Source organism: Abramis brama (assembly GCF_963993115.1).
Source record: "Abramis brama genome assembly, chromosome: 23".
NCBI lineage: Eukaryota > Metazoa > Chordata > Actinopteri > Cypriniformes > Leuciscidae > Abramis > Abramis brama.
The window spans coordinates 12,255,701-12,492,440 of record NC_139985.1 but is presented as its reverse complement, the minus strand read 5'-3'; the positions used below and the strand labels follow the sequence as shown (position 1 = coordinate 12,492,440).

At 37.2% G+C, this 236,740-nt stretch overlaps 10 protein-coding genes and 1 long non-coding RNA gene across 20 annotated transcripts; 6 read left to right on the top strand and 5 right to left on the bottom strand.

The window, feature by feature from the left end:
* The first annotated feature begins 15,119 nt into the window (after nt 1–15,119).
* On the top strand, nt 15,120–16,882 carry LOC311074147. Its single transcript, XR_014604250.1, has 3 exons — nt 15,120–15,240; nt 16,438–16,538; nt 16,635–16,882. It is a non-coding gene; the product is annotated as an uncharacterized lncRNA (long non-coding RNA).
* A 4,396-nt stretch (nt 16,883–21,278) lies between these two features.
* LOC311074146 (purine nucleoside phosphorylase-like) lies at nt 21,279–87,400 on the top strand. 2 transcript variants are annotated; one of them, XM_084100510.1, is made up of 7 exons: nt 21,279–21,348; nt 81,945–82,001; nt 82,410–82,573; nt 82,965–83,068; nt 84,648–84,823; nt 84,921–85,111; nt 86,557–87,316. In XM_084100510.1, coding segments are annotated over exons 1-7 (912 nt in total). In that variant the 5' UTR covers nt 21,279–21,346; the 3' UTR covers nt 86,775–87,316. The 2 variants fall into 2 exon arrangements, with proteins under 2 accessions (XP_083956636.1, XP_083956637.1); XM_084100511.1 differs by lacking the exon at nt 21,279–21,348 and having other exon boundaries at nt 81,118–82,001; nt 86,557–87,400.
* sox12 (SRY-box transcription factor 12) lies at nt 40,138–46,642 on the bottom strand. Its single transcript, XM_084100736.1, has 2 exons — nt 46,365–46,642; nt 40,138–46,010 (listed from the first exon to the last, which is right to left on the bottom strand). Exon 2 carries the CDS (start codon nt 45,957–45,959, stop codon nt 44,853–44,855), a length of 1,107 nt encoding a protein of 368 aa, XP_083956862.1. The 5' UTR covers nt 45,960–46,010; nt 46,365–46,642; the 3' UTR covers nt 40,138–44,852.
* A 258-nt stretch (nt 87,401–87,658) lies between the features above and the next one.
* LOC311074733 (uncharacterized protein C20orf96-like) lies at nt 87,659–93,218 on the top strand. Its single transcript, XM_084101604.1, has 10 exons — nt 87,659–87,852; nt 87,964–88,070; nt 88,165–88,292; nt 88,378–88,536; nt 88,906–89,005; nt 89,470–89,627; nt 89,984–90,085; nt 90,175–90,261; nt 90,398–90,516; nt 92,218–93,218. Exons 1-10 carry the CDS (start codon nt 87,845–87,847, stop codon nt 92,276–92,278), a joined length of 1,029 nt encoding a protein of 342 aa, XP_083957730.1. The 5' UTR covers nt 87,659–87,844; the 3' UTR covers nt 92,279–93,218.
* A 727-nt stretch (nt 93,219–93,945) lies between these two features.
* rem1 (RAS (RAD and GEM)-like GTP-binding 1) lies at nt 93,946–104,349 on the top strand. Its single transcript, XM_084100290.1, has 5 exons — nt 93,946–94,435; nt 95,480–95,826; nt 99,379–99,461; nt 100,741–100,948; nt 103,203–104,349. The coding sequence occupies exons 2-5, from the start codon at nt 95,499–95,501 to the stop codon at nt 103,478–103,480; spliced, it is 897 nt and encodes a 298-aa protein (XP_083956416.1). The 5' UTR covers nt 93,946–94,435; nt 95,480–95,498; the 3' UTR covers nt 103,481–104,349.
* Nucleotides 104,350–109,534: 5,185 nt separating this feature from the next.
* On the top strand, nt 109,535–115,448 carry rbm39a (RNA binding motif protein 39a). Of its 3 annotated transcripts, XM_084100095.1 has the most exons (17): nt 109,558–109,813; nt 110,366–110,431; nt 110,600–110,660; nt 111,786–111,835; nt 111,927–112,109; nt 112,492–112,557; nt 112,662–112,715; nt 112,813–112,930; nt 113,042–113,194; nt 113,280–113,417; nt 113,502–113,567; nt 113,704–113,908; nt 114,014–114,094; nt 114,196–114,316; nt 114,405–114,510; nt 114,611–114,689; nt 114,794–115,448. In XM_084100095.1, the coding sequence occupies exons 3-17, from the start codon at nt 110,655–110,657 to the stop codon at nt 114,892–114,894; spliced, it is 1,527 nt and encodes a 508-aa protein (XP_083956221.1). In that variant the 5' UTR covers nt 109,558–109,813; nt 110,366–110,431; nt 110,600–110,654; the 3' UTR covers nt 114,895–115,448. The 3 variants fall into 3 exon arrangements, with proteins under 3 accessions (XP_083956220.1, XP_083956221.1, XP_083956222.1); XM_084100094.1 differs by lacking the exon at nt 110,600–110,660 and having other exon boundaries at nt 109,535–109,813; XM_084100096.1 differs by lacking the exons at nt 109,558–109,813; nt 110,366–110,431; nt 110,600–110,660 and adding an exon at nt 111,288–111,438.
* LOC311073962 (pyruvate dehydrogenase [acetyl-transferring]-phosphatase 1, mitochondrial) lies at nt 115,437–117,756 on the bottom strand. The gene is made up of 2 exons (XM_084100097.1): nt 117,538–117,756; nt 115,437–117,285 (listed from the first exon to the last, which is right to left on the bottom strand). Exon 2 carries the CDS (start codon nt 117,249–117,251, stop codon nt 115,719–115,721), a length of 1,533 nt encoding a protein of 510 aa, XP_083956223.1. The 5' UTR covers nt 117,252–117,285; nt 117,538–117,756; the 3' UTR covers nt 115,437–115,718.
* A 1,392-nt stretch (nt 117,757–119,148) lies between these two features.
* On the top strand, nt 119,149–124,456 carry nfs1 (NFS1 cysteine desulfurase). Its single transcript, XM_084101670.1, has 13 exons — nt 119,149–119,474; nt 119,674–119,750; nt 119,862–119,978; nt 120,118–120,201; nt 120,369–120,521; nt 121,530–121,623; nt 121,715–121,849; nt 121,919–122,076; nt 122,159–122,264; nt 122,353–122,434; nt 123,180–123,263; nt 123,410–123,499; nt 123,699–124,456. Exons 1-13 carry the CDS (start codon nt 119,366–119,368, stop codon nt 123,760–123,762), a joined length of 1,353 nt encoding a protein of 450 aa, XP_083957796.1. The 5' UTR covers nt 119,149–119,365; the 3' UTR covers nt 123,763–124,456.
* Nucleotides 124,457–124,953: 497 nt separating this feature from the next.
* dvl1b (dishevelled segment polarity protein 1b) lies at nt 124,954–164,147 on the bottom strand. Of its 2 annotated transcripts, XM_084101669.1 has the most exons (16): nt 163,693–164,122; nt 149,960–150,029; nt 148,736–148,857; nt 141,445–141,557; nt 138,031–138,169; nt 137,830–137,923; nt 137,500–137,569; nt 137,278–137,417; nt 133,819–133,895; nt 133,663–133,730; nt 133,487–133,564; nt 133,268–133,402; nt 132,180–132,347; nt 131,869–132,087; nt 129,496–129,532; nt 124,954–127,304 (listed from the first exon to the last, which is right to left on the bottom strand). In XM_084101669.1, the coding sequence occupies exons 1-15, from the start codon at nt 163,983–163,985 to the stop codon at nt 129,528–129,530; spliced, it is 1,791 nt and encodes a 596-aa protein (XP_083957795.1). In that variant the 5' UTR covers nt 163,986–164,122; the 3' UTR covers nt 124,954–127,304; nt 129,496–129,527. The 2 variants fall into 2 exon arrangements, with proteins under 2 accessions (XP_083957795.1, XP_083957794.1); XM_084101668.1 differs by lacking the exon at nt 129,496–129,532 and having other exon boundaries at nt 163,693–164,147.
* Nucleotides 164,148–166,235: 2,088 nt separating this feature from the next.
* Nucleotides 166,236–189,476, bottom strand: mxra8a (matrix-remodelling associated 8a). Of its 3 annotated transcripts, none has more exons than XR_014604284.1 (11): nt 189,215–189,406; nt 183,353–183,379; nt 182,472–182,774; nt 182,106–182,207; nt 180,735–181,202; nt 170,894–171,055; nt 170,213–170,270; nt 170,035–170,117; nt 169,876–169,950; nt 167,306–169,319; nt 166,236–166,871 (listed from the first exon to the last, which is right to left on the bottom strand). XR_014604284.1 is itself a non-coding variant. In XM_084100907.1 (11 exons), the coding sequence occupies exons 2-11, from the start codon at nt 189,264–189,266 to the stop codon at nt 169,294–169,296; spliced, it is 1,356 nt and encodes a 451-aa protein (XP_083957033.1). In that variant the 5' UTR covers nt 189,267–189,293; nt 189,432–189,476; the 3' UTR covers nt 166,236–169,293. The 3 variants fall into 3 exon arrangements, 1 of the variants encoding a protein (XP_083957033.1); XR_014604285.1 differs by having other exon boundaries at nt 166,236–166,667; nt 167,510–169,319; XM_084100907.1 differs by adding an exon at nt 189,432–189,476 and having other exon boundaries at nt 166,236–169,319; nt 189,215–189,293.
* Nucleotides 189,477–191,186: 1,710 nt separating this feature from the next.
* plekhg5a (pleckstrin homology domain containing, family G (with RhoGef domain) member 5a) lies at nt 191,187–229,167 on the bottom strand (the record flags this gene model as incomplete). Of its 4 annotated transcripts, none has more annotated exons than XM_084100905.1 (20): nt 228,538–229,167; nt 221,032–221,111; nt 209,492–209,633; nt 209,220–209,319; nt 207,983–208,043; nt 207,676–207,767; nt 207,450–207,586; nt 206,352–206,512; nt 199,640–199,831; nt 198,596–198,757; nt 197,924–198,019; nt 197,482–197,682; nt 197,247–197,357; nt 196,842–196,991; nt 196,073–196,210; nt 195,810–195,929; nt 195,423–195,671; nt 195,185–195,315; nt 193,668–194,666; nt 191,187–191,946 (listed from the first exon to the last, which is right to left on the bottom strand). In XM_084100905.1, exons 1-20 carry the CDS (start codon nt 228,590–228,592, stop codon nt 191,937–191,939), a joined length of 3,387 nt encoding a protein of 1,128 aa, XP_083957031.1. In that variant the 5' UTR covers nt 228,593–229,167. The 4 variants fall into 4 exon arrangements, with proteins under 4 accessions (XP_083957031.1, XP_083957029.1, XP_083957032.1 ...); XM_084100903.1 differs by lacking the exon at nt 228,538–229,167 and adding an exon at nt 225,213–225,348; XM_084100906.1 differs by lacking the exons at nt 221,032–221,111; nt 228,538–229,167 and adding an exon at nt 212,333–212,683.
* Nucleotides 229,168–236,740: the final 7,573 nt, after the last annotated feature.

The window sequence follows — 236,740 nt, the reverse complement described above, 5'->3', positions numbered from 1 at the left end:
GAGAAACATAGGGAAATAGGGAAGGTGTGGCTTAGTGGTTACTGTCATGAAGGCAGGGATTCTTTTGCCGTGACACTAGAAAATTTGGGGAATTGGACTGCTTAGACAGCAGTCTGCATTGGGAGTCCCTAAAAAACCCAGTTTATTTTTTATTTTTTTGTCTATATTTAGAATGTTTTGTTTGTTTTTTTTGTATTAGAGATCTATACACAGTAAAAAATATGATCAATAAGTCATGGCAACTTAAGTTTTTTACATTACTTTATCTCATCCAAATAAGTTAAGCAAATTCAACTAGATTTTTTATGTCAGTTTAATAGCATTTAAGTTTAAATTATTTTTACAGTGTACTAGATTTATAGTATTAAAAAATGCAGAAACTATATGTGTGTATATATATATACATTGCTTAGACAGCAGTCTGCATTGGGAGTCCCTAAAAAAAACAGTTTTTTTTTTTTTTTTTGTCTATATTTAGAATGTTTTGTTTGTTTTTTTGTATTAGAGATCTATACACAGTAAAAAATATGATCAATAAGTCATGGCAACTTAAGTTTTTTACATTACTTTATCTCATCCAAATAAGTTAAGCAAATTCAACTAGATTTTTTATGTCAGTTTAATAGCATTTAAGTTTACATTATTTGTACAGTGTACTAGATTTATAGTATTGAAAAATGCAGAAACTATATGTATATATATATATATATATATATATATATATATATATATATATATATACACATACATATATATATATATGTATATATATATATATATATATATATATATATATATATACATATATATAAAATATTACAATTTGTTTAAATGTAGTTTTTGGTTTTTGTTGTAAAATACTGTTTCTATATGAGATTAACGTAGTACAAAAAAGAAGCAAATCTGCACTAAAATATTTAAATACTTAAAAAATATTAATCTTAGCATCTATAAAATGTTAATAAACTATTAAATGCAAATGTTTATTTTATTTAATTGATTTACAGGAGAATAATAAGACTAAGAACTAAATTTCTTAAGTGCTTAGCACACCAAAAACAAAAGTCTCCTTACCATCATTAAGCATGATAACCAGCGATGCTGGGAAATTAGAGGAGAAGTGTTAAAACAAGGAACAGGCGTTTGCAGCTTTTCCGTTTCTTTTCTCACTTTTTTGTGGGTGTTTTTTTTTTTTTTTAGAATGCAGGGAAACCACGGCTTCCGCTGTGTGTATTTAAACATCTGACACTGATGCCTTCATGAGAGGGATTTTTTATCTGGTTATTCGTGTTCTGTTTCTGTGCATATATTTTTTCAATATAGTATTACAAAAGAAATTCTGCTGTATTTCTGAGCTAATCCACAGGTTTAATCTAAAGTGTCTATTTCTTGTTTTGCTAATACCCTCATTGGAGATTCCCATGTGAGCTTGCATTTTATTAGTACAGATATCGGATCTATTAGCCTTTGCTACTGAGCATATGTTAACACTGAGCACATGTTAAATGCAGAGAAATGTTTGGGAAGTGACCAGATCTTGTCAATGGGAACCCAGGAGACAGGGCAGGGCTCAGGACTCAGTCAGGACTCAGGATACAATTATCAGGCTTTCTAGTTCAGACAGGCCCATCCTAGAGTACAAGGATTTCCTCTATAGGGCCGCACTTCCATAGGCGTCAGTGGGAAACAGGAAGCAAGGAGCCACAGAGTCCTTTTGCTTTCTGTCCTGTATACATTCACTCCTCTTTGTGCTTTTCTCTCTCTCAAATATTTCTCATTATATTTGTACTAAATGTTCAAAACTAACTCTAACCATAACAATTCAACCGTAACCACAGCAATATTACAATGAAGCGAGCCAGGCATGCAGATTCTCTCTTTCCAGGCCTGAGCGCTGAACGCAAACCAGAAGTTACAGCACGTGTGATTAAAACAGAAGTAGATAAAAGATAAAATCAGGTTTTGTCCCCATGCTTGACTGGCATCAATGATTGATAAATATTTAGTGGATACTAACACGAAAGGTTACAAGGGGGTTTTCCAGCTTAGAACGTTTCAGTTTCAATAATTGTTTGAAATGTGTCATCCTTTTGATTACAAATGAAACACTAAGCTTAAGGAACAATTTAGAATGTGCATTTGTGTGTTTGTAATTGTCTAAAGGTCTCCTCCTCTATCACAGGATGTCTTTGTAAGTTGTGGCGCTCTGCTCTGCTCTTGTTTATTTTGGTATCTGGAATGTCTTCCTGTCATGACATTTCAGTGTGATCCTGACGGCCAATCGTGAGCAAGGGAGGGGAAGGATGTTGTTTGTGCTTATATCTGTATGTGAGATAGATAGATAAACAGCTCAGATAACCCAGACAAACATTAGATTATCTAATGTACATCCTTATGTCTGGGAGCACATAAAATGTTCCTGACATCAACATGGTGAAGTTGTACACAATTTTTTTTATTTTATTTTTTTATCTATTTTTTACATCTCGACAGCCGTTGGTCCCCGTTCACTTTCATTAAATGGAGGAGAGCAGCAGGAGTTTCAGGCTGATTTATGCCCGATTTACCCCTCCTGACATTCAGAGAAAGAAAAATCGCATCCAGGGCATCGATCAGATGTTCGGCCTAGATTAGCTCCAACAATATCAAACATGTTTGATATTTAGGATTTTAAATCGGGAAGATTATGACTATGATTATGTCAGTAGCCAATGAAAGACAAGTCTACAAGGAGAAGGAAATGAAGGAACTTTTGAAATGGCTTTATCTGAAGAACGAGAGGAGATTTGATCTGTAAACGCCTTACATTACCAGATAATATCGTCCGAACATCGGAACCAACCGATGCCTTGGATTTTTTCTCCATATGTCGGGAGGGTTAAATCGGCCATAAATCGGCCTGAAAGCTCTGCTTAAGACATTCAACTCATTTTGTGTTCCACAGAGAAAAGAAACTCAAATGGTTGTGGAATGACATCAGGGTGAGCAAATGATGACAGAAATATTATTTTTGGGTGAACTATTCCTTTAAAAGAGACTCCATGGACACAATTGTCTTTACATTTTTCACATTTATAAATCATTTCTTGATGCAAGTCTGTGCCTGTTGGCTAAGATGCTTGTTGTGATTTATGTTATTTTGCATCACCTCTCAACTCTATTATAGTATTACAGAAGGCTTTTATCATCCTTTCTCTAAATGTAACAGAGGCTCAGCAGTGTCCAAAGACAGCTTGTTAGCTTAGGGTTGTGGCAGCAGGCTACAATGTATCTGTCTCTGATGAAACTCTCTGTAACGCTTCATGGTGGTATTTATAATACTGAAGGTCTTTCTTTCCCGTTCTGTCTTTCTCCATCTCTCTTTCTTTCTAATCTTTCTGTTCTCGGCTCTCTCTGCAACTTTCTGTCTTGCACTCCCTGTCACTCACTGAATGATTCTGCTTTTCCCATTGCAGCTCATCAAAATTGCATGTGTGTGACATCTGAACAGGTTCACACTCTCAAAGACATACTTTTTACAGTGCAGCGCTCCAGCTGGGGGAAAAAACAGAGCATGCCTTATGATGCAATCCAAATATCATCATATCAGTGAGATTAAAATGATTGTGACAGAGACTATCAACAAAACATGAAAGGATCTGCATTTATTTGCCATTAGCAGGGGAAAGATATAGTAAAAAAAAAGTTCACTCTCAATTATTTCACATTTAAAAAATTGTTTGTGAAAATCCTGAGGAAATAGCACACTGTTTTAATGGTGGAAATATGTGTGCTGTGTGGAATTTTGTTTCCAGGATATTGTCTTCCTAGTAATTTCCTCATTTCAACCAGAGTGGTTTCACAATGAGCTGTCAACACACATAAGCAGAGGTGGATGTGAAGGTCTAGTATGTCCATAGCAAACGTGGGGCAAATGCCTCGTTCAACTTTTGACCCAGAGCACATTTACCTAAGACTGACCTGCAGCTGACTAAACACCTTTTACCACTATGACAAAGCAGCTAATTAGTTTATAGGTGTTATCCATGAGGAGTTCTTAAAGGGATAGTTCACACAAAAATTATAATTCTGTCATCATTTATCTACTTTCATGTTTTTTGATAAAAATATTTAGAAAAAATATATATATATTTTTTCTATGTGGAACACAACATATATTTTTTTTGTATTCATTTTTAAAAATATATATATTTCTGTTTAGCTTTAATTTATTTTTATTTCAGTTTTAGTTTTAGTAATTTTAGTTCTTCAACTTCAACTTATTTTATTTAAGTTATTTGCCAAGTCAACATTTTTATGTTTCATTGAATTTTTTTGTCATTTCTAATTTTCGTTTTTAATTTTTAGGTTTTCAGTTTTTCATCTGATTATTATTATTATTATTATTACTATTTTATTTTTATTTATTTATTTTTATATATTTTTTTACTATTTTTTATTTTATTTTTTTTATTTTATTTTATTTTTTCTATTTTTTTCTTTTTCTATTTTTTTCTTTTTTTATTTTTTTAATGGTTTTAGTTAACTATAATAATGTTGGCCTGGAATCTCCAGTCGCCATTAATTCTGTGGAAAACAGAGACCAGGAAATTCTTAAAAACATCTCTGATTGAATAAAGAATAACGACACGATGGGTGAACGAATCCTTTAAAACCACAACAATCACTTGTTCCCATCGGAGTTTTGACTATTTGATTGCAGGTCCGTGTACCGGTCACCATAGTCACCTATCAACCGTGCTTTGTTTTTCCAAGCCTGATGTGTCGACATAGTTCCTGTAGGCAGTGAGAAGGTTGAGCAATCCCAGGGCCATTGCGTAACCCTGCCCTTCTCCCTTTCAGGTGCGATCACCCTCCCTCTCTCTCTCTCTCTCTCTCTCTCTCTTTCAGTTCATGCCTGTAAGTCAAGCTCTTCTAGACACGCGAGACATGCGGCTAGCGGAGGTGAGGTAATGCTGTGTACTTACAGTGTCTCCAGCCCCTGGGAGCTGCACAGGGGAGGGGTAAGGCTTGCACAACCAACAGTCTGAGGCTGTTCTTTGGATCTCAGAAGCTTCCGCTCAGGGGAGTCACAGTAATACCTTGACTGTTGACGGAGGGCAATATCTGGCTTAGGCGAATGATTTGTAATGGTAGTCATAGAATTCGACAATGAAAGAAAAAGACAAAGGAGAAAAAAGTGAAGGAAAGCTTGAGGGTGAGAGACAAATCATTTGTAAATTGTAAAATTTATTGCAAAAGGCCCTATTATCCGGTGAACTGTGCTGGAATGCCCTACTTTCAAATTGCAATGTGACATTTTAAAAAGCCCAAAAGTACTTGCAAATGACTTGCTGTACAGTATGTCAAACTAAAAAGACCTCCGAGTGCTTTGAGTGAGAAAGTGTGCGTGCATTAAATCTGTCTGATGACACAACTGGCAGATATCACTGTACAATATGTGATCATATGCAATTCCAGGCAATAGCACTGTCTCTCACTGCAATAAAAGCGGGCCCGTCTTTAACCATGCCGTAACGATCTGCAATCACTGTGCAACGATGACCAACAGTGCAATGCTCACCTCTCCGCACTCTCACGTAAATGAGCCAACTTGGATGAATGAAGGAGGGTCAGTCATGTGGTAAAGGTAACAAGAGGGAGAAAAAGTGCTTTTTAAGTGATTGCATGGGAGTTGCAGGATGTGAGTCAGGTGAGATCGGTGTTGACACTGTTAGCACCGAGCCGCTCTGAAGTTAGATCGGGTGTGTGGCTCTTAACAGCAAAAGTGTAGAGAATCAAAGAGCTGATTTCAGAGGTTTGCGGGTAAAAATTATCAGCAGGATTTCAGCAGGAAGTGTTTTTTGCTTTTGTAAGGGATGTCTATGGCACAGATTATTATTGGTTAAATTTTCATTTAACATACTGGGAATCAAACCACAGGGTGTTGGGCGCCCAAGGCACATCGATGCATGAGAGCAACGAAGGCTATCTCGTCTGTTCTGAGCCCCTGCCCCTTTAATCACAAATAGTAAAGTGCCTTTTTGGTCATATTGTGGTGCCTCCCGGAACACAATTTCAAGCGAAGGGCACCTCCCCCTTATATATATATATACATATACACTTATGATTTCTTGAAATCTCACCAGGTTTTAGAAGAGAACAATTGTTTACTTGCTTGCTTTTGTGGGAAAGTGAAGCAATACCAGGAGATAATTTAGACAGTGATTCACACAGCACAAGGTACATAGGAAGTGCACCTCAGGCTAAAATGGAAATCTCTTTCTGTTTTTCACGGCCCTTTTCAGTCGCTTCTGTGGTTGTCAGTAAAAGGAAGTATAAAGAAACATTCAGGGTTTCCCTTCTTCTCATGAACAAAGCCTGAACAAGCTTTTTTTTTTGTCTGAGAGAGAAGCAGTCTTCACAGTGATTGGTATTCCCCTATCAAGTCTGACATGTCTAAATCTGGCTGGCTTAGTTTTAGTGGTTACATTCACTGGAAAAAGTTGCATAGGAGTTTTATGTGGGCTGCTGTTTAAACCTGTCAGAAAACATTAGTCATTCCATGAATCGCAGTGTCATAATAGTGGATGAATAATCATACCTTTGGGTTCCTCTTTGGCTTTTTCACGACCCTATTGACCTCCTTAGCAATTTGTGGCTATTTTATTGACTTTTATTTCCTGGATAATCTCTAAAATTACTCTTTAACTGCAGCTTAGTTGATTCTTTTGGCTCAGGGTTTGCATTCATAAGCGAGCGAGTGAAAATTCAAATCACAGATGCAGTATGCAACAGTCTCATGCTTTGATTTATTGCCTTGTTTTGTTTCTAAGATTGTACTTTCCTTCCTGAAGATGGCAGCTTGCGATTTGTGCAGAATTGCCCAAATGAATGAGTCATTCTTGAAGCATTCACAGACCTGGCTGTCGCTCTTTGAACAATCTGTGGAGCACTAAAGGCTTCGAAATGTCATATTAGTGTAGAATGTAGCACTGCTGTGTTCGCCAACACACTCTTGCTTTCAGTTGAGACAGTACACTCACAGTACACGCACACCGCCCATAGGGCTTTTTCTGTCACAAGGTGAATGCGCACACAAACACGCAAACACACATAGACTGCCTCTGCATGTGACTCAAGTTGAAACTGACATAGGAAAGACTTTGTGTAGAGATACAGATTAAATCAGTATACATAGCGTTTGATTCCATGCAGGGAAATACATCTTCTGATGCAGGTTTTTTTTTTTTTTTTTTTTTAAGAGACTTGTTTGACCTTGTTTATGGTGATTTCCCTTGACTCAGATTAGATTAGACATAACTTACATTATTGAAATATAGTTTAAATAGCATTATATTAATCTTAATGCATTATTATGCTATTAGTTTGAGTGCTGATATCTAAAGGCTATTGCTAACTTAATAAAAGGACAATAATTTTGATATGTACCACTTCTTTTTTTCAGTAGCTCAACACAGGAAGAAACCTGTCTTTAAATGGAGACCGGGCTATACATAAGAACCTGCGTCTAAAAATGTCATGTTGTGTCATGCTAGCTAGCTCAGTTCTGAGAGGCTGAGTTTCTACAAGCAAGTCTACAGTTACAAAAACAGGCGAATACACTAAAAAGTCCATGCAAGTGGATTCTTGTGTGTGATATTGTGACTGTAGGGGTCCTTGTGAATGGGTTTTAGAGAGCACTTGAAATCATTCTATCACCTAATCATTTTCCCAAAGGCTAATTTGTCAATAAAGCACTGGTCTGCTTCCAGGAAGGATTATTTTCCTCACAGTGACCTTGAAGAGCCTCCAGTAAATGCACTGATGTCTCATTGACTGCTGGGCCCATTGAGGATAATGGATCTTTATGGATGTCTGTCCATTTAGGGGATTAGATTTCCTGTGCGGACATGACCAGTGTAATAGTATGCTTTGCGAGGAGGATGGAAAAAGGATATAGCATATCGGCTTTTGCAAGTGCACACTACAAAACTGAAGCTTGTTGCCCTGTGTACATTTAAAGACAAGTTTGTTATATCATGTTGTGCACTTTACTAAACTAATCACGGATCAGTAGTTGATCCGGCTGTAGTTAGTTACGGCTGTAGTTAGTTGTGTTCTCACACAAACACGTGCATTAAAAGGATAGTTGATGGGTCGACTGGTCATTTGAATACACCTCTCAGATTAATTCAAGAACACCACTACTGTTCCTAGGAGATGCACAACAGTTTATTCTAGGTTGGAACTATTTTCATTGGTGGAGTGAAAATAAAGAAAGTAAATGGCAAATTAAAATTATGCAGTGTTAACTTCTTGTTTATTGACCTGTTGTATAAAAGCTATTGGCAAGTTCAAGAAAAAATACTTTCAATATGTCCTGCCCCCAACGGCAAGAGGAAATTAATATGATTGGTCCAAGAAATCAGAGGCACACATACAGGACAGGGTCTCAGGGACATCAGATGTACTTCTTTTCGTGTCGTTTTATCAGTAAAACAAAACTATTCTTGTTATGTTCATCATATATCTTCCTCTCAAGGATTCAGATGATTTTATGGCATGGATTCTGTACTTTACGTGTGTGTGTGTGTGTGTGTGTGTGTGTGTGTGTGTGTGTGTGTGTGTGTGTGTGTGTGTGTGTGTGTGTGTGTACGCACAGTGTGAAGGAGCCAATGTTTACACATTCCGGTCCAGGCTATTAATAAAGAAGCTTTGTGTTTCCCATAGTGAGCAGCCTACACTAGAAGGTCGACTGTGTGCTGTACGTCAAACTTTGACCTCATGGATGTGTTGGACTTCCTAGTTCCCAGAGCACGATGGAGACTTACCCAATCCATTTATCACCCGCTGAGACTTTGTAAACATCGCACAGGAAAGTGCATAAAAAGGTAGCTGACCTGAATAATTTATTGTTGGATTGCAAAGCAACGGCTGACATCAGCTGCAATTCCCAGCTCATTTTTAAATTCTTTGACGAAGTTCCTTTGATTGTGTTAAATAAGACATTCCAGTCATGATTTCGGGTTGTGAGAATACTGCAATCACTGGGGCAATATGATGACAGTATTGCGACAACTCAGCATGTGACCTATCATTAGACAAGAGTCATTTGGTAATGTCTGTCTGCTATATTTGCATCACAGACCCATCTGCAGAGCAGTACAGAGATGCTAAACTCACTGCTTTCCTATCCATCACTAGCTATGTTTACATGCACACAAATAATCTGTTGATCCAACTGAAAAGCCTTGTGTACACACCTTTCAATCAGATTGAAGGGAATGATGTACACCTGAAATAATCTGATCAACAGGAAATTAAGCATGTACAGTGTAAAAAAAAAATATATATTAGTTTGTTTTTGTAAATAAATCAAAGGTGATTGTTTTATAAGAAAATACTATTTCAGTATTTTTACTTCAGAATTTCATTTTAATCCAATGCATTACTTGCAGATTCTTTATAATTATTTGTAAAACTGATTTCTGAGTGAAAATTGCTCCAAATTACAAAAAAAGAACCTACTGTTATTACTGCAGCAAGGCTCCTGTTTTCCAACATAAGATGTATTTATTTGCCTTTTTGTAATGCTTCATGGTCCTCCCACATAAAAGATTACCAGTAAGACTTCATGTACCCTTCGTCTGGCTATTATCTCAATTAGAGCACGCAGTGCGTTCTTCACAGAGTGTTCCCTTTGAAGGACTATCTTTAGGAAGCTGTTTGTTCTGGAGAAAACAAATTATTTTCCCTGTTCCTCCGGCGAAGAGAGAAAAAGAGAGGGAGGGTGGCCATCATTGGAGCTATTGTTGAAAATGTGCAATGGAGTTGGTTGGGGGAGATGGAGGGGTGTGATCAGGGGGAACAGGTGGGGGCGGTATCTGATGACAAGAAGATGGAGTTTTAGGTTGGATTGGGTGGGATGCTTTATTCTACATCGTGTCCCCTGTAACCTGAACGCCACCTCAGTTCTGCTTTGGACCAAACAGCGTACAGCAGGCACCCTTCCGTAGTGTCCCACAATATGTGAGTGTCCTGTGTGCACACAAAGCCATCTTTGTCATGGCCCATTGAGTCAGGATTGCCTAAGACTCTGTCCTCCCTGCTGGGGTTTGTGTCCCATGGGTTAAGGCTACACAATGCCTGACTGTTTAAACATGACACATTTTCCTGTCGCTGTCATGCTGTTGTGTCCTTTTTATTTGATGTTCTTCCTCCCAAGTTCCATGTTTGGGGATCTAGCCTTTGTCTGCACTCATTCAACTTTCTGACGTATAATGCATAATGCATAATAAAGGATTTATTGAGTTTTTAAACTCAGAATTTTTAACAAAAATGACTGAATTTTCCAGTTTATTGTCAAAGGGCTGCTGTATAAAGCATTTGTCCTGGCATTTTGAGAGCCAAAACAACATTGTTATGCTCTGCGTCAATGTATGGCTTTTGGGGAATATCTGGTGGGTGAGGTCATGATTTGTATTTCCTTCTTCAGTGTGGGACCGTGCCAGAAGCGTTAAGTCTCTCTATTTGTGGTCAACCGAAATACAGCCCATGGCCTGCTGGAGAAATTTCCACATGCACAAACACTATTGTGTAATATGCACATATCAGCTTTGTAGACAGGCTTGCATGTATTACATATGACATAAACATCACTTAAAAGGGCTGCAGGCAATGTAATCTATTCTGTAATCATGGAGCGATTCTTTTAAAGTACTGTAGAGTGACTATGGAATGCAGATAATGGAGATGCTCCTTACTGGTGTTTTGCTTTGCTGAAATTGGGGTGACATTTTTTTTTTAGATTTTATGTAAATGTATTAATTAATAATTGTTTATAGATGCACACACGCACACACACACACACACACACACACACCCACCCACACACACACACACACACACACACACACACACACACACACACACACACACACACTCATTCTTGTACATCTATCTTTATGAGGACATTCATTGACACAATGCAATCTCTAGCCGCTTACCCTAACCTTACCCACAACTAAGTGCCTAACCCGAACCCTGACCCTAAATCTACCCTTAACCTTATTATAACCTTATCCCTAAAACCAAGTCTTGACCCTCAAACAGGCCTTTAAAGGGGTCTCAGAAAGTTAGGACCGGCCAAAATGTCCTCATTTTACTCTCTTTGTCCTCACTCCAATGGTCTAAAACTCAAACTGGTCCTCAAAAGATAGTTGTACAAGTACACACACACACACACACACACACACACACACACACACACACACACACACACACACACACACACACACACACACACATATTGTACATTGTGCATTGTACATATTGTGCTTTCCTGAGTCAACAAGTTAATTTTGATATTTTTGGATATTTCAAATTACCCTTGAACTTTTTATATCATAAAAACACCTGAAATATTTCCCTAATCAATAGCACATTTTTTGTTAATTTTATTTAAAATTGTTTTAATTGTTTCAAAATAATTAACATTCATCAATAAACATGTCCCATTTCTTATGTTCTTATGTTCTATTTATTTTTGTTTTGTTTTATTTAACATTTTAATTGTGTGCGTATGTATGTGTGTGTGTGTATATATATATATATATATTTATATATATATATATATATATATATATATATATTGCTAGGGACAGTTGCTAGGGCCCTCTGTGTGGTTGCTGGGGTGTTGCTAGGGTCTTTTGGGTGGTTTCTATGGCTACTTACTGCCAAAACTCAAAATAGGCCTTCCAAGTCTCTGATATTCTGTCTCAGGTCCCTCCTGCAATGTAACTTGTGGGGGGTTTTGTGTGTGTTTTATCACCACCCATGGGGAAATCGTAAATCCAATTACAAATAATAGCACATCTTTCCTCATAATTTGAAGCATCTTTCATATCTGTAGCATAAACAGTGAAGGAGGAGTTAGGGGTTTGTTCTGATTCTTAAACTCAGCACAATATGTGTGTGAGACAGGATGCCTTCAGTTGGGAGTGCCGCCAAGTTTGGTGCTCATGGAAAATAGTATTGAAAGGTGTGTATTCAAGGCAATGTCCAGATGTTATTTTTAATTTATTGGGGGTTTTTTTTAGCATGTGCTTGTGTCCAAATGTTAATTTTTCTGTGTGTTCGTGCCACATGCGCTTTTGATCTCATGAATGTGAATATGTATATTTATACTGTACCTCTGCAGAGCCTGCTGATTGCTCAACATCCTCTCAGGTCATGTGAAATGTGAGCGGAACAGAGCACAGAATGTGCAGCTCTAGCCCTCAGCGTGCAGTCTGAGCACACTCACTCACTCCCTCTCTCACTCATTTACATGCTCGCTCACTCATTTTTGTTTCCACCCTCCCTCCCACTCTGTCCTCGCCCCAGCCTGCGCCACTGCACTGCTACACATGACATAATGGGCCTATTATTGTGCCTTTTTGTTTGAGTGTGACTTCAGCACATTCAGCCCTGATACAGAACGTGTTTGTGTTGGGACATCATGATAAAATCGCTTCTATACACACCTGAATGAGTAAGATAGTGTGCTTCTGAATGACAATAAGGGCAAACTGTTACGCAGTTTACCTGTTATGTATGGTATTACCTTGGCCCATCCACAAAATTACGTACATTTTTATAGTTTTTCAGCCACTTATTAAAATTGTATTGGTCCTGGCCCTATTTAAAATGTTAGGGGTGCAAACCTTTTATTCATTCAGTGTCATGATAATCAATGATTTCTTAAATGTAAAAATTTATGTTTTATCCAATATAGTATTACGTATATAATGAGAATTTGAAATGACACATGGCCATGTATGCTCTCTGAATCAGTCAAAGCCCTGATGTAGCAGAAGAGTTACTGCAGAGTTGAGCATTAATCTCAGACCAGCGGAAACAAACTCATCATGATTACAGAGTGATGATACAGTGAGTTCCGTAGATACACAATAGCCTCCCTCCTCTACCCTAGAGAGACTCAACCCTCATCCACGGGACCTTTTCTGCTTATTAGTGAGCTACTTCCTGACAGGAGCAGTCGGGTTTCAGCAGGATGCAGGATGTGGTGGGGGCCGTGGTGAGGGGTGTGTGGTCATGTGTTTTTTTGTGTGTGAGTGTGTGTGTTATTATAAGAAGCAGCTCTGAGGCTTTGCCGTTCACATGGGAAGTCAGTGGGGAAAATGGGCATCCAGGGTTCAACTCAATACTGACCTCTTCACATGAATCACTCTCATTTCCCTCTCATTACACAAGCCATCAGCAGACCCTCAGCATCAGGGCTGAGTGCAGAGCAGACACTTTCTATTTTTTAAAAGGGGGCGGAGTAGACAAACCCCTAAGACAGATAGAGATATATTTGTGGAAATTGTTTTGAAGCACTTTATCTGTAATGAAACATATAGGCTATTCAAATCCTTTAAATTTGTCCTGTTAATCTTGGATTTGTCCTGTTAATCCTGGATTTAAATGGTGGTCACATGACCATCATGACCTACAACCTTGTGAATTCTATGATTTGATAATGAAAATATATATAGGGATTGACATCCAGGTCAAGATTTCAAGTCAGCTTGCTTATAATCATGCATTTACTGCCATCTTGTGGCCGAAGATAGAAAACAGTGGCCTATTTGAGTGGCCTCCCATCCTTCCGTTAACTAGCCTGCATAGTTGACTATATACAGTATGGCCGCTACGCATTAAAATTTTATAATATTATTTATTTATTTTTTACGAATTAAGTTTAAGAAAGTTCTCAATGTAATTGAGAGTCATTACTATTTATTAACTCATTCATTATTTTACTTTTTATGGTCTTTCAGACACCATATGCTCTTAGGTTTATTATGCTATTTGAATGTCACAAGCGACTGATAAAATGACAACATTTTATATGCAAGTCTATCTATATAGTACAAACACCATCAGCCATTAATTCTATCAAATGGCATCAAACAAATAGTTTCAATATAAGCCCTTCCCAAACCCAGACAGCAACTAGTGTTAGCCCAGATCTGGCCCACATCTGGTATGCGTGGAATCCACATTATAGCCTACCAGATGTGGCCCTGATCTGGGCCGACACTCTGTTCCTGTCTGGGAACAAACTAATTTAACCAATTTACTTTGGATTTTTTATGGATAATGATTACAAATATATTAAACTTGGACGTTTGAAGGCTAATATTCTGTCGTAGATTCCTGCGTTATGTATAGTGTAAAATGTACACACATTTAAGTCTTTATTCTGCAGTTGTTTGCATGGTCGACTAGAAAAGACGCTTAAATTGACACAATAGCAAAGTAAACATATTTTAATATTTTATTTTTTTATATACTTTGCATTATACTCACTGGTTATACCACATTTTTCAAAATGCACAATCAAAAAACTGCTCTCTCTTGATCAGACCGCGTGAGGGCTTGTTATCCAACTGTTCAGGCGCTACTTTCTCAGCTAAATTACCCTCGTATCACTCCTCGTGCACGTGAAGATGGCATCATCTAGCAACTCTTGTTATGGATTTTAGTTTATAAATAATGCATTTGGGTTGACTTCCTTATTAATTCTGTGGTGATCATAAACATTTTGATAGATGGCTATTGATTTATGTGACCCCTTTTAATGTAAGAAAAGTAAAACATCGGTCGTCGTAACGTAAGAACCACGAAAAGACCCGAGATAGGCCTTCAAAGAGCACAAAAGAGATAAATGTGATAGAACTAGTCCATAGAAAATGTAACTTGGATAATATTACTGGATTGGATTTGTCTTTTTGCTAGGGTGATTGTTTCTTACATTGTTATGGAAATTTCATTCAGAAGGTAGGCCATGCTAAATAAGCTAATAACAATTAATGATTTTCAGTAGGCCTAGTAGGCTAATTTTCTTTAGTTATTAGCAAGATAATAACTAATAAAATATTTAATATACATATATATTTTTTAATTATTTATTTGGTTAGAAACAAAATTATTTTTCTAAATTATTTTGCCATAATGACCGCACACAATACATTGTCCCTGGTAATAGGCCTAGATAATAGGTATAAAACGTAGACAGTTAAGCTGTCATTATTTACTAGCCATCTGTGCATACATTGATTAGGAAGTCCTCATGATGGCACTATTCCCACAGCAATCTGGGATGCCAGGCAGCCACACTAATGCTCAACATATGACCATCTGCGTTTGCACGGATTCACCTGAACAGGCAGCTATTACGTGGAATTAAACCTAGATTCTCTGAAATTTCAGGTAAGGATCACAAATATACTTGTATAATGATCTGACATGCAATTCGATTCACAGTGTGATGCAACTGAGAAAGACACAAACTTGACAATAAGGTTATCAATAAGGCTGTAGCCTACATGGAACCATCAGTGAGGCAAATGACAAGGTCACTGGTGAGGGGACCTGTAGAGTTTTCTAAGGGGTCACTGGTGAGGTCATTGCTTGGGTCATATCGGGAAAGATCTGACCGATTAGATTGTTGCTGAGATCTCAGTTCTGGTCACTAATAGCTGTTTAATGACTGTCTTGATTGGGTTTAAAATTGGATTTTGCCTGCTGTTCCAGGGATAATGGATGAAGTAATTGATGCCACTGGAAAGACAACTGATAAGTTCACCTGTAGTTCACCAATGGCTGCACCAATAAGGTGGTAAATGAACTAATAAATAAGCCCTGTTGAGCTTGTCTGTGAAATCCTCAAAGAAGTTTTAATAGCTCATCCGTAAAGTAATTATGGTTGTCATTTATATAATGTGGGTGTTTTTGGCAGCAGAGTGGTGTAGTTACTGCACTGAGGTTAATGATGAGGTCACATGACTTCCACCTCTGAAATCCCCCTTTAAGCTATTTGTGGGGTCATCACAAAAAATAATGGAGATGTAAACTAATTTGATCACCAATGCAAGGCTAAGCAATAAAGATTTTTCTTTCTTCTGGCCAATTGGGACAATAGTTCATTTTTACTTTCTTTCTCTGCTAACACTTTCACTGACTCACAAGTGTATGATCAATTTAAAATTTTAGCCATATATTTATATAGAAATAATATTTATATATTTTAATAATTATACATACACTATAATTGTCGGGGTCTGAATAAACACCAGACTTGGAGACAGATATAAGGTTACAACCAAACTGGGTATTTATTGACAGTGTTGAATTTTAAAGCAAGCAGATTTTCCAAAGAATAGCTAACAGGAGATGGCTGGAGTATTGGGAGATCCAAAAGGTAAGTACGGCAGTCTGCTGTCCATAGTTGAGACCAGACCAAGAGTGACTGGCTGTGTCCGAAATCGCATACTCTCTTGAGTAGGTACTTATTCTGAATAATATTCTGCTAAAAAAGTATGTTCTATATAGCATGAATGTGTGTAGTATGAATGTAATCCGGACGTACTACATTCGCCATGTTAACCTTATCATGTGACCTTCCAGCGTCAGTTGCGTTGCTTCACCTCCATTCACCAATCCTCTTGTGGCCTCATGGGATAGTAAAGTGTCCATCATACGCACACTTCAGAATCTCCCCGGAAGAAGTAGGTAATCCGGGTACTTTTTGCCTACTCTGTTATGAGTACTGTGAATTCGGAAATGCTTCTTTTGTCACATACTGTTTTTTGTCTACTATATAGTAGGGAAGTATGCGATTTCGGATGCAGCCACTGTGAGGTATGTGGTCTTATCCTGGTGCAGATTGGAGTGCTGATGGGAAACGGGTGCGGGTGATGGCCGAGTGAGTGCAGATGATGGACAGTAGGAATAGGAATGCTGGGAAATGTATTTTCTGATTAGATGACTGGGCTATTGAAGATGGAGAGAATACATGACAATAATATGTATATATTATGTTAATAATTATGGCTATAATATCTTTTTGTATTTTATTTTTTTAAATGTTACATTTTCTTTACTACACTTATGTCTTTACTACACTTAACTATTGTACTACCCCTTTCTTTTCAAAAATTATAATTTAAAAGAATATAATTCTATAATTTTTTTATATAAATAAAAAGACAATTGGTAGCAAGCTGCAAATTATACAGCTGTAATGTAACTCCATGAATTAATTTAGCTGGAAAACAATGCTATACTGATTGGTTTGTAGTCAACCATGCTTTCAATACTACCACAACAAGTAATTGTTGCTTTTTTGACAAACCCTCGTCTATGTTAAATTTAAGTTTGCAAGCATAAAAATGCATGTTAAGGATCAGCTAACATAAAATTTTCAGTTGCAATAGAGCTCTAGATGAAACTCTCTCACCCCAGGCCATCCTCATTGTTGAACCCTGTAATGTTTTATTGCTCTAGTTTTGTTTGGTTGTATGTTTTATGGTATTCTGCTGCTTTGCTTGTGTAATCCAGTGCCTAGTGTAATCCATCCATTTAATGTGGTAACTCTGAAGCTAAAGAGAGATTTGAGCCTTCCTGCATGAATCACCCTTTCATACAGCAACTAATGACCTTAACACAAGGGAACTGTGCTGTGCTTTATAAAATCCATTTGAAACATGCCTACTTTAAGTATATTCCAATGCATGCCATTTTGCATTTCAGTGGCAGATGTTATAGTGTTAATATCTATCACCAGACTGTGTTTCAAATGACTTATTGAAGCTTTGGCGAGTCGGGTTGGCTTTAATAGCTCATTTTGTTGGATCTAACTCTCGACTGTCTTTCCAGACCAGTATTCATTAATACGAGTGCTTCAGACGTGAAGTAATGGCTTTAAATAATGGAGCATGCTTTTCAGCAGCAGGATGGGAGGGAACGCAGCTCAGGCTCAGGCTCATTAAAGCTTAAACTATATCTGAAATCCACTTGGGCTTCAGGGATGCGTTGGAGGGATCAAACCCAGTCGGTCCCTAAACAGCTCTGTTGGAAAACTCGCAGCGAAACCGTGAACACTTGTGTGACAAAAGCTAAGTATTTTGAATCATAAGGGGTTGTTTACACGAAAACTTTTTATGTGTTTTGGCTGTTCATTTACACAACAATGGCATTTTGAGGCCTAAAAATGCTCATTTTTGAAACTGAAGTAACTACAGTAGCTCAACCATAAGTTTATCAAGCGACGAGAATACTTTTTGTGCACAAAAAAACATAGGCTCACTATTGGCCGACGCTGGTCGTGTGTGATGCGTTTTTTGTGCACAAAAAAAAATGTTCTCGTCGCTTGATAAACTTATGGTTGAGCCACTGTAGTCACTTGGACTATTTTAACAATGTCTTTACTAACTTTTCTGGAATGGCAAGTTTCAATAACTATAGAAGCCTATGGAGGAGTGAGCCAGCTCTCAGATTTCATCAAAAATATCTTAATATGTGTTCCGAAGATGAACGAAAGTCTTACGGGGATGGAACAACATGAGGGTGAGTAATTACTGACAGAATTTTCATTTTTGGGTGAACTAACCCTTTAAAGCAGTGGTTCTCAACTAGGGGTCTGGGCCCACTGGGGAGCCTCAAGATGACTATTTAAAATGTTATTATTTAAAATATGACAAACCAAGCATTAATATAACCAAAATAATTGAAAATCACTATATTTCTAATAATTCACTTTTTTTTTAAATCCCCTTTTTTCCTGATCCTAAATATACTAAATATACATTTTTCTAGTTAAGCCATGCTCTAAAATATTTTATTGTAATTGTGAGTGATTTAAAAAAAAAAAAAAAAAAACTTTTCTCTCTAATCCTTATCCTGTATTGATACCCTCTTCACACGATTCGATACATATCACGATACTGAACTCACGATATGATATTGTACTCCAAGACATATGGTAAAAGGTTAACAAAAAATGTACTGTTGATTAAAATGCTAAATTTGGTGTTTCATTGAGGGTGTAAATGAATAGGCTTTGACTTGGTGTTGGTAACCCAATGCACAAGACAATGGTGACACCAGAATAAAAATATTCATTATTCTGAAGCTGAAAATACAGAATTATTTTTAGACGAATATGCCTGCACTCTGTCACTGACTAGATATATTTAAAATAATGTAGGCCACTTTTTACTGGTAACGTAAGACATTTGGCATTATCAGGACACACAAATATTCCCCCATATACATTATATTCAACATTATATATAGTAGTTTAATGCAGTACTGACACTAAAACAAAACTTTTTTCTCACACAGTAATTTTTATTTTGGGTGAACTATACACAATACAGATTGTCACCATCCACGATACATATTGTTGCCTTTTTGTATTGCAATATATTGTGACACGATATATTGACACCCCTATTATCCAGTAAATCACAAACAACTTGAAAAATCATGTTGTGGACAATGGGAGGCAAAAATGGTTGAATGTTGTCTAAATGTATGCTAGTGTCAACGGATATAGGGGAAATGTTATTTGAATTTTAGTTTGGAGGACAGATTTCACAAAAAGTATTAAAATGTAACTTTTAAATCTGAACTCAAATCCTTATAGTTGCTGACATATATAGCTCATGCGACAACTAGCCCCGATTTGTTTTGACGTGTGCCGTGGCTAGTGTCTATTTTATTTGCAAAAAATATGTTTTCCGTTGAGTGGTTGTTGAGTTTGAGTGACACATGTTGGGTTTGTGTGTGGTGGATGGTGCTGTATCAGTCAAACTCTGTGACAGGCTCAATCCAGATTGGCTCCATCTATCACATCAGACTGACACAGACATCAGCTCTAATCTGATGCTTCACTGGTAGCCAACAATGCAAACACACTCAGAAAGAGGGGAATACATTCATCTTATTCACTTTAAAGCAGTCTATATTAAAAAAAAAAGAAAGAAGAAGAAAATTTTAACTCTTTCTTTAACATTAAAACAATGTTCACCACAATTTTGAATGGGAAAACGGTTTTAAATATTGGCTTGTAAATGATTTTTTCTATCTCGCCTTACACATACGCTTACCAGCTAAGCTTTTTATGCAAGAGGATGGGAGGAGATTTCTTTGAAGCCTTGCAGCTTGCGTGTCTGGTTGTCATGGTAACATTCAGTGACCTTGTCCAATTCCTTCTGTCAGTATGCACATTTGGGAGATGGGGGAAGCCTAATCAGGGTGTATGTGGGCGAATGCATGGCTCAGAGACGGCCTAGTCTGTCTGATGCCTGGTGACACTAGATAAAGCCCCGAGGAACATTTAGACACATGACAGCACACGCGCACACACACACAAATACATGCATACGTGAGTACAGGATGAATTCTAGAAACAGCGTTCAGTTTGACTGTAAGGCTGAATTATACGGATGATTATTTCAGTATGTTTGCAAATTTGCATATTTTATTTTAGATAAAATCTCTTAATATGGTTTTATCAAAATAATATAAAGAACAGTAGTGCTCATTTTTTACGTGATATTTTTTTTTCAACACAGAGCTGCTAGATTCAAATTGCTGATGCAATACCTATTTGAAGTGCACACTGCCTGAGTTAAAAAAAGACAAGCCATTTTATTTGTAGATTTAAATGTAATTGTAGTTGTTGCACTGAAAAAAATGACTATTTCTACTTGATCTAACACTTAATATTTTCACTATAACCTAAGATTGTCAGGTTGTCAGTCAGTCATATTCCATTTTCCCCACTTGAATAAAACCAGTGAATTCAGATGTTTCCTCATGAAGCACATTTTTGTTACTTGACAGTGCAATTTTACAGTGTTGGTAAAGTGGTTATTTTATAATGTGTTTTAAATCATTTAAGAATTGGCAAGCTACTTATTTGAACAAAACTACAGAAAAAACTGAAATATTGTGAAATATTATTGCAATTCAAAATAACAGTTTTGCATCTTAATACATTTTAAAATACAATTTATTCCTGTCATGGCAAAGCTGAATTTTCAGCATCATTACTCCAGTCTTCAGTGTCACATGATCATACAGAAATCATTATTATTATAATTTTTTATTTAAAAAAAAAATCAGGATTCTTTGAGTAGAAAGTTCAAAAGAACAGCATTTATTTGATATGTAAATCTTTTGTAACATCGTAAAAACTCTACTTTCTTCCACTTTTGATCAATATGTCCTTGCTGAATAAAAGTATTAATTAACTTTTGAATGGTTTATTAAAAATGAATTTTTATAGATTTTTAAAGATAATATTATACATTAAAAATTATATCAACGTAAAGTAAAAATGCCTTAAGCACTTCTCGAAAGGTCATTTGACACATAAAATTACAACTTTTCATAATTACCTCATTCTAACCCTTTTTATTTCCACAGATGTCTTGTGTGAGATCAAATCTCATGGTAAAAGTTCACCGCATGAGAGCTTGGACAACGTGTTAAGAAGTGACATATAAAGAAACAACCTGAGCTAAACATGTAAGTCATACACACCACAGGATGTGAAAGTGATGTGGAGTCCAGCGGTTGCTGACACACTCATTTGTCAGTGTGACCTTGCTTCACTTCCATCAAGGTTCTGCAAAGGTACCATGCCTCCCCTGGTGACGCTAAGCAATTATGATAACATAAAAAGAAATATCTGCAGATAACTTAAAACCCATGTCCATTATCGCCAAGACCGAGCAATCTGTTCCACATAAGAGAACCCATTTACGCATTCAATAGGTGCATGGCAGGCAAAATTATCTTGGCATGAGGTGAGAGGAGAACTGTCTGTAGCCGAACAAAGGCGAGGCAGGGAAGTCAAACTGTTAGTTAATTAGTTGAGCGGCTTTGCATTAACCTTTGACGTTACCTGTAAATGCTGATGAGTGTTACTGTGACCTCGGTGCAGGTGATGGACAAACATTGGTGCTATACATGTACTTACTCAAGGACGTTCTCATTATTATGATATGAAGTCACAACTCTCCGTTAATGAGGTTGTGTTTAATGATTGTTTTATTTAATTATTGCCTCCAAGCTGCTATGTTATTTTAGAAATCATGTTGTGTCCCTTGTACCTTAATGAATCTTGTTTCTCTAGGCTTAATTAAGAAATGTAGTTTACACCAGCTTATAATATACATTGGACAACCTGTAAACTATACAATATATGAAAACATTGGCCTGTGGCCACAGTTTACTTTAAATTGGGCTTAAATTTGATTTAAAACCCCTTATATTAGACACACCATACGTGGGTCTAAGCATTTTATCATGTTTTATTTTTGTAAAAGGATTCAAACAAATCAACAAAAGGATTGTTCACAGAATCATAATCATAGCTTAATCATAATCATGCAAAAGTTGCTGCCATAATGACAGGATGTTGTGTGTGGTTACTGGTTACCAGGGTGTTGCTAAGTGGTTTCTAGTGGTTTAAGTTTTCTGAGTGATCTTTACTATGTTGCAATGTGGTTGCTAGAGTACTCTTGGTGTTTGCTTACCATTCACACTAAGAAGGGTATCTATAACAATAACTAAATTAGTTATGTTTTTATTGTTTACCAGCTGGAAAAATCGCTCTGAGAGTGATTCCAACAATATCATTCGTCTGCGTCGTTATAAATAATAATATTGTTGCATCACTAATATCGATTATTAAATATTTTTGTAGTAATTTCAAGTCCCTATGACATTCTGATGCTCCTTCAGTTGAAATCTACAGGATTTATTTATTTATTTTGCCCATTTAATCGTATGCTAGGCAAAAATAACGTCTCTTCAACACGCGAAAAACAGATATTTTGAAGAACTGTTTGTGTTCTTACATTGAAAGTCAATGGGGACCAAAACAACATTGGGCCCCATTGGCTTTCATTGTATGGACAAACAAAGCATTTTTCAAAATATCTTCCTTTGTGTACTGAAGAAGTGATGCATCGCTAGTTATAATTATCAGCCTTGGTTTGAAAAGACCTTAATTCAGAAGAGCCCCATTCCAAGTCCCTGTGATATTCTGACGCTCCATCAGTTGAAATCTACAATCATTTTTTTGCCCATTTAATCGTATCTGCTAGACAAAAATAAATCTGATCTCCTCAACACTGCACACAATTTGAGGCATGATGTCTGTAGCGCAAATTTAGCGCTAAGTTAAAATCAAATCCCCAAGTTTGCATCTAAGATCTTAAGCAATAAATGTGCACTCATTAAATACAACAAGTCTTTGTTTGAATTGCGTTGGCCAATGTGGCAGTCATTTTTTTAAAGGTATTTCTAACACCTATCCTCTTGCAAAAACTAACTTTTGATAACTACCAATGTCATTGTTAAAGTACGTTTTTTTATAGGCAGCCATTCCATTCCAATGAGGACGTACAGTATATACAAAGTGAGTGTATCACCCTCTGCCCCCCCTCTGCCTTATCAACTGAAGTAACCATTCTGACCTTTAGAGGATGCTGTTGTCATCAGGATGAGGCCTATTTGTGAACAAACTCTCTTATTCTCACTTTTTCTTCATTTGTACTTCGCTCTGTGCTCACCAGATCCCTTCACCTGCATGGAGTGGTTTTCCATTAGTGAGGAGCAAAAGCAGTTCGAAAAAGAGAGGGATTGTGCGTATATTTATAATGCCACACCAAATGGTTCCCCGACACAGTGAAGCGTGACTGTGAAAATGGATTATCGTGCAGAATCAAGCCAAACACTGTCAAGAGTGTGCTGCGCTGATGCTGACGTTAAACCGCTTACAAACACAACCGCAACTGCACCTGAATCACTCCAGAGATTCAGATTTTGAGACTGTCAACCTAATTTTTCAGTGTTTCAGAGGCTTGTAAACATAAGTGGAACATAACTCTCTTTCTTGGTCCTTATTCAGGATTTACTCTTAAGGAACAAGATGTTTTTTTTATTATTTTTTTTAACCAAACTATTGAAAGGAACTAATTAAAAGTAATTGGAAAATCTGAATGGATCTGGCCGACCAGACCTGAGTGTGGTGTGATTAAAACTGTCTTCTACACCCAATCAGACAAATCAATGTCGTTTTATCGGTTGTGTTTCCTAAGCAGACTCAAAAGCAGGACCGTAACCACCAAAGGGATAGTTTACCCTCAAAATTCTAATTCTATCATACTCTTACCCTTATGTTTTTCCAAACCTGTACATTTTTATTTTTGGATGAACTCTCGCTTGGACACAGTTCCACAGATCCTTGAAGAAACCTGACCAAGATCTCTGGTAAAAATGTAATGAAGCTTTTTACACAGACAGTTGCGTTTTAATCCCCTGAAGCAGTGGATGGTACAAAAAATGTGTGAAACTAGAGATCTGTGACCCAACTGATATCCTCATTTGGCCCCTTTCTGTCGTCCAAATCATCCCCACATGCTACTAACCACAAACACATTGCAAGGTGAGGTCTTTTTAAACAGGGAGGGTCTGTAATTCATTACCTGCCATGACAACACCTCGCAACGACAACCCACCTCCTGTGATAGATTAAAGGGGGATTTCAAGGGGAATGACTTGGCAACTGTGCTCAACTCTCCTAATTGTTGGTTTGTCTTCCTCTATTCCCCCGTCCCTGTGTTTTTTAAATGATACAAGTTTGTTTGCCCTTTCAATCACTCTTGGTGTATGTGTGTGTGTGTGTGCGTTAGTACATTTTAGCATGTCTTCGTGCTGTTGTGGTTATCTCTTTGCAGATAATCTGAAATAGACTGTCAAATGCTGTGCATGTCGGAAATGACCACCTTGCACATTAAATCGGAGTCTCAGAAGAGTTCATTCTGCAGTTGTTCAGATTTCAGCGCAGTGTTATAGGAAATAGTTGTTCTGCTTTAGGAGATAAATAAATAAAACAGGCAGTAAATGAAGGGTGGGCTCTGTGGAGGAAGCTCATTTCATGGCCCAGTGTGTGTGCTCGATAATACGTAGTGCTGGGATTTTAGGGTGTGTTTGGAGCAGATTGCTTGTGGGCTTCCCTACTGTGTTGCTGCAGCTGCTGAACTGGAGAGGAGAGAAGAGAGGAGATTTAACCTCAGCGCCAGAGAGGCACAGAGGCCAAATGCACACCCTCCCTCTTGTCTACACACTCAAGCAGGACAAGCAGCTGAAACACATACACTCGCACGTGTATTTATGAGCACACTATAAAAACAAGTGAGAGCTTATTAAGAACACTTTACATTGTAAAGTACACCTCGATACATAAGTACACAAGTACATTAGTACACTTCAAATTAGTGCTGCTTGTTAACACAAATAAACCACTATTATTATTGGGTTTATTATAAAAATAATTAATTATAAAAATTATACTTTTATTTAACAAGGATGTACAAAAGTTACAGTTAATTACTAAGCAAGTGTTTTCAAATTTGATAAAAAATAAGAAATGTTACTTGAGCACCAAATCTAAATATTGGAATGACTTCTGAAGGATCATGTGACACTGGAGTAATGGCTGCTAAAAATTCAGCTTGGCCAGCACAGGAGTACATAAATATATTAATATTGAAAACATTTATTTTAATATTTTGCAATATTAATGTTCTACTGGATCTTTGATTAAATAAATGGAGTTAGTTTTGGTGAGCATAATAGACTTGCTAGAAATGTTCTATTGTTTTTCTGAATGATCAGACTTAAGATATTCACAATGTGGACAAAATAACTGATGAAAATAATCCCATAGACTCGCACTTAAAGGAACACGCCGCCTTTTTGGGAACTATATTCTCAGAAGGCGTAGCACTGCTACTTGGGCGGAGTGATTTGCTCGCAGAACTTGAGAAACCCCGTGGTGAGGAGCAGAGAGTTCGCTCAGAGTTGGAGTAAATCACTCCACCTAAGTAGCAGTGCTTCGCCTTCTGAGAATATAGTTCCCAGTATGTATATGGTTAGAAGATGTCTGTGTCTCATGTGACCTTGTTATTCGTACATGCTGTGACTATACAAATCACAACATGTAAATAGGAAAATGTTGCCGTTATTTTGTCACTTATTGGGAGCAGTATGCTAGCTGGAGCCATTTACCTCCAGTCTTTGTGCTAAGCTAGGCTAGCGGTGGGTGCGTCAGACAGAGTTACGGCACGCACGGAGATGAAAAGGGTATGTATGGACTTATCTAACTCTGGGGGATACAATGAATAAGTCCCAAAAAGTCAGCGTGTTTCTTTAAGGAGGGACCTGAGACTATGCTGACCAGAATAGCATAACATAACAACTGTGTGATTAAAAAAACATTCAAATACCTCAGTAACCACATAGCAACGCCCTAGTAACTACCCCCAAACACCCTTTACATTTTTGTTAGAAAATGGAGGGGGAGTAGATGATGACAGAAATGTTATTTTTTGGGTGATCAATTCCTTTAAATGACCAAACATTTCAAACTAGGTTAGTGTGTCTTTTACCATGATTCAGAGTTCTTTTCTCCACTCCATCAGATTGGCAGTCCGTAGAGAGCAGCATCATAGAGTGAAACGGCATTTTAAAGCAGACTGGATCTTCTTCTGTGTCAGAAAGACAGGCCAGCGATTCACACTCACACACTGCTCTCATCCAGCACAGAGCAAATTGTGCATGAAATTGGTTCAGAAAACATGAACTGGAACGATCCCATCTTCAGTCCCTTTTTGCTGGGTCTGCAAAAAATGTGTTGGCTGTTTAATTACAAAGTATTAACACGCCAGCGTTGCATGATGGGTGACTCAGCTACCGATTGGCTCTCACCATGAATAACCATGGCTGTGTTGCTAAAACATGATGAATGTTGGTTGTAAAGTTCAAATCATATGTGGCAGTGCAAAAAGCTTGCCAGGGCTTTTGTGGAAACTATTAAATGCACATTTATTGTACGGTCTTTCTTTGGATAGCATGATAAATGACTTCACCGCGTTCACCTAAGGGATCAGTGATGCAGTGCAGATATCTAGTAATTGAACAGAACAGCAAGACTATTGCTAGAGAAAAGAGCAGAAACATTATTTTGACATTATGCAAGCCCTTTTTGCTCCAGACAAGATGTTTTGGCTGCTCCTTGCTTCAAAACATTTGTTTCTGTTTATAAGGTTAGGTGAACACTTGCAATTTTGACTGTATACTTCACTTCTCAGACCTCGTTCTGCTCTGTGACTGATTAACTTAATCCCCAGCTCGAATTGTTTCTTTATCTTTATTTTTCTCTCACAGTCATTCCTGAGCTCAAGGTTACGGTGTCACTTGTGAAGGTGTCCTGTCTGACACAAGGCTGATATGTTGGAATTTAAATTATATGAGGGCTAATCTGGTTTCTAATTGCACATTACAACTATGGCTTACAAGCACTGTGAGTTATTTATTCAACACAATTTTGTTCCATAAATCATTCATTTTTTTCACCCTTTACGTCTGTGTGTGGGTTTTGCAAATCCCATGAAAAGTATTAAAAAGAGCTTGTGACTAAACCTCGTAACTCCATTGGATCCTCAAACTGTCTGTAAAACCTCATAACTCAAAGTGCTGCACACAGTTTGGGCCGTCTCTGCTTGTTTGCAATGCAAGGGTAAAAAAACAAACAGGTTGTTTAATAGTGTTTTCTATTTTGTTTTCTTTACTCAAGAAACTCTATACTATATACTAAAGGTTAATGTTTTATGTATTTGAGGAGCGAAGAAGTGCGTCTTAGTGTAGCATTTGTTATCAAGTCATAGCCAATACTGTCTTAAACAGCCAAAAATGTATGTACTTAAATGTGGTATCTATTTTTGGATGATCAGTGAATTAAATACTTAAAAAATGTAAAAGGCTTTTTATCTCATTGGAATATTTCCTCTTTTTATTTGGAACTTGATCAATGAGATACACTCACCTAAAGGATTATTAGGAACACCATACTAATACTGTGTTTGACCCCCTTTCGCCTTCAGAACTGCCTTAATTCTACGTGGCATTGATTCAACAAGGTGCTGAAAGCATTCTTTAGAAATGTTGGCCCATATTGATAGGATAGCATCTTGCAGTTGATGGAGATTTGTGGGATGCACATCCAGGGCACGAAGCTCCCGTTCCACCACATCCCAAAGATGCTCTATTGGGTTGAGATCTGGTGACTGTGGGGGCCATTTTAGTACAGTGAACTCATTGTCATGTTCAAGAAACCAATTTGAAATGATTTGAGCTTTGTGACATGGTGCATTATCCTGCTGGAAGTAGCCATCAGAGGATGGGTACATGGTGGTCATAAAGGGATGGACATGGTCAGAAACAATGCTCAGGTAGGCCGTGGCATTTAAACGATGCCCAATTGGCACTAAGGGGCCTAAAGTGTGCCAAGAAAACATCCCCCATACCATTACACCACCACCACCAGCCTGCACAGTGGTAACAAGGCATGATGGAGCCATGTTCTCATTCTGTTTACGCCAAATTCTGACTCTACCATCTGAATGTCTCAACAGAAATCGAGACTCATCAGACCAGGCAACATTTTTCCAGTCTTCAACTGTCCAATTTTGGTGAGCTCGTGCAAATTGTAGCCTTTTTTTCCTATTTGTAGTGGAGATGAGTGGTACCCGGTGGGGTCTTCCGCTGTTGTAGCCCATCCGCCGGTTGTGCGTGTTGTGGCTTCACAAATGGTTTGCTGCATACCTCGGTTGTAACGAGTGGTTATTTCAGTCAAAGTTGCTCTTCTATCAGCTTGAATCAGTCGGCCCATTCTCCTCTGACCTCTAGCATCAACAAGGCATTTTCGCCCACAGGACTGCCGCATACTGGATGTTTTTCCCTTTTCACACCATTCTTTGTAAACCCTAGAAATGGTTGTGCGTGAAAATCCCAGTAACTGAGCAGATTGTGAAATACTCAGACCGGCCCGTCTGGCACCAACAACCATGCAACGCTCAAAATTGCTTAAATCACCTTTCTTTCCCATTCTGACATTCAGTTTGGAGTTCAGGAGATTGTCTTGACCAGGACCACACCCCTAAATGTATTGAAGCAACTGCCATGTGATTGGTTGATTAGATAATTGCATTAATGAGAAATTGAACAGGTGTTCCTAATAATCCTTTAGGTGAGTGTAATTCAACAAGACCAAGATTATTTATTACTGTGAAAGACTCAAATTAATATAAAATACTTAGTTCTGACCCTAAATTCTGATTGGATGGCACATTCAAAGCTGATGAACAATAACTGATATCAGTTGAACAATATTAATGTGGAAAAAAACAACTATTTCCATTGCTGCACATATATTAGCTAACACCATAATCTTTTGAATTGGCTTTTATTTTATTTTTTCAGTTTTATTTTAATATTAGCTTGTTTTTGTATTGTTATTATGTGAATTTGTCATTTTTATTAGTTTTTTTATATTTCAGTTTTAAAAAATATTTTATTTTTTAGTAATTTCAGTACTTCAACTTATTTATTTATTTTATTTCAGTTAGCATTACCAAGGCAACATTATTCATTTGAAGTTTTTTACATTTGTTTTTCATCTAATAACTATATTTTATTTCATTATTTTATTTCAACTTCATTACAATTAATGGAAAATTAAGTTTTATTTTTAGTTAACAATAACAACAATGACCATTTGACACATTTCTACCATTGCATGGAACATGGCGGTTTGAAAAGATAATATAATAGAGGAAATTCAAATAGGTGAACAAGCAGCAGAAAGGATGTGGTTTGAACAAAGTGACCTTCAAGATGATTTAAAAAAAGAACGAAACAAAAGTCCCATTTCTAAACACATATATATTTTAAAACAGATTTTACTGTACTGTAGTTGATATTCAGTTATACTATATACACTCTCAGAAAAAAAGGTACAAAAGCTGTCACTGTGGCGGTACCTTTTCAAAAGGTACACCTTTGTACCTAAAGAGTGCATGTAAGTCCCTCAAAGGTACTGTTGCAAAACCAGTCGCAGCATATATGTTACAGACATGCTGTTATGTTACAATGCAAAAGCTTTGAGTAGAACAACTATGAATTCAGCTGGGGATATGTCATATTACTCAAGTAAATCTTATCTTAGCATCCTATATAATTGCAGAACATTTGCTCCACTACTGCAAATCATCTAAGACTTAGATGGCAAGCTTACTAAAAATACCATATAAGTGGTCTCAGAAATTGCTCTTGTATCACATACTGCATTTAATCTGCAGGAGATGTGGAAAGGCTGCATAAACAAACATCTCTCACTCCAATCCAATTCTCTAGTATATATTTTCCAATTCATTTTAAAAATGCACATCCAGACTAATGCCACGTGGGTGAAGTGTAAAACAGGAATCCGTGTAGCAAGTAGTTGTTGTAAGGGTTTAATGTTGTGCATGTATTGAGGTTAATCTGTCTCTCTCACTAAACCTATGGTGGCCTGCTGAGAGATCAAAACACCCAGAGAAGATGAGAGATGAAGCGAGCACTTTATGTAACCCTATACTTTCTTGCATAAACACAAACCCCTCTGTGTTCCTCTATCAACACTAAAAGCCTCCTTTCTTTGTTAAACTAGCCCCTTTTTATTATTAAGACTAGTGGAGTGCGTTCAACAGACCCCTAAAACTCAAGCATCCTTTTTACAGAAGCTTAAACCTGGTTTAGGGAAATCCAGAACCTGCTTTTTAGCTTAAACCTATTGAGGAAGGAGATAAACCCAACAGAGTACACAGGATTAGCAAAGAATCCACTGAGAGCTGTGGAGGAAAAGCCACCAAAAGGATGGGCAAATGGACCCGGGGTGCTATATCCAACTTACAACTAGGTCTACGTAATGACTGCAAATGCAAATTTCACCAAGTTTGATACTAGTTGTGAGAATCACCAGAGGCCCTACAATATGATGATATCACGATTCTTAAAGTGTAAGTTTGCCGATTTTCAACACACTTTGTATAGTTACAATGTCGGTAGTAAATTAACTGGACTGAAAATTTCTGTTTATATTGTCAGCAAAAGTTCGCCAGATGTGCAAAACCTTGACTTTTGACAGCTTTCATGAAAACTACAGATTGCACTTCACCATTTTTGTATCCCCACCCACGGACAGTAGGTTCAACAGAGGGTTATAAACAAAACAGCTGTTTATAGTACATTTATCACTGAAATTTGTATCGCACTTTGTCTACACTTTGAATCTTGCACCAGGGATCAATACAAGTCGAGACCATTATAAAAGTTTGTTAAGGAGTGTTTCCAACTCTAGCATGGTGGTATTTGACTCCTCTCAAGCCTATCCAATAAGAGCAGACTGGTGCGAGTGGCTCTGTTCTCTAGTCAGTTAGCACAGATTTCAATATTTTTTTTGCTTTTCTGCCAGATAGGCAGCAAAGTTTTATTGAAAGCCCATTTTGACAGCGATGAATATCCCCTTTTAGCCACAATACAATATTATTGCGAATTTAAACATTTTGTGATATACTGAGTATTGCGATTACATATATTGCAATATTTTGTGATTTATTACCTTTTTTTTATCTGCAAATGTATCGGAGACAATCTGAGAGACAACAAATATATGGAATTTAATGTGAATATATATATATATATATATATATATATATATATATATATATATATATATATATATATATATATATGAATAGCAGTTGTGGAATAAAAAATTAGTTTTCACATTAAATTCCATATATTTGTTGTTACAATACATATTGTTTTAAGCAATTTTATAATGAACAACCTTATTAAAACCCTAATGAACAAGTCAAAGGTGACTATACGTTCCTGTTCAACTATAAAATGTAGATATGTTCTGAATCACATTTATATTAGTTTAGAAAAAAAATATTAGAAGCGCAACGCAAAATGTAATACAATCCCGAAGCCAAAATTTAGGCCATGAAAAGATTGATATTTCCCCACACAAAATATCACAATACTATGATGTATCGATTTATTTTTTTATTTTTTTTCTCTCCCATCTCAAGTTGATACCCATCTTAAAATACTTGGCACTGTGTCAGTAACCGTTTCTCTGTGGCAAAGGAAAGTCAAAGTCTTATTTTTATGCATTCGTGAGTCGTGACTTTCATTTGGGGCAGAGTAATTGGTAACCACAGGGTGTGAGTGTGTGTGTGTGTGTGTGTGTGTGTGTGTGTGTGTGTGTGTGTGTGTGTGTGTGTGTGTGTGTGCGTGCGTGCGTGCGTGCGTGTGTGTGTGTGTGTGTCAAGAAAGGAAAAAGTATTTTAGCTACCATGTGTTTTAGTCAGGGTTGTGTGAACAAAAGATAAGCTGTGGCCTAAAAACATCTCAGAGTAAGACATGTATCTTCAGCAGTACCAGCCGCCCAGGTGGAGAGGATATGTGTGTGGGTTGCATGCGTTTAAGCGATCAAAACACACTCTGTCTTTCTGGTGGCGAAGGATGTTGAGAGCCTGCCGATTCCCCAGACTTCACCTTGCCAAACTGACTTCACAGTCTCTGTCCCTGCAGAATGTACATCAACATTTCCTTAGCACGTTTGTCGTTGTGCCATAAACAGTTATTTGCGTGTCAGGGATTTGCAAAGGTTAAATTCGTCTTGCTGAGCACCCTGGAGAATACGCAGCAACACTCTACTTTCTGCCCTCATGTTTCATGGACAAAACAGTAATCACATGAACATCCACTCTGGGGACTTTTAATGTGAATTATTAGTTTTGAAGGATGATAGCAGAACATTTAGCCTCTTCCTCATTTATCACTATACGGTTTAGTGTGTGTTTGCTTAAGTGTACGTTTGCCGGTATTTTAGCATTTGTAATATGTGAGAATATTCATCTAGCAGTGAGCCTCTGTCTAAAAATTGCCCTATGCAGTGACAAGGTCAGAGATTGAGAGAAATAACTGGGTTAGTGCCAGGAGCATGTTGCCAGATTGCATGTGTCCATCCTGTTGACGCAAGGCGTGAGTAGACAGGGAATGCTAATGTAAGATTAACCACCCTGTCTGTCTGCATTTCCACTGAACTGTGAGGCATCTGGAGTCTTTAAAGGGGTCATATCATATACTTTTTCATTTTTTCCCTTGAGGTCCAAAATGGGTGTAATTTAATCTTTTATGACCTTGTTTTGTTTTGACAATGTTTTGTATCCTCTCTCTGACCCTCAGATTTAAAGGGATAGTTTGCATAAAAATTAAACGTCTGTCATCATTTACTCACCCTCATGTCATTCCAAACCTGTTTGATGTTCTTTATTCAGTGGAACACAGTTATTTTTATGTCTCAATGTTTTTAGTTTTCTTTTTTGTCCATACAATGAAAGTCAATGGAGTATGTCAATGGAATATGGTTCTATTCTTTTCTTTCATTCTTCTTTTCTGTTCCACAGAAGTAAGTCATATTTGGAACATGAACGCTATTAAGTTAATACATAATTATTATATATATATATATTTTTTTGTGAAACCAAAAGCAAGGATGCATTAAATTGATCAAAAGTGACTGTAAAGACATTCTCGGTTTTAAATAAATGCTCTTCTTTTCTTGAACTTTCCAAGAAAGGGGGGGGGGGGGGGGGGGATTAAAAGATGAAAAGATTAAATGACTTAAGTATGATAAAAATGTATCCTTCCCAGTTTAGTAGAAGTTACTGAAGCAAAAGTTTATATTGTTAGTCCACTTACACAAACATGCACACAGTTTAGTAAATAGTGTTAAGATTGAAATTGCTTCCCCAGGAAATGAAAAGTAGCAGTTTGTGACTTAAAAAGAGGAAGTTGTCATGTTGTTTAGCACATTTATGTTTCCACCTTTTAAACAGATTACAAGCCATCCTTTAAAGATTCAAAGTGTCAGAAGTTCCATCTGTCTTCCTTACATTTTCTGTTCCCCTTTGTTACATATGTCTGTTTGTCTGATCTTTCTAGCTTTCACTCTCTCTGTCTTCACTCCACCCCCTCACAAAGTCACATCACATAACTGCCTCACCTCTTTTCTGTGCTGTAGTGTAGATCTGTCTTATTTCTAACCCTAACTTGAGGAGACAGGCCACAGGCATCCCTAACACACAAAAACAGTCCGCACAATGACTGCATTTACATGCACAGAAATGTTCCTATATTAATCACAATTACTTGTTAATAAAGAAATGCATACCTTTATTCAGCAGGGATGCTTTAAAGTGAAGTTATGTTATAAAAGATTTTGATATCAATTAAATGCTATTCTTTTTAACTTTCTACTAATCCTGAAACAAATATATCACTTGTTTCCATAAAAAATATTAAGCAGCGCAACTGTTTTCAACATTGATAATAATTAAATGTTTCTTAAGCACTAGATCAGCATATTAGAATGATTTCTGAAGGATCATGTGACTGAAAACTGGAGTAACGGCTGCTGAAAAATCACAGGAATGAAGGACATTTTAAAATATATTTTAAAACAGTTCTTTTAATTTGTAATAATATTTCACAGTATTACTGTTTTTAAATGTATTAGGCCTACATAAATGTAGCCTTGGTGACCATAAGAGACTTCTTAAAAAAAAAAAAAAAAAAAAAAAAAAACTTACCACAAGTGTACATGTCATATAAACACATATACCTGATTATAATAATCTAGATCGACCTATATTTTGGTTTCTAGAAGTCTAAGACAGCTAGCATATCATAATTTTGATTCATATAATCACCAATTCAGACTATAACTGAACATTCATTTATTTTAGCTGATTTCTGTCCAAATTAGAGTAATTCTGGGTTAAAAAATCAAGCAATAAAGTTAACATATTTTTGGATGGAATAGAAGACTGAAAAGAAATGATCATAAATCAAAACACAGATGAGTGAAAGCACTGTAAGTGTCTCATGGCCTATATTTTGCTATTGTGCTGTTGTCAAGGGCATGAATGGAGATTAATGAGTCCAAATTAGTTCAGTTACTGTGCAGAATTGCAAAAAATGCATCACTTCCTGTTGGGAAAAGCATAAAATAATATGCACCATTTATTCAAAAATATTGCATAAAGAAAACTCAGAATGCCCACCTTTTTCCTACACCCCATGATGCTTTGTGTGAATTATGTGAGTAACTTCTGTTAAACTGTAAACAATCAGTGAAAGGCTTGCTCCATGAATCCAAAAATGAGCTTTTTGGAGATGACATTATTGTACTCACCCTTCAACCATAGAACATTTAAAGGAAATTTACTCACCCTTCAAATTATCTTCTCTTGTGTTCAGAAGAAAGAAACCCATACAGGTTTGGAACAACATGAGGGTGTTAGGTGTGTGTTCACATTTGTAGTTCGGTTCGCTTGGTTTGTTTGGTTCGGACCAAAAAAAAACCCATTTAGTAGTCCTGGGGTGCGTTTCCCGAAAGCATCGTTAGCCAACTATGGTCGCAAGTTCCCTCGTTACCAATAGAGTTCAATGGACATTGCGATGAACTTGCGACCATAGTTGGCCAACGATGCTTTCGGGAAACGCACCCCTGGTCCGCTTAGCGTTCAGATTGGCATTTTTATCACTGAACCAAAAGATACCGAACCTAAAGGCATTCAGCATGCCTATTTTGCTACGGAACTTACAGAACATCCAAAACAATGCTGACCATGCATATGATCATACCGTACCAGAGTTCGGTTCGGACCCCATCTTTTCAGGAGTCTTGGTCCGCTTGTTTGGGGGCGCACCAGGGTTCGGATGGCAGCGTTCACACGTTCAAATTAACCACACTAACAGTGTAATTGCACTAGGGTTCGTTTTAATCAAACCAAACATGCCAAGTGTGACCACACCCAAAATGATGACAGAATTTTCATTTTTGGGTGAACTATCCCTTTAACAAATTACTACAACAGATCACGAATAACACCAAAAACTCGATTCTTTCCGCAGCAATATTACGGATGGGTTAAATATCACTGTAGCAAGGTATTTGTCTATATTATGTAACACACATTGCCGTAATCAAAAATGTTCATTAACTTTAGCATTGAGGTATAACATTTCAAAGTGCTTTCCGTCATTTTGACACAACAAATATTGTATTTACCTGCTTTAGAAACATTCCAGTACACACTGCTAATAAAGGGATTAGAAGTGAAAAGGGGAGATAATTACATTTTAAAGCACCCATGTGAAAACAAACCTGGAAAGAGAGGATTTAGGGAGAAAACTTCCAGTGCATTCCAGTGAATCATTCATGGGATATATCGTAAAATAAATCAGAAGAGCAGACCACAAATGCTCAGTATATGTTGTCTCAGTATATGTTGCGACTGAAAAAAGCTCTTACTATAGATTTTCTTGTGATACCATATCATATTATTTGTAAGTTTCCCAAACCAGAAGTGCCTTCCATAATTCAAAACAAAGTAGGCTCGTCAGGGAAAAAGGTGGATGGTCTTAATTTATTTTGAATATGCTAATAATAACATGTATACAGAAATACTCCAATAGCTGTAGAGTACGTCACCCTCTTTTTCTCTAGAAACGTTCAACCAGAATATATATCTTAATTGGAAAATCATGTGCATATAAACATGGTCAATGTGCTACTGTGGGCGTACTTGTAATCATACCCTTATGTGTATGTTTTTTTGCATGTGTTTGTGGTTGTCTGAATGTATAAATGTGTGAGGGGCCAAGTATCTCCACACCCCCTCGAACTCTCTCATTACAGTTTCCTCCTGGCACTGTGGGCCCCTCTCTCTGTGCCACACTGTTATCTGTCCAACTGTCTGTAGACATGGCTGGAGGGGACAAACAGTCCAGATCTGTCCATCTGCATGTCCCTATGGCCCCTCAAATCCCTACTTAAGAGGGGACATATGACGACCTTCTGTGGAGAACTGAATTCAGACCAATTTACACACATTTTCTTCTTTGACTTAACTCAACCCACCTTCTATAGTCTCTAATGAGAAAATATGTTGGAAATCCTCCTATTTTTATACCCGAAGACATGTTAAGTAGTGCAGAATCCTTCTGGTCTGCTAAATCCGTGCGTGTAGATGCTGACTCACTCTAATAGGCTGCCGTATATCCAACAGTGAGGGCAGAAGCAGGTCAGAGAAACAGCATAATGCAGCACAGCACTGGAAAAACTGGGTCTTTTCATCCAGTCCATGTTTGAAAGTTCACAGAACCAAGTCAGCCAAGCCTAACATGGCTTTTTCGCTCTCTGTCTTGCTCGCCTGCCCCCAATCACCCCTAGAGAGTCATTCAGATCTTTAGTTTCCACTCACCTTCCCGAAACAGCCTCTAATCATTCCATCTCCTGCTTATCACCGCATAATTGGAGGTACAGCAATTAGTGAGCTCTAATTGATCCGAGTATGGACAACACGGGACTGACGCTGCAGTTTAGCATAGGGCTAATTCTCATCCCATCCGCAAGCCTGTGCAAGAGAGCGCTAGATAAATCAGCATGGAAAGAACAGCACATTTCACTCTCTGAAAAGTGGCTCAAATGCGCACCATTATCGGCACATTCCCTCGTACCAGCCACTGGAAAGCAGGGTGCAGTGAAATATAAGAGTCCACTTATTCACACTGTAAAACAGCTATCTGCTTAGCCAAGCACCTAGGGAAATTCAATAAGTTGTTCCAGAGATGAGGCTTGGCTTTTACTGGACAAAGATTTTCTGAGCATCCATCACAGAGCCGCACAGACGAACTAGTCTGCCGATACGAGGCACCAGATGGGGGAGTTAAATGAATGGTATGCACTCTCAGCAGGCCCTAAAATTAAAGTGAGACATTGTTGGGTCAACCTGGCATGTTGGTTTTTTTTTCCACACGTACTTTTTTGCTCAGAGAGCACTATTTGTTAGGTTTGGATTGCTGTATACTATTGGAAGGATGCTTTAAATCCTGTGTGAAAGCCATTGCCTGTAATCCTGCTAATCCTCTCAGGTGTGGCGTTACTCACAGGAAGGTATAGCTTATTGGTGATGGGGAATCAAGGCCAGGGCATCTATTAAACATCCGCCGGGGGACATGTGCGAGCAGAGTCAATTTAAACCATTTAAAACTGTGCACCTTTTAGCTTATTTGTACTTTATACAGCTTTTGCATTGGTATTTGTTACCGTAGTCTTACAAGGGAAGTAGAAGCCCAATGATTAGATACAGAGGAAGATCCCATCTTGAATTATCCCCTTGGCACTTAGTTCCTCTGAGCCCTTGGGCACTGTTGGAAATCTCAGAAGCGAAGACCAGGAGACTTGGATGTATCTTCAGCAGGATTCTTTATTGAGAACACATGCTGTTGGTATCTGCAGTCATCAAGTCTAACTAAGGCAATAATACATTGTAGTTTATATACATGTTAGAGGGCAGTACTTAGAAATGGAGACAAAGCACCTGGGTAGGTGTAAAGCATGCAAATAAAGCATGCAAATGAAGTGTACAACAATCGCCACCCGCACGTTTCACCAGTCCTAATCCAATCAACATAACTATTCAAAGAAAAATCCACACCTAGAGGTTTGCATTCACACTTAACCCGGGTATATAGGAAGAACAATGGTCACCAATCCAAAGAATGTGAAAGGGGCACCAAGAACCGTTAAAGACAAAAAAGGTAATAGTCTCAGTAACCTGGTTAATTTGACTTGCAATGAAAGGGATAGGACTGGCAGAGATATTTTGACTATCAAATAAAGTATGCATGTAGAGAAAAACAATTCTTAAATTTGTAATCCTACAGCACTTAATCTCCATTTACTCTGGATCGGATTTCCTCAATTTTGGGTTATTTAAGACACAGATATGCAAAACAAAAGTCCAAGGTTGGCAACTGGCTGTAATAGGTGAAGTTCAACCTTCAAAGATTTGTATTATTTTATTAGTCAATATTGTATATTTAATTGTGCATGCTTAATTTACATTTAGATGACTTTCATCCAATGCTTTAAACTTAATATTTAAATATTTCAACTTAATAGTTGAGTAGTTTGTAGTAGTCTGAGAGCACAGGGAGACTGAATCTATTACGTCATTCAAAGTGCTTTATAGGAGTGACCGGGTGGCGGGCACTAAAGAGTTCTTTTGTCAGGAATTGTCAGGAACTGCTCGTCTCAGTTCTCTGATTGGTGGAAATTTTCTTGCAGACTCATGGGTAATGTAGTTTTTCATCAGGAATTGATAATGCAGGCTGATGGCTTCTACCAAAACAAATACCAAGATAGACATCATCTATCATAATCATGTAGTAGCGCATTATATTTGGGATCATTACACAAACATACAGGTTTGTTTATTCTGCCTTGTTTATTCTGATTATTTATGGAAATGTTATTTGTTGTCACTAAATATTATAAAGTGTAGTGTGTGGAGTTTGAGTGACGTTTTTCAGACTGTGCACAAGAGTGGAAAATGCTATAATTTGTGGTCTTGATGAGTTAAACATCTGACTGGGGCAGATGGTTAGAATGGTTAGGGAGTCAGACTAGTAATCCGAAGGTTGTGGGTTCGATTCTCAATACCGGCAGGAAATGACTGAGGTGATCAAGGCACCTAACCCCGTAATCACTCTCAATGCGCCACAGCAAAAGTGTGTGAGTCCACGGTTTGCAGTGTGTGCGTGTTCTCTACTCTCTGCTCCTAGTGTGTGTGCACTAACTTGGATAGGTTAAATGCAGAGGACAAATTCTGAGTATGGGTTACCATCCTTGGCCTTCAAGTCATGTCACAAATGTTGCCCATGGTTGGAGTGGCCATGTGGCTCTATGTTAGGAGAGATTACACAACTTGTGCCATATGGAAGTCTTCGCTGAAGTTTAGTTGACTAATCAAATGGCCCTCATTAAACTTGATAAAATGAACATGGTTCCTTAATGAATAAATGTGAGAAGAGTGCGTTATTGAATTACAACAATAAGGATATTTCAGTTCACACTGTTACTGGCCATTTTCAGTTGTGTAGGCTTAAAGCATCTAAAAAAGGTTATTGTGTTTGTTAGTGCTAAAGCATTTTCATGTGTCACATGAGCTGGCTGTGTGTGTTTGCATGTAACGTGCTGTCAATTACATTGCTGCTGCAACCTTTCATGCCTGTGCGCTTTGACCACAAGAACATCTGCATCCTTTCTGAAACTCACGTCAGAGGCAGAGTGGGAGAAACCCGCAGCGTTAAACAGACACACATGACGGGTCTATGTTAAATTCATGTTAGAAAACTTGTATCTACATATGGACAGCTTGCTTATGCTACATATGCTTAATCCATACTAATTCAATTTATAAAAGTAGCTTTATGCGCATACGTGTAATTGTGTTGACGTGCATGGAAGCTCTTTAAAATCACACAGACAGACAGAAAGGCTGATTAAAGCAGTTTATTGATGAGGGTGTCATTACACTGAGTCCATCAAAACAACAAAATGTGCTGCTCAGATCTACCATCATTATGTACACAAAAGTGCTTTCATCTCTATTTGTGCACAGTAGCAATGAGGTATAGAGATACTACAGCACACTATGGAAGCAGACATGCACATGAATTAGCTAATGCTAATAGTCCAAAACTATGTTCTGTTAACATCTTGAAGACTCCTGTTTATTGAAAGTTATTTTTCCTTTTTTATTGCAGTGCTGTGAAAAGAATGACTAACAATCACAATCTATGATGCACAAACCTACAGAGTTGTGCAGAAATATCATTCTCTAAGCCTAGATTACAGCAACAGTTCAGCCAAAAATCTAAAATTCCTGTCATCATTTACTTACCCTCATGTTGTTCCCAAACCCTTATGACTTTCTTTCTTCCATGAAACACATAAGGAGAAGTTTGGAAGAATGTTGACATAGCTCTAGTCCACACAGTGAAAGTAAATGGGGACTAAGAGCTGTCAAGCTCCAAAACCAACAAAAATCATCAAAAGAGTCATTACGTTATTTACTTAACATCTTGCTTGACCCCCATGGTCACCACTCACTTTTACTGTATGGAAAAGAGCAGCTTAGACATGTTGTAAAAACTACTTCTGTGGAACACAGAGGAAAAGACACCCATGTTTACGTCTGAAGGGTTTTTTGGGGGGTGATATATCCCTTTAAGAGCATGATGATAGCACCAATACAAACATGACAAAATCATTTCTGCATGTGTTAAATTAACTCTTAGACTCGAACACCACACATTGTCATACTATATGCATATGTCTCTGTGTGTCAGCGAAACAATGTTTGCTGCTCAGATCAAGCAGATGCTGTGGTCATTCATGCAAAGGCAACATAATCTTTTGATTCAGTGTAATCATGTACAGCATGACTTTGGTTGACCTGGATGACAGTATAATGTAATACCAGATAACAGTGATTTCAGTTGGAACATCCAGACCAAAAGCATTCAAACAACATAATGGAATAAACATCACTTAAGTTGCTGGTTCTGCGACCATTCAGTCATCTTCTGATTGCATAAGGAATAAATAATTTAACAAAAAAACTAATGGAAAATAACAACCTAGTATTATTTCCTCTGGAAACAATCATCTAACTATGAAAAATGGTAAAACAATGTATTTTGAGGCAACATGGTCATAGTTTGGCCATCTTTTGATTCTGGTGAGTGCTTTAGCTGATGACTATTATTATTTTTCACAAGAATTTCATATCATTGTCACATTTCCAAGATGATCATAGGGGATCTGACATAAGATTTCTCACCTAACAGTACAGTCTGTAATAGCTGAAACAGCACCATGCTGAGATTATAAACTAGCTCTGAGCCTGAAATCAGTGTTGTATTGGGAGTTATCTGGTTTTGAGTTTGGTTTTGTTGCGTTTGTTGCAGTACAAACCACTGCGTTGGTCTGTGGAGTCTTCTGTGATAGATCAGCTTAGTGCCATGAAAATTCTTCAGTCCTGAAAGGGAAGACTGGGCCCATGTTTTGTAATAAGACTCCATTGGTGGCAATCACTGATTATGGCAGCAGGTTTCTTACAGACATGGAAATGAGGAAGCGCATGCTCCGCATATGACAGGTTTAGCAAAGTGGAGTCTGGCCTGTGTGAAATTAGCATTGCCCTTGGTTTTCTATCGCACAGAATACTGTTCATTAATCCCCAGCCAAGAAGTAGGAGGTGCCGACCAGATGGGTATTTTTACATTGCTTCAGTTATATACAGCTTTCTGCATTTATCACTTTGACACTAATTTGCCTGAGCCCATCTGTGATGTGTCGTTCCTATTTTCTGGTGCTCTTAGTAAATAAATAAATGACACCGTCTATGAAATAAAAATAAAACATTTACCAAATGATCAAATATACTGGCAAAGTATAAACGTAAAGCACCCATTTTTAAGACACATTTAAATAACGTTTTATTTACAGCCAAAAAATGCACCCAGAAGTATTGTGGAATTTTCAAATATTTAATATTTAAAAAGGTACAACTTTGCAGATTGACCTTTGATGCTACATACAGTTCTTTTGCAGATCATCAACAATGACATACAATGGCCAAACAGAGTGCATCTTAGTAATGGCTGAATCAAAGCAGATCCACATTGGGCTGATGTTTTTAGTCCTGAGTCCGTTTAATTGACTGCTGGTGTTTGGTACGGTATTGGTTCAGTGACCTGATATTATTCAAGATTGTATGAAGACAGATTTGATTGGCATACGTCTTAATGCAAAGACTCGTTCCTGTGTGATAACTTCAGGTGTGGTGAGCCATTTCACAATTTCAGTAGTGCAGAATCCGCTAAAATAGTGAATGTATCGTTTTCCTGAAATCATTTCCCTGATGATTGTTGAAGGCCTAAGCCTTTTGTTTTACCTATTCACAAATCCTTATTTATGACACATGCAAACTTGAGTTTGGTTTTTCATAATACAAATGACCTTTTTGTATTACAAAAGTAATTCCATCCAGCCTCACATGTAAAGAAACTGAAGTTTCTAGTAGCTTGCGTTATTACTACAGTTTCTACAATTTTGAGCATTTAAAATGCCAACGTTTCGGTTTTAAAGCACTAAATCTTTCTGCTCTATACATATATGTTGACGTAATGTTTTTTACACATTGAAAATTGTGTTTTATGAATGAAGGCATCGTATCAAAGCCGTGCCCATCTTTCCTATCGGTCCTCTTGTGTTTAACGCCATTTCCCTTTTTAGTTGAGACACATATACCTGAATTACATGTGTAGTTTGACCACCGAATGTGGCATCGATCTAAAATCCACTTGATAAAACTAAGATTTTTGCAAACTATCATGGTCTAGAAAAAATACTGGTTGTACAGAACTAGTTCAGTCAACTCTTTCCTACAATAAGGAAACACATCAAGATGGAGGCTGTTTATGCCTCTGTGGTCAGTGTGACAAAAGTAGTCATTATGCAGTCCAAACAGTGAGGTTAAACCAAGAGCAAACATACATCAGGTCCCTTTCCTTTTGTGTTCCTTCGCTTTGCAGTTTGCACAGCATGCTGCTGCATCTTCCCAGGACGTCGGGAATCGACGAGGATTAACAGTTTATGTAAGATACGAACTGCAGGGTTTGTTGTCCCTTCTCTGACAACTGTTGGTGGGAGGTAAATAATGCCGGTCTCCCGGTCACCAACTGAGCTGAAATTAATAAGAGCATTTGGGTGAAAGAAAAGAGGACGGATCCTGTTTTGAGAAATCGGGGCATTCTGTCACTTCGGTTGGCTTCGGATGGTTTCTCCGGGAGAGAAAGAGACGCTCACAAGCACACACAGATCATCACAGATGAATTACCTACGGGAGGCACTAGGACCTAGACAAACGATCCCTGAGAGAGTCAATGGGGGCCAGCTGGCAGACACAGATTTCTAGCCCTGATCGGGGCAGCTGCAGCCAGACTGCAGACATGACATGCATTTCAGTGAACCGGTGCAAGAGCCCCCCCTCGTACCCCTCCCCACCCCGGCAGACGCTCGGTACGCACAGAGTCCGACCCCTGCATAAAAGCTGCTGCCTGCATGGACAGATGCACAGTTCCCTGAAAGAACCAATCCCAACCCCCAAACCCTAACCTTATCCTCCTTTTGTCCATAGTCCAAACAGTTCAGGCACACATTGACGCACACACACACACAAACACCTGCATGCAGGGCCAATGCAGAGCTGCCTTTAAATCACATGTGTGTCTTAACGTCTGTGGCAATGGCAAGGTGATGAAAGTGCTATTACCTAATTAACGAATAGGATATGAATTATGTGTCTGCAGTGGTTTCCTGCGCAAGGTTACTGATGCTTTACTGTAAGTGCTGCATGTTTTAATAAATGGTTTCAGTCATCATTTCCTCTTCATAATTTCTATCCCAGTCTTTTAGAATATGAATGTATCAATACTGTCAGTGGACCTTTATATTTGTGCACATTGAAACGTCTGGTGGAAATCGTGAAATCGTTCTTGTTCAGCCAAAAATGAAATTTGTCACCATTTACTTACCTTTTTGTCTCTGTGGAACACAAAAGAAGATATTTTGAAGAATGTTACAGTGTTTTTTCTTCACACAATGAAAGTCAATGGTGTCCAGTGTTGTTTTGGTCCCCATTGACTATGGACGTATGAACAAAAACAATTGACACATTCTTCAAAATATCTTCTTTTGTGTTTCGTAAAGAAAGTAAGTCATATAGGATGTAAATGATGACAACATTTAAATTTTTGGGTGAATTGTCCCTTTAAATCAATACAGGTTTTTGCTTCTAACTGCTTCCCATCAGATACTTGGAGACAGAAGCTTTCAGTTTAAAACATTTATCGAAACAGCTGGTAAAACTTAGTCCTCTGTCTCTAAGAAATACACTCAGCTTCCTCTGAAGTGTTGAACACGATCTGAATGTCTTACTCTCTTGAACAGCTCTGCAAAGCCCTGTGTGTCTGTTAGCTAAACCAACAAGATGTGACATGCTTGGAAAGTAAAGCAATAGCACTTACGGGATTCATTGAGAAAAATAAACACATGGAAAAAGGAATTGTCCAAGTACAATATGGACAAAATATTTTAGAATTGGCAGCTATGCAGGCATGACCACATTACAAAGGGCTCAACTTCAGTAGGTGAACACTAGGTCTGAGATACTGGGCACAAGCAAGTCCCCAGAAATCATTTCATTCACCTCTGGAGTGCAGTAATCTGGGAAGTCAAAATGGGATCCTGAGTTGGCATGAAATGCTTCAAAGTCCTTGTCCAGAGCAGAGCAGTCCATGGGCATACTGTTAGAAATGATATGCAAGAGTTCCTCGTCCAGTTCCTCATCTGAACAGGCTGATGACACCAAAGAGGAGGAGCTGGTTGAGGTCGGTGTGGAGGATCTTCCAGATGTCGACCCTTGTGGCTCGCTCATCGTGGAATCCGGGGGAGCCTGGCACTCACTGTCTGAGAGACTCTGGATGCTGCTGGTTTGAGAGATGGGCACTTTCACTCTGAGCTCAGGAACTGGTTGCTGGTCCTCAGAGGGAACGGTGGCCTGCTGGTGAAGGACAAAGTGACTTGACGGGTTGTGATCGTCTTGCAGAGTCACTGGGCTTTCTAAGTTTACATCCATCGTGTCGTCATCGCTCATGCTCTCGCTGTAGCTCTTGTATTTATTGCCATTGAAGTTCATTTTATGCTTGGTAGAAGCAGGTTTGATCTTTAGCCCTTTGCAGGAGAGCCCACTAGATCTTCCTGAATGGGGCTTGCTGGATTTCATTGGCGACTTCTCGCCAAGTTTCACAGGGGTAGAGCACTTGCTCTTTTTCCTGGGCCGGTACTTGTAGTCAGGATAATCAGCCATGTGCTTTAGGCGCAATCTTTCGGCCTCTTTGATGAAGGGTATCTTCTCATAATCGGGCAGTAGTTTCCAGCGCTTTCCGAGGCGCTTTGAAATCTCAGCATTGTGCATGTCAGGCCACTGTTCCATAATCTTCCGTCTCTCAATCTGGGACCAGACCATAAAAGCGTTCATTGGTCTTTTGATGTGCCCAGTTGGAGTTTTGCACCAGTTGGGATCTTTGTTAGAAGGTACGTGTCCAAACACCTCAGAATCGTCTTCTGCGGCCAGTCCCACAAACACCTCTCTGGTAGAATTGCTGTCCATGACTGACAAGTATTTGTGGGTTCTTTGCTGAACCATGATGCAGCGCTGAGATCTATTCAGTAGGTTCCCTAGAGTCATCCATGACAAGACACTCTAAGATGCAGCAACCCATCAATTCCTGCTTTTATCCTGAAATAAATACAGACATGTCTTCAGTGACCTCTTATAAACTTCATTTGTTAAATACAAACTTTCATTTTTCCAAGACAACAGTTTTAAAAATGTAATGTTTTTTATAATATTTGTTGATAATGACATAAATCTTTAAATGTCATTTGAATCAGTTTCATATGAGACGTGTGTGTGTACTATTAAAATATATAGTAAATTAAAGTAAATTAAATGTCTGTGTGTATGTGTATATATATATATAATTTACTATTTAATTTTCTATTTATTTTAATAATACTATATATATATATACATTATACACACACATACAAACAATATTTTTTTAAAATATGATTAAAATTTAGTACTTACTATAGAAATGAAGACAGCTTCTGCTAACTGTGCACAATCACTTGCTCTCCTCACATAAGCATCTCCTCTGCTGTAGCAGTTGTGGTGGAAGTAAAAAAAAAAATCTCCAGCGTCTGCCTGCTGTTTTATCACTCTGTCCTGCATGCGGACCCTCTCTCTCAGACGCTCTCTATCCTCTCAGTCACTCTCCCTATCCTTGTCTGCCGTTTCTCCTCCCTGCTCCCTCTTTGTAGGGACATCCCCCCCCCCTCGTCTGCTGTTTTATAAACCCACACTGTAAACAGCTCAACCTTACCAGACACAGTCTCCTCCCCTTCCACCCACCGCTCTCTGTCGTGGTGCGTGTGTTTGTGTGCATGTGGGTGTGTGAGTGTCAAGGATGGGGGGGTGAAAGTTTCCATGCAGTGAGGCACAGCTACAGTGCAGCGGATGGAAAGAGAGAAAGAGATGCTAACTGAAGAGGTGTTAAATGCTACAAGCAAAAACTTAAATTAGGACAAGACCTTCAAGGCAGTCTGGCACATGTAGAGTCATGTATTCATGAGCCTGTGTGATGCATTTCTCGATTTTCATAACTGGAAGTAGCACACTTGCAGGCATGCCTTCAGTGTTGGCATTTTTATGTGTATTTTAGGTATCTGTCACAATCCGTGCACTTTTTTAGGTTCAAATGTATGTGAATATGTAAGTGAAAGTGTTCATTTTAAATTCTCTAACAATAATTTTCTCCACCTTTTTACATTTTATTTTTGGACGTTTAACATTATTTACATAATAATTATTATTAAGAAGAAGAATTTTTTTTTTTTTTTTTTACATATCAGTTTTCTGTGTTATAGACCTCATTTAACAGCAGAGCCATCTTTGATTTTTAACGGGAATGGAAGCAAGGCTGTGAGGGATGGACATACATCTCTTCAGTGGGTTGTACTGTTATTTAATCTGGTTTTGGGTTGTTCTACTGGAAAAAACACTGCAAAAATGTCTTTTCCAAGAAATTGCAATAGACAAAAACACTCTGCGAAAGTGCGAAGTGATCAAGGAGCTTTATATAACTTTTTACCGTGGATGCCATTGAAAGTAAGTCTATCCCTGACAGTGCAGCGCATGACAAGTTTTTATGGGCGATAGAAATATCTAAAAATAAAATATCTAAAAACAAAGAAATTGTTACTCATCTATAACACAAAAGCCACAAGCACAACAGCAATATAAAATAAAAATGTTTTACAGGTGCAAGCGTAGGCTTAGGCTTCCCCTGCCTGCTGCTGCTTCTGATTGCTTTAAGAGGGAAAAGCTGCCCATAACTGCTGGTCTAGGATCAGTTTTCTACGTAATAATAGAATATTGGCGAAACAGATTTTGCAACTGATCCAGTGCTCATCTGTGTTTGCGCTCTGGAAAGGTTTTCTATTTACAACACATTTTTGCAGCATTAAGCAATGTAGCTAATCTTGAACAACTGTTCATTTCTTGAACGCAATGACCAATCAGAGGTGTTTAAGTTAGAATCCACTCACCTCTCAAAAAAAAACGCCAGAGTATTTGTTCAGTGCTGAGTTATGCATGCTCATGACTGGCATATTGAAAGATTCGTTGTCTAGTCAGCTTCATTGATTATAACGGAACTTTGTGAGATCGGAATAAACTAAAATGAGTGACAGCTTTTTAGTGATTATAAAGGGAGTAGTTGTAGCCTATTTTTGCTTTTCTGTTACAATTAACAGTGGTTTGTGAATGTAGATGCTTTAATTACAAATAATTCATCGGGAGCATTTATGCTGAGATGTATAGGTTTTTGTTAAGCGGCCTAACTTTCATGGAAATTTCATGGACATACTGAAAAAACCTATTCTTTTATCGGTGCATATATTAACATATTTTTGTTTGAGCGAGACAGACCTCTACCTCACATCCTCACTTTCATAACCGCCATGGCGCTGCTCTGAATAAGGTTTATTGGATATAGTCTAGCAGCCAATATTGTATATTTATGCTTATTTCCTCTGTTTTTATTTTAAGATTTTCTTTGTCGTTGTTAAATGTATTCTTTAGAAAAATAAATGTCCATTTTTATAGTGTACATTATACTTTTGTGATGGCTAAATTATTTTTTTTATGTTTTATTTTTTAAAACGAAGTAGTACAGAATTGTAATATTAACCATTTATTTGTTATCGACCATAACATTGACCATAACAATTCTCATCTTAACAATATCACACAGAATTGTAATATTTGTGCATATATAGTCAAAACTATTCATTTTACAATAGAATATAGCATGCAACTCAAAGTATTTTACGCAAACTTCCTTTTTTTTACTATATAAAGATAAACATGTATCATCACTAAAATGTCATGGATTAGATGCTTGTGATAAATTGATGGCTGAATGGAAATGGACAAAGAGATAAATTATCTGCAATCTATATTTTTCTTAATCTTGGACAATGATGCAGTGGGCACTGTCTTTTTCTAGTGGCTTCACATATCAATTTCTTCTGTAAAGGAAAATGTCAATGAAGGAGCATGGGGAATTCAGAACATCTAATAAGCCTGCCTTCAGAATCTTAAACGAGAAGACCTGAAAGCATATGTGACTGTCCTGGTATGACATCATTACATCTTTTCACAAAATTGACGATTAGAATGAGCTATCATCATCTGAATAGATACAGCCACTAATGCTTCAGTGAAATATGTCAGTCGATCCATATGGTCGGCGTCACTGCATCGATAAGCTGTTGCATCAATACACGCTGAAATGGCCCAAAACAGTTAATTAAAGCAGACTGTCACTAAAGTGCCAATAATGGCAATATACATTTTGTAATCAATGAAGGGCGGTCGTCAGAACCCGAGGGCTGAAGTGCAAGCTTGCATTTCTCTGGTTATTTCCATATAATGGGCAACTGTCCAAAATCTTGTCTGCCAAATTATATATTCCCATATAGTCAAGCATCAGTCGACTCATGTAATTCTGATATAGGTGTACGAGCCAGGTTTTCTCGTTCTCATTGTATTCTCTGAATCAGCAAAAAAAAAAAAAAAATCTAATCCAATTACAGATATGTTTGCACGGCCTATTGTGTCAAGTTCATAGTGAACATCAGTCCATTGAGACCTCTTAACAGTGTCAATATGTCCTCCAGCACTTAACGTAATGATCTGGACCATGTCACTGTGTGTCAGACATATTCGTTTGACAAATAAAACTGATATTAGCCAGAACGATTTGGGGGGAGGGTGGTGTTAAACGAAAAAAGACAACAACACTATCACCCACCGACCTAGTTCAGACCCTGGCCAAATCCCCGGCCAGACCTAGACACCTCATCTAATTACGGAACGGGCAGAAAGGGGAGGATTGGACCCCCTGAGCAGGATGGGTGTCTGTCTGGCTGATAAGGATGGGGCCTCCTCCTCTTCCGTACCCGTCCTGAGCGAGCGAGCGTTAGAGCGGGACACAGATAGATCATCTTTCAGGGATTAGCGGGCAGAGGGAGGAGGGCACCGCTTGATCTCACTGCTGCTCCAGTTTCTAAAAAAGAGGGAGCAGTGATGCCACCGCCATGCTGAATGAACCTGGAGGACGCATGCTGGAGCACCTCATAACACTCTTTTGCATTCTTTGTTATTTTGCCTAATCTATCAGCCCCTGTGGTACATGACATGTAAAATGGTAGCGCGGAAACAGTAGCTTGTCACATGTATGAGTGTTTCCTATAGAACTTTACAATTTTGTACTACTCTGGACCTCTGGATGTTGCGTCATGATATCATTATCGTCGTTTTCTAGTATTGTCAAACAATATGTAATGTAAAAAATAACATTTGAACTTAATTCCAGAGAAATATGTATTTGTATATAGGGTCAGTAAGATTTTTCAATGTTTTTGAAAGTATCTTATGCTCAGCAAGGCTGCATTTCATTGTTCAAAAATAGTGGAAATAGTTATATTGTGAAATTATTATAATTTTAAATACCTGCTTTCTATTTTTTTTTATATCTGTCACATGATCCTTCAGAAATCATTATAATATGCTGATTTGGTGCTCAAAAATTTCTTATCATCATCAGTGTTGAAAACAGTTGGGCTGCTGCTTAATATGTTTTTACGTAGACGTTCAAAACAACAGGATTTATTATTTATTTTTTGTAACAATGTAAAAATCATTTTTTTCAGTCATCAATATGATGAATCCCAGCTAAATAATTTCAGTTACACTTTTTTTAAGGTTTCCTTGTTACAGTGTAATTATACATTTAAATATTGAGTAATATTAATTAACAACATGTACTTACTATTGGATTATAGTTTGGTTTAGGGTTAGTTTCATATAATAATGCATAATTTACTGTTATTACTACTGTAAGTACATGTGACAAGGACGCTGTAAAATAGTGTTGATTTCTTTTAAAAGTATCATTTTTTATATATACTTATATAATTATATATACATTTTGTTAAATAAATGCACTATATTCATCACATTTATTATATTTTTTCACTAAACATGTTGTTTTTATTATTTAATGTTTTAATAATTTTTTATTACAGCCACCATTTGATTGTTTATATTTCAACAATGAATTCAAGTAGAAACATAAATATATAATTAAAAGCTAGATATAAAAACTGCCTTATGTGCAATTTAAATGTTTACAGTACATGCAACTTGTATTTACGTATAGCCTACTGTATGTATGTACCTTCCTTTTGTTGGTCCTAGTTAAACGGTTTCTCCATTGTACAGCTGTGCTTGTTTATTTGTTGCTCTGGTTGTATGTGGAAATCTGCAGTGGACATGCTGGTGCGCATATGAAATACAAAGGCCGGATATGAAGTAGATATGAATTGATATGAAAAGGCTTTTTAGAGTAACTCTATAGTTGAACACTATTGACACACAAGCATCCTCCTCCATGGTCAGTGGTAGTCCTGCAGCGGGGTGTAAGTGTGTGTTTGTTTGTTTTGGGGCTTGAGAGATTACGCATTACATCCTTGCTTGCACTGGCAGACACAAGTCAGAGATTTTAGCCTGTCTAACCCCCTCCTCATTTTCCTGTGCTGGTAACCTTTGGCTTTTTTCAGACAGAAGCAAGAGAAATGAACGTGAACTCCTAATCTCCCAGTCTACAACCCCTGACCCGTTTGAGAATTCTCCCCTGCCCCCCTCGGCCATCCGTTTCTGAGAATAGAAACTCAGTCTGAACTCGAACAGAGATGACAGATTAGTGCGGAGTGTATAAATCTAATCTCCCTAGAGGAGAAAAGATGAATATTCCTGATTGCCCCAAAACCCAAATCAAATCAAACTGTTATATCATGCAACCACACTCATACATCAGTTCCTCATCTAGTTTTGGCTGGTTTACTGTATAGAGTCTATTTAAACAGTCATAATCTGTGATGCTTTCAGACAATTCTTAAATCTTGTTTCTTTCTAAGCTGCTTTGATAACTCTATTTACAAAATGGAGTTTGTGGATGCAATTCCATTATGGAGCAACCATGTTGTGTAACATCACCAGATGGTGAATATAAACATTAATCGACAGCTTGTAGCTTTGGAAACTCAATAAGACATGTTCCATCTACACAACAGCAGTTGTTGTGAAGATATCAGGGATGGAGATGTTCAGTGCAATTCTGCTTTGTATGTATATTATAAGAATCCGTCTACCATCTGAAAGTGGAGGGTCAGCAGGGAGATCCTCGCTCTACTACTGCTCCCCCTGTTCTGTCCAATCACAGGCCAGGATTCTGAGGGTCAAGCCTCTCCCGAGGGGTCAGTGACTAAGTGGGGCGATAGAATAAGATAAATAAAGGGGATCCGGACTGTGTGCAGTGGCAGTGACAGGCCAGGACCTTAAAAGGTTGCATCTGAGCACTTTAGAGAATCACGTCTCCCCCATGAACTCTCAACCATCGTAGCCCACCCTTGCTGTTTCCTTATTCATAATAGAGAGGGTCTATTAGTATTGTACCACTGTTATTAAGAACTAAGAAACGCACGTAAACATCCACATTAGTGCACTTTTTGGTTGTCTGATAAACATGAATTGCTAAATTGTTACTCCAGACTTAAATGAAGTAAAGAGGGTGTAAGAGTATTTACTTTTGAATTTATTCATGTAAGAAATTTTGATCTTATTAGGACTATATTTAATTTGTATTTTCACCCCCAATTTATTATGCTCCAGCTCTTGTTTAAGGAGACATGGGTCTGATGTCAAAGGCCCATAGATATTTATAGCTTAAGTTATTATTTATTATGAGATATTTGTCAAGTAGCCAGCAATAGTCAGTTAGAACGATTTTAATGGATGCATGCTTTGCAAACGATCAAACATTACTTTTATTAATAATATTTGCCAAATATACTGTGCATCTACATTGTAAAAAAAAGTTGCTGCCTTTCAAATTAAATTACATTAAACTGACTTGAATTGAATGAATTGAATCTTGTATAACTTATTTTGATGAGTTAAAGCAATGTAAAAATGTATGTTGTCGACTTATTGATCATATATATATTTTTCACTAACTGTAAATTACGCTTATTAATAGTTTGTAAGGTAGTTGTTAAGTTTAGGTATTGGGTAGGATTAAAGGATGTAGAATAAGGCATTAAAGAGGCTACATGCAACTTTTTCCCCAAAATAAACGTAACAATAGCCTTTTTATTTGACCATTTATGACTCAAACATCTCCTGATGAGCATAGTGACACCTTGTCAGCTCACAGTGGGTGCACCTATAAGCCTGTATCCTATTTTTCCTATTTTCTGTCGGGTCGGATTTTTCGCGCGCTGTCTGCGGATGTGACGTCAAGCGCGTTCATGTTAAACGTTTCAGATCACTCTGCCACCACCACTAGTCAGCAAACAAACTTAGTTTCTCAAACAATATATGTATTTGACTGTTCTTACCTCTGTAAACATAATGTTGACTTCTTTGCAGCGGATGACTTGTGAAGTGTGCACGTACGAGAGCGAGCAGAAAGGAAGAGCAGTTCCGTTTTTTGGCCACAGGTGTCAGTCGCGAGTTTAAATTTCAGAAAATCGCATGTAGCCTCTTTAATATATCCTTTATAAGTACTAATAAACACCCAATATCCTAGTAATATGCTAATAAGCAACTAGTTAATAGTGTTACCTGTTTTCTTTTCTTCTTTTTTTTCTGTACTGTTCTTTTGTTTAGTTTTTTGTTGCTTCGCTTTGAAATAATGATGAAAGGCAAAAGTAAGATAAAGGTATAAAGGATCCCCCCCACTGCTACATGCATATCTCCATCCATTTCACCTTGGTCAGTTTTGACAGTTGGTAAAAATGAGAAACCAAGAAGAAATGGAGGTCGATGACGGGTGAAAGGAATATGAATATGTAGAGTTTACATAGTGTCCCTAACAAATCACAAGCCTGGCTTTGACATTGTCAGATGAGGGCAAACCATAGAAACAGGGCTTTGGAGTGAAGGGCAGGACAGGGTACATGCTGTTCTGCTATGATCCAAACTCCCCAACTCTATCATTATGAGCATAACACTCCTGACATTTATGTTGTCCTCCTCTGTCTGGGTCTCAGGCACAGAAACTCCACATGTTCTGGCACCTCTTTGCTTCGAGACAATCTTTTGTGTATACGTTTTTATCCCCATTTTCTTCTTTTGATATATTTTCAAGACAACCCATTTTCTCAGGGAGTAAACATAATGGAAACAAGTTAATCAAAACATCTGACAAGATTTAAGGATTATTGTCGACTGATGTAACTCACCGGTTCACTTGACTAGCACAGAGAAAAATGTTTCTCATGGCCAGTAAGATTTTCTTTTGAGCGCAACTCCATGACATCTGTCTGTACGTAGCCAATGAAAATAATCTGTGTAATATCAGCAGGAAATTTGTTTTTCCTTAGGAACAATCTGTTCCAGATGAACAACATGCTGCGGGATACAAGCTGTACTTTTTATTGAATTAGATTGTGTAAAAGACTAAAATCTTACATTGTTTCTGAGGCAGCATCCTAGCATCTCCCGTCTCTTAATGGGGTCTTCATCATTGTTTCAATCACCGTTGAAGTAAACTGCACTTCCCAAGGATATAAGCAGAGAGCAAATGAGGCTACATCTCTTTCCAAGCCTTATTAATAAATCTGCCTGGTCTCTGGCAGACACTCTTTGACAAAGGATAAAAGAGTCTCTTACAACTCAAAAGACACTTATGTTCTAGAAGATGTTGGAGTATCACAGTCATAAATCTGAAGAGGAATACAGATTACAGTTTTGTGAATTCTTTATGCTTTAGTTATTCATTGTTAGACAAAGTGCATATATGCTTCAACCCTGCTTCTGGGGACCCACAGTGCTGAAGTATTTAGTTTCAACCCTAATCAAACACACCTGAACCAGCTAATCAAGCTTGTCAGAGTCGCCTGAAAATATACATTTGCATAATTTTGTACAAATGCAGGTTGAAATATTACCATTATTATTTAGTGTATATAAACAACATAAGCATTCTGCTCAAGCATGCCTGAAATTATTCAACTTTAAACTATGGATTATTTGAAACAATCATAGGTTTTCTAGATTTTTCTTCTTCAAAAATATTGTCTGTGCATTAATATCTTGCAGATATGTCTTTTTTTCCTCACCATAATTAATTTTATTTTATTGAAATAATGAGGAAAGGCATGTTTATCTAGAATGTAAAGAAGAAAGACAAAAGTAAGATTAAACATTGTACTATTATTGGATTTCTTGAAACAATTATATTCTTTCTAGATTTCTGTCAGATGTCAGTGCATTGATAATATCTTGTGGAAATATTTTTTTTTGTCAGAAGTTGAATTTTTCATTGTGCAGATTTTATTGTGTTTTTGTTGTTGACGAAATTAAACTTTCATTAACGGATATTTTAATAATTTCAGTTCGCATAATTCCTAGTAAATCGGGTGCAAAAACAACACAGACAGTGTAGTGTGTGCCAATACATTGCGTTAGCAGTGGACACATCATTCTGAGTGAGTGATATTTTTATTTGTTGTGTTTATGACTCAGAAGACTAGTGATTTTGTGTTGTTAACACCTTATCTCCTTTCTTTAGCTATTAGTTTGTGTCAGTGTCGACCTTTTTCTCGGTTGCAGTTAACACGGGAGGTGACAATCTTGTACCAATTACTCCCTGCCTGCAAGGCAGCCTGAACCAATAGCATTATAATATTTTGATCATGGAAGTGGGGTGAAGTCTGCCCTGTGGGACCCTCTGCACCTGTACTGCTTCACGCTCATGATCTCTCTCCAAACTGAGCTACGCCACGGTTCCCAGCCTGCCTACAGGAGAGCCTCAGCTTGCAACCTTTCTGCTGATGTGTGACATCTGGTTCTTTACGGGAATGTTTCATTTGCTAAAGACTCTTCCGTGCCACAGCCTCTGGCGCAGTGTAAATGCTGAGCATCGAATTATGGGAAAGCTGATGGTAGAAAGCTGCTTTTTCTCTTGTCCTTTTCTGCATAACAGTTTCTATTTTCAAAAAAATATGCAGTAAAATATATCGTAGATTTATTTTTAAGTCTTCCATAGACATTACTGTACACAATTTTGTTTTGTTGTGGTAATCAACAGCATGCCTCAAATGCTGTCAGTAGAGCGTAAGCTGTATTTAACCCTCAACATTTCTTCAACATGCAAAGGATGATAGATAAACAGTTTATTTATGGGGTTATACATTACATTAAATCCATAAAAAGAAAATGCATATATATTTATAAAATGGTAATCTATATGAAACATGCATAGTTCCTGTAACCTCTACCAAAACTCATGTGTCTCAATTATTCTGGATAGGTGCCTTTCATTTTACAGTTCCTCTGGGTTCATCTGTATCTCAGCACATTAAAATCCAGCACCAGCCTCTAGCCTTGACAGCCCTGACAGCAAAATCACAGTCTCCCCCATCAGACACCATTACATGGGAAATGGCAGTCACGGGGGGAAAAGAGAGGCAATTTACAGCCGTTTAAATGCAAGACACAGTCCCGGCTCTGGGACTTTCTTACCCTGACTTCTTCAGAGAGGAGCCATTGATCTGCAGCAGACAGACAGCACACTCAGACTGGGCTACAAGTAAGTAGAAAGGGGTAATGATGATAACCTCAGACTGAGAGTGATGAGCATAGAAGAGCACGGGCGATCACCTTATTTGAACCCGCGGGGACAGGCAGAGGGGACCATGCCGAGATCCTGTAGGCTGTGAATCACATGGATAACTCTGATGAAGGTGGTTCAATATGTGTTGCCTAACATTCAATGTGTTGCCTGGTGATGTAATTTTTGTGCTCCACCCCCCCAATCCCGTCTTTCATTGGTCAGATATGCAGATAGTCCCATCCCCAAACTCATGCTATTGGTTGAGCTAGTGTTGCTGCTATGGACTGGTCAGAAAAGTTTGAAAGGACCACAGTGTTTATACTCTTCTGGAAAATCATCCTATGAATTGCTTACTTATAGTTGTCTCAACACATTAACAGAAGTATTTTAACCAAAAATCGCTATTAGTCATTGCTATCATTTTAGTACCATCTCTCCACTTGTCTGTGTTTGCACATTAAGGGCCCTATTTTAACGATCTGAAACGCAAGTGTCAAAGTGAAGTCAAGTGACTTTGTGGGCGGGTCTTGGCGCTGTTGCTAGTTTCCCGGCGGGATAAATGACTCTTGCGCCAGGCGCAAATCTAAAATGGGTTGGTCTGAAGAGCTTCATTATTCATAGGTGTGGTTTGGGCGTAACGTGAAATAAACCAATCAGAGCGTCATCTCACATTCCCTTTAAGAGCAGACGCGTTTGTTCTAAAGCGGATTCCTATCATAACGGCGGATTTGCCAGGCGCGCGCCAGGAGCGGTTCACAGCCGAGGAGAGCAACACTCTCGTCAGGGACGTTGGGGATGGAGAAACCCACCCAAATTAACTTCGGTTAAAAAGGCGTATGATAATTTTGGTAAATGTGTAAGCTAGATGTATGCTTTTATAATAAATTGTCTATCTATCTATCTATCTATCTATCTATCTATCTATCTATCTATCGTAATAATGTATGATTTGCAAAAATGAAAACTGCTGCTTCTGTGTAGATGAGAGAATCAAAGTGTATGCGCGTTGTGCACACGCTACATTGATTATGGCCAAGCATGCGCCCTTAAAATAGCATATGAATAACATGCGCAACGCGCCACTGACTTTAAACTATTTTTTCCTGGTTAGTGGCGCAATTGTCTTCTAAACCTGCAAAATAGCATGAAGGAACGTTTGCGCCGGAACACGCCTCCTTTTTTGCGCTGAACCGCCCAGGGAGCGCAAGTTCATTCCCTAGTTTAGCGACGTGCTTCTGTGGAGGGAAAAACGCGCTTTGCGCGGGTGCAAAATAGGAATGATACATGCGTCGGTGTACAAAGTCAATTGCGCTGGGTGCAAGATAGGGCCCTAAGTCTGTATGGCTGCAATTTTTCAATGGCTCATTTTTCATTGCTCTTTATATTGTTAGGCCAGTAGGTATCAGCAAGTGTGACTCTTGAGTCAGTGAATGAGTGAATCAGTGAATCATTTTGTTCAAAACATTGATTCATTCAGGAATGAAACTAATGACCGTCTTAATGAGTAAATCCTTTAAATCATTCATTCTACTAATTTGTTTAAAACACTGATTTATTCATGAATTAAACAAGTTACTGTGTTTATGAGTGAGTCATTGAATCATTCATTTAACTGATTCACTCATTCAGCTTTATTAGGGAGTCAACTGATTAATTAAAAACACTGCTTCATTGATGAGTCATTAAATCATTCAACTGATTCAGTTTTATATGTGAGTTATTGAATCATTTACTCTACTCATTTAACTTTGAGTGAGTCACTGAATAATAAAAAATAAAAAAAAATCACAGATTCATTCAGCAACAGCACTCTTGCTTGTGTGCGATTGCTTAAATATCTCACCAGTTGAAACGGTCACATTAACAACATGTTGCAGGCAAAAAATCTCAATTGTCTTTTGTCAAAAGTGTAGCGATGTATGAAGCACAGCTCACACGAGAAAGTCATTTTCAATCCAAAAAGCTTTGTGTTGGCGAACGCGGCGAATTCGCATGACCAACTGAACCCATTGAAAGTCGGCATAATAAATTTAATAACTTTTAAAAGTTTAAGAGGACCTCGTGTGTTCAGATTCTGCAGAAATTTATGGAGCTTTCTCCAGGTGCTGATTCTATGTTGCCAAATGTATCACAACCTTGATCTCACTAGAACTAGGAGTCGTTGTTTGACACGAGGATCTCACATGTGCCATCAAGGTGATGTACTGGTTAATTTTAGAATTCCATAAAACAGCCTGTTAAGGTTTCATAAGCCTGGACTCCCACATTGATAGTATATCAACATAATCATTAAGAACCACAGCCCAGAACAGCTGATGTAAGATGGGGAGAAACATCTTCTCCTTTTTATATCTGCCAGCCTTCACTCGTTTAACCTGCTCAATTTAATGCCAGGTGCACAGAAATTATTAGATGGGTTGTCTATTGAACAGTGATTTATTAGGCCCTCAGACATGGAAAACCTAATTAATGGATATACAATATAAGTGCCAGACAGAGTGGTATGAAATCCTTTCAAATCTTCCGCAATCATGAAATTAATTTGACTTGCCTTGACATGTGTATCTCTAAATACCTGCAGTATACACCCTAATCTCAATGGCTATCTCCAGGGAACTGCATTTTAATTTCATGGATATAATGCTAATTTACAGGGGGAGCGGAAGGGGGGCAGGCGACTGGGAGAGGAGGCGAGGATAGATACAAAAATGGCCATGTCTAATCCTTCATCCTTTTTTCTGATAGCCAAGTTATTTAGGCGCTGTATGCCTATTTTTACAACCATTACAGCAAGACAAAAATAGCGTATTATCATTGCTTCCAAGCTGTGCAGGCTTAGGATTTACACACTGTAGATTCACGCTTTGCACTTTGTGATCATCAATTTCTGTGAATATGATTTGCTCTTATGTTGGGCCAAGAGACAAAATGATGAAAGCGAGGACCACTGTCTAGAGCACACATTTACTCACAGTTATCTTGAAATGCACACATACAAAAAGAATTGTAAGAGATTATCCACCAGTGTTTGCCCTGTTAGGAAACAGACTGCCTTTCTGCATCTCCTGGAGTCAGCTTGTTTGAGCTCATTAATGAATTCAGAACCGTCAAGCAACAAACCAAAGTGGACGGTTCTGACAACTGGCAGCCGTGGCGTCTTCAGAGCTGGCTGGCACGTGCTGGGACAGCTCTTTGATGCCACTATTGTAAACATCTGTTTGGTCTCATGGGAGACTGATGTTCAGCGTGGGTACCCCTCCTGAGGAATTAACTGTTCCCGCCTATTGTTTTCTCGGAAACAGAGCATTAATTATTTATCGGCGCTTCTATTGAAAGTATTTGATGTGCCACCCAATTTTAATAATAGAAAAGTACAAAATATGGACTGATACTTCAAGGGGTAGTTCACCCAAAATTAAAATTCCGTCATCATTTACTCACCCTCACAACATTCCAAACCAGTATGACTTTATTCATTCTGTAAAAAGAAGATATTTTGAAAAAAGTCAAAAAATGTGGACCCCAGTGACTTCCATTGTAAAGGCAAAAACATTGAGACATTTCTCAAAGTGTCTTGTTTTATATTCCACAGTAAAAAGAAAACCTTACAGGTTTGGAACGCCATGATTAGAATTTTCTTTCTTTTTTAAAAGCAGAGAAATGGGAGTTTAGGGGCTGTTTACACAGAACGAGTTTTTCCATTCCACTGCGCTACTTTTCCATTGTTTTTCAATGTAAACACACGCTAGAGGGACATGTTGACCTTTGTGCTCACGTCTCGCATCTTTTGCGTCTCACGCATGACAGCGTTCTAAAGACGAGGCGCTCAGGTTAAAAGAAGTTCATCTTTTAAAAAACACGTCTGGAGACCTTGTGTTTTTTTTCACCCATTCCACAGCCTGCATCTCACATTTTTCATTTGTGAATGGGCCCTTATTTTGCTAAAGTAGCTTCATTTTTGGCCTTGTTACATTTTACTACTTTAATGAAAGTTGAAAGCATCATTAAAGCAATTCATTGTCCTTGGTACAGATCCAATAGATCTCTGTGCCAAGTCACAGCATGCATCATGGGAGAACATGTAGAGGAGGCTGATCAATGGTATATAAGTTGAATATTGTCCTTGATTGTAAAGGTTGGCCATTGAATCTGCTTTGTGTTCTGTTACTCTGCAGTTTGACTCTCAGTTTCATCCTCAACTTTCTCTCAGATTATTTTCTTCCCTCCCTTTTTGAAATTCTTCTGTTCTCGCTCCACCGCTTTTCTTCTGCAGAACTCCAGCTGTTTAGTGATACAGTGTTCAAATCAGTACAGAAACACATGCCTTCTTGCAAGCTCTGCATAAAAAACTAGCAGTCCACACCCACCCACACACACACACACACACACACACACACTCACACACACACATATTAGTATTCCTATCATTATGGGGACATTCCATAGACATAATGATTTTTATACTGTACACACACAGTATACCTATCATTATGGGGTCATTACAAAGCCAATGATTTTATACTGTACAAACTGTATATTCTAGGGCTGGGTATTGACACAAATTTCACGATTTAATTGGTTTCAATTCACAAGCTTTCGATAACGATTATTTTGGATATATATATTTATCAGGTAAAATACATGGGAGTCAGTTGCAGTTACAGTCAGTTCAGTTAACTACAATTACATAATTATATTTTTACTCCAATTTTTGGAATATATACATTTAAATGGTGTCTGTCAACTTGATGGATTTATTCGAACATGCATTAAATATTGAAGAACATTCAAAATTATAATGAATATGTAATAAGGTGCATGTATATATAGTAAAATGCTCCTCTCTAGAATTTATTTTTCTAGCTGACTAATGATTTATCGTCACTGAATATGTTTTTTTCTGAGGTAAATGTGACGTTACATTACATATTGTTTACTAGCCGTTTATTGACGTATTTCCATGTTGAAACACTGATTGAACGATTAATTACATGAGACAGGATACGAATTTCGTTTTAATTTCGTTCAATCTGAGACTTTGTTTCATATCAAAAGTATCAATGCACAAAGTTTATTGCGATTTATTTGATAGGATATCGATTCTTGGGATTTAAGAATTGATATCGGTTTGTAAAAACGAGAATCGATTAAAATCGCGAAATCAATATTTTATACCCAGCCCTGTCCCCTAACCCTAACCCTAAACCTACCCATCACTGAAAAATTTCTGCATTTTAACATTTAAAAAAAAAAAAAACATCACTTAGTATGATTTATAAGCTAGACATGTCCCCACAAGGGGACATTTGGTTTACTTTTTATGTGGCGTGAAAGAGTCACATAAACCCCTTTTTAATCTGATCAGAGCAGTCGGACTGAAACGGATTTCCAGAAATGCAATTTGAATAGGATTTCAAACCACATATAAATGTAGCTCGAAACCGACTTGTCAAACTAAATCTGATCGTATTTCAATCGGATATGCACAAAAATCGGATTAGGACTGACAGTCTGAACATAGCCTAATTCACCATAATGAATCAGTTTTTTCTGGTTCACTCTGACCTTTAACCTCAACCTTCTATTTACTGGGAATTCAAACTGTTAATTGATTGCTTGATTGATTCTTTTGATGTTCCTCATGCATTGTGAGAAGAATTAATTGATTTCATCAGGTCAAAACTAACACCAGGACATTTCTCCGTGTGAGCTCTTCCTGTGCTGTTCTTCTTATGAGTTGGTTATGTGGTCCCTCAGCTGGAGGTGGCGTGGCGTTTGCGTCAGAGACTCTTTATAAGTGGTAGGGTCCCGCTGTGTGTGTGGTGACCTGTGAAATGCCAGCGTCAGGGCGCACAGATGAAGCACAACTGGAGCACAACTGGAGCTCATGCTGAGGAGAGAGCTCTGATGTGAAGTTCAAGCTTGAGGTATGGCCAGCTGGGCCCACGCCTTATCTTGCCCAGAAGATATCATACATAGAGCAAATGCACATGCACACCAACAAAGGTATTTTAATGCCTAAGTCACACTGTCTGAATGTCATTACAATAGATGCAACATATCATACAAAGTGACATTTGCAACTATTTAATGGTACTTGTCCTCAAAACTAACTTCTTTTTAGCTATTTTTGCAGTTGCAGTTCTGTTACAGTAGCTAAAGCTATTTAATTAACACAATGCTGCCTCTCCATTTATGAAATGTCGAACCCAAAGAGGAATAGGACTCTGCTTTGGGAGTGTTTATAGACAAGATCCACTCAATCTATGTTTTGATCATCATTCTGAATCCGATCCAGACAGAATCTTCAACAAAAAAAGCGATTTTCCTGGCAAAATGTTGCTTTTTAATGAAACTTGCCCACATTCAAGTGTTGCTAAAAATAATTTCTTGAAGCTAGAATAATGTTTTGTTTATTTGTTTAAAAGCAGAGGCTCTGTTCTTTTGTTGGATATATTGTATGTTCAGATATTCATAAAACAAAATATTATTGGGGCCATGAAAAAAACGCTTTTTTTTATTTAACCTATAAATATTGGATGAAAAACTTTCATTTAAACTTAAAACTTATTTGAAAATGAGAAATGTTGGCTGAAATTTATAAAGTTACTGAAATTACTAAAACTAAATTGAAATAAAACGAAATCAGATATCAATAGAAATAACAAACTTACTAAAACTTACAAACTTGATAACTAAAAATAAAACCAGAAAATATATAAATAAAAGGACATTTACAATATTAATAAACACTGGGACATATCAGAAAGTATCCAAATGCTTCATCTTCATTTTAAAAAGTTGATCCCATGTATACTCATGCTGACAGAGCACACCTGCAGTCAGCTGACTACTACACACTTGGACTTTCGAGAGGGACCTTTATTCTTTGCATTGTCATGGACTTTTTTATAGTCTGAAATGAATCAATCTCAACTTAAAGGCACAATATGTATCTTTTTTGCTTTAAAAATAGCAAAAATCACTATATCTACAGTGTGTTATATATTTTTTTTAGTTGTGTACTATACATTATCCCGACTGTTTCCAACAACTTTCAAACCAGGAGAAATTTGTAATTTAATTCGAAGACACGTCCCGTTTCTTTATTTCCGTTTTGTCGCCGTCAATGGCGTCATATCCGCGTTGTCCCTGGTTTCCGCTCGTACTGCCATAGCAACCAGAGCTATGAACCAGAGCCCTCTGATAGTAACCAAAGCGACAGACGTGGACAGCTGTGTAGTTCGCAATGTCTATTTGCACGCTGTTGTTGTTTCGTTCAAACATTATGGACCATGGCAAGCAGACTTTGGATAAAAAAGGAGAACTAAAACGAGAATCAATATCAGCGCGGTGTTTTCGAGATGCCTAGAGCTCCCATAGACAGTATATAAACGAGAGCTCCACGTCCGAGACTTCGACCGCTTCTACATGTACTTTATTAAACAGGTGAGCACATTTACATAAAACTAATCAATGTTATATAGTTCAACAATGATAAAATGTTAGAATATGATCTGTATGTTATTCTAATGTTGATCTAGTTTACTGCTAGTCTCATACAGACAAACTAACACATCAATTTCAACACATTAAAATGCAGTTTAGTGTGCTAGTGTAATGTTAGGCCAAGTGAAACAGCGCTGCTTTACCTCACAAGTTTAATTTGTCTAATAAACTGACTTGTGACTAGTAATTCTGCTCTTGCGTGTAGTTCGGTAGAATGAAATGTCCATAGGCTATTCCTTTTATATCCGCGGGACTCGCGTCGCTTGTGGAGCTGATAGCTGTCTCTTAGCAATCCCGAACTGCTTCATATCACAGTCATGATAAAAACATCGATGTATTCAGTCTTCCATAAACATTATTAGATCGGTCGGCTTGACGTTGACGACAAGATCCATAATTCTTAGCAAATGTTGCGTCATCAAACTACGCCTTTGTTATTGTAAAGAGGTTAGCGACCCCTAGCGGCGAAAAAATTACATACTGTACGTTTAAACATCAATAACCATTATGTTTTAATTAGATATGACAACTTGTGCATTATGCACACTCATCGAGGGAGACCAGATATAAAAGTTTAAGAATCTGTCATATTGATCGATCGCTAATTAGAATATTTAGGAGTATTAGATGGACCGCTAATTAGAATAAATCAGCACAATATGTCTATGGTGGTTACGACCCTGCCCTTTTTTTTGGGTGCAGTGTGTGTACAAGGTGTTTTTTGGTGGCTCAATATATAAATATTGTCTTAACATTAAAATAATTGATTTATTTGGATGTGAGCGTGGATTAGCCACAGTGGAAGATTGCCTCTAGAATTAATGAGCCGGAAAATGGCTTGCCCAGAAAACCTTCCTTGATCTAGTGGAAAATATGTCCCTGCTGCCGTTGACGTTTCCGGTAAGGCCAGAGCTGCAAGTGGTAGAATGAGATGCAGTTGGCCAGTAGTGCTGGGCAGAAAGCCTATGCACCCGTGGGGAGGAAAAGACTCATTGCGCGCATGACAGTGCATGCATTGCATACAGGCCAATATTTATGTCTCTGGATGTGTTTATGTGTGTATATGTTGATAGCCGCTATATATGCCATGTTTGTGTGTCAGTCCAGACTGTCAGAATGAAATTATTGGGACTGCGGGGCATCAAAGCCTCACAGTGAGAAGCAATCGGTTTCATTGATCCAGTGCAATACCTTTTTTCCCTCCTGGCTGGTTCCTGAAAAAACTTTTACTTTTTATAAAAGGTACAAGCAGGTAAGCCAAAGTAGGTCAGCTGTACTGCATCAAACATACATGGTAATTGTTGGTTCTGACTCTCATCAGTGTCGCATTGCTTCTGAGACACCCATTGGGAGCAGTGAAAGCGCTGATCAGCAGGGTGCATGAAACTCAATGATTGTGTGCTGTTTGATATTAGCTGGATTTTATTTTGAGGTATTTTTATGTAGCTATAAGCCATGCAAATGATAGAAGGGCATTATTTCGTTGCAATTTTGCATTTACTTAAATCTAACCAATCTGTACTTTTTGTCTCTAGTTTCAGAACATACGTTTTTCAATTAAAAAATAAACTTGACACCTTGTATATAATAGAAAACTACTTTTATTTAGCAAGAAATATTCATGTATTTCTTGTACAATGGTATTTTAAAAATCAAAATGAATTGCCATTCTAAACTTATTTACTATTTTGTAATATGATGTATTTATAAGTGAGAGAGGATATTCATTGATCATAAATGTACAGTAGTACTTGATTTTATCCATTGGAAGTTGAGTACATGGTGTTATTTTAGTATTATTTATACTACTATAATACTGTATACTAATATGAATTAGCTTTTATTTTATATTTTCAGCTTTCATTTTAATTTGAGTTTTTGTTACATCATGTGCTTTTGTCATTTTTATTAGCTTTGTTGGCTTAATATTATTTATTTTGTATCTTTAATTTATTTTTAGTTCAGTTAAACTTTTTTATTATAATTTATTTCAGTTACTTGCCAAGGCAATGTTTTAAATATCTTTTTTTAATATAATATGAATATTTTCTTTTATTTCAGCTAGGGCTGTGACGGTGGCAAATTTTTACAACCGTGATGGTAAAAGGGCCAATCACTGTTAGTTAGCTGTGTTGGGGGGAGGGGTGATTAGTTATACTCTATTATTATTGCTTTATTATTGCTCTGTGCTTTGAGAGGGATGTGGGACACGAGCAGGACAGAGCCCATCTCTTTATAATTTCTTCATGTCTTCTCCCGACTATCCAAAGCAACAGACATTTGTTGTAAAAGGTCTTAAACTAGATTTTGACTTGCAAGTAAAAAGGTATCTGTCCTACAGCGTTTTTCTACTTTACCACTGTATGCCTAAAAGGATGCAAATGTGGTAAGGACGGTTGCCAAGTTGACCGACACATTCCTTGTTTCAGCTTCATTTAAAGTAACGAAAACCATTTTTTATTCTTCTAGTTTTAGTTAAAAATAACAACACTGGTGAAAAGTGAGCATTACATGCCCAAATGGAGCCAGACCTAATGCAGGTTTGCAACTAAAACAATGGAAAAAAAATCAGCAGAAAAGTCATCTCAGAGGAAGAGCAAGTAAAAAAAACTACACCCTTTTTTTTTTTTTTTTGATTGACGAATACAAAGGTACACAGTTTTTTTTTTTTTCTCTGGGATAACATTCACAATGTATCATTTGTAATTAGACCTAGAACATGCATTAGGAAAGTACATAGGGTCAATTTTGATAGGGTCTTTTAGAGTTTCAATCCCCTGTTCAGCAAATTAAGTTTGTTATAATCCTTGATTTCTCAATGTTGTGTCTGGCCCTAGCAGACGATTATGACATTGCCACAGAAACAATATGCTAATCCATAAAATCCTTAATCTCATCCGCAAGATTGTGAATGTCATATAAAAATTGAATTGTACACAAAAGTAAACTGGTGCCTCTGTCTGGCCTTCATTGTTTGAATGTTCTGTGCATAGAATCCCTTCTAACCCAAATGGACTACATTCGTAGGAGCATTAAAAGGCTAAACCTCATCCATCTTAAGGATTAGGACAATATGTAGTTAGGCTCAGATCGAATAATCAGTCATGTTAAGGCGAAATCCAGGCACGGTGCCACTAGCTGGACCTGACAGATTGCCCCAATGATTTGGATTGATGGAGTTGGCTAGTGATCTTTGGACCAAATGGCCAGGACTGGGGGGAGAGGTTTGCTTAATGGGATTTTCGCCGGGGTTCACCTGGGGCCTGTACCAAGGACAAAGCAGTTTTGGGGGACCGAAATATAGTCCTTTTGGCAACATTGAACTGTCACCTCACTTTCAGCAGAAATGCAAAACAATCTGCAGAATTCAATAGGACTCGAAACTCGTTCACAACAAACAGGTTTGTTCCTCTGAGATATAAGCACACACATGACATTTGTTTGTAAGGGTTAAATGTGAACCGTCACTACACATCCCATAATCTCTTGTGGTACACACTGCTGCGCCTGCTGTGTGATTGATGATTGCAGTGCAGATACCACGATACACGGCCATACAGTTAAGTGTCAATTTACATATATTCATAAGATTAATGTGTTAATTAGCAAAAAAGAAACACAAGGAGCTCGTTAACCCTACCACAAACACTTTTAGTTCTCGGGAGAGTGAACACTTCTTACTGCCAGTCCCAGGTGTCCTACTGCCAGACAGGCTAGCATGTATGCTAGCGTGATAATTGACATTAAACACAGTAAATCTGTCACTGTAGAGCAGTTTCCATGGACTAGATGTCTAATAAGCTTTGATTGTTCATCCGAATGGCAGAAATAACCAGCTTCAGCCAATTAAGGATTGCAAATGCAATCTAGGCTTATAAATCGTGTAAACAGAGTTACATATCATGTGCAGAGTTGTTATGGACTCTTTGCTTGCGGTCCATTGGATCAGTTGATTGCTTTGACATTAGTATGTCTGTTCAATATATTGATTCACTGTTTGTCAAGTCCACCGCTTTGTGTTTTGTGTTTTTACTTACGCTCTCTTTTTTTCTTTTTTTACATTTGGGGGGGATTTTACACATACAATTAAAAGCAGAAGAAAGCCACATAGTTAATGAAAGATATTTTATGCTCACAAAAAAAAAAACGTCATTGTTATTTGTGTCTGCATTTTTTGATATTTGGTTTGATATTTTCATTTTGAAGTGAACCTCATCCTTCTGCTTTTAAGGATTTGGATGCCGAGTGAACTGATTTGGCTTAAGGGGACTGTTAAAACCGTTAAGTTTACACTTTGCCCATTTCAGCTTGTTCTGTGTCTCTAGCACTACTGCCTGTTTAACATCATTCCAACTACTCATCACAGCAGTACAACCAGTGCTTGCACCTACTCGTCCTTTTCCAAACAGATTCTTTCCCTTCTTGCCTCCTACCCCCATGCCTCCCCCTCTTTCTCTCACTTCATCTCATCTTGCCATAGCACCTTTAAAAAGCGGCCCACATCAAATCCCATGTTATTCACTTATCCCTGAATAAATATCACTGCCATGCAGCATAGTAATTACAATGCATTTCCATGTAATAAGGCCAGTGTGCCATAGTTGTGACATGGTGGCTCCGGTCTATAAGCTGCGATAGTAAAAAATGTTAGATTGATTGTGGCAGACTGAGACAGAGGCTATGAACTGATCTGGTTTACACATTCAGTGAGAGAGAGAGATATGGAGGAACAGCGCATCTCCAAACCTGAGGGCGGAGAGCAAGCTGTCCAGCAGATAAAATGTGTTTATTAGCCACAAATTCTCTTACTATTGTCTCAGCCTGTTGAAAATAAAGTTGAATGCAGGATCTAAATGCAAGCAGATTAAGTTTATTTACACAGAACTCACGAACAATAAACACGAACAGAACAACCAGACCTAACGCGACGATAATGGACAATGAACTGAAACACAGAGCTTAACCAAACTAATTAACAAAACTAATGTGCGAATTAATGTGCAAATTAATCAGACAATAAAAAACCATAGCAACGAACTGAAAACTAAAACACATGACAAAAACCCACCCAAAACAGAAACAAACACAGATGATCCCTTTCAGAAATCTTCCTATATTTTTATCCCATGAGAGGATGCTTAAAAGTCTGTTGTGGGACGCCCTGGTGTACTTTTATATGAACATTTGGTTGCTGTACGGAATGTGAAAAATGTACACATTAAATGGATAGTTCACCCGAAATCCACCTTTATCACTTTCATTGTATGGAAAAAAACCCCAGATTGGACACATACATATATATTAAAGTCTTGAGGAGGTTTTAAATTGTAAAATGTATATAAATAAATAAATCCCATAGTACTGACCTTACAGCACCAGATTTATTTATTTAGGTCTTGAGATTTCAACCGGGAAATATATTCCTTTAATACCATATAAAGGACAATGGGGTGCTAATCTTTGTAGCCTCTCTTTCAGAGGTTTTTAGCTGCACTGAATAATTTTTAAATTATGAATGAAAATTGTTAAATTGTGCTAATGTATAATACAACAAAGGAATTGAAGCTGCCTCTTCCTGTCACATGAAGATGGAAACACAGCACTAAAGTCGCTTTGAATTCACACCGTTTCGGGGGATACAGGGAGACATCCTGCTGCCAAGATGATGTCAGCCATCTGCAGTCTATAGTATCCGAATCTGAGTGCAAAATAATCAAGTTGAAGAGAGATGCAGGGGTAAGCACTTTTTTCAGGGTTTTCCAAAGAGCGTTCGTGAAGTTCTCCTTACATCTTCTGCTAAACTCGAAGTCTTTGATTATGACTCCAGAGATCAAACTCAGCCAGCTCAGTCTGACTTTCAAACACTTCTGTATAATTCAAAAGTCACATGAATAATCAGTCTCCATCCCTGTTATTGTATGTTTGGTTGATTCGGCCTTGAACAGGTGAAAGAAAGAAAAGCTGAAATCTATACTTTCAGGGCTTAATGACAGTCTCTAGTTTAAAAGAAAAACAGATTTTATTTAGTTTCATTTTCTCCCATATACATAAAATAAGACCTACCTCTCTAGAAAACTTGTGTAACCTTTACTTTAATGAGTGAGAACAGGCTGATGATTTTCCCTATAGGCTAGTCCCTTTATCCACTAAAATCAGCCTAAATTTTACACCCCACAGCATTCGTTCTCGGCACATTACAGTCGCCTGGTTCGCCTGAATAATTCATGAGATATCAGAGGGGAGGCAAACCTCATAGCTTGATGCTACCCATCTGACATAGAAATAGAATAGAAAAAGAAGTCAAAAAGTCAAATAATCAAAATTATTTTGTAAGGTTTCCTTCTCACCACTGTTGCTGAAACTGAATTGATTTTGTACATCATGATAGTCTAAGTATCAATATTTTAATATATTTCTTTTGGGTAACACTTTATTACAATCATAATTCATTAACAAGTTAATAATGATATATATAAAACTTGACCTGACATTGTTAAAGCTTTAAAGTCGGCTTAAAACGGAAGTATTTTCTTCCCTATTGTGACGTACAGCAGAGTAAGAGGAAAACAGCTTCTCAAACAAAACAAAAAAGTAGGGCGAGACTTGATTTTGTCCATCAGGATTTCATTGGATGTGATGTCATGTGAGTGACAGGTTGTCCCGCCCTCACGCCAGTAAACACGTCATCAGAGAAGAGATGTCGCTGCAAGAGGGAGGGAAAGTTATTTTGATTAAAGATTGTGAAGCCTCCTGCATTTTTAACAAAAAATGATGTGCACAGATAAATCATTTATATTAAATACTTCCATATTAGAATTAGCAACATTGTTTCTGTTTGAGTTCAGTCTGACCTAAGCGCAAATACATTGTAGACAAATATGTTTTGAAACAAATCCAAACACAACTGGCAACTATAGCTTTTGTGCCACAGTGAAAAGCTAGACATTTTCTGATCGCTTTTAACTGCAATTTTATGTGTACCAGGAAACATTCTCTCATTTTCTCTGTCTCAAGTAGGTGAAGATGTGTTTGTTGTGGTTTGCCCTTTTTAATTCCAAAAAATCTAAGAGAGAGAGGCTGTGTGGGAGGATGTCACTGTGTGTGCAAAGATATGTTTGACTATGTGTGAAATTGAAGGGTGTACTTAGTATTTAAAACCTCAGTGAGTCATACTTATGAAACACATGTTAGGCTTGTGAATTCTCCCACTCATCACCTCTATTTACTCTCTCTCTCTCTCTCTCTCTCTCTCTCTCTCTCTCTCTCTCTCTCTCTCTCTCTCTCTCTTCTCTTTGGAGTCCTGGTCAAGTCCCAATCTGAGAAGAGTCTTGTGAAGCATCAGTTGCTCAGACTCATGGACTAGAGATCAGTCAGCCAGAAACAGATACAGGAGTGAACAGACAGAATCAAGATGGCAGGACTCCAAGACTCAGCCTCCTCCTCCTCCTTTAAAACGGGCATTGCCCCTTCCCCTTCTCCGTCTGCTCCCCCGCTCCTTCCCCCTCCGTTTCCCTGCAGCCAAAAGTGGGGAGACGAGGGGGGATTTGGAAAGGAATTGGGGCAGATAGATTGTGAAAACCATGACAGCTGGAGCAGACCCTGGGAGGTTCCATCTTGTTAATCTATGCAGTGTTTCACTCACCTAATTGTTCCCATTTCACTCTGATCAGCAAAATAGCTGTTGAAATATTGAATGCAGTGTGGAGCTTCAGCTGCCTTTATTGAGCAAGTGCTGTCTTTAAAGGTGAGCTGCTAACCACAAATGTACTCCCTAGAGTTGGGTGTGCACGTGTGGTGTGCCATCATGGTGTGCTGAACTCTCCCCAGCCCACACGGCACATTTCTGAAAAACGGTATGCACCAGGGTTGTGTGCCGTTCAGAAGTAAATTGAGAATTCCAATCCTGAATTTGAATTGTAATATTGGATACGGGAAATATATATGTGTGTCACAGTTATGCTTGGTTTTGGCTTTGTTTTCTATCAGTCTGTGTTCCTTTGTTCTCCTTTTCCTGCCATAATCAGTTACTGTACCATGTAACCGTTACAGATCACCGGACCTAAAAAGGAGTATGGCTCAAGCCGAACAGTTTATTGCCCTTGCCCATGCTTAACTTCCATTGTCTCACAGCATTTTTACAAATAATTCCTATTCTTTGGGATTACATTGTTTAATTCAGTGCTGTGATGACCTCGTTCTTCGCTTTGGACGTTCTTCTATTACTGCAGCTCAAACTGTTTGCTTTTATTTCTGTTACGGAGCCTCAGCAGGAGGTGTATTGTGCTAACCTCACTGTGAAGCTGCCTGAGGCCCAGAAGTCCAAAGATTCACGACCTTAACCAAGCGCTTACGTAGTAAACCTCAACCCGGATAAGTTTGTGAGGTCAAAGATCAAAACAGATATAGCGAGAGACAACAGACCTGAACAATATTAGTTTAGTTAACCTACAAAGCAATTAAAGGTCAGTTTTAAAGGTCAGTTCAAGGCGTCAATGTGCTGGTCATCACTTCTTTTTTACTCTTAAATTAAGTTGGAGGTCTAGGTGAGTGGAACTGGTGTAGTAGGGTGAAACTGGGATTAAAGAAAGGTGAAGGACATGTCCAATCTCTCCAGGCCCTGGTCTTTGTCCATATAAACGCTGCTGTGCAGGAGCGAGGGTCAGGGAATCAGTGGCCTGGTTGGGGGTAAGAGGGGAATCGAGTCCAGCGTTTCATTACGGAGACCGAGAACACAACCACACAGACTTCTCAGTCTACCGCAGATTTCATTAACCTTGCTTTCTCGAGTCCTTTTGGCAGATATATGATGGACAATGGATAAAGTATCAAATGTGAAAGTTCAAGTTCATACTGGTATTAGTTCATCACATTAATTCTGAACAACTTCCACTAGCGTCTGACAACCTGAACATTTCAAGCACAGTGTTTTTGTTTTTGCCTTTTGATCTTTTATTTTATAAAAACATGCAGATACATTCCTGCTTTATTAAGAGTGCAAATTCTTCCACTTTAGATGATAATTTTGGGCGTCAGTGTGTTTTTTTCAGAATACTTTTACACAGGACACATTACATTGATCAAAAGTGACTAAAGACATTTATAATGTTATAAAATATTAGATTTCTGTGCAAATGAAGGCTGTTATTTTAAACTTTCTATTCATCAAAGAATCCTGAAAAAAAAAATGTATAACTGTTTCCACAAATATATTAGCAGCACAACTGTTTTCAACATTGATAATAATAATAAATGTTCCTTTAGCACCAAATCAGCGTACTAGAATGGTTTCTGAAGGATCATGTGACACTGAAGACTGAAAATTTAGCTTTGCCAACACAGGGATAAAAAAAAAAAAAAAAAAAAAGATGTTTGTTTTTTAATAATATTTCACAATGTTACAGTTTTTATTGTTTTTTTGTTTAAAAAAAATGCAGCCTTGGTGAGCATAAGAAATGTCAAAAACATTATGATTAGTCATAAAATATACTAAGATGTTTACTGCAGGTATAATAGATCTGAAATGGGTTTTCACAATGCACTTCATCATCCCTTTTGCTGTTTGCAAAGAGCACTAAATCAACGGATATGGTTTAACATGCTACTAAAAATATGCTGCTGTCTAAAGACATTGTCATAGAAACCCACCTGTTTCCCAGAAAGTGTGAGCTAGAGAAAGATAACTCACTGTATCACAGGTGCCAGACATTGTCTGCAATTGATTTCCTGTGTGTCCCTGGCACGATTTCAAGAATTTCAGAGATAAAACAAAGTTACTTTACAGCAGACATCTATAATGTAATGAGCAGTGGATTACTTAGTATTGGGCACATGCAGTCATAACTAAGTTTGCTAACTCTAAATCTTAAAAGCACTTCCAGCCCACTATTGATTCATATGTATTTTGTTTTCTTTTAATCATCAAGTGTAGCTTATGTGATGCTGGCCTTCTTCAGAGTAATGAATTATTTAAAAACAGCATCAAGCACCCATTTGATGATAAATTATTCATGGGTGCATGAAGAATTCGCATTTGATCAATTGTGATTCATATTGTCAGCTGAAAGCATTTTAAAGGACACTTTTGAGAGTAAATATGATGAAACTCAGTTTTATGTCTCTAGAAACAGTAGATTGTGTCAGTCTTAAATCGCAATGTTTTGTGAAAGAATGTTATAAGTGATGAGAATCTGTGAGTGAGAATCAGAGTGTGTGTCATGAGCTGCATTTTATATATACAATAAGAAAAAGACCTGATCTGAAATATTAATGACAGAGCACAGCAAAGTTTTAAACTGATGAGTGCAGATAACTATATGTGTTTTGAGTAAGTCAGTTATGATGACAAAAAAAAAAAAAAAAAAAAAAATGTTAATAGCACTAAAATACTTGCAGGGAATACAGACAAACAGAATACAATTGCATGTTTATGCATCAGTATCATATGTCAGGTATTTTTTTATTTTTAGATTTTGATAAACATTTTCATGTTGACATTGGATAAAATGCTATGGTTTAATTCTCAGTTAGACATAATATGATCACTGTGTGTGTACTTCATGTCAGATGTATTTCTACCAGGAAATATGTTATTCAATCTGACTGGATAATCATGAGTTTATAAACTTAAGCATGCAATTTCATGTACCATAAACAACAGCACTGATGAGAATATCCTGTTTATGTTCTGCACATTTACAAGATCCCTTCAGTGTTCAGCAGGATCTGGTGGCAGGTGCGAGACCAGCTAATCCTGGAGAACTAGTTTAGTGACATCTACTGTCCAGTGCTGGAAATTATTCAAAGGTTTAGCACACAGGTTTTCGCTGTGAAGCCATAGGAGGACAACTTTCGGTTCCCTAAACAACCTTTCAGTGCACCGTTCTTAAAAGAGCCATTTCCTTAGTGTGAAGAACATTTTAATAATCAATCTAAAGAACCTTTTTCCACTATAAAGAACCTTTTGTGCAATTGAAAGGTTCTATGGATATTAAAGGTTCTTCATGGAACCAATAAAGAACCTTTATTTTTAAGAGTGAAGCCAGAATGTAAGATACACAAAAGAAAAAACAGGTGTATCGCTCCCTGGTATGAAGATTCTGGTGATTTGTGGAGTGCCACAAGGAACTACGCCATGCATGAATGGGCACAGTTGGTGCAGAGGAATCAAACTGGAGTCAGGAGCGATCCAGGGTCCCTCCACAGTCGCTCTGCTCCCCAGAGTGCTCTGTGTGCCTCTCTCTCTTTCTCTCTCTCTCTCTCTCTCTCTCTCTCTCTCTCTCCTTCTCTTGTTGGCATGGCTACTAAAATACAGTATTGCCAGGAAATATAAATAAGGAATTTGTCTGCTGAAATGGCAACATGTAGGTGGAAAAAACAAACAACAAAACATATTTCATTACAGTCACTTAATGTGCATATTTAGCTATTATTTTTTTGGATGTAGCATTTTGATCACTTTGATCTCTCTCTCTCTCTCTCTCTCTCTCTCTCTGTTCTTCCTCCCTCTCCTCCTCCTCCTCTCCTTCTCTTTCAGGCAGGATTAAAGCAAGAGCTTCCTACCTTAAAGTTCCTATAATCCCAGATGTGGGTAACATCACACAAACACAGACCTCGACTGTGATGGGTTTACACTAATGCTATTTGAATACTATATTCCTGTTTGCTGATATGCTGAATGTCATTATAAGTTCTGCCAGCTTAAGATAAACCTGTGTTGAACTTGATGAGTGTCTTCATGAAATCCTTGTGAATAGTTCAAAGGCAAACATATTTTGTTGTAACATATTTTCAGAGAGATTAGTTTAAGCAAGCAAAAAATACATTATGTTTTATGTACCATTCTCTTATGTGAAAATACAGTAAAAACAGCAATATTGTGAACTATTTTTACAATTTAAAATGTTTTCTATTTACATATATTTTAAAATACATTGTATTCCTATAATAGCAACGCTGTATATACTGTATCCATTATTCCAATTTTAAGTGACACATGATCCTTCAGAAATCATGCAAATTTGGTGCTCAATGTGCAAACATTTCTTATTAGTATCCATGTTGAAAAATAACTGTTGTGCTCTTTATTATTTTTGTGGAACCTGTGATAATTTTTTGATTACTTGAAAGTTCAAAAGAACAAAGAAAGAAATCTTTTGTAGCATAAAAGTCACTTTTGATCAATTTAATGCGTCCTTCCTGAATAAAAGTATTAATTTCTTTACGCACACAAACACACACACTCACACACATAGATAAATTTGCCCTTAATAATTAATGATGGCCTTATAAATTATACAAATTATAATACAAACATTGCAAACCTTTGCCTTAAACTGAAAATATTTTGAGTAGTATATCTACAGTTTTTATCTACAGTAAATGCTATGCTTTGAAAAATCTACATAAAGCCTTTTCTTGATATAAATGTATGCTTGAAGGTAATTTAAAAATCAGAATTTTATAATGTGTAATGTGAGTTATGGGACTGACAGACTCCTGGTGTACTCAGCTGTTGTATGAGCACTTACTAAAAATTACCCATCTCAAAACCTGACCTGTCATAACACTGCATGCAACCCTCACAGACTTCACGGAGGTCTGGAGAAATATCTCCATATCTCTGAGTGACAGTGCCACATCCCCTTACTCTGAGTGTAGCCGAGCGTGACCCCCATGCAGGGCCCCCCCTCTGCCTGTGTTGGCCTTCCCCACAGCAGGGGTCCCATTATTGGACTCAGCCAGTCGAGTGTCAGCAGTCCCCTCTTAATTCACAACGACGGTGCATTCACTCATACATCACATGGATACACAGATCCAGCTGAGGTGGGGCCGCAGAGACCAAAACAATCAAACAAATCTGCAGATATACAATGCGGAGTGAAACACTAATATGAACTTACTGTATGCAAACTTTGTGTGTGTAAATGTTTAGGATGTCTGCAAGCATGTATACATGACTGAAGTGGAAAATGTTTAACATAATGACATATAACACTCATCAGAATCAGACAACATAAATAAGATTGAGTAATTCTCTGAAGTGGTGTAAGTCGTGCCTTTTCTCGTATGATTTCATTTCAGAAAGTTACTTCTGTACTCAGCAAAACCAAATAAAGCTTCCCACTCCAGAAACAAAGACACAAAGTAAGTCAAATTTATTTTTTCAGATGCTTTAAGGATTGAAATTTAATTAAATTTTTAAATGCCACACAATTTAGACAAACAAAATAAGTGATTGTCTTTATGATTGAGTCATTAAATCATTCACTCAACCCATTTATTTAAAACACTGATTCATTCAGGAATGCAACAAGCATCTGTCTTTTATGATCATTGATTCATTGAATAATTTACTCAGCCAATCCACTCAAATCCCTGTGAATCCCTGCACTGTAAAAAAAAATCTGTAAAAATTACAGTATTACTTGCAGCTGCTTGCCAGTAACTTACTGTAGATTTAAATTGATGTTATTCACTGGCAACAGTTTGTTCAAAGTTAAATGAACATTAAACATTAACAAGTCTTTATCTTTACAGAATAAAACTAAAATAACAGCCTCATGCAAAGCATTCTGGGAACCAAAATCTGAATGAAAAAAACAGAAAAAGGTTGATGAAGATTTCTGGTTCCCAGAATGCTTTGCATTGGGCTGTTATTTTATAGTTTTATTCTGTAAAGACAAAGACTTGTTAATGTTTAATGTTCATTTAACTTTGAACAAACTGTTGCCAGTAAATAACATCAATTTAAATCTACAGTAAGTTACTGGCAAATAGCTGCATAACTACAGCAAATTTTTTACAGTGTGGGAGATGCACTACGGCTGATTCTTAGCAGTTTGCAACCCACAACAGCAGGTTCCCACAGGAGCAAGACTAGCCTGGCATGCCTGTTTGTGTTTATGTGTGCTAGCCGAGATGCCCTTTTTAGCCCTGCCCTTCTGTCTGCCACCTCCGCACTGACATACAGACTGCTCCAGAGATTATGCCCAGTGCGGCTAATCTGTAATAATCCACAGCCCAGGCAGCGATTCTCTCAGCGCAAGGGAGTATTCTGGCAATGAGAGTAGCTTACTGTGTGATACCAAAACAGAGCATCATTAAGTCCCATTGAGTCAAACGCCAATGCAAATCCCCCCGTCGGGTGGAATAATAACGAAGGTAATCATTTTCTGGCAACCCGATTAGCGAACACTTTTTCTCAATGCGAGTGTTTGTTGTATTTGTAGGGCCCAACGAGGACAGACTGTCAACCTTGAAACCCTCCCAAATAAAGGGGGTCACATATGGTTTGGGACCGCAATCGCTGAACAGTGTGTGTGCATGTATCACAGATGTTGCTCTGATTGTTTGTGTGTGCATTGTGCAGTCACGCTTAAACCGGTGAATATTTGCCATCATTTTGCCCCATTTTTGAGATCCCCAACAGAGGGACTGACATCCATGGCAACAATTAGTGGCAATTACAGCCAGTACAGTTTGATGTGAGCTTTATCATGGCATAGAGTAGATTTACTGTAGCTATGAGAGCTGAAGTGTGTCCTATCCTTCATGGACATCTGCAACTGTACTCAGGAGAAGAGAGTCTCCTCTTGTGTACTATATTTCTCTGAAATTGGTCAATTAAGTGGCTCTTAACTTCCCTTTCACCCTCCGCCCTCTCTGAAATGCAATTATGTCCTTTCTTTTCACATGGTCGATTATCAATGCAGGTCCATTAAAATCAGATTTGCATAATATAGCATGCTCTGTAGCATCAGGCTATAACAACACATTAATCAAGCAGAAGGATGTGTGACTGTAGGACAGAGTCATCATTTAAGACGGCTCTTCGTATCCTGGGTGGCATTGGGTGGGCCGTTGTTTCCAAGAGTGCGCCCTTGATTGTCGCCCTACATGTTTTCTGGCTGTCCTTGGCTCTTGGCGCCCGGCAGTGGAGCCAGATGTACATGGATGACACTTCTCCATATGTGTTCAGAGGATTAGGGTCAACTGCTTAAGATTCAGACCCACACTGGCTCCCTGACTCACCTTCATATGGCCTGTGAAAGGGCAAAAAGGGCAAAGGGTCCCCTTTTTAATTTGGGTCAAGTCATGATGAAATTTTACAGGATGTATTTTTAATGTTTTGATCATTTTTTTATTGCACTATATATATACTGGAATGTTTTTATTGTATGTGTATATATATATATATATATATAATAGCCCGACTGTAGTTGAATTGTTGTATTTTGGGCTCCATCAAATGTGTTATATTTTTGTGTTTTCCAATAAAAATAACCAAATAAATGTCTAATCAATTAAATCTATAAAACTTTAATAATTTAATATACTATTATATTATAAGTAGCTTATGAAACTTGGGAAGTTGTAGTTTAAATTTATATTTATTATAAATAAATATATTAAGCGTTATATTGAGCATTTTCTGCCATGTTCGTTCATAAAAATGCAACAACAAATGCAAAGAATAGTGGTGAGGTCAGGGTTAGGATGAGGACTCAGACATATATGACCCTTTTACAAGTCACAAGTTTCCCAGCAGATTCACTAAAAACTGAATTACTGCACACCTCCACATGACCGGCCCGACGTCAGAGCATAGAGCGAGTATTGTGGAGCACGTGAAATTGCTCGCGCTTGAGAAATGCCTGGCACGTTCCAAGCACTGTGCTTTTATTTAAGAAATTACACAGGCTACAGGGCTCATTTTTCAGTCATTATGTTCAGCCTTTTTTAGGCCATGGATACCTTGATAGATGAAAGAATGAAGCAGAGACACCCTGTTGCATATTGTATAAAATTATTAAAGGGATGGTTCGGAGTAATTTCAACCTTTGCACCATGACCTCCATGACCCCCCCCCCCTTGGTCGAACATTATTAAATTTAGAGCTTATTTAATTAACTAATAGTTAACTTAATATTGTATTATTTTTAACACTTTTTTGCAAAGCTAAATTTGAGACCAAACAATACGTTTAATAAAGAGTAATACATTTAATATTAAATAATAAAAGTACATTCATATGAGATTTCACTGTTTACATCAAATTTAAAAAAACTTTGTATATAAAGGTTTTTCATTTCTGTTTTTATTTAGAATCCATTAATAATGAGCGAATAGGGCAATCAGATTCCAGTGGGTGAAATCACATGTGCCTCATATGCCACAGATTACGTCTGAGCAGAGAGAGAGAGAGAGAGCGAGTTGCATAGGGTATGCTTGGCACTCGACATTGTTAATGTAATTACAGAGAAAGGGATACGCTTCCTTTCTTTCTCTCTTTCTGTCTATCGTTCTCTGTCTTTCTCTATATCTGCCTGATTACATTGTATAACTCACATGAGCCTAGTTAGATGTGACCGGCTATGCAAGTTACCACGTTCTCTTGGGTTTTCATGTGTCTGAAAGCCATCTTGACTGGTGCACATTGTCAGACTAATGGTATGTGAGAGAGCAATGCGGAAAATGTAAATATTATTGTCTCAAGCTGAATGTTCCTCAGGAATCTTGTTTGTGACATGTTCTTGAATTCTGTTTCGTCTTCGGCGATCGGTTTTGTTTGGGGATGCAACTTAAAATTCTGGTTATACAATAAGATGATAATTATTTTGTTGTTATGCCAACAACTGGATGATATTAATACTCTAGTAGCACTTTATTTTACAGTCCTGTTCTCCATGTACATACTATATACTTATTGTTGTAATTGCAATAACTGGGTACTAGTCCTGAACCTACCCCTAAACCTAACCTTAACCCATGTAGTTACCTTTTAATACTTTCTTGGTAAGTACACTGTAAGTACACTGAAAGTGTGCTGTAAAATAAAGTGCAACCAATACTCTTTACTGTTTTGTCTAAATGAATGAAAAATAAATTTCATTTTAAATGTCATTTTAAATGCTATAAGTGTAGGTATCACAATGTTATATTGTACAAAATGGATATTGAGATTTTTGAGATTTGCTAAAGATCATTATTAAACTAATTGTGTTTTACTAAATGTAAAAATAGAGAAATGTCTCCTTCTTCTATCATAGTAGAATTTTCCAAATGCATTTATTTTTTACCTTACAGATCCTGATACTAAAAGTGGAGAATGTGTGGGAAAACAGTGGTGTATCAGTTTTTGATTTCGGTCAAGGACAATTCATGCACAAGCCAATGAGAAGCTGGGTCAATCACTGTCTGAAATGCATTAATCTTAATAATAGTGATGGCAAGAGAAAAGAAGTTGATTTATACCTTTTCTCTCTATAAATGTTTTACAAGACTTTGAATCTGTCTCTAAAAGTGGAAAATTGCTTGCAATCAGATAAATCTTGTGAGGTCCCAAAATTAAATTTTTCTAGTCTCATGCTTCAGATTTGGGAATGTGTCTGTACCCCTAATGGGCCTCACATGTATACCGATGTGGAGGAACTCAGTCTCAACCCATTGACAGATCTTATACTGCAAACCGGATATACTCCAAACGCAGTATAGTTGGAAATTAGTGTGTTTGATTTAGGCTAGCGACATGTTGTTTTTAAATTGTTATTAATTTATTCAAGTGATGTCTTCTGATGCTATGATTAGATCTGTCGGGGAAAAAAAATCCCCTTGTGATGCAATTCAACTTTGAATTCACAATGTACACTGATTTATTTTACTCATAAAAGCACCAGATATTCTTGTGTGGCTGGTTTTAAAAGCTTACTTTCCCCAAATCTAATTGAAAGTTTAGTTTTCCTCTGATATTACACTTAGACACACCTACAAATTACAAGGCAATTCATTCGGCATGACTAATATAACACTGAGTTGTAACCAATCAGAGCGTTTGTGTGTGTTAGTGAGGTCTGACAGTAGGTTTACTTAAATCGAGAGAGCTGTTCTCTCATTCACACACTGCTCAAATCCAGGAACACTTCTTCAAGACAAACACACGACACCAACATGCATAGTAAAGATCAAATCTGGTAAGTTACATTTTCTTTCCTTCTTAGGGTTAAGACAAAGTATAACTTACGATTGTGCATGAACGAAATGGCATACTTTTTCTTGAAAATGTAATTAATACTGTTTATTTCTATAAATGATATGCTCATCTTACAGTATGAAACAGTATTTAGGTCAAGCAAATGGATATTTGTCTTTTTAAAAGCAATAATGCCAATATAATGCTTTTTATTAATTCACAGTAGCCCTGAGATTTCAAAAACTGTTAAGTACACAGTCCACAATGTGCAGAAAATGAACTACAGTCATATCTAATGGGACAATATAGAGCCAGTAACTGATGCTTTAAATTCCACAGTTCCCTCTAATGAATATAGTCAAGCTTTAAGTTTAATAAAGAGGGGGTTTTTTTCTTTTCTTGTCACCAGCCATGAGGACTACCAGAGAACGGCAGACTGGCTGCTGTCCCAGACACGACACAGACCTAAAGTAGCCATCATCTGCGGCTCTGGACTGGGCTTGCTGGCAGACGCACTCAAGTGCCAAGACTCTTTCAAATACTCTGACATCCCTGGCTTTCCTCAGAGCACAGGTAAGACACTGGTCAGAACATGTAGGAATGTATTTGCTTCAGTGTTTTTCTCCATTTGCTAAAACAAAGACAAAGTATTATCAAACAGTAGAGCGTGGCACTAGCAACACCAAGGTCATAGGATTGATTCCCATGGAAAGCAAGAACTGATAAAACAGTTTTTGCAGTGCAAGTCACTTTGGATAAAAGCATTTGTCAATTGTAAAATATGTCAATATTATGCTAGCATGTTACACTGTTCAACTTTTAACCTCTAAAACTTCAGTTTAAATGGCTCTTTTAATTTTAAAAGGATGGAAACAAAGTTATAGAAAAACAAATTGTGTGTATTTTGTTACGAGTAATAATGCTTGTATGTGTCCTGGCTATGTGTTTGTGTGTATTGAAACAGTGAAGGGTCATGCTGGAAGGCTGGTTTTTGGGGAGCTCAAAGGGAAGACCTGTGTGTGCATGCAGGGTCGATTTCATATGTATGAGGGACACTCTCTAAGCAAGGTTTGTCTTTTTCAAACCAAAGACACTACATGCCCCACTTCTTTGCGATATATTGTATGCTATCGTTCAAACATTTGTGGTTGGTTTTTGAAAAAAGTCTCTTATGCTCACCAAGGCTGCACATTTATTCATGTGATGGCAAAGTGTGATACTCCAGTCTTTAGTGACACATGATGTTTCAGAAATCATTCTAATATGCTGATTTGGTCCAAAAAAAAAATAAAAAAATCTTATTAGTATTTCTTTCTTTTTATGAAAACAGGCAGCATTTATTTAAAACAGAAATTATAAATGTCTATACTGTCACTTTTATGCAATTAAATGCATCCTTGCTGAATAAATTTACTGTATTAATTTCTTAAAACAACAAAAAAAGAATCTTACTGACCCCAATAGTAGTGTACATTTTCAACATTTTTCATTTCAGTAACTTACACATATCATTATTGGGCTAACACAGTTTGATGTTCCATCAGGCTTTATTTTGCTTCATGGCCCATGTTAAAGGGTTAGTTCACCCCAAAATGAAAATTATGTCATTAATGACTCACCCTCATGTCGTTCCAAGCCCGTAAGACCTCCGTTCATCTTTGGAACACAGTTTAAGATATTTTAGATTTAGTCCGAGAGCTTTCTGTCCCTCAATTGAAAATGTATGTACGGTATACTGTCCATGTCCAGAAAAGGTAATACAGACATCATCAAAGTAGTCCAAGTGACTACAGTGGCTCAATCTTAAGGTTATAAAGCGACGAGAATACTTTTTGTGCGCAAAAAACAAACAAAAATAACGACCTCGAGTTATTTCACGTAGTATAACTGCGTAGCGCTTCTGGGTTGTACGTCACACTTAGGCTCACTATTGGCCGACGCTGGTCATGTGTGTGATACGTCTGACGTATAACACAGACGCGCTACGCAGTTATACTACGTGAAATTTCTCGTCGCTTTATAAACTTAAGATTGAGCCACTGTAGTCACTTGGACTACTTTGATGATGTCTTTATTAGCTTTCTGGACATGGACAGTATACCGTACATACATTTTCAATGGAGGGACAGAAAGCTCTCGGACTAAATCTAAAATATCTTAAACTGTGTTCCGAAGATGAACGGAGGTCTTACGGGCTTGGAACGACATGAGGGTGAGTCATTAATGACATAATTTTCATTTTTGGGTGAACTAACCCTTTAATACAAAATCTATCTTGACAGTTTCATCACATGTCATAAATAGAATTATGTTACATAACAAAACTACATCACATTCCAAAAGTAATAACTACAGAACACTGTTCTATTCATGCTGTGTCATGCTGCAGTCTAAAGTGATGATAGAATAAGGAGATTCCCTTTTTTTGGATGCCCACACTGTATAGTCACTTCATCCTTGTCACGCTGCTTTGAGTCACATGCTATATGCCAGAGCACAATTTATCATTCAATGAAACTTTTGTGTGGTTTACATAACACAGGGTTAGATTAATATGGCTTAATGGCAATATGCCTTGTACAGTACAGCAGCAGGCTTTGGTGGATGTTGAAAATGGATTACCAGAATTTGTGCTTGTGTTCCTCAGGTCACTTTTCCAGTGAGAGTTTTCAAGCTTCTGGGTGTCGACACCTTGATTGTCACTAATGCTGCGGGGTCATTAGCGGACAGTTATAGCTGTGGTGATATTATGATCATACGAGATCACATTAACTTCCCTGGACTTGCTGGACTGAACCCTCTCAATGGCCCTAATGATGATAAGTGAGTATCAATGTACATGTTGAAGTGAGTTAAGAAAGCGTTCGTTCATTATAATCACCAGTACAAGCAATGTAATCATTTATCGGTCGTTATCAAGGTTTGGCACTCGATTTCCGCCCATGTCTGGGGTCTATGACGAAAGCCTACGGAAGATGGCATTCGACATTTGTAAGAGCATGGGCGTCTCCCAGTATGTCCAAGAGGGCGTGTATTGCATGGTGGGAGGACCCAACTTTGAGACCATAGCTGAAGCCCAACTTCTGCACAGACTGGGAGTGGATGCAGTTGGTAAGATGGTGTCTCATTTAGTAAAATCAATACAATTCATATCTAATCAGAATTTTTTAAAGCACCATTATTATGCTTTTTCGGATATTACCTTTTATGTGGTTTGTTAGCTATTTGTAAATGTAAAAGGTCTGCCAAGTTTCAAAGATCAATGTGCTTAATGGAGTTATTGTCTCCCAAAAGAAAGAATCGAGCCTTAAGCGAGTCGTCAGTGATCATAGACTTACTTCCTGCACAAGCTTATAGGTTTGTAACAAATTTGCATAATGCCGTGAACAACGACTACTTTGACCCTCAAACACTGTAGTTGTAGCTAAGGCCTGGAGGAGTTTTTTTAAGTTGTCGACGTGTCAAAAAGACGCTATTTTATGTGCTGCAAAAGCAAAGGATCCAAAGGATGAGGATGCTCAAAATTCAGATACATAATGGGTGTTTCGTTTACGACATGCGCTGTATAACGGTAGACCAGTCACAACAGACTGAGCCATCTGACCAATCAGAGCAGAGTAGGCTTTCGGAAAAGGAGGGGTTTAGAGAGACTGAATCCTTCATCGAGACACTGTGTGAAAAGCTGTGATCCTGCAATGTATATTAAAGTGTTTTTGACCTTGGATGCATGTAAACCTGTTGTAGGAGACCGGCAAAACAAAATAAGGAACCTTTAATATAGCATAATAGGGGCACTTTAAATTACTTTAAGGAGTAGTTCACCCAACAATGAAAATTCTGCCATTAATTTCTCATGTCGTTCCACACCTGTAAGACTTTCGTTCATCTTCAGAACACAAATGAAGGTCTTTTTAATGAAATCTATGAGCTTTCTGTCCCTCTATTGACAGCCTATGTAACTACCAGCCCCAGAAAGGTAGTAAAGACATCATGAAAGTAATCCATGTGACTCCAGTGGTTTAACCTCAATTTTATGAAGCGACGCGTTCACGAGAACACCACAACGCATTCGTGTTGTGTTGACGCAAGAGCAGACGTTGTTGTGTGAACGTGCATTGGAGATTCATATTTTGTAAATAAAATTATAAATTATGTTATTTGGTGCAAACAAAGCCCTCGTGTCGCTTCATAAAACTTAGGTTAAAACACTGGAGTCACATGAATTACTTTAATGATGTCTTTACTACCTTTCTGGGGCTTGAAAGTGATAGTTGCATAGGCTGTAACTATGACAGGAAGTTCTTAGATTTCATTTGTGTTCCGAAGATGATGAAATCTTACAGGTTTGGAACGACATGAAGGTGAATAATTAATGACTAACCCTTTAAATTTGCCAGGATTTTGGAAAAACTTGTTCTTTTCCATTTGTGACAATAGTAGCACAGATATAACACACTTAATATATTAACTTTATATTGAATAGAAATAGTAAGTGATAGTTATATTGTCTTAATTATGCATTTTATTATTAATTTATACATAATTTGCCTTTAAAGGAATGAGTACTGCACCAGAAGTGTTGGTCGCCAGTCATTGTGGCATGAGAGTCTTTGGTCTCTCCCTCATCACCAACAAAGTGGTGAAAAGCTATGAGGACAATGAGACTGTCAATCATGAAGCTGTGCTGGAAGTGAGCAAAATCCGTTCAGAGACCCTGCAGGTGCTGGTCACAGAGCTCATCAGCCGCATGGACATCAACAACAACACGGCATAATGTCATCAACACTGTAACTGCCCATCAAAACCTCATCCAGAAGAATCTGCAGCTATGCCGTCATCACTCTTTTCATTTCCTTTTACTTTTTACTTTTTAAGATTTTATTATTTGCAGTGATCATAAAAATGATCTAGTTTGATGGTGCCATAACAATAACTTAAAAAACTGTGAGCTATTCAATGTTATTCATGAAATGTTCATCTTTTTTTTGTGCAGTGAAAGCTGTGTATGCATCTTCATGATTACATAACATTAGGCTCTTTTGTGTGGGAAATTATTAAATGTTTAATGCACTGCTATTCATTATACAAATTAATATAATTCCTAATGTTAATATTTTGATGATGATGTATTTAAAAAATCATGTATCAAATCAAATATTTAAATCATTCCTATATGCTATTTATAATACATTTTATATGATCTGTGTTGTAAATTTGCCATTGAATAGACCTGTTTTGTATAACCTTCTCTTCTATAAAACAAATACATAACCTTATCTTATAATGCAAGAATGTCAGCAATAAAAGTGTATTTTGAAAATATTTTACAATTAATTCTTTAATCCATATAACTGTTCTGCAATGCAACGATAATAACAAGTGTATTTTGACAAGAATTTTACTATCGGTTTCTTAATTCCCTTACTTTGCTACAATCACACATAATTCATAGGGATTTATAGACGTTTATATAAAGGATTACATTCGTTTTTCTGTTAAATTATAAAAAATAGAATGACAGGAAACAGAAGAGAATTTCCCCATTTTCGCGCATGCTCAGTATATCCACTAGATGGCAGCAGAAGTACGTTGTACACAGGCGTGAAGTCGTGTATCTCCGGTTGCTATGGCAAACTTCCGGAATGCTGGAATTGTTTAAGAACTCTTGATGACTTTTTGATATAGACAAAACTGATTTTACCGGTGAAGAAAACAACATAATGACACGCCAAGACATGTTGAACTTTCATCCGGTGGTATGACTGACTGACTGACTGACTGACGTCAACTGTGTTTATGATTGTTACGTTATTGTTATAATGTTCGGGAATTCTGTGACACATAATGAAAAGGTTTGCAGTACACTCGATTTTTATTTCATGTAACGTTATGAGTATTGCTCTCTGTAAAGTAAAATAGCTGCAGTTAGACTAAACCCTTTTTTATTAAAATATTTGTTCAAGGATTACAGCAAATGGGAGCGAACCTCTGCTTTGGGCAACATTTCATCATAAAGCAGTCATATCATATAACAAAAGAGGAATCATACCATCTCCAACTGCAAAATCAGGTATAAACATGGCTAAGGATAAATGTAATGCTTCTACTGTAGTGAGACATGTCTGTCTTTATGCATTGTTTTGTAATCTCTACTTTATGAACAGGAAAATCTCAAAACGCTGTCCAAAATGATTTCACAACACTCCCCAAACTCTCTACAAGAACAGCACCTGAAAAAGTGGAGCAGGACCAGATCACCTCAAAGAGGAAAGACAACATCAAAGCACTGATGGTGTGTACTGTAAAGCAGGAAAGCCAACTTTAATAGTTCACTTGTGTTTAGTTTACGCCATGCTGACAACTGCAATCTGTTGTAGTTACTCATCACATCCAGAAAAAACGCAATAAAAGACCTGGAGGAGCACTGTGAACAGCTTCAAGAGAGGAACCTGCAGATGGCCAGAAGCATTATTGACAAAGACAGAAGCTCAGTCTCCAGAGCCAAAGAACTGCTCACGCAGAGAGAACAAATGAGGGTGAGCTATATTGTATTATGTTCTAAGATCCCACTGTACACAAAGAGCACTGAATTCAAACTTTTTCAAAGTTGAGTATTAAAGGTGCAGTAAGCGATTTCAGAGAAACGCTGTTGAAAGTGGATCGCACCAAAACGCACTTGTAGCCAATCAGCAGTAAGGGGCGTGTCCATTTGTGAGGGGGGTGGGCCTGTGCTGCATAGCGTGTTCGTGAATTTATGGGCGGGGCTATCAAGATAGGGGTGTGATCCTTTTGGGTAGGGGCGAGTTTGTTTTGGTGATTTCAAATATCAACAGCGTTTCTCAGAAATCGCTTATTGCACCTTTAAGTTCCCTTAACCAGTGAAATTTGATATATGTTTTTTCTAGAAATCAATGGTGGCTTTGAAAAAATGGGATGACAGTCTTATTAAAAGTGCCAACGCAGAGCTGACAGATACAGAGGAAGTGTCACAGACTAATCTCAGCGGTTAGTTGAAACTTCTACACTTTACAATCAATTATGTTTTAGCTATTTTCATTATTTCTTTTAAATGCAGCTTATACACTATGTATGACCAAAAGTATGTGGAAACACTTTTCTAATCTAATTGGCTTTGCTATTCCAGCTACATTACCATTCAAAAGTTTGCAGCCGGTACAATTTCTTCACGTTTTTGAAAGATGTCTCTTATGCTCACCAAGGATTGGTTTATTTGATCGAAAATACAGTAAAAGTGCATTACAAGCAGGCGCATAAAATCAAGCAAACATTAACATTTCATGTAGAATGAGGCCCTCTTCTGTTCCAGCATGATATTGCCCCGTGCACACAGAGAAGTCGACATGTTTGGTTATCCAGGAACTTTTGGCCATATAGCGTTAATGCTAAAGCAAAAACAACCAACCCCAAACTGCAGCAACAAGTTTCAGTTGACTATCTTATAAGTGCAGGTTTGCAGAAGCAGTTGGACATGGTAAAAGCAGAGGTGGTAAATGCTCGGAAAGAGCTCCACTTCCTAAAGACGTACAAAGATATGGAGTCCCCAGTCAAGGCCTTGCAGATTGCAGACATGAAAAGAAAATTGGACAGACTGAAAGAGATGCAACAGGTAAAAAATGGGTAGCACTTTATTTAACAGTCCTGTTCCCCATGTATATACTATGTACTTATTATAGTAATTGCAATAACTGGGTAATAACTAGGTACTCTCTCTGAACCTACCCCTAAACCTAACCTTAACCCATGTAGTTACCTTATTATTACCCAGTCATTTCTTAGGTAAGTACACTGTAAGTGCACATACTGTAAAATAAAGTGCAACTGAAAAATAAGCAGGACTTACTGTCTGCATGAATAAAAGCTGACTTTCTGGCCATCTGATGGGTAAAGAGTAAAAAGTACTTAAAGTTAGATTTAAGTAACTTTATTTATTGTTTTAATATGTTTCTCCTCTGTAATTGTCAGAAAGAGCAAGAGGATGTAAATCTGTTGTTTGAGAAAGAAACAGTCCGTTTGGAGAGATGCCAACACCAAAGAGAACAGGAAGTGCTTTCTGCTATTGTTGAGGTAAAGAAGATTTGTTTTGTTTTTAATGGAGGTAATTCTTGACTTTTCTAGGTGCATTATCAAACATATCTTTGTTGTTTGATTTTCAGAAACATGAATCCCACATCCCTCCCATTGTCAAACTCGTGGCCTCACAGAATTACACACTGAGGGAAGAGATTAATATGCACAGAAAAGTGATTTTTTTTAAATATATTATTAAAGTTCATTTTGATTGTTGAGGTAGACTTAACGCATTATTTTAAAAAAGTATGTTAATTTGTACATTTATTTATTTATTTACATTGTATATTTACTGTATATATTTTTAAGGTGATAATGGAGCTAGAGCAGAAGAACGAAGAGCTAATGAAGAGTATTAAGGAACTGCAACTATCAAGACCAAACATCAGGAGAGAGATCTTTCCAGATGTTTTCCTAAAGTCAGATAAGTAAGTGGATGAGAGATGTTTTCCTGAAATCAGATAAGTAAGTGGATTGGGACAATGAGTTATTGAGGCAAACAGCTTCTTTATCACAAACAGTTCTTATGTCCTATTAACACAAGAACATTGGCAAGCTCTTCAGTTGAAGCATTCCCAAGTTATACAGTAATTGCAGTTGCAGAGAAAAGTTCTCACAAAATTGACTACTTGAAAGGAAGTTCAACAAACCCCTCAAAATGTCTAACAGTGTTAGTATGACCCTACCCCTCTTATAAACAAATATAGAACAGCAACACTTCAACTTCAAGAGCCTTCTCAAGCATACTGACAGCACACAGCCCATCTAATATGAGTTATTTAAGACGCTCATTTCATGCATTGAGAAACAATTTAAAGGGATAATTCACCCAAAAATGCAGATTCTGTTATCATTTACTTACCATCATGTCGTTCCAAACCTGTTTCGACTTTTTTTCTTATGCAGAATGTGAAAGAAGAAATTCTGAAGGATGTTTCAACTGTTTTTGTCTATACAATAAAAGACAAACGGGGTCCAAAACCAAATTAGACCCCCTTGACTTTCATTGGATGAACAAAAACCACGAGATATCTTCTTTTTTTGTTCTGATGAAGAAAGTTATACAGGTTTGGCATGACATGAAGGTGAATAAAAGCAAATATGTATGATAAGTAACATTTTCCCTAACCCAAGGAGCTTTGTTGGAGATCCAGCATTGCAAATCTGATAAACTACTATAGGAAAACTCGCCCCATCTACTTTCAAACAATGGCTTGGTTTTGAAAGGTATTGAGCTGTTGGAGATGGTGTAATATTACAGTTTTGGAAAAGACTCCAAAGGCCATCTTAAAGATAAATGAAGAACAAGAGAATGCTGTGCATTCATGGAATCCCTGGCGCCCATTAAAGGTTAATGAAGGTTTCACATTTCCCAACAGTCTGTTCCAAAACAGCATGTCATTTTCCTCTCCAAAACAATCGGACACTTTATTCCAAGGTCCTGCACAACCTCTTGCCACCCTTGGGAACGGTTATATCACAGTTAAGATATATTCATATGGACCTTTGGTCCTTAAGTGTTTTGGCCTAGGGGACAAAGAACGTGGAAAACAAGCAAAAAACACTTAGTGTGTTCACATATCATGTCACACTGAGCAACAAATTAAAAAGGTTTCCATTAACTAGAGCTAATGATAAACAGATCTGGGATTTCCTTCTCCGCTCGTGACAGAGACATGGCTTTAGTATCTGCAGATGTCCTGAGCCCAAGCAGGGAAAGTTCTCATGTTTCCGGTCTTAAACAAACTGTCTCAGGCTGTGGTGACCATGTTTAAAGGCAGATGTGCCATAAGGAGTCCTTCTTATTTACAGATGTCTTTGCACCCAAAAATAAAAATTGTCATCATTTGTTGTTCTAAATTTCCCATCTGTGGACCACAATAGAAGACGTTTTGAAAAACATATCAGTGCTTTTTGTCCATACAATGAAACTCATTCTGGTCTGCTGTAGTTTTGGACCCCATTGACTTTCAATATATGGGCAAAAACAGTTCAGCATGTCTTCCTTGGGTTTGCAATGACATGAGAGTGAGTAAATGATGACAGAAGTTTCATTTCTTCTGTGAACTAGGCCTTGGGTTGTATACTGGCTGTTTACAGTCACTGTCACTGTGTTGTCTATATTTTAGGTGTACTCCAGATATGGACGTCCATCTCAATATACCCCAAGAGGATTTACTCCCCGTGTAGCCCTGTGCTGAATGCATTACCTTTTTGAGTCTTCCCCTGAGCTGTTATTACAGACGAAAATCAATGGAGCCACTTCATTAAATCATTTTAGTTTAGTCAAACATTTTTACAGATCTTCCTTACTTTATTTGTCTTTGCTTTCAGTTTGTTTTATTGGCTCTTTTTTTCTATATATTCCACTCTAGTGCAAGTACCGTAATTTATTGATGTGCCTTTAAACATGCAAGTGCTACTGCATACTACATGTATTTTAGTGTCACACAAACTAAGCTGCAGATGTTAAGTGACCACTTTCCTTTGTTAAGTAGTAACAGAATACCTCTTTAAAAATCAGACTTTTTATATTAGCATTCATACAGTAGTCTTATTGTAGGTACACTAACATTCAAAACTTTTTAAAAGAATTCTTTTATGCTCACAAAAGCCATTTATTTGATAAAATACAGTAAAAACATGAATATTCTGAAACATTATTATAATGTAAAATAACGATTTTATATTTTTATATATTCCTGTGATGTCAAAGCTGAATTTTCAGCATCATTACTCCAGTCTTCAGTCTCACATGATCCTTCAGAAATCATTCTAATATGCTGATTTGGTGCTCAAGATTTTTTATTTTATCAATTTCTATGTTGAAAACTGTTGTGCTGCTTAATATTTTTGTAACAAAAACAGCATTTATTTGAAATAGAAATCTTTGTAACATTATAAATGTCTTTACTGTCGCTATTGATCAATTTAATGCATCCTTGCTGAATAAAATTTTGAACTGTAGTGTGATGTCTTGATGTAAAAACTTATTTTACTAAGCCTAAACCTAACAATAGTCTACCGAAAGAGTTAGTTGACATGTAGTTACAAATTAATGAGAGTTTGTTGACATGTAGTTGCAAATTTAGAATGTCTAAAGTGAACTATCGAAATAAAGTGTAAACTCAAATTATTCATAATACTTTGTATTGTTTGCCAAGCGCGCAAATCAGCAATTGCAGCCTGAATTTCTGCAGAAGATGCTCATCGTATTCGTCCATGTTGTTTCCCATGTCGAGGAACGCGATGTTGGGAGTTTGGTAGGCTACCAGTCAGCAAGCAAAAGTTATTGCAGTTAGTGACACTTTAAAGTGTCAATCCTTAAAGTATGCGAGTGCTTCATTTTATGACTATATATAATTATTTATCTTGCAAATGGAGCATTTCAAAGCCATTTCGCAAACCTTTAAACAGTAGTTGTGTGACATTGATGTAAATGAACAAAGTGTGGGAACAAGGCTTTCTCTGTAAACAGTAATGGATTTCAGCACCCCAGTGTACGGGCGACTGGTTTGATTACTTTTGTTGTTTCAGTTGGAAAAGATTCAACTGAGCCTCAGAGAATTAAAAATTCCTGGTAAAAAACAACTGTGTGATCTAAGCAGGGGATAAACCTTCTTCTATTTCACTGATGCGAAGATTCAGGATTTTTTATTTATTTATTTATTTCCATGTGTATCCAGTGCTGGAATGCTTTTTCCAATAAATAAAACTTATTTTAGAAACAAAAATACTAAATAGATGCAATAAAATGGCAACATTCATTATCCAATTGCATAAGCACCAAGAAAAGAAACATCTGTGGATGTTTGTCTCTAAAAGAAAAATAAATGCAATGTGTCTGGTTTCACATTGCATGACTTTCCAGTGATGACATCATTAAGTCAAGATGCGTTTTACATCAAAGCAATTGGACTAATGAGAACATTCTCATAACTTAGGATATCTCAGCTCAGCTTTGAGCAGGAAATGACAGAACATCGACGTCATGGAGATGGAGTGGGACGGTGCTAAAAAGGCACATTATAACATTTCGTGGCCCTGGATGATGTTGAAAGACGCTCAGCAAGGACCCACGAGACTTACAGTCGAGGGCCCATTTGTTGAGCTATGTTTATGGATCATGTGAGTAATATAAACAGAAAGCACGTTTCTCCGCTCCGCGCGCTCTGAGCTCGAGTTGAGTTGGCAACAAGAGCCCACCTGTGTTTAATCACAAAGGCACGATACATGCGACTTCACACCGATCCAGCGCTGTGGACTGACGCTCAAAGTCTACAAGTGGAAGGATGAACTGAGAAGTCGCGCTTCGGACTCCTAAAACTTGCGTGTGGTGAGATAAAGGTGAGTGAAAGGTCATAGATGTGAACTCACCGATGTTTTTTTCCGAGCGCACGAGCGTTCCATTCCGCGCGCTGCGGGTGACGAGGCTGTGACAGACAGCGCGAGAGAATGAGAGAAATGCTTCATTCCGCTCTTAAATTTTTAAAAGCGTTGTGGAACTCGGCGGGCTGTTGCCATGACTGCAGCGGTGTAGCGTTTCTCTGCAACCGGTTCCTCAAACTCCACTGCGCGCAAACTGATTGATTCACTTTGAACTTCATTCTGTGGATTGATGTGAACCTGCATGCTTTAAACCCTTCGTTTACGGACATGGTTGTGAGTACACTAAACATTCAGAGGATGTTTTTTGTTGGAATATGTCTGGTTTGTTTAGTTGTTGTGTTTATTAATGCATGAAATATAGTAAAATGCATGAATGTTCAGAGACACCGGGGCTAGTTGTCACAGGGAAAGTTGTCACAAGGATTTTAGTTACTAATGTTTAGAGTCGACACTGTTTTCACTGTCAGTGGTTTGGTATGTTGGTTTCAAACACTTAGGTCACTTAATTAGAATAATTAAACTAAAATTGTTTCTAGTGGGCATATCATTTTGGAAAAATAAATGGATGGGGCAAGTTGTCACATGTTCAATGTTTGTTGAGAAAAATTTTGATAATTTAAAATTTTGAATATTTTCCAATAATAGATAAATTGTTCAATAGTTTTTTTGCCGAGCATTTTATGTCTAAGTTACGAATATTTGGTCCTTTTTTTAAGTCAGTTTATATGCATACTAAACTTTAAAAATAAAATAAAATAAAAAAAAATTCACTGGAGTAAAAAGTGTGACAACTAGCCCTGGTATCTTCAACACTACCAGTTAAAAGTTATTAATTAGGTACGTCTCAGGATGCACCTCATTAAGTTTTTGTAAAGTTTTTTTTATTAGTGGTGTGTAATGTATATGGAGTGAATCAATACTATTTAATAATATGGTAACTAACAAATTATGCTCAGACTGTTTGTTTTCCTTTAATAATAATTTCACTTTTTTTTTGTTCAGGCATATCTATGTTTATAAGATGACACTCAACACACAGAAAGAGGGAAAGGAACCACTGAGGAGAAGAGCGAGCACTCCCATCCCCTCCTCTCGTTTAGCGAGCCGGGGAAGTAGAGACCCCTCGGCTGACCCGTATCACCCTCCGCTCGCCCAGTCAGCCTCTTACCACCCAGGAGACAAGAGCATCCACTCACGGGCCGACTGGTCTTCAGACTCGGATTCGGACAGCTCTGGATCTGAGTCTCTTTATCGTGTGGTTTTGTTGGGGGATCACGGCGTGGGGAAGTCAAGCCTTGCCAACATTTTTGCTGGAATACAAGAGAAGGATGCCCACAAACACGTTGGAGGTATACAACCCAAAATACATTATAGTTTTTGTCCATGTCTACATATCAAATCAGTTTAGTTGATTAATTAGGTACAGTTTAATTCCTTCCATTCATCAACTGAATGTTATTGCATAACCATAAATATAGCATTGACACACTTCTGTAAATGGCATTCCAGCACCTAAAATAACCTTGACTAAACTGTTAGGTCTGCCTGATTGATTGCACTCTCGAATTGCCACGCGTCATGATTGATCCTGAAACATTAATTGTATGACGGTATTGATTAATACATCAGTCAGTGCAAACAGTACATACAGTACATTGATTTGTGTAGCAGCTGTTGTCTAGAGAGCATTACTGCTGCCTTTAAGCGCAGACTTTAAACTTTGCATGGCGTAAATGTGACACTTTTACAGCATAAATGTAGAATCATTTCACTTCAGTTTGCTGGAATATGTGCATTTCTTACAATGGGACAACACATGACTGATTTAAAGTCAGCACCGTTGTGTCGTCTCTCCCATTTTCCCAGTCCTGTCCATCTCCTGGTGCCCCAAGGATGTGGGACTATCCATTTTGTCTGACACAAAACTGATCCATCAGAGACCTGTGTAACTAAAAACTCTACAGTTATGACTTTAATATTCAGCACACACATTTGTGTCTCCCTTATTCATTGAGCTATGCAAAATCCCTTTATGAAAGCATTAGATGTGCATCTGTGTGTGGCGGTCTGTTGACCTACATGTTGTTTTTTTTGTCTAATGGCATATGACCCCATGTCTCGTTGCTGTTTTGGCTTTGACCTGAGCAGAACATCACCCTGTAAATAATCATCTCATTGACAGGCGGATGTTTGTATATATCAATGGAGACATGTTAGTACGCTACTCTTCTGCATGACCCTAAAAGTTACAATTTAAAAGAGCTGTTTTCTATTTTAATACTTTTTAATTGCAATTTAAAGAACAGCGTTTATATCAAACAGAAATCCTTTGTAACATTATAAATCTTTCCTGTCAATTGTGATCGAATGAATGAGTCCTTGCTGAATAGTATTCATTTCTTTTAAAAAAAAGTACTGATCAAAAACATTTGAATATATTATGTTGTTTTATCGTTGATAAGAAGGCATTACAATTTACAAATTCATTTGAGATATAAGATGTTACTGTCAGTTTTCAATCCCAATGGCTTGTAAAGCTTCTATAAAATCTCTTTGATTCTATCTTAACTGGCTTTCGTTGAGTGACATGTTTGTTTTGAATGCTTTGTAATTGCACTGCAATTAGCATACACCTTAGTTAACACAGTGTTATCATAACTGTAAAAAATTAAATGTGCATTGGCCCTCATTGGTTGAGGACACCGTTTTCTGTAGGGGATGTCTTGATTATATTTTAGATCTGGCCTTAACATTTAGATGTTAACTGACATGAAGTTTTGAGACATTGAAGTTGATTAAGGACACTGTTATTCTTTACCGTGAATTCAAATGTTGTGCTATACATCTTTTAGAGGTCTCGAAAAGTGACAGAGTAGATTTAAAGTGGAAAAATGAGACAAGGTCAGTATCAACCTAGACTGGAGCAAAGTGTGTTTTATATTCTTGTCAAACTAGCTATGCGATCAGTTTATCAGACACGGCTCAATGATTTTTCCACTCTTCCACTTCACATGCATTTTTCACGCTTGTGATTATAACAAAGCACCGTTTAAATGTATTTCACACAGACACATTATGGCAGCAATTCTTTTGTTGTTTTTTTTAGTGTCCATGATAAAGAAAAGGAAAATATCTTTAAATAACATTTTTCTTTTACCTTGTGTACAAAAAATATATATATTTTCAAGTTAAAATGTATGTTTTTACAAAATCATGATATTAAAGTTTTAGGGAAGTCGCACCACGTGACATTTTACAACCTTAACTAATCATACCTTGTCATAAAAAGGTATTTTATCAAATTATCTGATATGTTACTTATTGATACATGCAGTCTTGAGGGCCTTCAGGAAAGCTCTCTATGTTTTGTTTTCTGTATATTGCTTGGATCAAATGTCTTTGATTTGTGGCCAAAAGTTTTTCAAATATTAATATGTAGTGAAGCACTTTTTTAAAATAATTTCACCCTTTTAATAAGCCCATTTCTTGTTGTATCAACCATTTTTTTTACTTGATGTCCAGAAAAACATGCTCATCATAGAAGATATGTATACAGTAAGCTGTATGTGAGTTTTAAAGTTTTTTTTTGTTGTTGTTGTTGTTTTCTTTTTGTTGAGGAAAATATAACCATGGTAAAATCATGGTTACTTTACAATAAAGTTTAATTTGCTAACTGCATTAGTTAACATGATCTAATAATGAACAATACTTCTACAGCATTTGTTAACATTAGTTAATGCACTTTGAACTAACATGAACAATAATATTTTTTCTAACTCACATTAACAAAGATCAATAAGTGCTTTAATATATATATATATATATATATATATATATATATATATATATTCATATAGATATATATATATATATATATTCATATAGATATATATATATATATATTCATATAGATATATATATATATATTCATCTATATATTCAAATATATAGATAGATAGATAGATAGATAGATATAGATATATATTGCTCATTGTTAGTTCATATTAGCTCATTCATTAAGGGTTAGTTCACCCAAAAATGAAATTTCTGTCATTAATTACTCACCCTCATGTCTTACCAAACCCGTTAGACCTTTGTTCATCTTCAGAACACAAATTAAGATATTTTTAATGAAATCCGAGAGCTTTCTGACCCCACATAGACTGCAACGTTATTACCACTTTTAGGTAGTAAAGACATTGTTGAAATAGTCCATGTGACTACAGTGGTTCAACTTTAATGTTATGAAGCGAGGAGAATAATTTTTGTGCACAAAAAAACAAAACAAAAATAACAACTTTATTCATCAATTTCTTCTCTTCCCTGTCAGGCTCTGAGGCTGTTCATGTTGTAAACACAGTGCAGCGCTTCCGGGTTCTACGTCAGAACGCTGGCTCAGTATTGGCCGGATCCTGAATGTGTCGTAGTGCTTAGAGACTGACCCGGAAGAGAAGAAATTGTTGAATAAAGTCGCTTTTTTTGTTGTTTATTTTGCACAGAAAAAGTATTCTCCTCACTTCATAACATTAAGGTTGAACCACTGGAGTCACATGGACTATTTCAACAATGTCTTTCCTACCTTTCTTGGCCTTGAAAGTGATAACATTGCTGTGTATAGGGGGGTCAGAAAGCTCTCAAATTTCATCAAAAATATCTTAATTTGTGTTCCAAAGATGAATGAAGGTCTTACTTGTTGGGAACAACATGAGGGTGAATGATTAATGACAAAAATATATATTTTTTTGGTGATCTAACCCTTTAAATTTTAACAAATAAGACCTTGACCTAGTTGTTTGTTTGTAGCATCTATCCTTAGTTGCCAATGCTGTTTTGGATGTCAAATTAATGTCACTGATATTTTGCTAAACAGACTTAAAATGCAGTTTTGCATGTTTCTATAGAGGATATATATGAGAAAACCCTTACGGTGGATGAGGAGGAGACGACCCTAGTCGTGATGGACACGTGGGAAACCGAAAAACAGGTATGCAAACTTCATACATCAGTATGTCTTAACATAATCAACCTCATACTCAATGAATTATAAGATGTAAATAAATGAAAATCTGAAGGCATTTCATCTTCTGGGGGTTGCATGTGTCAGCCGTGAGTCTGTGTTTGTAGACACGAGTCTCATATTCAGGGCAACAATGCCTTTTGTGCAGTGCTGTGGAAAAAAACATGGCCTCTCTCTGCCAGTGGCTAAACTCCATTGAGCGATGGCCTGAAGTGAGCAAGCATCATACAGCTGGCCGCTGCTGACCACACAGACGAGTACACTGATCGCTCCAGGGCCTCATTACACCGCTATCGATGACTCTCCTCTGTGAGGTCTGTCTGGCAACTCCGCTTTGCTGGACTCAACAATTGTTTACAGAGATAATGATTCTGTAAATGTTACAATCCACAGCATTTTCTCGACACAAAGCTTTGAATTGTTTGTTGTTTATACCTCAGTACATGTGCAAGTGTTTAAAGGGATCCTAAAATGAAAACTCTGTCATTGTTTAATTACCCTCATGTCATTCTCTTTCACTTTCTTTCAATATAATGAAGATGAATGAGGACTGGGATTGTGAAGCTGCAAAATTACACCCCCCCAAAAAAACAACATTAAAACAACATAGTGCTCCAGCTATCATTTTAAGTCCATTAAAGCGGACTGTGTTTACACTACCGTTCAAAAAAATGTCTATTTTATGCTCACTAAGGCTGAAATTATAAAAATAAAATATGAAAATATTTATTTTAAAATAACATTTATTTCTGTGATGCGAAGCTGAATTTTCAGCATCATTACTCCAGTCTTCAGTGTCACATGATCCTTCAGAAATCATTTTGATATGTTGATTTAGTGCTCAAGAAATCTATATTGAAATCAGTTGTGCTGCTTACTATTTTTGTGGAGACTCTATTAAATTTTTTTTTCAGCATTCTTAATAGAAAGTTCAAAAGAACAGCGTTTATTTGAATATTCTTTTGTAACATTATAAATGTATTTACTATCACCGTTGTAAAGTTTAATGCATCCTTGATAATAAAAAAAATCTTAGTGACTCTATATCTTGACATATATTGGCGTATGAACCACTTTTATTACACACTGATTTGAAAAAATGACCAGTAAAAATGTCTTCAGTAAAAAAATCTTTTTGTGATACATTATATAGAAAGTTACAGGTTTTGAAGCACATGAGAGTGAGTAAATAATAATAATTTTACTCTACCATCCTTTCAAAAGTGTTCATTTTTTGATCCCCCAGGAGGAAGATGAGAAGTGGGTGAAGGATTACTGCATGCAGGTGGGCAATGCCTACATCATTGTTTACTCCATCACCGACCGCAGCAGCTTCGAGAGCGCATCGGAGTTACGAATCCAGCTGCGGCGCATCCGACAGGCTGAAAACATTCCCATCATCCTTGTGGGAAACAAAAGTGACTTAGTGCGCTCTCGAGAGGTGGCGGTGGAAGGTGAGAACTGTTTTGATTTGGATCATTCGCACAGACACATCATAGTGGGATGTTATGCACTACTGTTCAAAAGTTTGAGAGGGTAAGGTTTTTTTGGAAGAAATGAATACTTTTATTCAGCGAGGATGCAATAAATCCATCAAAAGTGACAGTGGCATTTATAATGCTGTTCATTTGAACTTCTATTCATCAAAGAATTAAAAAAAAAAAAGTATGATGGTTTCCCTAAAAATATTAAGCAGCACAATTTATTTCAACATGGATAATAATAAGAAATATTAATTGAGCACCAAATCAGCATATTAGAATGATTTCTGAAGGATCATGTGACATTGAAGACTTGGAGTAATGATGCTGAAAAAACAGCTTTGCCATCACAGGAAAAAAATACATTTTAAAATATATTCAAATAGAAAAAAGTTATTTTCACAATAACACTCTTTTTAATGTATTTTAATATATGTGCAGCCTTGGTGATCATAAGAGATCTTTTTTTTCAAAAACATCAAAATCTTACCAACCCCAAACTTTTGTACGGTACTGTGTGTCACAGTAGCTACGTTTACATGGACACGTTTTGTTTCAATCGGAATGAAATCATTCCGATTAATGAATCCGATCATAGTGTTTACATGAACACTTAATAAAGTGATCAGGTTAATGTGAGCTTTTATATGTCACAAGCTTCAAATCGGATTTGATCTTTTGACACGCACACACTGCATGGATATACAGAGTTTCCCGCTGTTGGCACATACTAACCATTATCCTGCTATCAGTTCTTTTCTTTGTTTTAAAATGCAGACTAAATATTTATCTATTTCGGGTCCTGATTAGGAGACGACGAGCACATGAAGCTTTGTGCCGTGCTGCTTATATTTATTAAGCAGTAAAATGCCCGTTGCCGCGGCCAAAACAAAGGTGTCTGTGGATGAGAGTCCGAAGCAAGGACTGCTGGTACGACATTCCCCTGCAGCACTTCACAGACGATAAGTGGAATAAGAATTTTAGAATTACACTATTCACCAACAACAGCTCGTTCCGTACATCGTGCGTCATTATGCCATTTATACTCCATTGCACATGCAGAACTTTTCTGTGTTGGTTTTCAATCGAGTTAACATGTCCTATCGAACGGATTAGAAAAGGTGTAATCCACCCCTTACAATCCGAAATAAATTTGTATTTGGCCAATTAATTCCGATTGATGTGGTTACATGTGACTTTTTCTATTCCTACTGTGCAACTAGTCTGATTACATAACGGATTATTAGGGTCCATGTAAATGCAGCTAGTGTATCCCCATGAAGCACAATTGTTTGACATGGTGCAGATGAGCCTTAAAGGAATAGTTCACACAAAAATGACAATTATCCCATAATTTACTCACCCTCAAGTCATCCTGGGTGTATATGACTTTCTTCTTTCAACTGAACACAATCAGAGTTATATTAAAATAATATCCTGTCTCTTCCCAGCTTTACAACAGCATTGAATAGTGTTTAAAGCTCCAAAAAGCGCATACATCCTTCATAAACTATGATCACTGGCTTCCGGCAACGGCCGTACGTGCGCTAAAGATAGAGTCGAGTTCCGGCGGAAGGGTGACCACTGACCCGACGTATGACTTCGCTCCTCTTCTCTTATATTGAAATCCTCCGGCATTTTTCTTTAAAACTTCTTCTAATTTTAGACTTCTAATTCATGACTGTGTTTTGTTTTGCTCTATCCTCTGCGCTTCCGCATTTGTCAATTCTCACCTAAACTTACGCTATGCCTGCGTCATACGTCCTACGTCATGCGTCGGGTCAAAGGTCACCCTTCCACTGGAACTCTCTCGTGAACGGACGTACGGCTGTTGCCGGAAGTTTTAAATATGGATATTTTTCTTACAAAGACCCATCACTTCGCTTCAGAAGGCCTTTATTATCCCACTGGAGTCGTATGGATTACTTTTATTATGGATGGATGCGCTTTTTGGAGCTTCAAAAACTCGGGCACTATTCAATACCATAGCAAAGCTGGGAAGAGCCAGGATGTTATTTAATATAACTCTGATTGTGTTCAGCTGAAAGAAGAAAGTCATATACACCTAGGATGGCTTGAGGTTGAGTAAATTATAGGATCATTTTCATTTTTGGGTGAACTATTCCTTTAAGGGCTGCTGTGATGTGATGTACTATAAGGCTTATGCAGTATTAAGTATTACGGGGTCAATCCAAGGATCTCACACAACCCTGGTCTTCTTTGGCAGAGGGTCGAGCTTGTGCCGTGATGTTCGACTGCAAGTTCATAGAAACCTCCGCCTCCCTCCACCACAATGTTCACGAGCTCTTTGAGGGCATTGTGAGGCAGATCAGACTGCGGCAAGACAGCAAAGAGATCAATGAGCGCCGACGCTCCGTCTACAAGCGAAAAGAGAGCATCACCAAGAAGGCCAGACGCTTCCTGGATCGACTGGTGGCCAAGAACAACAAGAAGATGGCCATGAAAGTGCGCTCCAAGTCCTGCCATGACCTCGCAGTGCTGTGAACCCACAGATCACTCTCATTCCTTGAACTTTCGTTTTTACATTCGAAAAGAGGATTTGACTTTCTGACAAGTCCAGTTTTGAAGCTGAACATTAATTCACATTTTTTGTTTGTTTATTCATTAATTCAAGTCAAACTATTGTATTAAACTTTTTACTGATTCCCCTGAAGACCTATAGATCAAATTTTTGATAGGCGTTTGAATTAAACCAAAGGTTTATTACTGTATATCACCAATTAAGTGGACTTTTTTTTTTTTATGAACATTTTATCAATGTTTGCCTTATCAGACTGAATAGACAATAGTTAGAAATAATTAACAAGCAGTATTTATTATTCATTGTTTTTATTGGGGGTTTTTTCTTATAAAATTAATAATTCACCTTGTTTTTTTTAACAAAGGACATATTTTGTGTACACTGAAAGTCGTTTGCTATGAGATAGGCACAGCCCATTGGAAAAGTTAAAGGAGAGAGCTAAGACCAATGGGGTTTTTTTCTTACAAGTTTATTCTAATAAAGCAAAAAATATTTGGGACATGTCAATCATCATTTAAAAAGGGCATGTGAATATCCTCCACAAGCCTTTTTACAGTTTATTTGAATGAGGTAGTTGGTCAGTAAACATTAAAAGTGTCAGATATTTTACGAGAATTTATTATAACAACAGAAATAATGGTTTACAGGCTATTTCTATCTAAATGTTTTCTTTCTTTTTTTGCACTGGACATAGAGGGGGAAAATGTTTTTTCTACAACTTGATGTTGCTGGTTTGTAAATATTTATTTTCCAAAATTTGTATGATAATAAATGGCTTTGAAATATGTAAATACTGTTATGCTTTGCTTTATTAAATCCCAATCTGTGTTTTGAGGTTCTGTTTTTTTTTCAAATACCTCCCAGTCTGTCTTTCAGAATAACATGAATTGTCATATTTTGTTGTCATAAGTCTGCCATTCTTAATCCTCTTCAAAGTTTTAAATTGATATTGTTTCATCCATAAGGTGCACTAGTGTTCATAAGTATTTGGTCACGTTCCGTAGCCTCACCTTGAACCTGCTACTATTATTATTGAGAGATGGGTTCAGATATCCATATTGAAGTGGGTGTCATCCTGAACACCCCCATATTATCATTGTTCTCAGATACAGTCGAGGGGCTCAGAGGGTTTTTCTACAACAAGATGGAAACAATCAGTGAAATCCAATCACTGGAACAATGTTGAGAAAGGACCACAATGAAATGCCACGGTCAGTGCCTCTTTGTATGATGACACCTCAGTGCTCCACTTAAAGCTCTTAAGCAGATTACTTCTCTCAAATGCTAATTTTCAGAGTTTGTTTGGTGGATGGGTCATATATGAGGTCAAATATATTCCAAACATAAAAGCAATGCAACTGAAAACCATCATGCCTCATTAATAATCCCTATGTTAATGCATGAGACGAGCATTGCAACTCTAAAAATATTGATCTGATCTCTAAAATATTGCTTTTTTCCATTGTGGAGTTGCAATGCCTACAGATTTCCTTTAATAATTGCCCATGTAAGTTGATTGAGGAATTCTGCATGCATAGTATTATTTTGAAATTATTTTATTTTTACTGAGACAAATAAAGTCATTCTTTGCAATCTGTGTTCTGCAAGCCCCAAATTCAGCCCCCAATATGACCAAGAATGTCATTTTACACAAAGACGTCAAGGTCAAGTTTGTGGATGGTGGATTCCCCAGATGCCCACTAAGCCTTGTGGATAAAGTTACAATTAAGGGTCGCCAATGCAAAAAAAAAGTTTACTCTTGGACTAGATTTGATTTGTATGTATCCTTCTTCCCATAAATATATTTCTCCAACAGTTGTGTAAAACAGTTAACTGTTGTTTTATACTTTGACCCATATACTTAAAAAGCTAGTTCACCCAAGAATGAAAATTTTGTCATCATTTACTCACCCTCATGTGTTCCAAACCTGTATTCAAAAAAAGATATTTCGAAAAATATTGACAAAAATACAATGGAAGTCAATAGGAACCGAAACTTTTGGTTCCTCAACATTCTTCATAATATATTATTTTGTGTTCAGCAGAAGAAAGATATGCATACAGGTTTATAATGACATGAGGTTGAGTCAATGATGACTTCAATCATTTTTAGGTGAGCATTCAATAGACTTGTGTTGCTCCCTTGTCCATGTGGTAGAGTATTTTATCCATGCTCTGTGGCAACCACTGTTTAGCTTCAGGAAAAGAAGCAGGAGGCCAGAACTGCAATTAGGCCAGTGTGCTGTGCCTGGGTCAGCTCTTTCCACTGGCCCCCTTGTCACCACTGGCGTGGGGGAGGGGATGTGGCGTTCTGGCTGGGACCTCAGTGCATTGATTTGGTCTGGGTAATGGAAAGAATGCTTCACTCCACACTCAACCTTTCCCCCAGCTAATACAGCCTACACATGCAGATCACACGCAAATAAACATCTTTTGTTGTGAATGTAGTAGGATGCAGTAGTTAGTTGAAACTAACCAACATTTGGTGCCTTCTTCAGTTTAGATATACCAAACTCTAAGCTGCTTTGAACTATGATTCATCTCCCAAGCTTTTTTACAAAGTCACAATTAACTACCCAGCAGGTATTTTTGTGGTTGAAACACATGAAAGGCTGTTTCTGCCTTTCATAACAAGTGGAAGTTTTCTCCAAATACCAAAAATAACTGTGCATTAAGCGTCTGACATGAGATTAAAGGGGGCTCGTTCACCAGAGCCATGCAGTAAAAAACGAACAACAAAACAGGGAAAGAGAGAGGGAGAGCAGAATGGAAAAAGTGAATAAGGCCAGGGAGGTGGCAGTGCATACAGAAAGACGAATGGTCCTGCACCGGTCGCACTGACTGGTTCTTGTAACGTGTCAAGAATCTGGCGTCCTCCAGATGTGTGTCATGCTCATGCTGTGGAAAGCCTCTGGAGAGATTTACATTTGGCTGCACTCTGCCTCACTGTGAGCGCGGCCGGGGAGAGAGAGCTAATTACGGAAAGTTGGCAGCCAGCTGAACACCAAGCAAGCTGTGGTGAGAGTCAATGGAAAGAATGAGATTAAACCAAGAAAAATGTGGGGTCATATTTTTTCTCATTTTTTTTTTTTACTCATCAAAGATGAGTAATGAACTTGTTACTTTCTTTTTTTCTTTTTTTAATAGTTCTTGTAGTATATCTGTGTACTGTTCTGGTTCACTGTCTAGCTGTCTCAGAGGTATGGTCGTAACACTTCACAATAAGGTTTCATTAGTTAATATAGTGAACTCAGTTAACATTAACATGAACTATAGAATGAACATACTTCGCCAGCATTTATTAATCTTTGTTAATGGTAATTTCAATATTTACTAATACATTGAATAAAAGTTGTATTTGTTAAAGTCCCGCTGTGAAGAAAATCAAGTTTTTAATGTTGTTTATGTACAGTGAGGAAAATAAGTATTTGAACACCCTGCTATTTTGCAAGTTCTCTCACTTGGAAATCATGGAGGGGTCTGAAATTGTCATCGTAGGTGCATGTCCACTGTGAGAGACATAATCTAAAAAAAAAATCCAGAAATCACAATATATGATTTTTTAACTATTTATTTGTATGATACAGCTGCAAATAAGTATTTGAACACCTGTCTATCAGCTAGAATTCTGACCCTCAAATACCTTAGTCTGCCTTTAAAATGTTAAAAGCAATCATTAGAAAATGGAAGAAGCTAAACATGACTGTCAGTCTCCCTCGGACTGGGGCTCCATGCAAGATCTCACCTCGTGGGGTCTCAATGATCCTAAGAAAGGTGAGAAATCAGCCCAGAACTACACGGGAGGAGCTGGTCAATAACCTGAAAAGAGCTGGGACCACCGTTTCCAAGGTTACTGTTGGTAATACACTAAGACGTCATGGTTTGAAATCATGCATGGCACGGAAGGTTCCCCTGCTTAAACCAGCACATGTCAAGGCCCGTCTTAAGTTTGCCAATGACCATTTGGATGATCCAGAGGAGTCATGGGAGAAAGTCATGTGGTCAGATGAGACCAAAATAGAACTTTTTGGTCATAATTCCACTAAACGTGTTTGGAGGAAGAAGAATGATGAGTACCATCCCAAGAACACCATCCCTACTGTGAAGCATGGGGGTGGTAGCATCATGCTTTGGGGGTGTTTTTCTGCACATGGGACAGGGCGACTGCACTGTATTAAGGAGAGGATGACCGGGGCCATGTATTGCGAGATTTTGGGGAACAACCTCCTTCCCTCAGTTAGAGCATTGAAGATGGGTCGAGGCTGGGTCTTCCAACATGACAATGACCCGAAGCACACAGCCAGGATAACCAAGGAGTGGCTCTGTAAGAAGCATATCAAGGTTCTGGCGTGGCCTAGCCAGTCTCCAGACCTAAACCCAATAGAGAATCTTTGGAGGGAGCTCAAACTCTGTGTTTCTCAGCGACAGCCCAGAAACCTGACTGATCTAGAGAAGATCTGTGTGGAGGAGTGGGCCAAAATCCCTCCTGCAGTGTGTGCAAACCTGGTGAAAAACTACAGGAAACGTTTGACCTCTGTAATTGCAAACAAAGGCTACTGTACCAAATATTAACATTGATTTTCTCAGGTGTTCAAATACTTATTTGCAGCTGTATCATACAAATAAATAGTTAAAAAATCATACATTGTGATTTCTGGATTTTTTTTTTGATTATGTCTCTCACAGTGGACATGCACCTACGATGACAATTTCAGACCCCTCCATGATTTCTAAGTGGGAGAACTTGCAAAATAGCAGGGTGTTCAAATACTTATTTTCCTCACTGTATGTCTATGTGTTTTTTTTTAATATGATTTACGACAAACCATGTGCAAATTCAAGTCAACACCATTGCGGAGTATTTTCTCCATAAAACTGCAGTGAACCTATGACAAAAAGGCGGTTTGAAATCGCTGGTGTTTCTGACGTCACAAACTACCTTGTAACCAATGTGTGATAGTCACCAAGTGAATCTCTGAGCCGGTGTGAGTGAGTGGAGGCAGGGCTAATTTGCATATTCATAGAACCATGTATGCTAAATTAGGCAAAGGTATAGAGTTACATTCAAGCTATTTTAAGGCATGAAGAAATTTGTTTCAAGGAAAAAACACTTAAATATGTCATTTTGGTGATCAAAGACGAGTTTTAAGGTATAAAATGATTGACTACAGGGGAACTTTAACATCAGTTAATGCACTGTGTGAACTAACATGAACAAACAATGAACGACTCTATTTTTATTAACTGACATTAACAAAGATTAATAAATAGCCTACTGTAACAAATGTTTTGCTCATTTTTAGTTCATGTTAGTTAATACATTCACTTATATTAACAAATGAGACCTTACAGTAAAGTGTGTTGTAAAATAGTCAACTGAGTGAAACAGACTTGAAAGCCTGAGAGAGGAAGTGTTTAATGTTCTATAGAGATTACATTATTATTTTTTTTATAATACTGAGTCATTGTTTGTATTTTCTTTTTTGTACCCCCACACTTCCTTTGTGGTTTGGTGCCATAAAGATCACATTATTCCAGACTCTTGGTGGTCTGTCTATCTATCTATCTATCTATCTATCTATCTATCTATCTATCTATCTATCTATCTATCTATCTATCTATCTATCTATCTATCAGTCTGTGTTTAGACAGTCAGACAGACAGACAGACAGACAGACAGACAGATAGATAGACAGATAGATAGATAGATAGATAGATAGATACTAGGCTACTCGTACTACAATTACCATATCTTATTATATGGCAGAAATAGTAAGAGTAGTAGGCTATGTGGTTTCGAATTCAGCAAATGACTATTCTTCATAAAAATTAATTTTATTAAAGTTGCCGTATTGAGATTGAAGGTGTGGGGCTGGGGGTAGGGTGTTGTAATTAAAATTAAAACTAAAGTTTCAGGGTGTGTCTGTTTGTGTGTAATTTATTGTCACTTTGCCGTATTTCCTGTTCACACTTCCGTTGTCAGTGCGTATAACACGAGTTCCCCCTGGTGGACAGTTCGGCGCATTTCCCCTTATGCAACAAGAACGAGACGTGTACGCGCAGTAGCTCTTTGCCGCCAGTCAACTTGACGTTTATAGCCGCAGCACGCGCCTTGTGACTAGTATTAGTTGAAACGATAACGTTTTGGATTAATACCGTTGTGTTTTTTAGGTTTGTGCGGATTCGTGTTAAACGCCTGGGGTTTGCAACTGTAGCCGGAGAAGACAGTAGATCCGGGTTTTAGCGCTCGTTTGTGGAGTCAGGATTGTAAAGCTCTGTAGGCCGCAGTGTCTAAGGTAAGACGAAAAGGCTAATATATATTTACTGTTTTGATCTAGTTATAAGAACAATCTGACTAATATCAACTTGCTATGTGTCATATGATGATCTCATTGATATTAAATGTATTTAATTCGTGTATTTGCGACGTGTAGGGTGGGTAATTTCCGCATGTTGGCATAAACAACGACTTTAGCCAGGTAGCTAACAAGCTAACAAAGCCATTTTAAAAATTCTCCTCCTATAATACGAAATATGTGGACAAAAAATATCCAAACGTACATACAAGTCCGTTATATGTGCTTATGTTGTCTAAATGTGTCCAAAATTTGATAAATAACAAGACAGTTCACGATTGTATGTGAGATAAACGTTTCATGAACCTGTCCACGTCTAACGTAGTCACGCATGTCCGCAAGTCAGAAATGTAACTTACAGTACGAGTGTAAAAATGCTATTTTAACATAGAAGTTAGACATATAGCTTGTGTGTTGTAATTTAGAATAAGATTGTTATGTTTAAGTTGAACATTATAACGCCACTTAAGATACTGTTTTCCTCGCCTGCAGATCAACAACAACAACATGGCCGATGATTTGGACATCGAAGCAATGCTCGAGGCTCCATATAAAAAGGTGGGTGTTAATGCAAGTAAATAAACTCGCTCAGGAATCTGTTTAACTTTCATTTGAAACTGCTAACCAGTCGTGTTTTCGTTAAGACTTTATTGTCAGATCAATAACTTTAATGTTTCTGTCATAGTGGTTTCAATGAATAAATTGCCCATCTATCTCTTTTTGTAGACTTGCCTATATCTCACCTCTACTCCCATGAATTCCAGTGTGAACTGTCAAAAAAATGAAGGTAGTAATTGCCCAATATATTGATGTACTGTGGTACCCTTGGTTGAAATACATAGGCAAAATGATACATAGGTCCCGCCAGAATAAATGCAGTGGATTCACATAAGAGCTGGTATGAACTCTGTGGAGACTGTATTCATGTTATTGTTTGCATGATATTCTTAGCTCCATATTTTGTCGTAAGGAAGTTTTCTTCCAAAATGGCTAGAACTAGATTTCATGTTTTACCATATAAATATATGGCAGGTAACCACTAAAAATAAATTGGCCTAAAATGTCATAATCCTTAGTGCAGAAATCCTGGAGTTGACATACCCAAGCAAATCCACAGAGTCTCCTTAATTCTCTGTTCATCGCTTTGAAAATAAACCAAGATAAATATACTGTAAATGTCATCTGTTTTAGTGAAAAAAATGTTTATGCATGCTGCTAACATTTTAGAAGTACTTATAAATGGTTATTCTGCGGATTTACAAACAGGATTTGATGGGGCTCAGCATATAATGTCATAACGTTCACCATAAAATACATTTATCTTGTAAACTATCTACAACAAAAGATCAACTCAACTATAGATGGTCTGTGGGAGTCGCTATTACTAAGCCGTGTGAATCCCTGTTTGCTTCAGGGCGAGATGTGTGACTGAGGTGGCATCGAGCTCTTTCAATCCACGAAGGCAAATGGGGGTGAAGATCACTGGAATGGCATCCACCACTGGAGCTCGTTTAGTGGCTGGCTGCTTGCGTTGCCACTTTGGGTCTTAGGCTCAGATAGCCTTGGTACTGAACCTGTTGGGCTGCTTAATGAATGAAGTGTCTAAAAAAAAAATGCTTTTTTTACATACCCAGCATAGCACTAGCACTTGATTTATTTATTTTTTATTTATTTATTTTTTGGACGTTTTACACAAGTAATGCACTAGTAAGGAAGAACGACATTGGCAGCCATGTGGTTGGTTTCTTTCTAAAGGTCCCCCTTGTATTTATCGTCTTCCCACACAAACCCTGTAATGAACTCCTATTTAATGATCATATCATATTCTCTTTTGTTCCCATCCCTTCTTTATCCTTACGACTTGAAATGTTTCGCCGTCCTCCTCATGCTGTCTTCTATCGACCCTGCTTAGGATGACATCAAGTCCATAAGTACCAATGGCCACGAGGAGCGGAGCAAGAAGTAAGTTTTAAATTGTCCTAACCATTTTACCTTGTCTTACAAAACGCTCTTTCAATATTTTACTAACTGAACTTAACCTTTAAATTGAAAGAAAAAAGAAGAGCAAGAGTCGCAGCAGGAGCCGGGAGAAGAAGAGAAGCAAGAGTCGCGATCGCAAGAAGAGTCACGACCACAGGAGGAGCCGCAGCAGAGAGCGGAAGCGCAGCCGCAGCAGGGAGAGACGCCGCAGCCGATCCAGGAGCAGGGAGCGTGGCGGGCGCTACAGAGCTCCGTTGTACGTAGTTGAACATCTTTTAATCTTTCTTTCAAGTGGCTACACAGCTCAGATATAGTGCTCTTTAAATGTCTCTTTACCATAGCGAGCATGTTAACCTGAAGTAAAAGCCTCTCGCAGCGCTCCTGATGAGTGTGAAAATGTCTTCCAGAGAACAATTACTATGAAGAGGAGTTAAGCTGCCATCCTGATTTATGTCTGTTGTGAATCAGAAGAGAATATGAGTAGAGTCCCCCAAAACAAGGCATTTGTTGTAATGTTTACAACATTTACCCTTGTGTTCCCAATTGAAGCTTGCAGTATATATTTAGAACTTGTAGTAGAGTAATTAATCGTAGCTACTGAGATTAAAAACCCTGAAAACCTTGTTTTTAAATCATAGTTCTGGCCTGAAATTTAACGGTGGTCCCAGAGGGAAGACTGGCCCACCTCCTGCCATCAAACTAAGGTTTCTATGATACTATTTTTGTGATGTGTGGGGAGTTGCTTGTTCTGTGTATGAGTCAGATGTGGAAAGTCTTTCCAAAAGTACTCACTGAAATTCTCTCTCAGTCGTAGAAGGTCTAGGAGCCGCAGTCCTTTCAAGAAAGACAAAAGCCCTATAAGGTAAGTTTATTTCACCCTTGAAAATTACATTTCCCCCACTAAATTCTTTGCTGATTATAGTCATTCACTGCTTGTTTGTTTTGTCTTTTGCTAACAGACAGCCTATTGATAATCTCACCCCTGAGGAAAGGGATGCGCGCACAGTGTTCTGCATGCAGCTGGCAGCTAGAATCCGACCACGAGACCTGGAGGAATTCTTTTCTGCAGTGGGAAAAGTCTGTGTTTGTTTATCTATATGGTTTAAATTTGGACCATTTCTACCTCTGTTACCTGTTCTACTTTGGTTTTGGATAGACGCCTCTAATTCCCTTTGTTCTTCTTGAAAGGTGCGAGATGTACGGATCATCTCTGACAGAAACTCCAGAAGATCCAAAGGAATTGCTTACATTGAGTTTGTAGATTCCACCTCTGTACCTTTGGCAATCGGTCTGTCTGGTCAAAGACTTCTTGGAGTACCAATCATTGTCCAGGCTTCACAGGTAACAGAAGCCTCTGAATAAATTGGCAGTCTTTGGTTATAGATGTGATCATCCTCTAATTGCAAATTGTTTGTTTGATCACCAGGCTGAGAAGAACAGAGCAGCTGCATTGGCCAACAACTTACAGAAGGGCAGTTCTGGACCTATGAGACTGTATGTCGGGTCATTACACTTCAACATCACAGAAGACATGCTCAGAGGCATCTTTGAACCATTTGGACGGGTAAATGTTGCCATCTATTATTTGATCACTTTATATTATCACTTATTCTTTTAAATTTATATTGATCTTTCCTTGTTCATGCAGATTGATAGCATTCAACTGATGATGGACAGTGAAACGGGACGATCTAAAGGATATGGCTTTATCACAGTAAGTTGTATGCTTTTGAAATCTCACAAATGTTAAGGTGCAGAATTTTTGACATTACCTGACAAGTAGCTGGTGCCAAGCTCTAGAAGAGGTTATGATCTTCTCAAGAGCTTATCAGCTTTTCCTCTTTCTTCAGTTTTCTGATGCCGAATGCGCCAAGAAGGCTCTGGAACAGCTTAATGGCTTTGAGTTGGCTGGCAGACCGATGAAAGTGGGACATGTGACGGAACGCACTGATGCCTCCACCGCCAGCTCCTTCCTGGACAATGATGAGCTGGAAAGGACCGGTATTGATCTGGGGACTACCGGAAGACTTCAACTCATGGCCAGACTGGCTGAAGGTAAGGATGTACTCTGATCTGCCGTATTAACATGTATGGTTTTCTACTGTTATGAAGTGGGTAAAGTCTTGTGGCGTTTTAAAATGCTTAAACTTTATCTGTTAGGTACTGGTCTGCAGATCCCACCCGCTGCACAACAGGCCCTTCAGATGAGTGGCTCCATGGTAGCCATGGCTGCAGCTACTGGTCAGTTCCAAATGTGCCTTCATTTATCCATTTATTTTTTTTGTTGTTGTAATTTAATAAGGTCTGTGGGGTTTGTATTTAAAGTCCATCTTTTCTTTCAGCTGCTATGAACCCTGGATTGAGTTTTAACATCAATGTGCCCTCAAACCAAGCTTTGAATCTACCATCGCAACCAATTGCAACACACTGTTTCCAGCTGTCTAACATGTTCAATCCAAACTCGTAAGTAGCAAGAAAAAAATCACAGGTACATCTGTGTTGAGAAAGTAATGTTAAAGGCCTGAGTTTTAATTGTAGTGTTTTCTTGCAGAGAAAATGATCTTGGTTGGGAAATCGAAATTCAGGATGACGTCATTGAAGAGTGCAACAAACACGGTGGAGTCATACATATATACGTGGACAAGAAATCCGCTGAAGTGCGTGGCTTTCCTTAAACATTGTCATTAATTACTGTAATAAATGTGGAGCTCATGTATTTTAGTTTGTAATTCTAAACTTCATTGTTATTTTTCTCAGGGTAATGTCTATGTGAAGTGTCCCACCATTCCAGCTGCCATGGCTGCAGTCAGTGCGTTACATGGACGCTGGTTTGGAGGTAATTCTAAATTCTGTCTGAATTGTTCATTCACTTATTAGTCCACAGTTACAATATGCATTATGGTCTGAATTGTCATCTCACGTTTTGATTTTATATTTTAGGTAAAATGATCACAGCAGCTTATGTCCCTCTTCCTACATACCACAACCTTTTCCCAGAGTCAGTGCAGGCTACACAGCTTCTTATGCCCAGTCGCCGGTGATCAATCATCTCTGGAAGATTTTTCAGCCTTGCTCTTTTTAACTTTTGGACAACAATAACGGCAAGCTGTCTCAAATTTTGTTTCCTTTAAGTTGGTTACAAAACCAGTAAGGTTAACTTCACTTGCATATTGTCCTTACAGGTCTTGGACATTGAGAGAAGTTCTGTGGTTTAAAAAAAAGTTTCCTATGTACAGCCTACTTATGAATTTTGCTTCTTGATCTTTTATTGTTCGTACATATTTTTTTCCCCTTCCACATATATTGTCTTTGTGATAGATCCGATCGGCTTGTTTCTCACTTGAGGAAGTGTACAATATTGCCAGATACACAATATAAAATAAGTATTGATTTAAACTCTGCAATTTTGATCAAACATCAACATATTCAGCTTTTTGGCTCTATGAGCTGTGGGAACTAAATGGCTGACAAATATCTTTTGTGTTTGTTTAGAGACCATAAGGTTTAGAAACATCTTGTTTTTTCTAATCAAGATTTGATTTTTGTAAAGTCCTTGATGAAAGTTCATTTCAAATAAAGCCAAGATAACTGAAAATGTTTGATTCTTGCTTAATTCGAAAAAGTGAATTTATAAAGTGTCTATTTTGTTGGTTGAAAGAAGTGTCACAATGTCTTTTTGAAATGCAAATGTGGAGATTTAATTAGACTGCTTACAATAGATGAGAAAAGCTACCATATGGACCATTTGCTTGAGTAGAAACTAGATTAAACTGCAAAAGTGTCATTAAAATAATAATTTGATCTGTAATTTGTACAAAAATTAAATGTTCAAAATACAAAATATTTCATATTAGCTTCAAGTAGATTAACTATTAAAGTGGATGACTATAATTGTTATATCATCTCTGTACATTCTTGCCAAATCCTGGGGCAGACTGAGCATTTTGGCTATATGCTTATGTTCAATGGAGCCGCTGCCATCGCCCCCCAGAGCGTGACGCATCAGATGAGTCGCACTGTTCTCATCCTCCAGAGCAGAGAGAGCTCTACTCTTCCTCTCCTGCAACAGTCTATGCATCTGTCCTACTGTAAAACTTAGTCCAGAAACTGGCTTCTTCCACTGGATGTCAGACAGGTGTTCCCCTAAGACTTGCACAACAGTCTGCCTGTGCATCAGTTCCCAGAGACCATCAGAAGCTAGAACCAAGAATTTGTCCTGGGGTCGCAATTTATGAGATATGATTTCTGGCTCTGCTGTGAGGTAAGGTGGTGTGTGGTAGTTCGGAGACAGTATTTTTGCATTTTCGTTTCCGACCAGCAGCTCTGGACGTGCCTCGTAGATGCGATTCAAGAGCTCACTGCTCCACTTGAACTTCATGTCTCCAAAAGCCCTGAAAGGTATTAACAAGCCCAATAACCTGTCATGTTTCACCACCGTCTTATGCTCCGAAGCAGGATGCTCAGAGAGAACTCGTTGCATCTCGTCTGGGTTGTGGGCATTATGGTCATTGGTAATAGTGAGAGCTGACCACCTCCCATCATCCCCTTGGACTCCAAGAACGGCTCTGCTGTCGCCCAGATTGGCTACATGAAGATCTTCTCTGTCCACGTGAGCCACACAAGCCGTGCATCCAGACAGAGCCACTCTGAGAGGTGTGAAATGAGAAAAGGGAACCCCAATGTCCACCTGGGCCTCCAAGGATATATCATTGTCCAATCTCTTGAAAGCGCTTCTTAAAGCTGTTTGTATATCATTGTCATCATCCTCGTGAAGGTCTATCCTCTCCTGCCAATATGTCCTCAGACTATTGAAGTATAGTTTGCCAGCATCTGTGCTAACGTAGTCGTTGGGATGCTTGTGCCATTGTAGCACGGGAAGCACAGGCCGCTCACTCTCCACAGCCTCCTCTATATCAATTAAAGTCTTCAGTGGAAGTAGAGACACAGCTATGTAGTAGAAGAGACGTTCACTAACTGCTTGTGCGCAAGCAGACCCTGCATGACCATCAAACACTCCGAACAGCATGCCACGGCTCTGTAGACATGTTGCAGCACTCCGACGGTCTTCGCTTGGGGAGTTTGATGCTAAGATATTACTGTCAAACCCTTTTATGAACACATTATACCGTCCATCATAACCATTTGCTTTTAAACTATACTCATTAGCCTTTAAAGCATGGTTTATTTGTGGGAGGGACATCTGTTTAGCCTTGCCATTGTATTTTCTTCTGGGGTTTAGAATCATTGGTGGATTTGTGCAGACTGTAGATTTTGAGAGATGGAAATGCCTAGTGTGCAATAAAGTGGTTCTATTCAGAGTCACATATCTATGCATTGCTGCTGTCCATCTAAGTAATGACCACTGATGTTTGAGGTAGTGCACTGAAGTTGGAGACATTTATGCCAAGAGATGTTATGGATGGATTATGTACCTGTAAATGTTTATAATAATAGTGTATGAGTGAAAACTAATCAAACCAATGTAAGCAATCACGATTTACTGTGCTAAGGAAGTATATAAATAGGCTTACAAATCAATTCCTGAATTAGTATACTGTTCAGCCATAACGTTACTGTACAACAAAATGAATGCATGCAAGATCAACTGTTGCTAAAAGCTCTGAAGACACCAAATTATTCGTTTTCAATAAATATAAATACTGTATAGAAATGTAGAGGCCTACCTTTCTTTTAGAGCCGATCTGAATATTCGAATCGCTGTTTTCCAGCCTTTATGTTTCACAGATCTACTTCCTCATTTTCACACGTTGTTTTCAAGTTATTTTCAAGATAAGTACAAAGTTCATTATTTATATTCTTAACTGCGCCAGAGCGCGCCTACATTGAGAAGGTGTTTTTTTTTTTTTTTTTTTCGCTGCTCGTGACACAGCGAAAATTAATTCGGCTAAAAAAGTCATCTATGACATAATCAGTCGAAATAGTCATAATTATAAGATAAAAGTCGAAATTATGAAATGAGAATTATGTCAATTATGTAATGTCATCTTTTAGAATGTTTATGCAATAATTTTTTTTTGTTATAATTTCAACTTTTTGTCATAATTATTGCTGTGTTTAATAATAATAATAATAATCGAAAATTCGTAACATAACGTAACATTATCAGAACTGAAGACGTAACGTTAACCATGTACTCTGCCTTTTTGATGATTCTGGCACCATGCTCTCTTATGAACAGTTTATGGAAGCTCATGATTTCCCAATACCTTTTAAAGATTTTAAATCTATCACTGATGCCATCCCTATCGGAATCAGACAATTAATTAAAAATCATCTGAGCTATGGAAACAAAGATATCAGACAGCTGCTAAGTTTCTAGACATTGACACATGCTGCAGCTTTTGTAAACAGGACACTGAAACCATTCCTCATTTATTTTTTAATTGTCCAGTTACCAAAAGGTTTTGGGAAGATTTGGGTACTCACTTTCTCCAATCTCAAAATATAACTCGCTCATTCACCCTGAAAGATATTATCTGTTACTTTTGTTTCCCACAAGATGGCACCCTGGAGTTTGTATTACATTTTATAATCTTATATGCTAAGTTCTTTATACACAAGCAGAAATTTAATAAGTATTCCTTATGTTTTAAACATTATATTTTGGAACTTAATATGCTTCTTAAATCACACAAGCTTGTAAAGAACAAGAAGAATGGAAAACTTTTGTGTAAATATTATTACCTATTTCCCGAATCCTCTTAATATTCTTATTTTTCCACCTCTATTTAGTATGTATGTATGTTTTTTTTTTTTTTTTTTTTGTCTCTGGTATGGTATGTCTGTATAAATGTTTGATTGTATATTGATGGTTTTACACGTTTGTACCCAATGTTACCTTCAATAAAAAAAAATAAAAATAAAAAAAAGACGTAACGTTAATTATGTAATGACGCAATGTAGCGACGAGTCACTTATTTGAAACTGTTCAAAAGAACCGATTCGAGGAAATTATTTGGAGTTCTCGTCACTACTTTTGAGAAAATACAAACCGCAGTTTTAAGTAATGTTGTGTAACAGGAGAAACTAGAAACTAAAGCTTTCTTTTAATAAGCGGGGCTGATTTTTCCAAAATGAACTGAATATAAGCATGTCCAAGGACAGGGGAAATGTACAGAGCAGGTTGTATTGGTTCATGTTTACAATTTCCGGTAAACGAAAAAGACCAGACTTACTTTTCAACCAATAGACTCCGTAAACGACACAAAAACCCGCCCACAAGAGACACAGGTAACCAATGAGAGTTATAATAAGAGACGTCCCGCCCCCGCTGTATGTGCGTCTTGTGCAAGAACCCCCGAGTGTTTTTGAGAGCTTATGACACACTGTTTTATGGCGACAGTGGGCATGTCCTCGCTTCTGTAGTTGCACGAATAATATTATTATTTATCTGACGGGCTTATTGTTTGACAAAGGCTTTGAAAGAAGCTCTTTTTAATACATTTATCCATCTATCATCGTTTAAGTTGAGAACACTGTAATTGCATAAACATGATGAACAGGACATTATCGAGAAAACTTCTGGGCTCCATGTGTGGGATCTCCAGCCCTCGACTGAGGTTCGCTCAAAGCGCTGCGAACACTGTGCAAAGCCAGAAAGGTAAAGTTTTAGTACATTTCATTCTCTAGTCTAGAGTCCGACAGTGACGCAGTTGAATTGAGCTTGTGTACTCGAGGAGGCTTTGCTAATATAACACACTTGCATGCAAATACATGCTTGACTTTCTTGTATGGCTCTATTTATTCTAAAAGTTACTGTAACTTTTAGTGCTGATAAATATATCTGTCTTATTCCACAGAGTTGATCAAAACTAGGGAACTTGAAAAGGATGAGCTGAGACCACTGTATATGGACTTTCAGGCCACCACACCCATGGTACCCATGCCATTTAGTTCAATTACTATTCAAACTCGTGAATCTAGCTCATGAGAACATTTCTTGGATGTTTACATGCATTGTTTTCATTGTTTACATCTGATGCAACAGGACCCAAGGGTTTTGGATGCCATGCTCCCCTATCAAGTGAATTACTACGGCAACCCACATTCCAGGACTCATGCTTATGGATGGGAGAGTGAGAGTGCAATGGAAAAAGCAAGAAAAGTAAGTCTTTATCCTTCATAAAACCTGTATGTTTTTATTCGATAGCTGAGAGCTTTATTTATGACTATGAAAGCATAATATTTAGGTTTAGCCAAAAATGCACTGTTTACTGTAACACCATTGTTTATTTCCTCTTCAGCAAATAGCAGATCTTATTGGTGCTGACCCGAGGGAGATTGTGTTCACCAGTGGTGCGACTGAGTCCAACAATATGTCAATCAAAGTAAGTATGTCATTACTGTTAGGAAAGATTAGGATCAGGAGGAAGTGGGACGCTGGGGCACGATGACTTGGCATTTTCTAAAATAATCAAATGGGTTAAGTCTATATAGGATCCACTGCATTAGTAATTAAGAATTACAAAACAAATCTGTATTTTCTTGTCTTTAGGGTGTGGCTCGGTTTTATAAAGCTAAGAAAAAGCACATTATTACCACCCAGACGGAGCACAAGTGTGTGCTGGACTCGTGTCGTGTCCTGGAGGCAGAGGGTTTTGATATTACGTATTTACCTGTGAAAAGTAATGGGCTGATTGACCTGAAGGTAAGCTTTCTTAAGGGGGAAGCATCCACCTATCAGAATAGCAAAAATAATTACATTATTTTGCTTTTCAAATAAGTTTCATACTCTTACCTGATCTCACATTGTTTAACAAATAGGGAGTCCCAAACAAGCTCCAAATTGATTGAAACAATGCTGAAATAATGTTTTTATGGCTGTCACAATAGATTGCAATACTATTAGGGGTTGATAGTGGCACATTACACAAAACAATGTGAAATTTATCTTTTTAAAAAAATGTGTTTGTGTTTTTATTAAGATCTGCAAGACTTGTTTTAATGGTTTTTAAATGTTATATTTATATATATATATACTCAGCATTTTCACTGGCCAAAGTTTTGACATCGATACCATGGGGGAAAACTGCCCTATAGATATTTTTAATATTATATCATAATTTGGCTGTCACTTTAAGACCTGACACAGGGATCCATTATACTGTTAGATGTGCTTTTTCTTTCTCAACTGCTTACGTCCACTTAAAACATAACTGATTGGGTTTATGTGAATATTTGCCAAGACCGGCATTTTGACGTGTGTATTTGACTGTTTAAGTGTAATAAGCAGCGAAAAAGATCTCAATTTAGTACTGAGAGGCGGCTTTATGCGCACGCACTTCGGGTGTGAGCACGAAATCTGTGGGAATGAGTAAAATTATGCGCAAAATGCGCAATCCTATTCCAAAATTCAAGTCCTGCAACATCAAGAGAGAGAAAGAGAGAGAAAAATCTGTGTATCTGTTCTGCAGAAAATGAGTATTGGAAGCGTTTCAGATAATTCAGTATCGATACATATGGATATTTTTGGCAACACTACATTGTACTTGGTTTATCATTTCAGCTGCATTTTTAAAAGACTACAATTGAAAAATGTATATATTATACATAAATTCACAGTGTTAAGCCACCCCTGAATTCTATCCGCATTTGGCGGGTTGGCAGGTGTTAATGTACAAGCCCTGTATTTATATCTTATATTTTGCTTTCTCAGCAATTAGAGGAAATGATCCGTCCTGATACAAGCTTGGTGTCCATAATGACTATCAACAATGAGATTGGTGTCAAACAGCCAGTCAAAGAAATAGGTAACCTTTTATTATCTACATCTACATCATTCTAGAAATAGATACCTGTCAGTCTTCATATCATCTATATTAAGGATGTTTTTGATTTCAGGTCATCTGTGTAGGTCCAGAAATGTGTTCTTTCACACTGATGCTGCTCAGGCTGTTGGAAAGATCCCTGTTAATGTCATTGACTGGAAAGTGGACCTGATGTCCATCAGCGGCCATAAGATCTACGGGCCCAAAGGTAGCACGTTCAACATTTAAATGCACAATAGTTGCATTATCCAAAATATTAATTGCTTGTGTTTATTAGGAGTTGGGGCTTTGTACGTCAGGAGAAGACCCAGAGTTCGTATTGAGCCTTTGCAGAGCGGAGGGGGTCAGGAAAGGGGTCTGCGTTCAGGGACCGTCCCAACACCTCTAGCCGTAGGCCTCGGAGCCGCCTGTGAGATCGCCCAGCAAGAGTTAGAGGTAGATTTGGAAAAAGTGCTCGTTTTTTTGCTACTACTAGTCTTAAGTTTAAGTTTTACTTTAATTTCCTGTTTATTCTCAGTACGATCACAAGCGTGTGACGTTGCTTGCTAATCGCCTCATTCAGAAGATCATGTCTGAGATTCCTGATGTTGTGATGAATGGAGACCCAGATCAGAGATACCCAGGTGAGACTCGACTTTCCAGTTGTCAATTTTCCTTTGTAAGGATCAAAGTTGACTTGGGTTTGTAATCTAAAGCACTTTCCTCCTTCAGGATGCATTAATTTATCATTTTCCTACGTTGAGGGGGAGAGTCTGTTGATGGCGTTAAAAGATGTTGCACTTTCCTCTGGAAGGTTAGTAGATTAAAATATCTAACCAGGGTTTATAAATATGCAGATGACATGGCGAAAGAGCACACATTGTTCATTTACATATACTACCCACATAGAAAGGTTATCCTTTTACTAAAACTAAAACTATTCAAAATATTTTTGTTCATTGAAATAATAAAATATAATGATTAGATTTGAATTTATTTGTATATTGTTGCCAAGGCTACATTTAGAATTTTCTACATTTTAAATTTTAAAGTTAAAAACTACTAACTGGAAATAAATAAATAAAACTGAAAGTAAAAATAAATTAAACCTGAATAGTAATGTTTAGAATAAAAGACAAAAGCACATTGCAAAATTATTAAAAATTAAAATGATAACTGGAAATATAAAACTAAAAGCTAAAAAAACATATAATATAAAATAAATTAAAAATACTAAAATAACACACAGAAATGGAAATGTTTTTATTCAGAAAGATTAAATTATAGGGTTTTTTTTTCTGGGAAAATATTATGATTTTTTTTAATCAAATATCAGATTTACAGATTTTATATAACTGTTATTGGTATTTTTATTGATTGATTGTTTTTGTTTGTAGAGGTAATGTTAAATTATTGTATACAATTAATTGAAATATTATTATTATGATTATTTTAAATGTTATTACTTACAGCAGTGAATATATGCTTTGATGCTGATATGATGATAAATGAATAAAACTCTTCGTGGATGCAGTGACTTGAGTGTGTTCTTGTTGCAGCGCCTGCACGTCTGCTTCCCTGGAGCCCTCGTATGTTCTCAGAGCGATAGGGACAGATGAGGACTTGGCACACTCTTCTATTCGGTTTGTAGTTTTTCCATAATATCAGTCGAAATGTTTGTGTTTTTGTGTTGCTTTATCTAAAGTCTCAGTTCTCAGTGCAGCATGGTTCCTGCTTGAACCACGAGCACACGTACTGTAATAATAAGGGGATCTGATGTTTTTCTCAGATTTGGAATTGGCAGATTTACCACAGAGGAGGAAGTGGACTACACAGTGGACAAGTGCATTCAGCACGTCAAGCGGCTGAGGGAGATGAGGTGAGCTATTCATGAGTCTGACCTGGCATCCCACATCATGGAAAATATTTTTTTACAAATCCTTATCATGTAATCACGAATGACTGGGAATGTAATAAAAAGTTATTAGTTAACTTTAAACCCATGCGAACTGGATCTTTCTGTCTGAAAATAAGGAATGTTATAACCTGCTTTGTCCTTTTTTTTGTGTGTCTATTAGTCCATTATGGGAAATGGTCCAGGACGGCATTGACATTAAGAGCATCAAATGGACCCAGCACTGAATCATTCTCAGTGGACGACTCAGTGGACGACTCAGTGGACGACTCAGTGTGAAGACCTGCTGTGCTGTAAATACTTGTTCTGTACAGCTTTATTAGGCCGCCATACTCAGACCTCTTAGACCTTATTCCCTAAAAAAAACACGCACAATTTTATTTCTCAATTTTGGGGCTTTGAACTGTCTGTGTGGAGATTTTAAGTGCACTTGGATGAATTGCAGAGGTTACAGTGGTGTGGATTTGTGTCAGTTTTTTTGATATTTGTTTATTGATATATTATGTTTACAGTTGCTCTGTGTTTAAATCACTCAAAATATAATCTCAAAAGACATCTTATAATGAACGCACATTGAATAAATCATAATGTAAACTTCAAAAAACACTTTAGGGGTCTACCATATTGTTATTCCTGAGACCAGCAGAATTAATTTCAGTAATAAGTGGTTTTATTACAGTAAGCCTTGTGTTAGGCAAGTCAAATGTGAATTCCAAGTTACAATTTATGAGTAAAGGTTTTCTTAAAATAAAGAACAATGAACAGTAGGTGTCATTAAATGCACCTGCCCATTAGAAATGTATTGCGTACGACTTCATGCTTATTGTCTAGTATAAGCGTCTTCCACGATTGCGATTCACAAATTCTGTAGTGTCTTTGTTTTATTCAAGAATATGTTATACTAATAAATATCCAAATCAATTGTTTTGTCTTTTTTTCTCTACATTATACATGTGGTTCAAAAACGTGGGTTTGGTAAATTATTCTTTTTTTGGACAAACTTTTAATCAGCAAGGATGCATTAATCAAAAGTAAAAACATGTGGCAAATTATTTCTATTTCATACAAATTCTGTTAATTAGAACTTTCTATTCATCAAAGAATCCTAAAAAAAATGTTTCCTCAAAAATATTAAGCAGCACAGCGGTTTTCAACGTTGATAATAATAACAACAGAAATTCACAAGAATAAATATTTTTTTTTTTAAATATTGAAATAGAAAACAGTTTTTTTTAAATTGTAATATTTCACAATATTACAGTTTTTACTTTATTTTTGATCAGATAAATGCAGTCTTGGTTAACATAAGAGACTTCTTTCAAAAATGTTAATGCATATTTCAGAATCAATTTTGAAATTCTGAAATTGTAAAGGCAATCATCTATTTCAGTGCCTGGCAAATGAAAAAGAGCCGGAAGTTAAGATTAATCGTTTATTTCAGACAGTTTCACTTACAGATGGTCAGACAAATACAACACAAACAAAATGAGATTTAGAAAACTGCTTTAAAATTACAAACACAAGAGTCCAATTCATATCTTACATAAATACAAAAAGGCATGACCAGAAGCTCTGTACATATACTTTATACAATTATCTATTTTCATATATACAATAAAAACGAACTATGTACAGCAGTGTTTGCCCAGTCTTCCTAAGACAAAAAAAATTAGACAACACATCTAAAGATGGAGATTCACAATAAAAGCGCAGATCAGATCTTGTAAAAGTGCCAATTTGACCGTCTTTGAGCGACAGTCCTCAAATGGTTAAATACTACACGTACAGTAGTACACAGTCCACGTGCTAACTAGTCTCCTTCATTTAGTTACCTTAAACAAGCTTTTTGAGCAAACATTTTCTCTTTGAGACACTGATGAACAGGTTACCAGCACCAGATATCACATCATACAACTGACACTTTATTCCAGGGGCAAAAGACAATATTTAAGAACATCTTATGTAAGAAAATACAACTAATTTCAGACGTTCAGCAAGCGCCAAATTGTTTTGTGCATCCACACTATAAGTGCTGCTTTTGAATTTACCCTGACATCTTTTATATTTCCTGAAAACACATGTTTCTAGCTAGTGTTTCATAGCCAAGAGAGTCATAACAGTGTCATGCTACCATGTTTCCAACCTAGTAGCAATTGGAAACGTGTCAAAATGATTAATTCCTCCAGTATCTGCCACCCTCCCAGACGGCTTGTAATGCACAAGAGCTTTAAGCATTAATCATGTGCGCCAAAAAATGAAACTACAATATAAAGATTGTTTTAAATAACATTTGAAAAGGAACAAACACAACATGAAAATACTTTTTTGACTGTTGCTGGATCTTAAAGGTGATCAGTAGCCTAGTCTCTTCATGGACAGCTTTGGAAAGGACTAACAGCTCCTGACCAGCAGAGGGCATTGTCTGATTGTCTTAACCTTTTGCAAATCTAGGATTAAAAATGTGCCTGCTGGTGTATTTTATTGCTAAAATGGTTAATACTGGTCTTAAATTTTGTGCTGAGCCTAATGTGTAATGTAACATTAGCCCTGTTTGAATGCCTTGTTTTGTTTTTTTAAGGTGACAGAAAAATTGGGTGCTTTGTTTGGTTGCCATACTTTCAAATACTTTCAAAAGTTTGGGGTCAGTAAGTTTTCTTTTTCTTTTAAAGAAATGAAATACTTAAAAAAAAAAAAAACTATTATTTAACAAGGATGCATTAAATTGATCAAAAATGACATTTATTTTTTGATGTTACAAAATATTTCTATTTCAAATTAATGCTGAATTTTCTATACATTAAAGAATTGTGAAAACAGTTATGATGGTTTCCACAAAAATATTAAGCAGCACAACTGTTTACAGCATTGATTATAATAATCAAGGTTTCTTGAGCACCAAATCAGCATATTATTATGATTTCTGAAGGATCATGTGACACTGAAGACTGCAGTAATGATGCTGAAAATTCAGCTTTGCCATCACAGAGATGAAAGAAAAATTATTATTCACAATATTACTGTATTTTTGATCACATAAATGCAGCCTTGCTTTAGCAACATTACTATTCTAAAGGGTCTGTAAGATTGTGTAGTGTATGCAGGTATTTGCCCTCTGCTCAACACATGATTATCTTAACAAATGATCCTCAATCTTCCACACAAACTTGTGACTACAGTACGGCCACATGTGCAGTTGGTGAAAGTGAGCATGTATTTATGGCACTCATCATGTGAGATTACAGAATAGATTATATTATTTGTTCATCAGATCACATTATGTCCACAAAAAACTCACAAGGGTTTCCCATGGCATGCTGGAAGGACTGGCGACTAGCAGTGAGTTCAGGTGGTATGGTCCCTATCTCCCTCACTGGTGGGGCCCCAGGGGGCCCGCTGCTGATAGCACCCTTAGGGGTCAATCTGGCCAGGCTGTAGGGAGGAGGCAGGCCTGGGGGCCCGTAAGAGGAGGCGTGGCTCCGTTCGCTGAGTGCACAGGAGGTGTGGCCGTACTTGGAGAAGGGAGTGTGGCTGTAGGAGAAGGACGTGCGGCTGTGTTGGGAAGGGACTCGGGAATGAGTGTGGCTGCGAGATGAGAGAGCATGGCTACGGTGGCTCAACTGGCTGGCTGAACGCTCAACCCGCCTCCCGCCTGCTCTGTTGCCTGAATCCGATTCGCTGCCGCCGCTGCCTGCTGCTTTACGGTCCTTGTCCCTCGACACGGGCCGCTGGCTCCTCCCAACGCTAGGGTTGGAACTACTGCTTCGACTTCCTGGAAAATAAACAGAAGTTGACATGGCTATATGGAGAACAAAGGAAAGGAATAAATCAGCCTAATGCATTTTATTTTTTAATCTTTACATGCTTTTTACAGAAGGTAAAACAAAAGTTTCCAAAGTAAACTTCTATGCAATGACCAAAAAAATTTGTTTCAGGTATGTCTGGTTGAGGACAGCAGGGAAAACAAATACTGATCCTTTCAAAGGTTTGGGGTCGGTAAGATTTTTGTAATGTATTTGAAAGAAGCCTCTTATGTTCACTCAAGGTTGCATTTATTTAATGAAAAATATAATAATAAAAAAATCAATATTGTGAAATATTATTGCAATTTAAAATTTTAATATATTTTAAAATGTAATTTATTCCTGTGATGGCAAAGCTGAATTTTCCTCACTGTCACATGATCCTTCAGAAATCATTCTAATATGCTGATTTGCAGCTCAATAAACATTTCTTATCATTATTATCAATGTTAAAACCAGTTTGCTGCCTAATATTTTTGTGGAAACCATGATGTTTTTTAAAGCATTTATTTGAAAGCTTCAAAAAGTTCATAAAGAGATCTTAAAACTAATTAATATGAATTGAGTGGTTTAGTCCAAAATTACTGAAGAGACAAGATCGCTTTATATGATGAACAAATTTAATTTAGTCTTTTAATCACATATAAGCGTTGATCAGCGAACATAAATAGAAGCTCAACCGAACCTTCTCGACGCACGAGAACAAACCTCATTGGTTCTTGCGTAAACTCAAACGTGATGCGTAACACACCAAAATGAATCTCATTGGTTCTTGCAAATGCTTGAGCTTCTGTTTACCACAACTGATGTGTGAGCTGATGAATGTTTATATGTGATTAAAAGCCTAAATTCAATCTGTTCATCCAATACAGACTGCTTATTATAATCATACAGAATACTGCAGATTGCAGATAGAGATTGCTTCCCTTCAGAAAATTTGGACTAAACCACTCATTTCATATGGATTAGTTTTACGATCTCTTTATGAACTTTTTGAAGGGTCAAAGTGGTAGTTGCATAGACTGTCAATGGAGAGTATGAAATCTCTCAGATTTCATCAAAAAGTTCTTCATTTGTGTTCAGAAGATAAATAAAGGTCTTACGGGTATGGAGTAATTAATGACAGAAAATAATTGTCATTTTTGGGTGAACTATCCCTTTAATGAATCTACTGACCCCAAACCTTTAAACAGTAGTGTATATAATTTTTAAAAAGAATGTCACATATTTTGTTGTAAGGCTGTGACTCAGTGTTTTGGCTTAGAAGCTAACCAAATTATGCAGATAACAAGAAGGAAAGTTTGTGATGTGGCTTCAACCCCGAAAATTATAAAAAACATTACGCAAAAAAAAAAAAAAAAAAAAAAAATGCAAACTAGACTCGGGTATCACTTGTTATAAAGGATAAACATGATTTATGTTGACCATGAAGTGATTTGCACGGTGAATACTCAAAATAATAATAATAATAATTATGTAATTAATAATGTTGCATATTGTCAGGCCTATGCAATTAAGGCAATTATAAACGTAATATCTGGATCTTTCAGGAAAAGCAGTTGAGAAGCTCTGATCGAGAACTAATCCTTCAGCAACTGAACTCACTCATAAATTCAGAGAAACACTCCATCCCTCACTAACATATAATGACAAATGTTCTGCATTTCTCGCACTTCGTTCCTTCATGCTATGTTCCGTGTTTCAAAGAGAATGATTAAAATATGATGAAAAATGATGGCAATTAAAGAGCTGATGAAATGCATCTATCAGATGTGCAATTAAAACTGGATGACATGACACTGGAGTCAAATGACAATGCAAATGAGTTCATGAGGTGCTGCATCCTGAATTTAAAACAGTCAAACTTTACACAAAAGCCACATCATTTCACTCTTACATAACAGGCATGGCAAAGCTTTCTACATACACATATGGGATCTACATTGATTTTGTCATGTTTATTCCCAAACTATTGTGTATGCAGCTCATTTGTGTGGCCGCTTTATCCACAACACATGACATGCTGAGAAATACAGAGACGAGAGGCGAGGCAGCAGGACAAATCCAGCAACAGAAATACCCCAGTCATGGAGGGAGACATGACTGTAAGAGAGAGAGAGAGAGAGAGAGAGAGAAAGAGAGGGAAGGAGGCTGCCTTACCGGACACCCCAGGGTTGGGACTACCTCCTCCATCAGTCTGCCATTGCCCAGCAGAAACGAACAGGAAACAACACAGTTATGCCGTCTTTCTGTCTGTCTTGTTACCAGAAGCTCTATCAAGTACAATTCATACTCACAGCCTGAATGCACTACTGGAATTTCATCTGGAATCTGCTCAGTTAAAATAAAATCTTATATGCGCTCATATAAGATATCTATTTACATGTTGCGATGACATGTCGGAACTTACAGAAATATTGTGAAATCCAGGGTCATCAGGAAAGCAAAATTCGATAGTCGATACCAGTTGTGCTGAAATTTCACGATACTAGATACCAATTTCGATACCACAGTAAAGATTTGAATTCTATTGAACATACTGCTTTATTTAATTATTAAAGTTACATATTAATAAAAATGTTTCAGCAATTAGCCTTCATTTATTGTTCAATTACGTCAAATCAATTAAATCAAATGATTATTAGTAGCCTTTATTATTAATTATTATTATTATCAGTCGGTAATAAAGGTCAAAAATGAATTTAGAGCTTATGAATTGTTAATATCATTGTTTGAATAATATTATCAGTGTAACTGTCTAATACATAGATTTACTAAACTGAGTCAGTGCATTGAGTATACTTTTGACATCGCATGTCATATCTATTGAAAATAGACACTACCGTTCAAAGTCAGTAAGATTTTAATACTGTTATTCAGCAAGAATGCATTCATTTGATCAAAAGTGCCAGTAAAGACATTTATAATATTACAAAAGATTTCTATTTCAAATAAATGTAGTTCTTTTGAACTTTATATTCATCATAGATTTCACAAAAATATTTATTAGCACAACTCCTTTAAACATTGATAATAATAATAAATGTTTACTAGAATGATTTCTGATAGGGATGGTCGATACCAAGCTTTTTTTCATTCGATATGATACCGATACTTTTTGTTACAGTTTTAACGATACTAATACTGATTATTTCTTAAATTGGTATGTGATTTTTCAAAATAATGTTCATTTTCATACTTAAAAGGCAAATCACATGACACATACTGGCCATTGATTACAAATTTACCACAAAAGCAAATATGAGCACAATTAAATTAAAATGTGGACAACAATGTAAACTTGTATTTTAATATTGTGATTGAATAGTAATTTAAATTCAAGTAATTTAAATTATTATGACATAAATATGTATACAATTAAAAATGCAACACACACCATGCTATGTTTCCTTTTTTGCCATTCTCTCCATCTCTCTCAGTTTAATGCAAAGTGTATCTTGTCACGTCACGGGACACAGGCCAGCTAAATATGTTTAAAAACAAACATTAACAAAAAGTACTGAAAACATTTGAAAGTGATGTATAAACCCACATTTTGTATAATTATCATTTTAATATGGATATTTTTTATCGATATCAAATAAATCAATACTTATGAGTATCGATATATTGATACTATAGTTATATAGTACATCCCTAATTTCTGAAAGATTATGTGACACTGGAGACTGGAGCAATGGCTGTATTAACAATATTTCAAATTATTATGGTTTTTAATTTTGATCAAATAAATGCAGCCTTGGCGAGCATAAGAGTTAAACATTAAAGAATTTTATCGGCCCGAAACTTTTGAACGGTAGTGTATATATATATAGTACATAAAATCCATGTACTTAAAATATTTAAAATGTTTTTCCATATCTGCCCTAGTTTGATTTTGTTTGACTGCTTTCATGGGCCTATCCATAAGCTTCAAACCACACAACACATCCGAACCTTCACTTCAGAGATGACAGATCAATCTAACTGTTCTTTACAGGCAACTCAAACACACACTCAGGCTGCTGAGATTCCTTCCTGACATTTTCACTGAGCTGGTGCATGGCATGTGTGAAATGAGCAACAGGTGAAGGTTAATGTGAAGCAGTGGATTGAGACGGACGTGTTTGTGCACTGCATCAGCGTTGAAGGCAAAAAGCACTAGAGAATGAGATGTATGCCAGATGAAATCATGATGAGCTGATGGAGATCAATTTTTAAAATGTGGCCAAAAACGAAGAAGGTTGAAGGTTGAAGGTTGCTTGAAAGGTTTTAAACTAGGGACCCCACAAGACACTTCACCTAAAATGGACCGACCGTATTTGAGGACAATACTTAAAAAAAAAAAAAAAAAAAAATGTAATTCTTGCTTTCAAAAACAGCTAGATAGTGTGCAAGCAAATGCATAACGCAGGATCAACTATTTCATACATTTACAACAGCCTGAAATAATGTATATATATGAGCTAAACTATACGATCTTATTATTTCAGTAATGAACTAGGATGTCAAGGATGACCTTCCCCTACTTACCCTCACTGTGATGACTTCCTGCGCTGCCACTGTGGAAACTGTGGCAGGGGTCGGAATATCCTGGTGGGAAACCAGAGGGCGCTGTGGAGAAGGGTGGATAGGGGAAGGGCTGGCCGCCCATGGGCCACGGGTTAGTAGACGGAGGGGGGAGAGGGGCCAATGTGTCGTGCTCTGAACCAGCACCACTCGATCCCTCATTCAAGTTTAGTGTAGCCATGTCTAAGAACAAAGTCGGGAAATTATAAAGGTGGAAACATTTTGTTTGTAAGGATAAATAAAAAGCATGAAGGAAATATAGAGATGTGTTGTACTTTGGCAGAGATCTCCAAATGTGTAGTAACACTGTTCAGAGAAGGTGATCTTGTTGACAGTGTGTCTCAGATAGCCGTGTTTGAGCAGGCTGCTGGCATATTTCCTAGCATCACGCCGGTCTTTGAATCCTTCAACCCGTGAGTACAGCCAGTCTACTACATCACCTCCTGTAACATGCGAGATACAGACAGATGAATACCTATACACCACAGTTATTATAGTTAACTAAAACCATAAAAAAAATACACTTTTTGTTACTTTAAATAAAAGGTAAGTTAAGAAATAAAATAAAATATATAAAAAAGTTTTACAGGTCACACTTTATATGAAGTATCTTTATCTACGATGTACTAACATTTCAAGGTAACACTTTATTTTACGGTGTCATTGTTACATATGTTACATGTAGTTGCTATAGATATAACTATTAATTATGCATAATTACATGCAACTAACCCTAATCATAACCCTTTAGTAATATTACTGAGTACGTAAATGTATAATTAAAGTGTAACAAGACACTTTCAAATGTATAAAAAGTATAATCATTTCAATTAATCATTTGATACATTGCACTTATTGTGTACATACACATAGTACTTATATTTAAAAAATACCTGCATGTAATAACAGCTGAAATTAATTTATGTAATTACATTTATTACATTTATATATAAACCTACCCATACCACCAAACCTGTAACTAACCTTACCCGTATCCCACCTCAATATCAGTGTTTTGTAATTCAACATGAACACAATGAGTACACAATGTACCTAACAATTATTTTTTGATGCAAGTATATAGTATTTACACATCTAATATAAAGTATGACTGTGATGTGACTTGATGTGCCACAATAACTAAAAAACTGAAATTAAAAAAAAAAAAAAAAAATCATACAAATTAAATTATAAATATATACATATAAATATTATACAAAATATCTCCTTCAAAATATTACTAAAAATATAATAGTATCTCAATACTAAAATAACACTGCTTTACACATTTTTTAAAACATCATCAACAGTAATAACATGAGTGAGATATTTTCACAGGTGATGAACGCAAAAGACATCTCACCTATTACAGCATTAGATATAGTAATCTTCAGCCACATTCTGTCCCTTATTTCTAGTCCTGAGTCTGGGACCTGCATCACCTTTACAATGGTGGCCATGTCCGTTTTTCCCACTGTAAGCGGGAGATCGTCAAACTCTGTGAAGGACAACAGGATGATTAGGATCATGCTTTGCAACAAAAAAAGAGATGTTGTGATCGGTCAGAGAGAATAGACTGTACCGTTTTGTGGGTAAGATCCTGTTAGTGCAGTAGTGTGCGAAATCCATGCAGCCGGGTCAATGGGTCTAACTGGTTCAGCTTTGGGAGGGAAAAAACAGGTCAGATAAGTCAGATAAGATGGACAAGTATCTCATTTATTTGAAAGAAGCGTAGATAAAGAGTTTGTGTGTATTGACCTCTAGGTATTGTAAAGTAACTGCGAGGCGAAGGGTCCCAGCATTTGGCAACAGTGAGACTGATAGGACTACAGAAGACAAGTACAATGGTTAGTTAAAACACATTACATCTAAGCCTCATGTCCAATGTTACAATTCAGACATGTTTATTCTTACCCATTCTTTGAGACAATCTCTCTGAGGATCCTGACAGCATCGTCATTGCTCATGTTCTCAAAGTTCACATCATTTACCTGCAAGTCAAAATGTGGCATACACACATGTTAGCTTTAAGGCAGAGCAATATTTTGAGCCTCTGTGAGTAATTCATACCAAGGTCAACTGGGACCTTCTAAGTTTCTGTAAATAAAAAGGTAAGGTAATTACCTTAAGGTAATGTTATTAATATCAGTGTACCAAACTGTGCCATGCCGATATAAATATGCAGTCTAATCCATAACTGTAATCTGCCTCTCAACAGGGATCAGCAGCTGCTGGAGGCATTTTAAGGCTGTATTTGGATCCAGAGACAATCACTACTAAAGCCACAGAGCCAGAGGCCAAATCTCATCCTTAAAAGCTAATGTAAATACATATAAATATAAAATGTAAGTATGTCCCTGCAGTGTTAAATCACTTTAATACACCATTGGCAGAGTCAATCCATTGCATTACACTAATCTCAGGGTTCGTACACTTTTTCCAAGGTCAAATTCAAGCACTTTTCAAGCACTTTCCAGGTCCATTTTAAAGCTTTTTCCAGCACCTTACACTACCGTAAATTACATACCAATACATAGTTAAAATTCTTATTTAGTGTTTTTATCACATCAAAAGAGATAAACAGCCAAATGTTTCACAATAGCAGAGGGCTGCACGATATAGAAGAAAAATGAGATATGCGATAACACATTAAATAATGCGATATTCAATATGCGATACGATAATGCTTAAAGTGTGTCAAATTAACTTAAATTATCTTTAAAATGATATAACCTACACATACGTGTTTCACATTCTTTTTGTGATAAGAAAATATCCCTACAACTTCAAGACAGTGAACATCAGTGTTTTACTGTAGCATAAGAAGTGTTATTTTAACATCACTGGGGTTTAGGGGTTCAGGTTATCCTATTCCTACATTAGGTTTATTTAACAACAGAAACTGATTAATCAAATGTAAAAATAAACACTGCTTAGTTTTCACTGCATGAATTAAATATACTGATTCTTATTAAAGCTACAAAAGTTAGCCTATTCAGCCAAAAGCAGTGAGTGATTTTCTTTGTCTTTTGTTCATGACCCGTTATTGCAAGCCTTTGCGATATGCAAGCAATTATATATATTGTAATATATACATTTGCAATATTTCGATATATTGTGCAGCCCTAATATTTAAGCCAATCACAAGTTTTATTCTTCAAAATGTATCACTAAGTATATGAATAATATACTTTTCATTATATTAATGTCCAAATATTGCTGACCAGATAATGTGATTTATAGGCTGTAAAACTGAATTAATTTCAAATATGAAGACCGTTTTGGGACACATTCTTGATATAGACAAGGTTTGAACAATATCTGAGTGCACAGGCACCTGCCTGATAAATGTATTTCATTGCCTAGCTGTATTTCAGATGTCTTGGGCCAAGACATAACGTTAGCTAATACATTTACTGGAATAGAGCAGTGTAAATATTGCATAGGGCCATCCTAAACCTTACAGTAACAGTATACTACTTATGACACTGACTGATTTCAGTTCAGCAATCGCCGACTGTTGTTATGCACTGGGCTAACGTTTGCAGGTTAATTTGCACGTTACAGTTCTGTAATTTTGGCAATGTTCACTGCATATTCCACAAATGAACATAACGGACATGCAATATTTACATTACATTATCACACCAAGTACTCTCAGTCACTAATGGCCCTTTCAGATAGGACGCGGACCGCGCTGCGCTATGAAATGAAACCGATATATTTCAATGGCTTGCGCCGCGCGACTCGGACCAAAGTGGAGCTCAGCGAGCTCGCGCGCACGCCGCGGTCAAAGTTTAAAATAGTTCAACTGTTGCCGCTGCGTGGCCAATAAAAACGGTGCATCCAAACAACCGCGGAAATCAAAATGAAAACTCCGCCTACTTTTGCTCTGGCCAGCGTAACGCAAATCAATCTGTATCTGATTCTGAAGGGCTACATTTTTTTCTCCATTTAATAAAGAACTATTTCGTCAGAAAGATATTTCTTGTGAAAGAAATACAGTTACAAATTCAAGCATTTTCAAGCATTTTATCCAAAATTCAAGCACTTTTCAAACCTTGAAAACGCAACATCAAAATTCAAGCACTTTCAAGGATTTCAAGCACCCGTACGAACCCTGTAATCTGCTATTCGAACTGAAAAACTGATCTATTAGGTGTTTTTAAAGGGATAGTCCACCCAAAAATGACAAATTTGAAGAATGTTGGTAACCAAACAGTTTTGGTTCCCACTGACTTCCATTGTATGGTCAAAAATACAATGGAAGTCAATGGGAACCAAATTTGTTTGGTCTAAATATTATATTTTGAATATAGAAATATGAAATGTTGGGAAAAATGAAATGATACTATTATGAAACTAAAACCGCCAGTAGGTGAAGGCAAGTCATAATAAGTGAATCATAGAATCATTCATTCAACTGATTCGTTCAAACCAGCTGATTTATTCATGAAAGACACAAGTGTCCACTGATGCTCAATTCGGAACCACATACTTACATACTACTCTTACTATTTTTGCCATAGAAAGATATAGGAAAAATAGTAAGAGTAGTATGCTAGTAAGCGGTTCCGAATTCAGCACGAGTTTATGAATGGGCCATTGAATCATTGACTCACCCGATTCGTTCAAAAACGGTAAATCATTCAATAACGCCACACCGCTGTTGCTGGGAGACGCAAGTTTTCTGCTTTGTTTGGAACAATTTTTGTTGGCCAAATAGAGCAAAAACTGTCAAAATTGACAATGTTGTGTCTAAAAATTGGCAATTCATAAAATCAACTGTTAGGTAAAAAATTTATATCACATTTTTGGGGCATTTTTATTAATTTTGGTGGCATTTCCAACCTGGCATGAAGCTATTTTATGTCAACGCCAGACTAGCTTGCCTGTTGTTAAGCTTGACGGCTATTGCCTAAGTTAAGCTGGCTGAGATGTGGTATGTGGTAGTGGTATGACATAATAGTTGGAATGACATGAGGGCAAAAAGATGACACAATTAAAAATTTTGGATGGACTAGCCTTTTTTTATGATCAAACTACAGGGCCTACATTGCAACTTTAAACTTTCTCTAAGCTTATAATAGCTTAAAGCTTATATTATTTATTATTAAATATTATAATCTGTAATTTAGTTTTTCATGACCATATCCCAACATCTCTCTGAACCTTTTGCTTCAAACTGAGGAGCATTTTTCAAAAAGCTGATGTTCTGCTCATATAGCATTTAATGTCGCGTGCTTCAACAACAGCCTCTTTGGAATGTCTTTTTTACACTGTCAAAGTTTACAAAAAACAATCTGTCCCAAAATTGTTAAAACCAGACTAAATTGATCACAAACAGAAATGAATATCCAGACTACAATGTACCTGCAGCAGCATGTCGCCTGGCTCTATCCTCCCATCTGCTGCCACCGCTCCTCCCTTCATGATAGAGCCGATGTAGATGCCACCATCTCCTCTATCGTTACTTTGGCCCACTATACTGATGCCGAGAAAGTTATATTTCTCTGTGCAAACAAGAGAGAACACGGACGTGATGAATTTGTGTCACACTGTACGTGTACATGTAAAAGGCAAGTTTGATCTTACCCATATTGAGGGTAACTGTGATGATGTTGAGGCTCATGGTTGAATCTGTGATACTACTGAAGGAAGATGACTGTGGATACAAAAGCAAAGGAGATGCATGAAACCCCAAGAAGTCAAATACATATATATATGTATACATATATATGCACATACATACATACACACACACACATTTACTTGGCTGAATGGGAAAAATAGTATAACATAACCCACACCCTAGCCCAAAGGTTTTGGGATGTTTTGTCAGATTTAGCTCTTTTCTGGATACAAATTTGTCCCCAATATGTGGTTAAGTAGGTGCACACACGCAAGCACACACACACTTCTAACCCTGTCGATTTTAGCCACTTTGTGTCGCCGGCGCCTGCGCTTATGTCTCTTCATTAACTGAAAAGAAGAGCTCTGCTCTGTGGAATTGCTCAGCCTGAGAGACACAAACACAGAAGAGAAGAACAGATAGATTATTGTGTATACAATTTGAGCCAAGACCGAATAAGTCAGTTAGAAGTCTAGCAAAATGTCATTCCAAACCTGCTAGCATCCTCATCCTCCTCGCTGTCTATGAAGGAGCTTGACTCCAGCTCACTGCTCATCATAGAGCCACTGTCACAGCCCATGGCCGAGTCCCTCATCACCCGCTCGGCTTTTGTGTGACCGTTCACACGCGGGACTAAGAACAATCATGCACACAGCGAGCTTGTGAATGCCTTGTTGAAACAACAAAACACTAACAAAGAGAACCATATATTTGGATATATTCATGGCTTGATCGCACCTTGAGCGACAAACTTAAATGAGGAAAACATACACTCCTGTGGGCGGGGCTCTGCCTCAGGGTGGCATCTGATTGGCTGGAAGGCTCTGGTGAGGCGACGGCATCTCAGTGAGCCGGGCTTTTGGTATCGCCTCTGGTGGAACCCGAAACACTCCAGGAGAGTTGGGCTGCCAGTGCTTCTTTCAATAGGCTGATATCGCTCTCTCATACTGTCTGATATGCTTACTCACATGCCAGTCTTTTGAATTTTAAGGCAGTCTTTAGTACTTTATTTATCTTGCACTTGCAGTCATTGCTAAATTAGTTTGATGAAAGTTTGATTAACAAAAGACAGGCAGTAGAACAGAGGAGATGTGGGGGAAAGTAAAATTGATAGTGAGGAAGGAAATGCACAAGACTAATGGAGAACAAAATATGTTTAAATATAATTTATATTCTGTGTTTTTATTCAGGCTACAGATGTAGAACAAACAAGCTACAAAAGATGGCGGTGTAGCTACATCTAGCAAACTAGGCAATCCATTACAGAGCCATGTTTGACTTCAGGCAACGAAATGGAAACAAAGTACTCAATACATCACCACTATTTGTGTAAGCAGCCTATTTAAACCCAGACTATAGATATATCATATGTTTAGCAGGATAATATAACAATATATCACGAGTGATGCACAAAGGTGTATTATGTTGCAATCTATTGAAAAATAATTCTTCACATGCTGGTTAAAATTGCAGTTAATTCATAGTTTCATTTATTTCATTCTTTAAGTTTAACGTAAAATAATCAAATTAGTTTTAAAAAATGTAAATATAGGATACGAAAACAAACCAATTATGAACATTTTTTGAAATCATGTTTTAAGGATGTTTCAATCTTTTTTTAAATATTGTAAAAATATAATGAAAACTATTTTATTTTATTTTATTATTATATTTGCTGCAGTTTAACAACTCTAGCATTCTGTATAGATATCAGTTTTCTTCTTTATAATAGATACTATTTTCACTTGCTCTTAACAAAATACAAGCCAATTACGCACGTCTTTCTGATAAATTAATATTTAGCCTAGCACTACAAAACATATGAAATGAATACCCGAATTTTATTTATTTTAAAATAAAATACTTTTGTAAAGTGAATTCGCCTTACCTCAGAAAGCGCTAACGACAGAAGAGCTTCTCTCCGCCGGTGCACACAAATAAACTACTACACAGACAGAACAACTCCCGCGGGAGCGCGCGATATGAATTTATTATCCGCCCCTTCTGCTCGCGCTCTCGCCAGACGCGCACTGTCATTCATCAACAGCAGCGCGTGGACAATGAGCGCGCGACAATTTCGATTTTTGCAGTCTCTGCTCGAGCGTGAAAATAATCATCACGTACTGCGCAATTATAATTTACGAGGCACAGTTTGCCCGCGTCGAGGGGTGACAAGCCTCTAAACAGAAATTTGATGATAAAATATATAGTCTGAAGTGTGACGTTAGCTTGTATGTGTGGAAATACAAAAATAAAACTGTTTGTTTCGCCTGACTAACTGTTTCCTGTGTAGGGTGCATAAAGCCACATCCCACTGTTTGTCTTTTATTTAATTTCTTTCTTTTTACTTTTTATTTCTTTCTTTTTATTTTATTCATTTTTGTAACCTCTCTGTATTAGTATGTTAGGCCTATATATGTAAATGTCTTTGTGTTGTGTGTTTAGCATTAAAAAAAAAAAAAAAAAAAAAAAAGGAAAATAAATAAATAAATAAATCCATATTTTTGCTTTGCATCTTATTCGCAAATAGGAAAGGGACACAGTACAAAATTCAGTCAGGGGCCCAGAATCCCTAGCTACCGCCTGGCTATTCCCAGAGGAACAGTGCATCTTGTAAACCTAATATTTTTTTTCTCCTTTTTGTCCTATTAATTCTGAACTCAAGGAGTGTTGCACTGTCACCACTGACACTGTCTCCAGACTGGCCAGATAATTAAGCCACACTGATTAATGATCAGCGGGAACTAATGGGCCAACAGAGAGACCTGCACTACCATCACAAACACAGATAAATTATTGTGAGAGGTCTGGGTGTGTTTGTGTGTGAGAAAGCATTTGTTTTGTAAGGGTGAGGACTATGTTGAATAGACGACAGGAAGGGTGTGTGATTCTGCTCTGTTAACGCCTGTTGTTGTAAATAAGTAATTTACAATAATTTTTTTTGCCATTGTAGATTGTATTAATGTGTCTTCATTTGTTATTTGTGCAGTTATGTATTGTGCAAACAATCAATGGAAGTTCAAGTACAAATACAGAACAAAGAAAGAAGAGAAACACAATGTACAATGAGAGTGTATGTAAATGTCATTTAAATGACAGATTGCTTTATTTGTATTCTTCCGTAATATTAATGTGAGAACACATTTAAAAAAGATGAAGTCTTTCAGTCTGTCATGGTAGGTAATTATGGATAAATTAAGACTTTATAAATGAGCTAAAAACAAACAAACGCATACACAAATAGACAAAGATGAAAACACCACTATACATGTGAAACAAACATACACTAAAAGAGGTGACTTTTTGACCTCAGTTTCAAAAGACGAATATATTTAGCACACCAATGAGGCAAATATCCTACAAGAGGGCGTAAAACATTTGTCATGCTCAGAGTAGGATCAAGCCATGATTATATCAACTTTGTGTACGAATGCAAAATAAAGTGGCATGTGCAGCAGGGATTTGGTCACCTATGCAGGGTCCCTACACAGTATAGAAAAGTACATATTTGAGTAATTTCCAGGTCTGGATAAGTATTAAAAAAGAATAAATAAAAAAAAGGTGTTTCTAAACTATTGCTCCATTTCAGTTTTCTAAATATAAAATTAAGAATTTCAAAAAATTATAATAATAATCGTACAAGCAGAGTGTTATCATGGCAAAAGTTAAGTGATCATTGAACAGGACTGAATGAATTCAAGGCGCATATTTTCATTACGCGAAACTGTTTGTCTTTACCATAAGCCAAACCAGCAACTGATAAAGGAGCAAACGATCATCCAAATCAGACTGTGCAATTTTCTGTTAAATAGGGTGTGAAATTTGAGAATTTTGAAAGGGAAAACTTGTAGGAACCCTGCCTATGATAAAATTACAGTATTTACGAATGATCTTGTAGCTACACTCACATTCATCTCTCCTCCGTCTTGTCCTTTCTCGTTCCCGCTCTCTGCGGTGGCGGAGGACAGACTCACTTCCAGTTTCTGTGTCCAGACCGTCTCTGCTGTTCACTGCATTAGCACTGTAGCAAACACACACACAGAAACATGCAGCATGAGCTCTGAAAAAACATTAGACACACTGCAACAGCTGTATTATCTGATACTCATAGGACGCTGTATGTGCATGTAAGATATACATGTAAGTGATGGAATGCAGACTATTTTAGCCTTTGTGAGAAGGGCAGAAAGGGGAAGAGAGTGAGCGAGAGAGAAAGAGAATAATGGTAATGACACATAGGGGGTTTCATCATGAAAAATCGGTTTTTGAATTACACCCTTGGGGCAGGCAAGTGTGTCTTTGTGTAAGCATGAACATCTATATGTGCTTTCAGTAGAAATCTGAGTGAGGTGAAAGATTTATTCCACCATATAGTAAAGGTGGCCTATAAAGGTGTGTGTGTGTATATATATATATATATACAGTGAGGAAAATAAGTATTTGAACACCCTGCTATTTTGCAAGTTCTCCCACTTGGAAATCATGGAGGGGTCTGAAATTGTCATCGTAGGTGCATGTCCACTGTGAGAGACATAATCCAAAAAAAAAATCCCGAAATCACAATATATGATTTTGTAACTATTTATTTGTATGATACAGCTGCAAATAAGTATTTGAACACCTGTCTATCAGCTAGAATTCTGACCCTCAAAGATCTGTTAGTCTGCCTTTAAAATGTCCACCTCCACTCCATTTATTATCCTAAATTAGATGCACCTGTTTGAGGTCGTTAGCTGCATAAAGACACCTGTCCACCCCATACAATCAGAAAGAATCCAACTACTAACAGCCAAGACCAAAGAGCTGTCCAAAGACACTAGAGACAAAATTGTACACCTCCACAAGGCTGGAAAGGGCTACGGGGAAATTGTCAAGCAGCTTGGTGAAAAAAGGTCCACTGTTGGAGCAATCATTAGAAAATGGAAGAAGCTAAACATGACTGTCAATCTCCCTCGGACTGGGGCTCCATGCAAGATCTCACCTCGTGGGGTCTCAATGATCCTAAGAAAGGTGAGAAATCAGCCCAGAACTACACGGGAGGAGCTGGTCAATGACCTGAAAAGAGCTGGGACCACCGTTTCCAAGGTTACTGTTGGTAATACACTAAGACGTCATGGTTTGAAATCATGCATGGCACGGAAGGTTCCCCTGCTTAAACCAGCACAAGTCAAGGCCCGTCTTAAGTTTGCCAATGACCATTTGGATGATCCAGAGGAGTCATGGGAGAAAGTCATGTGGTCAGATGAGACCAAAATAGAACTTTTAGGTCATAATTCCACTAAACGTGTTTGGAGGAAGAAGAATGATGAGTACCATCCCAAGAACACCATCCCTACTGTGAAGCATGGGGGTGGTAGCATCATGCTTTGGGGGTGTTTTTCTGCACATGGGACAGGGCGACTGCACTGTATTAAGGAGAGGATGACCGGGGCCATGTATTGCGAGATTTTGGGGAACAACCTCCTTCCCTCAGTTAGAGCATTGAAGATGGGTCGAGGCTGGGTCTTCCAACATGACAATGACCCGAAGCACACAGCCAGGATAACCAAGGAGTGGCTCTGTAAGAAGCATATCAAGGTTCTGGCGTGGCCTAGCCAGTCTCCAGACCTAAACCCAATAGAGAATCTTTGGAGGGAGCTCAAACTCCGTGTTTCTCAGCGACAGCCCAGAAACCTGACTGATCTAGAGAAGATCTGTGTGGAGGAGTGGGCCAAAATCCCTCCTGCAGTGTGTGCAAACCTGGTGAAAAACTACAGGAAACGTTTGACCTCTGTAATTGCAAACAAAGGCTACTGTACCAAATATTAACATTGATTTTCTCAGGTGTTCAAATACTTATTTGCAGCTGTATCATACAAATAAATAGTTAAAAAATCATACATTGTGATTTCTGGATTTTTTTTTTTAGATTATGTATCTCACAGTGGACATGCACCTACGATGACAATTTCAGACCCCTCCATGATTTCTAAGTGGGAGAACTTGCAAAATAGCAGGGTGTTCAAATACTTATTTTCCTCACTGTATATATATATATATATATATATATATATATATATATATATACACACACACACATGACCCCTGAATGTGATAACCTTTTGTATTTTTTTTTTTTTACCTTATGCCAAAAATTAGTTTGTCCTTTCCGGAAGATATAATACTTTTAAATACACCGTAGGTCAAAGAGTACAAGCAGTAGAAATTATTTTTTTTATGATTAAAAAATAGTCACTTCAGTTTTTGCTATTTTAATACAATATAATAAAAAATATAATATAATTTTAATTATTCACTTATTTTTTTTATTATAATGTTTGTATGAAACATACACTATAGGTCAGTATAATTTACTTTTTGAAAGAAATTAACACTGTTATTCAGCAAGGATTCATTAAATTGATGAAAAGTGACAGTAAAGCCATTTTTAATATTACAAAAGATTTCTGTTTCAAATTAATGTTTTCTATTCATCAAAGAATCCTGAATATGAAGCAGAATAACCGTTTTGCTGAATATAAGACAATTTCAAAATTTCAAAAACATAAAAACCTACCCCAAACTTTTTAACGCTAGTGTTTTACAGCATATTGTTATTATTGTTGTCCTAAAAATGTGAGGTATACTGCATGAATGCAACATGTTATACAAATGTAAGCAGTGAGTCAGTCAACCAATGTTAGAAATTAAGGACATGGCATCAAAAATTATATAATCCTATGACTTTGTGCTTGCAGTTTAAAAAACAGCCACAAGAGGGCAGAAATATCACAGCGACAGCACAAGTGATCAGCTTATCCTCACATGTATGGCTCAATTCTCACTTCAACACGAAACCAGCAGTGGGTTCATTTTAACTCACATTATTCATGATATCATTGGCATTTTTTTCAAGGTAAAGAGTTACCTCTGTATGCTGCCTTCATATATTCTGCTATACAAGTATAATCCTCACATAAGGTTTGTTTTGATTTCTTTCCTTATAAAAGGAACTGGTGTGAGCATGTGACTGCAATAATAATGTTCCATCCACACTGTAAAAAATGGTTGTAACTTTTATAGAAAAAAAACCCTGTAAAAATGCTACAGTAAAAAACTGTTAACTGGTTAATGAGTTACCTTACCACATACAGTGGAAAAACTGCAAATGGTAGAACATTGCCTTACATTACTATAAAGTAATGACAAATTAGTTTTTTTTGCTAGTAAAAACTATAAAAGAATATTTTACAGGGAAAAGGTATTTTGTACCATGCTTTATATTATACCTTATTATTATTACTACATCAATCATGTCCTCGTACATGTTCAATATTTTTGCTATTTCTCTATTTATACACATTCATACATACACTATCATCACTGTTCAGAGCCCCTTTTCTATTTATATCCCTTTTCATCTGCACAGTACTGTTCTCTTGCCTTCTGTACACTATTTGCATTTTCATAATATATTACCATTTCCGCTCCTGGTTAGATGCTAACTACTCTACATAATTAAGTTAAGTCTAATCTAGACATTTGTATGAATATGCACAAGATATCTCTCCCTGTCCTCTCCTATGTTAAAAAAAAAAAAAAAAAAGATATTTGGTCATGCCGTTAAGCAGTGAAGCAGATTTACATAGGCCCCTTCTGGATGTTCTGCTATGGGCAGATACACCACTCATTGTTTACCACAACTCCCTTCAACATTTGTGTCTCATGCTTTCTGGATGACTGAGCCCAGTGGGGTAGCAAGAGCCAGAGGGATTTGCTCTCTTTATGCTGTTGATTTTCCTACATCCACAACATCAACATGCATGTGTGTGTGTGAGAGAGAGATTATTATGTAGATCAGGGATTCCCAACTGGGGGTAAACGTTCCCCATGGGTTACTTCAGCAGGTTTCAGGGGGTTCTTGGAAAATTTTTAGATTTTGCTTTAAAACTGAAATTGCTCATTACATTTTTTTTTTTGAGTTGTCAGCACAAATAATTAATTGTGATTATTGTCATGATTTTTTTTTAAGACAAGACACTAAATATTGTTTTAATTCCTATATATATTCTGAAGGTTTTTACAGAGGGGTTTGTTCATATATCATTTGCCTGATTTTATACATCATTTTATTCTTAAAAACATGGTGATTTATTTATTTTTTCTTTCTGGCTGTTGACAGAATTTTCTGATTTTGGAGTGATAAAAAGAGACGTCCATTCAGTAAAAACCTCGGACCCTAACAAGTCAACAAAATGAAACAAGATTTTTAAGATTTTTAACCTGGCTTTGTCTGGAAATGTATGCAAATTAGTGAATATTTAATTAGATGTCTAATTTGCATATTCAAACATTTTAGAAAACTTGTAATACATTTTTTTCCATTTAATGTAATCAATCAACTGGGGAAGTATGGTGATATGTATTTGTTCATTTTTGCCCCATTTACCAAAAAATACCAGACATGCCTTAAAAATGAACTAATTTCTGGTTTGATGTCGATGAAGGGATTCTTGAGCCTTTCAGTAGAAGATCATGTACAAAAAATCATGTACACAAGTGATCAGAGAATCTGATTTCACCTCATGTAAAAGAAGCATGGAGGTGTATAAAGTGTGTGTGCAGGTGAAGGTGACACGGCATGTGCAGAATGCAGAATGTGTGAGAGGGAAAGAGTGCATCACCAATGTGAGTGTGTATGTGCGTGTGCACTCATGTGAGATAATCAGCACATCTGGTGCACGCTATAAATGGATGTTTTCAGTGGTTGAGCATAAAACACAATGGCAGCATAAAATTAACTATTAAATAACTATTGTGCAGAGAACACTAAACATTACACTTGACCAGGCTCAGTTATATAATGCAATTATGATATCAACTGAACCTGGAATCGATCCAAATAGAACAAACAGCATTTTGATCTCTTAAAGTCAAATCAAGTTTTAAATGTTGTTTATATGTCTATGTGGTGTTTCTAATATGCTTTAAGACCAACCATGTGCAAATTTATAAGTCAACACCCATTGCTGAGTATTTTCTCTTTAAAAATGCAGTGAACCAAAGACAGTCTCAAAAACACGGTTTGAAATCGCTAGTGTTTCTTACATCACAAACTACCTTGTAACCAATCACCAATCAGGGCAGCTTTAGAATAACATTAATTAGTCTTAAAGGGGTGGTTGATTATGATTTCACTTTTCTAACTTTAGTTAGTGTGTAATATTGCTGTTAGAGCATAAACAACATCTGCAAAGTTACAACGGTCAAAGTTCAAAGCAAAGGGAGGTATTTGCTTTTAAAGAAATAGTTTTTTTAGGACTACAACAAACGGCTGGTAGAGACTACACGACATTCCTCCCAGGTTAGTGACATCACTAGCCCTAAAATTGACATAAACCCCACCCCCGGAATATGATTTATAGATTATCAAGACGGAATATGCTAATCAATGACTAGAAGATAACTACACATAAGCTAAATAAATTCATCAACTAACCATTCAGAAATGTTGTCCCTCCATCTTTCTGACTCCGGTTTGAACATAAAAGGCTAAAAGTTTTTGAAATTTTCAGTGCATGTCTGTGTGAGGTAAAAGGACACAAGTTGTTGTAGCTCCGCCCCCTGTGCCAGGAGCAGCAGCTCATTTGCATTTAAAGGGACAGACACAAAAACGGTGCGTTTTTTCTCACCCTCAAAAAGTTTACTTATTACTTAAACTTTAACATGCTATATAAAAATATATGTGGGGTATTTTGAGCTAAAACTTCACATACACACTCTGGGGACATCAGAGATTTATTTTACATTTTGCGAAAAGGGCATTATACCACCCCTTTAAGAGAAGCCAGGTTATCCCGGTATATTTTTCTGTTGATATGAAAAATCGTGTAGGTTTAGCAATATGATGTATATTACATTGTTATGATGAACTATATGCCTTTCTCCACTGATATTCTAAGTTGTTCAAGCGTTTCTAAGAATATTGATTGTTAGAAGGCAGCTGTCTGACTCTGAGATGGTGAACGGGAACATGGTTTGTGTAACATTACCAACACATAATTAGCTGTTTGATAACGTAGTCAAGCAAAAGGCCGATGTTGTAAAGAGCGATACCATTGTGGAGCGTTTACCTCAGTAAGTGGAGGCAGGGCTAATTGGATCTGCATATACTACATGAAGTAATGGTGTAGTAACATTCAAGCTATTTTAAAGCATGAAGAATTTTTTTTCACAGGAAAAAAACTTTTAAATATGTCATTTTGGTGATCAAAGATGAGTTTTAATCGATAAAATGATTGACCACAGGGGGAATTTAACTACTGAATATTTCAGAAGTTCAGGATAATGAGTTTGACTGAGCATGTGTATTAAAAGAGGGGAATTCATGTTTATTTGCTCCTGATTCACTAAAGGATTTACGCAAATCAGCTGATGGTGCAGTTATGCCCTAAAATATATTAAAATATTAACATTGTCTATTTTAATATATTCAAAAATGTCATTTATTCCTGTGATAGCAAAGCTGAATTTTCAGCATGATTACTCCAGTCTTTCAGTGTCACATGATCCTTCAGAAATCTATCTAAGTGCTGATTAATATGCTTGTGGAAGCAGTGATACATTATTTTCCAGGGTTCTTTGATGAATAGAAATTTCAAAAGAACAGCATTTATTTGAATTTTTTTGGTAACGTTATTAATGTCTTTACTATGACTTTTCATTGAATCATCCCTTCAGAATAAAAGTATTAATTTATTTTTAAAAAAAACATATTGACCTCAAACTTTTAAATGGTATATATTACAGATATAACATTTCTCTATTATTCTGTCTAAATTAAAAATAAAACACTAAATGTATCATTTTAAATGCTACAAGTGAATTTAGGCATAACCACATTATAATGTACAGTACAAAAAACTAGATATTTAATAAGACTAAATATAAGTCAGTGTTAATAGACAGCGAAGCTAATCTAAATAAAAATAGTGAAAATGTGCATGTACAATTAAATATCCAATATCGACATATGATTTCAGAGGATGGAAAATGCTGCAGACCATTATAATCTGGCACACTTGGACTGGACTGTACAGTTTCACTCCATCTCTATGATTAAGGTTTTCTGTGCTGAAATACCACACGCACAAATGGCGCATCTGTGTAGTGAATTTGTTCAGAAGTGTGTGTTGCACAAGATACATGCGTGTTACCCACTGGAACGAGGGAGGTCTGGAGTCTCCGATGCCTCCCGTCCTCTCCAGCGGTGGGGGAAGCTCAGTATGACTGTCAGTGCACACCGACATCCCATCTGTGTGGGAGCTCTCAGCCAATACAAGCTACAAACAGACAAATAAATGCATTTTAGCACAAAGATGAACTTAAAGAGTTAGTTCACTGAAAAATTAAAATTACTCACCCTCATGTTGTTCCAAACCCATCTCTGAAGATTAAAAATATTCATAAAGAGATCTTAAAATAAATTCATATGCATCGAGTGGTTAAATCCAAGTCTTCTGAAGAGACATGATCGCTTTGTATGATGAACAAATTTAATTTAGTCTTTTATTTACATATAAACATTGATCAGTGAATGAACATAGAGCATTGATATTTGGTAAATGGAAGCTCAACCAATGAGGTTCATTCTCGCATGTCACGGCAGCACGTTTTAACCAATAAGGTTTGTTCTCACGAGTCAAGCAAGTACAGTTGAGCTTCTGTTCACCCCTTTTGAGTGCTCTATGTGCATCGCTGATCAAAGTCTAGATGCATGTGAATAAAATATTAAATTAAATCAGTAAAGTATTTCTTCAGAAGACTTGGATTACACAGGGCGATTCATATGGACTTTACGATCTCTTTAAGAACTTTTTTGGGTTTGGATTTGAATTTGAATTTTGGGTAAACTGACGTTCAATGGAGGGGCAGAAATCTCTATTTCTTTGTTTGTGTTTTGGAGATAAACAAAAGTCTTATGGGTTTGGAACAACATGAGAGCGAGTAACTGATGACAGAATTTTCATTTATGTGTGAAATCCTTTAAGTAAACATAAGTGTCAAGTTCAGATGCTTTTTGTTTAAGTTTTAATGGCTCCTCATCCCTCACACAGTTTGGATGAATAGTATGTTTGAACTGTTCTATTAAACTCAAGACAAAAGACTACAACAAGCAAAGGCCTCAAAGGCACTAAATAAAAATGGCATCCAGCAGAACGCAATGTCCTGAATTATGCATTGCACTTTAGAATCGGTAAGACTTCAAAGTGCCTTTCAGACTTAATTAGTATAATGAATCGGTGAACTAAAACTGTTGATGTCCAGTATATGCTTTAGCGCATGTGCTTCATCTTTCTTACGAGTCGACATATGAATGCATGACTGCCTGCCTTTTCCACTCTGATTCAGATGTTATATAAGGCAGAGGTTTTCACAGCTCACCCATGACACCACTCTCCCATTGAAACAAGGCAGTTTGGCGTTATCGTCCGAGACTTCCTCTTTGACAACCCTGCAGGGACACAAAGAAAAAAGAGGCATGTGTATTTAATTAGAAGTGTTTTTGTATGAAACTGCTGCATTGGTTGTGCATGCTGCATATACCGTCACTGCATTCAACATCTACCACCATGCGCTGAAAAATGAGCTCATAGGACTAGATAACATCTTCATGTACTGTGTGATATATAACTGCGATCATGTTTAAATGTGTTGTTTAGACTGACTTTGCAAGCAGCAAACTGTCAAAATGGATTTGAATAGAGGGCATATGGTGAGGATCTCACAAGACAGCTTGTAATGAATGTGTCAACTCAATGATGCCAAACTTATGCTGACATAGGGGTGGTTTCCCGGACAGAGATTAATCCTGGACTTGATTAAGTCCTGGACCAAGATTAAGTCTTGGACTAAATAGTCCAAGACTTAGTGTAGTCCAGAGTTTAATAAATTGATTTCCTGGAGGAAGACTAGAGCTACTCCAGGACTAAATTGAGGCTTAAAAGGAGGCAGGTCTAACCCTCCAGCAGATCTATTCCGCCAATTCTCCAGTCTGCTGCGGAGTCCGCTTCTGTGCAGGATCAGCAAAAGTGTGCATATCAACCGCAAAGGGGGTGCTCGTGAGCACCCTTCTGAAACCTAAAATGACAAATGGGACCCCCTACAGATATGGACTTAACAGACATGCGCACGCTGCATCAATTTTATGTCCACAAAACCGAAAGTGCATATTAAGTGTGAATTTTGGGACAGGGTCATAGACATACGTCCTCTTCCAGGCAGATTCTTATTTCGTAAAATTTCGTGACATTTTCACACTATTTTCTAACATTTTGTTGACTCTATTTTGTGCTATTTTCTTACATTTCTTGAATCTTTGAAGCTCAGCAATCTTTTGCTGCACATCATAACTATATTCTTTGTTTTTTTTACTCATTGTGTTGGATGGAATAGAATGGAATAGGTGGAATTTGAACTTTTTGTTCCCTCATATTAATAGTGCTGTGAAACAGGAAACCATGGCTGGACAAAATTAACCTGGTGTGCTAAAAATTGTAAATATGAATGGGAATATACTTCAGAGATCTTACTCATAATAATTTCTAGGGCAACCAATAATTGTGGCCAATGTGTATTAGAGAAAACCATTTATTTCATAATGTTAAGATTTTCTTGGTTCATTCCATGTTTTATAAGCGTGTCTGTCATGCTAATTCAGATTAGCACAGATGGTTTTAAATTAATCTTGTTTATTTTAGTTCAGGACTCCATAGTCCAGGTGTTAGTAATCTGTACTTAATCTGTGTTTCAGAAAGCCATTTTTAAAACCACTATTAACTATTCTAGATTAAAGGGTTAGATCACCCAAAAATGAAAATTCTGTCAGTAATTACTCACCCTCATGTTGTTCCAACCCCGTAAGACTTTCGTTCGTCTTCGGAACACAAATCAAGATATTTTTGATTAAATCTGAGAGCTGGCTCACTCCTCCATAGGCTTCTAGGTAATGTCATTCTCAGTGGTGTAGTCTAGTTTTTTGTAGTGAGTATACTGTAATATGGTCCCTGAAGCACAGGTTTTATCAGTTGACAAAAAAAAAAAAAAAAAAGAAACATTATAGGCACAAATACAAATTTACTTTTAGAAATGGTGTTTTTGAAAAAAAAAATGGTGTTATTGTTTTGGCAAGTTTAGGCTACTCTTTAAATTAAAACATGTATGAAAACTTGTGTGATATTCCCTTAAAATAACGTTTTAATAGATTTTATTATTATTATTATTTTAAAATTCATTTTTACTTCTTTTTAATTTCTTTGAGTTAGACCGAACTTTTATTTTGGTGGGTTGTAGACATTTGAGTTTCTGTGTGTTTTAATAAACTATTATTATTATTATTAGGCCTACTTGAAGTATACTCTACTGTGCAATAGTAATATATTTCTGTTATAATTTCTTCAAGTTATACCAAACTTTTATTTTGACAGGTTGTCGTAAAGACATTACAGTTTCTATGTGTTTTTATATGAAACGAATGAATGACTTTTATCAAATGAAATGGTGAAATTCTCGTGAAGTGACTCTCATAGCAGCTCTGCGATGAAGTGCACATGTAGTAGCTCATGTCTCAATACAGTGAAACGCTGAAAACACCACGAGCGTGATCACGCGTGCTTCAGTGTGTGTGTGTGTGTGTGTGTGTGTGTGTGTGTGTGTGTGTGTAGTGGAGCACACATTGAGCGCTCATTCATTCCCAGAGACGCGTAGAACAATTGCAGTCTCTTTTAACTTTAATATTCACAGACACTAGTCCATATCGAGATTTGATTCATTGTACAGCCCTACTTTTGATTTATTCATTCAAAAATAGCCAAATTCGGTGATGTTCTGCTTAGCAAGCTCCATTTGTGACTGGATTCCGCGATTCGGTGTCGCTTCGCAAACACAGACGGGGTGAATTTATGAATGAAAGTGTGAAAGTTCTGACACAAAACGAAGTTGTTACGCATCCTCACAATTTTTTTAAGTGGGTATACGGAAATCCTTGGCCTTTTCTAGTGGGTATACGGCGTATACCTGCGTATCACGTAGACTACACCACTGGTCATTCTGCCGGCCCAGAAAAGTTAGTAAAAACATAGTTAAAATAGTCCAAGTGAGTACAGTGGCTCAACCTTAAGATTATCAAGCAACGAGAATACTTTTAGTGCGCAAAAAAACCTAAAATAACGACTTTATTCAACTATTCATTTTCTTCTGTGTGGGCCTCTGACGTGAGTTCACGAGAGCGCCATGAAGCATGTGCAAGAACTGAGATGACCAAGATGGGTCTAAATGTAGTGTTTAAAATGGTTCTAAAATGTGCATTTCCTGGATGTCTGATTCGTGAGAAACCAGCAAGAAAACGTAAAAGTGCCTTACCAATGCCACAAAATGAATGGCTTACCTTTCACACTCAAATGACCGTGAGCGTCATCTTCTCAGTTCTCGCGCATGGGTTGTGGCTTTCGTGAACTCACTCAGAGGCCCACACAGAAGAAAATGAATAGTTGAATAAAGACGTTATTTTAGGGGTTTTTTTGCGCACAAAAAGTATTCTCGTCGCTTGATAAATTTAAGGTTGAGCCACTGTAGTCACTTGGACTATTTTAATTAGGGATGTCCCGATCCGATCACGTGATCGGAAATCGGGCCCGATCACGTGGTTTCAGACTCGATCGGAATCGGACGTTACCTCCCGATCAGGACTCGGATATATATGTATATATATTCTCATTATTATTTAACACATCTATAGTTATGCGGTGGCACAGAGTTACGCCGGTTTCACACTGCACGCGTTAGCAGAGCGTAAGCAGCGCAGGAGCAGTGCATATGGTGAGCAGGAGCAGGACACGCGCGTTTTGCTTTCACACTGGCAGCGTTTGTCACGCGCGGCTGAACCCCGCGGGTTGTGTACAGACAGAGTAGCCTACTCTATAATGGATAAGTTGGCATTGCTTTATTTCGTCTTCAAATACATTTAACAGAAAATACTTGTCAAGAAGCTTATTTTATTAATAATTTCATAAATATAACTTTTGGTTCATCTTTGTTTTTATTGTTCTGGCAACAAGTTTGTTTTTGGACATTTGTTTTCTTTTTAAATTGATGTTGGTCATTTGATCGACTGTTTAAAACACAATAGATATCATCAATGCACTTTTTGGATAAAACTGCGGTGTATTTTGGCCATGATCAATGCATATCACTTTAATTCAGCGTAAGCGGCGCAGCAAAAATAGACTCTGCGCCGAAACGATCGCGGCACTGCTGCTTCTGCTCCTGCTACGCGCTGCCGCGCCGCCTCTGCGTGCGGTGTGAATGCTCTAATCTGTTAACATGGGCGCCGAAAAAAATACACGCTGCACGCTGCACGCTCTGCTAACGCGTGCAGTGTGAAACCGGCGAGTGCAGTTCCTAAAAGCACATTACTGGCTTTGCAAACACTGTGGCACTTTATTTTTTTATTTGTTTACATGCCTGCTGGGTATTTTAAGTTGAGGTGCTATTTGTTTATATATTAGACTTTTTTTAAGTCCAAAAGTGAAGAATTTATGTTATTTATCACTTAATTGTTCAAGCTACCTCACAGAAGTGCTCTGTTTGTTAACAGAGTTGTTGAATGTTAAAATAAGGTGAATTAAATAAAAAATAAGGAACATCCTGGATCTGTTTTTTGCTCTTCTTTATTCTTTTTTTATGTATTATAGAAGTATCGGATCGGGACTCGGTATCGGTAGATACTCAAAATCAAATGACTCGGACTCGGACTCGAGGGCAAAAAAACCTGATCGGGACATCCCTAATTTTAATGATGTCTTTACTAACTTTTCTGGGCCGGCAGATGAAATTACCTAAAAGCCTATGAGACAGCTCTCAGATTTCATCAAAAATATCTTAATTTGTATTCCGAAGATGAACGAAAGTCTTAGGGGGTTGGAACAACATGAGGGTGAGTAATTACTGACAGAATTTTTATTTTTGGGTGAACTAACCCTTTAAGGCCTACTCATGTCTTAATTTAAACCCTGTCCGAGAAACCGCACAGCATAATGTTGTATTTGTTAAACCACAGTGAACAAGCCTAAGGGAAAAAAAAGTTTAGTTGAGCTAAATAAATTAAGATACATCAAATTAATGATATCATTACTGTCATATATTACTGCTGATTTTACATTCCATTCAAAAAAAAAATCTTCAAACATTCAAACAACTTAAATTTAGGCCTAACTATAATCCACAAAGCTATTGTAATGGTTTAAGAAGACATGAAATACACATGTGAGCCTTTGGCCTTTACCAGCTCAAGTATGTGACAGAAGAAAGTGTGCTTGTCTGGAAAAAGTGTGAATGTATTTAAATGAAAAGGTTCAGTGAGAATGTTGGTTCTCTGTTTAGATAATCTGTACTTTGCAATTGAAATTCTTTTTATCGCACAAGAAAGCAAGTCAGAATCAACAGATAGCCTATAGGATGAGTATTTTAACATCAATGAGAAATGTAGTATGTGATCTGAACTAATCCGAACTAATGTGTTCATTGGTCTAGTTCTTAGACTTAGACTTATAATTATTTATTTTATTTTTATTTTATTTGGTAAAAGCATACATTTCACAAACAGATTAAAGGTGAACTAAGTAACTTTTTTTTACCTTAACTGAACAGCTTCGGAGTCATTGGAATGGTTATATTACTTATTTCGGGTTGAATGGTGGTCGTTTCGCACCCCCCTGGTGCCCGTGAGCGGAAAATCCGCACTCGCAACTTTGAGCCGGCGGGCCGCCGGCCGCCGTGTCAGGAAGTCTCGCGTGATATCAGGTCTCGCGATGTAAACAATTGCTTTACGGCCGAAAGAAATCTGCTAAAATGCTGTCATTATTGCGCTCCCTCGCGCTGTCCGAACCCGAATGAAGAAGACGTTTTAAAGAATGTCCCATCTGCTTTGATGTCGTTGATCTATAGCCTCTGGTGTCTGAGAATCACCAACGAGTTTTTACAACAGTGTTGTCAAATAACTATTCCGAAGCTGTGGGGGGAGCTCTAGAGAGAAACCTGCGAGCAAAAAGCGAGAATACAGCGAGCGAAGAAATCCCGAAGCTACTGAGTGCTGCTTTAAGCACACACATGAAAGAACAACTGAGAGATGAAAATGATACATTTATTATGGCAAATTTGTACAAATACAAAATAGTCAGGGTTCCCACACTTGTTGACCTTGACCGTTCACAAAGACTCGCCCCCTTTAGTTACTGTTGCTATGTCCGACAAGCCACGCCGCTCTCACGCCACACCATGTTCTCACGCAGTGAAACATCGTGAAGCAGAGAGGACACTGACAACACGCTGACAGACACGACAGACCAGGCTACTTTTAATATGAAACAAAGTCTCAACTTTCAAATTTGGTCATTTAACGAAACAATAAATATCGTTTTGTGGCTCTTTAATGTGTCTGACAGATCGCTGTAGAGCCTCAGTTAAAGCTGCTCGTGAACCAATCATCTCTTCCTTCTAGTTCATTTAAAGCATCAAATAAACATAAATGAATTAAAGAAGGAATGTTGTTTTAACCGTGGAAAGACGTCAGTCACTCCGATTTTCAAGTTCAAATCCTCCAACGTTAATCTACTAACTCTCCTGACTGCTTTGTTAGACAAAAATGCCGGATTCGGCGGATGGTGGATTATGATTGGTCAGATCGTCTGTCAGTCAAACTCCCAGCGAAGGGTCAATTCAGAACAATTCACAAATTTATCATTAAAACTTACTTGTTAACTAGTTTCACTGATTCTTTGAAAATAATCTACTCAAACTATTCACTCACAAATCAGATCAAAATCACAATCTATATTGCAATGTTTTATTCTAAACAAGTAAAATACTTTACCAAGAAAAATTAAGAAAGAAAAAAAAAAGAAAAAAACTAACTGCTATTTATTAAATATTTAACATGTTTTCAGTTTAGGATCTTTAAAACTAAGAAGCATTAGGCAAACTACTTTTGATTTGTACTACTTTGAAATTACTGCACTATTGTCCATTGGCAATAACAGAATAGTTTATTCTTCGTTTCTATTAGCAACCATTTTAATGTAATAATACCAACCACCACTATGAAAATGCAAAACAATAAATCAAAATTGAGAAACTACATAAACTCTCCTGTAAGTGAGCAAGTTTTCGGTCTCCTTTTGCCTCTAAGTCTTGAAACAGAGAAATTCCAATCTCTCCTCACACAGTCTGGCCTCCCACTTCCCGTTTGCCACACTGAGGGCACCACAGCGACGAGCAACTGGACACTGTAGATTTCCACCATTTACCCAGTTCTTATACTGTACATCATCCCCATACACCCAGATCCAACTACCCACTAGAAAGTTCAGCCCAATCCATACATAATCACTCTGGACATCTTGAACCTTATTCTCAGCGGTGTGCTGTTCCATAGCTGATGTGAGACTGGTCAAGTCTACATATCTGTCTCTACAGTGTGTCAAGGCCTCAATCCAGGATTTGGGTTCTGACACCAGGATCATAGAGCGCACTTTGGCCATACAAAAGAAAGGGAGTGGTACTGTGCACATCTCATCGAACAACTCACCATCTTTTAAAGCTCCACAAGCTTGTTGGGCTGGTGGTATGGCTCTATTCATGAAATCTAGATTATCCGGTTGCATTCTGTTCCAATACTGGATTGTTAATGGTCCATTAGCACCATACCAAGGTTTATTATACAACCCAATCCAAAAGTAAAGATTATCCACGAAAGAGCTGTCTATGCCACGGATATACACCACCAGTGAAGTCAATTCTGTTTCGTTTTTCACCACGACTAGGCTCATGCTTAACAGGTTGCAATGAGTCTGAGCTTCTTTCCAGGATTTATTTTCATTGACCAGCGTGAATTTGAGGATACTGTTAACTTTTCTGAAGCAGACAAAAGGGTGTTCCTCAAAGCAAACGCGGTCATGCCAGAATCCTCTCCAATCAATTGCTGCACAAAAAAAAAAGTTTAACCACCGGGAGAATGTGACAGGCCTGTTGTCTCCAATCCATCTCCAGGTCTCTTTCAAAGGAGTATTTTCTTTAACTGTAGCTAGACCAATCCAGGCCAAACTATCACTTAGCAAAGCCCTTGTTAAGTTGTTGTCCAAATCATTACGTATAATCGCAAGACCAGCATGATCCGTTTCACACTGTTGTTTTGCCTCCAGCCAAGTTTTTTTTTCTTTGACTAAGTCCCAGACTCCAGAATACTTCTTACACACAAAGAATAGTTTAGTGCCACATGCTGTGTTATAAAACCAATGTCCAGCCTTGCTCATTGAGGCACATTCTCCATACCAGTTGAAATAATTGGATTTGGTCTCATCCACCCAGTACCAAGCTGTGGAAAACCTATAAATTCCCATCCAAGAGAGCTGGCTGACAGAACCGCTGAGATTCTTCAGCTCGTTCTTATCAGAGGCTACAAACAGTTGCCCAGAATTACTTAGGCAATACTTCTTTGCATCAGACCAGGTCATGTTCTTCTCCACATGGATGATTTCCTTCACCAATCCTGGAACGGAACTATCGGCAGACGTATGGAGTGCCAGTAGAAGGAAGTTAAGAAGCCCAAACATCTCCATGGTGAGACAGACAGCAACTGTTACAAGAACATGTCATGTTAAACTAGACTTGAGATTCATTTCCATAACGTCATAGTGAGTATTTGAATAGGATGATTTGAGCTACTGTGTAAAGATGAAATGGTTAACTTTCTTCCTAATCCATACTGAAATGAGGGAACCAATCCAAAACATTCAGTCTTATGGTTACCTAACCTTATTTACAAGGATTAAAACCAGATAAAACACTAAAAGACAATTTAATTTTCTGGTTTTATAATTAATGTTTAGTTAAACTCTTCCATACTGTGCTATGAAGACAGGGCACAGTTAATTGAATTATGACAAATGTTTTTTTATTTTTTACTGTAGAACAGGCATGAGTATCTGACAGAAGGAAGAGTGTTTGTCTGAGAAAATTGTGCATGTATTTAAATGAAAAAGTTCAGTGAGGATGCTGGTGCGATGTCGGATCAGCAAATCTGTACTTTGCAATGGAAATCATCCTCATCTCACGAGAAAGCCTTGTGACAATTGATACAGACTACACAGGACATTTGTCAAAATATACAGTCTTCCTTCATTTTCTGTAATTTAATTTGTCTCAACTATACTCAGATTCTCATTACATCATCTATGAATAGCTAACCACACTAATAAAATCCACAAAATTTAAAGAATGTTGGATACTTGTCGAATGTGCAATGTCACTGGCCCCTATAACACATTTCACTTTTTATTCAGGGTCTCAAACCAAAAGCAATATTTGACGTGCTACTGCTCATACTTCGAAACATTTAAGGGCTTGTCACAATTTAAATAGTTAAGCCTGGGTCAATGGAATCCTGGGGCAATCATATTTCATGTTTCACACTGCTCATACTTTACCTGGGGTTATCAATTACAACTGTAGGTATATGACATTTCACATTGTACATTCATAAACTTTGGATTGATGCTCTTATTTGAAAATTTGCAGTGTCAACAGTCATGATTGGATAAATTCTAAATTACAAGTATGAAACGTACCTCTACCCAGGGTTTGGAATGATGCTAACCCAGGATTAAGTGTTGTGTGAAAAGCCCTTTATTTTCATTTCAGCTGACACCACTGGTACTTTTAGTCCAGTTTCCTGAAGATCTGCCCAACAAGAAGCATGTGCTTGGACAGTACATTGCTGCAGTGCACCAACAGAAGTGGTACAGTATATAGGCAGCATTGAGGAGTGGAATAATAAGGCAGGATGTTCTTGTGTCATTAATGACAAAAGTAGGTACTTCCGATTCCAAACCATTCCAGGGGCTAGGAAGTGCTGATGAGTGCTATGTACCAGTCAGCCACAATCCAGGCATTTTTATGTTCATTCAACCACCAATGGTAGACAGTATTACTCTAAAGAAGAAGACATTCAAAGGATAAATTGACACCCAGAGCTTTGTAGATGTACATTTCTAAAATGCAAAAGTAAAACACCATCTAAAAAGCCATTATTGCTTTTATATGAATAATAAGGGTACATTTCTTTTTTCAACATTATTTGTTATTCAGATAGTCCTCTCTAAATACATTACGTCAGATGTATGCAAACTGACCCACATTTGGTTTTCGACAAATGAAAGTCTATCAAATTCAACAATTTGCACAAGGAGCCACAATGACATTCCCATATCACTGGGACTGAACTATATGGCCTTAAAAAGAAGATACCAAAAGAAAAGTTTAAGAACCTAAAAATATATTGAGATATACAATGTGTATTTGACAGAACGAAGAGTATTTACCTAAGAAAAGAGAGTGTGTAATGCATTTAAATTAAAAGATTAAGTGAAGATGTTGGTGCCAGTTTAGGTAGTAATCTATACTTTGCGATGGAAATCCTCATCATGAAAAAGGAGAAAGGTTTTATGATGCAAAGATGCCCAAACTTAAGTAAGACAAGAACTGATTTAACTAGTCTTAAAATTCATTTGCATGACGTCCTAGTGAGTGTTTCAATAGGAAAGTTTATTTAACTTTGTTGAAGAAAAACAAATGGCATTCAAATATGGAGCCAATCAAAAACATTAAAGGCATACTTCACCCAAAAAAATTAAATATGATGATGATGATTAAAAACTTTATTTACTTTAAGTGACTTGTTATATTTTTCAAAAGATCAAGTCAGATGTCTAAGAAAGATTTAACAGGCCTGAGTTCCATTATAAAATAAAATGCAAAATATTTATGCAATTTTAAACTCAAACTCACGGTTCAGATCATATTACGTTTTTTTTTTAATCATTTTTCAGACACTAAAAACATTTTTTTTTTAACTTGGCTTTCAATTTATTACTTAAAGCACACTTTAAGTACTTCAATACCACAGCAAAAACGACAAGCCGAACTAAAGTTCAAACAGTCAGTAATAAACACAAATTTACAGGCATTTAAATACAAAATAACAAAGTTACAAATAACGTAAGGTCTAATTAGTATTCAGGTACAGAAATGTAATAAATGTAAAATAACACTATAGTGTTCACTGTATAAATTAAATATAGATTAATCTTTGTTAAAGCTGTGTTTTGTTCTTTGATTAACATTAATGACACAGACAGCAACATGTAGGCTATTTATAGGCAGCTGTCACTTTAAGACCAAATGCACAGATCCAATATAATGATAGACATCCGATTTCTTTCTCAACTGTTTATGTTCACTTAAAACACTAAAACGACTTTACAAAGAATACTTGCAGACATGGGTATTTGATATAGATTTGTGTAGGCCTATGTGTCCTTTCAAGAGCAAGGAGACATGAAAGAGGAATCAATTCGGAGTTCGCACGCTATCTGAAACGAGGCTGAAACTGTGTGTGCGCACAAATAACAGCGCACAAGAACCAAATTGAGTTCTCTTTCGCCTCTTCTTGCTTGTAAATGGTTTAAAGGGGTGGTTGATTATGATTTTACTTTTCTAACTTTAGTTAGTGTGCTGTTTGAGCATAAACAACATCTGCAAATTTCCGAAGCTCAAAGTTCAAAGCAAAGGGAGATATTTGCATTTAAAGAAATAGTTTTTTAAGGACTACAACAAACGGCTGGTAGGGTCTACACGACATTCCTCCCGGGTTAGTGACATCACCAACCCTAAAATTTACATAAACCCCGCCCCCGGAACACGATTTATAGATTATCATGACAGAATATGCTAATCAATGACTATAAGATAACTACATAAGCTACATAAATTCATCAACCAACCATTCAGAAATGTCCTGTTGCTTCTACATGTTGTCACTTCTTCTTGAGTCTCTCCATTATTGTCTGAATCCGGTTTGAACATAAACATTGACATTTTCAGTGCATGCGTGTGTGTGTGTGAGGTAAAAGGAAAAAGTAAAAGGTAAAAGTTGAAGCTCCGCCCCCTGTGCCGGGAGCAGCAGCTCATTTGCATTTAAAGTGACAATTTTAACATGCTATATAAAAATATCTGTGAGGTATTTTGGGCTAAAACTTCACATACACACTCTGGGGACATCAAAGACTTATTTTATATCTTGTGAAAGGGGCATTGTACCACCCCTTTAAAATCGCTTGAATGTGTAAATTGGCAAGACAAAACATTAGTTAATCTGTGAATCACATGCCTGCACCATCTAGAGTTTCATGACATAACTTTGTAATAATACCATGAAACACAAGTTTTTAAGATTTTGCCAATTGGTAAAAGCAATCAGTATTAGGCCTACATCATTATGCCTGATTAATGGTTTCAAAAAGAAAACAATAATTAACCCAAGTCTGGTGTAAACTCCGCAAGTGGAGACATAATGAGTAATAATCAACCACTTTTAAAACAGTTTGTAAGCTAATGACCTTCTGTTAGCTAATGAGGATCTAATGGTGCATTCTGCTATAAACAGCCTGAGGCAACAGTCCTTGCAATGTAGGCTATCTTAATCAGGATCTGAGTATACTGGTTTGAAGTTACATTAAAAACAAATACATTTTTGAGTGCACATAAATGAAGCCAGATAGGTGCTAGCAGCTACTGTATAAGACTGGGACTGATAGTCCAAGGGGATGCACAGTCTTCACAAATATGTACTTCAGGGGATTTTGCCCTGTCCTACTTCAGTGGTCTTGACCTTCTCGACCGTAGCAAAAGGAACTGGATGAAATATTTGAATGCTACTGATATACAATCTGATTTCTGACTTGTGATGCAGCCTGAATCATAATCACACCGTGTTCGTTCGTTGGCCAGAGAAGAACTGATTGAGCTTTCTCCCAAGGTTTTTTTCTCCATCCTTGCCACTGTTGCCGTAGCATGCTTAGTTGGGGACACTTAATATTTAACAATATTACTGATTTAACAGCACTGATACTATTGGATAAGAAGTGAACTGTGCTGGACGAAGACATCACTGTTTTCCGCAGAACTGCTGAAATTATGATCTTTTCAACAGAATTGAATCAACACTGAACTGACTTCAGCTGAACAATGACACTATTTTCTTTTAGAGATGCTGCTCTGCCAAAATAAACTCTGTTTGTATCATTGAATCAATTCCCTGTTATCACTGTAAAGCTGCGTTCAAACAATCTGTATTGTATAAAGCGCTACATAAATAAAGTTGACTTGACCGTATAAAATAATTTACTCATAATGTTGACAGTCACATTTTTTTTTTTTTTTACAATCTACTAAATTGTTATTTAATTAATCACAGTAAAAATATAACCATTATAAAACACATTTTTATGAATGAAATCTTCATATTCAGTAGTGCCCGCGTTTTATACACAACAATTTGGTCATGAGGTCAAACATTTCATTTTCAGAAATAGGTCTCTTTTCACTGACCATTTGTTGAAAATGAAAAAATAAGAAGAAAAAACTACTTATGCACTATTTTGTATCCTATTTGTGGAAAGTACCTGCTGTTCATAGAGGATGACAATCACATCAGGCAGCTCTGGCAAGACCCGAGAGGATAATGTTACTCATGGTCTGCTGGTCTTAGCTGGTTTAAGATGGTCTCCAAGTCTGACCAGCTGGAAAATCACTCTGAAACCAGCCAACAGGCCAGCCCTGGCCAAGCTGAGAGACTAGCAATCCAGCTTGTGATGTGTGTTTTTTTTTTTTTAGCAAGGTTGTAAAGCAAGATTTCATAAGCTGACAGAAAATAAGTCAGAATCATGACATTGTTTGCCTGTTATTGACAAGTGTCCGTTATTGCTCGTTGTGTTTTCCCTCCTCTTGCTAAGGTCAAACTTCGGCTACCATGCAAACAAACCAGTTCAAAATGCAAATGCAAGAAGCAAAGAGATGTATGTTGTGCTATAGCATATTTAACGGTTAAGAGCATGACTGTATTCTGATGCTGATCTCACAAAGGAGGAGATGATACAGCCATCACAGATGACAGGCAGGTGCCAATGATGACAGATCATCTCTGCCACGATGACAGCTTCAGTCGCATCGGGGACTGAATACAATGAATGAATGAATACAATGACAATTCCCATCATCTCACTTACCCAAAATCTTGATCCATAGATTTAAAGAAGAATTTGTAGCTGTTAACCGGTCGGTTGCTGAGGACATTTTTGAAATCTGCCAAAGTTACCTTCTCTGGAGCCACTGACAGTTTCACCAAATAAGGAGTTTCCTCCTCATCTATATGGTAAATGATTTTAGTCTCCGCCATGAGAATATGGTGGGAACAATTGCCGAAGAACGGCGCGTGTTCCTGATGCTGCCTATCCAGACGTGCGGCGACAATAAATAAAATGTCTATAATAATGGATGCTAAATTAATACAATCACGCATTTAGCGCGATTGAAGCTGTGAAGTAAGCGACTTTGTAACGCTAAGGATAAGTACACTGCCATTATGGAGGCCTGATAGATATCTATTGCAGCTCACTATGCGGAGGTTTTGCTGCCTGTGTTACTGAAACAGGAAGGAAAGGTTCACATCCTTGAGAGAATCAGCCTGGAATATCCGAGCCGTTCTCCTGCGCACTGCCGCCATCGCGTGGTAGACAGAAGCAATGCGCTCTCAGTCTGGGTTCATCAACAAACAGGTAAACAGGTCTCATCACGCTCGCTGGTTGGAGAAAGTGGTATGAAATGACGGCGATCTGCTAACCTAGGTAGTTATTTTTATTGTTGGCATTTTATTAAATTTTAATATCCTAATGTTTGTGAGAAGAAGAAGAAAAAAATAAAATAAATCCCTTATAGATATCAATCTACATATGCGATGGACGGTTATGCTCATCTTTGATCGCTCCTTTGAAGGTATCTTGAGTAAAACAGCTTTATATTTAACGAAGCACATACAAAAGACCTGAACCGGAAACATTAAAATGGAACGTTTAAATAAAAAAAATAATAATTAGGTCATACTGCAGAGTATCAGTCTGTGAATTGCCCCAATTATCTATTGGATGATTGGAGCTTTCCAATGTCAAATGTAAAAAAATTCCTTATTAGGAAAATCAGCTATCCTTCTCTTTCTACTATGGACTGGCATTAATACGTTTCTGTTATACCTAACAAGTGGAAAGAGCTTTACTTTAAAGTTCTACATAATTACTATCCCTGTAACTCTCTTCTTTATAAGTTTAATTTAGACATATCTTCACAGTGCGCATTCTGCAACTGTAATCTTGAAACAATTCCACATTTGTTTTTTGAATGTGATTATGCAGAGGAGTTCTGGAAAGAAGTAGCCTGGCTTATTTTCTCTGCTTATTACAAACTTTTTACTTTTGAGATTATGAATGTGCTGTTTTTGATTTGGGACTCCGGGTCAAAGGAGATGGATGACAGATTAAAACTGATAACTTTATGTGGTGAGTAAATGTAAAGTAACTGATTCTAAGCCCAATTTTAGACTTTTTTGTGTTGATTTAAAGTTATTTTATGACTCTCTTTGTTTATCAGCTAACAAGAAAGCTGCTAAAACTGCTCTGTTGCTCAAATAAATTATGGTTTCATTATAAGTTACCTTCCAATTTCCTGAAGACTAAAAATTTTTATTATATTTTTTCCATGTTATTTTTTTCTATTTATTTGTATTCATTTATTCTATGTTTAGTTTCTATTAATGTTTTGTGAATTATTATTATTATTATTATTTTAGTAGACTATCTCTTACTGTATGTAATTTACTGCCTTGCTTTACCTTGCTTTATCTTGTGTGATACATGTATCCCCTGTGCTGTTCAATAAAATCTTTAAATTCATTAACAGCTTAAAAAATGGAAATTTGAATTTTAAGAGTTAAACTGGAACATACAAATGAATTTAAACGTAGCTTTATTTTTTCAGCAAGAAAGTTATTAATTGAGATACACAATAGACCCTTTTCACATTTCCAGGTTTCTCAGAAGTCGTCATAATTTGGTAAACGTCTATAGTGGTGAATGAGAGACTACATTAAATATATTTTTGTGTCTATTTTTGACAAATAGCAAAAGAAAAACTCAACAAGTGTTTTCACAACTTTCAAAAAGAGGAAAAAAATAGAGAGATTGATAACGGCAGTCAGAAGAGAGAGAGAGACGTCAACTAGTTTTTTGTAATATAATTTGATGCAAATGTAATAAAATACAAAGTATAATGTTATAAATACAAAAATAAAAATATTAAAAAAATTACTTTTAAAAAATATTTCCTTTGTGTCAATCTCTCCTATAGATTTAATTCAATTGTTTCATTTAATTAATTTACCCCAGCTTTTATGTTTATAATTTTTATCTTTAAAAAAACTGTGGTAGACATTTTGCGTTCATGCATGGCAAGAGTCAAATCTGTTCTGATGGCTGAGATAATTGTTTTGACAGCACTGATATGACTCGTGGTAAAATGATAGGAAATGTCTGTCAAAACATTGCAGCAATTTTAAAGTGCAGTTCATCAGACATTTCTGTATTTTTGTTGAATCATGAATGAGCAAGTGGCTGTACCAATGATTTCCAGTATCAAAAACATCAAGTACTTGAGATTTAGTTTGAGATCATGTCCAGCATCAAAAATGTTCTAAATGCTCTGGCACATGCAAAAGATCATCCAGAGGTTAAATTGTGTTTATTTTATTCTGCTTTGAATGAGAGAACATTTGCAGTGACTGGAAAATTAAATCATCAATAATATAAACCATTTCAGGATGGGAATAATCATGTACCAAAAGCACCGTAGTACCCAGCAAATTCCTCTTGGAACCTCAATCAATGTGACATCGACACATTCTTATTTGGAGCCTTTAAGGAAATTAAAAGGTTTACTGAGTGTCATTTAATCATCATAATGGCCATAAGAATTGCTTCATAGCTTCACCTTGATAATCTGTATATATATATATCTGTACACAGTGAATAACTGATTTGTGCAAGCTTGAAATGTTTGCAATGCATAGCCATATTAAAGGTACACTATGTAACTTTTTATGTTCAATTTAAAGGGTAACTGTCGACAAAATACAATCTAGGGTCTTTTTGTTAATCTACCCGAGGCAAATTTCGTTTAAAAGCATAATTAGAATGGAAACGCCACTTTTAAGTTTGACCGTATTTTCGTTTTTGGTCAAATTGCCTTTGCTTGGGGCACTTCTATGATAGCATCAAAAATCGCTATTTTTAGAACACTAAGAAGGCTCGACACAACATGAAACTTTGCTCGAAGTATCACCAGAGGCTCTACACATGAACTCGAGCACTGAGAACATTGTTTGTGTACACAGAGTTTACTAAAAAGAAAGATTTTGAACAACTCACTTTAGCTGTGTCCGCCGGCATTTTGACAGTCAAAAATAGTCGATCTCCGAATGCAACGTAACAGGGAGGAGAGTAAAGATGGAATGCTACTAAAGCTTAGTTTCATATAAATTCATGAATAATTTGTTGTTTTGTAGTTAGTGAAAATCAATATTGACCTTGTATTGGAAAAAGGATCCTCATATAAGAAACAAAACTAAAATTCAGAGTCAGTTCATTCACATTCGGAGATCGACTATTTTTGACTGACAAAATGTCGGCGGACACAACTACAGTGAGTTGTTCAAAATCTTTCTTTTTAGTCAACTCTGTGTACACAAACAATGTTCTCAATGCTCGAGTTCATGTGTAGAGCCTCTGGTGATACTTCGAGCAAAGTTTCATGTTGTGTCGAGCCTTCTTAGTGTTTTAAAAATAGCGATTTTTGATGCTATCATAGAAGTGCCCTAAGCACTCCCACTCAAAAGGCAATTTGACCGAAAACGAAAATACGGTCAAACTTAAAAGTGGAGTTTCCATTCTAATTATGCTTTTAAATGAACGTTTGCCTCGGATAGATAAACAAAAAGACCCCAGGTTGCATTTTGGCGAGAGTTACCCTTTAAATGAGTCAATACATCATCAGTCCTTCTTCCAAAATGTGTTTTTGTCTTTGATTAACTGTGGTAAGCCTATTATAAGTGTTTATATGTTAGACCGAGCGGGATGGTTTTCGTGGGAACTTGCATACATACGCTCACCCGTGTGTGTCGCGTCATATCTGCAAATAGAGAAAAGTTTCTCTGGCTACTTTGATGCATGTATGGTGTTGGAGCGACTTTTGTTGTCACAATGAGCTTGACATGGATCACGCTAAATCTCGAACCTCCGGGGTATCTCCCATTTAAAAAAAGCAGAACAGAGGAGAGTCTGCTGGAAAAAAGAGAACACAACAGACCTTGTAATAAAACAAGAATCAACATCGGCTTGGCTTGGCTTTTCTTTCCATCTAAACTGGTTATATCTCTTAAGCCTAGTAGTGAATGCTTTATGAGCAGTAAGATAATCTATCTCTTTTTTATTTATGAGAAAGAACCATATTAAACTGCACATTCACGCAGAAGCAAAGCACAACCAAAATGCAGAGTTTTCTTAACCACTAGAGGGCCAAAAGTTAAATTGTGTACCTTTAATAACTGTTAAAATGTAATCATTTTCATGTTGTACAGTTACCTTGATGCATTAGCATCAGTTTCACACTTAATTGTTTGTTGCAAATGACCTCAAAGCTGCCTGTTAGCATAGAGCAGTATGGAAGAAAACAAATACATTAACTGCAAGAATATTCAAATAAACCGTGACAAAAGCAATTAGTAAGGTTTGTAACATGAGAAAAGTAAACATGAAAATATACAAATGATAACATGAAAAAGGTGATAACAGACAGTATTTCTAGATGACAGAATACAGATGATTTTGATAGGAAATGTTATGCATTAAGGGGAATGTAGCTTTTTAGTGGTAACACTGTTAGTAAGAGGAAAAGAATATCAAAATGAGAAAACATACTGATTTAAATTGGTCTAGAATATTATGAAGACTTACAATATGAAATATTTTGTCTAAACTGTCTACCAAGTATGATTTCATTAAGAACAAAAAAGTACCTTTTAATAATCATGCTGTTCATATAATACAGTAAAGGTATTCAGGTGTCTGCATAAAAGAATGCTAGATTTATGAATTGTAGCTTTCAGAAAGCACAGCTTAAACCTATTGAGAAGCTGAAAAATATGAACAAAAAATAAAAATGCATTTTGTGATGTACCAATTGCTTCTGCAATATTTGTGGCCATAACTGATTTAATTACTAAATCAGTTTTTTTAAAAAATGTTTTGATTCCACAATGAATAAGAAGGTTCTTCCTCCTTCTTCCTCAAACTTTCATTGCCCAAATCTCACACCAATATAAACATTTTGACACTCAGGACACAATTCTGGGTGCGTTTACTTCTCACTTATAGCGTGCGTGGCAGCATTGGGCAAATTCGGTAAAAAAAAATGCAGACTATATTCTTGCATTTTTTAAGCTTTTTGCTTGTCATTTGAGTGCTCTAAAACAGTTGTTTGCATTCAGTCTGATATACCAGTTGTCCAAAATACTGCTGGTGATGAGACTCTGGTGCTTCCAGCGAGCTTCACAAGAGCCAAAAATGTAGAGGATCTTGAGTCAGAAAAAATAATACAACTGTGTCCTTCTCTCCTTCTTTTGTCTTATTTCATTGCCATATTGTCGCCTCTCCATATTTCATTCTTCTTCCATGAATTCCAGATTTCCAAATCTCCCCCTGGACCAGCCAGTGGCAATGTACCGCTTATTTCCAAGATGGCTTCTCCATCTCTGCAAGAGAAAAAATGTTGAGGTTGGTATGATTTTTTTAATGTTTTTAAAAGAGGCCTCTTCTGCTCACCAAAGCTGCATTTATTTGGTAAAAAAGAAAAAAAGTAAAACAGTAATATTGTGAAACATTATTACAATATAAAATAAGTGTCACATGATCCTTCAGAAATCATTCTAATATGCTTGTAAATATCACAATAATTTTGCATTTATTGTTATTTATCAGTTGAAAATGGTTGCTACTTTATATAATGGTGCAAAAAATTACACTTTTTTTATATACAAGATTCTTTGATGAATAGAAAGTTTAAAAGAACTAACAATGTACAGTAAAAGTCTGTAGTTAATGAATGCAATTTGATCATTTTTATATGAACCTGTGAACGAGGGTATATGTGTAGTATGAACGGAATCACATTTGATAACTAGTTGTCTGGTGTCTAGTTGTCTTCATGCACTTAGTTTGGGGTTTATTTTTCAATGCGAATTACATATTAGGCCTGTAAACCTCTCAGACAAGGACGACAGAAAATAATCATGATCGGGTCCATTTTACCTCTGTCCAGGTCAATGGCTTTTGGGGAGCAAAGTTTGGACATTTCAGCTTCCTTCAGAAGATTGTTCTTGTAGTCTGAGGAGACAAACAGAAAAAAATGTGTCCAAGTCTTTTAAAAGGTGGTGCAGCATTTTGAGAGGAAATCTGAAGTAAACTCACCCAACTTGGTCTCCTCTTGGTTGCTTGACTTCACCTCTGGGATGCTTCCCTCACATTCTTTCTTAACACATGATGTGTGGCCCCTAGATGTATGACACACCAGGACAGTGGATGTTTTATTCAGGACAGCTGATGCTTTATGTTCACAGATGGCATTTTAACATCAGTGGGTACTCACACATACGTCACCGTCGGTAGCGGTGGGCTTTCAACTTTACGTGGATCAAAATCTCGGCCTACGTTTCATAAAAAACAAATTAGCTCCAAATATGAAATCAAGTGCAGCATAAATCACAAAACCAGTCACATGGATCTATTTTTTGAATTTGAGATTTATACATCACATGAAAGCTGAATAAATAAGCTTTCCATTGATCTATGGTTTGTTAGGATATGACAATATTTGGCTGAGATGCAACTATTTGAAAATCTGGAATCTGAGGGTGCAAAAAAATCGAAACATTGAGAAAATCGCCTTTAAAGTTGTTCATTTATGTTTGCGATTGTGCTGCATTCACTCACAAAAATAAATGTTTTATATATTTACGGTAGGAAATTTACATAATATCTTCATGGAACATGATCTTTACTTAATATCCTAATGATTTTTGGCATAAAAGAAAAATCGATAATTTTGACTCATACAATGTATTGTTGGCTATTGCCACAAATTTACCCGTGCGACTTGTAACTGGTTTTGTGATCCAGGGTCACATATTATATAACAAATAATGTGGTTGAAAGCCACATTTCAGGTGCAACAAAGGAGCTATTTTCACCACGGTTACATTATACAAATTAAGACACGAGCAATAAAATGCAAAATGACAGATGGAAGGGACCAATAAAAGGTAAAAACCTGGTCTTTTCCGGTGACGTGTGAGGAGAACGATAGCCAACACAATAAGGGCCAGTAGGAGGAGAGTTGCCAGGATGTAGCCGAGCTGCTGCAGGAAGTGACTCCTTTGCTCTGGCAAGATGACGTTGATGACATGTGGCGGCACTTCCACCATATTGGTGTCTAAAAGAGAAAATGATCAAGATTTTACCCTTACTGCTTGAATTTGATCCTTATTGTAATTTTCAGTAACCAGCAGAGGGCCCTGTGTTACTGTAAAGCTTAAGTTTAAGGTTATAGAGATCCTTTGTGAAAAAGCACAACTCAGCACTTCAGAAGGAGATATATTACAGATATAATCATATTCTGACTTCATGCCTTAAGTTTTTTTTTTAAAAATGAGACCATTATCATCCAAGCTCCTGAGCTATTTATTCTTTATTCGGCTCCACATTAGTTTACATGGAATGGATACTATATTAAATATACTGCATAAAATACTACAAAAAAAGTATGTACATTATGACAAAATAATGATTAACCTGCTATTAAACAGAAAAAAAAGAAAAAAAACTCCAAAACAACAAAAATAACTTCAACAGTGAAAGAAGGTAATAATATATATTAAGAAAGTAAAATATACAGAGCAAATACTAAACCTATTGAAGAGTATCTTAACAAGTGATCTTTTGAATTGTACTTTTAGATTATGTATTTATTATAAAATAAAGTTTCCAGATATTCATTGGAGCTGGATTTATAGGGATATCTACAACATGACAACTGAAGAATCAGCACAGATGGCGCTAGGGCTGAACAGATGTTGGAGGTGAGAGATGTTGGCAACACAAGGTCATGACTGATTCTCAGAAAATAAAGATATAATGCATTAAAGGTATGCATTTTAAGTTGCTTTGGACAAAAATATCATATGCGAATGTAAATACTTGGTTTTCAGAAGCATAGTTTGTGCACTTGTTTATTTTAACTGTAGTCAGAATTCTGTGAGAAAGACCGGAAACTGCCACGTGTTTTTCAGCCAGAATGAGATCCACTGTTTTTTTTTTCTCTCCTGGCAGTAAAACATGGATTTAAATAAGAAGAGTGGTGGAAAACAGAGGGAGGATGGGGGGAAATGGGGAGGTACTGTGTGGTTTAGTTTATTGAGTGAATTTGCCGTTTTGCTTCCACAGAAATTTTTTATAAATTAAATAAATAAGCCAAAGTTGCACCACTTCGTCTATGATACAGACATAATAAAGACACGCGGCCTAAAATGACGACAGGAGATGACTAAATATGACATCATAGTTCTTAGAAAAGAAATATTATGAGATGTGGAAAATCACTCAGAGACTATTATGTTTGGATCTTGCAAAAGAACCATAGCTGAAAATCAGAGAGATATTCTTGCTTCTAGAGATCTTATTGCTATGAATGGTTGATAAAAGCTATATATATATATATATATATCTTTTGTGGTCAGTAAGATTTTAAAAAGACTTTAATTCAACAAGGATGCATTATATTGATCAAACGTGACATTTATAATGTTACAAAATATTTTTTTTAGGGCTGTCAAAGTTAGCGCGTTAATAACGCGTTAACGCAAAATCATATTACAATACACTAATTTTTTTAACGGGCGATTAACGCAGCGCATATTTTCTGTTTGACCCGTGGCCCAACCCCTAGTTGGAAAAATGGAGATACACCGTGTTGGCAACTTAACGACATTGCAGACCCCTTTAGCGTTTTTTTTTTTCCTTCAACAAAGCGCCCAAACCTTATTTAGTTTCTGAGAATCTACCGGTACCGCCGGTATTGCTCTCTCAGCACGCGCGCGCGCGCCTCTCTCTCTCTCTCTCTCTCTCTCTCTCTCTCTCTCTCTCTGCGTCTCGCGCGGAGGAGCAGCGCTTTAATTCAGTTAAACAGATATTATGTTGCTTCTCTAATTTTACAAATATACACGGATATTGTCTTTAGCTTATGTGTATTTGATTTCACCAGACGACGGCTCGATTATCAGAATTTTTGTGCAGATTAACGTCTTGGAAGGGAGAACTGGTTATGTTTATTGGGTCGCGTTTCAGTCACAATTTCAAATTCATTCCGTTGTTTGACAACAGAAACAGTAAAATATACCAATGAAAACTGTTTTATTGAGAATTTAGCTTCATCAAAATGGGCACAGAGAGAGACAAACTACAATGTAATAATAAATGCTAAATGTACATTTAGCATTTTCAGAAGAGCTGCCCTGTCATGCAAAAATCAAAAAAAAAAATTGTTAGTAAATTGCTCAGTGCAAAGAAAGAGAAGTAATGGGAACATGGCATTTCTTTGTTCTTTCTACATGTGTCTAATAGACATGAACAAGTTCTTTGAAAAAAACATCTATGACCTCTGAAACATGTCTCGTCTTCATGCTCTATATTGACTATGGTTTCAATAATAAACATACATTTGCATAAAGCATCTATATTTATCCATGCCCACGTTGATTAGAGTATTACAAACTTGAAAAGTATTAATTTAAGGTATATTTAGAACAAATAAAAAAATGTGCGATTAAATGCGATTAATCACGAGTTAACTCACGACAATCATGCGATTAATCGATTAAAAATTTTAATCGATTGACAGCCCTAATTTTTTTCAAGTAAATGCTTGAATCGAAAAATGAATTGCGGTTTCCACAAAAATATTAAGCCACACAACTGTTTTCAATATTGATAATAATAAGAAAAGCATGAATGATTTCTGAAGGATCATGTGACACTGAAGTGATGATGCTGAAAATTAGGGTAAATTACATTTTAAAATATACTGAAATAGAAAACAATTATTTTAAATTGTAATAATATTAATATTGATATTATTTATATGTTAATACCCCCAAATACAGATATTTGAAATGTAATCTTTCTAATGTACCACCAATTCTCTGTGAGAACAAGCAAATTCTGCCTACTACTGCTTAAAACATACCCATTGAGTAATTGTTACCTGTGTGAATAACAGTTTCTGCCCTGTAATCTCAATCTTAACTTCTTATTGTGCATGTTTGAAGCCACGGCATTGAGGGGAACACAGGCTAATATCTTATGGTGGATTACTGTAATCAGTAACAGCTGAAGGATCTTCTACCCTCGTTTTTCAAAAGACCTCATAAAAAGCCGGATATGACTGGTTTCTGGCAGTCTAGAGCCGTGCTAAAGAGCAATATAGTGTGTTTTGTCACAATATTGCGTTGTTGTTACCTTTATTAAAAGTATTTTTTTCTGAAATGGCAACTACAAAATTTAGAAATACATTAATTTCTGTATTTTTCACATCTGGTAAACCACAAAGGAGGCTTCTTCACAATAGTATTTCCCTAACAGTTATTTATGGTTATGTTGCAAAGATGTGTTTTGCTTAGCTTCGGACCCACAAATAATAATGATTGCTCAAAAGAAACAAGACATCTCCCAGATCTTGAGAAACAATCTTTTCTATTTCCTGACTGTCCATGAACAGATCTATTCAAGAACAGTCATGTTTATGATGATATTGAGTTTGGGCTCATGATAAAAGCCAAGCATTTATGAGCCAAACAATCCAGATCAGGACTTCTACTGGGACGTGTCTTGGACTCTCCTGCTTAAAAGACCTTAGGGGAACATCAGTATACTCAAACCTTGCAACTTTTAAACAATCATTGATATGCCAGATCCTCATGAAATCTTTAAGCGAGTGATTTACATGATTGGAACCACCTGGTTTAAAACAGTTTTGGACTATAAGAGGATAAACAGAATTATGGAAAGTCCAAAAAGGAAATAACTTTATGTAATGGCTATGCTGGATCCAGACAGTTGTCTTTTTCTTCATGCTCAGATAAAACAGAGAAAAGGACTGACACATTTTGGTTGGTTTAAGAACGGGTTGAGGGAAGGTAACAAGGGAAGGGGGTGTTGAGGGTGGGCTGACCTAAATCTACAACAGTCTCCTCCCTATGGCTCACTGTCTAATGTTGAGCTCTAGCTACAGCTGGCCAGATGCTTTACAGATGAAGCAAACTTCCCTTTTCCTGCAGATAAACAAGACGCTGTCCAAAAAAACTCCAAAAAGGATGAAGACATAGGTTAAAAAGAAAGAATGGCCAAAAAAAGGAGAAGACTATAAGTGAGAAGTGAGAGAGAGAGAGCACAACACAGGCAAGACAGATCCAGAGGAAAATTTAAGAAACAGAAGAGGGAAAAAATAGCACATAAATAAGTCAAACCACAAAGAGAAGCCGCAACAGTTAAAAGCTTGGAAGTCAAACAGACTGGCATTTGTAAACAGGCTGCAGTGCACACTGTACAACTTAGCAAAACACAGCTAAGGGTGTCTTGAGGAATTCTGACGCTTTAAAGGAATAGTTTGGTCACAAATGAACATTCGATCATCATTAAAAGCATCACACGATTTGTTTAGTGCTTCTGCTTTGAGTCATTTTTCACTGATTATCTTCCCCTCCAGTGAGCTGTTAACTACTGCAACTGGATCATTTGAACTTGAAAACTCATGAACGAATAATTCAGACTGGTGTGAATTCACCAGACTGGCCGATTAATTAAAAAAAATAATCAAAAGAATGATTCAAAATGATTCAAAAGACTCATTCGTTGAATGGTCATTGCTACTCATTTCACAAATATGCAAAGGAGATTTTTTTCAGTGAGACTTTTTCAATTAAAGCTGCAGTCCGTAGTTTTTACTCTTTGTCGCCATCTCTGTTCGAAATCTGCAATTGCAGTTATTCGCGGAATGATCAACTTTACTTGGACTGTGCCTCGGCACGGCACAGCGCGGATGAATCCAATGTTTTGAGGAGAATGTGCGGCTGTCAGTCATACTGTCATTCGCAATCACAGATTCTACTTTTTGGGATTATGACCAACATAAGTATTTTCACCTGAAAATGTCATCTGAACTAGATGTACCGCATGGCGGTACAAAATATGACCGCCGCTCAGGCCTGCACTGGCTTTCCACAAAAATAAATGACGTGGAGCAATTTGGCTGTATTGCGTGTTTATGTATATAAGTTGTATATTTTAAAAGACTGTCTGGAGTATTCCTGTGGATCATGGATAATTTAGAGTTTTGTAATTATTTGCCATTACTATTTAAGTTTTATATCAAAAGTCATTAGTTTAGACACTTAACATCCATAATGTGAAAACGTCACATCCATAACAGTGGTTAACAGTAAAAAAGCGACTGAAGTGCCCTTGAGCAAGGCACCTAACCCCTCACTGCTCCCCGAGCGCCGCTGTTGTTGCAGGCAGCTCACTGCGCCGAGATTAGTGTGTGCTTCACCTCACTGTGTGTTCACTGTGTGCTGAGTGTGTTTCACTAATTCACGGATTGGGATAAATGCAGAGACCAAATTTCCCTCACGGGATCAAAATAGTATATATACTTATACTTATACATACTAAGTATGAAAAATCTGTGTTTTTTTTTTTCAAAGGACCCTCCCATTCAATTTATACAAACCTCTACCAAACGGTTGAGGTGCCTGTTGATGGTAAAAGTCTGTTATCTGACTTTGGCATGGGTTTGTTGTGTTTTACTGAAATAAAAAACATTTTTTCCCCAAAAAAGTGGTTTTATCTTGTAGCCCTGGTCCCAGAGTTTTAAAAAAACAATGTTAACAAAATTAAACTCATTCCCACTGTACCTAGTAGAACACTTAAGTAAATGTCCCATTGAAATTAATGGGATTTTATGGATTTAGGTGAAGAAAGTGTACACATAATACATTTTGGTCTGTACCATGAATAGAAAATTCAACTATATAAACTATATATTTTCTGAAAGCGTAGACTCTCAGGATGTGATCTAACATGGCATGAAACATGTCCCACCCACGTCATTAGTATACTGCCCAAGCATAACACATTGGGTATTGGTAAATCGGGTATATGGCTGATACCTAAAAAAAGTAGTAGTATGTGCATGTCTGTCTGTGTGTGTGTGTGTATGTGTGTGTGTTTGTGTATGTGTGTGTCTGTGTGTGTCTGTGCGTGTATGTGTGCGTGCGTACATGTGTGTGCGCGTGTGTGTTTGTGTGTGTGTGTCTGTGCATGTGGATTTGTATGTGTGTGTATGGGTGTGTGTCTGTGCCTGTGGATGTCAGTGTGTGTGCATGCTTGCGTTTGTTTGTATTCCTGCATGTGTGTGTGTGACAGTATCATCCTAAACCAGCAACCCTTCGCTCAACAGCACCATCTACAGGCCGATGAGTGTACAGTCACTAAATGTGCACATAAATGAATTTATTTTATACCCCCCCATGGATGAAATTCTACGAAACTTAGCATACCCCCAGAGGATGTCAAGTTAATCATACACATGAAATATGGTGCAGTTCTGAACATCTCCACTGAAGATAGGGGCGATTAAAGCAGAATAATATTGCATTTTAATTTTTTATGGGAGGGGCGCAAATCACAAATGAGTGATTATGGGCTAGGTTGATGTGGGCCCTTAAGACCAACATACCATAAAAATGTCTTCAACCTCGGTTCCACGGTTCAAGTAGTTATTTAGGAAAAACTGCATTTTTTGGGTTTGGGGGGGCCCAGCGCGGGGGGGGGAGTGGCCCCCGGGGACCAAACGAAATTTTTCCGTAAAAGTCTAGTGGGGCTACATGCCCACCAAATTTCATGTTCCCCGGTGTTTCGGTGTCCCTGGTATCGTTGACGAAAAATTCAGATGACGAAAAAAAAAAAAAAAAAAAAACTTTTGACAATCGATTATGGGCTAGGTTGATGTGGGCCCTTAAGACCAACATACCATAAAAATGTCTTCATCCTCTGTGCCACGGTTCAGGTAGTTATTTAGGAAAAACTGCATTTTTTGGGTTTGGGGGGGCCCAGCGCGGGGGGGGAGTGGCCCCCGGGGACCAAACGAAATTTTTCCGTAAAAGTCTAGTGGGGCTACATGCCCACCAAATTTAATGTTCCCCGGTGTTTCGGTGTCCCTGGTATCGTTGACGAAAAATTCACGGGGGGCCCAGCGCGGGGGGGGGAGTGGCCCCCGGGGACCAAATGAAATTTTTCTGTAAAAGTCTAGTAGACCAACATACCATAACAATTTCTTCATCCTCGGTGCCACGGTTCAGGTAGTTATTTAGGAAAAACTGCATTTTTTGGGTTTGGGGGGGCCCAGCGCGGGGGGGGAGTGGCCCCCGGGGACCAAACGAAATTTTTCCGTAAAAGTCTAGTGGGGCTACATGCCCACCAAATTTCATGTTCCCCGGTGTTTCGGTGTCCCTGGTATCGTTGACGAAAAATTCACGGGGGGCCCAGAGCGGGGGGGGAGTGGCCCCCGGGGACCAAACGAAATTTTTCTGTAAAAGTCTAGTAGACCAACATACAATAAAAATTTCTTCATCCTCGGTGCCACGGTTCAGGTAGTTATTTAGGAAAAACTGCATTTTTTGGGTTTGGGGGGGCCCAGCGCGGGGGGGGAGTGGCCCCCGGGGACCAAACGAAATTTTTCCGTAAAAGTCTAGTGGGGCTACATGCCCACCAAATTTCATGTTCCCCGGTGTTTCGGTGCCCCTGGTATCGTTGACGAAAAAATTCAGTAGATGACAAAAAAAAAAAAAAAAAAAAACTTTGACAATCCCTATATGACCGCTTTCGCTAGCTACGCTAGCGGCGGTCATAATAAGTAAGTAACATCAACTTTTATTCTGACCAACTAAGGGAAAAAAAGCATTGCAGTAAATCGCGCTGATTAAATCTAACGATCTCTTATCATATCACGTCAAACCGTGCAAATTATACTTTATTTTCAAATTGTTAATGTTAACAACATCAGCACTGTGTTGTGCTATCATACGGCTTCATAATACTCTGAATAATGAGCGTACGTTGTTTGAACTATTTTGATAATATTTTTATAGTGCTTTTTTATCTATTTTAAAGCTTTAATGTTGTGTTTCAAAAAAAAAAAAAAAAAGTCATAATGGTTTGAAATGACATGAGGGTGATTAATGATGTCAAAACTGGCCCATTAAGTCAAGGAAGAGAGACAAGACTAAACTGACAACAAAACAAAATACAGACACTCACACTGCAAATCAAAACAGCACAGTGTAAAAACTGCATCACTGCAGATGCACAAAGTTTTTTTGCAAATGCAGAAATATTTAGTTGTTAATAATGAATTCAGCAGTGCAGAAAGTGTTTAGCTCTTTTCTTTCTTGCCCAAAAGTCTGTGATTATCCACAAGATTCCACTGAGGTTTGTGTAGTCTAAGGTCAAGTAGAAACAGTATTACCATAGAAAATGACTTTCCCACATTCTCTTATTAGTGCTTTTTTTTCCTGCAGAATCCCCACCCTTCTTTTACCCAACTCATAATAAAAATATGCATTGATTCGTCTCTGCCTCGTATATTTCCTTCCTTATTTGTATCTCCCAGACAGTTCACATCATCTACCTCCCCATCTTATCCAAATAAAAAAGCACTTTCTTGTCCTACTTTGCTCCTGTCTGCCTGGCAGTACCTCAAAGGAAAACATATGGCTATCGAATGATCCGAACCAGAGCAGAACTCAAAACTGAGAAAGCGAGCTGTGACAGTGGGAGAGGGAGCAGCAGTGGAATGTGAGCGAGGAAAAAAATGAGAGAAAAAGAAGCATGCTTGAAGCAATAGAAGAATGAGCTTTAAAAAGAGAACTGCTGCATTTTAATGAACGTGAACCCAGACACCAGGGTAACCAGATCTTCAGACGTACCTCAGACTATTTTAGGTCATGACTGTTTGTTTGAGTTCATGCCTTGTGATTACATCCATTTCTCCTACTCTTCTTTCTCATAAATATATGTTTATCATTTAGTCAATACAGATTCAATTTAGAAGAAACAAAATTGGAGTTCCAGTGTGGTGAGTGTTTTTTCTTTGGCTTAATAAATGCTGACCAAGTATGCAAAACTGTTCTGTAAAACAAGTGTTGACTAAACCAGTACGCATCAACCCTTGGCTCAACCCATCAACCCATGAGCATCAACCCTTGGCTCTTTCTCTTGTAAATACGAGCAAATGACAAACCAAGAACATCAACAGAGAAAGAAAGGCAAATTAAATCAGGAGAACTCCCTAGCCCAGGGCTCTTAGTTGCAAAGGTATATTCGGGAACATGCTGAAGATGCTCGAAGACGGACGCTCTATTTTCCTACTTGTTTAAGTGGTCTGCACTGGCATTTAGCCTCATGCAACTTGTGAGTTGTGTGACAAGTCCACTGACAACCATTTTAGACACCCTTTATGAACAACAGAGATGCATTCACAAAAAAATATTTACTGGAATCTGAAGGTGCAAATAAGTCATAACGAGTCAAGTAACAAACAAGAATTCCTGACAGCAGCAACTTTTCTGTGATAAATTGGGATAATTTCTGGAAAATCCCTTGTGTGCTGTGAGACTGAGACAGTACAGGACTACCCAGGCAACATTTAATGGTGGGGCCAATGTAGACATAATATGGGTTTTAAATATAGGCCCTACATAGGTTTGTCCATACTGGGGCTTATTCAGATAGAACTGACATAGAACCCATGGATAAACCCGTGTAGGACCCATATTTCAAGCCCATATAACACCTACATGAGATGTTGGAAAGGTAGTTGAATTTATACTTGACTGAATTTATGCTGCTTTTGATGAGATTTTTCTTTTAAATAAATTATTCCCACACCATATCATAATTCTAAAATGTTGAAAATAGTAATAAAGAAATAGGTGTGTACAAAACTGGCAATTATTTTACTAGTAGTGTCTTATGAAGTAAAAAGTGTGTGTTTCTCTTACTTGGGTCTTCATTGGGAAGATACTGAGGTTCATCTGTGGGTTCCTGAGGGATCTGAGGGATCTGAGGGGTCACGGAAAGCTGGAAGATGCGTCTCTCATGCAGGCCGCAGTAGTGATGGTGGAGATGACAGGAGTATAGCCCCTTGTCTAGGAGCTGGATGTCTGAGATGATCAGAGAAAAATCTCCCTGCGAGAATGCCGTGGCAGAAATGTTCATCTTTCGTTGAACAAACAGTGGCCCGTAGTGACGCCTCTCACCAGAAGCGTACAGGTCGATGAGTCGATCGGCGCGGTCATGTCGGACCCCTGGAGGTTGACGATCCCAGTGCACCACCTGTTGTTGGTCCTCCTGACTGTTGCCCTCGGTCCAGATGGGCCGGCGGTTAACGCAAGGGAGAACCACCGTGCTGCCCACCAGAACCACATACACAGCCTTCTGACCGTCCCAGAACCGCCTCTCCTTACGTGCTGAGAGAAAACCAAAGCTGGGTGAGTATGCAGCACACACGGTATGTTTCACTTGAAACAGGCCTCGCAACAGAAGGGGCCTCCGTCTGCTTGAGCTCGAAAAAGTGCCACCAAAATGAATAAAAATGCCACCAAAATGAATAAAAATGTCTACCAAAAATCAAGGGGCAAAAATGTCCCTGTATGAGTTCTTGTTTTTAATATTTATAACAGGAAATAGAGTGCTGTTTTCCCAAATATCAGCACAATTGCAAATGTGATAGCCTATTGATTGTATACAACGGTTCAATAAACAAGACGTTAATGTTAGGTGACTTTCATTTTAGACTTAAAACCTTGTCTATTTTTGCTCTATTTTGCAAAGTTTCTTTGAAACTAAACTGGCCTCAGAATCGCAAAGGCAGTGTCTGAGCATGCATATACGAGTATGTATATATAATTACTGTTCAAAAGTTATTAAAAATATAAGAAATTAATACTTTTATTAAAAAGTACAGTAAAGAAAGTGCAATATTTTAATTTGTAATAGTAATTCACAATATTACTGTTTTTACTGTATTTTGATCATATAAATGCACCTTGTTGAGCAAAAATGACTTTTAAAAACAGAAAAACAAAACAGATATATATTATGTATTTTAATAATATTGTATACATGCATTTGCATATAAAATATATTTAAACAATATATATATGCAATTTATTGTTTAAATCTTTTTTTTAAAGTTGGTGAATGGAGATGAACAGGAGAGGGTAAAATTTTCTTTTCAAACGGCCTTCACATTCTTTCCATTCTTTAATCGTCAGACAGCTCCTTATTTGGCATGAACTTGAACCGTTTGATCAAGAGGCAGGTTAAATGCCAAGAATAGCCGGACAAAAAACTGAAGTGAGTTTACCAACCTGATTTGGTGACATTGAGCTGAACTTTGATGGACTCATACAGGTGGCAGTAATGATGATGCAGGTTACAGGAGTAGATACCTTTGTCACTCATTGCAACATCTGAATGAAGGAACCCAGACAAAATGCATTCATTTATCTAGAAGATGAACATTGGGGCTTTGCCTGGAAGTTTTGAAGTGTGAAAATATGGGTCTTATTTTTGAATACTTGAGCAGTTTGAAGGGATTGAAAGTTAGGTGGCTGCTAAAGTGTTCTTGTGGTTGTTAGGCAGTTTCTAGAGTTTTCCAAATGGACATACATATAGAGAGATTGATTAACTGTGATATTATTAAGTAACATTTGTGTTGCCAAAAAGTATCTCACCTTTAATTACCAATGAGAAGTTACCATCCTTAAAAGCAGTCTTGGGCATGTTAATGCGTCCCTGGTTGTAGCCATTGTAGATGCGCTGCTCTCCAGCAGAAAACATGTCTAAAACACGTTCCATTGCATGGTCTGGGCCACTACGAAGTAAATCCCAGTGCACTACCCGTTGGCGGTCCTTTATGCGGTCTTGGGTCCATACCATGCGCTGACTATGACACTGCAATATCGCTTGTGATCCCTGGGGAGCGCTGATATTGTACATGGCCACCACCACGCCACTGCCATCGTTTTGGCCTAGCGCTGAGACACAAAGGGCAGGTTTCCCGAAAACAGATTAGGACTAATGATCGAAAAACACTATCATGTGTGATTACTTATAGTAAATGGAGCAGTGCTGTTGTTATAAACCATATGTTGCTACAGCAGCAAACTAGTAGTCACAGCATTCTCAGTCCTGTAGATAATGGGTCGGTAAGATTTTTGAATGCTTTTGAAAGAAGACGTAATTTATTCCTGTGATGGTAAAGCTGAATTTTCAGCATCATTACTCACACTGTATGATCTTCCAGTAATCACTCTAATATGCTGATTTTCTGCTCAAGAATCATTATTATTATTATCAATGTTAAAAACATTGCTGCTTTTTGAGAAAATGTATTTGAACTAGAAATCTATGGTAACAATGTTTACAATCTTTACTGTCACTTTTAATGCATCCTTGCTGAATAGAAGTATTCATTTCTTTAAAAAATCTTACTGACCTTAAATTTTGAATTGAGCTGGTAGTGTATATTTTTGAATAATTATGACATTATGTGAGGTGCTTGATACACTTTTGTTTAAAGTTTATATTTTTATGGTTCAAGTTATTCACTTACCAGGGCTGAAGAGGAAGGAAGCCAGAACTGTAAAAATAAGCAGACAGGAAAAACAAGTTAAGATTTAATAAACAGTGCTGATCAAGGCCACCTCATGAATTTCATCCCACTACGTTAAAGACCAGATATTATCACTATTTTCAGAAATCACTGTTTATAATTAGCTTGCGAAAAGCAGCAGGCACTACGCAGCACCCAATAGGCTGGGTGCTTTATATGAAGTAATAGTACAGTAATACACAAATACACAGTAATGCACAAAGAGATAGAGGAATGCAGTGACAGCCAAGCCATGCAAGTTTCCCTGTTTGTAAAAAAGCTCTTTGTCAGCAAGCATTTAGGAAAAAATGAGTAGCACCAACATTTTGAATTTGCATCACTTATGTCTGAAAGGACTATTTATGGATGTCTGAGTCTGTAACCCTTAGAAATAAACACCTCTCCTTGCGTCTGCAAGAAGAGTCAAAACACTCACGGCTAATAAAACATTCCTTTGTAATCTAAAGTAAATTTTAGACTTAGAATATAAATATTTAACTAGATATTACCTAAACCCATATTATTCTCAATCACGGAAATTTCAGTCAAGTTGAAGTTCAAATCAACCTTAAAGGGACAGTTCACCAAAAAAGAAAACCGACATTCGCCCTAGCTCTCTTTGACATGCTCATGAGAGAAGTAACAATCTGATTCATAATCAAATTGGTAACACTTTACAATAAGGTCCTATTAGTTAATGTTAGTAAATGCATAAATTAATGAGCAATACATTTGTTACAGTAATAATTCATCTTTGTTAATGTTAGTTAATAAAAATACAACTGCCATTGTTAATTTATATCAGCTCAGGTCCATTGAATAATATTAACAGATACTTTTGATTTTAATACTGTATTAGTAAATGTTGAAATTAACAGTTAGTTAGTTCATGTATGGAAGAAAAATAATGTCAAATGTTTTTGAAACAAAAAGCCTGTTGAATTGCACTACTTGAAAAAAAAAATAGGCATTGCATTAACCATGCTTGCATTTTAATGCATTATATTTTTAGGGCTTGCATTTTTATGGGCTGAAATTCAACATGGTTGAATATTTAAGCTGTGAATATTTCAATTAAAAACATTTCAAACACATTTTCATTATTAAAAATTCAATAATCCATATTCACCTTTCAGATTTCACTTCCAAAATATTTAAACTGTTTAAAAATACAACCTATAATATTCAACAGGCGATTTTCGGTCCATTTTATTTCGCTTTGCAAATTCGCTTCCACAAATTCAGTGGTTCAAATTCGACAGTAAATTCAACGGAACTGCAGGAAAAGCAGTAGATTACCGAGCATACTCTCCATCTGCTGTTAGTCGACCTCACCAGCAGGTGGTGCAAAAGCGCGTGTTGTTGACAAAGACCAGCAACAGTTTAGAACAAGCCATTCATTCATTAAACTCATTTACAGCAATGTAAGTGTATTTGTGATTATTATGACGGCGGTTTTATGTTAAATTCAGTGTCTTCACGGTTACTTTTCCTGTGTAGCCTACAAGCATCTTTCTCTACCGTGAACAAGATTATAATGTTATTCCCCGATGCGAATATACAGATCCAATGTTACATTTTTGAGGTTGACATATATTTCTCTTGGTTGTTTAGTGGCCTTAACTTTATATTGTGGCGATGTGCTGCATGCAAGCTATTAGGGTTTCCCTCAATACTTAAGGATTCCCCTGCTGGACATATAAAACGTAGCTTAATGGACTAATTACAGTGATATAAAAGACCAAACTCGCAGGCAAGCAGATGGACTCAGAATAACGCGCAAAGTTATACATAAAGTTGGCTTGACGTTGGACATTCGCACATTTAGGGACCATCTCTAAAGTGTATAGGCCTACTACTTTGGTATACACGTTTCTAACTTGAATAGCATTTGAATAGAACGACTTACAGTCATAAACCCAACTGTAAAGTGTTCATGTAGTGTCAGGCATAATGCACACCCTTTGGATTTTTGATATTTATTCAAATAAATTAAAGTTTGCTATTGAAGTTAGAAACGTGTATGCCAATGTTGTATGCAGCTTTTGAGACGGTCCCTAAATGTGCGAATGTCCAATGTCAAGTCAATTTTACATTTATTAGGCTACATTTAGTCATTTATTTAGCAGACGCGACGCTTTTATCCAAAGCGATTTACAGTTAAACTAACAATTAACTAACAATAACAAAATAGAGAGAGAGAGAGAGAGAGAGAGAGAGAGAGAGAGAGAGAGAGAGAGAGAGAGAGAGAGAGAAGAAAGTGTTAGTATTGATCAAGTGTTGATTTTATGCCAGTATATCACGAAACGCTCTGCATGAAACTTTGCGCGTTACATTCATATTCTTTGTCCATCTAGCCTATGTAGTAGGCTATCCTACAACCTACATCCCCAATAAGGTGCGAGTTTGGTCTTTCATATCACTGTATTAGTCCATAAGCTACGTTAAGCGTTTTGTGAGGGAAACCGATTATAATCCTGTTCATGGTAGAGAAAGCTGATAACATGTAGGCTACACAGGGAAAGTAACAATTAAGTCACAATCATTTTCATTTTATGAATGAATGGCTTGTTCTAAACTGTTGCTGGTCTTCGTCAACAACACGCGCTTTTGCACCACCTGCTGGTGGGGTTGACTAACAGCAGATGGAGAGTATCTCGGTAATCTACTGCTTTTCCTGCAGTTCCTTTGAATTTACTGTCGAATTTGAACCACTGAATTTGTGGAAGCGAAATCAAATGGACCGAAAATCGCCTGTTGAATATTACAGGTTGTATTTTTAAACAGTTTAAATATTTTGGAAGTGAAATCTGAAAGGTGAATATGGATTATTGAATTTTTAATAATGAAAATGTGTTTGAAATGTTTTTAATTGAAATATTCACAGCTTAAATATTCAACCATGTTGAATTTCAGCCCATAAAAATGCAAGCCCTAAAAATATAATGCATTAAAATGCAAGCATGGTTAATGCAATGCCTATTTTTTTTCAAGTAGTGCAATTCAACAGGCTTTTTGTTTCAAAAACTTTTGACATTATTTTCTTCCATATTCATGTTAACTAATGTAGATTACCAATGTAAACAAATTGATCCTTACTGTAAGTGTTAACAACAAATCAATTCATTTTTTGATTCAATCGACAAATAAATAGTTAAATCTGATCAAATGAATCACTGAATCAGCAGTTTACAGCTCACTGGATTGGAATATTATCAGGGAATAATGACTTGCATGTATGTTTCACAGTTATCGTAAGGCTTCAGATGATTTGGAAAATAGTGCACAATGGACTACTTTTAAAAAAACAACATGAAGTGAGTAAATGAAAGAATTTTCATTTTATGAACTTTAAGACTAAGGGAGTGGTTGAACAGTCCAAGATACTCTTGCATTAAGAGGGTCTGGGAAAATCCAACCACTCCCATAGTCATAAAGTGGTAACATTTTCTGTGCTTCCTTTTTCAACATGCTACAAATATAAAAGATTTATCTTAAAATGGGTTGGTTTATTTGTCATCTGTCACAGTCTGAACAATAGACAGTTCCTTTGAAAGGCAGCACAAAATATTAAACTTTTTAAAAACTTCTACAACTTTTTTTCCACATGGGATTTCAACTCTATGGTCTTTGAGGGTTGTTGCATGTCATAATGATTTTGTGTCAAATGAGAAAAAAAGGAAATACTTCTGAGAATGCACAGCAAATCCTGAGGGCAATAGAAAGGCAGTAATAAGGATGTGTTAGAAGCCAGAGAAACCGCAAACAGAGCACAAGGCAGAGAGGAGGTGGAGGGAGAGGGTCAAGGGTTTGGAATCTGCTGAGGATGCACTTTGAAATGCAGCGGCTTGTCCATACGCATTTTCATTCACAGACACACTCATATTCACACCAACATGTTGTGGACAAAGAGACACCTGCATACGAGAATGTGAACCTACAAAACTCACTTTCTATGTCTTTCTCATATTACATTCTTCATTCAAATTAAAGGGACAGTTCACCTAAAAATTACAATTCTGTGCCATTTGCTTGCTCTCATGTCGTTCCAAACCTGTGAGACTTTCTTTCTTCTGTGGAACAGAAGAATATTTTAAATAATGTTCGGGTCCAAACAACACTGGATCCCATGAAGAAAAAAAACACTGGGATATTTTAGAAATACCTTCTTTTGTGTTCAAAAAGCAGGTTTGGACATGAGGGTGAGTAAACAATGACAATTTTAATTTTGGGGTGAACTTTCCCTTTAAGCTTTTTACAATAAACATGCAATATGCCATTAACTTGACAAAATGTTTGAACAGATTATCAGAATGGGTATGAAAATTTAAAAATGAATTTTATTAAACTTGTCTCACTCTCTCTTTCTGCAGCAAAAGTTCCATTTTCTACGTCTAAAGTCGGGGCTCAGATGTTCTTCTATGACATTCATGGAACACAGCTACAAAGGAACTGAATATAATTTAATAAAGAACTATATTTTTTAATGATGGAAATGATTTCATAAATAACTCTTCACCTGAAAAAAACTCCAGTGTTCCTAATCTCAGCCAAGTAGAAAACTCTGAGCAGTGTTGTTTGTCAGGCCTGGGTATATTTAAAAGCCTTGTAGCCAAGGTTTGTTTACATGAGTTAAAATATAGTAGACTTTTGTTGTCTTACAGACCTGCTGGGCGTGCAGAATCATAATGTTATGGGATTTTCCACATGTCAAGTGTATTAATTTAAGCTGAATGGTCAAGATAGAGAATATAGTAAGTATACTGAGCATTTTACTTCAGTAAGTCAGTGTACAGACCATGGAACAAATCCTTTTAGAAGTTAATATGGAGGCAAAGACAGGTCCAGTTCAAACAAGGGTTAGTTTACCATGAAACATCAAGCTCCAACTGAAAAAAAAAAAATGAATTGCCAATGGGGCCTGTCTTAACTCACACACACACAAAAAAGGTTAATCATAAGATTACAATGCTGACTCAATCTGCAAAAAGATGAGTATGTCTAAATAATAGGCCTACATCTTCACTTGCTTTAAATACAACCTTATGTCTTTACTGTTTGTGTCAAGTGAATCACACTGAATCACTCTTGAGTTCTAAACATGCAATTCTAGGACCAATGTGTTAGGTAAGGGGACTTTTCTTGATTCATTCTGTTTTCAGTGCAGACCTCAAAAAGAATAAACTTCGGCTCTTGGTGAACCATCAGAGACTTTAACAAAGCCATCGTGGATAAACCTCTTGAAGAAAAGAAAATTCCATGCCACATTGAGGAATTTATTAGACAGAATTTACAGAATTATAGTTCCTTTGCTTTTTTTACCCTTATATGTGCTTTACTTTTGGTGCTCATGTCACGCAACTCGGGTTTGTTTGGAGCAGAACCTTTTCTTTGGTTTAGATCAAAACAAAGTCATCAGTTTTGGACATAGGCTTGAATTTATCTGCGCCAGCTGGTTTTAGCATTTGGGTCTGGGTCTCAACAGTGCAAAATACAGACTGAAAACCCATTACATGACATTATAAAACGTTTAAACAGAAGAGAATATTCACAAACATGTACAATAACTCTCAAGAGACATGCAAAGATATACACACTCAGGTGAGGGGAGAATAACCTGACATGTTTCTTGTACATAACCTCCCAAGCACTCATGTATTTAATCCAAAATGAGGCTATACATTTTTAGGAGTCTGTTCAAATAGCCTACATAACAAACAATCATTTATCCGTTATTCTATCAGCAGTCATTGTAAATAGAACCACGATATAACTTAAAGAACAACAGTAACTTTGTTTCAACTGGATAAATCAGATACTCACTTTGAGCCAAGAAAAGCGCTCGAGCGTAGAAGGGAACAGCCAAGTTCTTCATGGCCGATATCCTCTTGGTTTGATCACACTATTATATGTTAAAAACAATATAGAGCCGAATTAGCAGGCTTTATTCACCTGACAAATATTTATCGCGAAGGAACACTTGCTGTTTGTCGACCAGCGACATCAGCAGCATTGGCAGCAATCTGTTCTACTGACCCACCTTCAGTATTCAGTCCCTCCACATGGCCTGCCCCCTTTAAACATCAACAACAAACCCCTCAGATACTGTCTTTGTTCATATTCCTCTAATCCAGAAGGGGTATGAAATAAAAATAGTAGGCTACTTCTGAGAGCAATATGAAAACTTCAAGCACAGTTCTCATAAGAAAATGAAATGCCCAACAGAAAGTCGACATATTCAAATGTTTGTTTTCGGAACTTCGTGTAACAGTTTAGAGGCACTGTTAAAAGTATTAATATGAGGACAGTAATGACAGTTAATAGCAGTAAGTAGTTAAAATAGTTCCCGAAATAATAAACTTTTGCGTTCCCAAATAGAAACTTAAAATAATAACTCCCAATAGAAACCAATAGAGAATTTGCTCATACAACTTTTGCTTTTTTTTTTTTTTTCGAGAAATGATACCAGAGAAACTTTGTGTTCGCTTGCCAAAGCAAAATAGTTTTCCCTGACAAAACTGTTCCGAGCGAACGCTAAGTTTATCTGAGGAACGCAACAACAACAAAAAAAAAATCTACGATCTGGACTGTTTTATTATTATTATTATAAAAAAATGTATTTTGTATGTAGCAATCTGTTATTTGTAATATTTTACAGATGATCATTCAGTTGCATAGTGCATGTCTTTGATATACACTAGCTAGAGATGGACGTGTAGCCTAACACCTGGTAATAATTACTGATGGTGCCTCAGTCGCTGTTTCATCAAGGTGTTGTTGGTGTGTTTACAGGCTTTGCTCGCAGCATGGTTATGGGCCACATTGCAGACTCAGCTCCCGCAACGAGCAATAAAACTATAGGGAACAAACAATCAAGACAGCCTCATTCTCCTAAGAACCCAAAGACGGCTGCCAGCAAAGAGAGAAGGGGCTACTGTATTTACAGCTAGGCCTACTTTATAGTGATACAAGCAGCCTTTGGGATTCATGCTCTTAAAACGAACAAGCAGTTATCATTTCACCAAACATTTACGGAAAACCGAGTTCAGTGCTAAATTATAAATATGTGATATTGTGATAACTGATAAACTGCATGTATAGCACATTTGTTTCTGAATAGTAAGAATAGCCTACTAAGTGCCTTAGTTGATTTAATCTTTTGGCCTGTTTATATTTTGGGTTTACTTAAAAATGAAGAAGATGATGGAAAAATGAGTTAAGTTGCATGACCACATATTTTTCCATCAGCTGTACAAACAAATAAAGTCAAAGATTTTTTTTTTTTTTTTAAGTAGATCTTTGCTCCCACCTTCTGGATTAAGTAAATATTGCAATTATTGGATCCCGTTCTGCACTGCGCTCTAAACCATGCTGCTAGCAAAGATTACAAAAAAGAAAACCTGCACATAATGTAACTAAATTTAGACATAGATGTGCTGTAAGGACATAAACATAGGATTACTCGGTGCAGTAACTATGAGACACTTGTTGTTGTGAGTTGTGACGTCCATTTATGGAATATCTTCTCATTAACAAGAAATTAAATCATTCATTCAGTTTCGTAAATAAACAAAATAGACACATTTTGCTAGTGGATTTGTCATTTGAAGCATTTTAATTAGAATTTTGTGGGGTTTTTTACTTTCTTTTGAGAGCATTGTGCAAATTGGTAACCTGTAAATATTGAAGATACATACATATGTAAACTGATCAAATCCAAGACATGGATTCAGCCCTTATTATGATGTCAAAAGACAAATTAGAGACAGTGCCAAAAAGGGACATAACAATCAAAAGGCATCAACAATAAGTATATTTTCTACAAAACAAAGCAGGTTCAATAAATACCATATTTACAGAACACTGGAAAAAAAAACAAATGCATGCAAGTTGATTTTTATTGTGGCGTTTGAAGCAAAAGTAGTCCACAGTTGTTCTTTTATTGATTTTTTTTCACAAGTGTGATTCAGTAAATTACTACAACCTAAAATAGTCAATCTATTTTAGGTGTTTCAGGAGCTATTTCATCTAGCAAAAAGCCCTTAGGACTCAGAGGTTAAATGATTTTTCTGTCCATCAAACAATTCATTCTAGGATTAAGAGTGCTTTAGAGTTTATATTCATACTTTTTTGTGTGTGATAACATACCTCCACAGGGCAGTAATGCATGAAGTACACATTAGAAGTTATAAAGAACATGATTTTTTTTTTCTGTGCCTTTTACTCTGCAAAAGCCCTGACTGTTGCATCGTTAAATAAAAATTGATTAACTCAAGTCTCTTTTATTCATTGTCAGACAGGTATTATACAAAAATGCATGTCTTTGTATGTATGACCCTTCAACTTTATAGTTAATATTAAATTACTGAATTATGGTCATGGCTTTTCACTGAGAGTTCCACAGCGTTCTCCCTGGACCTCTTCCTGTCACTGAGTTGTATGTCCCCACGGGTACACGTTTTCGTAGATGTAGTCTTGGACCAAAGACATGGTTTAAGTCCCACCAATAGACCAGCTAATGGCATCAGCTTCATTTACTCAAACATTAAACTTCCCTAGAGGCAGAAAAAGCAGAATAGGGTTAATATAAAATAGCAAATTAATAATATATCTGTAATGTGATCTTCTTTATACTACTTCAAAGCAGCTGGTAAAAATGATAGTGTTTCGTAACACCAAATCCTTCACTAAAACATCAAGGAACAATTAGAGACCCTCCACTAGGTAAAAATAGATACAATACATGGAAAAATCAGTATTCTAGATGCAGTCGTTCTCTCTGAAGTTCAAATTCTCTAATAACTCTGGGTGGAGACTGAGATTATTAGATAAAACACACCAGGGACAAAAGCCCCTGGATGTTGAAATGCCAGTTTCCCACAGACGGCTAGACAATAGGGGTTTGGCTGTCCTGTGCCTCACTGACTGAGATCACTGTGTCCTCGCCCTATTAAAAGCTGTATCAGAAGAGCACATTGTCTTCTAATGAGTCCACACTGACAGCAAATAATGTGCCACACTCTGCGGTGAACATTAACAATGAAGAGGACATGTCTGGACAATGAGGGGCAACCCGCAAGAACAATCTGTCAGCAAGCTATTAGGGATTTTGGGGTACATCCTAATGTCTAGTGTTGAAATCTCTTGATAGCAACTTTATGGGAATGGCTAAATTGCCATGTGCAGTTGATGAAGAAAGACAAGGACTAAGCAGCTTGTTTTAATTGCAACTTGCTTGTGTATACACGACTGATACTATAAACTTTTGCATTATATTTTAGGACCTTTTCATGACTTTCATGAGTTTTATTCTCATTACAGTAGTGAAAACAACAAATACTACCAAATTGTACTTTACAAATGTACACTACTGTTTAAAAGTTTGGAGTTAAATAAAGTTTTTTTTTTCAGCAAGGATGCATTAAATTGATCATAAAGTGACAGTAAATACATTTACTGTACAATGTTACAAAGATTTCTATTTAAAATATATGCTGTTCTTTTGAACTTTCTATTCATCAAAAAATAAAAATTAATTATAAATAAAATTATGCTGCACAACTTTTTCTACATTGATAAATAAGAATTTATGAGCAGCAAATCAGCATATTAGAATGATTTCTTAAGGATCATGTGACACTGAAAACTGGACTAATGGTTGCTGGAAATTCAGCTTTGCCATCACAGGAATAAAATATATTTGAAAAAAAATTTTAAAATAGAAAACAATCATTTTAAACTGTAATAATATTTTACAATATTATTGTTTTTACAGTATTTTGGATCAAATAAATGCAGCCCTTGTGAGCATAAGAGACTTTTACCATCTTTAATCTTCCATACTTTAAAATTACAATATTTAAATTTATATTTTCGCATTACTTTAATGATAATTATTATTATTCATATTACAACAAGCTACTACGGAGCCCCTAAAGGAACATGGTGATGGAAAATAATATTCTTGCGAAGAAGCATTGAAATATATATATTTTCCTCCGATCATGTCCCTTTAGGGGCTCCATAAGCTACTGAAGATTGGGGGAGAATAATTCTGAATTGATTCTGAAATAGTCATAAAAAAAAAACTAAAACCTCAATTAGGTTTCATTATCTTTGTGTAAAATAAATATAAATATATAACATGTATTATTAATTTATGAACACGCATTTATGAAAAATATATTTTATATATTTATACAAATATATTTTAATACTTAATTGGAGTTTAGTATGACCTAAATGTGTGAAACATTAAGAGTGATTGTAGACTTACGATGCTGTCAGTGTTGAATTGAGCACCATGGTAGCACGTATCCTGTGTAACTGAGCCACAGTCAGTTTTTTATGCTGCTGATGTGGCTGCTGGGAAAGCACCAAGTCACTCTTTTCCTCCAGACCACCAGAGGGGAGTGTCTCAATCTCTGTAATCTCACAGTCTGCCTGGCCATTGGGGCAGCTGAGGGTCCTTTGCACATGCCTGGCCTCTGCTCTCCTAAGAGTGCTCGTCAGTTTGCTCGACAATGCTTTTGGATCCTCACGGAGGCCTTCCTCGTCCATCTGGAATAACTCAGAGCTTTGAGACGTCTGTTTGGCAAGGTGTGTCAAGCTCTTGCTTACATTGTTCCTGCCAGAGGGGCGGAGAGGACCGGTGAGGCATTGAAGGAGGTCGTCTTCGGAGCGTGACCTGAGGGTAAAGTGCTGCAAGTAGTCTGGGCGGGGCTGGACGGGCGAGCGGCGCCGCAGCGTTTGGGAACGACAACCCATGACCTGAGACATCCCAGAAAAGTCACTCTTCTGCCCGAGCTCCTCTTTGTTCGCATGGTCATGGTCTAACACGTAGGACTCATTTACAGTAATCTGGGAGCCATTCCAGGTTATTGAATCCTCCTCGTCACCATCTTCGTCATCCTCAAATCCCTCTTCTTCCTCCCCAGCATCGGTCTCCTCTCCCTCGCTCTGGCAAACCGCTCCCTTTAAATCAAGTTCTGTTATCAGGGACTGAGGTGAGAGAGTTCCATACGCACTGTCTATAGAAAGAGAGCGACTTTCTGCATCCAAGTCCGTTGTGACCAAATCACCCAGACCTTCCAGAGTTTTGCTGTCTAGAGTAGTAGAGTAGGAATCCCGCAGGCTTGAAGAATCAGACAGCAGGGGATTTTTTAACGATGCAGTCTGAACAGTCGACAAGGACCCGACCTCATCCGCTTCTTCCATGGCAGCCACGGAAAGGGTTTCTGTGGAGCCATCGGAGTGACTTGGTGAAGGAGAGAGGCTTTTGGAAAAGAAAATTGATATTTATTAGAGTGCTTGATGTACTTTGCTCTTTCACAAAATGTATTGTGCAATTTTTGCATTCCGTTGGATATGAAAAGTGTTGGGGGTAACGCATTACAAGTAACTTGGGTTCCGTAATCAGATTGATTACAATGACTTTTTTTAGTTTTTATTGGTGAAGGAAGTGTTAAATCTTCGTCTGCAATACAGAATGGCAGCACAGCTGAGAGGTTTGTTTGAGCTGCGCACTCTTCACTCTTCACAGGAGTGAATTTGCATTTCTTTCAGCCTTATTATTTAAATTTTGGTGTAAAAGGGCCTTTACATTTGCCCAAAAATAAAATCGCAAAAGTAACGTAACGCATTACTTTTCTTAAAAAGTAACTAAGTAACGCAATATTGTATTACTTTTCAAAGTAACTTTCCCCAACACTGTTCTTGCCATTGCTAATGCCTACAGAAATAATCTATATACAGTCTCAATACAGTATATAAGGAATCATTTATAAACAATACCTCTTGTCTAAAGGGTCTCTGTGCTGCAGTGATGGAGAGCTGGAGGTGGACATGCTGCTTTCCGTCTCATCCTCATCTCTGTCATCTGTGTCATCTCTCTGGGCCTCGGAGCGAAGTCTCTGAAGCTGGTTCTGCATGGAAAAACTCTTCATATTAAAACTAGCAAACAAGCCCAATGGTTTTAAGAAACCAACCATTAGCAACCAAACGTTTGCAGTGTGTTATTGAATTCTAATACCTGTGCGTTGTGGATGGCCTCAATCCAGCTGCGGCCCTGAGTGCCACTGTTGGCCTGAAAGCAATAGGAGGCCACTGCACAGCAAAACTCATTGAGGTAGATAAGGAGGAAGCTTCCTGGGTCTTTCAGCTCTCGGCACACTACGTTATGGATGACGAGAGGCTGCCGGATCACCTTCACTTTCTCCACACGCTTCACCGGCTTAGTAATCAACAAAACGTCAGTGAACAAGAAACCGTACACATCCATCTGTCGGAAACAGGAGGTAATGGAGACCGGTGAGAAGCTTTTAGACAACTATTGGCTGTAAGTTAAAAATCTATTTCTTACTAAAGTGCACTCAGAAATGCTGGCTCTGTTTTAAGAAATAAAAACAAGAAATCGTACCCTGCTCTCTTTCCCCTCCTTCATCTTCAGTGCTCCCTCTAAGAGCAGTTGACGGGTTTCTTCAGGTGGGGCGCCCATCACTGGAGCGGTCAGGTCAAAGTTATTATATTCCCTGAGGATCTGAAGGATCAATGCATGATGGATGATTATAGAGACATCAAGCAGGTAATGGAGTTGCAACTTGTTTTTTCAGTAAATAACAAAATACACCCAAGATACAAGATCTCATATAAACGACATACAAAAGCCTCAGTGTGTCTCACCCTCTCCACTTCCTCACTGGCCCCCTCGACAGACTCATACGCCTCTATACGTCCAGCGATGGCAGCCAGCTTCTGTTTTTCCTCCCTTTGTCTCATTTGTGAGTCCACACTGTTAATGAAGCATTCAACAGCAGCCACCTGACCAAAAAAAATATTATTCAATATAGTATAAGAATGAAAAAAGTATAATAATGAAAAAAGCAATAGAAGATGATAAATAAAAATAAATATATTTTTTACCCTAAATACAGTGCAGTAGAGTTCAAAATGTTTATATATGTTTTAATGTTTTTATATTTTTATTAGCATAACAATTTGATTGAGAATTTGAATCAAAAATAGGTTTCAGAATATCTTGCCACAACCCTACAAAGGATAAGTGGTTTGGATAATTGATTGAGGGATAGAAGTATATCTAAAATATTTATTCTGCAATAATATAATATAATATAATATAATTTAAACTGTGTCCGAGTTTAAATTCCTAGATTTTTTTTTCTTTATTCAAGAATTTAAATGTGGCCTTAGACTTTTGAATCCCACTGTATATTTATACTATACTTATATTCTTTAAAATTGTGTTAACTTATTCTATCTATTTGTTTTCGCTATTTCATAATATTATAGATAATTTCATTAAATTTGGCATTGATTGGCAATTCCAGTGGCATTAATACACTATTTTAAAAATCATTCAAATAAATGATATGCTACTGAATAATGTGCACATGTTCTATTTAAAAAAAAATTGAAAGATTTAATCTCTTACCATTCTGTTAATGGCCTCACGAGTTGGCGGGTCATCAGTCTTTTTCAGCACGCTCTTGAGTAGCAGTGGGTATTTAGTGAGTCTTTGATGAGGCTTCACCAACATGTCTGTCAGCTTCAGCCGGTTGCACTGTTTATGAGTTTCTGCCCACTACAGGATGGAAAAGTTTATTGAAAGTCTCATTTGGTGAACAATCATAAACATACAATCACAGCACAAGCAGACCACGAGGAAATCACTCAGTCATAATGAGGGTGCTGTTACAATACAGGTGATTATGCTAAAGACCTTTCATATATCTCTCTCATATACAATAAACCATCAGAGGTGCCTTTATATTTTCCGCCAGACTAAATCCTTCAAAGGTTAAAGAGCAACCGGATATGGATGGTAATAATTACTCACAGTTACATATATTCTGAAGAGCTCATTGTCTTTCAGTAAAGTGCGCATGTACTCCATACAGCCCTCTTCTTCCATGCAGTAATGGATATAGGGCTTGAATCTGAAACCAAACTGCATACAAAAATATAATCAGGTCAATGAAATTTACAGATCTTAAGTTTTTAAGTCTTAAAAAAATGGAAGTGAATGAGTGAAAATACTAGTGTCTCCTGTGTGAGATATTGTGCACACTTACAGTACTGAAACCCTGATGTAGTTCAGTGGGGTTGAGCACGGTTCTGTTCTGTCTGGCTTTCTCTAGTGCTGGCAACATGACCTCAGCCCACAGGGATGTATGCAGTTGCACAATGTCCTGAATGTTACTGAAGAGACGCACAGGTTCGACTTCACTCAGTAAACCACTCTCCTGAAGGTTCAGCAGGCCACATAGAAACAGCTGGTGAAAGAGGAAGAGAATGTGTGATTATATCGTGCTATAAAGTGTCAGATCTAAACGGTCACAAGTCACATAAAAGTACCATAAATGCTACAGTCAAAATAGCACTAAAAAAGATTACTATTGTAAATTACTCATATGGACATGGTTGAAAACCATGAGACCTATTTCAATGGCATTATCACATATTTACACAGATTATACAAGGACGATGCTAATGAATTTATCAGCAGGTTCTTACATCGGTAATGACGTGCAGTTTCTTGATGTAGTCTGACTCTGTCTGCAGCAGTTCCCATATGGCCTCTTGCTGATGGCATTGACGTCTGGTTAAAATCTACAAGACAAAAATTAAACATTTAAAAACAAAATTTATAAAACCCACCCAGTTACAAAATATTTTTTTTAAATAAATGCTGTTCTTTTAAACTTTCTATTCATCAAATAATCTAGAAAAAATGTCTCACAGCACAACTGTTTTCAACACTGATAATAAGAAATAGAGTGTTAATGATAATGTGTAGTAATTTCAATGGATTTCATTGTTGGGTCATTGTTAGTATATTCTGCTTGTCTTGGGACTGATCTGAAAAAAGAGTGTGGTGTAGACTTTGCTTAATAATTACAAAAAATTCACTGTTTTGTTACTTTAGTTACTCTTACAAAACCGATCATGACAAGAGCAATAAAACATCCACCTCCATGACACTGCAAAGACCTAACACAAAAACATCAATGGAAAAACTGAAGTTATAAAACCATTCATAACTGATTATGGTCATTAATCTGACAGGTTTATCATTGCACATAAAGTCAGATAACATTGATCCAGCATGTATTAGGGGTTATAACATCCTAATTGATCTATATAAAAATTCTCAAAGCAATGCTTTGGGTAGGGGAGTGTGTTTACCTCAGGATTCTCCAAAAGTTGCTTCCAGCTTTCTTCTAGCTCCAGGTTGGGCTCCTCTTCCCAAGAGTCTCTGTGGAACGAGAGCTGCGGTGGCATCTTGGGTAATCCGAACATAGTGTATGAGTATAGCTTACTCTGCAGCTGTTCCGCACGATCACACTCCTGAGAAGAGAAAATTAAATATTAAATAAAGGGGAAATAAAATAAAATAATGAATCATTAAAAGTCTATTAATGATTATTAACTATTTTGTTTAAATAAACTAAAAATAAAACATAGACATCACACCATTGTAATGTACAGTATGAAAATGGTTGAATAATGGACTAAATTCAAGTGAGCATTAGATAAAGCAAAAAATAGCATGATAAATTAAATATTCAATATTGACAGATAAATTACATTTTTAATATAATCTGATAATGATATGGCATTGTGCATCCCAAGCATAACATCAGCTATTCAAAATAAGAACAATTGGAAAATGATGTCTTTATTTTACCTCATATGTGTTATGTTTAATATTAGACACAAAATGATAACTCATATTATATTTTATTTATGGTGTATTGTTTGCAGCATGGAGTAAATCTCAAGACACATTTAATGATCTCATAAGCCATCGTCACCCCCAAGCAGGCATTGTTGTCCATACCGGACCAACGTCAAGCTATTATATGGGATTTTTACAAGAGTCACAGAGAGGAAGAGGTCCCGGCCTGAGCTTTGACCCCAAGTTTACACTCCCTACGCAACCAACCTAAATCTCTAGGGCATGCAAACAAAAACACACCAAAGGTCCCTGCACGTGAGGAAAAACTGAGTGTGGACTTATAGGAAAGGTCTACTTGTACATTTTCCTGTTTTTGGTCCACTGTTAAGTGGAGCAATACTTTGACAAATTGATATCTCTTCCTTAGTGGTTAAACACTCGCTCAAGTGTGAAATGCAAAAAGCTTGCCAAGAATATGTAAGTGCTTGTTTTGCATATGAGAAAGTGCCTTGCAAATGTAAAACAAGCCTTGGATGCTCACAGATGCTGACCTTCCCAAGAGAGCCGTTTCCCGAGTTGGAACTGAAGAGGCCGCTGAAACGGCTGGCAGCGCGGTTCCTCCAGCGGTCTGTACCCATTATAGATCCAGGGAGAGAACCACTCAACTGGGATACGGAGTCTTGATTGGGGACGCTGGCCTCACCCAGAAACTCCGGCATGTTCTTTCGCCGACGCGCTTGACCCTGTCACAGACAGAAAGTGAGAGAGAGATAGAAAAAGAGAGGCAATGAGAAAAAGTCAAAGTAAACACAGAACAATGTTTGAATTGAGGCGGGGGCTGGGGTGGCCCTGGACTCCCCATGAGAGTTGAAGGACAAAAAAACACAAAAGAGAATAAATAAATAAATATATATATATAAAATTGTTATTATTGATTCTATAGTTAAAATATTAAATAAACTATTATAATTTAAAAAACTATATTAAACTAACTTTAAAACTATATTTTTGTTTGATTATTTACACACTTGAAGTACTTAATTTATCTCTGACACAAATTAACCTCTTATTGCTTTCTGAAAGAAAAAAGAAAAAAAAAACACTGACAGAAATGTTGCATATTAAACTATTTTATTTGTACTTTTAGAGCAGCAAACTAAGCATAGGCAAGCTGAATTGACCAACAATGTAACAATAGTCACAGAGGAAATGCATCTGTCATACAAACTTTGACAAGAAGTCAAAGCAGCAAACTTTGTGAAGTCTTCGGGCTAAAGTATGGAATGTAAAGTGCCAGAAGTAGCCTGGCTCTGACAAGTAAGGAAGTGCAAACAAAACACTCAGGACATTTATACATAAACAACGACAGGTCTGTTCTCAGACCATCTCTGTACATTCAGGGACATCTTTCACCTGAAGATGGGAAAAAAAAACTTTGTTGACCTTAGGGAGCATATTCAGCTGTCAACAGGTGAAAAGGCCATGTGGGTTTTGCCAACATTCTCCGCGCAGAAAGGTTGAAGCATTAGAGACTTGACTGACAAGAATTAGCGAACCCTTTGACCCGAGCGAGCGAGAGGAACCCTTCGGCAACAACAGGAAAAGAGGCAAGGCATGTCTCGGAAAACAGGGGAAAGGCTTTTCCCTGTTCACGACAATGGAGAGAAATGAAGAATGCATGAGTATAGTGGGGAAAGCCACTCAATGTCCCTTGGGGCTCATTACTTGGACATTGTGTTCTGATGATGCCTTTCTTTTCAGTGGAAAATGCAATTACAATGGGTTAAAAACAAACCTTGCATTTTTCGTCAGAGAAAGATCTTGAAGATCTTCAGGCCAATTCATTCGTCAATGTTCTGGGACAATGCCAATTTTTCTGAACAGACAGAATGTTTTGTGCCAAAAGCCAATTTGTTGCTTACCCAGATCGATAAACAATTCTAGATCAAGTCAGTATGCTCTTAGCTTTTTGCTCTGATCAGATAAATTCACTCATCAGATTTCTGATTTCCGAACAGCACTGATCAATCAATAAATGCTTCCCTACTTGCTGCATATGACAGACCATCCTGGTTGCAGAAAACTAATTAAAGTCATCCTTCAAATATGACAAGCTCATTGTCTTGGTCTATGCCCATCCGAAGAACCTGTTTGACTCATTTGTTTGGCTAGTTTCTCTCTGAGGAACACAAAGTCAACATTGCACCCAGCCAGCATTTGAAGATGTTATATTTCCAAGAGTTATCAGAGAAAAAGTAGATTTTGGCTTATTCACTCATAAAATCCCTTTTAAAACAAGCCAATATGCTTGATGAACCCATAACATTTCTTATATTTACAAAGAGATGGAGAATTCAATTATGAAGAGCAATGCAAGCGCTGCGGCTGCAGGCAAAAATTTTCCCCCCATTAATTCCCAGACAGGCAGTCGTTGAACATTCATATTTGATTGCAAAAAGGTTGAACCATGCAGATAAAGCCTAAGTGTCAAACACAGAAGACAAGCGATAATAAGCTCACCGTAGATGTCAGAGGCATTTCCAAGGCAGTCCACAGCATTGCACGGCATCAAAAGAGAGCCAGGCCCATGCTACGCCCAGATTCAATCTCCTACAACCTGCTTCCCTCCTGCACCCTCACAAAAGCTACATTGATGTCAAAGGACTAATGCATTTAAATCCACTTCTACAGGCTCGTCGGCTTGCGCGTATACGTGCGTGCGAGTGAACCTGAAGGAGGCTGAGAGGACTGAACGGTAGAACGCTGCATTGCTGAGGAGGGCTGGCCGGGTGTCATAGTAACTGCAGAATCCTGCCCTCCTATTGTGTGAACAGGAAGAGAGGGGAAAGGAGCAGGGGAGGAGGAGCTCCTTCTGCTACCTCAGCTACCTCAAACAACTGATCCTAGCAGCGGCTCGCTTTAAAATCAACAGCGACATGAGCTGACTGCAAAACAACGTTTATTGCACATCTGCTGTGAATGCAAGCGGTGAAAGGGATTTTCCTTGCTGGGCAACGTACGAGTCAAGTCATTTAGTCATTTTCACGTTGTTTCAAAGTAGTTTTACAGAAAGTAGTGATGTTAATGTTTATAATATCTTAATATCTTCACGCCTTATAGACACATTTAGTAGATTAGAGCTGGGCGATAATATAGTTACATTTTGCAATGAAATAAAGTAAATCAGGCAGTTTATATTGCTTTACATGAATGTACTATGTATGCAAGTAAAGTAGGATGTACTAAATATCCCAATTTTATAGATAATTTACATTTTTTGTCAATATAATCAAGCAGTTGAAATTTGCTCTATAGTACATGACGCTTAATGTGCTGGTTTAAATGTGCAAAAATAATTAAATATATTTTCCTAATCAGTTTGGTAAGACAAACTGGCCATGGGTTGAGCCAATGTTGCTGTTGGGATTCTCAAACAGTGTCATGGTGACACTACAAATGGCTTTCTTATTGTTGTTTCTGCATAAAAATATTCATCCAAAAATTTACTCAATCTCATGTTGTTCTAAACCTATATGACTCCTGTTTTTTAAACTCCATTGACTTTCACTTAATGGACAAAACATCCTTCAAAATATCTTCTTTTGTGTTCTACAGAATAAAAAAACGTAATTTTTTTAAGACATGATGGGTGAGTAAATGACCACAGAATTAGATGTTTGAGTGAACTGTCCCTTTAAGGATAGATGGTCGATAAAGTGTTAAATATGCACTGTGAATATAAACACATTTGGGGTCCTGTCTTCTAAAGCACAGCACACAATTCTTCACTTTGTAACAAATCCAAAGGTGACTTAAGTGACTGTGACTAATTAGGTGCTAATTTGCATAACGTCCTAATTTGCATTTTGCAGAGAGTCTCTCTGAACTGTCCAAAACCACCATTAAGATCAGGTAAAAGAAAGCAAGACGGGAAAAACTGCGGAGCTCTCTTTCATCCTGTCAAATCTTATTGGGATACATCTGCTGAGGGGGATATTAGTGCTATTTAGTGGTTTTTTATATATAAATATTTTGTTTGTGAAGAAAAACTATTCAAACTATTCAAATTCAACTGTTTTTTTTTGGTGGGGGGGGGGGGGGTGTGTTTGTGTGTAAAAGCACTTTTGCTGATTGCAGAACTTCCACAATGTACCTCCTTCAATAAATACGTTAGATGAGGTGAAAACGAGGCACATTTTACATATAAAGAAATAAGGAAACACTTAGGCCAGCATAAGCATTAAACATTCCAGGTGCTTCTGTACATGGTTACACATTTACCAAGATGTCCCCAGTAAAACACACCTCTAATCATAAGATCCTGCATAAAGAGAGCAAGATAGCTTAAGTTTCAGTTTCCCATAAAGGTTAAGGACCTAATGATGATAAAGGGAATTACAACATAAAAGTGGTATATTTCATATTAGTCATAAATCACACAAAAACAAAAAACTATAATGAAAATTAGGGCAAAATGTTATCTGATATATCCAGGGGGAAAGCAGAATATAACAGAATTACCTGCAAGTGATAGGTTGGTTTTATATTTTATATGCATTATAAAAACATACATATTTTATATGGCTATATTTTATATAGCTCGTTTGGATTTACTGTATATTCCAGTAAGACAACAGACCATTTTCACCGTAAAAGATGGAAACATGCCATTTAAAGAGACTTTAATGAGCTTTTTCTACCTGAACTTTATGAAATTACTTTGTATTAAATAGTAAATAATATAATATAATATAATATAATATAATAAATTGATTTAAAACTAGCAATTTAGACGCTGCCACATTTGTATATTTTTCTAGGTTACCTGATATTTTTTACAGAGAAAATAAACCGCAATCTTCTCCTGAACCAGATGATTTGAGACTGATATTAAGCCTGCATATTGCAGCATTACCTTGATGCCTTGTTTAGTATCTCCCGGTGGATACGTGGGGCTGTTAGGAGGGGACGGTGTAGCCACAGGCTTGGGGTTGGGAGGTGGTGCGTCCACAGCTTCGAAGCGCTGCACGCGGGCGGCCACCAACCCCGTAGTGTGAGCCCTGTGGGCATGAATCCGAGGAAGCTCATTCAGAGGACTGTAGTGGATCAGCATTCCACCTGGAACCTCTGGGAATGTTGACACGCTGGGCACATTCCATGTCCTCTGACGGAAATTCAGCATTTCAACGCTGGCACGGGTTTCTTTACCATGCAAGAGGATATAAGACGTAAAGATCCAGATGGCGCAGTTCCAGTAGATCCGGTATTAAAGATACCTTGAAAATTATTTAGTCCTCTTCAAGTTGAGGCATTGTTGAAGAAAAGAAACATAATAGATCATGGCTGTATTCAAATCCACCTCAAAACTCGCTCAAAATGAGCGACTTCTTGATTTTTTTGCTCTTCTTTTTCTTCTCTTTCTTCCCGTGTTGTTTCTCTCTGCTTGTGTCTTAGGCTTCTGATCTGACCTTTGATCTCAATGCCAATGCTGAACCTCCTGCCACTCTTCTAGCCCGCTCTGTTTCACTTTGTGCCGTCTTTTGCTGAGATAACACACACGACTGTATTTCCAGATGGAAATAACAGGCTGTAGGGCACTATCTTATCATTTCTCTATGGCTTGACAATCACATTTATGGCTAGTTATGTAAACCGGACCGGCTAGGACACAGTACCCATCTGACCTCAGTACAGTAAAAGCAAGAAACATAATCGCTTCATTACATCTTTAGAGTAAACTGCACCTGTCATTCTTAGTTACAAATTGAACCAGGATCAGTATGTATGAGGACTGAAGGAGTACAAATACACATTGTTGAATTACAGAAGCCAGTCTTTCTTTAAAAAAAAAAAAAAAAACGATTTACGGTAAGTATCAATGGATTTATTCGTGTCTTTCCTTTAAAAGATAAAAAAGAAGCCAATCTTTCCGACTAATTCCACAGGATTTTCCATCGGGGACATCCTGGGTGAAATCGGTTAACCTTGTGCTTCACTGAACTGCTGATGATGCCGAACTTTCGGACAGTCACAAGGAAATAAAATCTCGTGAGCTTTGAACTTTGCTACCGTATGCAAATGCTCCATGGGAAATGGAGGTGGGTGAATTCAGCACAGGCCTAAAAACACATTAGAAATTTCATACAGGGTACATTACAATGATGTGTTTACTTTATTGGGAAGGTTTATTGTTTGATTTTGAGCTTGAACACTCAGGCTGGCACATGCTGCTCAAGTGGAAGTCGAGTCCTTTGGCAACATGATCAGGATTTCCGAGACACATCCCTGTATTTAAACAAACTCAACCCTGGACGTGTCTCTGATATGATCCTAAAAAAGGGTGACTGGTTTAGAAACCTTGTGGTCTCTAACTGAGAGAATAAGTTACTGGTGGCAACACAACATTGTCACAAAACAATAATTCAGTCATTCACAGGGTTTGCGGTAAGTACTTGGCTTTGGAAAAAAACATTTATCGTAATTATATGTCGCAATTGCGTTTGCACAATGGGTGGAATTGATGGGTTTCAGATGATAAAAAGCCATGTACTGTACACTCCTACAAGAACAGTAAAATGATGAAGGAAAGGTAACTGGATGTGATAAAAATGCTAGAATGAACGAGAGCGACAAAGAAAAAGATAAAGTGGAGACTGGGGCTGATTGCCACACTTTTTACTTTGGTGAATATTTACTCAGGGTTAGCTTTTTTTTAAAAGTATTTTTCACATACGCTGCCATTCAAAAGTTTGGGTTAAAAACTTTTCTTTTTTTAAAAGAAATGAATTCATTTATTCAGCTAGGATGCCTTAAATTGAGACTTTTACACTGATACAAATAATTTATATTTCAAATACATACTTTTCTTGTGAACGTTCTACTTTACATTTCTAAATTACACAGGAATAAATTACATTTTAAAATATATTAAAATAAAAAAAGTTATTTTAAATTGCAATAATATTTCACAATATTACTGTTTTTACTGTATTTTTGATCAAAGAGACTTTTGACCCACATTTTTGAATGGTAGTGTACCTTAAAGACTTTATATTTAATTATAATATTATAATTATAAAATTAAACATTTTCATCGTTAACGCCAAGGAAATAAGGCACACTTTACTAAATGTGGTAAGCTGTCACCATGGTATCTTTCGTTAAGGATTTTCAATAAAATCTAAAGAGTTAAAAGAACAAAACAATTCATGAAACTTCTCGTGACAACTAGCCCCGGTCTCCTCTATATAGAGAGTGACCTACCAGGCCGACTAGCAGGTCTGCCGCCTCTCGGCGTCCCAGAGAGCCATGCTCTGCTCGGTCAGTAGAGGAACTACGTGTGCTGGAGGACCTCATGATAGGCAGACTAAGAGAACGGGGGTCTTTCACACACCTCTCCACCCTCAGCTCTTCTCCTGGTCGAGCTGCACACACACACACAATGGGCATTTATGCTTGGCTGAAAATTTATCATCAAGTGATAGTGAAATTTTTGATTCATTCTCCTGTTAAGATTGATAAACTGATAAAAAGTTAAAATTATTCTATAAAATTATTCAAATTTAACTATTTAATTCCTTTGAAAGGTCAGACTGCTCTTTCTCTCAGAGTGCTTCATTCTTAAATCATAATAAAATATGATCATAAATTAAAATCATATAGTAAATAAAATCTTTTTTTTTTCATCATGCCATCACAGAAACATCTAAATCATGACATGTCCTTCTATTTTCCTGAGAAAATGACCCGTCAGTATAAAACTCTCCTTCTCTGATAAGATGCAACATTGAGAACCACCATCGTTCACAAATCAATTATTCAAACTTTCCAAACAAAATCCATTCTGACTGTGGCTATATACATGTAGATTTTGATTTAGTCATTAGAAATTGTTGCTGGAGTACCAGTAAATGTCCAATAACTTGTCTTTCACTCTTTAAATATCATTTTTGGTCATAATCTGCAACTGATAGCAACATTAAAGAGACAGTTCACCCAAAAATGAAAATGTTGTCATTTTCTCACCCTCACGTTGTTCCAAACCTGTATGAGTTTCTTTCTTCTTTTGTGTTCAACAGAAGAAAGAAACTCATACAGGTTTGGGACAACTTGTGGGTGAGAAAATGACAACATTTTCATTTGTGGGTGAACTGTCCCTTTAATGTTGCTAACAGTTGCAGATAAGGGTGAACTGTCCCTTTAAATGAGCAAAAGTGTTATATCTGTATTTCTACATTAAGAAAATGAGTGAAAAGAGATACTGTAATCGATTTTCTAATATTTACATGAGCTCTTACATGAAAAGACAGTCGTTTCTATTTCACAGTATAGTGCTTGGAAGTACTGTAAGGAGAACATTACCTCGTACTCTGAGGTAGTGGCCACCGAAGCGGTAGGCTTCAAATCCCAGTGAAAGTGGGGTATTGGACTGATCTAGGAACAGGTTGACACGTGACAGCTCGATACCTTTTCTTTCAAACACGGCTCCCAGTACTTCTCTGAAACACAAAGCTAAAAGGTCAGCTATACATGACTCTAAATGCATTGAATTGTTTATTTGCGCCACCTAGGGGTACAAACAAATCACCTCAAGGTTTTCTTCTTCACAGCTGGGACAATCTCCATGCTGACGTCAATATTAAGGTCAAACTTCAGAGTGAAGCACTCTTTGCTAGGATCCTACAGGAGTGAAGAACGGACAATCAGCTTGTGTTTTAGGAAAACAGTTATCGCAAATACAAACTGATTAAATCTTCAGACAAAGAAAGGTCAAGAGCACTGACTCAGAGGTACATCAAGTCCCAAAATCTTGCCAGCAAAACCAAATCACTTGTTTGAGAAAGTAAAATGTCACACAGACTTAATAAAAATCAGATCTCTTATTCTTCTCTTACATCTGTGTGTCTGCGTCTGGTCTTCTTTTTAACCAATTTCATTCCTCCACTCCTGTGATCCCTGAGATAAACAAAAAAACAAGGAATGATTAAACCTACAATGAATGCCATGGTTTTTTAAAGCACAAAAAATGTCTGTCTTTTTCACCAACCACACATAATTCAGGCACTAGACATTGTCATTCATTTCAGCACAAACCACAATTTATTTATGTAAATAAGGCTGCAAAGACATCGTAATGTGCCTAGCTCAAAGACGCACTACTGCCATGCACAGAAAGCAGGAGGCAAACGAAAAGTTTTCTATTGATTACATATTTTATTGATTATAGAAGCAGTAATGCATCAAATGGTGATCAAATGTTGGAGAAGGCAAAGTATGCCCGATTGAGGTAGTCTGCTGCATGCTCCACAACTTCGCTTTCAGAACTGGCCTGCAAAATTAGGAATTGTAATGTACAAATTGGTCATTGTTTCTTTTTATTTACAGTAACTAGGTGAAGCAATATTTTAAAATAATTACATAAAATAATTATAAAATTCCATAATTCCAATAACTGAACGTTCTTCATGGTCTTCCTCATAATTTACTTCTCTAGTTTGTGATTACAGGGTCATTATAATTATTTTATATACATTCATTATACAATATTTAAATTACTTAAATAATTGTATTCATTTCTATGACTTTTCCAGGTCTAGAAATCACACTTTTAAAATGGCCTCATCCAGTATATCCAAACAAAAAAGAAACATGATTTCAGCTTACATCATTATTTTTAGCCGTTTCTTCTCATTTTAAATCTTGTTTTGTTTTATTTTAATCTATTCTGCAGCCACCTTGGAAGTGCGCTACAGCCCCCTAGTTTTTGAAGTGTTTGCAATGTTACCTGATTTGCATCTTTGCTTTAGTGACTTGGAAAAGTAAAATTAGACGTGACGTAAGCTAAAGCTAGTCTTTCGAATCGAATTACTTGCGTAATTCACATTGCCTGCCAAAAACAGTTTGTACCCATTCATTTATAATGCTGCAAACTCAAGAGTTCAGATTTATGCTCTTTGTTCCATTTCCTAAAGTAGTTTGATCACCAAAAGGAATAGATAATCCTATCCCAGATGTTCTCCAGGGGATGACGCCACTGGAAAGTACACATACTTCCTTTTTCATTATAACAAACCCAAGCCTGTGCCCATAATGGATGCAAGAATCGAGGGATAAATGTGAAAAAGAACTGACCCTAGGTCAGCGCATCCATCCTCTCCGTCCTCCATGTCAGAGGGGGGACCGGTGCGAGGTGGACAGGAACGAGTGGACACGTTCCGGGCCAGGATGGAACCTGTGGGCGAGAGGAAGAAAAGCAACTCTAACATCCTGCCAGAAGCTGGTAATTAGAATTAACTATAAGTGTCATCCTTGTCTTGAGAGCAGCTGACATCTATTTTCATCTGAATTAAATTGGCTGAAATAAGTGATAGGTTGAAAAAGAGAACACATAGAGAGAGCTTTACCTTGTGGCTGCAGGTCAAACCGTGGGTGCCTGTCAAAGAGCATGCCGTCACGGGCGACGGGATGGCAGTTTGAGTCACATGACTCACAGAGGTGCAGTGGGCTGCCGTCTCTAAGGTTCTGACACGATGGGTGGTGGCAAACCTGAGGCATAAATCATAAATTAATAATGTCAAATTTGAAAAACACAGCAGTGTGAAACCCAAATATAATTGGCAGTATGACCAAAACCCAATTTTCTTACAAATTTAATGATGATGGGTGTTTCTTCAACTATGGGCGCTTCTGGCCCTGGGAATAAATAAAAAAAGCCCTTTTAAAGTAATTTTCACACTCTTTCTTGCTCATTTAATTTGTCCTCTAACAATTTCCAAGTGTGTATATTCATACTCTTTCTGACTCTGAGATTCTCAAAGGTTTTAAAATGCAATAATCTGCATTTTTATGATTTCCTTAGTTTAATAAAGCCTGGGCCAAACTAAGACAATGGTTAAATAAATTCTACACATAAAAGGAATTGATATCACCGTGGTATGATCTTTCCATAACTTTAATGTGACCTTCATACTTGAAAGTTTGAAAAAAGTTGAAAGTTTGCATAAAAATCAACCCTTGGGACATAAAAAGTTTCGACAAGAAACACCCTGCTGTGCTATTATGCAACATTATGTTGCCATAAGGCTCAACATACCATGAATTTGCAATAGCATTATTTTCCAAAGACCATTTCAGACACAAGTTCCATAAGCCCAAAAGCAGCAGGAAATAAAGTGTGGAAAGATAGAAAAAGAAAGGGATTAAGACCTCCTGGTTGTGTGCTTCCTTCTATTGTTCTCTTGATATGCTTCAGAACAGAAGCAGCACACACTCAGACAGCGAGATTCATGCAAAAACTGAGCCGTCATATGAAAAGCAGTGATTTTTCTCCTTATGGCTACTTCTCAAACAAGTTCAGGTTCAAATGAAAACCACTCAAAATATATTCAAGCACACATACTCAAGCTAAACCTTCTGAAGGTGCCAATATAAATGCTGAGGTGGTGACAAAGCGCCTGAGCACTTTCTGAGCGAAAACCACAAGAAGTGAGTAAGCAAGACACAGGGCATGTGCCAGCAAACCCCAACAAACAATAGGAGACAAGAAACAGGAAAATGGGCAGATTCTAGAGGTTATATAATCGCAAAAGCAGCAGTTTGAAAAATAACCGTTATGACTGAAAATGTGGTGAAGATTTGCATTCATGATCAATTTCATATGTATATATTACCAAAGTAGCTTCCAGCTGGGGGAAAATAAAGCCAGATTGCTGCTAAATAAGGCTAAATAAGGTTGAGAGGAACTACTGCCAAGCCAAACTGTTACTTTATCCTACCTGGAACTTTTTTGTCTTTATCTTCTTATTTGAAATGCCTTTGCAATGAGTTACAGTAAGGAAAAATTATTTTGAAAGCCAGGAGAAGCACTCCGAAAGCTGAAACAATGCCTTTTCTTCTCTTTAAGTTGTCATATTTGTTTCGCACTTATAAACATATTAATTGTGAGGTACACAAAAATGATATTCATTTCGAAGTAAAGAAAAATAACAAATCCAGCAGCCATTGCTGCATCTTAATGTGCAATATAAAATCTCTCAGGTGTGTCACTGCTTATAATCATTTCGGTGGTGTCAAAACTGAATTTTCAGCAGCCATTACAGTCAGTCACATGATCCTTCAGAAATCATTTTTCTTACGGCAATCTGGTGCTCAAGAAACATTTCTTATTACCATCAATGTTGAAAACAGTTGTGCTGCTTAATATTTTCGTGGAAAACATGATACATTTTTTCAGGATTCTTTGAATAAAGTTCAAAAGAACAGCATTTATTTGAAATATATATTTTTTTTAACATTATAAATGACTTTACAGTCAGATTTGATAAACTGAATGCACCCATGCATATATATATATATATATATATATATATATATATATATATATATATATATATATATATATATATATATATAACATCTGTAAATAATATAAATCTGATTATGAGAGAAAGTCAACTTTTAGTATCTGTGAACACTAACTAGTTGTTTTTCGATGTCCAGTGCAAATGGCCAACATAATAAAATAAAATAAAATAAAATAAAATAAATGATAACATTCAATTTAATTTGAGTAAATAAAACAAACGTATTAAGAAACAATTACTAAAAACCAAACACTAACATCTTACATTAACATCTTTTTGTAAAGATCTTAGGCGATCATTCTGCTGTAAGCCAAATGGCACAGTAACGTTTACAAGGCCTTGTGAGCGCAAAATCCATTTTTAGTTTTTCCCCACATGATCTCAAGAGAATGTAGAGCCACGTTTATAAAATCAGCTTGTGATTGTCTTGTGAAGTCGTTTACAAAGGGCCTGGAGAGGACTGGAAAAAGTCCATTATTATTCTCTCTTCGCAGTTATCAAACTCACACCAGTGCACGCACACATTTAAAGCCCATTGTAGAGATTTTACACAAGAAAAATGATTAAAATGACCACAAAGTGAAATATCTAACAAGCACTACAGCAAGACACAGAACAAAAAAAACACTGAACGAAAGCACACAGCAAAACCTTAGATACCTCTTAGATAACTAAGAGAGAGAGAGAGAGAGAGAGAGAGAGAGAGAGAGAGCACTAACACTTTCATCAGTTTGGCTATGCCTCATTTCTCTGAGACCTTTCACACATCTGTGTTAAAAAAAAACGCAGCACTTCACGCAGCTCGGAGACTTTTTAATAACAACCATAAAACCTCAGTTGCCGCCGTGAAATAACATACAATAATGCATTTATGACACACACCTGATACTGGTGTCACACGCATGTGTGTGTGCACGTCTGTGAGCGCCTGCCTTTCTCTCTCCCCCCTGAAGTGACAGCTTCTCCGCGGTCCGTAAGAATGTCAGCGAACAACGTAGAGTCTCGGGACAACTCGATGCTTTCAGCGCCCAACACCCCCCTTGCTCTCCCTCTCTCCCCTCTTCCACTTCCCCTGCTTCCTTCCTTTCTTACAGGCTGCTTCTGAACAGTCTGTGAGTGTGTGTGTGTGTGTGTGGTGATATAGGTGATTCAGATAGAGCAGCTGTGTGTACCGACTAGATCTAAAAGAGGGTGTTAAAGAGTTGTGGTTTCCCAGCCACACCCGCTCCCACTGATTTTGCCGTGCGCAAACACAGTTTTCCAACCACCCATATAAAAAACAAACACACAAAGCTCTGCCTCACTTATAATCTTTCATTGCATATTCTCATTCCCTGTTCTCATTTTTAGTTCTGTCATTTATCATCTATCTACAGTGATTAAATGAAATGTGCCTTAGATCAGCAGCCACCTGCAGTATTTAGACAAATGCATGCATGTATAATATTAGTGATAAGCCAATATATCAGCACGGTAGTTTTAAAATAGGGGCATTTTAAGATAATCATGCACTGTAAAATCCAACGGTGATTCTAACTAAAGGTGATGATACACAGGGCAACTTTTTGAGCAATGTTGCTGGGCAATCTTGCCGAGCGATTGTTGCTTGGGCACTTTCCCATTGAAAATGGGCAATACATTTCTATCTGGATAATTTAGATCGGTCGTGAGCCCTGTGTCTCATCTGGTTGCCCGTTGATGGCAATATTGCCCAGCAACATTGCTCAAAAAGTTGCCCTGTGTATCATCACCTTAACACTTTTTAGTTAACTTTACTTAATGTCTTAACTTAATTGTAAAAATCTAGTAATCTGCACTATTCCCATACTATGTTTTGTTTACTAAGAAAACCCAAGTTAAGATTGATTGATTTGTTTGAGTGTGGTTTTTGAGGCGGGGAAAATCTTAATGGACTTTTCACTCATTTCCTCCACTTCTGCAGTTATTTTTCTCTGTTTGCATTCACTCATTTCCAAAAGTCATCTTGAATGTTGAAATTTTAATACAACTGAAAAATTTGAGAGAACATCGCACAAGCTGACTTCACAAATTGATGTTGACTTTCCTAAAATGTTTTTAGTCACCATTACGGCGATTAGTTATCCCTTTGGTTGGGCACTTGGAACTTAATTTATACTATTGTAATTCTCTACCCATTGATGCAGCGATTGCAACAAGAAATCAGTCATTCGGTATATATATATATATATAAAAATGAATGAATGAATGATGTATAACATAACTATATTTCATGTCAATTAATGATCTTTTATAATTTTGTTGCTAACACTTATGTCCTAAACACCTTGTGAAACTTTTAATTGGGTTTATATTATCCCTCTATATTTGTGACAGTCTTGCAATTGATCATACTTGAGTCACACAGAATTCAACATTCAGCCTGCAAAACACAACAATGGTAACAATTATATGTTATTTAAAGTAAATGATCAAGTACTCTCTACAGTTCTTTTTTAGTTACTAGAACTCTTGTGTAAGTGAACTATACTAACAGCATTTGTCAGTACCACATACTATTCCTATTTCACTTTACTTGTTTTTTTAAGGCAATTGGTTTGCATGCTTTTTTTAAGTAAGTCCAGCTAATTAGATTTTACAGTGTGCAGCATTAGTCTTGTCCATCTGGTCCCTTAAAGGCAAGTCAGTCCACTCGGTGGCCATGTTGATAACATATAAGTACAGCTCCTGCCACTTGGGAAAGACAGAAGTTTGTCAGGATTACCAGCTAATTAGCATGTGCATTCTAACTAAAAAGTGTTCATAATGTAGAATTTGAATTGTCTTCTTTTATATGCAGGTGGAGCCAGGGGAGGTGGAGGGTTAGCAAACACTAAACCAGATTTAAATGTTGAGCAAGCAATCTCATTGGCTGCAGGATCAGCAGAGGCCAATCAGCTTGTGTAGTGCGGTAATGATGTGAAATATTAATCACAGACATTAACACGTTACATAGTATATAATATACTTTAAAGAAATTAATACTTTTTTATGAGTAAGGCAGATAAAAAGCAACAGTAAACACATTAAACCCACAAACAAATTGTCTCAAACCATTTCTCTCATATCTAAACCAACCAGAGCATGTGAGCAGAACGGTGTGACTCTCTGCTCAATATTCCGCTATATTGATTCCAGTGCGCTCCGTCACCAACTGTCTCCTTGCCATCATGTACTTCAGACTCTTCCCAGAGTACACCCCTGCAGGGGGCTGGGTCATGTGGTGTCAGGATATCCTACATAAAAACAGAGTCTTTGAAGCCTGCGGCTGAGCTTACATCTACCAAATCCAGAATATTACACTATCAAAACCCCCTTTTTTCCTCTCTTCGTCCTTCCTCTCTTTCTTTGTCAGTGCTTTATATAGCAGGCTGATGTAAGGCCTAATGATGACTTAGTTCATAAAATATTGTGCCTTAAAGTCACAATAACCTACATACTCGTACTCAAAGATCTCATATAATCTGCCATTAATGACCTCAGAAAAAAACAAGTCTATACAAAAAGTAAACTAAACAGCAAAGGATGTGACAGGTCAGGCAAAGCATGCCCCATTGACGACATTCTCTCAGAAACATAGGGGGACAGAAGTGTCATCATTTCCAACAGCTAAACGTCACTCTTTGACATCCATTTCCTGTTTTTACTCAACTCTGAATCCACAACAACTTTCTGTGGCCACGTCTCTCGGTCTTCCCTTATGAGGACTGGGATGCGTAAGAGGACTACAAGTGTGAGCTCACTGTTTTTCTCTCAGTGAACGACGGGAAGCACTCAAGCATTTAAAAAATTTTGTGGGTTAAACAGGGTCACACGGTGAGGTTTTGAGTAAGCATACATTCTATACAGTATATGATATGTAGTATCTAAACAATATCTAATTTACTTTATGATCTTAATTTTATATGATATAATAACTTCAAATAGAATCGTTTTCTCCTTTAATTGTTTATATAGAAAGTTTTTGAATTTATTTTTTAATAGTACATTGATCCCACATGCTCATCAAAACGACTGACATTTGGCTTTATTTTGAAGCATGTCGTCATTACACGTGCTTATGCCTGAGGCGAGGAAGATTTCGATACCTGATGCAGAGCTGAAAAAGACTGTAATTTTACACCATAGGGGTCATGGATTGTGACCTTATTGTTCATCTAGAGTCTTAATTCCTGCCTGGTGACATCAGAGGTCTCCTTTAAAGGAGTGCATGAGAGAGCGGAGAGCTATGTTTGGCAAAAGAGAGCAAACAAGGAGAGAATTAGAGATCTTAATGTTGACAGCTGGTACAGCATGAAATACGAGAGGTAATATAGGTTGTCTGATGAGAGTACAACTGGGAGAAAAAATTAAATCAATATATTTTAAGTTTAATTTTGTCATTTCTACCTCCATTAGTGGCATGAAACAGTATTGTATACAATGACTGTTTCCAAAATGTTTCACAAAACACTCCTAAGGACTTCCATTGGTCACTCAAACAGATAGCCCTGCCCCGAATTCACACCACTGGTTGAGCCAATCTTGCTGGGAAAAGTTTTTCAGTATTTTCAAACAAACAGAATAGTGGCACAAAGAGAAAGTGTTTGTTCTTTTCGGGAATTTAACCTGCAAAAGGATTACTTATGGTTATGTGATATGAAAGTATTTTAAAATCCAAATAATTACTCCCTTAAAGGTGCAGTATGTAAGATTGACAGCTAGTGGTTGAAATGGGTACTGCAGTCCAAATTCAAAATATTGGAGAGAGCCCTCTTGCTCAGACTCGACAATCACGCGGGTTGCCAGATTGAGGACACGCAACAGGAACGAGCACAATTGACATTGGAATGCGAGGAGACTTAAGCCCTATTCGCACGGGATAAGTATTACCTGGTAACCTCTAGTCATTTGTAATAATTGCGGAGGTTGTATGTGATCTTAATCCAGTGCGAATCGGCCATGTCTGTAATTAAACATGCTTTAACATACTTTACATGTCTGTAAAGTAAAAATCCCCCCGCAAATGACCTACCATATTTCGCCGAACACCGAGGTCTTGTGATAATATTAGTCCTGTGCAAATCGGCATCTCTGTGATTTGGCGGGGTCGTTTATAATTTTTTCAAGGTTTTTGTTTCCTGTGCGCTTTTTTATCCATCTTTCGCGAAGAATGGAGGCTGCGTTGGAGTGTTTTGATAGTATTTTTGGGTGCTGGGTCATATCGCTATACACCATAAGATACAACTATACAATTTGCAGAAAGAGAAAGCTGAAAACCATCAGAAGAGCAAAAACAAAAAGAATGATTAGATGGAGATGAATGACATGTATAGCAGCATGTGGTAAGAACCATTCTTCTGTTTATGATATATCATACAGCTAGACCTATAATAACGACAAGACATTTCCAAGCAATAGCCTATTGACATCATATCCGGGAGATAAGTCAGTAATTTCGAGTAAAATCACAGGCTTCGCTTATCCCGTGCAAATGCGCCACACGAAATTCAGATGTGGGGGGGGTAATTTTTAAATCACACGAGGTCCCCAGATAATACTAATCCAGTGCGAATAGGGCTTTACGTAAGTTGTAAATTGATGAGTTGATTTATTGATTTATGATGAGTTGATACCGCTTTTTATATATGCTTCCGTTCATAGAGATTTTTAGATGGGTGCGGAGGCTTTTTAGGTCGGGTCGAATCTGCGATCTCTGACCCAGTTTGTTCATTTGCTTCCATGGCTGCAATATGCTGTGTTTTCCGCCAACTGGCAACCTGTAGTGGCGAAATACTATTGGGGTAAATTGGCAACGTGCGGTATCGCACAGACCAAAACAAAAACAGACATTCCGACACGGAACGCACATTTCAAAGTAAAATAACTGGCTATAGCATTGTTTTTCAGAGAAACGAGTATGCGAACTCAGCATGTTTCCTAAATATCTGCAAACATATTATGGTATTTGTAGGCTTTAGTACAGTCAAAAACTTACATCCAGCACAAGAAAATAAAGAAAGATAAAGATTAAATATAAAATATAGTTCGATTTCCTGCACAAATATTAGTAGCTATATTAATAATTTTTGCAGTTATTAAAATAGTTGTAATTCAATTTAATGAAACTTTGTTAAATTAAAGTTAAAATCTGCATTTAAATTATTTTGTCTATGACCATGTGGGTTTCCAAGCACAAAGTGAGTATTATTGCTCCATCTGGTGGTCGAAAGTGTTAGTGAGGCTTCACAATCTAAAGCATTCCACGAACACTGATTTACTCCACTTTTCAATTATTTTGTCCTTGAAACATTGTGTTACAGGTGTGAGTTCAGTCTGTTCTCACACTCAGCTGAGAGAGACATAAAGCAGTGACAGAGGAGAAACAGCACAGATCTGCTGCAGAAGCTGAAATGATACTTTCAATCATTTTAACGACTGTGAAGTTTGAGAACGTACAATTTTTAAAGGAAAAGTAGCACAAAAGAAGGTATTATGAAGTGCACTGGGGTCCAAACAACATTGACTTTCACTGTATGGACAAAAACACTGACATTTATCAAAATATCATGTTCCTCAGAAGAAATAAAGTCATACCGGTTTGGAACTATATGAATAAATTATGACAATTTTTGGTTGAACGATTCTTTTAATAAGCTCTTTTCATGGTTGTGAGCTTCTTGATGTCTCTAAAATTACATTGTGAGGAAAATCCATCGCGACGGGATGCCAGGTTAACCTCAACCCAACAGATTAAATATATTATTGAAGACTGAAAAGCAATTAACCTACTTTTCTTACTGAAATCAAGCCTTTGAAGCCAAGACATTGGCAACCTTGTGACAGGGCAGCATTCTGGTATTTTCATGAAGAAAGTGTTTGAAAGACACCATTATCCAATCTGCTAACCCATAATACTCTATCCTGGCTCCAGCTTAGTAGTGTCTTGGTTAGCAGCACATTCATCTTTTACAACACAAATTACAGTCAGCTGCTAATGTCTGTGTTTATTATAGTGTAGTCACTGTTTAGTCTATGTTTGTGTAAGGGAAGAGGACGGTCAGCCTATTTCGCAACTTTCACACACACATTTACACATGCACACAAGCATGAAAATGCACACACACACATAAATTATCCAAGCAAATAGGCATATACATACACAAACTTAAAAATTAAAATATTTTAATTTTAAAAATGTTAAAATATTACAGATCCTGTTCTTTGTTAACAATGTGTTGAATTAATCTGTAATGGACCTAGTTTTGTGACATTGTATGTTTGCACACAAGAAAAGAGCCATACTCAAAGTCGGCATGAAACGGAAGTTGCGATATTCTTTTCTTCCCTATTGTGACATATCGGAGTGGAACAGCTTCTCGAACAAGAATAAATGTAGGGCGGGACTATGAAGAGATGTTGTTGCAAAGGGGAAGTTACTTTGTTTAAAGATTATGATGGCACATGAATAAAATAAAAAAAAAGATGTGCACGTACAAATCATTTATAATAATAAATACTGCAATATTCCATAAAAATATATGAATTGTCAATTTTGATTTCATGGTGACTGAAGCTAAATTGTGTAATTTCTTGCTACTAGCTACCATTGGTCAGAAAAACACATAGCCCCTCCCCCAAACTCATGCCATTGGTTGAGTCATTGTTGCTGGTCGGGATGCTCAAAGTCAAACAACAGAATGATGGTTTGAAAACGCCACAGAGCCACAGTATTTACACTTGTTTTCAGGGGAAATAATCTATGAATTGCTTACTTATAGTTGTCTCTGAGATAACAGTTTCTGAACACTGATAAAATAAACACTTCACCTTTAAATGTCAGCTAGCAGGATGAGCAGTTAAACGTCAACAGCAAACTATCGTCATCATCTTTGTGTATTTTCACCTCTTGACCCCTTGCAGGAGACAGGAAGAACAAACCTACATGAAACTTGTAGCCCACAAGAGATGAGCCACAAAGACCTCAAAACATAAACACGCACATACGCACACTTGAAAACTCTCCTTCGTTCTTTTCAAATAAACAAGAGTTCCTCTCATCTTTCCATATTTTAAGGGTAATGACATAAGTGTGTTCCTGGTTCAGATAAAAACATTGGGTACATTAAGTTAAGTCTGGCTTCGATCAGAGAAGACTAGAAACAGAAGTGTTTACCCAGAGACTCTTTTCAAAAGCTCACTAAAGTTCAGAGGACACTGGCAGAGTTGTGCAGACAGGAAATGTGGGACACCAAAAAAAACAAGCAAACATCACTGTGATGTCCTATAATGAATCAGACATGCTCCGTGTAAACAAACTTTATCGGTTTCCTTTATGAAGGGTTTATCTGTATCCACAGTTTGAAGAAGACTGGTACCGGGAATTATTCTTGCAAACAAAAAACTGTCAGTACTCTCATCTGTACCTGCTCAACAAGATAGTCTGCATCCTTGGTCATACTAGACAAAAGACTGTTAGTCTCGCAAGCCAGGTTTGATTATCTGCATTATTTTGACCAATAATTGTCCATTCAAATGTGAACTATAACTATCTGACTTGCATGTAAGCCAGCAATCACACTTCAGTTGTTTTTATGTGATGTTTAGGGTGGGTATTAGACCAATATGTATTTAAAGTAGTCGTTTTTAAGAGGATATGAGGGAATTTTCCCCCACATTGTGGCTAACAAAATTTAAAAAAGAAAAAAAATTAAATAAATAAAAATAATAATAATAATAATATATTATATATATATATATATATATATATATATATATATATATATATGAGAAGCACTGATTAAAAAAAAAAAAAAAAATTATATATATATATATATATATATATATATATATATATATATGTTTATATTAATCCTGAAGACCAATACATCAGAACATTACTGCGGCAGCATTGTAATTGACAATATTAAAGGTAAAGGAACCTTTAGTGGAAAGTGTGGGTAATGAATAGGCACCGGGTTTGCCAGTGAGGAAAAAATGTGAGTGACTGATGTTTAAAAGAAGGAGGGACACTGACTCTTTAGCTAAACCAGTTTGGCAATGAACCTATGACAATAAAAAGCAATCAAAAAAGTGTCACCAGACTAGATGTATTACATTTTAACGGACAAAAAGAGAGAGACATAGGAACAGAGACAGCGTATAAAGGGAGAGAGGAAAGACAGGAAGGGAGAGACATAATGTGTTTTGTTTAAGTGTGTTTATGTGCGAACAGCCTCATAAACGAAAACGAGCGAGCAGTAATCTCACTTTTCCATACCCGCATCCCCAGACTCCCAGGAGAAGGCTGCTGAAATGCGGCCTATAACGTCACATCCGTCCTCTCGCCACTGAACTTTCAACAGCACAAAGACAAACAAAACTTTTGTTTTTCCTGTCAGGTCCCTAAGCGCAAATTATGACAAATGATTATTGTCCTTGAATATTCCATGCGATAAATGCAATAGGCTTACTTGAGATTTTTTGTCCGTAAGTTCATGAAAACACTAAGTGGTGAAGATTTACTAGTTTGAGTCACCCCTGTAGGGCTTTCCTATACCGTGTGACACATTATGATGTCTTACCTTGGAAGCAAGCTGCCGTTCAGGACAGATGGGATGCTGACACAAGATACCGGTTTTCTCCTCTTGTGCAGGTTTCTCACCTGAAACAACACACAAACACAGAGGTTAAAGGTCAACTGTATGTGGGAGGGAATTATAAGTGAGGTCAATTTGTAGGTCAAACTGGAAAGGTGCGGTCAAATTTCACAAACAAAAAAGGTTCATTGTCCTTTGTCAATAGTGTAGCAGCAATGTATAAAGCACAGCTTTCAGAACAAGCAGCTTTCTTTTGGTCTACATGGCTAATCTGTGAGACCAACCTGAACCCGTTGCAAAATCTGTGTGAGGAAATCTTTTGCCCTCATGCGACATTCTCGTTTGTGTGGATCCCTATTTAAACGACTGGAATTGATGAAATATGATAAATGTTATCGCACATGAAGGCTAATTGCTATAGATTCCCTTGGGAATTTCCTATGGATTCTTTAAATGCTGATTTTGGATTTATAAGTAAAATAAGGTCTGTGGTAATATTACCAAAGTCCCTTTAAGACAAGTAATTTCACTCGGCGGCCATCTTTGAAAAGGCTCTTTGAAAGTGCAGCTTTGAATGGGGAAACATCAAATTCTCCAAAACTGTTCACCAAGCTTACGATTAAATTTCACATTTGAAATCCTCAATGAAATCTGACAACAACTGTCTCATAAATTGTGTTTCTAAACGCTCGAATCGTGACAAAAAATTGCATTTTGTCAATCTGGACAAAGCTAACCAACTAAAGCATTTTAAAACCCCATTAGAAATAACAGGGAAAACAGTATGGCAGCAAACAAACTTTATGGAAGTATCAAGTATCCAGGAGTAATATAGAGGAGATTAATGAAGGAGATAAATATGATTGAGACATTTCGTAACATGGAGGGACTCTTCTGAACACAGTGAGCCTGTGGGGGATATGTCCTTGGGCATAAGCCAAAAGACATAACAGCAATACAGCACAGCAATAGATGAGGCAGCTGGGGGGATATGTAGGAGAGAGAGCGATTGAAAAAACTGAGAACTACAAACAAGAGCTAGTAGTGATACAGTGAACTACTTAATTGCATGATATGCTGATCAAATAAAATTGCATGTATCACTTTACAACATGCATACCTCGAGTTAGCCATGGCATCCTTTCCTTCAGCCATGCCGTCCATAAAGTCCATAAAGACTAACAACTGGTACCAGGAGAGATGATTAAAATTACAATAAATATTAAACCTTGAGGAAGGGATTAACTGAAAACTGAAGAACTGACAATAACACAAAAAGGAAAAGAAAGAGGAAAATAGAGAAAAACAGACCGAGCGAAAAAGGTTGGCGGAAATCTAAGATTTCCAGACATTACAAGTTTGCTGGCAGACTGGCTGATTTTCCTTTCAGTGAGGGCAGTGGTATTCCACTTACCTAGAAACCCGTTTAATGTGAAAAAGTGCATGATTTTTCATTGATTCCACCCCTCATTCTCCTTTCTAGCAATGCTGCCACTTCAAAACTGGCTGAAAAGAAGCCATTGATGATTACAGACAACAACATAATCAACAGCATAGACAAGAAATAGAGGCAACGTTACGTATTACTGAGAAACATTCATATAGGTGGATTTCTTACAAAATAGTAAGTATACAATGCTACAGTGATGATATATTGATACAAGGGTGTTTATTAACTTGGGGGGGGGGGGGGAGAGAAAAAGAGGAAAAAAAAGAAAAGAAGGAAAAAAAAGAATTCTTAACTTGTTTTGAAAAAACACCCAAACTAGTTCATTTAATTTTCTATTAACAAAGCTACATTTGTTTTGGTTTTTTTGGATGGAAATTACGCCACAACTGAGAGAGTCATAATTTGAGTTTTTTTTTTTTTATTATACTCACACACTTAATATTGAAATTGTTTTTGATTATTTTGCTCTTTATTTAGATTATCATAGTTTAAAATTTTCATACAGTAGTTAAAGAATGAAAGACTCGGTGTGGGATAAGTGTAAAACAATAAAATCTATGCATAAATGGCATTTTAGCATAAATCAATAAATGGTCAAAAAAAAGATATATATAATGACAGAACTTGGAATGCCCATACAATGGTTGTAAATGTTTGATATTTTCATATACCATGGTATTTAAAAGGTACACAGTTCCTACTTCATCAAGGCATCTGTGTCTTTTCCAACATCCTGGAAGTAGAACATCACCACATCACCACCAGTCCAAGCCAAACTCTAGATATTATCCTCAACACATTCCATCTCACGTCACCTCCATCTCTCGATGAAGAATATTCCATTTCTCCTTCTTTAGTCAGAGAGGTAGAGGGCACCTCCTAAAAATCCTCTATGTTAGGAATGTGCAGAATGCCAGGAACTGTTTTTCATGCCCCTCTGTTTACCCAGTTGTTTGCTGAAGTTCCTAAGGAGCGCATATCTACTGTCTCAAGTGTTAGAGCGGAAATATTTTATATTATACTTGTTTTCTTTTGCCTCCATTGGAGGAATACCAAGCTGATGCCATGGATGCCAGTATATGTTTTGGAAAGTCTGAGAAAGTCAAAGTATTACCAGCTGAAGGTCTGGAAGCGGAGTTGTCATTGATTCTTTATTCCTAGCTGATTAATCCTCTTGCGTTTTAGACTTAAATGAGATTAGACAGAACCTGACATTGCAAAATTAGCTCAACCGACGCCGTGAGTTTGGAGAGGCACAACCTGCTTATGTAACCATAGGCAGATGGGCAATGTCTTTGGGAAACTTTTTGGACCGACTTAAAAGGAACAGAAATGAGACACTCATTGAACAACTGCTAAAAAAAAAAAAAAGTAAAAAAAAATCACAAGCTTTAAAATAAATCTAAAGATTTAAGTAAACAGAAAAAAAAAAACATTTGCTTGACTGTATGGACAAAGAGGGATAGAGTGAGTGATTAGTCAAAATATTTCCAGAGGCAAAGGTCATTCAAAGTGGGTCCTAATAGGGGCATTAGCACACAGATTAAATGGTAAGGATAGTAAGTATGGACAAACTAAAACTCACTCTCCCCCTACACTTTGCTGTCACAGTAGTCTCTTAAACCTGACTACTTAGTGGAAACCAAACATGTGGTTCTTCACACAAAGACAAAACAAAGGTTTCAAATAAGTAAGAAGCCATTTTGTTGGACAAGACCTAAGTGTAAAGGCATAGATTTACACACACACGCGCGTTGGGTTTTCATGTTTTATGGGGACATTCCATAATGATTTTTATTATGTACAAACTGTATATTATATCCTCTAACCCTAAAGCTACCCATCACAGAAACCTTTCTGCATTTTTACATTAAAAAAAAAACTCTTAGTATGATTTATTCACTGCTTTACTCAATGGGATTTTGGATATTGCCATCTTTGTGGGGACATTTTTATCCCCATAACGTAGGGTTTACCAGGACCACACACACACACACACAATACAATTGAATAAAACGAACATTATTTATTTAATGTCTTGTCTTGCAAAGCCTGTATGTATCCCTCACATAAAACTATTATATTTAGGAAGATTTGGAAAATTGTGCATGCGTTGTTTGGACTACTTTTATGATGCATTTAAGATTTTTGTTCATTTCAAAGCTTGATAGTCCATGGTCTTCATCCTCGTTTATTATTTTGCAAAATATCTTAATTTGTAAAAAAAAAAAAAAAAAATCCACAGAAGAAAGAAAGTCAGCACTTGGTGTTTTAAGCCCCCAACGGCGCGTTCCAGGCAGCGAGGGGATGGGTAGGTTTAAGGTTGAGGGTAGGGTTAGCTGCCTCTAAGGAGCCATTGGGGGCTTAAAACACCATCGAGCAAGAAAGTCATGCATGTTTGGGAATGACATGAGGGTGAGTAAATGATGTCAACATTTTCAATTTTTGGGTGAACTATAGGCCCTCTGAGAAAAAAATTGCAATCTTGTACCAGTCATTCAATGAAAAACGTACTTAGTTGTAAGAAGAAACATGGCATAAGAAATTTGGCATAACACAGAGCCTATCCATCTTCAATTTTATATAATTTCTTCAAAATTACAAACAAAAAACTTTTAAAACACAATTTTGCAATTTACCTTTAAGGTAAAAAAATAAATAATGATTCAACCAAACTGTCTCACACCATTCAATGGTGTCAATTAAAATCTCTTACCACAAGACTTCTGGGTAATGTCCATGAGGGAGGTCCAGGTGTACTTCTCCACTCCCAACTCACTCTGTGTACATGGCAGAGTTTCCAGTTCATAAGACCCATGTCGTCGCCAATAGAACATCGTGCCTCACAATCCAAGCACAACCGATAAATCTAACGCCACATCTCACTTGTTAACACGGAGAAGATTGAGATGAAGTTCTTCACTCCTTGAACCAAACATCAGTCTTTAGATGAGTACTTCTCATCATGTTTCCCCAAATTAGAGAATGTACTAAAACTTAAGTGGCTTCTCTTGTGGAGAAAAGTTCTCAGAATACTGGATTTCTCTAAAGTTTCCAGGCAGGGTGCTTTGGACTTTGTGAGCCAGTATGTGAAGGGGGAAAAAGAGGGGGGCTTGACCCACACAGCACGCCAGACAAGCGGTGCATTCATCCACATGTGAAGTGCATGCTGGGATGTGAGGGAGACTTGGACCTGTGACTTTTCAGAATGGCAAGAGATACAAAGCTGCCTTTTGAGATGTCCACCTACTTGTAGCCCACAAGCTCCATGCATCTCAAAGTTAAAGTATCATATAGAGCAATGAAGCAGAAATCATAGTTTACAGACTCTCAAGCCAGAGGCAATGATATAGAGCAAGTAATGGAGGACAATAACCTCTCAAAAACAGGTTTAGAAAGTTGAAAATGAGAAAGGGTTAAGATAAAGATAAAAAGAATAGCTGCAAGAGTTGGCGAGTGCCCTCCAGAACCCCCACAATTTCTAATTTTGCTCTGACAAATTAGAGAGTAGCATGGGAGAGTCTTAGCTGTTGGGATCCAACATTTCCAACCATATGGTAGTGATTTGGAGCAGTGTGACGTGCAGGGGTTAGTTTTAATGACCAGGCTTCCAGTGGCAGTCAAGCCAATACGCCGCAGTCTCATACTCTGTCAGCTTAATCATTCGCTGGGACATGTACAAACAACAAAGCTCTTTGCATCTTCATCTAGACATTTCTCTCTGCGAGCTAGTGTACGACAATGTCTTTTATAAGTACAGCCTGTTTCATCAGGCTGTTTTTACATTAAATAATTACGATCGAACTTTATTGTCGAGACATCATAGCATTCTTGTTTCTGCTGTACGTTGCTCTGTAGTTGTTGTTTGACTATTCAAATAGCTCATCTGGTGCACTGTTGTGCTCACTCACATTTCTGAGTACATAAAATACTTTAAATAAAGACTAGGACTGTTAATCGATAATTGAGTAATCATTAATTAATCAGGTTAATCACATATAAGCTCACTGATAAAAGCAACCAAATGAAGATAATTCAAGATATTACAATGTGGCAGACGAAAGCATGACTACAAAACATGTCTTTAGAAATACATTGTTCAATTGCATTTAATCAGATACAAATAAATAAAACAGTCTAGAAGTCAGTATGAGTGTCTATTCACGAGTGTCTATTATTTAACACTAACTTGTTAAATAAATAAAAATATATATAATTTATAGTTTTTAAAAATGTTAGATTGTAATGTAATATACAAGTAATATTAATTTGTTTAAATGCTAATGATCATCACATACCACACCCAAATCTTGTCTGCAGCATTGCATTTGGATGGTCATCATGCTATCTTCAGCTCATAATACTCAGCGTGTAAAACATATGTTACCACCAGAATGTTGGCCACACATGAAAGAACACTGTGGTGTGACAGCTACAGTCAATTATAATAACTAGGCTAATCCCCTGATCTGTGATTCTCCTGACAATGTTTATCTTTGTTTAAAACACTAGCATTAGGACAGTCATGCATGCATGTGGCGAACTACCTAAAACCAGTAATGGGCTTGGTTTGGAGGCTAGATGGCAAATTAGTCAGCCAAGTGACAGTTCCCAAATAGCCTAGACAGTTCCATGCAACGGCTCCTATTCAAAATCAGGTAAACAGGTCTCTGTTTCTGGTATTCTTCATCATAAATTCAAATACTTAGACTATATTTGACATTATTTTAAGAAATTCTACTCAATTGCTTCACTGATAATCTGTGAGCTTCATAAAAGCCCCATTTGTTAGTTTGAAGTTTGAATTTAATAACTATGGCCCTGGACCTCACAGACAGAACATAAAAGGTATTTCCTTTGGTTGGCAGAGTCACTTTGTTTCCACTGTCAAACTATTTTTTATAAGGATTTTGAACTATTTATATTGCCGAAAAGAATATAAAAATTAATGATCTTGTGGTCAATCTTGCTGGAAAAAAAATGAATTAGTCGCACACTATGTGAGTTCCTTTGGCTAGCAAGGGTTGTTATAAGGGAATGTAAATACATTTGTTTAAATGGACATAAGACATTTCATGTAAACAACTGAAAGGAAATCTATAGAAAAAAACACAGGAAGGAAATTAATTGTACATTTACAATGTAATAATATAAATACTGGCCCTCTAATTATAATAGTCAATATCTATGAATTGGAACCACTTCATGTAAAATCAGCTGGTATAACTTTTATCTGGAAAAAAATCAACTTAAATGCAATCTACCCTTGCAGCTGTTAAAAAGGAGCTGTTGGCTGTATACAGATTAAATCACAGACATTTCCTCATGATAAGCCTTTGGAGAGGTAAACCACAGAGCCGTCTGCCTACCTGTCACTACGTAAACACAATTTAACCTAATCTAATTGTGAGGAATGAAAAAAGCCATAAACAAGAGTGGCAGAAAATCTGGATTTAAATAGCCAAAAAGGACATAATTCTATACAGACAGACATATATTATTACGAATAAAACCAAGTTCAGTCTATTTTCAGGAATCAAAAACACAGTACAGAATCAGTTAGTCAATAGTGGCTGACTAGTCTAGAGTCAGAATGTACAGAAATTACTCAGATATCACACCTGCAGCCTAAGAGAAAACTAGTCTAAGTTACCACCCTTACCTGGTTAATACCCAAGTTAAAATAAAGGAGGAATGCTTATTCCCAAACTTGTGAAAATAGTGTATGTCTAATAACTCATTGTGAAAATACAAAAACCACATACGCACGATGAATATATCAAATCTCATCGGGCTTACATGGTGCACATGACGAATAGTTTTATGATACGTTCTTGGTGATTTTGAAGCTTGACATCCTCAGTTATCATTCATTTGACGACAGAATTCCGTATGAACGATCCCTTTAAGACATCCTCAAAACTTATCACGTCAGCACGCTGTTTTAGCACTAGTTTTCATCATTTCCACAAATATGCCCAAAATACAGGTACACCTCACATTATTGCAGCCGGTAACACATAAGACAAAATGCCACTTACCAAGTAGCAAACGAAGTCCAAGCCAGCTCTTGGGTGGCGAACCGTATCGATGCATTATGTGCTGTTAACCATGTGGGTTAATTCCCAAATCCGACGTATTCATCTGCTGTTCTCAGAGATGAGACATCCGACCATCCGCTGCTAAGTGTCAGCAGTAGAGCAGACATGAGCTCTGACGCGCTGTTGGCAATCCTCCAACAACAGTCACTTCAACTAAGTTTGATATTACTGACATCTATATATGATATACAGCGAATAATGGTGGTTCCATAGTATACTGCAAGCTATTACGTTTCTTTAAAATATCTTATCTCTTATCTGTATGCTTTAGTAACGTCCAAAGCGCTTCACCTTCCGTGTGCTGAAGAGACACAAAATGACCTGTTGACTGTGCCGTTGACGCACTAAGTTTTTGTCTCCTTTCTGGCCTCAAGGTTTACTGAAACTTATTGAATTGCGTTGTAAGAACATGTCATATCCACTTTCAAAGTCAACATGAAATCTTTTTTTTTTTTTTTGCACGCACAGCTTTGTGTCATGTTAAAAAAAGCAGACATGTTATTCCATAAAAGCACTGTTGTCTCCTCCGTTTCCTATTGTTACTACCTCCAACTTCATTGTGTCTTACCTACTTTACACGCAGGCGTTTCCCTAACCTCCCTTCCCCATCTTCTCTTTCAGCAATCTGACATTTCATTTTACCTTTCAGACCGGATATTTAACGGCAAAATGCTACATGTATTCTGCTGTCCATCAATTGGCACCTAGACTACTCAATTTACTGCCGTTCATTTCTGTATTGACACATGGACTTTCTCAAACTGTACTGTTTTTATTTATTATTTATTTATTTATTTTTAAAACAGACTGTTTTTTCTTTTTAATGAACAGTCATGTTTGAGTGTGGCTATTTTTAATTTTCCATTTATACATTCTTAGTAGATATGGTTCTTTATAGAACCTTAAAAGGTTCTGTCAGGTGCTTCATAGAACATTTTAGGGTTTCCCATCATGTGATCATTTGATAGATTTAGTTTAAATAATACATTTTGTTTTTGTTCATTTTTATTTGTATTAAATTTTATGAATTAAACAGCTCGTGAACGTACTTTATCAATCGAAAAAACAGAAATAACCAGTTAAACCAATTGGGCCCTATTTTAACTATTCTAAGCGAATGGTCTAAAGTCCACGGCGCAAGTACACTTAGGGTGTGTCCGAATCTACTTTTTCTAACTTAACGACGGGGAAAACGCTGTTGCGCTCGCGCCATGGCGGATTGCTATTTACAATGGCGGAATTTGCAAGCGGAAAGACTGAACGCTTCTCCAGAGAGGAAACGGATCTGCACGTGCGCAAGGTTTAAGCGCAAGCAGACCATCTACGGGACAAGCCGGATTCCACCATATCTTTATGTACATAATAATAATCTTTTACATTGTAATCCTTTTATTTTTAATATTTGGCATGTTTGTGTGCTGCTGTGCGTCCCTGTGTGTTTAATAAGCAGAGTGTACGCGCATTGTGCACCCGGCTATTGGCTCATATTACTAATGCGCCCTTTAAATAACAAAAAAAATATTGCGCCATTGAGTTGGCTCAAAATAAAAACGCGCCAACAATGCGCCTGAACACACCTTGTTTTCAGGCCATCACGCCCATTGGTGAACAAATGGGCACAAATGCATTTGCTATTTAAACAACATGGCACAGGACGTGAAAATGATAACAGCGTCAGGCTGAAAATAGCTAAAAACACTTACGTCCTTATGCATTTGTTTACATACATCATAATTAGCTGTTAAATATGTTTTCAATTCTCATCATCAATATATCATCATCATATTCCAAAAGTGACTTTGCTGAGTTAGAGTTGCCAAAAAATGGAAGTTGCAATAGTCAATTCTTCCCTATTGTGACGTATCTACAAGCGAGCTTCTCGAACAAGAAAAAAATGTATGGTGCTCTTATACTGTAAACACAGCGTCAGAGAAAAGAAGAGAAGAGAAGAGAAGAGAAGAGAAGAGAAGAGAAGAGAAGAGAAGAGAAGAGAAGAGAAGAGAAGAGAAGAGAAGAGAAGAGAAGAGAGAAAAAAAAACAAGAATAGTCCATTTTGATTTCATGGTGACTTTAAAATAATGTGGCACTCTCTTGCCAACCTACCCCCATGCCTTTTCATCTCTTTTCAGTACAAGCAAACCTGTTCATGGCTTGCCAAGCTGTCCATATGTGGAGTATTAACCATCTGAAGCTCTCTCTCCCCCTGCCTCCCCTACATTAAACACCTTGTGCATAAACCACACTTACTCTCTTCTGCAAAACAGACAATTCTGCCTCAATCTTCTGAGCTAATACTCACCATCACTACTATTTGGGTTCTATATAGCTGTTCCTGACACAGCGCGTCTGGAGAAACGATCTTATTCTGTCACTGTTGTGCAAAAATCTCACGGTGCTATCCATCACATTTGAGACTTATTTGTCCTTGCTAGTGAATCATGTGTCTGGAATGTGGACATGATGTTCCCAACTGCTGAGTTGAGCAGGATTGGTGCCCTGAGCTGGTGAGCTAAATGGTAGACCTGGATGATCTATACCTGGGTTGTTTTGGACCAGATCTCATCAACGTGTAAGATCACTCTTATCAGGCGTGACAAATCCCTAATCCATTCAGGTTGACAACAACTATGCTTTTATAAACCAGGTCTGACATTTTAGGGAAGGGTAAATCTGTTGTTTGTTGTTTCTTATCCCACACCTGACCATGGTCTATAAAACAGATTAAAAGAGATTACCTCATCTTTGATCAAATGTGCACAAAAATATACACCGGCTGTCCTGTCTGCCAAAAAAAACATGCATATGGTCTCACTACCCTCATACAGAGTAATAAATCAATACATTAATAATGGTCTAAATGATATACTCATCATTATTATCCTCACATACTGTATGCAGTCTATTGAAAATTATCACTGGCTTTTGTGAGCTGAGCATACGTGTCTGCTCAGACTCATGGCTAACTGTCTCTACAGGCTTTTCTTAAGCTGATTAGCAGCTCGGCGGATTAATTCATTAGTTTGGAAAAGTAATGAATACATTTAGGCTATTGTGTCAGTGGACTGGGACCAAATTTAGTTCTATTTTTCTTCAGACTATAACACATCTATCTGCTATCTTTTTGAAATGAAAACATACATATGTTCCAAAAGTAATAGTAAATATTTACATTGAGATAAACTTTTATAATGAAATTATAAGAAAGAATGATAATTGAATTGAATATTGATACTAATTTTTTAAATAAAACAATGCCATGTTGGGGGCAATTGTAACAGTGGGGGAAAAAATCATATTAACCTCAATTCCCCAAATAAGAGTGAACCTCAAAGTAGTAATATCATTTCTTAATACTTAAAGAGGCTATATGCAACTTTTTCCCCAAAATAAACGTAACAATAGCCTTTTTATTTGACCATTTATGACTCAAACATCTCCTGATGAGCATACTGACACCTTGTCAGCTCACAGTGGGTGCACCTATAAGCCTGTATCCTATTTTTCCTATTTTCTGTCGGGTCGGATTTTTCGCGCGCTGTCTGCGGATGTGACGTCAAGCGCGTTCATGTTAAACGTTTCAGATCACTCTGCCACCACCGCTAACTTAAACAAACTTAGTTTCTCAAACAGTATATCATGTATTTGACTGTTCTTACCTCTGTAAACATATTTTTTTGGGCCACAGGTGTCAGTCGCGAGTTTAAATTTCAGAAAATCGCATGTAGCCTCTTTAAATTAGTAGTTAATATTACTGAATATCGATTCATGTCAAAAAATTTCTGTGCGGAAAATGTTGGCAAACCCCACATGGCCTTTTCACCTGTTGACAGCTGAAGGTAAGGTCAACAGAGTTTTTTTTCCCGTCTTCAGGTGAAAGATGTCCCTGAATGTAGGCTACAGAGATGTGCTGAGTCCCAATTCACCTACTTATACTACGACCTAAAAGTATGTACTTTTTTTGTGAGGAAAAAGTACATACTTTTGAGTGTGTAGCAAAAGAGTATGCACGTTCTGGGACTTACTTCGATGACGTCATGCAACGTGAACTTGAACGTGGTTGCCTAGTTACGCACACCGCGACTGTTAACAACATTTTACATTTCATTCATTCATATCCAATATAATTTTATTTACTATTCCCATCTTTTTATCGTTTTTTCCACAATACATTTACAATGTGTTCTACCAAACTGAGGAGTGAAGCAGGGCGTCGTCGTAGATTAACCAAACGCAGGTCGTTTGTGAGGCGGCTGGTTCTGACGTTCATGTGCAATCGTGTGCAATGTGTGTAACGAAAGCTACTTATTTTCTGAGTTAAAATATTTAAAGTTTATAGTATAACTATTGTTTAACATATTTTAAACTTAATTTCATCATTATGTATAATACTCAAAAATACCCCGATGAAAATGAACCATGCTTTTACTATAGTAAAAGTGTAGTAACCATGTGTCTTTTAGTTGGACTGATAAAGTTAACATTTGTACAGCCACAGTATTACAAATAAGTCAGTGTGGTTAAATATAGCTTTAATTAGGGTTAAACATTTGAATTCTTACACTTAAAAACTGAGGGCGCATCTCCGCTGCTGCATCCGACTGTCATGTTTACATCATCACCACCATCACCACAAAGCTCCTCCCTCCCGCACGCAATGGGTTGTGGGCAATATTAGCCGTTAGAGTGTGCATTGATCTGCACTTCGAATTCTAACCGGAAATAGTAGACCATCCGGGTATCTTGGGAATACTCATTTCAACATACTACGATTTGGGATGTACTAATTCTAGTTTCGCATACTATTTAGGACGGATAGTATGCGAATTGGGACTCAGCAATGGTCTGAGAACAGACCTGTCGTTGTTTATGTATAAATGTCCTGAGTGTTTTGTTTGCACTTCCTTACCTGTCAGAGCCAGTCTACTTCTGGCACTTTTGTCAAAGTTTGTATGACAGATGCATTTCCTCTGTGACTATTGTTACACTTTTTATTCAGCTTTATTACTTCATTTATTAAGCTTGCCTATGCTTAGTTTGCTGCTCTAGATGTAAAAATAATATAGTTTAATATGCAACATTTCTACAATATTTCAACATTTTTTCTTCAGAAAGTTATCAGAGGTTAATTTTTTGTAAGAGATAAATTAAGTACTTAAAGTGTGTTAATAATCAAACAAAAATAGTTTTAATGTTAGCTTAAATCGGAGCGGTTTGTGACTCGAATTTATGCGTTTCAAAAGCAACATTATCAAAGCTGCAATAAATCTGCAGCTTTCAGGTACAGGTCAGTGCATTGCAAGTTGTTTATGTTCATTATTATTGTAATGTTATGTGCTTTGAGACATGAGGTAGTTTAACGCTGTCTCTTGTGACGCTTTTGTTTGCTCCCTGCTGTACGCCTTCATGTATGGGCTTAGAATTGTTGCATTATTCCAAATAAATAGATTGAGATTCACAAACAAATGTAAAGAGATTCACAAAAAAAAATTCAAATTCACAAATAAATAGATTAAGATTCACAAATAAATGCAAAGAGTTTTAACAAAAATGTATAAAACTCAGAAATAAATAAAATGAGATTTGCAAAAAAAAAATATATAGAAATTTACAAATGTGTTTTATATCACAAACACAACTCTGCCTGGCATTTATTTGTGAACCGCTTTCTGTGCATTTGTAAATCGCAAATCGATTTTGAAACACTTCTAGCGTTGACGTCCAGACAAATCCACAAATAAGTGGACTCCACCCACCGTTTACTCAGCCTATCAGATAACGGCCACATTGAGCTGACCAATCGTATCACGTTCTCGCAACAACCAATCACGTTAGGCTTTACAATCAGGCTAGTCCTCTACTTTGCTCATTCATCTGCATTGGCTCAAATAGGAAGTGTAAGGCTAAGGCCCAATTGCTTCAGTAAAATATGTTTAAAATTTGGATTTCGTTAGAGTTATGGATTTCGTTAGGCCATTAGACTGTGTATCAAGCCAAAACACATTTTTATGAGCCTTTGAAAATGCTTTGAATGTGCTTTGAAGGAGGCGTGGCTTTGGAGACGCTCTGAAGGGAAGGTGGGATCTTATGCGATTGCTCCAAAATCGCTGTGAAAATACCAGGGGGGTAATCTTTCAGCCGAAACTGAAGCTACCCTGGGCGCCGCCATTGATTAGTAGACCCCCACCTTCTGTTAGCAATCCATTGACTCCCATTCATTTTGGCGTCACTTTGACAGCGAATAACTTTACATCTGAGGCGTTTAAAGACTCCATTTTCCCATTATTTATTTCTAAAGAAACATGAAAATGTATAAAAGGCTCCATTACCTTGTATCTTACGTTATGGCCCCGTAGAAGCAGTTTTTGTAAAAATAGGCTAACGATTGCGTCATAACCACGCGACTCTCTGTCGTTACCGTATAAATTACCGTATAAATTACCGTATAGACAGGAGGAGAAGCTCGCGGGCAATCGGGGGGGCGTAGAGGCAAAATAATTAATCAGAATACTTAGCAAAAGTTGCTCCTGCTCCTAGCTCATGGACACCTCCTACTCACACTCTCCGTCTCTGCAAGTTTCGGAAGGGAATGATTCAGATTTCTCTTGGCACAGCTACTAGAAGACAGACAGGTTCTCACGTCACATCTACGTCGTCAAGCTCAGTTTGAGTCTGCGCAGTACACTCGGCCATCAGGAAGTGAGTGCTTCTAATTGACTTCATTTTTCTCCGTTGAATCCAATGGGATCGCTGTGTCCATTTCTTTTACTGTCTATGGAAAATACAGACCTTATGTAGCCCCGCCCCTTTTCAGCGCTGCGCTCGTTGTCTTTTGACTTCCGGTCTGTATTTTCACAGTGATTTTGTGTGTTTATTAATGAACGGCTCGTTTTTAAATCTTCCCGGTCGACTGACATTTAAGTCATCTGCTTTAAACATTACAGCCCTCATGATAACTTTCGTTAACTTTACATTAAGTAAATCCACTTCAAAAGCTAATTACTCCTGGACAGCAATGCCATAGAAATATACAGAGTGACCGCAAAAACGGAAGTTAAAAGACAATATTCTAAAGATGGCGGTGCCCTCGTTTCACTGGTGCATAAGGTCTATACAGTCAATATGGAGCAGAATTTGCAATCATCTTTTCTTCCCTGTTGTGGCGTTAAATGGCGGGAATTTATTGGATCGTTGTTATTTGCTAATTGCTGCAATCTCATGTGAGTGACAGTTTGCTGGAGGGGAAAGGTTATTTTCCCGCCCTCTTGTGGGTGCACGTCATCATCAGGGAAGAGAACAGATTTGCATGATGTAAGGGAAATGTTTTCTTGATTAAAGATCATGATTAAAGATCATGAGAGCACGTGAATTTTTAAAAAAGCTCATGTGCACAGATAAATAATTTATAATAAATACTGTGCATTAGGCCTACATAAAAAATAAGAGTTGTTAATTTTGATTTCATGGTGACTAAAAAACTTCAGAAATTGAGTGTGTTATAAGTCCCCCTGTCACAATTGCCACCAGTCTCCCCTACTGTATTCATCTCAACTGTTCATTTATCTTGAAGGTTAAATTTAGATGCTTGAAATTGGAACTGTCAGCAGCATACAGCCAAAGTCTGCAGTCAGAGAGAGTGAAGAAAAAAAGAGAAAGACTGCCTGAGGTCTTGATCAGATGGTTTTTAATCAGTTCCTTTCCACCACTCCCCTGTCTTGCCCTTCCTTCAGTTTATTTCTTTAGTTTCCCATGCCTCATGTCTACAGTGAGTTTTATCCTTTCACTACTCTGTTTCCTCCATATCCACCTCTGACCACCCCATGAATAAGATATGACTATGCAAGATGTGGACACTATTGCATAGTTATTGCAAAATCTATTCTGCAAAATACACAAAATATGAGTGCATGCTTATTGGGCTAAAATACTAAAAGCATAAAACTACTCAAAATTTGTAATAATGAGATACACACGGCAGAGCTTTTTGAATGTGTATAGCTTACTGAACGACAATTCTGTGGAGTTCTTTGGATACGGATTCCATGAAGGCCTGGCTATGACTGCAGCAAAAACTTGTTTTGGTTTCCCATGTACTTTTATCGCTCTGTCTGGTTTTGGTACTCATGCATTTACTTCCCCCTGGTGG

Excerpts from the sequence above, each read along its gene's own strand:
- dvl1b (XM_084101668.1), bottom strand. The coding sequence starts at position 163,985 with ATGCGTGATTGTATTAATTTAGCATCCATTATTATAGACATTTTATTT. Across the intron at positions 150,030-163,692 it reads TCTATGGATCAAGATTTTGG|GGTTGTCAAAGAGGAAGTCT; the intron begins GTAAGTGAGATG and ends GTGTCCCTGCAG. Across the intron at positions 133,731-133,818 it reads GAGATTGTCTCAAAGAATGG|TCCTATCAGTCTCACTGTTG; the intron begins GTAAGAATAAAC and ends TGTCTTCTGTAG.
- LOC311074146 (XM_084100510.1), top strand. Across the intron at positions 82,574-82,964 it reads TGGCTTTCCTCAGAGCACAG|TGAAGGGTCATGCTGGAAGG; the intron begins GTAAGACACTGG and ends GTATTGAAACAG. Across the intron at positions 83,069-84,647 it reads AGGGACACTCTCTAAGCAAG|GTCACTTTTCCAGTGAGAGT; the intron begins GTTTGTCTTTTT and ends TGTGTTCCTCAG.
- mxra8a (XM_084100907.1), bottom strand. The coding sequence starts at position 189,266 with ATGAAGAACTTGGCTGTTCCCTTCTACGCTCGAGCGCTTTTCTTGGCT. Across the intron at positions 183,380-189,214 it reads AGCGCTTTTCTTGGCTCAAA|TTCTGGCTTCCTTCCTCTTC; the intron begins GTGAGTATCTGA and ends TTATTTTTACAG. Across the intron at positions 182,775-183,352 it reads TTCCTTCCTCTTCAGCCCTG|CGCTAGGCCAAAACGATGGC; the intron begins GTAAGTGAATAA and ends TTTGTGTCTCAG.
- nfs1 (XM_084101670.1), top strand. The coding sequence starts at position 119,366 with ATGATGAACAGGACATTATCGAGAAAACTTCTGGGCTCCATGTGTGGG. Across the intron at positions 121,850-121,918 it reads TAAGATCTACGGGCCCAAAG|GAGTTGGGGCTTTGTACGTC; the intron begins GTAGCACGTTCA and ends TGTGTTTATTAG. Across the intron at positions 122,265-122,352 it reads CCCAGATCAGAGATACCCAG|GATGCATTAATTTATCATTT; the intron begins GTGAGACTCGAC and ends TTCCTCCTTCAG.
- LOC311073962 (XM_084100097.1), bottom strand. The coding sequence starts at position 117,251 with ATGTCTCCAACTTCAGTGCACTACCTCAAACATCAGTGGTCATTACTT.
- rem1 (XM_084100290.1), top strand. The coding sequence starts at position 95,499 with ATGACACTCAACACACAGAAAGAGGGAAAGGAACCACTGAGGAGAAGA. Across the intron at positions 95,827-99,378 it reads TGCCCACAAACACGTTGGAG|AGGATATATATGAGAAAACC; the intron begins GTATACAACCCA and ends ATGTTTCTATAG. Across the intron at positions 99,462-100,740 it reads CGTGGGAAACCGAAAAACAG|GAGGAAGATGAGAAGTGGGT; the intron begins GTATGCAAACTT and ends TTGATCCCCCAG.
- rbm39a (XM_084100094.1), top strand. The coding sequence starts at position 110,381 with ATGGCCGATGATTTGGACATCGAAGCAATGCTCGAGGCTCCATATAAA. Across the intron at positions 111,836-111,926 it reads CACGAGGAGCGGAGCAAGAA|AAAAAAGAAGAGCAAGAGTC; the intron begins GTAAGTTTTAAA and ends TTAAATTGAAAG. Across the intron at positions 113,909-114,013 it reads CATGGCCAGACTGGCTGAAG|GTACTGGTCTGCAGATCCCA; the intron begins GTAAGGATGTAC and ends TTTATCTGTTAG.
- LOC311074733 (XM_084101604.1), top strand. Across the intron at positions 88,071-88,164 it reads ATCTCCAACTGCAAAATCAG|GAAAATCTCAAAACGCTGTC; the intron begins GTATAAACATGG and ends CTTTATGAACAG. Across the intron at positions 88,537-88,905 it reads CGCAGAGAGAACAAATGAGG|AAATCAATGGTGGCTTTGAA; the intron begins GTGAGCTATATT and ends TGTTTTTTCTAG.
- sox12 (XM_084100736.1), bottom strand. The coding sequence starts at position 45,959 with ATGACTCTAGGGAACCTACTGAATAGATCTCAGCGCTGCATCATGGTT.